The sequence below is a fragment of the Mobula birostris genome, chromosome 10, assembly GCF_030028105.1.
Source record: "Mobula birostris isolate sMobBir1 chromosome 10, sMobBir1.hap1, whole genome shotgun sequence".
Lineage (NCBI taxonomy): Eukaryota > Metazoa > Chordata > Chondrichthyes > Myliobatiformes > Myliobatidae > Mobula > Mobula birostris.
In genome coordinates this window covers 43426727-43663440 of record NC_092379.1, presented here as the reverse complement: position 1 = coordinate 43663440, position 236714 = coordinate 43426727, and the positions used below count along the sequence as shown (strand labels likewise).

Here is a 236714-nt window from a genome sequence, read left to right as displayed (position 1 = left end):
TTAAGTTCGGCGATAAATTTATCAATATGATTCAAACACTGTATGCTAATCCTTCAGCCCAGGTATGTGTGGGAGGAGGTTTCTCAGAATTATTTGACATAGGACGGGGCACACGACAAGGGGACCCTTTGTCTCCTTTAATTTTTAATATATCTATTGAACCGCTTGCACAAACTCTCCTCAGATCTCCCCTATTACAATAGGTACAACATTGCATTCAATATCAGTTTACGCGGATGACACGCTAGTTTATATGGCGAATGTTCAACAAACTCTCCCCTATGTTTTAAAAACACTGGAGCAATTTGGATTTCTTTCAGGATACAAAGTTAATTTGTTAAAATCAGACCTGATGCTGATTAATACGGATAAAAGTAAGGTGTCTCTTCCTCCCCAGATTAAAGTTACAAATGAGGTCCTCTACTTGGGTATTAAAGTTAATATTTCCATATCAGCTGTGGCTGAAACAAATTACTCTTTAATTCTAAAAAAAAGAGGAAGATATTAATAGATGGAGACACCTGCCAGCATCAGTCCCGGCCCGTATTTCGGTCATTAAAATGAACATCTTACCCTGCTTTAATTTTATCAGCTCAATGATCCCACTTGCACCTCCGGCAGGATATTGGCAAAAACTGGACTCCTTACTACGATGCTATGTTTGGAATGGTAAATGACCCAATATAAAATGGTCAGTTCTACAATTCAAAAAGTCGAATGGGGGATTGGCATGTCCAAATTTTAAATTGTATCACTGAGCATTTGTATTAAAAAGTCTTAGCTATTGGATGGAGGAGGATAAAGTTTCGTCCTGGAAAAATATAGAACTGGAGCTAATAGCACCAATAAGGTTGAAGGACTTTCTCCTTATAGGTATGTCTACCAAAAAATGTGATTTGTATTACGGTCCAATTTTAACCCATATGCTACAAGTGTTTAGGGCAGCAGAAAAATTCCTAAAATTTAAAAGTGTATGGTGTAAATCATCTCCATTATGGAACAATAATCGTTTTCTATCTGGGGGGAAACCATTCACTAACAGAACTTGGGTGGATAAAGGTATTACTACTCTTCAAGATATTAATGGGGCAAGTACTATCCTTGGCTTTCAAGAACTGGTATCTCGATATAATATTGATAAACATTCTCTTTTTTGCTACTTTCGAGTAAGATCAGCTTGTAAAGCCTACGGCGTTCCCTGGGGGTCAGATTTAAAGGACCATCCCATTTTAAATTGGATACAGAGTCCTCCAGGACAGATAGTGTTGTATATCTATGATAAATTAAACTCCCAGAAATATATGCCCACATCGGGAATGAAAGCTTGGGATAGGGACATATCTGAATTGGGACAAGACTTGGACTGGGTTGCGATTTGGGATAATGCTGCCGGTGCTTCGAAAAACCCAAATCATTGGTATATACACTTGAAATTTTTGTCATAGAGCATATTTAACACCGAGAATTAGACATCAAATGGGACTGGTTCCTGACTCTTATTGCTCATTTTGCCCCATGGAGCCATTGGCACTTTTATACATGTTGTATGGGAATGTCCAGGGGATTTTGGTTTGTGGGGGAAGGTTATCAGTACTCTTACAGAACTAACGGGGGTACAATTACCAATGGACCCCGCTGTACATCTTCTAAATGATGTCTCCCACCTTTCCCTTACGGAAAAAACATGCAAAATCTGGCTGGCAGGCCTGACTGCAGCTAAGAAGATTGTAGTCCAGCGTTGGAAACCTCCCCACGATATTTCAAATACTCACGGGCTTCGGAGCTTTTTGGACATTTCTTACCTGGAACTTTCATCAGCAAGAGTAAATGATGCACGACCAAACACAATCTTAATGTGGACAAATTTGATATCTAACTTAAAAGATCTTTTGTTAAAATAGGAATGCTTTGTCTGTGTATGTACTACTATTCAGTTGATGGGTGGAGGGGGGATGGTGATGAAGGTTGGGGGGTGGCGGGGTTTAACAGTCAAAATGTAATTGGCAACTGGTTGTATTGAATGTAATTTGTTGGTGTTGCAATAAAAAATTAATAATAAAAAAAACATTGAGAAAATGAGGGGAGGGAGGAAGAGGAGGAGCCCCTTCAGTCACCCACCCTGAAACAAAATTAAGACAGGTGACCATTAAATAGGAAAGGTACGTCTTTCTTGGGAAATAGAGACTAAGAACTAGGCCCCAGAACAGAAACTAATTCCCCAAATAGAGAGGGATAACGTGAGAAATTATAACTCTACAGGGATAACCATGAGGAAGAATAGACTTGTAATGACCAGTTTGATCCAGACACAGTACTTGCCCCAACCTCCCAGCTTGCCCCCATGGGGTAGAATGCATCCCCAGCACATGGCCCTGCCCTGAAACCTAACATCTTCATCCCCATAAACACAGGTCCTCTTCTCGCCAGGGGGCCAAACTCACCCTTCACCACCAGTTATACCTCCCACCGCCCAGCGGACTTCCCCTCAACCCTACCCCCCAACCTGATCGTAACATCCAAAAGGGCCTCACACCCCAACTAAACCAGACGGCGCCCAAGTGGACCCTGCCCACAGCCCCACAAAGGGGCCTACTTAACGATGGACCCCATGTTCCTCTTCTTCCCACACCCCCATGGGTAGGCCTGCGTACACATTCCTCGGCCGTATCCCGAAACATAATGACTTCACCCATCCTACGCACCCCCATAAACCTGAGCCCCCTCTCCACTGGGGGGGGCAAGTTCACCCGACTACACCATCGGTTTGGGTGCTCTAACCCTAATCCTCCCACCACCGCAAAGTCCCGTGACCTCACTACCCAGCCATACACCTCAGCCTAACACCTCCAACCCTTCAGCACACCCCCATAAACCCTAACCCTCTCCTCACCCGGGAGCCAGGTTCCCCCCACATCACCAGAACCATGCCACCCCACAAACATCCCCAACCCTAGCATTCACCATAACCATAACTTCCAATGGACCTTGCACCCCAACTAAACTGGACAGCACCCCAAATAACCCAAACCACACCACACCACATAAAAGGGTTTATATAACTGTCCTTTACCCTACCCCTAAACCTAACAACTCCAACCCTGCTACACACCCCCATAAACCTAAGTCCTTACCCCATCACAGGGCCAAATTCACCCAATATCACCGGCAGTTAGGATCCTATTTCAGCCCTCACCCCTACTGCAGGGGACCCCCCCCCCGCAATGCCATTTGCCATCCCACCCCACCTCCCTTCGCCGTGAATCCTCAACCCCCATTACCTAACTCTACCCCCGGGCATGTCCCTCCCCACACACCCCTCAATTAGCTACCGCACAACCCCCAGATCACAGCACCCAGTCCCTATAAAAAAAACCCCAAATCCAAAACACTATCCATAGGCAATAACTCCATTGTAACTTAAACTCCAGAATGGAGGTTAAAGAGGAGGAAGATCCCAGTCGGGGACCGAGATGATGACAACGTGGGCTAAAAACAAAGTGGCAGGGTAAAGTGATACTGCATCTCCAGTACGAGATCCACAAACACTAGAGGGATATTTTGCCCACTGCCCGCATACTCGCATCCTAACCAGCAGTGACACGTCCCTCATCATCCTGGTCCTCATAAGCCAAAGTAAATCCAAGGAGCTGGGAAAACTGGCACAGACGACTGAGGTTAAACCCCAACCCCAACATACATCAGCCACAAGCTCCGACCACATTATACCCACAGAACAGTAAACTCACAGTTTGAACACTAAAGTCACAATAAAACAATGTAATCCTAAAAGGAGAAATAGGATGAAATCGAATCTCAACTCTAACTAGGTATTAAAGGAATAGAAATGAAAAATTTGGAGCTAAAAGAATGGGGAGGGTCGAACAATAAAAAGGAGCAGCGCGATTAGTGGATAATTTGCCTTTAAGAATCTTAACAAACAAGGCAGACCGGGATCTGGGCAACAGCCAGAGGCTGCAGCAGAAATGGAGAAACTGGTTTGGTAAAACAATACAGAGGTGGGAGGGGGCCGGGGGTGGAGTGGAACATTTTAAAGGAGAGACCACCTCAGTCTTTACAGAATTCCCCATGAGGAAGCCACAGAGAAGAGGCGAAATTGGTGACTCTCCCAGTCGGGAAATACGCTTTATTGAAGGCAATATGCTTTGTTAAAGGCAATTCACAGGAGTCGAAATCACTGAACCCAAGATGAAAAGCAAGCGATAAGGACATTAATTAACTGGACTTCATCTGTGGTTTTCTGATTATTGTCTTACTTTAATGACGTGGAGGAGAAATTGGAGAGTATTAAAGGCAACACGCTTTATTAAAGGCAATTCGCTGGAGTCGAAATCACTGAACCCGAGACGCAGAACAAGCGGTAAGAACATTAATTAAGCGGACTTCATGGGAAGTTTGGTGATTATTGTCTTACTTTAACGATGTGGAGGAGAAATTGGAGAGAGAGGACCGGGGGCTTGTCAGCACATGGCGCGTCAGACCACCGTGGTAACTGCAGAGACCTCGGGTTTCCCAGGGATTCCTTTTCCACCACGGTTAGATTAATATATAAAATAATCCAGACTCTGCACCACCTAAGAGTTTTGGAACAAATGAACAGGCCACCAAAGGGGATTACTACCCAGGCATATAGACTGACCAAATTCATAAAGCCGGCAAACCCCTCCCAAGAAACGCTTCATAAAATTGCTGCCAATGCGGACGCTTGGGCTAAAGAAACACGACAAATTTTAATTGGACACTACCAAAGTAGCCTGCAAGAATTGGAACTTGAATCGGATCTGATTGATCGCTTACCAGAAGCAATCACCAAAACCGTAATCTGGAACATACGAAATTTAAAGGAAATTTTCAAATCAAATTGGAGGCTGTCCAAAAGCATATATTTGGGATCTGGTCTCAAGACCTGTGCCAGAACGGCAGACCGGGCCCACGAGGGGCCGCACAATTCGGACGTGGCCACAATGACCCCACGGACAATGGAAACCGCATTCCAAGGGGGAGAGGGGAACCTTCAGGGACGGCTTCTGGGTCAGCCGTGACCGGACTCGTATCACACCCGAGCCCCGGAAAAAGACCGCCCACGCTGCGCCCCGTCCGTCGGCGCCGAGTAAAACGAAGTTGTGGCCGGTAATTGCGCTGCGGGACTGTCTCAGGCCAACAGGTCCTGAGAACGATGCATGTAGTGGGAGTTCCGGCACCGTCCACGGGAGGGCGCTGGAGCCGGTCAGCCCTCCCGGCGCCGACGCCTGTAGTGGGAGTTCCGGCACCGTCCACGGGAGGGCGCTGGAGCCGGTCAGCCCTCTCGGCGCCGACGCCTGCAGTGGGAGTTCCGGCACCGTCTCCGGGAGGGCGCTGGAGCTGGTCAGCCCTCTCGGCGCCGACGCCTGCAGTGGGAGTTCCGGCACCGTCCACGGGAGGGCGCTGGAGCTGGTCAGCCCTCTCGGCGCCGACGCCTGCAGTGGGAGTTCCGGTATCGTCCACGGGAGGGCGCTGGAGCTGGTCAGCCCTCTCGGCGCCGACGCCTGCAGTAGGAGTTCCGGTATCGTCCACGGGAGGGCGCTGGAGCTGGTCAGCCCTCTCGGCGCCGACGCCTGCAGTAGGAGTTCCGGTATCGTCCACGGGAGGGCGCTGGAGCTGGTCAGCCCTCTCGGCGCCGACGCCTGCAGTGGGAGTTCCGGTATCGTCCACGGGAGGGCGCTGGAGCTGGTCAGCCCTCTCGGCGCCGACGCCTGCAGTGGGAGTTCCGGTATCGTCCACGGGAGGGCGCTGGAGCTAGTTAACTAACTCGACGCCGATGCGGCCCCACTGCCCCAGTCACAGGAACAGAGAAGACGCCAGGTGAGCCCCTCCCCAGCCATGAGCCCCTCGGAGAAGACGCAATCCAACCTAGGAGCAGGGGAACCCCAGCCCGCCACCCCCACGGCCTCCCCGACCCAAGACTCCAGGGAATCAGCACCCCACCCCACACCAGTGCGGATGGGCAGACAGACAAGGGGAGCCAGTACACGAGGACCGAGCAAGTCTTCCACCCCAGGGAACCACACAGCCCGAGAGTCGGAGGACGTGGGACAAACAAGACGACAGGTAACCCCTATTTGCAACAACCAGGAGGGCCAAGTAAGGAGGCATCCTCACTCTAAACAGAAAAATGTAACTTGGGAACTAAGGCCCCTTAAACCTATACTAATTATAGGGGACTCTAACATTTCCAGGATCAAAAGATGCCCTAATAAGGATGTTCAATTGGACAGCTTTCCGGGAGCCAAATTCACCCATGCCACTGCTATCCTGACAAAGTTAAAGCCACAACTGGAAACTACGAAGGTTATCCTTTCCTTTGGAATAAACAACAGATCACATCAACCAGCAACAGCGACTAAACAGCTTCAGCAACTATTAAGAATGGCCCATATTAAATTTCCCAATGCCAGTATCTGGGTGCCAGAACTGAACTTTAGCCACTGTTTGACAGAGGCAGAACAAGCAACCCTGGGCCAACTAAATGAGGTTATTAGAACTAAGAATTATATCCCTGCAGTCCTGGCGAGGCAGTTTAAGGTAGACAGAGACCACATCGATTGGACAGAGAACACAGCCCTGACCATAGTCAAGAGGTGGATGCAGTCTTTAAACTAGAGTGGAGACAAAGCCGAGAGAGGCAGGGTCCACGACTGGGAGAGACCATCGTGAACCTCTCCCGTACGTTCATCCCTACAGAAACCCAGCAAAAAGTTCTGAACAGGGGCCTCACTTTTGTACCAACTGCAAAACTCCATAAGGAGCAGATTGAGGAGGACATGGATAAGTTCGATAGGAGATTGGTACTCGTCCACTTTGTTGCGGAGGCAGAAGGTAGAAAGACCCATTTCACCCCTCGCTCAGACTGGAGCCCCAAGAGGAGGTACAGGTCAGAAGCGGTCCTACAATTCGAGAGCACACTGGATGAGATAATGGAGAGGGAGGGAGAAGTACAGGATAAGGCCAATTTAACTAGGAAGGAGAGAACAGCCCTGAAAGAGCTGAAGGAAAATATGGATATTGTTATCAAACCAGCAGATAAAGGGAGCAGCATAGTTATCATGGACAAACAGCAATATCTATTTGAGGCACACAGAGAATTAAACAACACCGAACACTGCACTAAACTAAAGGAACCCATATACTGGGAAACACACACAGAAATTAGGAACATTCTGCGAGAACTAGAAAGGACTAGATACCTGGGGAAGAAGCAGGTGGAGTACCTGACAGGGATACAGCCACGAGCAAGAAAGTTCCATATCCTCCCCAAAATACACAGGAACCCAGACTCATGGACTGTTCCGGGAGAAATACCACCCGGCAGGCCCATCGTGTCGGACTGCAGCAGTGAGTCATACAGGATAGCAGAATACATTGATGCCTTCCTTAACCCACTATCGCAGAAACACTCCAGCTACATCAAGGACACGTACCACTTTGTCCGGATAGTCAATTCCATGTCAGTGTCCCCTGAGGCTGTACTCTTCACCATGGACATTGAAAGCCTGTACACCAATATAGAAACGGACAGGGGTATACCGGCAGTGAGCGATATCCTTCGGGAGAACCCTCAGCTAGAGAGACCAGACGAGGCCTTGATAGAACTCCTTCACCTCAGCCTAACTAAAAATGACTTTGAATTCAATAATGAATTCTACTTACAAGTCAAGGGCACAGCGATGGGAAAGAAGTTTGCTCCAGCTTATGCCAAAATATACATGGCAAAATGGGAGGAAACAGTTTATCCAAAGTGCCCCAAGATACCCATGTGTCTTTATAGATACCTGGATGACATCTGGGGAGTGTGGACACACTCGGAGGTAAAATTAGAGGAATTTATTCAAATCCTAAACACTCATCATCCATCGATTAAGGTTAAGGCCACAATAAATAGGGAGAAAGTTGACTTCCTGGACACTACGGTATTTAAACTAGCACCAGAAAATGGCAGCCAGAAACCAGCCACCAAAGTATTCTTTAAAACCACAGACACACACACCCTCCTACACACAGGGAGCCACCATCCCAAACACACCTTCAGAGGCATTGTCAAGGGACAGCTGACCCGGTTTCACCGCATCTGCACCAGGGCAGAGGACTTCCACCAAGCCACTACTATCCTCTTCTCTGCACTTAGACACAGGGGCTGCAGCAGACAGAGACTCAGGCACATCAAATCTGACTTTTTAAAAAGTATCACAAATCCCCCAACACAGGACAACACAACACGGAAACTACCCTTGATAACGAGATACAGTGGGATTGCAGTGAATATTCACAAGACAGTTAAAACACACTTTGAAGAACTAAAAGTGGAAGGTAGGGACACTGGGACAATACACCATAGTCTCAGCCTTCAAAAGGGGTAGAAACTTAAAAGACATACTAGAACCCGAACCCGAACCCCGATGTGAGGTTATTAGCTTTGCTGCTCTCTTGACAGTCACTTGTATCCATCATCATCATCATCTCCTCCTCCTCCTCCCCTTCCTCCTCCCCTTCCTCCCCTTCCTCCCCTTCCTCCCCTTCCTCCCCTTCCTCCCCTTCCTCCCCTTCCTCCCCTTCCTCCCCTTCCTCCCCTTCCTCCCCTTCCTCCCCTTCCTCCCCTTCCTCCCCTTCCTCCCCTTCCTCCCCTTCCTCCCCTTCCTCCCCTTCCTCCCCTTCCTGGTATTCCCAGCATCCAGTGGCAAATGCTCAAATTAAAACTGAAGATGTTGTCCAATCTGAAACTGTTCTCGGATGGGGTGGCAGAGGAGGGGCCCAGTGAGGGGTCCACGTTGGATGGGTTTGGCTTGGGGAAGTGGTCCACATTGATGGGTCCTGACCCTGATGTAGGAGAGGGTTTTGCATTTGATGGGGCCTGGTGAAGGGGTGGAGTCCACATTGGTGGGTCCTAAGGTGGGGCCCACATTTAATGGGGCCTCATGTGGGGAAGGATGTCTGCACTGTATTGTCCCCAGGTTGCTGAATGATGTGCTATAAGTTTTGACCTACCTTCATTTCCCTTTAAATCGTTTTTAACATTAAAAGAAAGAGTGCCCGTTAGACAGCTATTGAAATGACTTTCAATGCCGACCTCATTATTCCAGTGACTTGAACAGCAGTGCCAGTGGATGCTGTGATTACCTGATGGTTTGGTTAGGCAGCCATTGCTTCTGTATGTATTAGTTAAAGTAGATTTTTCAATAGCTGAGCTTCTCCTCCCGACCAGAACTACACAATATTGTATCATTCCAGTGGTCTAGTCACATTTGGGATGCCATTTCAATATTGCAAATCATGTAATTTAATGTCTGTTAGCTTTCTGAATGATTTTAGAGATTGTGTTAGGCACGTTTAACCTGTTACCAGTGGACATCTTTCTCCTAATTTGTACATTACATCGTTGTTTTGACTGGTTTCCCTAATAAAGTGGATTAAGGTAAATGCAAACAACAGGAATTCTGCAGGTGCTGCGTTCACCAGCAACTTTTATGTGTGTGGATTAAGGTAAACGCTGCCTTGTGTTGCACACCAGAGAGGTGCAGGATTTACCTCCTTGAGACTTTTGCAGAGCAGAAACACGTAAAAAGCATGTCATGTGTTTCATTTCCTTGTCATTTTTTCCTTCTGTTAAATTTCTTTTTGAAGTAGCTTTCTGTGCTGTTCACCTGGTTTTAGAGAGCAAAGTCTTGCACACAAATCAGAGTTAGTCACTGAAGATTTAATCAACGTGGAGAGACAAGTACAGCAGGGGAACAGGCCCTTCACCTCTTCTCTCTGGCATCTTCTCTCTTCATCTCTTCCTAACAAAAGCCTCAAGCCCAACCTTAGTGCCCCTCACCAGAGAAACCTGCCCTTAATCATAAGACCATAAGGTGGAGGAGCAGAAGTAGGCCCATCAGCCCATCGAGTCTGCTCTGCCATCCAATTCTTCCGGTCATTCCCATTCCCCTTGCCTCTTCCCCATACCCTAGCTAATCAAGGACCCATCGATCTCTGCCTTAAATACACCCAATGATTTGGCCTCCACAGCCGCTCATGGCAACAAATTCCACAAATTTACCACCGTCTGACTAAAGAAATTTCTCTGCATCTCTGTTCTAAATGGATGTCCTTCAATCTTGAATTCGTGCCCTCTTGTCCTAGACTCCCTGACCGTGGGAAATAACTTTATCATATCTAATCTGTTCAGGCCTCTTAACATTTGGAATGTTTCTATGAGATCCCCCTCCCCTCATTCTCCTGAACTGCAGGGAATACAGCCCAAGAGCTGCCAGACGTTCCTCATACGGTAACCCTTTCATTCCTGGAATCATTCTCATGAATCTTCTCTCAACCCTCTCCAATGTCAGTATATTCTTTCTAAAATAAGGAGCCCAAAGCTGCACACAATACTCCAAGTGTGGTCACACGAGTGCCTTATACAGCCTCAACATCACATCCCTGCTCTTATATTCTATACCTCCAGAAATGAATACCAACATTGCATTCGTTGCCTTAACCACCAACTCAACCTGGAGGTTAACCTTTAGGCTATCCTGCTCAAGGACTCCCAAGTCCCTTTGCATCTCTGCATCTTGAATTATCTCCCTATCTAAGTAATAGTCTGCCTGTTTATTTCTTCCACCCAAGTGCACGACCATACACTTTCCAACATTGTATTTCACTTGCCATTTCTTTGCCCATTCTCCTGAACTATCTAAGTCTCTCTGCAGGCTCTCTATTTCCTTCACCTATCTTGGTATCATCGGCAAAATTAACCACAAATCCATTAATCCCATGGTCCAAATTATTGACATACATCGTAGAAAGCAGCAGTCCCAACACCGACCCCTGTGGAACTCCACTGGTAAGCGGCAGCCAGAATTGGATCCCTTTATTCCCACTCTGTTTTATGCCGATCAGCCAATGATCCACCCATGCTAGTAACGTCCCTGTAATTCCATGGGTGCTTATTTTGCTAAGCAGCCTCTTGTGGGCACTTTGTCAAAGGCCTTTTGAAATCCAAATACACCACGTCTACCGCATCTCCTTTGTCTACCCTGCTTGTAATCTCCTCAAAATCTTGCGGTAGATTTGTCAGGCAGGATTTTCCTTTCAGGAAGCCATGCTGGCACTGGCCTATCTTCTCATGTGCCTCCAGATACTCCGTAATCTCATCCCTAACAATCGATTCCAACAACTTCCGAACTACTGATGTCAGGCTAGCAGGTCTGTAGTTTCCTTTCTGCTGCTCCGACCCTTCTTAAATAGCAGAGTAACATTTGCAATTTTCCAGTCATCCGGTACAATGCCAGCATCTATCGATTCTTGAAAGATCATTGCTAATGCCTCTGCAATCTCTCCAGCTACCAAGGGTGCATTCCATCAGGTCCAGGAGATTTATCCACCCTCAGACCATTAAGCTTCCTGAACACCTTCTCAGTCGTAATTTTCACTGCACATACTTCACTTCCCTGACACACTTGAGTGTCCGGTATACTGCAGATGTCTTCCACTGTGAAGACTGATGCAAAATACTCTGCCATCTCTGCGTCTCTCATTACAATATCTCCAGCATCATTTTCTATTGGTCCTATAGCTACCCTTAACTCTCTTTTGCCCTTTATATACTTAAAAATGCTTTTAGTGTCGTCTTTGATGTTAGTCACCAGATTCCTTTCATAATTCATCGTTCCTTCTTCCATAAAACTGCAACTTTGAAGCACCCAGGCAACAGTCATTGTATGCACAGACTTTCCCATCTCAGCCTCTGAAGCTTGTAACTTCTCCAGGGTTGTCACAGGTCTCTTCATGTACTCCCTCACTACTCCCCTTCTTGCACGGTCACTCAGTTTTCGAGAACGGCCTACTCCCTTCAGATTTACAGCTGTGCCATATCCTTTCCATTTCTTGATGATTGACTTAACTGTACTCCAAGGGATATTCTGCGACTGAGAAATATTCTTGTATCCATCTGCTGACCTGTGCTTTTCAATAACCTTTTCGCGGAGTTGCCTGGAGTGTTCTTTTGTCTTCGTGGTGTAGTTTTTGCCAGGATACTGACTCACCAGCAGTTGGACCTCTACTTCTTCTTTTGTGTTTTATGGCAGTTGGCAACCAGTTTTTCAGTGCATTACCGCCATCTGCTAGACTCGTGGTGTTCCAACCAAATATGTCCTGGAGTTCTCTACTTTAGACAATCTAGTTCAGCCTGCAGTTCTCTATTAGCATCACTCTGTAGTTGCAATTCCTGGTGACTGCTTAATGCACTCATTAGATAATGCCACAAACTGCTATCCCTCCCTAATTTTCTCACATGCTTTCATGTAGTTGCATTACCTCAATTACATTGATTTCATCTGCATCACTTGTAAGACTAAAATCGTCTTGTTAAAGAATAGTAACTATTGCACGTGATACTTTTAAAATTGCTGTTTTTCCAAGTCTGCTGCTTTTTCAGGTTTTCCTTTTCTTGGATCGTAGCCTGCAGTTGTTTACTGAGACCTCGGAGTTCTTCTTCATTTGCTTCCATGTTTTCATTTTATAATCCAAATGTAGATAATTCGCTTTGCAACACACTCCTTTTCTTTTTGTATCCTTGTAATAATTTCCTCCATTTCCCAATCTCCTTTCCAATTCACAGTTGTTCTTGTCGACTACTTCTATTTGTTGTTGCAGTTCTGCACCCTGGGCTTCAACCATAAAATCTGAGTATTTTCCTTAAGTTCTAAAACATATTTCTTAAATTCTTTTTTTTCATATTATTTTTAATTTTTTTTATTGTACAAAAAAAAAGCACATCTACAGAAACCACGACCTTAACAAAATCTAATTAAATATCGAGCAGCAAAAGGGAGAAAAATATGAAGGCTAAAGTAAACATACACAGCAGAGGTGCACCGCACCAAAAAACCTCAGTCCTCACCCCGTGAGAAAGTCCAATACAGGGCCCCATATCCTTTCAAAGATGTCCCCTCTGTCCTCATTACATAGTCTCAGTCTCTCCAAATGTACAGTATTTACCAGTTCTCTCAGCCACAGATCGTACGTAGGCACAGAGTCCATTTTCGGCATTTGCAGGATTAACTTCTTAGCAATCACCCTGTCAAACAATACAGCCTTTTTTTCATACCTATTGGCTGAAGATAGGGAGCTTGTTGCTCCAAGGATGGCTATGAGCGGATCTGGTTCCCGTCGCTTCCCATAAGCCGCAGAGAAAGAGTGAAAAATACTTTTCCAGTATGCATAAAGCTTACAACATGACCAGAATGAACGTGACAAGTTACTGCTCACAGATTTACATCTATTACAAACTGGTGAAACTTCAGGGTAGAAACTGTGCAACTTTACTTTGGAACAATGAAGTTTATGTATTGTTTTAAACTGTATAAGTCTGTGTCTGACGTTGACCGAACAATCATGTATACTCTTTAAACACTCATCCCAGACCTCCTCTGTCAGTTCTATACCCAGTTCATCCACCCATGCCTGTTTAAGACCTGCAGTATTCACCCGAGCTGCATTATGTAGAATCCGACAAAGATAGGATACCGCACTACAAGTAACAGGATCAAATTTACTTATTGCCTCCAGGGACTCATGTTTGTCTAAAACTTCGAAGTTAGGTATATATTTCCTAACATAATCTGAATTTGTAAATATCTAAAAAAAACTAGATGCAGGGATATTATAAACTGCTTGTAACTGTGCAAATGAGGCAAAGCTTCCATTACTATATAGGTCACCTACACTACAGATGCCTCTCTGTTTCCAGGTAGAAAAAAACAGTATCATTCAGGCCAGGCAAAAAGGAATGATTGTCACAAATCAGAGCGTTAATATAAATTTTTGCGGCCTTAACGTGGAGTTGAATCTGCTTCCAAATTCTTGTAGTGCTGCCAACCACGAAGCTGTTACTAAAATGTGACTTATTAACTGCAGTGGGGCAAATAAGGAGACCTTGTAAGGAAGTCTTTTTACAAAGCACTCGCTCTCTGAGTAACCATGCTGGGCACGAGTCTGAGGTAGAGGGTGGGCCTTTTTTCCACCATGCAAGCATGGATAGGTGGGCAGCCCAGTAATACATTTTAACGTCCAGTAGGGCAAAACCACCTGCTTCCCTGCGCTTTGACAAGTGTTTTTTAGTAATTCTAATGGCTTTATAATTCCAAATGAAGGGTATAATAATTGAATCCAATTGCTTAAAATATGACAGAGGAATAAATCATGGAATTGACTGGAAACGATGAAGAAATCGTGGCAGTACAATTATCTTGATTGCATTAACCCCCCCCACCAAAGAAATCAGAAGGGTTTTCCAAAAGTCAATATTGCATTTAACCTGCTCACCTTTGTTTCGCCAATTCACTTGCAAAAGGTCATCTGGGTTTTTTGTATTAGTCACACCAAGATAGGAAAAATTATCATGAGTTATTTTAAAGGGAATGGACTGTAAATATGCTGTATTAAACCACTGCAGTGACTGGCATTAGTTCACGCTTATCCCAATTAATAGAGAAACCTGAGAAACTACCAAAATGATTAATTAGAGTCAGAAGGGCGGGTATTGATGTTTGTGGGCTGGAGATAAACTCATAGTCATAGTCATACTTCATTGATCCCGGGGGAAATTGGTTTTCATTACAGTTGCACCATAAATAATAAATAGTAAAAAAACCATAAATAGTTAAATAGTAATATGTAAATTATGCCAGTAAATTATGAAATAAGTCCAGGACCAGCCTTTTGGCTCAGGGTGTCTGAACCTCCAAGGGAGAAGTTGTGAAGTTTGATGGCCACAGGCAGGAATGACTTCCTATGACGCTCTGTGTTGGATCTCAGTGGAATGAGTCTCTGGCTGAATGTACTCCTCTGAAAACCCAGTACATTATGTAGTGGATGGGAGACATTGTCCAAGATGGCATGCAACTTAGGCAGCATCCTCCTTTCAGACACCACTGTGAGAGAGTCCAGTTCCGTCCCCACAACATCACTGACCTTACGGATGAATTTGTTGATTCTGTTGGTGTCTGCTACCCTCAGCCTGCTGCCCCAGCACACAACAGCAAATATGATAGCACTGGCCACCACAGACTCGTAGAACATCCTCAGCATCATCCGGCAGATGTTCAAGGACCTCAGTCTCCTCAGGATATAGAGATGGCTCTGACCCTTCTTGTAGACAGCTTCAGTGTTCTTTGACCAGTCCAGTTTATTGTCAATTCGTATCCCCAGGTATTTGTAATCCTCCACCATGTCCACATTGACCCCCTGGATGGATACAGGGGTCACCATTACCTTAACTCTCCTCAGGTCTACCACCAGCTCCTTAGTCCTTTTCACATTAAGCTGCAGATAATTCTGCTCACACCATGTGACAAAGTTTCCTACCATAGCCCTGTACTCAGCCTCATCTCCCTTGCTGATGCATCCAACTATGGCAGAGTCATCAGAAAACTTCAGAAGATGACAAGACTCTGTGCAGTAGTTGAAGTCCGAGGTGTAAATGGTGAAGAGAAAGGGAGACAAGACAGTCCCCTGTGGAGCCCCAGTGCTGCTGATCACTCTGTCGGACACAGAGTGTTGCAAGCACACGTACTGTGGTCTGCCAGTCAGGTAATCAAGAATCCATGACACCAGGGAAGCATCCACCTGCATCGCTGTCAGCTTCTCCCCCAGCAGAGCAGGGCGGATGGTGTTGAACGCATTGGAGAAGTCAAAAACCATGACCCTCACAGTGCTCGCTGGCTTGACATCATCAGCGTATAACGAAAGGTGATGTTTATGTCCATGCATATCAATAGGAGCTATCAAAGGGTCCTGTCGGATGCTAACAGCCAGTGGCTCAATGATAACTGCAAACAAAAATGGAGAAAGGGGCAGCCTTGACGAGTCCCACGATGAATTGCAAAAGGGGAGGAAATATTCTGATTAGTGATAATAGAAGCAGATGGGTGTGAATAAATTATCTCAATCCATTTAATGAAAGATGGTCCAAATCCAAATTTCTTAAGTGCAAACATCATATATGGCCATTCCACTTGGTCAAACGCATGTTGCGCATCTAATGAAATGACTACAGCCTCTTCTGCATGTTTTGTGTATAAAGTATTGAAAGGATGTCGCAAATTAAACTGCATATATCTACCTGGCATAAAGCCAGTTTGATTTGGATGAATAATAGAACAAATGCATTGAAATCATCAAGAGATCCTTCATATGAAAAGGTATTCAGAAACCAAGACAGGGTCAGCAGGACTTGCGTCAACTTCTGACATGCTTGCAGAATCTTCTCCTGTTGCAGTCAAGGGTGTGGATGTTAGGGAGGAACACCGAGAAGTGGAGAGCCAGCAGGCCTCAGTCTTTGTCTCAGAACCCTCCAAGATCATCTTCCGACTCAGAATCCATTCCATGAAGTGGGATGAGATGTACTCACATTACCTCTTCCAAAAGGTAGAGGGGAGCACTTTGATCCACAGCTTTAAGGAAGAGGTCCGGTAGCACCCTTGCAAATGGCCATACTGAGGAGCTGCAAATGCTTCTATGCCATACTCCTTAGTTACTCCCATTGACTTCCATTGACTTGGCAATACAGGGGATTGATATCAAAATTCATGCACTTATTTACAAATCCTTCCATGGCTTCATCCCACCTAGCCCACTTAGCCTTTCCCAGCCAAGTATCCCAAATCTTGTCTTCCCCTGTTCCAGCTCTGGATTCTAATTCTCCAGATGTTCCCACACTCTGAGACTCCCACCTTGCATTGTTATCTCTGCACCTCCTTCCAAAAAATGTCAAACCACCTGTCCAATCTCCTGTTTAACAACTAACAATTTTTAATCGTCCAAAACACTGCTGCCTTGTTCTAACATGCACCAAGACCTTTCATCCATCTCTTCTGTCCTCACCAAACAACCTAAACTCCTAGTTAAACAACATTTCAATCTTAAGACTCTTGCTTTCAATCCCGTCTGTTTCTGCAACCTCTCCCACACCTACAAATCACCCCACCCCCAATCTCTGCACCTCCAATTCCAGCATCTTGTTCAACCATGACTTTAAGCACTCTGCTATTGATGACTGTGCCTTCAGCTGTCTGTGTCTCAAGCTCTGGAATCCCTTCCCAAAACCTTTCTGCCTCTCTCCCCACCTCTGTGATGCTCCTATGAAACTTCCCATCGACCAAACGCTGGTCACCTGTTCGAAAATCTCCTTTCACGGCCTGGTGTCAAATTGTGTTTGATGCTGCTGCTATGAGTGTCTCAGGACCTTTTGCTGTGTAGCTGTCAGTTCCAGTTCCGTCATAATTAACCTTTAGGCTCATCGGCCACTACAGCACAGAATCAGGTCCTTTGTCCTGTCCAGTCCGTACCAAACTATTATTCCACTTAGTCCCAGCTGCCTGCACCTGAACCTCGCCCTCTGTACCCCTCCTATCCATGTACTTATCCAAATTTCTCTCAAATGTTGAAATCAAACCCTTATCCACCACTTCCTCTGGCAGCTGATTCCACATTTGCACCACCCTCTGAGTGAAGGTTCACCCTTAAGTATTTCACCTTTCACCTTTAACGTATGACCTCTAGTTCTAGTCTCACCCTTCCACCATGAGAAAAGCCTGCTTGCATTTATCCTATCTACATCCCTCATAATCTTGGATACCTCTATAAAATCTCCCCTCATTCCCCTACACACCAGGGAATAAAGTCCTAACCTATTCAACCTTTCCCTATAGCTCAGTTCCTCAAGTCCTGGCAACGTCCTTGTAAATTTTCTGTGTGCTCTTTCAATCTTACTGATATCTTTTCTTTAAGTAGGTAAACAGAACCGCACACAATACTCCAAATTCGACCCTACCTTTGTGAAAGATTGTTTCTTTACATTATAAACACCAGTTTTGTTTTTATCAAACGTATCTGAAAATGACTTCAGGCATATTACTATCTTTACCTGCTGGTTCTTAATTATTTTGGTCAGTTTCCTCTTTTGTGTTCCCAAGTCAGGTGGGTGTCACTTAAATGTTCCCTAGGCCATGGGAAAGGAGTTATGGGCAATTTATACTTCTGCATTGAATCTACGCCATAGGTACAGCGTAACCACGTACGCTATGCCGTAGCCTGACGTGCATCTCCCCAAAAATGTAACCACGCGTTGCGGTGACGCAAACAGCAACAACTGATTGGTTGGCTTGATAGCATCGCATTTCCTCCCGTGCATTTCTGGTTGCTTCTTGTCTCTCAGTGGCCGGACAAGCACAGAAAATTCACCCTCCTTCTGCCTCAATCCATTCAATGCTCGTACACACCATCTCCTCCCACGTCTCGGCTCCTTTCTACGTTGCAGTAACTTCAATAAAAGTAACTCTTGTTCAATATTTATTAGCTCCAACTGCAACATGATGTGCTCAGTTTCAGTCGCCACTGCTTGAAGTACACGAAGAAACTCAACACAGTGGCATAGAAACCCCATCGCCAACTAGCGTTTTGGCGGTGAATTGCAGAGCGACGCGGACACACCAGTGCAGAAGTATAAATGCTCACAAGGGCATAGACCACTTGCGTAGGCTACGGCATCGGCTACAGGTTAGAGCCGACGCAGAAGCATAAATCAGCCTTAACGGTGGGGCGGGTGGAGAAGGGACAAGTGGAGGCCAAGTCAGTCAGATGACATCTTGCATCTGGCTTCGATCGGCTGTTTCTTTGTGGCAACTATTCACCTGTCTCTCTGCTGAGTGCACAGATTGTTCTTATTAGCACTTGTTGATGTGGAAATGTCTTTGGTACCATAGTATTATATGGGAGTTGAATTCCAAAACAGTCCAATTGGCTCAACTAATCTGTCTCAGTGTTTTGCCCCCCACCCCATACAAGAAAATAGTACTGATCATATTTACCCAATCAGCTCCTATCTGTCTTTAGACTTGTTTCCATCATGCACCTGTCCAGTCTTTCTGCTGCAACTGTGAACTATGAAAATTAATTCCATGGCTTCTCCAATATCTCCGGTCTTTTGTTTGAAGTTTCTTGCATTTACTGCTGTATCCATGGGCCTTTGCAGTGGATCCCATGACTACCACTGGTCCATCTTTGCAACATTTGAGAAAACACTGTCATTGCAGCATGCTGGGTTCCCTTTGTCCTTACCTACCAGCCCACGAGCCTCTGTGTCCAGCACTTCACTCTCCAAAACTTCTGCCATCTACAACGGGATCCTACCACTAAACACATCTTCTCCCTGCCCCCCCCACTCTCGCTTTCTGCTTGTCCACTTATCGCTCCCCACTGATCTCCCTCCTCCACTTATCCCTGTGAACTGCCCCTAGACCACCTCCCTCACCACTATTCAGACCCTTAAACAGTCCTTCCGTGTGAGGCGATAGTTCACCAGCAGGTCTGCCTGGGTCACCTGCTGTAACTTGGTGCAGCCTCCTCTACATTGGTGAGATTCGGCGTAGATTGGGGTATCATATATTTGAGCACCTTCACTCTATCTGTCACAAAAGGCAGGGTCTCTCAGTGGCTGTCCATTTCAATTCAACTTCCTATTCCCATTTTGGAGTGTTGGTTGTCTCCTCTACTGCTTGAAGAGGCCACACTCAGATTGGTGGAGCAACATCTCATATTCGATCTGGGTAGCCTCCAGCCTAATGGCACAAACACCGAGTTCTCCAACTTCCAGTAATCTTTCCCCACTCCCTCCTTCTCTCTGTTTCCAGCCCTCATGCGGGCTCCCCTCTTACCCTTCTCTTCACTTCCTCTGGTTCCCCCCTCCTCCTTCCCTTTCTTCCATGGTCTCTATCAGATTACCTCTTCTCCAGCCCTTCTTCCACCTATCACCTTCCAGCCTCTCACACCCCCCTCCCCCTTCCCCCTCACCTGGTCTCGCCTATCACCTTCCAGCTTGTACTCCTTCCTGTCCCCGCACCACTTTATTCCAGCTTCTGTCCCCTTCCTTTTCAGTCTGTCCTGATGAGGGGTCTGTTTATTCCTCTCCAGAGATGGTGCTTGACCTGCCGAGTTCCTGTGTTAGTGTGACCTGTGCTGTTCCAACAAGAAAGATTCCAGTTTCAAGGTCACTCAAGTTAAGAGCAGTGGGGTAATCAGGTTGTTCTCACTGAATCCTGGTCTTCATTGGTGTGTTTTCTTGCAGGGAGTGCTGTTGGAGAGAAGTGGAAACACACTAAATAAGGAGAAGTATGTGACCTAGCATGGAGCAGTGTGCAGGGGAGCCGGCTGGATTCGAACTGGGGACCTTTCGTCCCCAAGTCCGACTCTGATGCCACTACACCACCAGTCGGGTCACAGAAGGAGTATAGATGGGGAAATGCAAGCAGGCTTTTTCCACTGAGGTTGGGTGGGACTACAACTAGAGGTCGTGGGTTAAGCGTGAAAGGTGACAAGCTTAAAGGGGAACATGAGGGGAAACTCAGAGGGTCATGAGTGTGTGGAATGAGCTGCAAATGCAAGTGGTGCACGCAGACATCCCACCCTGCAAAAACTCATTTCAGGGAGGTAGCACCATCAATTTGCGAGAGACTCCTGGAACTTTCCGGAGAGGTGGGATAGCTGCAATAGAGCAGCTCCTTAGCAGATAGCCGGCTAGTTTAAATAACGTTAGTTATGATAATGAATGAATGACACCTGTTAAACTCACCTCAACATGTCTTTTACAGTCTTAACCCACCATGGGCAATAGAAAAGTCACTGTTGCAAGCAGTGCAGCGAGCAACACTGTCATTATTTTTGACACCTGTTAGGCAGGGGTACACTTTAGTGTAGTCTGGGGTGAAGTACGTTTTATATTTTCTTTTTTCTTTTTTTGGAACACTCTGCCATCCATCCATCCTCTCTCCCTGCGCCCCCTCTCCCCCCCTCCCTACCCCTCCGTCTCTCTCCCCCCTCCCCCATCTGTGTGTGTGTGTGTGAAAAAAAATCGATTTCCAGGATATTGTACATAATTTGCAGCCATCAGGGAGCCGCTGTCAATGTGCGGGTGACTCCTGCAACTTCCGCGAGAGGCGGGATGTCTGTGCATGTGAGCTCAATTTCAACATTTAAGAGAAGTTGGGATGGGTACCTGGGTGGCAGTGGTGTGGAGGGCTATTAACCCAGTGCAGGTTGCTGGGAGTAGGCAGCTTAAATGGTTTTCTATGAAATAGATCAGCCTGGGGCCTGTTCCTGTGTTGTATGACCTATGGAAGGCTATCTTAAGTATGAAAAAACAGTTCCAAGGGAAGCTAGAGACAGAATCGGATGCACCTTAGCTTTGGCAGAGTTTGCATGCTATTACTTCCTACAAGGTGAAACCTAACATCATAAATGGCTGAATTAAGATGAATGCCTTTTATGTACACTTTGAAAGGCAGAATAAAATAATACATGTGTAATTCCGTGCAGCATCTTATATCTGTCTCAGAGGCCGACATCTGAACAGCTTTCCAGAGGGTGAACCCTTACAAAGCTTCAGGCCCAATGGTGCACCTGGCAAGGCACTGAAAACCTGTGCCACCCAACCAACCAGTTCTATAGGAAATGTATCTGATTGGCACTGAAAACCTGTGCCACACAACCAACCAGTTCTATAGGGAATGAATCTCATTGGTACTGAAAACCTGTGCCACCCAACCAACCAGTTCTATAGGGAATGTATCTCATTGGCACTGAAAACCTGTGCCACCCAACCAACCAGTTCTATAGGGAATGTATCTCATTGGTACTGAAAACCTGTGCCACCCAACCAACCAGTTCTATAGGGAATGTATCTCATTGGCACTGAAAACCTGTGCCACCCAACCGACCAGTTCTATAGGGAAGGTATCTCATTGGCACTGAAAACCTGTGCCACCCAACCGACCAGTTCTATAGGGAAGGTATCTCATTGGCACTGAAAACCTGTGCCACCCAACCAACCAGTTCCACAGGGAATGTATCTCATTGGCACTGCACTCACCCTTGCACCAGCTGGTCAACAACAATGCCTACGTCAGCCTACTGTTTATTGATTATAACTCAGTGTTCAACATCATCATTCCTTCATTACTGATCAACAAGCTTCAAAACCTGAGCTCCTGTACCTCCCTCTGCATCTAGATCGTCGACTTCTTGATCAGGAGATCAAAAATAACATCTCCTCCTCCAAGACAATCATCAAAGACTTATTGTAACTTATTTATTTTGTTTTCTGTATTGCAGCCACAAAAAACAAATTGCACAACATATGCCAGTGATAATAAATTTGATTCTGATTTTATAATGAAGGTCCACGAACAACGCATCATTATGCATTTTAAACACGTTTGAAACTTGTAGCAATTTACTGTCTTTGGGCTGTAGTTTTGCAACTTTGCACTTTACAATTGCTGCAAAGCAGCTAATTTCCTGTCATATGAGACAGTATTAATAGACCTGGTTATGGTCTCACTGGAGACTTTGCTCCAGGAGGTCATCATGCCCTTAACAGTAAGTACTGTAGAACTGGTGAGTAAGGCGAACAGATTGAAATTACAAATGAGGCTAGTATGTGGATCCAGACGGCACCAAGAAAACTCCAGTCCTTGTATCTATTCAAGAGACTGCAGAATGGATGAGCAAAATTACCATAGTACTATGGTATAAAGAATACATTTTCCAAAATCCCACCTCTTTCTTCTTGAGGTTCCCCTCAACTGGAAGGAAGTAAACGTAACCCCACTCTTTAACAAAGTTGGGAGAAGACAATTGCAGAGAAAATACTTAAAGCCTATCATTGAGTGAGTGGCAACAGCACATTTAAAAAAGTAGGACTGATCAGTAGGACATATCGGGCCGAGGCCCTTCGTCAGGATGAACTGATAGAAGAGCTAGTAAGAGATTTGAGAGGGGGAGGGGGAGATCCAAAATGATAGGAGAAGGCAGGAGGGGGAGGGATGGAGCCAAGAGCTGGACAGTTGATCCTCTCATATCCCTTTTGCCAATCACCTGTCCAGCTCTTGGCTCTATCCCTCCCCCTCCTGTCTTCTCCAATCACTCTGGATCTCCCCACTTTCAAATCTCTTACTAGCTCTTCTTTCAGTTCACCCTGACGAAGGGTCTTGGCCCGAAACATCGACTGTACCTCTTCCTAGAGATGCTGCCTGGCCTGCTGCGTTCACCAGCAACTTTGATGTGTGTTATGGTAGTAGGGAATGGTATTGGATCAAAGAGAGAGAAACTGATTACCTTGGAGGTCTGGTACAAACATTAGCTTCCTTCCTGATCTCTAGTGTTGTCTGTGGAGTCTACACATTCGTTCTGAGATCCCACCAGATGCATCCATTCCCATTAGGAACTTGCTGTGCTGCTACTGAGGCACACTCAAAAGATGTGCAAGTTACTAGGTTAATTGATTATTATAACAGGAAATCAGATTAGTGTAAATGAGCTCTTTGATAGAACGGACACAATGGGTCAAATGTACGAGGTCCCTATGTTGTACAATTCTGTGACTAATAACAGGGGCCAAGCAGAGCTGGGACAGCCACTCATCCTGACATGAGAGGAAGTGGAGAAAGGCTCATTGCAGAAGTTTGTTTACGCCCAGAATCTTTATGGAACATTCTCCTCTCTGAACTTCAGTAAGATACCTAGTTGAGGTGCAGGTTGCCTTACACAAAGTCCTCACTGAAATAAATCACCAGCTACAATTACAACAACAGGGAAAGAACAGCATTGCCTTTCAATGTGGTGACAACTCTTTAGCATTTGGCTTCTCTCAGATTGGAGCTGTTTTTAATAACTCACAGTTAGTTGTCCTCTGTTGTGTAAGGGATATTAAGACTGTTCAAATTTACTGAGAATGTGCAGTAATTTCACTGGAGTTGCAAGCCGAACTAGGGTACAGGGCACAATTACTGCATGCACATAATTTGCAGGCAACACTGGTATATTTTAGAAGGTCATATCATTTCCTCAAGATCCAGTTGACGTGACCATTGGCAGTGAATCATGTAGGTCAGTGCCCAGCATACTAAATGCAGTCATGATACATTCATTCTGTGGTGGTCCACCTATCCCATTTAGTAAGCACCCAGTGCTTCTGACCCTGCACCATCCTGTTCTGCAAGGGGCAATACAATTTGTCGGTAAGTGTCACCTGGTTGACATGGTTATCTTGGTTGAAACGAGCAGTTTGTGTAACCTGTGAGATTTGGATTTGGGGGTCAAATGTTGGTGCATGGATAGAACAGGTGATGTACTCTAATGTTACATATGAGGCCTGATTTATAGTCTGATGCAAAACCGGTGATTTACTAGTCAATTAGGCTGTTGGTGCAGTTAATGGAATATGACTTTTGAAGGTAGGCTCATTGATCTTGACCGTTCTTTTGAGATCATTAAAAAAATCGAAGCAGAATTAGGTCACTTTGCCTATTCATGTATGTCCTACCAATCAGTGCAATCATGGCTGATCTTCTACCTTACTAACCCTGCATCCATTTATCAGAATGGTGGATTCCAGTTAATGGGGACACATCAGGATCAGTACATTTTGGCCCAATGAAGTGGCTGCCACAATTAGCCAAAGTTTCATGAAAATAGTTTTAAAAAGGCTAACTATGTTCAACTGAGTAACAAATTATGTATTTAAATAAATACAGAACAAATTAGAATATTACCAATATAACTGTAGTACTATGATAACACCTAATAGTTCTCGACAGCAGAGTTCATACAGTGTACGCTGCTCTGTTCTTTTTGATTGACTGTAAATGAACAAAATCAGTGTTGAAGTCATGTCAAAAATTGTTGCTTTGTCACTTGGCATCGGTAGGCTCAAATGAATACCATAGCACAAGCATACGCAATTGATGCTATTTAAAAACTATTTGCTCTAAGCATGCTGTAGTGTCTCATGGCCAGACACATGAACACAACTGATGCTAGTTAGAAACTGTTGCATTCTCCAAATCCTCATTTTCATTGTAGCATTCAAGATGATTGTCAATATCTTAACTTTCTTCGTGGTTTCTAATTTGTTGAAGCAGTGAAATTGTTTCATTTTCATTCCCAGCCATTTCTTGCATCTCCAAGCCTGACTGCTTGAAACTGTAGTGAGAAAAACAGTTCTGAATTGTCTTACTGCTTATTTCTCTCTACCTATCCCTGACATAAACCACTGCTTTTTTGAACACAAGCTGATGATATTTAAAAACTGTTCACTCTAAGCACGGTGTACTATTTAATGACACACAAGTGCACACAACTGACACTAGTTAGAAACTGTTTGGCAATACTCTCCCGTCCCAGTTAAGAGACATAGTGTCCCAAATAAGTGAGGAAATTCTGGCTATTTTTTTGATTAGCTTATGTTGATTTAGAGTTGTCCCAAATAAGTGGCTGTCTGGATTAACTGATAGGATAACTAACCAGAATCCACTGTACAGTATATCATTTATTCACACCCAGTCCACTCCTGGTGCAAGGTCTCAGCCTGGAATATCAACTTGTATTCTTCCTCTGCAGATACTAATTGATGAGCTAAGTTCTTTCAGAGTTTTGTTTTTGCTGGCAGATCCCAGAATCTACAGTCTCGTTTGTTTTCATATCCTTTATTAGCTCGAGAGACCAGATCTCTTTACAATATTCCAGGCACAATCTTACCAGATATTTATATAAATGTACTTGAATGTTATTATTCTTGTACTCCTTCTTCTTTCAATAAAGACGAGCAAACCATTTGTCTTTCTAATTGTTTGCTGTATTTTGGCATCAGTGATTCACGTACACTGGTACCCAGGTCACTCTGAGCACCAACTCCTTACAGTCTCTCATCATTTAACTACTCTACTTTTCTATTTTCCCTACCAAATTTCCTCTTGCACTTTTCCACATTACACTCCATCAGCTGTGACCTTGCAGATTCACATAACCTGCAAGAATCCATTTAAAACCCAAAAGATACTGCAGATGCTGGAAATCCAGGACAACTCACACAAAACGCTGGAGGAACTCAGCAGGTCAGGCATCATCTATGGAAATGAATGTTAGAGTGAATTTTTTAGGGGTAATGATTTGTTTACATTTAAGTGACTTTGGCCACCAGACTTCTACTTGACAATGCACTTCCTATGCTTCTGGCACCGTAGTTTGACCTGATGCTGTAGTTTTGAAGACAGTATTATCTATGCATTATAAATATTAATTGTTTTCTATGTTAGCATGGGAAATGCCAAATAAATGTATCGTAGACTTAATTTACATTCCTAAAGGCTGTCGATACCAACCCAGACATGTTGGCGTTGGAAGGAAAGGATGGTGTGATATTTTGTATGTAGCCTCAAAAGGAAGCATTGTCTATAACTTTTTAAGTAGCGATTGCCTTTGTGTTTAGCATATAAACATTGAGCCCGCATTGGGCTAGCAGACCTTTCTGCGGAAGGTGTCTCCGTCCGTAAGATGCCTGCTGTAGCTTGTGTCGAATAAAGAGGCTGCTTTGTACCTACCAGTGACTCTGTCTCTCTGATGATTTCGTCCACGCTCCAACAATGAATAAACTGTTGATGCTTCAGGCTGGGACATTCCATCAGGACTGGTAAGGAAGGGGGAAGATGCCAGAATAAAAGTGTAGGGAGAGGAGAAGGAGACCGAGCTTGAAGGTGATAGGTGAAGCCAAGTGGATGGGGGAGGGGGGAATGATGTAAGAAGCTGGAAGGTGACTTGCAGATGTCGGTGGGACGCAACTAAAACAAGAGGGATAAAATGGAGTTGTGGTATGTGGATGCGAGAGCAGGCAGAAACAATGGGCCTACCCAACCATTCAGCTTTGTGAATCTTGGGACCAGGTGTCAATTCTCTGGACACCTCCTCTTACTGACCCCTTGAAAAGGACCTCACTTGGGACCATCAGGATATTGTCTCTGACACCACCAGCAACCTCACCGACTCTGGAGATCTCCCAACCACTGCCACCAACCCTCATTGTTCCCTTATCCCACACTGCAACACCTCGTATTCCAACTAAGTAGTCTTTAAGCTGATGGCATGAACATTGATTTCTCTTACTTGAATTACTTCCGGTAATTTTGCCCCTTCCATTCCCCACTCTGGCCTCTTACTACCTCTCCTCCCTGTTTATCACCTCCCTCTGGTGCCCTTCCTCCTTCCCTGTCTCCCATGGTCCACTCTCCAGTCCTTTACCTTTTCCACCTGTCATCTCTAAGCTTGTTACTTCCTCTCTCCCTCACCCCTCCTCCACCCACCTGTCTACACCTATCACCTTCAAACTTGTCTTCCTTCCCTTACTCCTCCCTTCATATTCTGGCATCTTTCCCTTCCTCTCCAGCTCTGATAAAGGGTCTTGGCCCAAAACATCGGCTGATTATTTATTCCAATAGATCTGCTGAGTTCCTCCAGCATTTTGTGTGTACATCCATTTAAAACTTCTCTCAATCATCAGACCCCAACTTGGTATCATTAGCAAACATGGATACTGTATATTACTGTAAACCCTCTCAACAAGATCATTGATATTGACTGAATATTAGAGCTCAACATCAACTCCTGCAACACTAGTCAACAACCTCCCAATCTCAAAGTGACCTATTTATTCCTAGTCATTATTTTCTGTTTATTAACTGATCCTCAACGCACACAAGAATATTTCCTTCAATCCCATGTGCTTTATGATTTCTTCTGTGGCACTTTATTCAAGGTCTGAAAGTCTAATGAGCAGCATAGCTGTCTTCCTCATCAATTCTCAGCAAACTTGAACAAGTTACACGCCAATTCTGATCAGTCCTACTTTTTTAAATGTGCTGTTGCCACTCACTCAATGATAGGCTTTAAGTATTTTCTCTGCAATTGTCTTCTCCCAACTTTGTTAAAGAGTGGGGTTACGTTTACTTCCTTCCAGTTGAGGGGAACCTCAAGAAGAAAGAGGTGGGATTTTGGAAAATGTATTCTTTATACCATAGTACTATGGTAATTTTGCTCATCCATTCTGCAGTCTCTTGAATAGATACAAGGACTGGAGTTTCCTTGGTGTTGTCTGGATCCACATACTAGCCTCATTTGTAATTTCAATCTGTTCGCCTTACTCACCAGTTCTACAGTACTTATTGTTAAGGGCATGATGACCTCCTGGAGCAAAGTCTCCAATGACACCATAACCAGGTCTATTAATACTGTCTCATATGACAGGAAATTAGCTGCTTTGCAGCAATTTTAAAGTGCAAAGTTGCAAAAGTACAGCACAAAGACAGTAAATTGCTACAAATTTCAAAATAACTAGTGCTTAAAATGCATGATGATGCATTGTTCGTGAACCTTCATTATAAAATCAGAATCAAGTTTATTATCACTGGCATATGTTGTGAAATTTGTTGTTTGTGGCTGCAATACAGAAAACAAAATAACTAAGTTACAATAAGTCTTTGATGATTGTCTTGGAGGAGGAGATGTTATTTTTGATCTCCCGATCAGGAAGTCGATGGTCTAGTTGCAGATGGAGGTACAGGAGCTCAGGTTTTGAAGCTTGTTGATCAGTAATGAAGGAATGATGATGTTGAACACTGAGTTATAATCAATAAACAGTAGGCTGACGTAGGCATTGTTGTTGACCAGCTGGTGCAAGGGTGAGTGCAGTGCCAATGAGATTCATTCCCTATAGAACTGCTTGGTTGGGTGGCCCAGGTTTTCAGTGCCAATGAGAATCATTCCCTATAGAACTGGTTGGTTGAGTGGCACAGGTTTTCAGTGCCAATGAGATTCATTCCCTATAGAACTGGTTGGTTGGGTGGCACAGGTTTTCAGTGCCAATGAGATTCATTCCCTGTAGAACTGGTTGATTGGGTGGCACAGGTTTTCAGTGCCAATGAGATACATTCCCTATAGAACTGGTTGATTGGGTGGCACAGGTTTTCAGTGCCTTGCCAGGTGCACCATTGGGCCTGAAGCTTTGTCAGGGTTCACCCTCTGGAAAGCTGTTCAGATGTCGGCCTCTGAAACAGATATAAGATGCTGCAGGGAATTACACATGTATAATTTTATTCTGCCTTTCAAAGTGTACATAAAAGGCATTCATCTTAATTCAGCCATTTATGATGTTAGGTTTCACCTTGTAGGAAGTAATAGCATGCAAACTCTGCCAAAGCTAAGGTGCATCTGATTCTGTCTCTAGCTTCCCTTGGAACTGTTTTTTCATACTTAAGATAGCTTTCCATAGGTCGTAGAATCATAGAAAAGTACAACACAGGAACAGGCCCCAGGCTGATCTATTTCATAGAAAGCCATTTAAGCTGCCTACTCCCAGCAACCTGCACTGGGTCCATAGCCCTCCACAGCACTGCCATCCAGGTACCCATCCCAACTACTCTTAAATGTTGAAATTGGGCTCACACGCACAGACATCCCGCCTCTCCCGGAAGTTGCAGGAGTCACCCGCACATTGACAGCGGCTCCCTGGTGGCTGCAAATTATGTACGATATCCTGGAAATGGATTTTTTTCACTCACACACACACACACACACACACACACACACACACACACACACACACACACACACACACACACACATGGGAGGGGGGAGAGAGGGGGAGGGGAGAGGGTGGAGGGAGGAGGCGGGAGGGGAGAGGGGGCGCAGGGAGAGAGGATAGATGGATGGCAGAGTGTTCCACAAAAAGCAAAAAGAAAATATAAAACATACTTCACCCCAGACTACACTAAAGAGTACCCCTGCCTAACAGGGGTCAAAATAATGACTGTGTTGCTCGCTGCACTGCTTGTAACAGTGACCTTTCTATTGCCCATGGTGGGTTAAGACTGTAAAAGACATGTTGAGGTGAGTTTAACAGGTGTCATTCATTCATTATCATAACTAACGTTATTTAAACTAGCCGGCTAGCTGCTAAGGAGCTACTCTATTGCAGCTATCCCACCTCTCGCGGAAGTTCCAGGAGTGTCTCGCAAATTGATGGTGCTACCTCCCTGAAATGAGTTTTTGCAGGGTGGGTTGTCTGCGTGCACCACTTGCATTTGCAGCTCATTCCACACTCTCATGACCCTCTGAGTTTCCCCTCATGTTCCCCTTTAAGCTTTTCACCTTTCACCCTTAACCCATGACCTCTAGCTGTAGTCCCACCCAACCTCAGTGGAAAAAGTCTGCTTGCATTTCCCCATCTATAGTCCTGTGACCCGACTGGTGGTGTAGCGGCATCAGAGTCGGACTTGGGGACGAAAGGTCCCCAGTTCGAATCCAGCCGGCTCCCCTGCACACTGCTCCATGCTGGGTCACATACTTCTCCTTATTTAGTGTGTTTCCACTTCTCTCCAACAGCACTCCCTGCAAGAAAACACACCAATGAAGACCAGGATTCAGTGAGAACAACCTGATTACCCCACTGCTCTTAACTTGAGTGACCTTGAAACTGGAATCTTTCTTGATGGAACAGCACAGGTCACACTAACACAGGACTTTGGCAGGTCAAGCACCATCTCTGGACAGGAATAAACAGACCCCTCATCAGGACAGACTGGAAAGGAAGGGGACAGAAGCTGGAATAAAGTGGTGCGGGGACAGGAAGGAGTACAAGCTGGAAGGTGATAGGCGAGACCAGGTGAGGGGGAAGGGGGAGGGGGGTGTGAGAGGCTGGGAGGTGATAGGTGGAAGAAGTAAAGGGCTGGAGAACAGGGAATCTGATAGAGATCATGGAAGAAAGGGAAGGAGGAGGGGGGAACCAGAGGAAGTGAAGAGAAGGGTAAGAGAGGAGCCCGCATGAGGGCTGGAAACAGACAGAAGGAGGGAGTGGGGAAAGATTACTGGAAGTTGGAGAACTCGGTGTTTGTGCCATTAGGCTGGAGGCTACCCAGATCGAATATGAGATGTTGCTCCACCAATCTGAGTGTGGCCTCTTTGAGCAGTAGAGGAGACAACCAACATGCCAAAATGGGAATAGGAAGTTGAATTGAAATGGATAGCCATTGGGAGACCCTGCCTTTTGTGGCAGATAGAGTGAAGGTGCTCAAATATATGATACCCCAATCTACGCCGAATCTCACCAATGTAGAGGAGGCTGCACCAAGTTACAGCAGGTGACCCAGGCAGACCTGCTGGTGAACTATCGCCTCACACGGAAGGACTGTTTAAGGGTCTGAATAGTGGTGAGGGAGGTGGTCTAGGGGCAGTTCACAGGGATAAGTGGAGGAGGGAGATCAGTGGGGAGCGATGAGTGGACAAGCAGAAAGCGAGAGTGGGGGGGGCAGGGAGAAGATGTGTTTAGTGGTAGGATCCCGTTGTAAATGGCAGAAGTTTTGGAGAGTGAAGTGCTGGACACAGAGGCTCGTGGGCTGGTAGGTAAGGACAAAGGGAACCCAGCATGCTGCAATGACAGTGTTTTCTCAAATGTTGCAAAGATGGACCAGTGGTAGTCATGGGATCCACTGCAAAGGCCCATGGATACAGCAGTAAATGCAAGAAACTTCAAACAAAAGACCGGAGATATTGGAGAAGCCATGGAATTTGTTTTCATAGTTCACAGTTGCAGCAGAAAGACTGGACAGGTGCATGATGGAAACAAGTCTAAAGACAGATAGGAGCTGATTGGGTAAATATGATCAGTACTATTTTCTTGTATGGGGTGGGGGGCAAAACATTGAGACAGATTAGTTGAGCCAATTGGACTGTTTTGGAATTCAACTCCCATATAATACTATGGTACCAAAGACATTTCCACATCAACAAGTGCTATTAAGAACAATCTGTGCACTCAGCAGAGAGACAGGTGAATAGTTGCCACAAAGAAACAGCCGATCGAAGCCAGATGCAAGACGTCATCTGACTGACTTGGCCTCCACTTGTCCCTTCTCCACCCGCCCCACCGTTAAGGCTGATTTATGCTTCTGCGTCGGCTCTAACCTGTAGCCGATGCCGTAGCCTGTGCAAGTGGTCTATGCCCTTGTGAGCATTTATACTTCTGCACTGGTGTGTCCGCGTCGCTCTGCAATTCACCGCCAAAACGCTAGTTGGCGATGGGGTTTCTATGCCACTGTGTTGAGTTTCTTCGTGTACTTCAAGCAGTGGCGACTGAAACTGAGCGCATCATGTTGCAGTTGGAGCTAATAAATGTTGAACAAGAGTTACTTTTATTGAAGTTACTGCAACGTAGAAAGGAGGGAAGACGTGGGAGGAGATGGTGTGTACGAGCATTGAATGGATTGAGGCAGAAGGAGGGTGAATTTTCTGTGCTTGTCCGGCCACTGAGAGACAAGAAGCAACCAGAAATGCACAGGAGGAAATGCGATGCTACCAAGCCAACCAATCAGTTGTTGCTGTCTGCGTCACCGCAACGCGTGGTTACATTTTTGGGGAGGTGTACGTCAGGCTACAGCGTAGGGTACGCGGCTACGCCGTACCTATGGCATTAATTCAATGCAGAAGTATAAATTGCCCTTAACTCCTTTCCTTTGGCCTAAGGAACATTTAAGTGACACCCACCTGACATGGGAACACAAAAGAGGAAACTGACCAAAATAATTAATAAAAAGCAGGTAAAGATAGTAATATGCCTGAAGTCATTTTCAGATACGTTTTATAAAAACACAATTGGTGTTTATAATGTAAAGAAACAATCTTTCACAAAGGTAAGGTCAAATTTGGAGTATTGTGTGCAGTTCTGTTTACCTACTGAAAGAAAGGATATCAGTAAGATTGAAAGAGCGCACAGAAAATTTACAAGGACGTTGCCAGGACTTGAGGAACTGAGCTATAGGGAAAGGTTGGATAGGTTAGGACTTTATTCCCTGGTGTGTAGGGGAATGAGGGGAGATTTTATAGAGGTATCTAAAATTATGAGGGATGTAGATAGGATAAATGCAAGCAGGCCTTTCCCATGCTGGCAGGGTGAGACGAGAACTAGAGGTCATAGGTTAAAGGTGAAAGGTGAAATACTTAAGAGTGAACCTTAAATCAGAGGGTGGTGCAAATGTGGAATCAGCTGCCAAAGGAAGTGGTGGATAAGGGTTTGATTTCAACATTTGAGAGAAATTTGGATAAGTACATGGATAGGAGGGGTACAGAGGGCAAGGTTCAGGTGCAGGCAGCTGGGACTAAGCGGAATAATAGTTTGGGATGGACTGCACAGGACAAAGGACCTGATTCTGTGCTGTAGTGGCCTATGAGCCTAAAGGTGAATTATGACGGAACTGGAACTGACAGCTACACAGCAAAAGGTCCTGAGACTCTGGTAGCAGCAGCATCATCAAATACAATTTGAGACCAGGCCGTGAAAGGAGATTTTCGAACAGGTGACCAGAGTTTGGTCGATGGGAAGTTTCATAGGAGCATCACAGAGGTGGGGAGAGAGGCAGAAAGGTTTTGGGAAGGGATTCCAGAGCTTGAGACACAGACAGCTGAAGGCACAGTCATCAATAGCAGAGTGCTTAAAGTCATGGTTGAACAAGATGCTGGAATTAGAGGTGCAGAGACTGGGGGTGGGGTGAATCGTAGGAGTGGGAGAGGATGCAGAAACAGGAGACGGGATTGAAAGCAAGAGTCTTAAGATTGAAATGTTGTTTAACCAGGTGTTTGGGTTGTTTGGTGAGGACAGAAGAGATGGATGAAAGGTCTTGGTGCATGTTAGAACAAGGCAGCGGTGTTTTGGGCGATTAAAAATTGTTACTCACTAAACAGGAGATTGGGCAGGTGGTTTGACATTTTTTGGAAGGAGGTGCAGAGATAACAATGCAAGGTGCGAGTCTCAGAGTGTGGGAACATCTAGAGAATTAGAATCCAGTGGAAGACATCTGCTGTATACCGGACACTCAAGTGTGTCAGGGAAGTGAAGTATGTGCAGTGAAAATTACGACTGAGAAGGTGTTCAGGAAACTTAATGGCCTGAGGGTGGATAAATCTCCTGGACCTGATGGAATGCACCCTTGGGTTCTGAAGGAAGTAGCTGGAGAGATTGCGGAGGTATTAGCAATGATCTTTCAAGAATCGATAGATTCCGGCATTGTACTGGATGACTGGAAAGTTGCAAATGTCACTCTGCTATTTAAGAAGGGTCGGAGCAGCAGAAAGGAAGCTACAGACCTGCTAGCCTGACATCAGTGGTTCGGAAATTGTTGGAATCGATTGTTAGGGATGAAATTACGGAGCACCTGGAGGCACATGAGAAGATAGGCCAGAGCCAGCATGGCTTCCTGAAAGGAAAATCCTGCCTGACAAATCTACTGCAAATTTTTGAGGAGATTGCAAGCAGGGTAGACAAAGGAGATGCAGTAGACTTGGTGTATTTGGATTTTCAAAAGGCCTTTAACAAAGTGCCCACGAGCGGCTGCTCAGCAAAATAAGCACCCATGGAATTACAGGGATGTTACTAGCATGGGTGGAGCATTGGCTGAACGGCATAAAACAGAGTGGGAATAAAGGGATCCTATTCTGGCTGCCGCTTACCAGTGGAGTTCCATGGGTCGGTGTTGGGACTGCTGCTTTTTACAATGTACATCAATAATTTGGACTATGGGATTAATGGATTTGTGGTTAATTTTGCCGATGATACCAAGATAGGTGAAGGAAATAGAGAGCCTGCAGAGAGACTTGGATAGTTCAGGGGAATGGGCAAAGAAGTGGCAAGTGAAATACAATGTTGGAAAGTGTATGGCCATGCACTTGGGTGGAAGAAATAAACAGGCAGACTATTATTTAGATGGGGAGATAATTCAAAATGCAGAGATGCAAAGGGACTTGGGGGTCCTTGTGCAGGATAGCCTAAAGGTTAACCTCCAGGTTGAGTTGGTGGTGAACGCGACGAATGCAATGTTGGTATTCATTTCTGGAGGTATAGAATGAAAGAGCAGGGATGTGATGTTGGGGCTCTATAAGGCATTCGTGTGACCACACTTGGAGTATTGTGTGCAGCTTTGGGCTCATTATTTTCGAAAGAATATACTGACATTGGAGAGGGTTCAGCGAAGAGTCACGAGAATGAGTCCAGGAATGAAAGGGTTACCGTATGAGGAACGTCTGGCAGCTCTTGGGCTGTATTCCCTGCAGTTCAGGAGAATGAGGGGAGGGGGATCTCATAGAAACATTCCAAATGTTAAAAGGCCTGAACAGATTAGATATGATAAAGTTATTTCCCATGGTCAGGGAGTCTAGGACAAGAGGGCACGACTTCAAGATTGAAGGACATCCATTTAGAAGAGAGATGCGGAGAAATTTCTTTAGTCAGATGGTGGTAAATTTGTGGAATTTGTTGCCACAAGTGGCTGTGGAGGCCAAATCATTGGGTGTATTTAAGGCAGAGATAGATAGGTTCTTGATTAGCCAGGGCATCTTGAGGAGGCAAGGGGAATGGGGATGACTGGAAGAATTGGATGGCGGAGCAGACTCGATGGGCTGATGGGCCTACTTCTGCTCCTCCATCTTATGGTCTTATGATTAAGGGGAGGTTTCTTTGGTGAGGGACACTAAGGTTGGGCTTGGGGCTTTTGTTAGGAAGAGATGAAGAGAGAAGACGCCAGAGAGAAGAGGTGAAGGGCCCGTTCCCCTGCTGTACTTGTCTCTCCACGTTGACTAAATCTTCAGTGACTAACTCTGATTTGTGTGCAAGACCTTGGTCTAAAACCCAGTGAACAGCACAGAAAGCTACCTCAAAAAGAAATGTAACAGAAGGAAAAAATTAAAAGGAAACGAAACACATGACATGCTTTTTACGAGTTTCTGCTCCGCAAAAGTCGCAAGGCGGTAAATCCTGCACCTCTCTGGTGTGCAACACGAAGCAGCGTTTACCTTAATCCACTTTATTAATTAAAGCAGTCAAAAGAATGATGTAATATACAAATTAGGAGAAAGACGTCCACTGGTAACAGGTTAAACGTGCCTAACACAATCTCTAAAATCATTCAAAAAGCTAACAGAGATTAAATTACGTGATTTGCAATATTGAAATGGCATCCCAAATGTGACTAGACCACTGGAGTGATACAATATTGTGTAATTCTGGTTGGGAAGAGAAGCTTAGCTATTGAAAAATCAACTTTAACTAATATGTACAGAAGCAATGGCTGCCGAACCAAACCATCAGGTAATCACAGCATCCACTGGCACTGCTGTTCAAGTCACTGGAATAATGAGGTAGGCATTCAAAGTCATTTCAATAACTGTCTAACGGGCACTCTTTCTTTTAATGTTAAAAACAATTAAAAGGGAAATTAAGGTAGGTCAAAACTTATAGCACATCATTCAGCAACGTGGGGACAATGAGTGCAGACACATGAGGCCCCATTAAATGTGGGCCCCACCTTAGGAACCATCAATGTGGAACCCACCCCTTCACCAGGCCCCATCAAATGCGAAACCCTCTCCTACATCAGGGTCAGGACCCATTAATGTGGACCACTTCCCCAAGCCAAGGCCCATCCAATGTGGGCCCCTCACTGGGCCCCTCCTCTGCCACCCCATCCGAGAACAGTTTCAGATTGGACAACATCTTCAGTTTTAATTCGAGCATTTGCCACTGGATGCTGGGAATACAAGCAAAGGTGTTTTGGGAAAGGAGGAGGAGGCATACTGGATACAAGTGACTGTCGACAGAGCAGCAAAGCTAATAACCTCACATCCTTGTTAACAGTTAAACCCATCGGATACACAATGCCACTGGGTACACTACAGTCAATGAAAATAAATAGGGGAAGTAGACAGCTTGATATCTCAAGCTAAATTGAGACAGCAGAAAGACTGCAGAACTAGAATCTACAAGGCAGCTAAAATCCAGTGACACTACGTACGAGACATTTACATTTCCAGGGGTAATTCTTTAAAGAGTGTTGTGTATGTGGCCTGGCTACACAACAATGCTATTAATAAAAATGCTGGAGACAGGAGCGAAGTTTCATGGTTCTTTACTAGTAGAAAATGATGCAGAACACACACATACGTATCAATATGCGCCTAATAGCGCATGCAACGATGTGTTACTACAACATAAAGTAGTCCCCATATCATACAGTAGGCTGACCCGGCTGATGCTGTAGTGGCGTCACCCCGAGTTTGAATCCAGCCGGCTCCCCTGCACGCTTTCCATCCATTCTGGGTTACGAGCTGGTGATCTCTTTGGAAACTCACCCGGCAGAAGGCAATGGCAAACCACTGCTGTCACTTGCCTCGTACGCGGTTCCCCACTATGTCAGAGAGGCGTGGAGGGAAATCGTCCGGCAACTGGAGAAACTCCGGATGTGACGTAACTTTCCTTTTTCCTATACGGTACAAAGAGAGAGTGAAGAAGGTTTTCAAAGATGTCAGCGGCAGATCTCGTTGCAAGTCTGGACAGCCGTTTCTTCACTCCTTTCTATGATAAGGCAAGCACTAGATAAGAAGGAAAACATGCAGATTAGATATTAAAAGGAGACAAAATGGGAACGTTTCTGAAGATAATCAGAACACGCATCTATCTGTAAGCTATGACGACAACTTGTGGGAATTCTAGCGATGGAGTATGTCATTTCTAAAATATTGCAAGTGAATTCATACATTGCCAACTCTTAATTCCTGTTGCTTCAAGACCTATTCGGGGAGATGGGACTCGTCAGCTCATCTAGGAGAAGGAAAATTCGGATCTCAAACCTCTGCTGCCTTGCGGCTGTACCCACTCACAGGGAAGGCTTCGGGAGTAAACCCGGAGCTGGAGTCCCTAAGGCAGTCCTACGCTGAATGACAACTCCTGTGGTGCTCCTGGTACCAAACTCAATCTGCCGTTCCTTTGGGTGCGTGCAGACGGGGAGCTTGCTACATGGGGCAACAGCTTGCTCTCCATATCGTACTGCTACCTCCCTGAAATGAGTTTTTGCAGGGTGGGATGTCTGGCACTAGATTTTAACACCCGTTCCTAAACCCTAAAAATCACCTAATATAAACGCAGAACTCTTTACTGAGGATTGTACTCAAAACTCTGGATTGGTTCTTAAAATATTCAGCTTCCAGAAACAGGGAGGCAAGTAAGAGACAGAACTGAGAACTTCATGCTTGGCTCTATAACAAGGTTTATAATTCTGAACAATTAGTAAATCCCTTTAACTGGAAACAGTTCCAAATATCACAGCATTGTTCCAGCAGCTCGAATAACCCTCTTGCTGGTTCAGAGTTTTGAATCCATAATTTGTGTTTTATCCCCTTTAATGAACGTGCTGAGGACTGCATGTTTTTCCCCGACCCTCACTCGTTACACGTGCAGATTACAAAACACACATCTTTAGCTTAAAGAGCCTTTTCTACCATCAGTGCCCCCACAGCAGGAACCCATCTTGTCTTCTGCTCATCTTCAGAGACCCAGTGACAGACTCTGGGACAATGCAGGCCACAACTGCTCGAAGGGAGAATGCTTATGCTCGTACCGAGCTGGGTCCAAAGCCACAACTTACCAGTCATGGCTTCCTGCGCAAAGTACTTTACGTCCATATCTTGGTCCTGACCCAATTTCTCCAATATTGGTTTGAACTCGTTCTGTAAAGTGCTGTGATTTAAAAGCAAGTTTTAGTACCTGTGACCTTCAAAACAAGACAGCAGCACATTCACTTAAATCTAAAGCGATACTGGATATTACCCAGATTAAAATCTCCTCTTTCTGCCTCTCACGCAGGCTCCCACTTCCACAACTGATCGTTTACTGGCCAGATACGGGTTAGAGCTCAACTAGCAGAGTACGGTCACAAACTGCAGCTGAGCTCATTTGGGTTAGTGGATGCAAAAGGAGAATAATTCGGATGCCGCATTTTTATGCCGTTGAAGAGAGGGGGCACTGAATGCATAAACTTCCTTTTAATGCAATCCGTCTGTTATTGCTTTCCACACAAATTCCAATCAAATCACAAACGCACAATTTCACAAAAATCGTTCACCGGACGGGTTGGCGGGGTGGAGATACGTTGCTACCAAAGGAGGTGTAGGGTGCTCCTTCCCTCCGCAGACCTGCAGGTCACCCTTGGGCAAGGTGCAACACCTGCTTAAGCCCCCCCACCTGATCAGGGTCACGCGATGCCGTGGGAGCAGATGGTGGACAGTCATGTGTGCAGCCGGTGCAGATCACAAGTCCTGGTTGTGCGACCACTGATGCCGGGCAGACAATCTCTGAAGAGCACTGATAATGGCTGGGGGGTGGGGGGGGTGTCACCTCGTCTTGTAAAAACACACACGGCCCAGAAGGCGTCAATGGCACAAACCAGTTCTGCAGGATAATTTGCCAAGAACAACCGTGGCCATGGAGAGACCACGATCGCCCACGTCACATGCTGATGAAGATGGTGGTGGCGTTAACTGAAATCTCACTGTGCGGTTTTCACTTCTAACCAGGATTTATCCATCAGTGGTTGAAGGAGAGAGGGAAAATGTATTAAAGAAGATTGGAGGAGCAAACTTTTCATGCAGGAGTTGGTAGCTGAGCTGCCAAAGGAGGTGGTGGTGGTGCAGGCCGGAACAAAAACCTGGACAGTCACTTGATAAACCTCTGGTTAGGTCACATTTGGAGTACTGACTTCAGCTCTGGTCTCCCCTCTAAAGGGCGTGGAAACTTTGAAGAAGGTACAGAAGATGTTTACAGGACGTTGCCCGTGATAAACCGCTGGTTAGGTCACATTTGGAGTACTGAATTCAGCTCTGGTCTCCCCTTTAAAGGGTGTGGAGACTTTGAAGAAGGTACAGAAGATGTTTACAGGACGTTGCCAGTGATAAACCTCTGGTTAGGTCACATTTGGAGTACTGAATTCAGCTCTGGCCAGCTCTTTAAAGGGTGTGGAGACTTTGGAGAAGGTATAGAAGATGTTTACAGGACGTTGCCAGTGATAAACCTCTGGTTAGGTCACATTTGGAGTACTGAATTCAGCTCTGGCCAGCTCTTTAAAGGGTGTGGAGACTTTGGAGAAGGTATAGAAGATGTTTACAGGACGTTGCCTGTGATAAATCTCTGCTTACGTCACATTTGGAGTACTGAATTCAGCTCTGGCCTCCCCTTTAAAGGGTGTGGATACTTTGGAGAAGGTACAGAAGATGTTTACAGGACGTTGCCTGTGATAAATCTCTGGTTAGGTCACATTTGGAGTACTGAATTCAGCTCTGGCCTCCCCTTTAAAGGATCTGAAAAAGGTACAGAAGACATGCTGACTGGTACTGCAGATGTTACCGGAGAGGTTGCTTTCTCCAGGGTGATGGAGTCTGAGGGAGGGACGAGTTGACAGAAGTTTACAAAATTCTGAGGCAAAGGCAGACGGCTCACAGTTGAGATGTAAAAGCCAGAAGAGAACAGCTCAAAGATGTGCTGAGGATTTGAGTACCTGGAACACACCGACGGGTCTGGTGGAAGTGGATGCAGGTATGAAACAAGAACAAGTGTTTACGATCCCATGAAGGGTCACGGTCTGAAACAGCGACTGGTTATTCATTTCCATGGACGCTGCCTGATCTGCTGAGTTCCTCCAGCGTTTTGTGTGAGCATTGAAGTATTTAAGACACTGTTAGACAGGCAAATGAACGTGCGGAGAATGGAGGATATCGGCCACGTGCGGGCAAAAGGACACTGTTCAATTAGGCGCTGCTTTATTTATAAAGTCTGCAGGTGTTGGAAACCCAGAGCAACACACGCAAAATGCTGGAGGACCTCAGCAGGTCAGGTAGCACCTATGGAAATGAATAAACAGGTGACGTTTCGGGCCCAGACCCTTTGTCCGGACTGAAAAGGAAGAATTAGTTTGGTACAACATTGTGGGCCAATGGGCCTGTTCTACAGGTTCAGTGAGCAAGACAGAGGGATGTGGAGTTAGTGTGGCTGAGTGGGTTTACAATAGCAAGGAGTGATTGTCAGTATAGATGCAATGGACAAGAGGTCATGCTTCTATACAGTACAACTGACTATATCCAGAACCCAAAGGAATATTGCGCATTGCTTGGGAAAGCTGTAGTAAAATGAGGCCCTTGGAATACAAAGGCAGTGGAGAGACCTTAAACAGGTAATTTGGAGGGTAGAAACGGGCTACTAAATGTTCTTGGTGAGGATGTCCTTTCTTTAAAAAAAAGGGGAGAAGCCAGGCGAGTGGGGTTGAGGGGAATAATAAATCAGCCATGATAGAATGGCCGTGCAGTATCGATGGGCCGAACGGCCTGGTTCTGCTCCTGTGTCTTATGGCCTTAACCTCTGGATAGAGAAGAAGATCGTTTAAGGGTACCAAAGGATCAAGGTCAAGCAGGAAAGTGAGGCAAACACCACAGGGGAGGGGGAGGCCCGAGGGTTAAGTTTATGCCCCTCCCCCATGCAGTACATGGAATGAGCTGCCAGAGGAACTGGTTGAGGCAGGCACATTAACAACTTCAATAAGCACAGGTACGCGGGCAGGAAAGGTTTAGAGCAAGGGTGCACAACTATTTTGGTGCCATGGATCATTACGCTAGGGGTCCATGAACCCCAGGTTGAGAACCTGGGATGATGGGACCGGCAGAGACGGTGGTCTTGGCCGGATTGGACCTGTGGGTACAAAAGACGGTGCGACTCCATCACTAAATGCCACCACAGTGGCGTCTCAATTTCCATTCCAAACTGGAGGTGAAACATTCTCCACAGGCCGGGTTATAAGCCCCAACTCAAATACTTACCTGGCATCTAAAACCGGTCCTATTTTCTGCAATGTTTTAGCCACGTTGAAGCGAATGTTTGCCACCTGATCGCCTGCCATCTGGAGAACCGTCGGCAGCATGTGCTTTGCTGTGATTTCTTGGCCACAGGCTTCAGACAACACCTAAAAAAAACCAGCAGAAAATGCAAATGTTCATTCACAGCCCCGAACTTCACGAAGCAAGACTGAAGAAAAGATCATCGATCTGATTTGTGCGACGCTCAGAATGTATTTTGCCCCATGATAAAAAGGCATAGTCCACACTGGCACCAATGATCACCCGCAAGGAGAGAGATGAGGTCCTGCAACGGAGATTTACAGATCAATAGACAAGTTGTAAAGAAGAAGTGCTGGTATATTGTAATCGCTGGACTACCCCTTCTGCCATGTACGAGCGAGTTTAGAAACAGGAAGGCAGGACGGCTGAAATGTACAAAGTGTGGGTGCAGAGCAGACAGCATCACTGGGATCTCTTCCATGACAAGGTGACCCGAGCCAAGAGAGAACCAGGATTATAAGACGCAAGAGCGGAATTCGGCTACCGAGTCATATATGATGGCAGAATATAGCATTAGTGGTCAGACTCCTGGCACTGTGGAGGATCAGAGGAATCTTGTGGTCAGAGTCCATAGGACACTCAAAGCTGCTATGCGGTTGACTCTGCGGTTAAGGAGGCATACGGTGCATTGGCCTTCATCAATCGTGGGATTGAGTTTAAGAGCCGAGAGGTAATGTTACAGCTATATAGGACCCTGGTCAGACCCCACCTGGAGTACTGTGCTCAGTTCTGGTCGCCTCACTACAGGAGTGACGTGGAAGCCATAGAAAGGGTGCAGAGGAGATTTACAAGGATGTTGCCTGGATTGGGGAGCATGCTTTATGAGAATAGGTTGAGTGAACTCGGCCTTTTCTCTTTGCAGCGACGGAGGATGAGAGGTGACCTGATAGAGGTGAACAAGATAATGAGAGGCATTGATTGTGTGGATAGTCAGAGGCTTTTTCCCAGGGCTGAAATGGCTAGAACGAGAGGGCATAGTTTTAAGGTGCTTGGGAGTGGGTACAGAGGAGATGTCAGTGGTTAATGAGGTGGAGGATAAATGCGTGGCTGACAGATTGGAGCAGGAGGCAGGGATTCAGATTTCTACATCATTGGGACCTCTCTTGGGGCAGTTGTGCCCTGTACAAAAAGGACGGGTTGCACTTCAATCTGAGGGGGACCAATATCCTGGCAGGGAGGTTTGCTAAGGCTGCTGGGGAGAGTTTAAACTAGAATGGTTGGGGGCTGGGAACCGAACTGAAGAGACTAGGGAAGAGGGGGTTGGCTCACAAACAGAGAAAGCTTGTAGACAGTGCGAGAGGGAGGATAGGCAGGTGATAGAGAAAGGATGCTCTCAGACCGAATGTTTGAGATACGTCTATTTTAACGCAAGGAGTGTTGTGAACAAAGCGGATGAGGTTAGAGCGTGGATCAGTACTTGGAGATATGATGTGGTGGCCATTAGAGACTCGGATGGCTCAGGGACAGGAATGGTTACTTCAACTGCTGGGTTTTACATGTTTCAACAAGGACAGGGAGGGAGGCAAAAGAGGTGGGGGCGTGGCACTGTTGATCAGAGATAGTGTCACAGCTGCAGGAAAGGTGGACGCCATGGAGGGATTGTCTACGGAGTCTCTGTGGGTGGAGGTTAGGAACAGAAAGGGGTCAATAACTTTACTGGGTGTTTTTCATAGGCCGCCCAATAGTAACAGGGATATCGAGGAGCAGATAGGGAAACAGATCCTGGAAAGGTGTAATAATAACAGAGTTGTCATGATGGGAGGCTTTAATTTCCCAAATATCGATTGGTGGATCCCAAGAGCAAGGGGTTTAAGATGGGGTGGAATTTGTTAGGTGTGTTCAGGAAGGTTTCTTGACACAATATGTAGATAAGCCTATAAAAGAAGACGCTGTACTTGATCTGGTATTCGGAAATGAACCTGGTCAGGTGTCAGGTCTCTCAGTGGGAGAGCATTTTGGAGATAGTGATCATAATTCTATCTCCTTTACCACAGCACAAGGCTAATAGGAAGGAGCTTAAGAAGGAAATTAGGAGAGCCAGAAGAGGCCATGAGAAGGCCTTGGCAGGCAGGGTTAAGGAAAACCCCAAGGCATTCTACAAGTATGTGAAGAGCAAGAGGATAAGACGTGAAAGAACAGGACCTATCAAGTGTGACAGTGGGAAAGTATGTATGAAACCAGAGGAAATAGCAGAGGTACTTAATGAATACTTCCGTATTCACTATAGAAAAGGATCTTAGTGATTGTTGTGATGACTTGCAGCAGATTGAAAAGCTTGTGCATGTAGATATTAAGAAAGAGGATGTGCTGGAGCTTTTGGAAAGCATCAAGTTGGATAAATCGCTAGGACTGGATGAGATGTACCCCAGGCTACCGTGGGAGGCGAGGGAGGAGATTGTTGAGCCTCTGGTGATGATCTTTGAATCATCAATGGGGATGGGAGAGGTTCTAGAGGATTGGAGGGTTGCCGATATTGTTCCTTTATTCAAGAAAGGGAGTAGAGATAGCCCTGGAAGTTATAGACCAAAGAGTCCTACCTCAGTAAGTTGATGGAGAAGATCCTGAGAGGCAGGATTTATGAACATTTGGAGAGGTATAACATGATTAGGAATAGTCAGCATGGCTTTGTCAAGGGCAGGTCGTGCTTTACAAGCCTGATTTAATTTTTTGAGGATGTGACTAAACACAATGATGAAGGAAGAGCAGTAGACGTAGTGTATATGGATTTCAGCAAGGCATTTAATAAGGTACCCCATGCAAGGCTTATTCAGAAAGTAAGGAGGCATGGAATCCAAGGGGACATTGTTTTGTGGATCAGAACTGGCTTGCCACAGAAGGCAAAGAGTGGTTGTAGGCAGGTCATATTCTGCATGGAGGTCGGCCTCAGTTATCTGTTCTGGGACCCTTACTCTTCGTGATTTTTATAAATGACCTGGATGAGGAAGTGGAAGTGGAGGGATGGCTTAGTAAGTTTGCTGAGACACAAAGGTTGGAGGTGTTGTGGGTAGTGTAGAGGGCTGTCAGAGGTTAGAGCGGGACATTGATAGGATGCAAAACTGGGCTGAGAAGTGGCAGACGGAATTCAACCCAGATAAGTGTGAAGTGGTTCATTTTGGTAGGTCAAATATGATGGCAGAATATAGTATTAATGGTAAAACTCTTGGCAGTATGGAAGATTAGAGGGATCTTGGGGTCCGAGTCCATAGGACGCTCAAAGCTGCTGCGCAGGTTGACTCTGTGGTTAAGAAGGCATACGCTGTATTGGCCTTCATCAATCATGGAACTGAATTTAGAAGCCGAGAGGTAATGTTGCAGCTATATAGGACCCTGGTCAGACCCCACGTATAGTACTGTGGTCGCCTCACTACAAGAAGAATGTGGAAGCCATAGACAGGGTGCAGAGGAGATTTACAAGGATGTTGCCTGGATTGGGGAGCATGACTTATGAGAATGGGTTGAGTGAACTCGGCCTTTTCTCCTTGGAACGATGGAGGATGAGAGGTTACCTGATACAGGTGTGTAAGATGATGAGAGGCATTGATCATGTGGATAGTCAGAGCCTTTTTCCCAGGTCTGAAATGGTTGCCACAAGAGGACACAGGTTTAAGGTGCTGGGGAGCAGGTACAGAGGAAATGTCAGGGGTAAGTTTTTTACTCAGAGAGTGGTGAGTGTGTGGAATGGGCTACCGGCATCGGTGGTGGAGCCAGATATGATAGAGTCTTTTAAGAGACTTTTGGATAGGTACATGGAGCTTAGAAAAATAGAGGGCTATAGGTAAGCGGAGTAATTTCTAAGGTAAGGACATGTTCGGCACAGCTTTGTGGGCCGAAGGGCCTGTATTGTGCTGTAGGTTTTCTTTGTTTCTATGAGTCTCCTCTGCCATTCCATCATGGCTGATTTATTTTTCCTCCCAACCCCATTCTTCTGCCTCCTCCCATATCTTTTCACGCCCTTAACAAATCAAGAATCTATCAACCTCCACTTTAGATATACTCAATGACTTGGCCTCCAAAGCCGTCTGTGACAATGAATTCCACCGATTCAGTACCCTCTGGCTAAAGAAATTCCTCCTCACTTCTGCTGTAAAGGGACGTCCTTCTATTCTGAGGCTGTGCCCTCTGGCCCCAGACTCTTGCGCTATTGGAAACCGCCTCTGTGCGTCCCTTTTATCCATACCTTTGCTCGAGCACTTTGGGAGGGTTTAAGCTGGTGAGGCAGCAGGGCTGGGACACAGGATACTAGTGTAGCAGGTGTTAACTCAGAATTCTATGTCAAACTCACTGAACAGGCAGGTCCGGTAAGCAGAGAAGGCAGAAATAAGTGGGAAAGCACGAGAGGGCTGGGAGGTTTAACCACATGTTTCCGAACATAGAAATTCACAGCACATTACAAGCCCTTCGGCCCACAATGTTGTGCCGACCAGGTAACCTACTCTAGAAACTGCTTAGAATTTCCCTAGCGCAGCAGTCCCCAACCACCGTGCTGCGGACCAGTACCAAGCCACAAAGCATGTGCTACCGGGCCGCGAGGAAACGACATGATTTGGCGATAGGAGTCGCTGCACCTTTCCTCATTCCCTCTCACCCACTGTTCAGCTTGAACACACGCGAGGTCATTACTCGCACATCATCCATGTCAGCATGGGAATAAGATCAGCTCCTCGAGCTTGCAAATGACGGCGGGCTGAAAAGTATGTTTGACATAACATCTCTGGCGACATTCTGGATCAAAGTCAAGGCTAAATATCCTGAGATAGCCATGAAAGCACTGAAAACGGTGCTTCCATTTCCAACATATCTCTGCAATGAATGCAACGAAAACTAAATTGCGGAAAAGACTGGACATAAGGAACCCCCTTCGAGTATCGCTGACTCCCATCAGCCCGTGATAGGACCGTCTTGTTGCAGGGAAACAAGCCCAGGGCTCCCACTGAATCAGCGATATTGGTGTGTTGCAATGATCTTATATGCTCATGCGGGGAAAATACGTGCTGTGTGTTTAATATCCAAATGTTACTTAAAATGTTATGATGCTATTGATTTATAAGTGACTTGTAGAACCATACAACAATTACAGCACGGAAACAGGCCATCTCGGCCCTTCTAGTCCGTGCCGAACTCCACTCTCACCTAGTCCCACCGACCTGCACTCAGCCCATAACCCTCCATTCCTTTCCTGTCCATATACCTATCCAGTTTTTCTTTAAATATTTTCTTTTTCTTCCTTCTTGTCATAGGAAGCATGGAGAAGATCTAGAGGGGACACAGGGGAGACTTGCCAGGAGGCTGCCTGCATTAGAGAGCGTGTCTTATGAGGAAAGGTTGAGTGAGTTGGGGCTTTTTCTGTTTGGGGTGAAGGAGGATGAGAAGTGTGGATAGAGTGGACAGCCAGAGACTTTTTCCCAAGGCAGAAATGGCCAATACCAGAGGCATAATTTTGAGATGATTGGAGGAAGGAACAGAGGTAAGATTTTTGTTTCACACACACAGAGTGGGTGGGTGTGTGGAATGCCCCGCCAGGCGTGATGGTAGAGGCAGATGCATTAGGGGCATTTGACAAATTCTTAGATAGGCACACAGATGATAGAAAAATGGAGGGCTATGTAGGAGGGAATAGTTAGATTGATCTCAGAGTAGGTTAAAAGATCAGCACAGCACTTTAACACAGTGCTTTAACGTTCTATGTTCCAGGTACAATTGCTCTGCCTCGTTTGCCAACTAACCAATTCACCATCATTAGCACTAACGCTGCAAGACAAAGCTCACATTTTTATGTCATCTTCTAAACTTCTAGCCACATCCAAATCATTTACAGGAGAGTTCCAGCACAGATTCCTGTGGTACGCCACGGGGTAATCACAAAAGCTGATCAGCAAATCAACTTTGAACCCAATTTGTGAAGTTACTTCGGATCCCTCGGTCTCTTGCTCATTTGGGGATTTTGTCAAAATATTTACCGAAGTCCCTGTAGACAACACCAACTGCATGAGTACACCCGTAACTCCAAGAAACTCAAACTGGCCGACAGAATCACCACTTGCACACTGACCATTTCTGATGAAGCTCTGCCCAAGTGCAGCTGAATCCCGTCCCTCGAGACTTTTTACAACACCCTTTCTACCACTGATGTTAGATTCACAGCTCTGTAGTTACCAGTTGCTGCCTTCGTTGAAGAACGGCACCGTACTGCTGGGATCCAGTTACCTGGCACCTGTTCTGTGACAATTTAGGATTTTAAACAACCAGGATCCTTGAACACACACAAAATGCTGGAGGAACTCTGCAGGCCAGGCAGCATCGGTGGAAAAGAGTACAGTCGACATTTCGAGCCGAGACCTTTCGGCAGGAGTGGAGAAAAAAGATGAGTAGATTTAAAAGTTGTGGGGGGGGGGTGGAAGGTGAGTGGAGAAAGAAATACAAGGTGCTGGGTGAAACCAGGAGGGGGGAGGGATGAAGTAAAGAGCTGAGCAGATATCACAGAGTGAGAGAAGGTTTCACTGACTCCCGTCGAAGGGAAGCAGAGATCACGGAGGGGGAGCAATGAGAGAGGGTTTCACTAAACTCTCAAAGAGACCTTGGGAGCTCAGCCCTTCCTTCCCATAACAGCCAAGGATACATTTCATCGGGCCTTGGAAACATATCCATATCCAACCCCACTAAAGACTCCTAATAACTTGGTTTCTTGCCCTGCTCGAGTTTTCCAGCCACATCCTTCTCTCACTCTGTTTCTCACGAAGTTTTCCTGGATCCCCCCTCCTTTGGGCCATTCCCTTTGAAATCGTTCGTGCTGATATCAGAGAAGTTGAGGTTCTGTACTGCTATAACCTGATAACTCGCACAACTGTGTTTTGCCTTTCTCCTTCGTATCCAGGACATCTTTGAGGAGCGATGCCTCAAAAAGGCGGCATCCATGGTGAAGGACCCCTGCCACCCAGGACATGCCCTCTTCTCACTGCTACCCTCAGGAAGGAGGCACAGAAGTCTGAAGGCACACACTCAGCGATTCCAGAACAGTCTCTTCCCCTCTGCCATTTCTGAATGGACACTGAACCCATGCTCTACTTCACTACTTTTTATTTCTGTTTCCGCACTATTATTTTATATATTTACTGTAATTCACAGTTTTCTCTATTATTATGTGTTGCACTGTGCTGCTGCCACAAAGACAGCAAATTTCACGACATTATGCCGGTGACGTTAAACCTGATTCTGATATCCTTGCTCCTGTACCTCATGCTGAATACTGGGAGAGCTGTCACATGTGACCACTCCTAGGGACTACCTGTACACTGTTACTTGAAGCTCTTTTTGCATATTCCTCCAAGGAATGTGTGGGCATCACAGGTTGAAGTGGTATTTAATTCCTTTGTGGTGGGCTGCAGCCCTTGAGGTGTGGGTGCACCCACAATGCAGTTAGGGTGGGTGATCCAGGATTCTGACCCAGTCAGTGTCAATGCCCTGGTTCAGATTTTTACTGCTATGTTGTAGGCATTTCATTTTAGCAGTTCTGTAAGAGCAATCTGTTCTGCTTTCAGCCTGTTTGGGTCTGAGCTCAGGAATGAGGTGTCATCCAATCAGGATGGTAGAATTGGGAGAAGGTGCTAGAGATTACTGGGCAGAGAGGTCTTTGTTTGGCCGGAGCTGGGAGAAGACAGGAGGAAAGATGGTGGACGATGAGGGAGCTTTCTGCAGATGAATGGCTTCAAGGAGGAAGGACCAATAATCCTGTGGGAAAGCCTCTTTGTTCAAGATGGATTTCCAGTTACCTTCGGAAGGTGTTGTGTGCTTTCACGCAGGCCGAGGGAGGGTCCAGTGCGCGATTTACAGAGAAGTTCAAGATTTGAGCTCCACTGTGCAGTTGTGACTTTTTAAGTAGAATGGGCCCTTCTTGTTTTTTCTCTCTTTCTTTCCTTTAATAACTGTTTGCTTAAGTTAACATTCTTAAATATACTCCTGAATAATTCTATGCAGTGAACAATCTGCTATTTTTTGCTGACAGGCGATTGCCAGGGGCAGTAAATCACACAGCATTCACACAAACCGGGGTTTGGGTAGGCGAGACATCCCAACCTCACGGATTTTGCGGGACCAAAGTCACATACACCTTAGATGTACGAAGCCTGAAGTTTCTCCCCGCCGAGTCCAGTGGCTGTTTGCGAGGGGCTAAAAGGCTGCATTTCCAGAGACGCCCAGTGAAAAGGGGGTTTCAGAAGTAATGGCAATATATTTCCAAGTCCGGTTGGTGTGCAGCTTGCAGGTAATATTCCAATGTTTTGCTGTTCTTGGCTGTTTACATCAAGTTCAAGTTTAATTGTCATTCATGAATACCCATGAATACATCCAAACGAAACAGTGTTCTTTCAGGGTCAAGGTACAAAACACAGTACCAACAGTCATACACAGCACGTGGCACATATCGCAGTAAAATATAGTCACACAACAAATATAGTCCAAGTCCCTGAGTCCATGAATGTTGCAGCAGTCTGTAGTCGAACACATACATCCTGCCTTCTGCCAAGCAAACACTTTGGGGGAGAGGGACAGCACCAACGTTAGCTTAAACGCTGCGCTACACCACCTCCAGTGCCAGCTCTTGATGCCTCTCTCCTGGGTGGCTGCAAACAGGCGGCCCCATGGCTTGAGGCCACATCCGCTCACCCTGCAGGGGTGTCAGTCACCCCTGCTGCCAGCCCCTGTAGTCCGCAATAAATCAGAAGACCAGACTTGCAGCATTACACATTAACAATGCTCAACAGGGTTTTGCAATCACAAGAAAAGAGACTAAGACAATTGCTCGCTGCCAGTCTGCACGCCAACCACATTGCTGACTCTCTGACACAGGGAGCAGAACGATCTGCCCCAAGTCCAGCTTCTTCAGTTTCTACGCCGTTGGGGTAGGCCGCAGCACTCTTTAAGTGCTTAACTTCCAGCAGGGTCTTGAGATTGTAAAGAAATAAACAAAAGATAGTAACACGTTTGGCTGGCCCTGTAGAACCCGCCGCGCCCCAGCACACTGCCATCTTACCGGAAGTTCACCAGTAGAGGCTTGTGGATTAGTAAGGTGTGTCCCAGAATGTCCTCCTCCTCGATATTTCAGTAATAAATCAATATTACGGTGCCACGCCCACCACACCATTCACTGAGTGAATCGTTCAGCCATTCAACCCTCTCTATGACAGTAACAATATCACCCTCCTGTGAGCTCATTTGCTTTACTAGTAACGTTGCTTACACCAAAATAAATATAATCTTGCATTTCTTATCAGACTGAGGTTTGCTCTCCTTACTGGGCTTGCTTTGTTTCCCTTCGATATTTAACTCCACTGCCACCTCAACTGTAAATGTGGCCTGTGGCCCATCCCTATGAGTTTGAATCCCAGCGAGCACTCCCGCAGGCTGTTAGCCCTGTTTTGGTCCAGCCCACGCAGGCATATCTTTCTGAGGTGTTCCTGCTGATCCAGAGGTCTAAATTTCAAAGTACATTGCTACCAAAGTATGAACTCCATATACAGGCAGGAGATTCGTCTTCTTGCAGGCAGCCATAAAGCAAAGAAACACAAGAGAATCCATGGAAAAAGCAAGAATCCTACACAGCAAAGACTGTCAGACACGCAATGTGCCCAAAAAGAACAAATCGGGCAAACAAGAATAAAAAAATAGTAAACCAGTAAGAAACAGAACATGAACCGCAGGGTCGCCGAAATTAGGCCCACAGGCAGGGAGCCAGTTCAGATCAGTAGATGGCTGCAGGCCACAGCAAGGGAGTCAGTTCTGTGCTGAGAGAAGTGAAACCAGTCCAGGGGCCCAATGGTTGCAGTCCACAGCCAAGGAGCCAGTTCAGCATTTTATCTGAGCCAGGGTCCCAATGGTCGCAGGGCACAGCCAGCAAGTCAATTCAGTGCGGAGACAAGTGCTGACAGTGACAGTCGGTTCACTGCTGAGGTGTGTAAAGCCTCACAGAGAAGTTAGTCTTTCCCCCTGCGACTCTTTAAACTTTTTAACCTGGCTCGTTGTTGAAATCGACTGAACACCACTTCATTTTCCCCTCTCAGGCCACTCTCATCCAACCTGAAGTCCACTCCCAGCAATGGCCGCGGCCGCTGCACCTGCATTCTTGAGAGTCCAGCTTGCCAAATCCTTGAGGATACCGCAAAAATGCCAGGTTGTGCAGACCTCTCGACACCCTCCAGAACCTATCAAGCTCCACTTTAGATACACCCAATTACTTGGCCTCCTATCGCCGCCTGTGGCGATGAATTCTGTAGACTCACCACGCTTCGGCTAAAGAAATTCTTCATCTCCGTTCTAAAGGGATATCCCTCTGTTCCAAAGGCTGTGCCCTCCAGTCCGAGACTCACCCACTTTAGAAACATCCATTTTATCTGGGCATTTCAACTGAATCTCTCCATCACCTTGTCCAAACTCCAGCAAAGCCCAGGCCCATAAAATAAATCCAGGGAAAGAAGTTAATTCCGCAACTGGAATGACTGTGGGGGCCTTTAAGTACACTTGTAAATTGAAACTAGTTGCGTCAAAAAACTTACAATTCCCTCAGCCAGATAATGTATAATGTCCATTTCAAGGTACTCAGATCTCTAAGCAAAAGACAGAGCCATAGTCCACTACAGCACGGAAACAGACCCTTGTGAAATAAAACTTGAAAGCTGTAAGCCATCTGGTGGGTCAACAGGTCATTAAATCAGTTGTCCTTCAGCTAACACCATCAGTCCATTTCCACAGGGACGGTTAGGAACTCTGCTCCACGAAATCACAAAAAGTCTCACCCTCAACTCAATTTTTACTCCAGACACCTTGCAGATTAAACACAAAACACCACTACACCTCAGCAAATAACGCAAGCACAGAAGCTCGTATCAAGCAGATGTCAATATTGGAAGGAGCAGCTTTGGCAAAGTGTTAATTGATTTTTTGCAGAATCTAAACATTCACAAAGAATATATTAAAAGAACATTTTAAACAAATCCATATTATTTTTGTTAAATTCTTTATTCTTTAGTGTGTGTTCTAACTGTACGTTTTATTCATGAAATATTTTAGCAGCTTGTGAAGTGTAATGGAAGTATTGTCAAAGTTATACTCACGTTATGCAGAACAGAGTGGTCATTCTGCAATGGTAGTCGGAGTCACTAGCCATGGGCAAATACATTGTCAAAGCTATACTCATGTTAATGCAGAAGAGGGTGGTCATTCTGTGAAGGTAGTTGGGGTCACTGGCCTTGGGCAAGTACATTGTCAAAGCTATACTCACGTTAATGCAGAACAGGGTGGTCATTCTGTGATGGTAGTTGGGGTCACTGGCCATGGGCAAGTACATTGTCAAAGCTATACTCACGTTAATGCAGAACAGGGTGGTCATTCTGTGATGGTAGTTGGGGTCACTGGCCATGGGCAAGTACATTTTCAAAGCTATACTCACGTTAATGCAGAACAGGGTGGTCATTCTGTGATGGTAGTTGGGGTCACTGGCCATGGGCAAGTACATTGTCAAAGCTATACTCACGTTAATGCAGAACAGGGTGGTCATTCTGTGATGGTAGTTGGGGTCACTGGCCATGGCAAGTACTTTCGGCACAATGGCGGATTCTGCCCAGTCTTTGCCAAACTTCTCCACCAACTTGGTCAAGTTGTTGGTCGCGGCCTCGCGAATGGCGTACACTGCAAGACAGCATTGACAGGTCAAGAAATGATCTGATCGCTGTTACTACTTGATTTTCAAATATGTACCTTGCTGATAAAATACAAAGTTCCGAAATGAAATGCTCGTACCACCTTCTTCAAAGTGTCAACCTGTTCCATACCAAGTTACACACAGTGGAGGAAATTATGCACTTGGAAAGTAGCATTTTAATATACTTATTTATCATTGATTATTTATTGAGATACAGCGTGGAACAGGCCCTTCTTGCCCTGTCAGCCACCCCCGATTAACCCTAGCCTAATTATAGGACAATTTACAATGTCCAGTTAACCTACCAACCAGTAGGTCTCTGGGAGGAAACAGGAGCACCCGGAGGAAACCCACACAGTCAGGCTGAGAACGTATAAACTCCTCACGGGTGGCAGTGGGAATCGAACCCAATTGCAAAGTGTTGCGCTAACCAGACGCCACTGTGTTGCCCCATTAGATACTTAAAAAATACTTCGAATAGATTACCATTATTTATTACTTAGTAGTCTGATTGGTCATTGTAAACTGTCCTGTGATGAGGCGAGGGTTAAATCGGCCGGTTGCTGGGCAGTGCGTCTCGTTGGGCCTGTTCCATGCTATTCTCGAATAATTAAATAAATAAACGTATCGGTCAAAGTCAAGTCTGTTTCTTGTTGCCATGTGTACAAGAGTACGACAAGATTGCTTGCAGCAGTAATAACTGGGGGGGAGGGGGGCGCCGGTGTTTGAACTATGATGGTATTGGACATTGGGCAGGAACCTGGGAGTACAAACTGGGATGAACACACTCAGAAACATACAATTGAAAAGTGGAAGTCATTTTGGGCTTCACTTGGATGAGGCTCTGCAGAGTTTTGTCCCACTGAGACAGGGAAAGAACAGAAGGGTGAAGGAGCCATGCTTGACAAGAGATGTGCAACAGCTAGTCTAGAAGCATAGGATGCAAAGATCAGCCTGGGCTCCAGAGGGTTACAATGTGGCCAGGGAGGGAGTGAAGAATGGACTTCGGAGAACTAGGAGGGGCCACGAGAAGGACTTGGCGAGTTGGATTCAGAAGAACAAACTTGAAGAACAGGAGGATGGCCAGAGTGAGAGTCTGGGCCGGCCAGAGCTAAAAGAGGCAAAATGTTTGGAGTCGGTGGACTTTGGGGGAGATCCGCAATGAATACTTTTCTTTAGTAATCAGCAGTGAGAGGGACCTTGATGCTTGCGAGGGCAGTGATATGCTGCAACATGTTGACATTGAGAAAGAGGATGTTCTGGAATTTTGAAAAGCCCTAGGATAGATAAGTCCCCGGGGCCAGATGTGATATACCCCAGGGTTACTACGGGAAGCAAGGGAAGAGATTGCTGCACCTTTAGTGATGATCTGGGCATCCTCACTGGCCAGTCCTCACCGGAGGAAGTACCAGATGATTGGAAGTTGGCAAATGTTATTTTCTTGTTCAGGAAAGAGAGTAGGGATGACCCTGGGAATTATAGACCAGTCAGTTTTACTTCACCGGTGGGCAAATTACAGGAGAAGATTCCTACAGACAGGATTTACAAGAAGCATAGTTTGATTCGGGAGAGTCAGCATGGCTTTGTGAGGGGCATGTCGTGTCTTGAGCCTGACCCAATCCTTTGAGGATGTGACAAAGCACGATGAAGGATTTTTGGTTAGGCACCTGGTAGGGTCACTCAGCATCATGGAAGCACCAGTAAGATGACATGGACAACTTTGAAGGACTTTCGTTCAACAAAAGTAACGATTCATCAAGGCTATACTCACCACGATCCACCAGCCACGTCATGCACAAGGAGTTCAACTTCTCATCAAAAAACTCCACTCCCTAAACAGGTTTTGACAAAAGAAAGAATGTTGATAAAATAACCCCTCGAATTTCTAGTAGAACATGCCAACTTGCCACATTTGCATTCTAGCCGTCTTCACCTTTCGCTACTTACCAGTACAGTTTGCTAACTCCTTTGAGCCAATGGTGAAGGGGTCACACAAGAAAGACTGGCAACGTGCTCTAATAAACTGCATAAAACTAGATTGTGCCGTGGCAGAAGGCTACACAGAAGATACCCTATCTAAGGTACTTACATCTAGTATTTTGACTATCCTTAATTAATTTCTTTGTGTCAATACCAGGACTATGATCCATGAAAAATAGGAAAAATCTTAAAAGTGTCCGATGGTTTAATGCAGACAGTAAGAACGTTACTGACCACTATCGGTGGCGTAGCAGTTGGCCTGACACTGTTACAGCTTGGGAATTCTGATGTCACCTGTAAGGAGCCAGTACATTTTCCCTGCGGAACGCGCGGGTGTCCTCTCACAATCCAAAGACGCACCAGTTGGGAGGTTAATTCATCACTGTTACCTGTCCCTGTTTAGGCTAGGGTTGGATCAGAGATTGCTGGGCAGCACGGTTCGAAGGGCAGGAAGGGCCTTATTCCTCCATGTACCTTTAAATAAATAACCCAGTGAATCCTATGCTACCACATCCACAGCAGGGTGCTATTTCAACTTCACCATTCAAACGTAATTATGCATGTGCTGGATTATTTAGATTACAGATCCCACACTCCTGACCCGCACAGTATCTCTCTTCGTCATGACAGTGCAGCATTCTACATTCACGTCTCCCATGTGGTTAAAACATTCCACTTTCTACATTCAGTCACTGGGAACAAGTTAGCCTTTGCATAGTTCTCAGGTTACTTTGCTTCATATCCAGCACAGCTAACAATTCCCAGGGTAACCACGTGGCTGAGTAGCCCAACCACAACCTCTGCCCGTGACTCTGACTCAGACCTTGACAACTCTTTACCATAGAAAGTACAGCACAGAAACAGGCCCTTTGGCCCTTCTTGGATGTGCCGAACCATTTTCTGCCTAGTCCCACTGACCTGCACAAGGACCATATCCCTCCATACACCTCCCATCCATGTATCTGTCCAATTTATTCTTAAATATTAAAAAAGAACCCATATTTACCACCTCGTCTGGCAGCTCATTCCGTACTCTCACCACTGTCTGTGTGAAGAAGCCCCCCCCAATGTTCCCTTTAAACATTTCCCCCCTCACCTTTAACCCATGTCCTCTGGTTTTTTTCTCCCCTTGCCTCAGTGGAAAAAGCCTGCTTGCATTCACTCTATCTATACCCATCATAATTTTATATACCTCTATCAAATCTCCCCTCGTTCTTCTACGCTCCAGGGAATAGTCCTAACCTATTCAACCTTTCTCTGTAACTGAGTTTCTCAAGTCCCGGCAACATCCTTGTGAACCTTCTCTGCACTCTTTCAACCTTATTGATATCCTTCCTGTAATTTGGTGACCAAAACTGAACACAATATTTCAGATTCGGCCTCACCAATGCCTTATACAACCTCATCATAACATTCCAGCTCTTATACTCAATACCTTGATTAATAAAGGCCAATGTACCAAAAGCTCTCTTTACGACCCTATCTACCTGTGACACTACTTTTAGGGAATTTCTATCTGTATTCCCAGATCCCTCTGTTCCACTGCACTCCTCAGTGCCTTACCATTAACCCTGTATGTTCTACCTTGGTTTGTCCTTCCAACATGCAATACCTCACACTTGTCTGTATTAAACTCCATCTGCCATTTTTCAGCCCATTTTTCCAGCTGGTCCAAGTCCCTCTGCAGGCTCTGGAAACCTTCCTCACTGTCTACTACACCTCCAATCTTTGTGTCATCAGCAAATTTGCTGATCCAATTTACCACATTATCATCCAGATCATTGATATAGATGACAAATAACAATGGACCCAGCACTGATCCCTGTGGCACACCACTAGTCACAGGCCTCCACTCAGAGAAGCTATTCTCTACTACCACTCTTTGGCTTCTTCCATTGAGCCAATGTCTAATCCAATTTACCACCTCTCCATGTATACCTAGCGATTGAATTTTCCTAACTAACCTCCCATGCAGGACCTTGTCAAAGGCCTTACTGAAGAAAATCTACTTTGTGTTTGCACACCGAAACTGAGAGCGATTTGCTTCCTTAAAACCAAATACATACTAAATCCGGTATGATACAGGAGAGCTTAAGTAAGCTACAGAGAGTTATAAAATTAGTCAGCTCCATCGTGTGCTCCAGCCTCCATATTATCCAGGACATCTTCAAGGAGCGGTGCCTCAAAAAGACACTGTCCATCATTAAGGGCCCCACCAGCCTCTTCTCATTGCTACTACCAGAAAGGAGGGACAATTTGTCTGAAGACACACTCACTGATTCAGGAACAGCTTCCTCCCCTTTGCCATACGCTTTTTGAGTGGACACCGTACCCATGAACACTACCTCACTACTCCTGCTAGTTACCGACACAGAGGAGGAATCTACAACAACCAGTTTACAACCAGCACATCTTTGGGATGGAGGAGGAAATCGGAGCACCTGGCAGAAACAGAGATGAGGAGTGATTTCTTCAGCCAGAGGGTGGTGAATCTGTGGAATTTTTTTCCATGAACAACCGTGGAGGCCAAGATATTGGGTATAATTAAAATGGAGGCTGACAGGCTCTTCATTAATCAGGGTGTGAAAGGATATGTGGAGAAGGCAGGAGAATAGGGTTGAGAGGGATCACAAATCAGCCATGGTGGAATGTTGGAGCAGACTCAATGGGCTGAATGGACTAATTCTGCTCTCAAGGTCATTTGCTTCCAAACAATTGGTTTATTGATCATTACAGAATATCTCTCTGGTGCTTCCCTCTCCCTTCCCCTTTTCCCAATCAAAGATTCAAAGGTTCACTTATTTTTCTTCAAACATCTCTTTATTGCTTTTACAGAATGAAAAGTAAACACATTCGATCATCCATAGGTTTGAAAGTGCAACAAGGTTAAAGAAAAAGGGAAAAATAAAATACATCAGAAATAAAAGCAAAAACAACGCACAAAAAAAGCAAACACCCGGCCATTAAAAACAAGCTGTCAATTCAATTTGTTACTTTCATCATCCCAAATATTGTTCTCCAGAAACTTGTGGAAAATATCCCAAATTTCCCGACATTTGCCAAGTTTGTTTTTCTGTGATGTAGTTGATCTTTTCTAGAGCAAGATACAAAGTCACTCCTTTCAGCCATTGTGAAAGTCCACTGGTTGTGGGTTTCTTCCATGAATAGGCTATGCAACGTCTGGCTTTCAAAAAACAAATATTAAGCAGAGACCTTGCATTTTTGGAGGTTACAAAGTCCTTTGGATGAATGTTCAGAATACATAATTTAGGATCAAGGAGCACCTTTTTTCCAATAATCTGACTAATCAAATCCAGCACCTTCTTCCAGAAGCAGATTATCTGGGGGCACTCGCACATACAATGGAACAGAGACCCCTTTTAGTGATTACATTTAAAGCATGTTTCTGGAATGTTGGGGTTAAAGTGACGAAACCTGACTGGAGTAATGTACTGTCTGGTTATCCGCTTAGAATGAGTGTTCACTGACTGGGTTTGAACGAAGGAACAAGCTTCTGACCACTCTTTTTCTGACAGGTTCTCATGCAAATCAGTTCTCCATGCTTGTAGCATGTTGTTTGATGACTCTTTGCATTTATTTGCAAACAATTTGTATGTAGCCCCCCGGTAAGCCTAGACTCGCTCAGCTCGCTTTCGTCTAGGGGGAGCAGCCTTCAGCCCCGCCAAACGGGGAGATCAGGTCTGTGTGGATGCTGTGTGATGTACCCCACACCGCCAATTAACAGACAGTACGCCATATGCCATTAAATGATTACACTTTATAAGTATTTCTTGCTGATGGGTTAGTAGAAACAAATAGAATAAAGGTGCCAAGTCAGTAACTATCAGTTCGGTGCACACTCGTTGGAGCTCTTACAGAACCGGGTCCCCCTTCCTCCAATCAATGTCCTCTGAACTCCGCCAACCCACGAATGGGACCACCCTCGGTGATCCACCAAACACTCCACACGAGTCTGTCCTCGCCTCCTATCCTCGCTGAAGACCCTGGGCCTCGGACTCCTGCTCGGGGTCCGTGCCGTTGCCCAGCTTACGGCATCTCTCTCCTCGCGTCTCCTCTCTCTGTCCCCATCACGCCTTCTGCCCAAAGCCCACGAAAAAGAATAGCTTACAGACACACAAGAAAGAATACCATCTATCCCAATTGGTTAGCAAATGAATACAATTCCTGTATCAGTAATTATAACCCAAACAAGTTGCTATAGAGAACCACTGTCTCAGCAGTTAACAGTACAGAGAAGCCATTTTATTAGCCTTAGCAAGTAACATAAAAGAAGAAACCCTTACATGTATAATTCAGACACTTGTCCCCTAGCTTCAGATAATTTCAGAGTGATGTCTTCTAGGGTAAATAAAGGAGGGAGCTTCAAACTGTAACTTTGCCTGGACATAATAAAACTTTGCAACTAAAGACATTTAAAAAAGTGTTTTGTTGGAATTCCATATGTGACCTTGAGTTCTTCAAAAGACATAAATGAATTGCCATTATAAAGATCAGACACCTTAGCTATGCCTCGGGGCGACCAAGTTTTAAAATTAGGATCCGCTCTGCTGGGCTGGAGCTATCATTACCAAAGATAGGAGTAAACTGGGATAACTGTGATGTCTCACCCATTTACGCAAGAGCACCGTGCCATATCATTATTGTATTTTTTAAGAAAGGGATTTTAGATTGTGTGACCAGGTTTTTCTTATTTGCTGAATACATATATAGTTCTAGAGGGATATTGATCAACTGGGATTCCACTGAGACCCAAGGAGGGGAGTGATCCTTAACAAAATAAAACATTCCTGCTCTAATTTGGGCCACCCAGAAATACCATATAAGATGTGGTAGCTGTAAGCCACCTCTATCATACGGGAGATATAACAGGGAAAGCCTGAGCCTTGGACATCTATTATTCCAGATGAAATTAGAAAAAAATTTCTTTAATAAATAAAAGAAAGAGTAAATAAGTACATAGGAATTGGATAATTATGTCTGCGGGCAGGAGCAAGCACGAACAAATTAGGATATAAACACCTGCAATGGTTGATACTTAGGGTTATATACAACATTTTGGACCAGTGGAAATGGTCCAGAAGGGTTATATGGAAACTATTATTACCATTTTTCTTAACAACTAATTCTATTACTTAGCCTAATTGGTTAGATTTACCACAGTACATAATTATCTATTTAAATGTTTATTTTCCTTTTATATCATCTCAATGTGTACTTAAGAATGTATAAATAATTGTAGTTTTATACATATAAAAAAATGGAAAAGGTTATATGTGTGAAAAAAGTACATGATATTTGTGAATTCCTTATCCAAATAAAAATAAAATTAAAAAAAAATAAATAAAAGAAAGATGATGGAGGAGAAAGTGGGATAGATTGGAAAAGGTACAGGAACTTCAGTAAAATTGACATTTTTAGAATGTTTATGCGTCCAATCAAATTTATGAGCAATTTCGTCCATCTGTTTGTAAGTTGAATAACTGAGTCTGTGAGAGGTTTATAATTAGTTGGGATAATTTTATCAATAGTAGGAGTAATTTTAACACCCAAATAGGTAAACCCTGTTCTGACAAAATTACATCATCCATGTACAGGGCTATGCGATGTTCTACATCTCCTATAGTTATTCCTGCTATGTTAGCCTGTTTTCAAATTGGCATAGCAAGTGGCGCAATGGCCAGGATAAACAGGAGGGGAGATAGGGGACAGCCCTGTCTTGTTCCCCGTTGGAGTTTAAAAGATGCCGAAAAAAGCTCGTTAGTTGAAACTTCAGCCTGTGGGTTAGAATATAGAAGCTGTATCTTAGAAGTTTTCCCCCTATTCCACTCCACTCTGTCAAAGGCTTTCTCGGCATCCAATGACAGAATAGCGCTATCAGAGCTTCCAGATTTTTCATAAAGTATATTAAGCACTCTTCGAATGTTGTGGAAGCCCTGCCTTCCCTTACAAATCCATTTTGGTCAGGGTGGACCATTTTTGGCAACAGTGGCTCCAGCCTCCTAACTAATCCCTTACAGAGAATTTTGAGATCATTGTTCAGATGTGAGATTGACCTATAAGATCCACAAAGGGATGGTGGTTTTCCAGGTTTTAACAGTAGTGTGATTGCTGCCATAATAAGAGAGGAGGGAAGGGATCCAGTGTCAAATGACTCCTGATACATATCAAGCAGAGGTGGTATTAGTTTAGTCTTAAAGATTTTATATATTTCAATCGGAATTTCCATTGGGCCCAGGAGTTTTCCCTCCCTTCATGTTAGTTATAGCTGCAGACAATTCTTTAGCCTCTAAGTTAAACTCCAGTGATGTCATGGACGTTTCATCTCAGGGTATAAGTTGTAACAAGTCGAGAAATTCCTTTTGTATTTGTGGAGCTGAATCTGAATATTCTGAGCTGTACAGATCTTGGTAAAATCTCAAAAAGATATTGTTTATTTCCTCTGCGACAACCGTTGTCACCCCCTCATCTGATTGTATGGAGTTTATTGCCCTTTCTGTTTGTGTCTGTTTGATGTGCAGGCCAAAGGCTCACTTATTATCATGTACAACTCCGAAATTTGTCTTCCCCAGATAGCCATGAAACAAAGAAAAAACATGAAAGTCATTGAATGGCATCCTGATCATCAGACCCCCCCCAAAACCACCCCTCCCTCCACACAGAAAATGGAACAGCAACAACCCCAGCCCACCCCCCACACAAAAACCAACAGAACATTTTACCCCCAAACACCCTCCCCTCGCACAACAAAATGAAAAGAAACAGACAATATAAAAACAGAATATAAAATCCGTAAGTCTGACAAAGTCCGCAGTCCTTAAACAGGGGCCTAAACCTGATGGTCTAAACCAAGGGTTTCCACCCCTGCTTGGTTAATGGTCAATTAAAAAAAAGGTTGGGAGCCCCGAGTCTAAAGTAAGACTACCCATGTCAGTGGGCTACAAGTATAATTGTTACTATCGCACATTTGCTTCTGGTGCAAAAGGAAAGAAGATGTTCAAAGTTATTTCCGTCTTTAAACTAAAGTATCAATTTGATATGGGCAATCATTTCCATTCTGCAAATCATCCATATGGAAGCATTGCTAATAGACTATAAAAACATTTTAGAATAAACCACCCACCAGCAGCCCTGCAAGCAGAGGCATGTACTCGATTATCGCAAGGCGCACTCTCCATTTGGCATCTTCTGCTAATTCTACAATGGCTGGCAGGAGAGACTGTGCTAACTGGTGAATTCCAACAACTTCATTCACGCAGTCCAGATTGGAGATTATGTTCAAATGGACCTCAGGGCACTAGGAAGGAAAGGCAATTTTCTGAGTACAGCAAAGGTGAAAAACATTCATACTGCGAACGCTGTCTGACAAACACACTGGCGCTCCCCAGACTCTCTGCTTTCAAAGTATCATCTTGGACATTTATGAAATATTAATCTCACAAAAGAAATATGAATGCCACTTTCACACTTACAGTACTTAGGCACATGCACATCCAGCCAGGGTGCCAAAGACTTTTGCACAGAACTGTACTTGCCAACGTGCAGTGGAGAGCAAGTTTGTAAATCTGGCGGGAGCACAGGATGTTGGGAATGGTGAGAGTGGAGCACCCACGGGAGGGGTGTGAGAGAGGTGGCTGAGGTGGACTGCCAGGGGCAGGAGGGTGTGGTGCGAGTGCAGACACACTCAGCCCTGAGAACACTAGCAAGGGCATTTGATTCCAAACAATTGGTCTATTGGTCATTACAGAATGTCTCTCTGGTGCTTTCCGCTCCCTTCCCCCTTTTCCCAACCAAAGAGTCAAAGGTTTGTTCATGATCAAAGCACGTATCCAAATACAGCTCTGAAATTTGTCTTCTCCAGATAGCCACGAAGCAAAGAAAGAAGATGAAAGTCACTCAGAGAGAAGCATGAAACCTACACCTCCCCAGCCCTGGTACAAAAAATAATGGCATCCTGATCATCTGATCCCCAAAACTACCCCTCCCGCCACACATAAAATGGAACAGCAACATCGACCCCCCCAATCCATCCCCCGCACGAAAAACTAACAGAGCATTTTACCCCCAAACACCCTCCCCTCACACAACAAAACGAAAAGAATAAGGCGATGAAGAAAACAGAATATAAAAACCCTAAATCTGAAAAAGTCCACAGTCCATAAACACAAATGCAGAACCACGATATCATCCTACGCTATCACCGACATTCACCAAAAGAGGGGGACAGGGACACAACTCACCTCTCCCTGCCCCCTTCCCACTCTCAGTCCACATCAGAGACCCATATCAGACATCTGTGAGGTTTATCATCACTCACAGATGTCAAGAAATTTGATTTTTTTTTGCGGCAGCAGCAGCACAGTGCAATATATAAGAATTACTACAGGACCGTGCTAAACTCAGACACCCTAGCTATATACACCAGCCTAAGACTTTTGCACAGTACTATACATTATGGTCCAAGTTATGGTCACACGAGCAGTATGCCAGAAATTCGAGAGTCAGTTCGCAGAAGTGAGTGCAGTTGCTTTTATTAAGGAGAAGGTGCTTGGAAGCTGAAAGTTTTGAAGGTAGTCAAGTCACCTGGACTAGATGGGCTACACCGCAGGGTTCTGAAAGAGGCAGCTGTAGAGATTGGGGAGGCATGAGTAATGATCTTTCAAGAGTCATTAGAATCTGGAATGGTTCCAGAGGACTGGAAATTTCCAAATGTCACTTCACTCTGAAGGGAGGGAGGCAAAAGACATGAAACTATAGGCCCTTCAGCCTGACTTCAGTGGTTGGGAAAATGTTGGGAGTCCATTATTAAGGACGAGGCTCCCAGTACTTGGAGGTGCATGGTTTCCTTAAGGGGAAATTACAGGCAAGATAGACAAGGGAGGGTCAGTGGATGTTGTTTACTTGGAGTTTGACAAGATGCCGCACATGAGACGCCTTAGCAAGTTAAGAGCCCATGGTATTACAGAAGATATCCTAGTAAAGATAGAAGCTTGGCTGACTGACGGGAGGCAAAGAATTGCAAATGAAAGGGGCCTTTTCTGGTTGACTGCAGGTGACCATTAGTGTTTCACAGGGGTCGGTATTGTGACCGTTTCTTTTCAAGCAGATGTCAATGATCTGGACAATGGAATTGATGGCTTGGTGGTCACATTTGTGGATGATACCAAGATAGGTGGAGGGGCAGAGAGTCTGAAGAAGGACTTGATAGATTGGTAGAATAGCAAGGCAGTGGCAGTTGGAATATACTGTGGTGTCCGAAAGTGTTTCGAGTAGGTAGGATTCCTCAGCCTTGGGCGGCAGCCCGCTTAAAAAAAGGAAAACCCTGATTTTAAACCTCCACTGCCTTGCAGTCATGCCCACCCATGGGAAAGGCTTTGGGGGTAAACCCCTAAGGCAGTTTGATGTTGTTTACAGCTTCACTCTGGCAACCTCTGCGATGACACTGGTGCCGAGCTGTATTGGCGCATGCCCTTCCCTTCGACAACATGAGTGATGTGGAGAGGGGGAGCCTGCTGCATGGGAAGAGCCGGTCCTTCAAACCTACTTGCCCAGGAGAGGACACAGTCCACCAGAGGCACAAACCCATCATCCCCGGGATCGAAGGGTGCCTACTACCAGAAACGTATGGCCATGCACTTTGGTAGAAGGAGTAAAGACGTGTACTATTTTCCAAATGGGCAGAAAATTCAGAAATCAGAGGTGCAAAGGCAATTGGGAGACCTCGTGCAGGGTTCCCTAAACATTATCTTGCAGGCTGAGTTGGTGGTACGGAAAGAAAATGGAATGTTGGCATTCATTTTGAGAGGACTAGAAAAAATATAAGGGTAATGCTGAAGCTTTATATGGCATTGGTCAGAACGCAGTTGGGGGTATAGTGAGCAGCTTTGGGCCCTTTATCTAAGATGTGCTGGTATTAGAGAGGGTTCACGAGGATGATCCTGGGAATGAAACAAACAAGAGGAGTGCTTGACGGCTCCGGCTTTGTCCTCGATGGAGTTCAGACGGGAAGGAAGAGGGGTGAATCTCATTGAAACTTATGGAATATTAAGAGGCCTAGAACAGGGAGGACGTTTCCTGTGACCAGAGGGCACTGCCTCAGAATACAGGGACGTCCATTTAGAACAGAGCTGAGAGGAAATTTCTTCAGTGAAAGGGCGGTGGATTTGTGCAATCCATCAACGCTGATGGCTGTGGAGGACGAGTCACTGGGTATATTTAACGTGGAGGCTGACCCGTCCTTGATTAGTCAGGGTGTTAAAGGTTACGGGGAAGAAGGCAGGAGAATGGGGCCGAGAGGGTAATAAGCCAGCCATGATGGAATGGCGAAGCAGACACGATGGGCTGAGTGGCCTAATTCTGTTCCTGAGTCTTAATTGTCCTTTATTGTCCGTTCACTCTCCCTGAGTGCAGGCGAGCTCCTCGGGAGGGCCATGGGAGGAAACAACGGTCATTTTGTGAAAAGCTGCATTTCACAAAAGAAAAACACTTGAATTTCTGCGTTTGAGAAATCTTTCTGCACCTTTGGCATAAATACATGCAAAATACTAATCACTATTAAATTATACAACAGTTCAAATCATGATTCGGCAGGCTTTTTTCTTGATTTCATTTCAAACTAACAAATAATTCAAGGCTTGAATTAACAGCTGACAATTTGAAGATGTACACTTGGAATCTGTCAGCTGTGCCTGGAAAATCGAGGCATTTCCGACATTTGGGGAATCTTCTGAGGTGTAGCACATGAAGGGAATCAAGTCTGCAGACGTTGAAAATCCAGAGCAACTCACCCAAAACGCTGGAGGAACTCAGCAGCTCAGGCAGCATCTATGGGAATGAGTAAACAGTCGGTGTTTCAGGCCGAGGCCTTTTATCGGGACTGTAAAGGGAGGCGGAAGATGCTAGGATATAAAGGTGAGGAGAGGGGAAGCAGGCCAGCTGGAAGGTGTTAGGTGAAGACAGGTGGGTGGGAAACGTCAATGGCTGGAGAAGAAAGAGTCTGAGAGAGGAGAGGAGAAGAGAGTGGACCACAGGACAGGTGGAAGGAGGTGGGGACCCAGGGAGAAGTAATAGACAGGTGAGAAGTAAAAGCTCAGAGTGGGGAATTGAGGAAGGAGAGGGCAGGGGAGAGATTTTTTTTTACATATTTAAAAATAATTTTAATTCTGTAAAAATAATGAAAGAATGCAAATTTCCATATTAATTAAAAAATCCAGAATTTGCACATGCAGCAGTTTTGTTTAAGTTCACAACAAAATAAATAAGGAACATGATAGATGGATAAATAACAGCTCCATCACACCATTAACCGATTGCCCTTTAATCCAATATGCACTGAGATTACAAACCAGCTCACATCACTGCTTCTAAAGAACGCACTGCACATTTGCTCTTATCTAAAGCTCTCAAACTAAAAGAACAGTTGGAGAGACTCCGGTGGAAGAAACAGTTGTTATTCCATTCATGATTCAGAAAAACATAAGAAATCGGAGCAGGAGTAGGCCATCCGGCCCATCAAGCCTGCCCCGCCATTCAGTAAGATCATGGCTGATCGGTCCTTAAACTCAGCTCCATCTACCTGCCTTTTCCCCATAACCCTTAATTCCCCTACTATCTAAAAATGTATATAACTGTATCTTAAATATATCTAGTGAAGAAGCCTCCACTGCTTCCCCGGCCAGAGAATTCCACAGATTCACCACTCTCTGGGAAAAACAGTTTCTCCTCATCTCTGTCCTAAATCTTCTCCCCTGAATCTTGAGGCAATGTCCCCTAGTTCTAGTCTCACCTACCAATGGAAATAACTTACCTACTTCTATCTTATCTATCCATTTCAAAATTTTGTATGTTTCCCTAAGATATCCTCTCATTCTTCTGAATTCCAGAGAGTATAGTCCGAGGCAACTCAATCTCTCCTCATAGGTTAACCCCTTCATCTCTGGGATTAACTTGGTGAACCTCCTCTGCACTGCCTCCAAAGCCAATATATCCTTCCTCAAGTATGGAGACCAGAACTGCACATAGCACTCCAGGTACGGCCTCACCAGTACCCTGTAGAGTTGCAGCATGACCTCTCTGCTCTTGAATTCAATCCCATGAAATGATCAAATGAAAACCCAGACAGGTATCTCAGTCAACACGCACAAAATGCTGGAGGAACTCAGCAGGCCAGGCAGCACCTACAGAAACGTCGACTGTACTGTTCCCCATAGAAGCTGCCTGGCCTGCTGAGTCCCTTCAGCATTTTGTGTGTGTTGCTCGGATTTCCAGCATCTGCAGATTTTCTCTTGTTTGTCATTAGATATCTCAGTCATGATGCCATCCTGCTCCACGTTCTTATGATCCACCTGGTCAGTCACGGATCATTCTTAAATACTTTCTTTTACAGTTTGATATTCTAGTTTATATAAATCATGGAACAGAAGCGGCCCTATGACCCACAATGTTATACTTAAATTCCTAATCAAGTGGGCAATCTTATCTACACGATGTCCATATTCTTCCGTTTTCCTCACATTCGTGTGCTTATCTAAACGTCATTAAAAGTCCCCGATATATCTGCCTCTCCCATCACTCCAGGCAGCCAACACTATGTTAAAAAACCAGCAACACACACAAGATGCTGGAGGAACTCAGCAGGCCAGGCAGCACCTATGGAGAAAAGGACAGTCGACATTTCTGTCCAAAACCCTTCCGCAGAACTCAGCCCTTTGGGAGAGGGGGATGGGGAGGGAGTGGGAGAGGGGGGTGGGGAGGGAGTGGGAGAGGGGGATGGGGCGGGAGAGGGGACGGGAGAGGGGGCAAGATGTGACTTGTGCTTGGACATTGAGCTTTTCCAGTTACAAGCAGTTCAGAGTGATAAAACTTGAATTAAAAGGTGCCTGAATCCTCGTTTCAGGCCCACCCAAAATACTGAGGGACTTTTTCCTGAAGTGAATGAGATGAGTTGCTACATTAATTTTAGATAGACTGTATAACCAGCCAAGAATTTGAGAAGGCATATTACCTTAACATACGGCAAGATGTGACTTATTATGACAGTCTCCCTGCAATCTACTGGCAAGTTTTCACAGAAATCTGCAAGATAGAGTACTGCACGTTAGAGAGTTATTCTCAAACAAAACAATGGAGTCAGAGAAAAGTACAGCACAGAAATAGGTCCTTCAGCCCATCTATTCTGTGCCGATCCATTTAAATTGCCTACTCCCATCAACCTGCATCTGGACCATAGCCCTCAATACCACTACCATCTACGTACCCATCCAAACTTCTCTTAAACGTTGAAATCGAGCTTGCACGCACCACTTGCGCTGGCAGCTCGTTCCACACTCTCACCACACTGATAAATCAATAAAGTTTAACAGATTAAGCAATTGCTGAAAAGCATCTGCCTTAATATTTCTATCTTCTCAGAAGATAGTGGCAAGAGAAAACATACATTCTGAAGCACAATTTAAGTCGCACAAGGAAAAGCAAGGCCAGCACCTACAGTGTAAACATCAAGAGTCAGACAGCACAGGTTCAATTCTGGCACATCTGTACGGTCTCCCTGTGACGGTATGGGTTTCCTTCGAGTGCACATTTCATAAGTTAACTGGTCATTAACTGGTAAATCGTCCCGTGATTAGGTCAGGATTGAATTGGGGGATAGCTGGGCAGTGTGGCTCAGTGTACCTATTCTGCACTGTAATCTTACTAAATAGATATTCAGAGGTATCACATTGGCCCACTCCTCCTCTAAGTTGTTCTGGTGCAAATTAACTCCATGAGTTGGCATTAATGTACCAGCTACTGAAGATGACTGGCAAAGAACTTTGGCAGGCACATCACAATTCACTTGAAACATTTGATTTATGGAAACTGGCCAGGCCAAGACGACTGATGCTGCGATACTTATCCCGGCCAGCTCCACTTTGCATGAAGGTATGACTATCCATGACTAAACTACCACAATCTGAAAGGCTAAATATAACTCATGCATTCCTTTTCAAAATGCATGATTGGAGCCAGATTTTGTGGATGAAGTGGGTCCATCTGGGAAGCAACATCACAATATTTCTACCTTTGTCTACTAGCTTGCTTACTCGAAAGTAGGGAATCAAAGGAAGGGCCTCACGCTCAAGTGAATCTCCCTCTCTCCCCCGATGCTGTCGGCCGATGGTACCTGAGCATGCTTTAATCGAAGTAGATTTCGACTCATTCAGGTTTATGATGTGCTCTAGTTTCTAGTTCCAGTTTATCTCTCTATGTGATGATGCGCTTCTGCAGACACAATCGGTGGACAGTGGTGTGGCTGGGTGGCCCGACATCCACCCCAGTTTCTCTGATGAAAGATCCGATCAAGTGACACGTACATGAGAAAAGATGCAGCTTATTAGGCAGTCAATGATTCCTTAAGGTTGTCATGGCCAGGGGCGGTAATGGGGACAAGCTCCCACTACAGACTAAATGCTCCTCATGGCATGCACCTCAAACAGCCTCTCACACCAAGTCCAGCTCCTGGCCTTTGCATGTGGCTTACTGACAGCAGAAGGCAGGTCACTGACGCTTTAAAACTGGTCACTTTGGTCAGATGGGGCTCATGGTTGGCAGCTCATCTAGGAGAAGGAAGACTCTGAGCTCAAACCTCCAATGCCTTGCGGCTATACCCACTCACAGGAGTAAACCCAGAGGGAAAAATCCAGAGCCGGATTCTCCGAGGCAGTCCTACGTTGAGTTCAACGCTGTCAACCCCTGCGACGCCACTGGTACCAAACTGTATCGGTCTCTGCCAATTCTTTGGATTCATCAGATGCGTGGAGAGGGGGAGCCTGCTACATGGGCAACAGCTTACTCTCCATATCATACTGCCCTGGCTTACGTATCACGTAGACAGCTGCACGTAACATCCATGGTGGACCCTGACCAACGGAGGGCCTCGGGTTAGGCAGTCAGTGGTACAAACGTAAAGAACACCACTCACTCTTTTTCACAATCTCACAACCTTTCAAGACTCTGCACAAGCAATAAAGTGCACTTTGTAAGGAGCAGCCACCATCGAAACGTGAAGTCAAGTGGCACACAATTCCTTTCCATTTGCTGTCATCCAGTTCTGGGATCAGATCAGGATGCCAAAGGGGAGGCATGCTGGCATGCTGTTCTCACTTGGAGAAGTGTCACCTGGATATGTGGTACCACATTAAATAGAGTCATAGAAAAGCACAGCGCAGAAAAGGCCCTTTGGCCCCTCTCGTCCATTCTGAACAATTCAAAATGTCTACTCCCATCGGCCTGCACCAGGTCCATAACACCACCACCACCCCCATATCCCTACTATCCATGTACCTATTCAAACTTCTCTTAAATATTGAAATCAAAACTGCATGGTCCACTTGTGCTGGCAGCTCGTTCCACTCTCATGACCCTCTGTGTGAAGAAGTTTCCCCTCATGTTCCCCTTAAACTTCTCACCTTTCACTCTTAACCCATGACCTCTGGTTGTCGTCCAACCCAACCACAGTGGAAAAAACCTGCTTGCATTTATCCCATCCATACCCCCCCCATAATATTGTACCTCCATCAAATCTCCTCTCAATCTTCTGCATTCTGAAGAATACAGTCCTAACCTATTCAATCTTTCCTTATAAGTCGGGTCCTCCAGACCAGGCAACATCCTTGTAAATCTTCTCTGCATTCTTTGAACATTGTTTACATCTTTCACAGGAGTTCAAAGTTCAGGGGTGTCCAGGGAAGGGGTCGCACCTCTGGTGAAGGGGCTTGTCGTGTCCATTCCGGGGCAGCTCACTCACCTTTGCTCCCCACCGGACACTCATCTCTCCCCTGTGGCTGCAAGCAGCCATTTGCACATGACAGCAGTCTCATACTCCGGTGAGATTCGGACAAGCCAGTCCCAGCACGCAAAGTCAGCCTCAGCGGACTGGGCGGGTGTGAACTACAGTAAAACTCAACAGCCAGGAAGGTGGCTCTGCATCGCTCTGTGGAGAGCGAGGGGCATGAAAAGACACAGAAAACGTCCTAGTCATCCACTGCAAACAAGAAGACCCCAGTTTCTTCTGGTGCTTGTTCATACCACTGGACCCGGACTTCTGAGGCTAAGAGAGTGGAACTGCCCCAGTGCAAAGGCTTTTCAATTTTAAAAACTCTCCCGCACAGGTTTCCCGTCATCGTCGGACAAAATGTGCAACCACCATGCATACTATACACAACCTTGACATTTGTCTCCTTACAGGCAGCCACAAAGCAAAGGAACTCAACAGAACCCATTAAAAACAGAGAACCGTCAATCACACAATGCAGAGGAAAAAAAGACAAATTGTGCAAACAAGAAAAGGAAGCAAATAATGTTCAGGACTGCACCGCAAAATGCCAGGTGTACAGCTGGATCAAAGGCTCGTCTCCACTAGGAAAGTTACAGGCACAGATTGCAGTGTCATTGCCCAGAACGAGAGTCTATTACTAAAGTAATTGATAGTTGTTTCTGCTGCCAGAAAGTTGTCACTGTGCTTCACCAACAACATCTTAACCGGATGGAAAAGACAAGAATGAGAATTCCCAACCAACCTTTAACTTTGTTGGCCCCAGCTGCTCGCACTTCAGCCTCACAATCTTTCAACAGGTTTTGGAAAGCAGGAACCAGATCATTTTCCGCAATTTCAGGACCCACGGTTTTCTGAAGCTTTAAAGGCAAGAGAAACTAAATGAGTAACAAAGATAGAGCGGGTTTCAATAGCAGCAATCTGTGCATTAACACGTGAACAGAGGAATCACAAAGACAACACCATCTTTCTTTCCCACGCTCGTCTCGCTGCTGCCATCAGGTAGAAGGTGCAGGAGCCTCAGAACCCTCACCACCAGGTTCAAGAACAGTTACTACCCCTCAACCATCAGGTAGAAGGTGCAGAAGCCTCAGGACCCACACCTCCAGGCTCGAGAACAGCTATTACCCCTCAACTATCAGGTAGAAGCTGCAGAAGCCTCAGGACCCACACCTCCAGGCTCGAGAACAGTTACTACCCCTCAACCATCAGGTAGAAGGTACAGGAGCCTCACAACTCTTATCACCAGGTTCAAGAACAGTTACTACCCCTCAACCATCAGGTAGAAGGTGCAGGAGCCTCAGGACCCACACCACCAGCTTCAAGAACACTTATTACCCCTCAACCATCAGGTTCTTGAACAACAGGGGTTAAGTACACTTATTCGATTGAAATGTTCCCACAACCAATGATCTTACTTTAATTACTCTTTATCTTGTTATTTCATACTCTTGTTATTTATTGCTATTTATTCATATTTGAATTTGTACTTGATCTTTTATTGATCCTGTTTACAGTTACTATTCTGTAGAAATTGCAGAGTATGCCCACAGGAAAATGAATCTCAGGGTTGTATGTGATGACATGTACAGGGGTCCCCCACTTTTTGAACTTCCGCTTTATGAAACCTCACTATTACGAAAGCCCTAGATTAGTACCCTGCTTTTGCTTTCAGAAGGTGTTTTCACTGTTATGAAAAAAAATCAGCACGCGATAAAAAATTAACGCGTGAAAAAATCAGTGCGCGATGAAAGGCAGCCGCTCTCCCCCGGATTCGGAACGGCATTGCTTAAACATGAGCCTGTGAGCAGCCATTTGCAAGATGAGTTCTAAGGTATCGGAAAAGCCTGAAAGAGCTTGTAAGGGTGTTACACTTAGTGTAAAACTAGACATAATTAAGCGTTTCGATGGTGGTGAACGAAGTAAGGACAATGTGAGTTTGGCTTTGGAAGCTGACGAACATGATGTTGAAGAGGTTTTGGCATCCCATGACCAAGAACTGACAGATGAAGACCTGATGCAATTGGAAGAAAAAAGGATAACAATGGAAACCGAATGAGTAATGATAAAGTACGACTTTAATTTTGAAAGGGTACGTCGGTTTAGGAGATATTTGCAGGATGGTTTGAGTCCTTACAAAGACCTGTGTGATAGAAAAATGCACGAGCCTCAGCAGTCAAGCAAGCCTCCCACATCAGCCACAGCAGATGATGAAACTCGACCTTCGACATCGAGGTGGGCAGAGATAGAAGATGAGCTGCCTGCTCTAATGGAAACAGACGATGACGAGATGACACACCAGTGTCCCACCACCCCAACCCCCAGGCCACGGACAGATACCGATTTGCGGAGAATGCAACAGTAGCCGTGAGGCACACAGCACATCTTTAAGAAAGAAGCTGAAATAAACAAGCTAATTAATTAGGTGCTGCCAACACGTAATTGTCGGCCCAAATCAGAGACGACGCAATCGGAAATCGGCACTGATCTGGGCCGACAGTTACGTGTCGGGCGGCACCTAATTAATTAGCTAGTTTATTTCGGTTTTTTTCTCTTAAAGATGTGCTGTGTGCCTCCCGGCTATCGCTGCATTCCTGCATGCTTTGCGGCAATGTATTGCTCTGCAGCATGGAGGGTGGGGGCCACTGCACCATCCAAACTCTGACTCAGCCTAACACACCATCATCAGTGTGCTCGGCGCTGCCTTCCCGATTCCGGTAAGTGATATTACACTGTACATACATTATTTCTACTTTAAATAGGCTGTGTATTTTTACATGTTATTTGGTATGATTTGGCAGCTTCATAGCTTAAAGGTTACTGGAGAGAGTGTTTTTACCAACAGCGCTTGCGTGAGATTTTCTGCTGACGATGCTTGCGTGAGATTTTCTGCTGACGACGCTTGCGTGAGATTTTCGCTATGGAGAACAGTGCCGGCAATGATTGTGAAAAAGTATTTCTACTTTATACAGGCTGTGTATTTATCATATCATTCCTGCTTTTACTATATATTACTGTTATTTTAGGTTTTGTGTGTTATCTGGCATGATTTGGTAGGTTATTTTTGGGTCTGCAAACGCTCACAAAATTTTCCCATATAAATAAATAGTAATTGCTTCTTCGCTTTACGACATTTCGGCTTACGAACCGTTTCATAGGAACGCTCTACCTTCGAATGGCGGGGGAAACCTGTATGTACTCTGAAAGTATCAACTTCAAAATTGAAAATCTGAACTGTAACTACGGACTTCATTCCAAGATTAGTTTATATGTGGTCTTGAGCATAGAAAGTGCCTTTTGTTATGGTCTGTTATTAGCAATGATAGCAGAACATTATAAATACAATAAACTCCGTACCATTATAATGCAATTGTTTTCCAATAATGGGTTGGTGCCAATTTCACAAGTACTCTGGCAACCTTTATCTTGTTCTGGCATCTTCCCCCTTCCTTTCCAGTCCTGATGAAAGGTCTTTGCCCAAAATGTCGACTGTTTATTCACTTCCATAGATGCTGTCTGACCTGCTGAGTTCCTCCTGCATTTTGTGTTGTCACGTACCCTGTGATGGGGGTTAAGAACCAGCAGAGATGGAAAACACTTTGGAGTCCAGTATTGTTATTAACTAATAATATTTATTAGTAACTATGCAATACAGTAATATAAATGTAAATAAATCAAACAGGTTAACAATGATTAAATATAAAAGTGTGGAATATATATGTATGAAAAAACCAAGCTTCTTTAAGTCTAGGGTAAAGAGATACAGTCTTACGATGTTGAGTAAAGTTCAGTTCAGTTCAGTTCATGGTATTTAGTTGAGTAGTGATGGATGGAGATGGAGAGAGAGAGAGAGAGAGAGTTGAGTCTTCAGGTGAGCTGATACCGTCGATCTTCTCGTCGTCCTTCGAAATCCTTTACAAGTCACCGACTGTGACTTTAACCAGGGGGACCGGCCTTCTGTGGTGGAGCTATCACCCAGGCAAGGGTGGACACATAGACAACTCCCCACCAGTCAGCCCCTTCTCCTTCAAACTGGAATAGCAATTTGGATCAATCTGCCTGATTGATCCTCCAAAAACCCACTTTCTCTGCGGGCACAACAATGCTCATTCAGTGTCCAGATCATGTGTCCTGAGGTCTGTATCATCTGACCTCCCATTTATTTCACCAGGCTGAGCATCACCTGTCACTCAAAGAGTCCCTCCTTCCTTTGTCTGTAAAGGAGTGCACAAGCAGGCAACAAGTCCTTGGAAGTATCATCAATAACCAGCTGAAAATCATAACATCGAGTGTCCACCGCCTTCAGTCACCATAGCAACCTACGAGCTGCTCGGTGCTGTCTCCAGCTCCAAACTCAGTAAAAATCCAAAGTCACTTCCAATGCCTTAAAGTGACAGTCCAACTGTTAATCTTCATCTCTCTCTCTCTTTTCAAAAGCAATATATCGGTGGTAAGTAACTCTGTCTCTCTCTCCTTTCCAAACAAACCATCAATGATAAATGTCTCTCTCCAAACAGTTAATAGGGGTACTCCTGGATACCCTCACACTCCCCTTCCTCAGGGAAAGAAAAATTGTTGAAGACGATTTTTTAAAAAATGTCCATCACAGGGTTTTAAACAACACAGGGAAAAAAAACATCAGATCACAAAGCAAAAATGTGTACAGTTTCAACTTAACATTGGCATAAGCAATCAGCTATGATGTTATCAGTACCTTTTACATGTTTTATTACCAAATCAAATTCCTGCAATACTAGACTCCAATTTAACAACCTCCTATTTTTTATTCTTCATTTTATTTAAAAACACCAGCAGATTATAACCCATGTAAACCACAAGTGGTCTCTGAGCGACAGAAAGGTTTTGAGGTCTCTGATCATAGGCCTCAAAATATTGTCAAGCCAGAATAAGTGCTAGCAATTCCTTTTCAACAGTTGAATGATTTTTCTGGTGTATATTAAAGTTCTTTGAGAAATAAGCTACTGGATATTCAATGTCATCCACTCCCTTCTGTAACAGTACTGCCCCAGCAGCTTTGTCACTAGCACCTGTGGCGAGTGAGAATGGTTTTGAGAAATCCGGTGCTTTGAGCACAGGATGATAACACAGGATGGTTTTCAGACGTTCAAATGCCTCCTGGCAAAGGTCACTCCATTCAAATCTTTCACTCTTCCCTCGGAGTTTTGTTAGGGGAGAGCAATGTCAACAAAGTTCTTACAGAATTTTCTATAATACCCAACCATTCCTACAAGCCTTCTCAAAGCTTTCCTTGCTAGTTGGAACAGGAACTTCAGCAATCGCTTGAAGCTTGGCCTGTACAGGAGCCAGCTGGCCTTGGCCCACCACATACCCCAGATATGTGACTGTGGCGTGGCCAAACTCACTTTTAGCAAGGTTCACAGTAAGACTGGCCTTGGAAAGTCTGTCAAACCGTTTCTCTACAGCCGCAATGTGTTCTTCCCACGTGTCACTCCAGACCACTAGGTCATCAATATAAGCCTCTGTGTTTTCTAACCCTTTTATCACCAAGTTGATCATTCTCTGAAATGTCCCTGGTGCATTTTTCATCCCAAAGAGCAAAACTTTGTACTCATACAGCCCTGAGGGTGTAACAAGCGCTGAGATCTCTCTGGCCCTGTCAGTCAATGGAACACACCAGTATCCCTTCAACAGATCAATCTTCGTGAGGTACTTAGCCTTTCCCACTTTATCAACACAGTCACCCACTCTGGGGATAGGATAAGCACCCGTCTTGGTTATGGCATTAATTTTCCGGTAGTCATAACAGAATCTCATGCTACCATCCGGCTTAGGCACAAGGACGCACGGTGACGCCCAGTCTGAGGTAGATGGCCTAATAATACCGGTTGCTAGCATGTACCCGATCTCTTTTTCAACTTCTTTATTTTTCCCGAAGTTCATTCTGTAAGGATGCTGTTTAATGGGCTGGGTGGAATTCAGAATGACATCATGCATTGCCCCAGTGCACAGTCTTGGTGTGTCAGGAAATAGATCTTTGTGCTTCCTAATTAGCTCCTGCAATTGATCCAAATGACCAAGCTTATCAGTAAGGTCCTTTAAGATAAGGGAATTTGTAAGTCTTGTGGACACAATACTCAGTTTAGTGAAATGATTTTTCTCCTCATTATCAAATTCCTCAGCCCCCTTTGTTTTCGTGGTTATACCTACTGGTACCGCCTCAGAATCATGATATGGTTTCAACATATTAACATGAACCAGCTGCATGGCCTTCCTCCTGTCAGGAGTTGCAATAACATAATTCAAAGAATCAATTTTCTTCACTATGCGGTATGGCCCATGGAATTTTGCTTGGAGGGGGTTGGTCACAAGAGGGAACAGCACCAGTACTTTGTTTCCCACTTCAAACACTTGCTCCCTCGCTCTCTTATCAAACCACTGTTTCATTTTAATTTGGGAGTGCTGCAGATTCTTCCTGGCAAGGTCACAGGCCTTGTTAAGCCTTTCTCGGAATTTTAAAACATAGTCTAACACACTGACACACACGTCTGGGTTAGACCATTGCTCCCTGAGCGGGGTCAAAGGTCCTTTGGGCCTATGGCCAAAAATGAGTTCAAACGGGCTGAACCCCAAGGACTCTTGAATGGTGTCCCTCACAGCAAAAAGTAGTAGGTGTATCCCCTCATCCCAATCCTTGTCATTCTCATGGCAGTAGGTCTTAATCATGGTTTTTGAAGTGGAATGAAACCTCTCCAGAGCCCCTTGAGACTCCGGGTGGTAGGCAGATGACACAATCTGTTGAGCTACCAGCTCAGACACTAATTGCTGGAATATTTTGGAAGTGAAGTTGCTACCCTGGGCAGATTGAATTTCTTTAGGTAAACCTACCAGTGCGAAAAACTTGCTGAGGGCTTTTACCACAGTCTTGGCCTGGATGTTTCTGAGGGGCACAGCTTCTGGGAACCTAGATGCAGCACACATTATTGTTAACAAATCCTGATGACCATCTGCATTCTTTGGCAAAGGACCTACACAATCCACTATGACCCTGGAAAAAGGTTCACCAAAAGCAGGGATTGGCCGAAGTGGTGCTTTTGGAATGGCCTGGTTAGGTTTTCCCACCACCTGACATGTATGACACCCTCTACAGTAATTGACAATATCTCTCCTCACGTTAGGCCAATAAAACTCCCTCAGGATCCTGTGCACCATCTTTTTTATTCCAAAATGTCCCCCTAAAGGCATCTTATGGGCCAGGTTTAAAATTTCAACCCTATAAACCTTTGGAACCACCACCTGGTGCACAATAGCCCAATCCTCACTCGCAGGCACAGTGGCTGGTCTCCACTTCCTCATTAACACCCCATCCTTAAGATAATACCCCACTGTTTCTTTCTGAATCTTCTCTGCAGAGAGAGCTGTCTCTTTTAAAGCCACATTTTCTGGATCTTTATTCTGCTCCTCTATAGACTCCTTCCTTGACAAGGACAGGTCTCTCCTCTCCTCCTTGTTCTCCTCAGCCTCACGACCCCCTAAATCCTGTTGGTATAGGGATGGTAGGAAAGTCTCAGATAAATCAATATTAGCAGCAACAGCCTTTCTGGACATGCTTCGTGTCACTGCACATGCGGGATACACATCAGCATCTCTGGGCTGGTCCTCAGCAGCAGCAGGCTTGCTTGTGAGCTGAACTGCTGGGTAAACATCCCCACCTGCAAGGTCATTAGAATAGAATAGAATATCTTTATTGTCATTGTTGTGGAGCAATGAAACACAGTTTAGCAGCTCAACGTTTTGCAGCATGACAAAGAATATATACATAAAATAAACTCTAAAACCTCAGGAGTGCAGTCCAAAATTAATAATATATAGATGGGGGGATAGGACTATTGCACACCTGCCATTCCTGGAAGTGTGATGCATTTAGCTGCCGCCGTCTTAGGAGGGGGGCAGGAGAAGGGAAGGGGGTGTTATACATTTCACTGCTTGTGGGTAGAAGCTGTTAAGGACTCTCTTTGTTTTTGTCCTTAATGCTCTGTATCTCTTCCCAGAAGGTAGAGGGGAAAACAGGTGATGTCCAGGATGAGTGGGATCCTTTGAAATACAAGTAGGCTTCTTTTGAAGTCTGCCAGTATAAATGTCTCTGAGGGAGGGTAATGTTGTGCCAATAACCCGCTCTGCTACCCTCACCACCCACTGCAAGTCCTTCCTGTTCTGTTCTGTGCAGCTGGCTAACCACACTGCACATCAATACGTCAGGAGGCTCTCTATAGTTGTCTGATAGTTGATCAGCAGGTGATGAGGGACGAGAGTGTGCTTTAGCTTCTTAGGAAGTGGAGCCTCTGTTGGGCCTTGCCCACCTGAGTAAGACATCAACGTGGTCTATCGGTAGCTGAGATTGGACCCCTATTATGACTGGTTTCGACACCAAGTCGCATTTCAAGATTATCTTATGCAAAGGCACGGCCTCTGTTCCCTTTCCAAAGCCCTTAATGATGTTTACTTCTCCAGTGTCTGTCTCCGCACCAAATTCCAAAACATCCTTTGATATCAGTGACTGGAAAGCTCCAGTATCTCTCCATATTCTAACTGGGACTGGGTTTGACCCCTCCTTCACAGACACAAACCCTTCTGAAATAAATCTATCGAGTCCTTCCTGAACTCGGTTCGACCCCTTTTTCTTCTGCGGTACTTTTGCCATCTGAACACAGCCAGTTGGGCCTTTCTCTTTTTCCTTTCCTTTTCCCCCTTTCATAGCTAAACACTTTGATGCTACATGGCCAGGTTTTCCACAAGAGGAACACTTAAAACTGGCAAATTTCTCCCCCGACTGTTTCCCTTCCTCCTTATTTTTATCACTAATCCCCGGTTTACTCTCTGGTTTAGCCGGTGGATTATCTCTACTCCTTTGTGGGTTACTCTTAGTGGGGAAAAATTTTACTTTATGAGTTAGGGCATATTCGTCTGCTAACTTAGCAGCTTCTGATAGTGTCGCCGCCCCTTTTCCCTCTAAGTGCGTCCTTATCTCAGCCGAGACGCAGTTTTTAAACTCTTCAATCAACATTAACTCTTTCACGTTACCAACACTCTCATCCGCCCCTGTTGAACCACACCACTGATCAAAGTATACCCGTTTCTCATGGGCAAACTCCACATACGTTTGGTTCCAGGACTTTCTCAAACCTCGAAACCTTTGTCTATACACCTCCGGGACTAACTCATAAGCCTTAAACACAACATCTTTCACTTTATCGTAATCCTTTGCGTCTTTGAGAGACAGGGCTGCATATGTTTGCCGAGCCTTCCCCTTAACCACACTTCGTAACAACACCGCCCACTGCTCCCGCGGCCACTCCCGATTTCGGGCCACTTTCTCGAAATGTAGAAAATACCTATCAATTTTGGCTTCATCAAATGGAGGTACTAGCCTAATTTCTCGACTGACACTAAACCCCTCCTCACGGTTCACCATCTGAGCGTTCTGTTGCCATCTCTCCCTCTCAAACACTCTCTGCCTCTTCTCTCTCTAATTTCAATCTCTCTATCTTTAACTGTTCCAGGTGGACCTCGACCTCCTCTTTCTCTACAGGAAACCTCTTTAATTCGCTCTCCTCAAAAGTCTGTATAAAGACATAATATTCAGCTATTTTTCTTTGAATTTCTGCTTTCGTCATACCTCTCTTTACCTCAACATTCACTTCCTTAGCAATGTCCCGCAACTCATATTTCCGAGCCTTTTTCAAGGACACGGGGTCTGGCGATTCCAAAAATTCCGCAACATCCATTTCTGCTGATATTCCACACAACCAATCAAAGGAATTTTTCCCAATCAATTCAAACCAGCCTCCCGAGCAATTTGTTCATATCCCGGACGAGCCCACAATCTATGTCACGTACCCCGTGACGGGGGTTAAGAACCAGCAGAGATGGAAAACACTTTGGAGTCTCGTATTGCTATAAACTAATAATATTTATTAGTAACTATGCAATACAGTAATATAAATGTAGATAAATCAAACAGGTTAGCAATGATTATATATAAAAGTTAGTGTGGAATATATATGTATGAAAAAACCAAGCTTCTTTAAGTCTAGGGGTAAAAGGATACAGTCTTACGATGTTGAGTAAAGTTCAGTTCAGTTTGTGGTATTTAGTTGAGTAGTGATAGAGAGAGAGAGAGAGAGAGTGAGTTGAGTCTTCAGGTGAGCTGATACCGTCGATCTTCTCGTCGTCCTCCAAAATCCTTTACAAGTCACCGACTGTGACTTTAACCGGGGGACCGGTCTTCTGTGGTGGAGCTATCACCCAGGCGAGGGTGGACACATAGACAACTCCCCACCAGTCAGCCCCTTCTCCTTCAAACTGGAATAGCAATTTGGATCAATCCACCTGATTGATCCTCCAAAACCCACTTTCTCTGCAGGCACAACAATGCTCATTCAGTGTCCAGATCATGTGTCCTGAGGTCTGTATCATCTGACCTCCCATTTATTTCACCAGGCTGAGCATCACCTGTCACTCAAAGAGTCCCTCCTCCCTTTGTCTGTAAAGGAGTGCACAAGCAGGCAACAAGTCCTTGGAAGTATTATCAATAACCAGCTGAAAATCATAACATCGAGTGTCCACCGCCTTCAATCACCATAGCAACCAAACTCAGTAAAAATCCAAAGTCACTTCCAATGCCTTAAAGTGACAGTCCAACTGTTAATCTTCATCTCTCTCTCTCTCTCTCTTTTCAAAAGCAATATATTGGTGGTAAATAACTCTGTCTCTCTCTCCTTTCCAAACAAACCATCAATGATAAATGTCTCTATCCAAACAGTTAATAGGGGTACTCCTGGATACCCTCACAGTGTGAACCCTTTCCCACGAACTTTCCTTCAACTATCACTTTCTAGAATATTCCCCTTCTCCTCCCCACCCCCCACGTTCTTATTCTGCCATCTTCCCCCTTCCTTTCCAGTCCTGATGAAGGGTCTCGGCCCAAAACGTCGACTGTTTATTCACTTCCTTAGATGCAGCCTGACCTGCTGAGTTCCTCCAGCATTTTTGTGTGTGTTACCTTACATAGAGCTTATTTTTGAACACGGGTTAGTTATCTTATAAAGACAGACAATATAAAGTCTTTGCCTGTTCCAAGGGTAACAATCCTAAGCTGACAAAATGGCTGTGTTTTCTGTGTGCTTTTGAACACTGGTCCATCTGTAATTTGCTTTAATTTTCGATCAGGTTTACAGTTTTTAATTATGTAATTTTATCATGGGTGGCAGGGTGGAAATACATCTCTACCAAGAGAGGTGTAAGGCGTTCCTTCCCTCCGCTAGCCTGCAGGTCACCCTTGGGCAAGGTGTAGCACCTGCTTAGCCAACCCCACCCCCCCAATCAGGGTCACATGAAGCCATGGGGTAAGAGGAAAGAAACCCAGAGAAATGTGGCCATTGTGTTCAGATGCTTATCAATGAGTGGACACCTCATGCTCTGGTAAAGAAATAAATGAGAGGGGAGAAAAAGGGAATGGTTAGATAAATGATGTCCATTTAGAAGCAGCATTCTTTAGTGTCACCCAGGTAAAACATAGTCATAGTCATACTTTATTGATCCCGGGGGAAATTGGTTTTCATCACAGTTGCACCATAAATAATAAATAGTAATAGAACCATAAATAGTTAAATAGTAAGATGTAAATTATGCCAGTAAATTATGAAATAAGTCCAGGACCAGCCTACTGGCTCAGGGTGTCTGACCTTCCAAGGGAGGAGTTGTAAGATAGCCACAGGCAGGAATGACTTCCTATGACACTCTGTGCTGCATCTCGGTGGAATGAGTCTCTGGCTGAATGTACTCCTGTGCCCACCCAGTACATTATGTAGTGGATGGGAGAGATTGACCAAAATGGCATGCAACTCAGACAGCATCCTCTTTTCAGACACCACCGTGAGAGAGTCCAGTTCCATCCCCACAACATCACTGGCCTTATGAATGAGTTTGTTGATTCTGTTGGTGTCTACAACTGTAATGATCCATCCTTGATAATATATCCACAGATAAACCAGCTGTTTCAGTCCAGATTTTACACTCATACAGAACAGAAAGATTTAATCTCAATGCTTTGGGGTGGGACCGGAATTTTCTGGCCTTAAGAGACAGGATTTTAAATTTTTAAAGAAAGGCCAAGTTGAGAAAATATTGTCGTTGATGGCTCTGAATCCGGAAGTATGGTACACAGACAACAAGTGGGCAATTGTAATCAGCTAGTTTCTCAGGTCAAAAAAACAACTAAATAATGTTATTTAATCATTAAATAATGTTCCTTGATTGTTAAATAATCTTAACCTGATTGTTATTGTTTGCAATTAACTTATGTAGGCAATGTGCCTTTATTTTGAGGACTTGTATTACATTGTGGTGAGAAAAGCACGGAGATTTCAGTTGATCCAAGTGTTTTCCCAGGCTGGGAAAGCCTAAGACTAAAGGGCATAGATTTAATTGGAGACACAGAACAGAACAAGCTGTTCCGGCCCTTCAAACGGCACCGCCAGTAACCCACCAACTGGTGCAACAATCTACAATGACCCTTTAACCTACTAACCGGAATGCTTTTGGACTGTGCGAGGAAACTGGAGCACCAGGAGGAAGCCTGAGGCAACAAGTTTTATACTGAGAACAAAGACCATCTGGTTCAAAAAACATAAACACACAGGAGATTCTGCAGATGCTGGAAACCCAGCACAAAATACTGGAGGAACTCAGCGGGCCAGGCAGCATCTATGGAAATGAAATAAGCAGTCGATCTTTCGGGCCGAGACTGCTCTTCGGGACTATAAATCTGCCGATGACACAACTATTGTTGGCAGAATTTCAGATGGTGACAAGGAGCCGAAGAGGAGTGAGATAGATCAGCTGGTTGAGTGGTGTGGCAACAATCTGGCACTTTGTCAGTAAGACCAAGGAACTGATTGTGGACCAGAGGAAGGTGAAGTTGAATCACAACCTCCCTACCCCATACCCGGTCTGTGTGAAGTCAGCAGTGGGAAGGAACCAGCAAGGTCCAGTCCATCAAAAGTTTTAAGCAGCATTTAATTAATGCACTACATCACAAAATTTACCACAACGACAGTAAGACCAAGGAACTGATTGTGGACGTCAGGAAGGGGAAGTCAAGGGAACACACGTCAGTCCTAATCAAGGGGACTGTGGAAAGGGTGAGTAGTTTCAAGTTCCTGAGTGGCAAAGTCTCTGAGGATCGTCCTGGCTTTTCGACCTTTCGCCTCATTTTTAAACAGAACTGAAGTTCCCCTTGATTTCCTCCAGTCAAAAGTGAAAAATATCAGTGTCATCAACCTGTGCACGTGCTGAATCCCCAGATCCCTGGCACTATGCCAACAAGTTTGTTCTAAACCCCTGTCACAGGATTATCCTTCAGATACACTGAAAAAGATCTGAGCTCAATTCAGACCAACTTTGTTCTATTTCAGATCCATGTTTAAAAACAGGCTAATTAAATGAGTCTGGTAAGAAATCTCAGCACCTTTTGGCATGTCAGTCAATTAGCTTTTTATATTAAAAATACGCAGATGCTTGATTTAATGATTTTTTAAAACTATATTAGAGGAACTAATCATGTTTTCATGACTTTTGACAGAATCAGAAGGGATTCCAGCTGGAACAGAAAACTTAAAGACTAGCTTTAAAACATAAATGCACCATATCATCATACCAAAGAGATGCACTTTGTGCTTTAGCAATAACACGTACCTCAGAAAATTTGTCTGCTACCACATAGTGAACATGCCAGGATTCATCGTCCACTGCCTGCCGGAGGGTCGGCATCACCAACGCTTCCAGGTCTTCCTGGGGCAGCAGCTGGGCTATGCTCACACAAGCCTCAACTGCCAACAGCCTCACCGAATCCTGTGAAAAAGATGTTCAAACCGGGTTTGAGCTGGTTCTTCATTAAAAAACAAAATTAATTTACTGAAGTTAACATTAGGAAGAACTAATCTCATCAAAAAAATCATAAAAATAAATACTGACAATATAACAATTGATTCCCGGATGATATCCGTCAGATCACCTAGAAAGTAGCAACAGGATTCATTACTTTGCAATGTGTGCTGGAATCTTCCCAGGATACAAGTACTGGAGTGTATCAACATGCAACCTTTGATGGAAGCATTCCTTGGATCAGTATATTAGCAAATGTCATGACAGAGCAAAATTTATTGATGAATCAATTTTCTTTCTCCTGCTCTTGAAGCACCACTCTCTGCTGAGTGAATCTCCAAGCTAATCACCCAAGTGGTCACTTTTCACCGTAGGATGTAGGAGCTGAATTAGGCCATTTGGCCCATCGAGTCTGCTCTGCCATTTCATCATGGTTGATCCATTTCACCTTCAGCCCAATCTCCTGCCCTCTCCCCATATCCCTTCATAGAAACACGGAAATCTACAGCACTTTACAGGCCATCCGGCCCCAAAGTTGCGTCGACCAAGTAACCTACTCGAGAAACTGCCTAGAATTTCCCTACCACATAGCCCTCTATTTTTCTAAGCTTCATGTACCTATCTAAGAGTCTCTTAAAATACCCTACTGTATCCATCTCTACCACCTTTGTTGTCAGTGCATTCCACACACCCAGCACGCTCTAGTTGAGAAAATTCCCTCTGACGTCCCCCTTATACCTACTTTCAAGCACCTTAAAACTATGCCCCCTCATGTTAGCCATTTCAGCCCTGGGAAAAAGCCGCCGGCTATCCACACGATTAATGCCTCTCATCGTCTTATACGCTTCAACCAGGTCACTTCTCATGCCCTGACTAATCAAGAATCTATCAACCTCTCTGCCCTGAAGATACCCAATGACTTCTCCTCTGTGACAATGAATTCCACAGATTCTCTGGATAAGGAAATCCTTCCTCATCTCCATTCTAAATGGACAAACCTCTGTTCTGAGATTGCTTCCTCTGGTCTTAGGCTGTCCCACCATAGAAAACATCCTCCCCATATCCACTCTAGAGGCCTTTCAGTATTTGACAGGTTGCAATGAGATTCCTCCCCCTCATTCTTCTGAATTCAAATGAGTACAGGCACAGAGCCATCGAATGCTCCTCGTACGACAAGCCTTTCAATCCTGGAATCAGTTTCGTGACCCTCCTTTGAACCCACTCCTGTCTTGGCACACCCTTTGTTAGATAAGGGGCCCAAAACTACCTTCAATATTCCAAGTGAAGCCTTATAAAATGTGAACATTGCATCCTTGTTTTGATACGCTAGCCATCATTGGTGGGGTCTGAACCTGGAACAAGTGTGAACATCTCTTTGGCTACAGATGTGAAGGTTTATTTCCAGGAGTCACTGGACAGTAACCAGAAGAGAAGCTTACTCAACACCAAGGAGCACACGTCCAACCGTTAACCAGAAGCTAGGTGAGGGTCAAAGTGTCCATCCCAGCTCCCCTTCAGCGTACCATTTCTGTACGACTCTGGCTCCTTAGTACACGAGGATACTGCGGACTGCGTCAAGCCTTTTGCCCGGGATACTTTAGGTTGGAGGAATATGAAAGGACACACACTGATTAAACAGTTCACTCTTCAGGCAAAAGCCTCAAGATAACCACCTTCTTGGAGGAGCATCTCCAGCTGGAGTACTGGAATGGTGTAATCATGCCGATAGATTGACAGGCACTGCTTCCATCTGCTGTGGACAAAGGAACTTTATAAAGCAGAGGCTCCCAACCTGGGGCCCCTCGGTTGATGGTAGGGGGTCGATGGCGTAAAAGAGGGTTGTGAACCCCGGTTACAAAGGTGAACAGATGGTGCAGACTACAACAACAGAAACTTTGCAAGCAGGAAGTGGCATTAACAAGGCGTAGCATATTGAGTACATGGACGTATTAACCGGATGCAACTCAGTTCTTTGCCACGGACACACCATCCGTACTAATTTTTCCCACTTCCAGCTCATCCATACAGTAAAATGCAAGCGGTAATGTTGGGGGGGAGGTGTGAAATCATGCAATTGCTCCAGTGAGCGGAATGACAGACAGCCTGTGACCGGAATGAGCCAAGTGCTCTCCGTTATTTCACACACTGCCATGACGTGTGGGATACAGAGGCTCCTCAGTACAAGCAATTGATACACATGTGTCTTAAAGCCAAGGTGACAGCAGCAGCTTCAGCAAGATAAATCATGACAAGCCATGGGGAATAAGATCACCTTTCTTCACTATAATCCACGCTTCCCTCATCCACGTCACCTGCATTCCCACCCCACAAGCCTTTCCAGCGCATCAGTGTCTGTAGCCCCCACCATCCACAATAGACTCCTAGACTAATCTCAATCCCCCGCTATCTGCAAGAGGTCTCTGCCACTAATCACACCCCCCTTCACCCACCCCACCCTTCAGGGTTCCACGCCACTCATTCATCCTTGTCGCTCTCCCCGAAAGCAAGACAAGGTCTACACTCGCCCATTTGCCTCCGTTCAGGGCTGCAAACAGTTCTTGCCGGCGAAGCGGTGCTTTCCTCTCGGGGCTATTCGCTGTATCTGGAGCTCCTGCCGTGGCCTCCTCGACATCGGAGGACCAACACAGATGGGGTTGGGGGTGGGGGGGGGGCGCTTCTTCATCGAGCACCTTCTCTGGGTCCGCTGAGACAGCCGGGGTATCCCAATGGCCACCCACTTCAATTTGACTTCCCGCTGCCACCCCAGTATCTGCTCTACAACTACATAACTGCTCATCAGAAGCCAGGGAAGTGAAGAGGGGTATAATGTCACTTTTCAAAAACTCCAGCTCCACAACCTTTGCAAATTCACCCAATTTTGATGCTGCTGCCTGGCGGACCACTGGTGTGTCATCTGAGCACAAGCTGTGGAAAAGTCTGCAGAAAAAATAAAATTAAAGGTCACATAGGAGTAGTCGCCCATTGATGCAGAACTTAACAATTCGCAAGCAGAAATACAAGCACTAAAAATTGACATTTTTGCAATTAATGTTTCTAAATCAGAAGCTAGTAAAATATTTTGCTAAACCCATCATCATTATGTGCTGCGTCATATGCTATGGGTGGTCACAGTCTTTCCATGACCCTGATTGTTCTCCGTAAAGTTTTCTACAGAAGTGGTTTGACATTTCCGCCTTCTGGGCAGTGTGTGTCTTTACAAGGTGGGTGACCCCCAGCCCATTATCAATACACTTCAGAAACTGTCTACCTGGCGTCAGGTGTCGCATAACCGGGACTTGTGATCTGCACCGGCTGCTCATCCACCACCTGATCCCATGGCTTCACCTGACCCTGATCGGGGCGGGGGCGGTCGGGAGGGGTCGATGGTATCTAAGCAGGAGCTACACCTTGCCCAAGGGTGGCCTGCAGACCAGCAGAAGGAAGCCTTACACCTCCTTTGGTAGAGACGCATCTCCACCACACCACCCAAAAATCCAATATTTGTGGTATTCAGATTTTATCCTGAGAAATACTTCAAGATAGCAACAGAATATAGAAATTTACAGCACATTACAGACCCTTCAGCCCACAATGTTGTGCTGACCACGTAACCTACTCTAGAAGCTGCCTAGAATTTCCCCACCATACAGCCCTGTCTTTTTCTGAAACAACTGACTGTATCTGAAAGTTTACACAAATGACACCACAAAAAATTTTAATTCAGGGAGTAAAGCGGCTGGAAGTGAACCCCAGATGTGGGACTCCTGCACTTGGAGCAGAACAGAGCCATTGGTTGTGGACTGCAGGGGCACACAGTTACCAAAGCAACCTTCTCGTCCGACAAAACTCAAACACCTCCGAACAAGTGAAATCCTCTGCGCGCCACATTAATCAAAATGGCCCTGAAGCAGAGCAACAGGCTTGACAAGACACGGCTCTCAAAAAGAGCACGCCTTTGTAAATGACAAGGCCACTTCAACCCCACAGCCGAGAGTAAGCGATGAGCACCACTCGACTATGATGCACCTCGGCTTTTGCTCCTTCCTCACTAAAAACACACAAAAAACCTTCAGTTTATGTCATTAAAAACAAAAATGCCACACTTTCTGTGCTATTTTGGGGCTGATTATTCTCTAAACTAGAAACTTCTACCCACTCAGTTAAAACAAGGTCCTGTCCACCATGGTGGTAGCATCTTATCGCCAATAAAACCAAATTATACTGAAATTGGGTGGCAGGAAGGAAATACGTCCCTGCCAAAGGAGGTGTAAGGCACTCCTTCCCTCCACTAGCCTGCAGGTCACCCTAGGGCAAGGTGTAGCACCCGCTTAGCCTCCCCGATCAGGACTACGTGAAGCCGTGGGAGCAGGTGGTGGACGGTTGTATGAGCAGCAGGTGCAGATCTCAACTCCTGACACTGACACCAGTCAGACAGTCTCGGAAGCGTATTGATAATGGGCTGGGGGTCACCCGTCTTGTAAAGACACACGCTGCCCAGAAAGAAGGCGATGGCAAACCACTTCTGTAGAAAACTTCGCCAAGAACAATCGTGTCCACGGAAAGACCCACGATCGCCCACACCATACCACACGGTACATAATGAGCGATACTACAGGATGTAGATTTTCTACAATAATACTGTAATATTCCTAGCTAACTTCAATCATGTTCATCTCCAGCATTCCAAGGGAGGAAAGTACTTACTGACGCAGCTCGGCCTTTACAGAACTGGATACCCGAGGGTAGCAGACGCTGAAAAGGCTGCATGCCGAAGTCCTGGACGTGAACCAGTCACCACAAGTCAGGCGCTTGACCAGTGGCACAAAGTGGACTTCTAGGTCTGCAGGAGAGTGCTCGTGGGAGATGGCTCGCAGTGAATCGATGGCTTTATCTCGTACTACCGATTTTTCCACCGTTGCCAGGTTCTCCAAGGGAGGCTGATTAGTGGGAAAGAATTAAACTGAAACACATCTTCTTTTTACTCTACTTCTAAGGTACACAATATTTAGAAACAATCTTTAAGATAAATTCTTAAATTGCTGAGAATTAGGAATTCTCATAAAGAAAATGAGACAGAGAAACATTTAAAGGCAGAAGAATATAGAGCCATGCTGGAGGACAAAACACAAACTATCAAAAACTGTATAAATCAAAGGACATATTTTCTCAATCACAGAAATTCCCAAGGTTCCTAATCAGAAAACACTGTACTAATATTAAATAAATGGAGCAATCAATAGTGCATTAGGTTGTCTCTCCCCAGTTATAAGAGACAAAGGCGCCGCTCTTAAAATTATCAATTCGTGCACAAAAATTGTTGGAGCTCACGCATCTGGTGTTCTTTCATAAACGACCTCCGCAGAACCGCCAGCAACCTCCGGACCATCGAATTCCCATATACGCCGTCCTGTGACCACCGAGCGCTCCCCACACTTGTCCTTCCTCTTCCCTCACCTCACCAGAAAGCCTGTGTACCAACTCGGTTTCCAAACATACAAGATAGAATAACATGTCTCCCATTGGTTAGTTCCCTGTTATCTGTAGTTATAACCCAAACATCACAGCTACAGGGAAACCATTACATCAGCAGTTAGCATTGCAGGGAAGACATTACATTCGCCTTAACAGTTAACATTACAGAGAAGCCATTTTAATAGCCTTAGCAGTTAACATTACTGAGAACCATACATACATACTATTTATTATAAATTGCACATTCAGACGGAGACGTAACATAAAGATTTTTACTCGTGTATATGAAGGATGTTGGTAATAAAGTCAATTCAATCGAGCTCGCATCCACTACTTGTGCTGGCAGCTCATTCCACACTCTCACCACCTTCTGAGTGAAGAAATTCCCCCTCATGTTCCCCTTAAACCTCTCACCTTTCACCCTTAAACCATGGCCTCTGGTTGTAGTCTCACCCAACCTCAGTGGAAAAAGTCTGCTTGCATTTACCCTAGATCCCTCATACCTCTGTCAAATCTCCTCTCAATCTTCTATGTTCCAAGCAATAAGGGCCTAACCTATTCAATCTTCCCTCATAACTCAGGTCCTCCAGTCCTGGCACCATCCTTATAAACCTTCTCTGTACTCTTTCAACTTTACTGACATCTTTCCTGTGGGTAGGCAGCTGAAAGTGCACGCAACACTCCAAATTAGGTCTTACTACTGTCTTATAGAATTTCAACATAACATCCAAACTTACCTTGATTTATGAAGGCCAATGTGCCAGAAGCTTTCTTCATGACCATATTTACCCATGGTACCACTTTCAGTGAATTATGGTCCTGTATTCATGGAAATGGGTGTCCAAAGCAGAGGCTTGGCATCTGTAGAAAGAGAAACCATTTAATGACTGGGCTCGGGACTTGTGCTAACGAGAATAATGTTGTGCGCTGCCCAGTGGAGTGGCCAGTGTTATTACTGAACCTCATCAACTGTACTAATGAATTATGCCTGTACCATATAGCCTACTGTATAACATGGGACTATTTTATGTCGTAGTAACGCGTTATTGAGCATGCGCTATTAGGCGCGTATTGATCTGTATATCTGTGTTCAGTTCGGGTTCCGTCAGTGAGAAAAACCCTGTTAACTTGGCTCCAGTCTCCAGCATTTTTATTTATCGTTTTATTGTGTAACCCGGCCACATACACAACAATGCCCAAGCAAGAAATGGATTGAATCGCTAAATCATGAGATCTAATCTTTCTATCACAACAATAACCTCACTCTGCTCTGGAAGTAATGCTTTCTGCTATGGGTTTCTGTTCTGTTCGCCATTACCTGCATTTAATTGTTGCAAGGGGCACTTAGTGGTGTATTTTTGATTGCAGCATAGTTTAAGCAAAATACCTTTTTTTTTCCATAATTCTGTTCAGGGTTGGATGGCATTGATCAATTTCATTTCTTTCCTTTCCCCAGTCACGGTTGAACAACATAAAGCAACTGTCCGCAACTGTCCACAACTGCCTTGGCCTTGGGGGTAGAGCGTACCCGGAATGAGCTGCTCCCACTTCTGACTGGTAGGTACAAAGCTGCGTGTGGTTGGGCTGCCTCTCAGAGTCGCCTTGCCACTGATTTCTCGTCTCGATGCAGACACCATTTTCGATGAAGACGAGGCACTGCTGGCATTAGCGGAGCAACTAGGGAACTTCACGGTGCTCGTTGGCGGACCGGAGTATGTTCACTGTTTGCTGGTAAGAGCGGACGTACATTTACAAAGCACTGCTCAAGACGGACACGCGGTTAATGCCATTGAAGTGGTATTAATGTCTTAATAAAGGTTAATTTCCAGAAGATGATTCTCAAAGCAGCAGGGTTCCACAGGCAATGATAAAGTAAATGACTTAATAATGAGTCATAGAAAAGTTCAGCATATGTTCCCCTTAAACATTTCACCTTTCACCCTTAACCCATGACCTCTAGCTGCAGTCTCATCCAACCTCAGTGGACAATGACTGCTTGCATTTACCCTATCTAAACCCCTCGTAATCTTGTCTCCTCCTGTCATATCTCTTTGCAATCTTCTATGTTCCAAGATAAAAAGAAGTCCTAACATATTCAATCTTTCCATATAACTCAGGTCCTCCAAACCCGGCAATGGCCCTGTAATCTTTCTTTGTTATGATGGGTTGCATGAATGAGGGGTAAACGGACACATACAGAACCCTCTCTGCTTTTATTGTTTGCAATAAAATCTTTGAGGCAGATGAGGCTTTGTGCCACCCCAACACATTTGTAGGCACGAGAAAGTCTGCAGATGCTGGAAATCCAAAGCAACTCTCACAAAACGCTGGAGAAACTCAGCAGCTCAGGCAGCGTCTGTGGAAAAGAGTAAGCGGTCGATGTTTCTGGCCGAGACCCTTCTTCAGGACCTGGTTGAAATATTGGAGGGGTGTATCATTGAGAATTGCTACAGTGAAGTGTAGTTACTCTACCCCTGATCCAGGTTCACCCGCGCAGCCTGTTGGAAAACCGACACGGACTGATACCGTCCCCCGAACACTGAAACCTCTGCTCTGTATTGACCAAATATACGTTCAACATGAGCCCAACCGGGGGAAACAAAACACAGATTTTAATGCCCAGATGCAATGGTCCTATGCATTAAATATTTATTTAAAATAACATACTTGTATTGTTTTTAAATACCCGTAATGGGGAACAAGATTCTGAAATTAAATAACGAGAGCCTCAGGCTATTACAGGGAATAGATCAAATTAAAATGATTTTCAGTGATCAGTTCATCATAGGACAATTCAGAATTAAAACAATGAAATCAATTTATGAAACCACCAAAGTAGCTCGATCAATGAGGTTTAACCAGGATGCTGCCTGCTTTAGAGGAAGTGCTGCAACTTTATCAGACTCTGGGTGGGCCACGTCTGGAGTATTGCATGCAGTTCTGATTGTCCCACTATAGGAAAGATGTTGGGGCTTTGGGGTCGATGCGGAAGAGGTTCGCCAGAATGTTGCCTGGTTTAGAGGACATGTGATCATGAGAGCTGGATAAACTTATGTTGTTTTCTCTAAAGCGCTGGAGGCCGAGGGGAGATCTGCTAGAGGTTTGTAAGATTATGAGGAGCATGTGCATAGATAAAGTAGAGAGGAGTATCTGTTTCCCAGGATTTAAATGTCTAATACCAGAGGTATGCATTAAAGGTGAGAGTGGGTAGGTAGGTTCAAGGGGGATGTGAGGGGTAAGTTTTTTTTACCACCAGAGTGGTGGATGCCTGGAATACATTGACTGGTATGATGGTAGATGCTTTTCAGAGACTTTTGGATAGGCACAAGGGTATGAGAACGATGGAGGGAGATGGACGTTGTGTAGGTAGGAGGGATTAGGTCTTGGTGGTTTTTGATTTTGTTTTTAGCTGGTTCAGCACAACATTGTGGGCCGAATGGCCTGTTTCTGTACTGTACTGTTCCATGTTTTACTTTATTGTTTGCAGTGGTTCCAAATCAGACATTCCAGCGTCAGTATGTTGCATATAGAGTGTGTACGTTCTTTTTGTATTGATACTCCTTTCAAAACTGTTTTCTTTTTGTGTAAAATTACCTGCGAGTACAGGCAGAGAATTCTTAAAGCATTTACGTCAGGAATCCAATTTGCTCATGTGTGGGTGGGGGCTGTATATAAAATAACACAAACTCTTAGCAGTTTTTCGTGAAGAACGCTGAGATGGCGTGGCTTTGTATTACAGAAAATAGCAATTCAGAAACGTTTTCTTGGAGCCCCTGTGATGCCTGCAATTCTAAACTGAAACGTGGGCACAGTTGTTGTTTGAATAGTTCCATAAGATATAGGTGCAGAGTTAGGCTATTTGGCCCATCGATGCATTTTCCCCTCTCAGCCCCAATATCCTGCCTTCTCCCTGTATCCTTCCATGCTGCGATTAATCAAGAGTCTTATCAATTTGTCTTTCAATCATGGCTGATCCTTTTTTCCCCTCCTCTGCCCCACTCCCCAGTCTTCTCCCAGTAACCTTTGATGCCATGAACCTATCAAGAACCTATCAATCTCTGCCTTAAATATACCCAATGACTTGTCCTCCACAGCCACCTGTGGCACAGAATTCCACATATTCACCACCCTCTGGCTGAAGAAATTCCTCATCATTTTCGTTCTGAAAGGATATCCCTCTATTCTGGGGCTGTGTCCTCTAGCCTTAGACTCCCCTGCCATAGGAAACATCCTCTCCACGTCCACTCTATTCAGACCTTCCAACATTTGATAGGTTTCAATGAGGTCTCTTCTCATTCTTCTGAACTCCAGCGAGTACAGGCCCAGAGCCATCTAACTCTCCTCACGTGACAAGCCTTCCATTCCCAGTATTATTTTTGTGAACCTCCTTTAAACTCTGCACAATGTCAGCACCTCCTTTCTTAGATGAGGGGCCCAAATCTCCTCATAATACTCTAAATGATGCCTCACCAATACATTATAAAACCTTAACATTACATCCCTGCTTTTATATTCTAGTCCTCTCGAAATGACTGCTAACATTGCATTTGCCTTCCTCAGCCTGCAAGTTAACCTTCAGTGAATGCTGCACGAGGACTCCCAAGTCCCTTTGCACCTCGGATTCTTGAATTTTCTCCCAATTTAGAATGTAGTTTACACTTTTATTTCTTCTAACAAAGTGGATGACCATGGACTTCCCTCAAACTTTGGCAAAATTATTATGACAGGCAGCTTCATGTTTATTTGCATATTAAAACCTCATAGGATGAGCAATTATTGGTACTTAATTTGAAGATGAAATAGTAATTACTGATAATTAAGAACATGACAGTGTAATTTCCATTTAATATTAGTACAGTGTTTTCTGGTTAGGAACCTTGGGAATTTCTGTGATTGAGAAAATATGTCCTTTGATTTATACAGTTTTTGATAGTTTGTGTTTTGTCCTCCAGCACGGCTCTATATTGTTCTGCCTTTAAATGTTTCTCTGTCTCATGTTCTTTATGAGAATTCCTAATTCTCAGCAATTTAAGAATTTATCTTAAAGATTGTTTCTAAATATTGTGTTTCTTAGAAGTAGAGTAAAAAGAAGATGTGTTTCAGTTTAATTCTTTCCCACTAATCAGCTTCCCTTGGAGAACCTGGCAACGGTGGAAAAATCGGTAGTACGAGATAAAGCCATTGATTCACTGCGAGCCATCTCCCACGAGCACTCTCCTGCAGACCTAGAAGTCCACTTTGTGCCACTGGTCAAGCGCCTGACTTGTGGTGACTGGTTCACGTCCAGGACTTCGGCATGCAGCCTTTTCAGTGTCTGCTACCCTCGGGTATCCAGCTCTGTAAAGGCCGAGCTGTGTCAGTAAGTACTTTCCTCCCTTGGAATGCTGCAGATGAACATGATAGAAGTTAGCTAGGAATATTACAGTATTATTGTAGAAAATCTACATCCTGTAGTATCGCTCATTATGTACTGAGTTGTATGGTGTGGGCGATCGTGGGTCTTTCAGTGGACACGATTGTTCTTGGCGAAGTTTTCTACACAAGTGGTTTGCCATCGCCTTCTTTCTGGGCAGCGTGTGTCTTTACAAGACGGGTGACCCCCAGCCCATTATCAATACGCTTCCGAGACTGTCTGCCTGGTGTCAGTGTCAGGAGTTGAGATCTGCACCTGCTGCTCATACAACCGTCCACCACCTGCTCCCACGGCTTCACGTAGCCCTGATCGGGGAGGCTAAGTGGGTGCTACGCCTTGCCCTAGGGTGACCTGCAGGCTAGTGGAGGGAAGGAGTGCCTTACACCTCCTTTGGCAGGGACGTATTTCCTTCCTGCCACCCAATTTCGGAAAAATTTGGTTTTATTGGCGATAAGATGCTACCACCATGGTGGATGGGACCTTGTTTTAACTGAGTGGGTAGAAGTTTCTAGTTTAGAGAATAATCAGCCCCAAAATAGCACAGAAAGTGCGGCATTTTTGTTTTTAATGACATAAACTGAAGGTTTTTTGTGTGTTTTTAGTGAGGAAGGAGCAAAAGCCGAGGTGCATCATAGTCGAGTGGTGCTCATCGCTTACTCTCGGCTGTGGGGTTGAAGTGGCCTTGTCATTTACAAAGGCGTGCTCTTTTTGAGAGCCGTGTCTTGTCAAGCCTGTTGCTCTGCTTCAGGGCCATTTTGATTAATGTGGCGCGCAGAGGATTTCACTTGTTCGGAGGTGTTTGAGTTTTGTCGGACGAGAAGGTTGCTTTGGTAACTGTGTGCCCCTGCAGTCCACAACCAATGGCTCTGTTCTGCTCCAAGTGCGGGAGTCCCACATCTGGGGTTCACTTCCAGCCGCTTTACTCCCTGAATTAAAATTTTTTGTGGTGTCATTTGTGTAAACTTTCAGATACAGTCAGTTGTTTCAGAAAAAGAGAGGGCTGTATGGTGGGGAAATTCTGGGCAGCTTCTGGAGTAGGTTACGTGGTCAGCACAACATTGTGGGCTGAAGGGTCTGTAATGTGCAGTAAATTTCTATATTCTGTTGCTATCTTGAAGTATTTCTCAGGATAAAATCTGAATACCACAAATATTGGATTTTTGGGTGGTGTGGTGGAGATGCGTCTCTACCAAAGGAGGTGTAAGGCTTCCTTCTGCTGGTCTGCAGGCCACCCTTGGGCAAGGTGTAGCTCCTGCTTCGATACCATCGACCCCTCCCGACCGCCCCCGCCCCGATCAGGGTCAGGTGAAGCCATGGGGTCAGGTGGTGGATGAGCAGCCGGTGCAGATCACAAGTCCCGGTTATGCGACCCCTGACGCCAGGTAGACAGTTTCTGAAGTGTATTGATAATGGGCTGGGGGTCACCCACCTGGTAAAGACACACACTGCCCAGAAGGCGGAAATGACAAACCACTTCTGTAGAAAACTTTACGGAGAACAATCAGGGTCATGGAAAGACTGTGACCACCCATAGCATATGACACAGCACATGATGATGGGTTTAGCAAAATATTTTAGTAGCTTCTGATTTAGAAACATTAATTGCAAAAATGTCAATTTTTAGTGCTTGTATTTCTGCTTGCGAATTGTTAAGTTCTGCATCAATGGGCGACTACTCCACTGGAGCAATTGCATGATTTCACACCTCCCCCCACCCGCCCCCCCACATTACCGCTTGCATTTTACTGTATGGATGAGCTGGAGGTGGGAAAGATTAGTACGGATGGTGTGTCCGTGGCAAAGAACTGAGTTGCGTCTGGTTAATATGTCTACGTACTCAATATGCTGCACCTTGTTAATGCTACTTCCTGCTTGCAAACTTTCTGTTGTCGTAGTCTGCACCATCTGTTCACCTTTGTAACTGGGGTTCACAACCCTCTTTTACGCCATCGACCCCCTGCCATCAACCGAGGGGCCCCAGGTTGGGAGCCCCTGCTTTATAAAGTTCCTTTGTCCACAGCAGATGGAAGCAGTGCCTGTCAATCTATCGGCATGATTACACCATTCCAGTACTCCAGCTGGAGATGCTCCTCCAAGAAGGTGGTTATCTTGAGGCTTTTGCCTGAAGAGCGAACTGTTTAATCAGTGTGTGTCCTTTCATATTCCTCCAACCTAAAGTATCCCGGGCAAAAGGCTTGACGCAGTCCGCAGTATACTCGTGTACTAAGGAGCCAGAGTCGTACAGAAATGGTACGCTGAAGGGGAGCTGGGATGGACACTTTGACCCTCACCTAGCTTCTGGTTAACGGTTGGACGTGTGCTCCTTGGTGTTGAGTAAGCTTCTCTTCTGGTTACTGTCCAGTGACTCCTGGAAATAAACCTTCACATCTGTAGCCAAGGAGATGTTCACACTTGCTCCAGGTTCAGACCCCACCAATGATGGCTAGCATATGAAAACAAGGGTGTAATGTTCACATTTTATAAGGCTTCACTTGGAATATTGAAGGTAGTTTTGGGCCCCTTATCTAACAAAGGGTGTGCCAAGACAGGAGTGGGTACAAAGGAGGGTCACGAAACTGATTCCAGGATTGAAAGGCTTGTCGTACGAGGAGCATTCGGTGGCTCTGTGCCTGTACTCATTTGAATTCAGAAGAATGAGGGGGAGGGATCTCATTGTAACCTGTCAAATACTGAAAGGCCTCTAGAGTGGATATGGGGAGGATGTTTTCTATGGTGGAACAGCCTAAGACCAGAGGAAGCAATCTCAGAGCAGAGGTTTATCCAATTAGAATGGAGATGAGGAAGGATTTCCTTATCCAGAGAATCTGTGGAATTCATTGTCACAGAGGCAAAGTCATTGGGTATATTCAGGGCAGAGAGTTTGATAGATTCTTGATTAGTCAGGGCATGAGAAGTGACCTGGTTGAAGCGTGTAAGATGATGAGAGGTATTAATCGTGTGGATAGCCGGAGGCTTTTTCCCAGGGCTGAAATGGCTAACATGAGGGGGCATAGTTTTAAGGTGCTTGAAAGTAGGTATAAGGGAGATATCAGAGGTAAGTTTCTCACCTAGAGAGTGGTGGGTGTGTGGAATGCACTGACAACAAAGGTGGTAGAGATGGATACAGTAGGGTTTTTTAAGAGACTCTTAGATAGGTACATGGAGCTTAGAAAAATAGAGGGCTATGCGGTAGGGAAATTCTAGGCAGTTTCTCGAGTAGGTTACTTGGTCTGCACAACTTTGGGGCCGGATGGCCTGTAAAGTGCTGTAGATTTCCATGTTTCGATGAAGGGATATGGGGAGAGGGCAGGAGATTGGGCTGAAGGTGAAATGGATCAACCATGATGAAATGGCAGAGCAGACTCGATGGGCCAAATGGCCTAATTCAGCTCCTACATCCTACGGTGAAAAGTGACCACTTGGGTGATTAGCTTGGAGATTCACTCAGCAGAGAGTGGTGCTTCAAGAGCAGGAGAAAGAAAATTGATTCATCAATAAATTTTGCTCTGTCATGACATTTGCTAATATACTAATCCAAGGAATGCTTCCATCAAAGGTTGCATGTTGATACACTCCAGTACTTGTATCCTGGGAAGATTCCAGCACACATTGCAAAGTAATGAAACCTGTTGCTACGTTCTAGGTGATCTGACGGATATCATCCGGGAAACAATTGTTATATTGTCAGTATTTATTTTTATGATTTTTTTGATGAGATTAGTTCTTCCTAATGTTAACTTCAGGAAATTAATTTTGTTTTTTAATGAAGAACCAGCTCAAACCCGGTTTGAACATCTTTTTCACAGGATTCGGTGAGGCTGTTGGCAGTTGAGGCTTGTGTGAGCATAGCCCAGCTGCTGCCCCAGGAAGACCTGGAAGCGTTGGTGATGCCGACCCTCCGGCAGGCAGTGGACGATGAATCCTGGCGTGTTCGCTATGTGGTGGCAGACAAATTTTCTGAAGTACGTGTTATTGCTACAGCACAAAGTGCATCTCTTTGGTATGATGATATGGTGCATTTATGTTTTAAAGCTAGTCTTTAAGTTTTCTGTTCCAGCTGGAAACCCTTCTGATTCTGTCAAAAGTCATGAAAACACGATTAATTCCTCTAATATAGTTTTAAAAAATCATTAAATCAAGCACCTGCGTATTTTTAATATAATTGACTGACATGCCAAAAGGTGCTGAGATTTCTTACCAGATTCATTTAATTAGCCTGTTTTTAAACATGGATCTGAAATAGAACAAAGTTGGTCTGAATTGAGCTCAGATCTTTTTCAGTGTATCTGAAGGATAATCCTGTGACAGGGGTTTAGAACAAACTTGTTGGCATAGTGCCAGGGATCTGGGGATTTAGCACGTGCACAGGTTGATGACACTGATATTTTTCACTTTTGACTGGAGGAAGTTAAGGGGAACTTCAGTTCTGTTTAAAAATGAGCCGAAAGGTCGAAAAGCCAGGACGATCCTCAGAGACTTTGACACTCAGGAACTTGAAACTACTCACCCTTTCCACAGTCTCCTTGATTAGGACTGATGTGTGTTCCCTTGACTTCCCCTTCCTGACGTCCACAATCAGTTCCTTGGTCTTACTGTCATTGTGGTAAATTTTGTGATGTAGTGCATTAATTAAATGCTGCTTAAAACTTTTGATGGACTGGACCTTGCTGGTTCCTTCCCACTGCTGACTTCACACAGACCGGGTATGGGGTAGGGAGGTTGTGATTCAACTTCACCTTCCTCTGGTCCACAATCAGTTCCTTGGTCTTACTGACAAAGTGCCAGATTGTTGCCACACCACTCAACCAGCTGATCTATCTCACTCCTCTTCGGCTCCTTGTCACCATCTGAAATTCTGCCAAGAATAGTTGTGTCATCGGCAGATTTATAGTCCCGAAGAGCAGTCTCGGCCCGAAAGATCGACTGTTTATTTCATTTCCATAGATGCTGCCTGGCCTGCTGAGTTCCTCCAGTATTTTGTGCTAGGTTTCCAGCATCTGCAGAATCTCCTGTGTGTTTATGTTTTTTGAACCAGATGGTCTTTGTTCTCAGTATAAAACCTTGTTGCCTCAGGCTTCCTCCTGGTGCTCCGGTTTCCTCGCACAGTCCAAAAGCATTCTGGTTAGTAGGTTAAAGGGTCATTGTAGATTGTTGCACAAGTTGGTGGGTTACTGGCGGTGCAGTTTGAAGGGCCGGAACAGCTTGTTGCGTTCTGTGTCTCCAATTAAATCTATGCCCTTTAGTCTTAGACTTTCCCAGCCTGGGAAAACACTCGGATCTACTGAAATCTCCATGCTTTTCTCACCACAATGTAATACAAGTCCTCAAAATAAAGGCACATTGCCTACACAGGTTAATTGCAAACAATAACAATCAGGTTAACATTATTTAACAATTAAGAAGCATTATTTAATGATTAAGTAACATTATTTAGTTTTTTTGACGTGAGAAACTAGCTGATTACAGTTGCTCACGTTGTTGTCTGTGTACCATACTTTCGGATTCAGAGCCATCAACGACAATATTTTCTCAACTTTGCCTTTCTTTAAAAATTTAAAATTCCTTCTCTTGAGGCCAGGAAATTCCAGTCCCACCCCAAAGCATTGAGATTAAATCTTTCTGTTCTGCATAAGTGTAAAATCTGTACTGAAACAGCTGGTTTATCTGTGGATATTTTACCAAGGATAGATCATTACAGCTGTTTTACCTGGGTAACACTTAAGATTGCTGCTTCTAAATGGACATCATTTATATAACCATTCCTTTTTTCTCCCCTCTCATTTATTTCTTTACCAGAGCATGAGGTATCCACTCATTGATAAACATCTGAACACAATGGCAACATTTTTCTGGGTTTCTTTCCTCTTACCCCATAGCTTCACGTGACCCTGATTGGGGGTGGGTTGGCTAAGCAGGTGCTACACCTTGCCCAAGGGTGACCCGCAGGCTAGCGGAGGGAAGGAACGCCTTACACCTCTCTTGGTAGAGATGTATTTCCACCCTGCCACCCATGATAAAATTACATAATTCAAAACTGTAAACCTGATCGAAAATTAAAGCAAATTACAGATGGACCAGTGTTGAAAAGCACACAGAAAACACAGCCATTTTGTCATCTTAGGATTGTTACCCTTGGAACAGGCAAAGACGTTATATTGTCTGTCTTTATACGATAACTAACCCGTGTTCAAAAATAAGCTCTATATAAGGTAACACACACAAAAATGCTGGAAGAACTCAGCAGGTCAGGCTGCATCTAATGAAGTGAATAAACAGTCGGTGTTTTGCGCCAAGACCCCTCATCAGGACCAGAAAGGAAGGGGGAAGATGCCAGAATAAGAACGTGGGGGGCGGGGGGCGGGGGGTGTGGAGGAGAAGGGGAATATTCTAGAAAGTGATAGTTGAAGGAAAGTTCGTGGGAAAGGGTTCACACAAAATGCAGGGGGAACTCAGCAGATCAGACTGCATCTATGGAAGTGAATAAGCAGTGGATGTTTTGGGCCAAGACCTTTCATCAGGACTGGAAAGGAAGGGGAAATATGCCAGAACAAGATAAAGGTTGCCAGAGCACTTGTGAAATTGGCACCAACCCATTATTGGAAAACAATTGCATTAGAACGGTACGGAGTTTATTGTATTTATAATGTTCTGCTGTCAATGCTAATGACAGACCACAACAGAAGGCACTTTCTATGCTCAAGACCACATATAAACTAATCTTGCAATGAAGTCCGTAGCTAAAATACAGTTCAGATTTTCAATTTTGAAGTTCATATTTTCAGAGTACATACATGTCACCACGTACAACCCTGAGATTCATTTTCCTGTGGGCATAGCAATTTCTATAGAATAGTAACTGTAAACAGGATCAATAAAAGATAAAGTACAAATGCAAATATAAATAAATAGCAATAAATAACAAGGGTATGAAATAACAAGATAAAGAGTAATTAAAGTAAGATCATTGCTTGTGGGAACATCTCAATCGATTAAGTGTACTTATCCCCTGTAGTTCAAGAGCCTGATGGTTGAAGGGTAGTAACTGTTCTTGAACCTGGTGGTGTGGGTCCTGAGGCTCCTGCACCTTCTACCTGATGGTTGAGGGGTAATAGCTGTTCTTGAGCCTGGAGGTGTGGGTCCTGAGGCTCCTGTACCTTCTACCTGATGGTTGAGGGGTAGTAACTGTTCTTGAACCTGGTGGTGTGGGTCCTGAGGGTTCTGTACCTTCTACCTGATGGCAGCAGCGAGACGAGTGTGGAAAAGAAAGATGGTGATGTCTTTGTGATTCCCCTGTTCACGTGTTAATGCACAGATTGCTGCTATTGAAACCCGCTCTATCTTTGTTACTCATTTGGTTTCTCTTGCCTTTAAGGCTTCAGAAAACTGTGGGTCCTGAAATTGCGGAAAATGATCTGGTTCCTGCTTTCCAAAACCTGTTGAAAGATTGTGAGGCTGAAGTGCGAGCAGCTGGGGCCAACAAAGTTAAAGGTTGGTTGGGAATTCTCATTCTTGTCTTTTCCATCCGGTTAAGATGTTGTTGGTGAAGCACAGTGACAACTTTTTGGCAGCAGGAACAACTATCAATTACTTTAGTAATAGACTCTCGTTTTTGGCAATGACACTGCAATCTGTGCCTGTAACTTTCCTAGTGGAGGCGAGGCCTTTGATCCAGCTGTACAACCTGGCATTTTGCAGTGCAGTCCTGAAAATTATTTGCTTCCGTTTCTTGTCTGCACAATTTGTCTTTTTTTCCTGCGCATTGTGTGATTGATGGTTTTCTGTTTTTAATGGGTTCTGTTGGGTTCCTTTGCTTTGTGGCTGCCTGTAAGGAGGCAAATGTCAAGGTTGTGTATAGTACGCATGGTGGTTGCACATTTTGTCCGACGATGACAGGAAACCTGTGCGGGAGAGTTTTTAAAATGGAAAAGCCTTTGCACTGTGGCATTTCCACTCTCTTGGCCTCAGAAGTCCGGGTCCAGTGGTATGAACAAGCGCCAGAAGAAACAGGGGTCTTCTTGTTTGCAGTGGATGACCAGGATGCTTTCTGTGTCTTTTCATGCCCCTCGTTCTCCACAGAGCGATGCAGAGCCACCTTCCTGGCCGTTGGGTTTTACTGTAGATCGCACCCGCCCAGTCCGCTGAGGCTGACTTTGCGTGCTAGGACTGGCTTGTCCCAATCTCACTGGAGTATGAGACTGCTGTCACGTGCAAATGGCTGCTTGCAGCCACAGGGGAGAGATGAGTGTCCGGTGGGGAGCAAAGATGAGTGAGCTGCCCCGGAATGGACACGACAAGCCCCTTCACCAGAGGTGCGACCCCTTCCGTGGACAGCCCTGAACTTTGAACTCCTGTGAAAGATGTAAACAAGGTTGAAAGAATGCAGAGCAAATTTATAAGGATGTTGCCTGGTCTTGAGGACCTGACTTATAAGGAAAGATTGAATAGGTTAGGACTGTATTCTTCAGAATGCAGAAGATGAGAAGAGATTTGATGGAGGTACAATATTATGGGGGGTATGGATGGGATAAATGCAAGCAGGTTTTTTCCACTGTGGTTGGGTTGGACTACAACCAGAGGTCATGGGTTAAGAGTGAAAGGTTACAAGTTTAAGGGGAACATGAGGGGAAACTTCTTCACACAGAGGGTCATGAGGATGGAACGAGCTGCCAGCACAAGTGGTCCATGCAGTTTTGATTTCAATATTTAAGAGAAGTTTGAATAGGTACATGGATAGTAGGGATATGGGGCGGGGGGGTGGTTGTGGTCCTGGTGCAGGCAGATGGGAGTAGACAGTTTGAATTGTTCAGAATGGACGAGAGGGGCCAAAGGGCCTTTTCTGCGCTGTGCTTTTCTATGACTCTATTTAATGTGGTACCACATATCCAGGTGACACTTCTCCAAGTGAGAACAGCATGCCAGCATGCCTCCCCTTTGGCATCCTGATCTGATCCCAGAACTGGATGACAGCAAATGGAAAGGAATTGTGTGCCACTTGACTTCATGTTTCGATGGTGGCTGCTCCTTACAAATTGCACTTCATTGCTTGTGCAGAGTCTTGAAAGGTTGTGAGATTGTGAAAAAGAGTGAGTGGTGTTCTTTACGTTTGTACCACTGACTGCCTAACCCGAGGCCCTCCGTTGGTCAGGGTCCACCATGGATGTTACGTGCAGCTGTCTACGTGATACGTAAGCCAGGGCAGTATGATATGGAGAGTAAGCTGTTGCCCATGTAGCAGGCTCCCCCTCTCCACGCATCTGATGAATCCAAAGAATTGGCAGAGACCGATACAGTTTGGTACCAGTGGCGTCGCAGGAGTTGACAGTCAGCGTTGAACTCAACGTAGGACTGCCTCGGAGAAGCCGGCTCTGGATTTTTCCCTCTGGGTTTACTCCTGTGAGTGGGTATAGCCGCAAGGCATTGGAGGTTTGAGCTCAGAGTCTTCCTTCTCCTAGATGAGCTGCCAACCATGAGCCCCATCTGACCGAAGTGACCAGTTTTAAAGTGTCAGTGACCTGCCTTCTGCTTCAGTAAGCCACATGCAAAGGCCAGGAGCTGGACTTGGTGTGAGAGGCTGTTTGAGGTGCATGCCATGAGGAGCATTTAGTCTGTAGTGGGAGCTTGTCCCCATTACCGCCCCTGGCCATGACAACCTTAAGGAATCATTGACTGCCTAATAAGCTGCATCTTTTCTCATGTACGTGTCACTTGATCGGATCTTTCATCAGAGAAACTGGGGTGGATGTCGGGCCACCCAGCCACACCACTGTCCACCGATTGTGTCTGCAGAAGCGCATCATCACATAGAGAGATAAACTGGAACTAGAAACTAGAGCACATCATAAACCTGAATGAGTCGAAATCTACTTCGATTAAAGCATGCTCAGGTACCATCGGCCGACAGCATCGGGGGAGAGAGGGAGATTCACTTGAGTGTGAGGCCCTTGCTTTGATTCCCTACTTTCAAGTAAGCAAGCTAGTAGACAAAGGTAGAAATATTGTGATGTTGCTTCCCAGATGGACCCACTTCATCCACAAAATCTGGCTCCAATCGTGCGTTTTGAAAAGGAATGCATGAGTTATATTTAGCCTTTCAGATTGTGGTAGTTTAGTCATGGATTATGCCTTCATGCAAAGTGGAGCTGGCCGGGATAAGTATCGCAGCATCAGTCGTCTTGGCCTGGCCAGTTTCCATAAATCAAATGTTTCAAGTGAATTGTGATGTGCCTGCCAAAGTTCTTTGCCAGTCATCTTCAGTAGCTGGTACATTAATGCCAACTCATGGAGTTCATTTGCACCAGAACAACTTAGAGGAGGAGTGGGCCAATGTGATACCTCTGAATATCTATTTAGTAAGATTACAGTGCAGAATAGGTACACTAAGCCACGCTGCCCAGCTATCCCCCAATTCAATCCTGACCTAATCACGGGACAATTTACCAGTTAATGACCAGTTAACTTATGAAATGTGCACTCGAAGGAAACCCATACCGTCACAGGGAGACCGTACAGATGTGCCAGAATTGAACCTGTGCTGTCTGACTCTTGATGTTTACACTGTAGGTGCTGGCCTTGCTTTTCCTTGTGCGACTTAAATTGTGCTTCAGAATGTATGTTTTCTCTTGCCACTATCTTCTGAGAAGATACAAATGTTAAGGCAGATGCTTTTCAGCAATTGCTTAATCTGTTAAACTTTATTGATTTATCATTGTGGTGAGAGTGTGGAACGAGCTGCCAGCGCAAGTGGTGCGTGCAAGCTCGATTTCAACGTTTAAGAGAAGTTTGGATGGGTACGCAGATGGTAGTGGTATTGAGGGCTATGGTCCAGATGCAGGTTGATGGGAGTAGGCAATTTAAATGGATCCGCACAGAATAGATGGGCTGAAGGGCCTATTTCTGTGCTGTACTTTTCTCTGACTCCATTGTTTTGTTTGAGAATAACTCTCTTAACGTGCAGTATTCTATCTTGCAGATTTCTGTGAAAACTTGCCAGTAGATTGCAGGGAGACTGTCATAATAAGTCACATCCTGCCGTATGTTAAGGTAATATGCCTTCTCAAATTCTTGGCTGGTTATACAGTCTATCTAAAATTAATGTAGCAACTCATCTATTTCACTTCAGGAAAAAGTCCCTCAGTATTTTGGGTGGGCCTGAAACGAGGATTCAGGCACCTTTTAATTCAAGTTTTATCACTCTGAACTGCTTGTAACTGGAAAAGCTCAATGTCCAAGCACAAGTCACATCTTGCCCCCTCTCCCGTCCCCTCTCCCGCCCCATCCCCCTCTCCCACTCCCTCCCCACCCCCCTCTCCCACTCCCTCCCCATCCCCCTCTCCCAAAGGGCTGAGTTCTGCGGAAGGGTTTTGGACAGAAATGTCGACTGTCCTTTTCTCCATAGGTGCTGCCTGGCCTGCTGAGTTCCTCCAGCATCTTGTGTGTGTTGCTGGTTTTTTAACATGGTGTTGGCTGCCTGGAGTGATGGGAGAGGCAGATATATCGGGGACTTTTAATGACGTTTAGATAAGCACGCGAATGTGAGGAAAACGGAAGAATATGGACATCGTGTAGATAAGATTGCCCACTTGATTAGGAATTTAAGTATAACATTGTGGGTCATAGGGCCGCTTCTGTTCCATGATTTATATAAACTAGAATATCAAACTGTAAACAAAATTATTTAAGAATGATCCGTGACTGACCAGGTGGATCAGAAGAACGTGGAGCAGGATGGCATCATGAGGGAGGTATCTAATGACAAACAAGAGAAAATCTGCAGATGCTGGAAATCCGAGCAACACACACAAAATGCTGAAGGGACTCAGCAGGCCAGGCAGCTTCTATGGGGAACAGTACAGTCGATGTTTCTGTAGGTGCTGTCTGGCCTGCTGAGTTCCTCCAGCATTTTGTGCGTGTTGGCTGAGATATCTGTCTAGGTTTTCATTTGATCATTTTATGAGATTGAATTCAAGAGCAGAGAGGTCATGCTGCAACTATACAGGGTACTGGTGAGGCCGTACCTGGAGTGCTATGTGCAGTTCTGGTCTCCATACTTGAGGAAGGATATATTGGCTTTGGAGGCAGTGCAGAGGAGGTTCACCAGATTATTCCAGAGATGAAGGGGTTAACCTATGAGGAGAGATTGAGTTGCCTTGGACTATACTCTCTGGAATTCAGAAGAATGAGAGGATATCTTAGGGAAACATACAAAATTTTGAAATGGATAGATAAGATAGAAGTAGGAAAGTTATTTCCATTGGTAGGTGAGACTAGAACTAGGGGACATTGCCTCAAGATTCAGGGGAGAAGGTTTAGGACAGAGATGAGGAGAAACTGTTTTTCCCAGAGAGTGGTGAATCTGTGGAATTCTCTGGCCAGGGAAGCAGTGGAGGCTTCTTCACTAGATATATTTAAGATACAGTTATATACATTTTTAGATAGTAGGGGAATTAAGGGTTATGGGGAAAAGGCAGGTAGATGGAGCTGAGTTTAAGGACAGATCAGCCATGATGTTACTGAATGGCGGGGCAGGCTTGATGGGCCGGATGGCCTACTCCTGCTCCGATTTCTTATGTTTTTCTGAATCATGAATGGAATAACAACTGTTTCTTCCACCGGAGTCTCTCCAACTGTTCTTTTAGTTTGAGAGCTTCAGATAAGAGCAAATGTGCAGTGCGTTCTTTAGAAGCAGTGACGTGAGCTGGTTTGTAATCTCAGTGCATCCTGGATTAAAGGGCAATCGGTTAATGGTGTGATGGAGCTGTTATTTCTCCATCTATCATGTTCCTTATTTATTTTGTCGTGAACTTAAACAACACTGCTGCATGTGCAAATTCTGGATTTTTTAATTAATATGGAAATTTGCATTCTTTCATTATTTTTACAGAATTAAAATTATTTTTAAATATGTAAAAAAAAATCTCTCCCCTGCCCTCTCCTTCCTCAATTCCCCACTCTGAGCTTTTACTTCTCACCTGTCTATTACTTCTCCCTGGGTCCTCACCTCCTTCCATCTCTCCTGTGGTCCACTCTCTTCTCCTCTCCTCTCTCAGATTCTTTCTTCTCCAGCCATTGACCTTTCCCACCCACCTGTCTTCACCTAACACCTTCCAGCTGGCCTCCTTCCCCTCTCCTCACCTTTATATCCTAGCATCTTCCGCCTCCCTTTACAGTCCCGATAAAAGGCCTCGGCCTGAAACACCGACTGTTTACTCATTCCCATAGATGCTGCCTGAGCTGCTGAGTTCCTCCAGCGTTTTGGGTGAGCTGCTCTGGATTTCCAACGTCTGCAGACTTGATTCCCTTCATGTGCTACACCTCAGAAGATTCCCCAAATGTCGGAAATGCCTCGATTTTCCAGGCACAGCTGACAGATTCCAAGTGTACATCTTCAAATTGTCAGCTGTTAATTCAAGCCTTGAATTATTTGTTAGTTTGAAATGAAATCGAGAAAAAAGCCTGCCGAATCATGATTTGAACTGTTGTATAATTTAATAGTGATTAGTATTTTGCATGTATTTATGCCAAAGGTGCAGAAAGATTTCTCAAACGCAGAAATTCAAGTGTTTTTCTTTTGTGAAATGCAGCTTTTCACAAAATGACCGTTGTTTCCTCCCATGGCCCTCCCGAGGAGCTCGCCTGCACTCAGGGAGAGTGAACGGACAATAAAGGACAATTAAGAATCAGGAACAGAATTAGGCCACTCAGCCCATCGTGTCTGCTTCGCCATTCCATCATGGCTGGCTTATTACCCTCTCGGCCCCATTCTCCTGCCTTCTACCCCGTAACCTTTAACACCCTGACTAATCAAGGACCTGTCAGCCTCCATGTTAAATATACCCAGTGACTCGTCCTCCACAGCCATCAGCGTTGATGGATTCCACAGATCCACCGCCCTTTCACTGAAGAAATTTCCTCTCAGCTCTGTTCTAAATGGACGTCCCTGTATTCTGAGGCTGTGCCCTCTGGTCACAGGAAACGTCCTCCCTGTTCTAGGCCTCTTAATATTCCATAAGTTTCAATGAGATTCACCCCTCTTCCTTCCCGTCTGAACTCCATCGAGGACAAAGCCGGAGCCGTCAAGCACTCCTCTTGTATGTTTCATTCCCAGGATCATCCTTGTGAACCCTCTCTAATACCAGTACATCTTAGATAAAGGGCCCAAAGCTGCTCACTATACCCCCAACTGCATTCTGACCAATGCCTTACAAAGCTTCAGCATTACCCTTATATTTTTTCTAGTCCTCTCAAAATGAATGCCAACATTCCATTTTCTTTCCGTACCACCAATTCAGCCTGCAAGATAATGTTTAGGGAACCCTACACGAGGTCTCCCAATTGCCTTTGCACCACTGATTTCTGAATTTTCTGCCCATTTGGAAAATAGTACATGCCTTTACTCCTTCTACCAAAGTGCATGGCCATACGTTTCTGGTAGTAGGCACCCTTCGATCCCGGGGATGATGGGTTTGTGCCTCTGGTGGACTGTGTCCTCTCCTGGGCAAGAAGGTTTGAAGGACCGGCTCTGGTCAATGCAGCAGGCTCCCCCTCTCCACGTCACTCATGTTGTCGAAAGGAAGGGCAAGCGCCAATACAGCTCGGCACCAGTGTCATCGCAGAGGTTGCCAGAGTGAAGCTGTAAACAACATCAAACTGCCTTAGGGGTTTACCCCCAAAGCCTTTCCCATGGGTGGGCATGACTGCAAGGCAGTGGAGGTTTAAAATCAGGGTTTTCCTTTTCTTAAGCGGGCTGCCGCCCAAGGCTGAGGAATCCTACCTACTCGAAACACTTTCGGACACCACAGTATATTCCAACTGCCACTGCCTTGCTATTCTCCCAATCTATCAAGTCCTTCTTCAGACTCTCTGCCCCTCCACCTATCTTGGTATCATCCACAAATGTCACCATCAAGCCATCAATTCCGTTGTCCAGATCATTGACATCTGCTGGAAAAGAAACGGTCACAATACCGACCCCTGTGGAACACTAATAGTCACCTGCAGTCAACCAGAAAAGACCCCTTTCATTTGCAATTCTTTGCCTCCCGTCAGTCAGCCAAGCTTCTATCTTTACTAGGATATCTTCTGTAATACCATGGGCTCTTAACTTGCTAAGGCGTCTCATGTGCGGCATCTTGTCAAACTCCAAGTAAACAACATCCACTGACCCTCCTTTGTCTATCCTGCCTGTAATTTCCCCTTAAGGAAACCATGCACCTCCAAGTACTGGGAGCCTCGTCCTTAATAATGGACTCCCAACATTTTCCCAACCACTGAAGTCAGGCTGAAGGGCCTATAGTTTCATGTCTTTTGCCTCCCTCCCTTCAGAGTGAAGTGACATTTGGAAATTTCCAGTCCTCTGGAACCATTCCAGATTCTAATGACTCTTGAAAGATTATTACTAATGCCTCCCCAATCTCTACAGCTGCCTCTTTTAGAACCCTGCGGTGTAGCCCATCTAGTCCAGGTGACTTGACTACCTTCAAAACTTTCAGCTTCCCAAGCACCTTCTCCTTAATAAAAGCAACTGCACTCACTTCTGCTAACTGACTCTCGAATTTCTGGCATACTGCTGGTGTGACTATAACTTGGACCATAATGTATAGTACCGTGCAAAAGTCTTAGGCTGGTGTATATAGCTAGGGTGTCTGAGTTTTGCACGGTCCTGTAGTAATTCTTATATACTGCACTGTGCTGCTGCTGCCGCAAAAAAAAAATCAAATTTCTTGACATCTGTGAGTGATGATAAACCTCGCAGATGTCTGATATGGGTCTCTGATGTGGACTGAGAGTGGGAAGGGGGCAGGGAGAGGGGAGTTGTGTCCCTGTCCCCCTCTTTTGGTGAATGTCGGTGATAGCGTAAGATGATATCGTGGTTCTGCATTTGTGTTTATGGACTGTGGACTTTTTCAGATTTAGGGTTTTTATATTCTGTTTTCTTCATCGCCTTATTCTTTTCGTTTTGTTGTGTGAGGGGAGGGTGTTTGGAGGTAAAATGCTCTGTTAGTTTTTTGTGCGGGGGATGGGTTGGGGGGGGTCGATGTTGCTCTTCCATTTTGTGTGTGGAGGGAGGGGTAGTTTTGGGGATCAGATGATCAGGATGCCATTATTTTTTGTACCAGGGCTGGGGAGGTGTAGGTTTCATGCTTCTCTCTGAGTGACTTTGATCTTCTTTCTTTGCTTCGCGGCTATCTGGAGAAGACAAATTTCAGGGTTGTATTGGGATAGATGCTTTGATCATAAACAAACCTTTGACTCTTTGGTTGGGAAAAGGGGGAAGGGAGCGGAAAGCACCGGAGAGACATTCTGTAATGACCAATAAGCCAATTGTTTGGAATCAAATGGCCTTGCCTGGGTTCTCAGGGCTGAGTGTGTCTGCACTCGCACCACCCCCTCCTGCCCCTGGCAGTCCACCTCAGCCACCTCTCTCACACCCCTCCCGTGGGTGCTCCACTCTCACCATTCCCAACATCCTGTGCTCCCGCCAGATTTACAAACTTGCTCTCCGCTGCACGTTGGCAAGTACAGTTCTGTGCAAAAGTCTTTGGCACCCTGGCTAGATGTGCATGTGCCTAAGTACTGTAAGTGTGAAAGTAGCATTCATATTTCTTTTGTGGGATTAATATTTCATAAATGTCCAAGATGATACTTTGAAAGCAGAGAGTCTGGGGAGCGCCAGTGTGTTTGTCAGACAGCGTTCGCAGTATGAATGTTTTTCACCTTTGCTGTACTCAGAAAATTGCCTTTCCTTCCTAGTGCCCTGAGGTCCATTTGAACATTATCTCCAATCTGGACTGCGTGAATGAAGTTATTGGAATTCGCCAGTTATCACAGTCTCTCCTGCCAGCCATTGTAGAATTAGCAGAAGATGCCAAATGGAGAGTGCGCGTTGCGATAATCGAGTACATGCCTCTGCTTGCAGGGCTGCTGGTGGGTGGTTTATTCTAAAATGTTTTTATAGTCTATTAGCAATGCTTCCATATGGATGATTTGCAGAATGGAAATGATTGCCCATATCAAATTGAAACTTTAGTTTAAAGACGGAAATAACTTTGAACATCTTCTTTCCTTTTGCACCAGAAGCAAATGTGCGATAGTAACAATTATACTTGTAGCCCACTGACATGGGTAGTCTTACTTTAGACTCGGGGCTCCCAACCTTTTTTTTAATTGACCATTAACCAAGCAGGGGTGGAAACCCCTGGTTTAGACCATCAGGTTTAGGCCCCTGTTTAAGGACTGCGGACTTTGTCAGACTTAGGGATTTTATATTCTGTTTTTATATCACCTGTTTCTTTTCATTTTGTTGTGCGAGGGGAGGGTGTTTGGGGGTAAAATGTTCTGTTGGTTTTTGTGTGGGGGGTGGGCTGGGGATGTTGTTGTTCCATTTTCTGTGTGGAGGGAGGGGTGGTTTGGGGGGGGGCTGATGATCAGGATGCCATTCAATGACTTTCATGTTTTTTCTTTGTTTCATGGCTATCTGGGGAAAACAAATTTCAGAGTTGTACATGATAATAAGTGAGCCTTTGGCCTGCACATCAAACAGATCCAAACACAGAAAGGGCAATAAACTCCGTACAATCAGATGAGGGGGTGACAACTGTTGTCCCAGAGGAAATAAACAATATCTTTTTGAGATTTTACCAAAATCTGTACAGCTCAGAATATTCAGATTCAGCTCCAGAAATACAAAAGGAATTTCTCGACTTGTTAGAATTTATACCCCGAGATGAAACGTCCTTGACCTCACTGGAGGCTCAGAGGCTAAAGAATTGTCTGCAGCTATAACTAACATTAAGGGAGGGAAAACTCCTGGGCCCAATGGAAATTCCGATTAAAATATATAAAATCTTTAAGACTAAGCTAATACCACCTCTGCTTGATATGTATCAGGAGTCATTTGACACTGGATCCCTTGCCCCCTCTCTTAATATGGCAGCAATTACGCTACTGTTAAAACCTGGAAAACCACCATCCCTTTGTGGATCTTATAGGTCAATCTCACATCTGAACAATGATCTCAAAATTCTCTGTAAGGTATTAGCTAGGAGGCTGGAGCCACTGTTGCCAAAAATGGTCCACCCTGACCAAAATGGATTTGTAAGGGAAGGCAGGGCTTCCACAACATTCGAAGAGTGCTTAATATACTTTATGAAAAATCTGGAAGCTCTGATAGCGCTATTCTGTCATTGGATGCCGAGAAAGCCTTCGACAGAGTGGAGTGGAATAGGAGGAAAATTTCTAAGATACAGCTTCTGTATTCTAACCCACAGGCTGAAGTTTCAACTAACGAGCTTTTTTCGGCATCTTTTAAACTCCAACGGGGAACAAGACAGGGCTGTCCCCTATCTCCCCTCCTGTTTATCCTGGCCATTGCGCCACCTGCTATGGCAATTTGAAAACAGGCTAACATAGCAGGAATAACTATAGGAGATGTAGAACATCACATAGCCCTGTACATGGATGATGTCATTTTGTCAGAACAGGGTTTACCTATTTGGGTGTTAAAATTACTCCTACTATTGATAAAATTATCCCAACTAATTATAACCCTCTCACAGACTCAGTTATTCAACTTACAAACAGATGGACGAAATTGCTCATAAATTTGATTGGACGCATAAACATTCTAAAAATGTCAATTTTACTGAAGTTCCTGTACCTTTTGCAATCTATCCCACTTTCTCTTCCATCATCTTTCTTTTACTTATTAAAGAAATTTTTTTCTAATTTCATCTGGAATAATAGATGTCCAAGACTCAGGCTTTCCCTGTTATATCTACCGTATGATAGAGGTGGCTTACAGCTACCAAATCTTATGTGTTATTTCTGGGCAGCCCAAATTCGAGCAGGAATGTTTTATTTTGTTAAGGATCACTCCCCTCCTTGGGTCTCAATGAAATCCCAGTTGATCAATATCCCTCTAGAACTATATATGTATTCAGCAAATAAGAAAAAACTGGTCACACAATCTAAAATCCCTTTCTTAAAAAATACAATAATGATTTGGCACGATGCTCTTGCGTAAATAGCAGAGACATCACAGTTATCCCAGTTTACTCCTATCTTTGGTAATGATAGCTCCAGCCCGGCAGAGGGGATCCTGGTTTTAAAACTTGGTCGCCCCGAGGCATAGCTAAGGTGTCTGATCTTTATAATGGCAATTCATTTATGTCTTTTGAAGAACTCAAAGGCCACATATGGAATTCCAACAAAACACTTTTTTAAATGCCTTTAGTTGCAAAGTTTTATTATGTCCAGGCAAAGTTACAGTTTGAAGCTCCCTCCTTTATTTACCCTAGAAGACCTCACTCTGAAATTATCTGAAGCTAGGGGACAAGTGTCTGAATTATACATGTAAGGGTTTCTTCTTTTATGTTACTTGCTAAGGCTAATAAAATGGCTTCTCTGTACTATTAACTACTGAGACAGTGGTTCTCTATAGCAACTTGTTTGGGTTATCATTACTGATTTGGGAATTGTATTCATTTGCTAACCAATTGGGAAAGATGGTATTCTTTCTTGTGTGTCTGTAAGCTATTGTTTTTCGTGGGCTTTGGGCAGAAGGCGCGATGGGGACAGAGTGAGGAGACGTGAGGAGAGAGATCCTGTAAGCTGGGCAACGTCACGGACCCCGTGCGGGAGTCCGAGGCCCAGGGTCTTCGGCGAGGAGTGGAGAAGAGGACAGACTCGTGTGGAGTGTTTGGTCGATCACTGAGGGTGGTCCCATTCGTGGGTCGGTGGAGTTCGGAGGACATCGATTGGAGAAAGGGGGACCCGGTTCTGTAAGAGCTCCAACGAGTGTGCACCAAACTGATAGAGTTACTGACTTGGCACCTTTATTCTATTTGTTTCTACTAACCCATCACCAAGAAATACTTATAAAGTGTAATCATTTAATCGCATATGGCGTACTGTCTGTGGGGTACATCACACAGCATCCACACAAACTTGATCTCCCCATTTGGCGGGGCCGAAGGCTGCTCCCCCTAGACGAAAGCAAGCTGAGCGAGTCTAGGCTTACCGGGCGGCTACATACAAATTGTTTGCAAGTAAATGCAAAGAATCATCAAACAACATGCTACAAGCATGGAGAACTGATTTGCATGAGAATCTGTCAGAAAAACAGTGGTCAGAAGCTTGTTCCTTCGTTCAAACCCAGTCAGTGAACACTCATTCTAAGCGGATAACCAGACAGTACATTACTCCAGTCAGGTTTCGTCACTTGAACCCCAACATTCCAGACACATGCTTTAAATGTAATCACTAAAAGGGGTCTCTGTTCCATTGAATGTGCGAGTGCCCCCAGATAATCTGCTTCTGGAAGAAGGTGCTGGATTTGATTAGTCAGATTATTGGAAAAAAGGTGCTCCTTGATCCTAAATTATGTATTCTAACATTTATCCAAAGGACTTTGTAACCTCCAAAAATGCAAGGTCTCTGCTTAATATTTGTTTTTTGGAAGCCAGACGTTGCATAGCCTATTCATGGAAGAAACCCACAACCAGTGGACTTTCACAATGGCTGAAAGGAGTGACTTCGTATCTTGCTCTAGAAAAGATCAACTACATCACAGAAAAACAAACTTGGCAAATGTTGGGAAATTTGGGATATTTTCTACAAGTTTCTGGAGAACAATATTTGGGATGATGAAAGTAACAAATTGAACTGACAGCTTGTTTTTAATGGCCGGGTGTTTGCTTTTTTTGTGCGTTGCTTTTCCTTTTATTTCTGATGTATTTTATTTTTCCCTTTCTCTTTAACCTTGTTGCACTTTCAAACCTATGGATGATCGAATGTGTTTACTTTTCATTCTGTAAAAGCAATAAAGAGATGTTTGAAAAAAAATAAGTGAACCTTTGAATCTTTGATTGGGAAAAGGGGAAGGGAGAGGGAAGCACCAGAGAGATATTCTGTAATGATCAATAAACCAATTGTTTGGAAGCAAATGACCTTGAGAGCAGAATTAGTCCATTCAGCCCATTGATTCTGCTGCAACATTCCATCATGGCTGATTTGTGATCCCTCTCAACCCTATTCTCCTGCCTTCTCTTCATATCCTTTCACGCCCTGATTAATGAAGAGCCTGTCAGTCTCCATTTTAATTATACCCAATATCTTGGCTTCCACGGTTGTCCATGGAAGTGAATTCCACAGATTCGCCACCCTCTGGCTGAAGAAGTCGCTCCTCATCTCTGTTTCTGCCAGGTGCTCCGATTTCCTCCTCCATCCCAAAGACGTGCTGGTTGTAAACTGGTTATTGTAGATTCCGCCTCTGTGTTGGTAACTAGCAGGAGTAGTGAGGTAGTGTTCATGGGTACGGTGTCCACTCAAAAAGCGTATGGCAGAGGGGAGGAAGCTGTTCCTGAATCAGTGAGTGTGTGTCTTCAGACAAATTGTCCCTCCTTTCTGGTAGTAGCAATGAGAAGAGGCTGGTGGGGCCCTTAATGATGGACACTGTCTTTTTGAGGCACCGCTCCTTGAAGATGTCCTGGATAATATGGAGGCTGGAGCACACGATGGAGCTGACTAATTTTATAATTCTCTGTAGCTTCCTTAAGCTCTCCTGTATCATACCGATTTAGTATGTATTCGGTTTTAAGAAGCAAATCGCTCTCAGTTTCGGTGTGCAAACACAAAGTAGATTTTCTGAGCTAGAAACTCACAATGTTCCTGTTGTGCTGTGTTCCCATGCTTTATGGTTAATCATAAAACTATTTAGTCAATATTTACACCTTTGTGGTTAAAGAGTTTTTCGAGGAGGTTACCAGGAAAGTGGTTGAAAGGAAGGCATTGGATATTGTCTACATGGACTTCAGCAAGGCCTTTGACAAGGTCCCGCATGGGAGGTTAGTTAGGAAAATTCAGTCGCTAGGTATACATGGAGAGGTGGTAAATTGGATTAGACATTGGCTCAATGGAAGAAGCCAAAGAGTGGTAGTAGAGCATTGCTTCTCTGAGTGGAGGCCTGTGACTAGTGGTGTGCCACAGGGATCAGTGCTGGGTCCATTGTTATTTGTCATCTATATCAATGATCTGAATGATAATGTGGTAAATTGAATCAGAAAATTTGCTGATGAAACAAAGATTGGAGGTGTAGTAGACAGTGAGGAAGGTTTTCAGAGCCTGCAGAGGGACTTGGACCAGCTGGAAAAATGGGCTGAAAAATGGCAGATGGAGTTTAATACAGACAAGTATGAGGTATTGCACGTTCGAAGGACAAACCAAGGTAGAACGTAGAGGGTTAATGGTAAGGCACTGAGGAGTGCAGTGGAACAGAGGGATCTGGGAATACAGATACAAAATTCCCTAAAAGTGGCATCACAGGTAGATAGGGTCGTAAGGAGAGCTTTTGATACATTGGCCTTTATTAATCAAAGTATTGAGTATAAGAGCTGGAATGTTATGATGAGGTTGTATGAGGCATTGGTGAGGCCGAATCTGGAGTATCGTCTTCAGTTTTGGTCACCAAATTACAGGAAGGATATAAATAAGGTTGAAAGAGTGCAGAGAAGGTTTACAAGGATGTTGCCAGGACTTGAGAAACTCAATTACAGAGAAAGGTTGAATAGGTTAGGACATTATTCGCTGGAGTGTAGAAGAATGAGGGGAGATTTGATAGAGGTATATAAAATTATGATGGGTATAGATAGAGTGAATGCAAGCAGGCTTTTTCCACTGAGGCAAGTGGAGAAAAAAACCAACTGGTGCGTCTTTGGATTGTGAGAGGAAACCCGCGCGTTCCGCAGGGAAAATGTACTGGCTCCTTACAGGTGACATCAGAATTCCCAAGCTGCAACAGTGTCACGCCAACTGCTACGCCACCGTTAGTGGTTAGTAACGTTCTTACTGTCTGCATTAAACCATCGGACACTTTTAAGATTTTTCCTATTTTTCATGGATCATAGTCCTGGTATTGACACAAAGAAATTAATTAAGGATAGTCAAAATACTAGATGCAAGTACCTTAGATTGGGTATCTTCTGTGTAGCCTTCTGCCACGGCACAATCTAGTTTTGTGCAGTTTATTAGAGCACGTTGCCAGTCTTTCTTGTGTGACCCCTTCACCATTGGCTCAAAGGAGTTAGCAAACTGTACTGGTAAGGAGCGAAAGTTGAAGACGGCTAGAATGCAAATGTGGCAAGTTGGCATGTTCTACTAGAAATTCGAGGGGTTATTTTATCAACATTCTTTTTATTGTCAAAACCTGTTTAGGGAGTGGAGTTTTTTGATGAGAAGTTGAACTCCTTGTGCATGACATGGTTGGTGGATCACGGTGAATATAGCCTTGATGAATCATTACTTCTGTTGAACGAAAGTCCTTCAAAGTTGTCAAAGTCATCTTACTGGTGCTTCCATGATGCTGAGTGACCCTACCAGGTGCCTAACCAAAAATCCTTCATCGTGCTTTGTCACATCCTCAAAGGATTGGGTCAGGCTCAAGACACGACATGCCCCTCACAAAGCCATGCTGACTCTCCCGAATCAGACTATGCTTCTTGTAAATCCTGTCTGTAGGAATCTTCTCCTGTAATTTGCCCACCGGTGAAGTAAAACTGACTGGTGTATAATTCCCAGGGTCATCCCTACTCTCTTTCCTGAACAAGGAAATAACATTTGCCAACTTCCAATCATCTGGTACTTGCTCCGGTGAGGACTGGCCAGTGAGGATGCCCAGATCGTCACTAAAGGTGCAGCAATCTCTTCCCTTGCTTCCCGTAGTAACCCTGGGGTATTATCACATCTGGCCCCGGGGACTTATCTATCCTAGGGCTTTTCAAAATTCCAGAACATCCTCTTTCTCAATGTCAACATGTTGCAGCATATCACTGCCCTCGCAAGCATCAAGGTCCCTCTCACTGGTGATTACTAAAGAAAAGTATTCATTGCGGATCTCCCCCAAAGTCTCCGACTCCAAACATTTTGCCTCTTTTAGCTCTGGCCGGCCCAGACTCTCACTCTGGCCATCCTCCTGTTTTTCAAGTATGTTTTCCTGAATCCAACTCACCAAGTCCTTCTCGTGGCCCCTCCTAGTTCTCCGAAGTCCATTCTTCACTCCCTCCCTGGCCACATTGTAACCTTCTGGAGCCCAGGCTGATCTTTGCATCCTATGCTTCTAGACTAGCTGTTGCGCATCTCTTGTCAAGCATGGCTCCTTCACCCTTCTGTTCTTTCCCTGTCTCAGTGGGACAAAACTCTGCAGAGCTCCATGCAAGTGAAGCCCAAAACGACTTCCACATTTCAATTGTGTGTTTCTGAGTGCATTCATCCCAGTTTGTACTCCCAGGTTCCTGCCCAATGTCCAATACCATCATAGTTCAAACACTGGCGCCCCCCCTCCCCCCCAGTTATTACTGCTGCAAGCAATCTAGTCGCACTCTTGTACACATGGCAACAAGAAACAGACTTGACTTTGACCGATACGTTTATTTATTTAATTATTCCAGAATAGCATGGAACAGGCCCAACGAGACGCACCGCCTAGCAACCGGCTGATTTAACCCTTGCCTCATCACAGGACAGTTTACAATGACCAATGAGACTCCTAAGCGGGACGTCTCCAGACTCTGTGGGGTGTTGGGGGGGGTGGAATCTGAGCACCCGGGGTAGACACACGATCCACTCCGGTTTGTTGCCTCTTATTCCAAAAGCAGCGGAGCTGCGAATCTGAAATAGTAACTGAAAATTCTGGAGACACTCAACAGAGCAGGCCAATGAATGGGCAGAAAGTCACAGATACAGCTGTGCATCTCCCAACATGATCTCATGCCAGCTCATCCACACCTTTTTTTCTCCCCCCTCTGTGTACAAGTTCTTAATCCTGCCTACGTTTCCAGAAGCCGCCTGTTCCATCTGCAGTGCCTCCCTGGTTTTCTTCTTGCCTGGCGGTCGAAGCTATGCTATACTCAAGCCGGCTTTGCTCAAGGCAACATCACTCAGGTCCTCTGTGTTTTGTAAATGATAGTTCTCTTCGTTCTCTTGGTGTAAGCGAGTTGTGGTATTTAATTGATGCCAGAAGCCTGTCCTAAGACTTGGGCCACTCAGGTGTACTCTGTGTGTCACCCACCGTACTATCTCTCAGCCATTTAAATGGGAGCTTTCAAGCTGAGCTTCTGTACTGTTGTCAGTCAAGATGTATTTTATACTTGCAACTGTTTGCAAGGGATATTCATATTCCTTATCATTTTTATAAATGAATGGCAGATGAGGATCTTTTTCCCTGTGCAAGTAATTTCCCAAAAATGGCAGGGCTGATTTTTCTTTAAAGTAAAGTGCATTTTGATTAAAGACCAATAAAATTAACAACAAATCTGATTTGGACTGTTTTGCTTTTAGTGTAGGTCCCTTTTACCCTGGAATCTGAATATTGCAGTTAGGGCTTGAACAATGACTAATTATTCAATTACAATAATTAGTAATAAATAATGGTAATCTATTCGAAGTATTTTTTAAGTATCTAATGGGGAAACACAATGGCGTCTGGTTAGCGCAACACTTTGCAATTGGGTTCGATTCCCACTGCCACCTGTGAAGAGTTTATACGTTCTCAGCATGACTGCGTGGGTTTCCTCCGGGTGCTCCTGTTTCCTCCCAGAGACGTACTTGTTGGTAGGTTAACTGGACATTGTAAATTGTCCTGTAATTAGGCTAGGGATAATCGGGGGGTGGCTCGCAGGGCAAGAAGGGCCTGTTCCACGCTGTATCTCAATAAATAATCAATGATAAATAAGTATATTAAAATGCTACTTTCCAAGTGCATAATTTCCTCCACTGTGTGTAACTTGGTATGGAACAGGTTGACACTTTGAAGAAGGTGGTATGAACATTTCATTTCGGAACTTTGTATTTTATCAGCAAGGTACATATTTGAAAATCAAGTAGTAACAGCGATCAGATCATTTCTTGACCTGTGAATGCTGTCTTGCAGTGTACGCCATTCGCGAGGCCGCGACCAACAGCTTGACCAAGTTGGTGGAGAAGTTTGGCAAAGACTGGGCAGAATCCACCATTGTGCCGAAAGTACTTGCCATGGCCAGTGACCCCAACTACCATCACAGAATGACCACCCAGTTCTGCATTAACGTGAGTATAGCTTTGACAATGTACTTGCAATGGCCAGTGACCCCAACTACCTTCACAGAATGACCACCCTCTTCTGCATTAACTTGAGTATAGCTTTGACAATGTACTTGCCCATGGCTAGTGACCCCAACTACCTTCACAGAATGACCACCCTCTTCTGCATTAACGTGTGTATAGGTTTGACAATGTACTTGCCCATGGCTAGTGACCCCGACTACCATTGCAGAATGACCACTCTGTTCTGCATTAACGTGAGTATAACTTTGTCAATACTTCCATTACACTTCACAAGCTGCTAAAATATTTCATGAATAAAACGTACAGTTAGAGCACACACTAAAGAATAAAGAATTTAACACAAATATTATGGATTTGTTTAAAATGTTCTTTTAATATATTCTTTATGAATGTTTAGATTCTGCAAAAAATCAATTAACACTTTGCCAAAGCTGCTCCTTCCAATATTGACATCTGCTTGATACGAGCTTCTGTGCTTGCGTTATTTGCTGAGGTGTAGTGGTGTTTTGTGTTTAATCTGCAAGGTGTCTGGAGTAAAAATTGAGTTGAGGGTGAGACTTTTTATGATTTCGTGAAGCAGAGTTCCTAACTGTCCTTGTGGAAATGGACTGATGGTGTTAGCTAAAGGACAACTGATTTAATGACCTGTTGACCCACCAGATGGCTTACAGCTTTCAAGTTTTATTTCACAAGGGTCTGTTTCTGTGCTGTAGTGGATTATGGCTCTGTCTTTTGCTTAGAGATCTGAGTACCTTGAAGTGGACATTATACATTATCTGGCTGAGGGAATTGTAAGTTTTTTGACGCAACTAGTTTCAATTTACAAGTGTACTTAACGGCCCCCAGTCATTCCAGATGCAGAATTAACTTCTTTCCTTGGATTTATTTGATGGGCCTGGGCTTTGCTGGAGTTTGGACAAGGTGAAGGAGAGATTCAATTGAAATGCCTAGATAAAATGGATGTTTCTAAAAGTGGGTGAGTCTAGGACTGGAGGGCACAGCCTTTGGAACAGAGGGATATCCCTTTAGAATGGAGATGAAGAATTTCTTTAGCCGGAGCGTGGTGAGTCCAGGGAATTCATCGCCACAGGCGGTGATGGAGGCCAAGTAATTGGGTATATTTAAAGTGGAGCTTGATAGGTTCTGGAGGGTGTCGAGAGGTCTACACGACCTGGTGTTTTTGCGGTATCCTCAAGGATTTGGCAAGCTGGACTCTCAAGAATGCAGGTGCAGTGGCAGTGGCCGTGGCCATTGCTGGGAGTGGACTTCAGGTTGGATGAGAGTGGCCTGAGAGGGGAAAATGAAGTGGTGTTCAGTTGATTTCAGCAACGAGCCAGGTTAAAAGGTTTAAAGAGTCGCAGGGGGAAAGACTAACTTCTCTGTGAGGCTTTACACACCTCAGCAGTGAACCGACTGTCACTGTCAGCACTTGTATCCGCACTGAATTGACTTGCTGGCTGTGCCCTGCGTCCATTGGGCCCCTGGCTCAGATAAAATGCTGAACTGGCTCCTTGGTTGTGGACTGCAACCATTGGGCCCCTGGACTGGTTTCACTTCTCTCAGCACAGAACTGACTCCCTTGCTGTGGCCTGCAGCCATCTACTGATCTGAACTGGCTCCCTGCCTGTGGGCCTAATTTCGGTGACCCTGCGTTTCATGTTCTGTGTCTTACTGGTTTACTATTTTTTTTATTCTTGTTTGCCCGATTTGTTCTTTTTGGGCACATTGCGTGTCTGACGGTCTTTGCTGTGTAGGATTCTTTCTTTTTCCATAGATTCTCTTGTGTTTCTTTGCTTTATGGCTGCCTGCAAGAAGACGAATCTCCTGCTTGTATATGGAGTTCATACTTTGGTAGCAATGTACTTTGAACTTTAGACCTCTGGATCAGCAGGAACACCTCAGAAGGATATGCCTGTGCGGGCTGGACCAAAACAGGGCTAACAGCCTGCGGGAGTGCTCGCTGGGATTCAAACTCATAGGGATGGGCCACAGGCCACATTTACAGTTAAGGTGGCCGTGCAGTTAAATATCGAAGGGAAACAAAGTGAGCCCAGTAAGGAGAGCAAACCTCAGTCTGATAAGAAATGCAAGATTATATTTATTTTGGTGTAAGCAACGTTACTAGTAAAGCAAATGAGCTCACAGGAGGGTGATATTGTTACTGTCATAGAGAGGGTTGAATGGCTGAACGATTCACTCAGTGAATGGTGTGGTGGGCGTGGCACCGTAATATTGATTTATTACTGAAATATCGAGGAGGAGGACATTCTGGGACACACCTTACTAATCCACAAGCCTCTACTGGTGAACTTCCGGTAAGATGGCGGTGTGCTGGGGCGCGGCGGGTTCTACGGGGGCAGCCAAACGTGTTACTATCTTTTGTTTATTTCTTTACAATCTCAAGACCCTGCTGGAAGTTAAGCACTTAAAGAGTGCCTACCCCATTGGCGTAGAAACTGAAGAAGCTGGACCTGGGGCAGATCGTTCTGCTCCCCGCGTCAAAGAGTCAGCAATCTGGTTGGCGTGCAGACTGGCAGCGAGCAATTGTCTTAGTCTCTTTCCTTGTGATCTCAAAACCCTGTTGAGCATTGTTAATGTGTAATGCCGCCTGTTTGCAGCCACCCAGGAGAGAGGCATCTACAGCTGGCACTGGAGGTGGTGTAGCGCAGCGTTTAAGCTAACGTTGGTGCTGTCCCTCTCCCCCCAAGTGTTTGCTTGGCAGAAGGCAGGATGTATGTGTTCGACTACAGACTGCTGCAACATTCATGGACTCAGGGACTTGGACTATATTTGTTGTGTGACTATATTTTACTCTATATGTGCCACATGCTGTGTATGACTGTTGGTACTGTGTTTTGTACCTTGACCCTGAAAGAACACTGTTGCGTTTGGATGTATTCATGGGTATTCATGAATGACAATTAAACTTGAACTTGATGTAAACAGCCAAGAACAGCAAAACATTGGAATATTACCTGCAAGCTGCACACCAACCGGACTTGGAAATATATTGCCATTACTTCTGAAACCCCCTTTTCACTGGGCGTCTCTGGAAATGCAGCCTTTTAGCCCCTCGCAAACAGCCACTGGACTCCGCGGGGAGAAACTTCAGGCTTCGTACATCTAAGGAGTATGTGACTTTGGTCCCGCAAAATCTGTGAGGTTGGGATGTCTCGCCTACCCAAACCCCGGTTTGTGTGAATGCTGTATGATTTACTGCCCCTGGCAATCGCCTGTCAGCAAAAAATAACAGATTGTTCACTGCGTAGAATTATTCAAGAATATATTTAAGAATGTTAACTTAAGCAAACAGTTATTAAAGGAAAGAAAGAGAAAAAAAACGAAAAGGGCCCATTCTACGTATACAGTGGAGCTCAAATCTTGAACTTCTCTGTAAATCGCGCGCTGGACCCTCCCTCGGCCTGCGTGAAAGCACACAACACCTTCCGAAGGTCACTGGAAATCCATCTTGAACAAAGAGGCTTTCCCACGGGATTATTGGTCCTTCCTCCTCGAAGCCATTCATCTGCACAAAGCACCCTCATCGTCCACCATCTTTCCTCCTGTCTTCTCCCAGCTCCGGCCAAACAAAGACCTCTCTGCCCAGTAATCTCTAGCACCTTCTCCCAATTCTACCATCCTGATTGGATGACACCTCATTCCTGAGCTCAGACCCAAACAGGCTGAAAGCAGAACAGATTGCTCTAACAGAACTGCTAAAATGAAATGCCTACAGCATAGCAGTAAAAATCTGAACCAGGGCATTGACACTGACTGGGTCAGAATCCTGGATCACCCACCCTAACTGCATTGTGGGTGCACCCACACCTCAAGGGCTGCAGCCCACCACAAAGGAATTAAATACCACTTCAACCTGTGATGCCCACACATTCCTTGGAGGAATATGCAAAAAGAGCTTCAAGTAACAGTGTACAGGTAGTCCCTAGGAGTGGTCACATGTGACAGCTCTCCCAGTATTCAGCATGAGGTACAGAAGCAAGGATATCAGAATCAGGTTTAACGTCACCGGCATAATGTCGTGAAATTTGCTGTCTTTGTGGCAGCAGCACAGTGCAACACATAATAATAGAGAAAACTGTGAATTACAGTAAATATATAAAATAATAGTGCGGAAACAGAAATAAAAAGTAGTGAAGTAGAGCATGGGTTCAGTGTCCATTCAGAAATGGCAGAGGGGAAGAGACTGTTCTGGAATCGCTGAGTGTGTGCTTTCAGGCTTCTGTGCCTCCTTCCTGAGGGTAGCAATGAGAAGAGGGCATGTCCTGGGTGGTGGGGGTCCTTCACCATGGATGCCGCCTTTTTGAGGCATCGCTCCTCAAAGATGTCCTGGATACGAAGGAGAAAGGCAAAACACAGTTGTGCGAGTTATCAGGTTATAGCAGTACAGAACCGCAACTTCTCTGATATCAGCACGAACGATTTCAAAGGGAATGGCCCAAAGGAGGGGGGATCCAGGAAAACTTCGTGAGAAACAGAGTGAGAGAAGGACGTGGCTGGAAAACTCGAGCAGGGCAAGAAACCGAGTTATTAGGAGTCTTTAGTGGGGTTGGATATGGATATGTTTCCAAGGCCTGATGAAATGTATCCTTGGCTGTTATGGGAAGGAAGGGCTGAGCTCCCAAGGTCTCTTTGAGAGTTCAGTGCTCCCATTGCTCTATCATTGTTCCCCCTCCGTGATCTCTGCTTCCCTTCGACGGGAGTCAGTGAAACCTTCTCTCACTCTGTGATATCTGCTCAGCTCTTTACTTCATCCCTCCCCCCTCCTGGTTTCACCCAGCACCTTGTATTTCTTTCTCCACTCACCTTCCCCACCCCCCCCCAACTTTTAAATCTACTCATCTTTTTTCTCCACTCCTGCCGAAGGGGTGATTCTGTCGGCCAATCTGAGTTTCTTGGAGTTACGGGTGTACTCATGCAGCTGGTGTTGTCTACAGGGACTTCGGAAAATCTTTTGACAAGGTCCCCAAACGAGCAAGAGACCGAGGGATCCGAAGTAACTTCACAAATTGGGTTCAAAGTGGATTTGCTGATCGGCTTTTGTGATTACCCCGTGGCATACCACAGGAATCTGTGCTGGAACTCTCCTGTAAATGATTTGGATGTGGCTAGAAGTTTAGCAGATGACATAAAAATGTGAGCTTTGTCTTGCAGTGTTAGTGCTAATGATGGTGCATTGGTTAGTTGGCAAACTAGGCAGAGCAATTGTACCTAGAACATAGAACGTTAAAGCACTGTGTTAAAGTGCTGTGCTGATCTTTTAACCTACTCTGAGATCAATCTAACTGTTCCCTCCTACATAGCCCTCCATTTTTCTATCATCTGTGTGCCTATCTAAGAGTTTGTTAAATGCCCCTAATGCATCTGCCTCTACCATCACGCCTGGCGGGGTATTCCACACACCCACCCACTCTGTGTGTGTGAAACAAAAATCTTACCTCTGTACCTTCCTCCAATCATCTCAAAATTATGCCTCTGGTATTGGCCATTTCTGCCTTGGGAAAAAGTCTCTGGCTATCCACTCTATCCACACTTCTCATCCTCCTTCACCCCAAACAGAAAAAGCCCCAACTCACTCAACCTTTCCTCATAAGACACGCTCTCTAATGCAGGCAGCCTCCTGGCAAGTCTCCCCTGTGTCCCCTCTAGATCTTCTCCATGCTTCCTATGACAAGAAGGAAGAAAAAGAAAATATTTAAAGAAAAACTGGATAGGTATATGGACAGGAAAGGAATGGAGGGTTATGGGCTGAGTGCAGGTCGGTGGGACTAGGTGAGAGTGGAGTTCGGCACGGACTAGAAGGGCCGAGATGGCCTGTTTCCGTGCTGTAATTGTTGTATGGTTCTACAAGTCACTTATAAATCAATAGCATCATAACATTTTAAGTAACATTTGGATATTAAACACACAGCACGTATTTTCCCCGCATGAGCATATAAAATCATTGCAACACACCAATATCGCTGATTCAGTGGGAGCCCTGGGCTTGTTTCCCTGCAACAAGACGGTCCTATCACGGGCTGATGGGAGTCAGCGATACTCGAAGGGGGTTCCTTATGTCCAGTCTTTTCCGCAATTTAGTTTTCATTGCATTCATTGCAGAGATATGTTGGAAATGGAAGCACCGTTTTCAGTGCTTTCATGGCTATCTCAGGATATTTAGCCTTGACTTTGATCCAGAATGTCGCCAGAGATGTTATGTCAAACATACTTTTCAGCCCACCGTCATTTGCAAGCTCGACGAGCTGATCTTATTCCCATGCTGACATGGATGACGTGCGAGTAATGACCTCGCGTGTGTTCAAGCTGAACAGTGGGTGAGAGGGAATGAGGAAAGGTGCAGCGACTCCTATCGCCAAATCATGTCGTTTCCTCGCGGCCCGGTAGCACATGCTTTGTGGCTTGGTAGTGGTCCGCAGCACGGTGGTTGGGGACTGCTGCGCTAGGGAAATTCTAAGCAGTTTCTAGAGTAGGTTACCTGGTCGGCACAACATTGTGGGCCGAAGGGCCTGTAATGTGCTGTGAATTTCTATGTTCAGAAACATGTGGTTAAACCTCCCAGCCCTCTCGTGCTTTCCCACTTATTTCTGCCTTCTCTGCTTCCCGGACCTGCCTGTTCAGTGAGTTTGACATAGAATTCTGAGTTAACACCTGCTACACTAGTATCCTGTGTCCCAGCCCTGCTGCCTCACCAGCTTAAACCCTCCCAAAGTGCTCGAGCAAAGGTATGGATAAAAGGGACGCACAGAGGCGGTTTCCAATAGCGCAAGAGAGGAATTTCTTTAGCCAGAGGGTACTGAATCGGTGGAATTCATTGTCACAGACGGCTTTGGAGGCCAAGTCATTGAGTATACCTAAAGTGGAGGTTGATAGATTCTTGATTTGTTAAGGGCGTGAAAAGATATGGGAGGAGGCAGAAGAATGGGGTTGGGAGGAAAAATAAATCAGCCATGATGGAATGGCGGAGGAGACTCATAGAAACAAAGAAAACCTACAGCACAATATAGGCCCTTCGGCCCACAAAGCTGTGCTGAGCATGTCCTTACCTTAGAAATTACTCCGCTTACCTATAGCCCTCTATTTTTCTAAGCTCCATGTATCCATTCAGGTGTCTCTTCAAAGACCCGATCGTTTCCGCCTCCACCGCCGCCTCTGGCAGCCCATCCCACACACTCACCACTCTCTGCATAAAAAAAACTTGCATTGAAACATAGAAAACCACAGCACAATACAGGCCCTTCAGCCCGCAAGGTTGTGCCAAACATGTCCCTACCTTAGAAATTACTTGGCTTACCTGTAGCCACCTATTTTGTTAAGCTCCATGTACCTATCCAAAAGTCTCTTAAAAGACTCTATCATATCTGGCTCCACCACCAATGCCGGCAGCCCATTCCACACACTCACCACTCTCTGAGTAAAAAACTTACCCCTGACATTTCCTCTGTACCTACTCCCCAGCACCTTAAACCTGTGTCCTCTTGTGGCAACCATTTCAGACCTGGGAAAAAGGCTCTGACTATCCACATGATCAATGCCTCTCATCATCTTACACACCTGTATCAGGTAACCTCTCATCCTCCATCGTTCCAAGGAGAAAAGGCCGAGTTCACTCAACCCATTCTCATAAGTCATGCTCCCCAATCCAGGCAACATCCTTGTAAATCTCCTCTGCACCCTGTCTATGGCTTCCACATTCTTCTTGTAGTGAGGCGACCACAGTACTATAAGTGGGGTCTGACCAGGGTCCTATATAGCTGCAACATTACCTCTCGGCTTCTAAATTCAGTTCCATGATTGATGAAGGCCAATACACTGTATGCCTTCTTAACCACAGAGTCAACCTGCGCAGCAGCTTTGAGCGTCCTATGGACTCGGACCCCAAGATCCCTCTAATCCTCCACACTGCCAAGAGTTTTACCATTAATACTATATTCTGCCATCATATTTGACCTACCAAAATGAACCACTTCACACTTATCTGGGTTGAATTCCGTCTGCCACTTCTCAGCCCAGTTTTGCATCCTATCAATGTCCCGCTCTAACCTCTGACAGCCCTCTACACTACCCACAACACCTCCAACCTTTGTGTCTCAGCAAACTTACTAAGCCATCCCTCCACTTCCACTTCCTCATCCAGGTCATTTATAAAAATCACGAAGAGTAAGGGTCCCAGAACAGATAACTGAGGCCGACCTCCATGCAGAATATGACCTGCCTACAACCACTCTTTGCCTTCTGTGGGAAGCCAGTTCTGGATCCACAAAACAATGTCCCCTTGGATTCCATGCCTCCTTACTTTCTGAATAAGCCTTGCATGGGGTACCTTATTAAATGCCTTGGTGAAATCCATATACACTACGTCTACTGCTCTTCCTTCATCATTGTGTTTAGTCACATCCTCAAAAAATTAAATCAGGCTTGTAAAGCACGACCTGCCCTTGACAAAGCCATACTGACTATTCCTAATCATGTTATACCTCTCCAAATGTTCATAAATCCTGCCTCTCAGGATCTTCTCCATCAACTTACTGAGGTAGGACTCTTTGGTCTATAACTTCCAGGGCTATCTCTACTCCCTTTCTTGAATAAAGGAACAATATCGGCAACCCTCCAATCCTCTAGAACCTCTCCCATCCCCATTGATGATTCAAAGATCATCACCAGAGGCTCAACAATCTCCTCCCTCGCCTCCCACGGTAGCCTGGGGTACATCTCATCCAGTCCTAGCGATTTATCCAACTTGATGCTTTCCAAAAGCTCCAGCACATCCTCTTTCTTAATATCTACATGCACAAGCTTTTCAATCTGCTGCAAGTCATCACAACAATCACTAAGATCCTTTTCTATAGTGAATACAGAAGTATTCATTAAGTACCTCTGCTATTTCCTCTGGTTTCATACATACTTTCCCACTGTCACACTTAATAGGTCCTATTCTTTCACGTCTTATCCTCTTGCTCTTCACATACTTGTAGAATGCCTTGGGGTTTTCCTTAACCCTGCCTGCCAAGGCCTTCTCATGGCCTCTTCTGGCTCTCCTAATTTCCTTCTTAAGCTCCTTCCTATTAGCCTTGTGCTGTGGTAAAGGAGATAGAATTATGATCACTATCTCCAAAATGCTCTCCCACTGAGAGACCTGACACCTGACCAGGTTCATTTCCGAATACCAGATCAAGTACAGCGTCTTCTCCTATAGGCTTATCTACATATTGTGTCAAGAAACCTTCCTGAACACACCTAACAAATTCCACCCCATCTTAAACCCCTTGCTCTTGGGATCCACCAATCGATATTTGGGAAATTAAAGCCTCCCATCATGACAACTCTGTTATTATTACACCTTTCCAGGATCTGTTTCCCTATCTGCTCCTTGATATCCCTGTTACTATTGGGTGGCCTATGAAAAACACCCAGTAAAGTTATTGACCCCTTTCTGTTCCTAACCTCCACCCACAGAGACTCCGTAGACAATCCCTCCATGGCGTCCACCTTTCCTGCAGCTGTGACACTATCTCTGATCAACAGTGCCACACCCCCACCTCTTTTGCCTCCCTCCCTGTCCTTGTTGAAACATCTAAAACCCAGCAGTTGAAGTAACCATTCCTGTCCCTGAGCCATCCTAGTCTCTAATGGCCACCACATCATGTCTCCAAGTACTGATCCACGCTCTAAGCTCATCCGCTTTGTTCACAACACTCCTTGCGTTAAAATAGACGTATCTCAAACATTCGGTCTGAGAGCATCCTTTCTCTATCACCTGCCTATCCTCCCTCTCGCACTGTCTACAAGCTTTCTCTGTTTGTGAGCCAACCCCCTCTTCCCTAGTCTCTTCAGTTCGGTTCCCAGCCCCCAACCATTCTAGTTTAAACTCTCCCCAGCAGCCTTAGCAAACCTCCCTACCAGGATATTGGTCCCCCTCAGATTGAAGTGCAACCCGTCCTTTTTGTACAGGGCACACCTGGCCCAAGAGAGGTCCCAATGATCCAGAAATCTGAATCCCTGCCCCCTGCTCCAATCCCTCAGCCACGCATTTATCCTCCACCTCATTAACCACTGACATCTCCTCTGTCCCCACTCCCAAGCACCTTAAAACTATGCCCTCTCGTTCTAGCCATTTCAGCCCTGGGAAAAAGCCTCTGACTATCCACACAATCAATGCCTCTCATTATCTTGTTCACCTCTATCAGGTCACCTCTCATCCTCGTACGCTGCAAAGAGAAAAGGCCGAGTTCACTCAACCTATTCTTATAAAGCATGCTCCACAATCCAGGCAACATCCTTGTAAATCTCCTCTGCACCCTTTCTATGGCTTCCACGTCATTCCTGTAGTGAGGCAACTAGAATTGAGCACAGTACTCCAAGTGGGGTCTGACCAGGGTCCTATATAGCTGTAACATTACCTCTCGGGTCTTAAACTCAATCCCACGATTGATGAAGGCCAATGCACCGTATGCCTCCTTAACCGCAGAGTCAACCGCATAGCAGCTTTGAGTGTCCTATGGACTCTGACCACAAGATTCCTCTGATCCTCCACAGTGCCAGGAGTCTGACCACTAATGCTATATTCTGCCATCATATTTGACTCGATAGCCGAATTCCGCTCTTGCGTCTTATAATCCTGGTTCCCTCTTGGCTCGGGTCACCTTGTCATGGAAGAGATCCCAGTGATGCTGTCTGCTCTGCACCCACACTTTGTACATTTCAGCCGTCCTGCCTTCCTGTTTCTAAACTCGCTCGTACATGGCAGAAGGGGTAGTCCAGCGATTACAATATACCAGCACTTCTTCTTTACAGCTTGTCTATTGATCTGTAAATCTCCGTTGCAGGACCTCATCTCTCTCCTTGCGGGTGATCATTGGTGCCAGTGTGGACTATGCCTTTTTATCATGGGGCAAAATACATTCTGAGCGTCGCACAAATCAGATCGATGATCTTTTCTTCAGTCTTGCTTCGTGAAGTTCGGGGCTGTGAATGAACGTTTGCATTTTCTGCTGTTTTTTTTTAGGTGTTGTCTGAAGCCTGTGGCCAAGAAATCACAGCAAAGCACATGCTGCCGACGGTTCTCCAGATGGCAGGCGATCAGGTGGCAAACATTCGCTTCAACGTGGCTAAAACATTGCAGAAAATAGGACCGGTTTTAGATGCCAGGTAAGTATTTGAGTTGGGGCTTATAACCCGGCCTGTGGAGAATGTTTCACCTCCAGTTTGGAATGGAAATTGAGACGCCACTGTGGTGGCATTTAGTGATGGAGTCGCACCGTCTTTTGTACCCACAGGTCCAATCCGGCCAAGACCACCGTCTCCGCCGGTCCCATCGTCCCAGGTTCTCAACCTGGGGTTCATGGACCCCTAGCGTAATGATCCATGGCACCAAAATAGTTGTGCACCCTTGCTCTAAACCTTTCCTGCCCGCGTACCTGTGCTTATTGAAGTTGTTAATGTGCCTGCCTCAACCAGTTCCTCTGGCAGCTCATTCCATGTACTGCATGGGGGAGAGGCATAAACTTAACCCTCGGGCCTCCCCCTCCCCTGTGGTGTTTGCCTCACTTTCCTGCTTGACCTTGATCCTTTGGTACCCTTAAACGATCTTCTTCTCTATCCAGAGGTTAAGGCCATAAGACACAGGAGCAGAACCAGGCCGTTCGGCCCATCGATACTGCACGGCCATTCTATCATGGCTGATTTATTATTCCCCTCAACCCCACTCGCCTGCCTTCTCCCCTTTTTTTTAAAGAAAGGACATCCTCACCAAGAACATTTAGTAGCCCGTTTCTACCCTCCAAATTACCTGTTTAAGGTCTCTCCACTGCCTTTGTATTCCAAGGGCCTCATTTTACTACAGCTTTCCCAAGCAATGTGCAATATTCCTTTGGGTTCTGGATATAGTCAGTTGTACTGTATAGAAGCATGACCTCTTGTCCATTGCATCTATACTGACAATCACTCCTTGCTATTGTAAACCCACTCAGCCACACTAACTCCACATCCCTCTGTCCTGCTCACTGAACCTGTAGAACAGGCCCGTTGGCCCACAATGTTGTACCAAACTAATTCTTCCTTTTCAGTCCGGACGAAGGGTCTGGGCCGGAAACGTCACCTGTTTATTCATTTCCATAGGTGCTACCTGACCTGCTGAGGTCCTCCAGCATTTTGTGTGTGTTGCTCTGGGTTTCCAACACCTGCAGACTTTATAAATAAAGCAGCGCCTAATTGAACCGTGTCCTTTTGCCCGCACGTGGCCGATATCCTCCATTCTCCGCACGTTCATTTGCCTGTCTAACAGTGTCTTAAATACTTCAATGCTCACACAAAACGCTGGAGGAACTCAGCAGATCAGGCAGCGTCCATGGAAATGAATAACCAGTCGCTGTTTCAGACCGTGACCCTTCATTGGATCGTAAACACTTGTTCTTGTTTCATACCTGCATCCACTTCCACCAGACCCGTCGGTGTGTTCCAGGTACTCAAATCCTCAGCACATCTTTGAGCTGTTCTCTTCTGGCTTTTACATCTCAACTGTGAGCCGTCTGCCTTTGCCTCAGAATTTTGTAAACTTCTGTCAACTCTTCCCTCCCTCAGACTCCATCACCCTGGAGAAAGCAACCTCTCCGGTAACATCTGCAGTACCAGCCAGCATGTCTTCTGTACCTTTTTCAGATCCTTTAAAGGGGAGGCCAGAGCTGAACTCAGTACTCCAAATGTGACCTAACCAGAGATTTATCACAGGCAACGTCCTGTAAACATCTTCTGTACCTTCTCCAAAGTATCCACACCCTTTAAAGGGGAGGCCAGAGCTGAATTCAGTACTCCAAATGTGACGAAAGCAGAGATTTATCACAGGCAACGTCCTGTAAACATCTTCTGTACCTTCTTCAAAGTCTCCACACCCTTTAAAGGGGAGACCAGAGCTGAATTCAGTACTCCAAATGTGACCTAACCAGCGGTTTATCACAGGCAACGTCCTGTAAACATCTTCTGTACCTTCTTCAAAGTTTCCACGTCCTTTAAAGGGGAGACCAGAGCTGAATTCAGTACTCCAAATGTGACCTAACCAGAGGTTTATCAAGTGACTGTCCAGGTTTTTGTTCCGGCCTGCACCACCACCACCTCCTTTGGCAGCTCAGCTACCAACTCCTGCATGAAAAGTTTGCTCCTCCAATCTTCTTTAATACATCTTCCCTCTCTCCTTCAACCACTGATGGATAAATCCTGGTTAGAAGTGAAAACCGCACAGTGAGATTTCAGTTAACGCCACCACCATCTTCATCAGCATGTGACGTGGGCGATCGTGGTCTCTCCATGGCCACGGTTGTTCTTGGCAAATTATCCTGCAGAACTGGTTTGTGCCATTGACGCCTTCTGGGCCGTGTGTGTCTTTACAAGACGAGGTGACCCCCCCCCCACCCCCCAGCCATTATCAGTGCTCTTCAGAGATTGTCTGCCCGGCATCAGTGGTCGCACAACCAGGACTTGTGATCTGCACCGGCTGCACACATCTGCTCCCACGGCATCGCGTGACCCTGATCGGGGGGTGGGGGGGGCTTAAGCAGGTGTTGCACCTTGCCCAAGGGTGACCTGCAGGTCTGCGGAGGGAAGGAGCACCCTGCACCTCCTTTGGTAGCGACGTATCTCCACCCCGCCAACCCGTCCGGTCAACGATTTTTGTGAAATTGTGCGTTTGTGATTTGATTGGAATTTGTGTGGAAAGCAATAACAGACGGATTGCATTAAAAGGAAGTTTATGCATTCAGTGCCCCCTCTCTTCAACGGCATAAAAATGCAGCATCCAAATTATCCTCCTTTTGCATCCACTAACCTAAATGAGCTCAGCTGCAGTTTGTGACCGTACTCTGCTAGTTGAGCTCTAACCCGTATCTGGCCAGTAAACGGATCAGTTGTGGTAGTGGGAGCCTGCGTGAGAGGCAGAAAGAGGAGATTTTAATCTGGGTAGTATCCAGTACCGCTTTGGATTTAAGTGAATGTGCTGCTGTCTTGTTTTGAAGGTCACAGGTACTAAAACTTGCTTTTAAATCACAGCACTTTACAGAACAAGTTCAAACCAATACTGGAGAAATTGGGTCAGGACCAAGATATGGACGTAAAGTACTTTGCGCAGGAAGCCATGACTGGTAAGTTGTGGCTTTGGACCCAGCTCGGTACGAGCATAAGCATTCTCCCTTCGAGCAGTTGTGGCCTGCATTGTCCCAGAGTCTGTCACTGGGTCTCTGAAGATGAGCACAAGACAAGATGGGTGTCTGCTGGGTTCCTGCTGTGGGGGCACTGATGGTAGAAAAGGCTCTTTAAGCTAAAGATGTGTGTTTTGTAATCTGCACGTGTAACGAGTGAGGGTCGGGGAAAAACATGCAGTCCTCAGCACGTTCATTAAAGGGGATAAAACACAAATTATGGATTCAAAACTCTGAACCAGCAAGAGGGTTATTCGAGCTGCTGGAACAATGCTGTGATATTTGGAACTGTTTCCAGTTAAAGGGATTTACTAATTGTTCAGAATTATAAACCTTGTTATAGAGCCAAGCATGAAGTTCTCAGTTCTGTCTCTTACTTGCCTCCCTGTTTCTGTAAGCTGAATATTTTAGGAACCAATCCAGAGTTTTGAGTACAATCCTCAGTAAAGAGTTCTGTGTTTATATTAGGTGATTTTTAGGGTTTAGGAACGGGTGTTAAAATCTAGTGCCAGACATCCCACCCTGCAAAAACTCATTTCAGGGAGGTAGCAGTACGATATGGAGAGCAAGCTGTTGCCCCATGTAGCAAGCTCCCCGTCTGCATGCACCCAAAGGAACGGCAGATTGAGTTTGGTACCAGGAGCACCACAGGAGTTGTCATTCAGCGTAGGACTGCCTTAGGGACTCCAGCTCCGGGTTTACTCCCGAAGCCTTCCCTGTGAGTGGGTACAGCCGCAAGGCAGCAGAGGTTTGAGATCAGAATTTTCCTTCTCCTAGATGAGCTGACGAGTCCCATCTCCCCGAATAGGTCTTGAAGCAACAGGAATTAAGAGTTGGCAATGTATGAATTCACTTGCAATATTTTAGAAATGACATACTCCATCGCTAGAATTCCCACAAGTTGTCGTCATAGCTTACAGATAGATGCGTGTTCTGATTATCTTCAGGAACGTTCCCATTTTGTCTCCTTTTAATATCTAATCTGCATGTTTTCCTTCTTATCTAGTGCTTGCCTTATCATAGAAAGGAGTGAAGAAACGGCTGTCCAGACTTGCAACGAGATCTGCCGCTGACATCTTTGAAAACCTTCTTCACTCTCTCTTTGTACCGTATAGGAAAAAGGAAAGTTACGTCACATCCGGAGTTTCTCCAGTTGCCGGACGATTTCCCTCCACGCCTCTCTGACATAGTGGGGAACCGCGTACGAGGCAAGTGACAGCAGTGGTTTGCCATTGCCTTCTGCCGGGTGAGTTTCCAAAGAGATCACCAGCTCGTAACCCAGCATGGATGGAAAGCGTGCATGGGAGCCGGCTGGATTCAAACTCGGGGTGACGCCACTACAGCATCAGCCGGGTCAGCCTACTGTATAATATGGGGACTACTTTATGTTGTAGTAACACATCGTTGCATGCGCTATTAGGCGCACATTGATACGTATGTGTGTGTTCTGCATCATTTTCTACTAGTAAAGAACCATGAAACTTCGCTCCTGTCTCCAGCATTTTTATTAATAGCATTGTTGTGTAGCCAGGCCACATACACAACACTCTTTAAAGAATTACCCCTGGAAATGTAAACGTCTCATACGTAGTGTCACTGGATTTTAGCTGCCTTGTAGATTCTAGTTCTGCAGTCTTTCTGCTGTCTCAATTTAGCTTGAGATATCAAGCTGTCTACTCCCCCTATTTATTTTCATTGACTGTAGTGTACCCAGTGGCATTGTGTATCCGATGGGTTTAACTGTTAACAAGGATGTGAGGTTATTAGCTTTGCTGCTCTGTCGACAGTCACTTGTATCCAGCATGCCTCCTCCTCCTTTCCCAAAACACCTTCGCTTGTATTCCCAGCATCCAGTGGCAAATGCTCGAATTAAAACTGAAGATGTTGTCCAATCTGAAACTGTTCTCGGATGGGGTGGCAGAGGAGGGGCCCACTGAGGGGCCCACATTGGATGGGCCTTGGCTTGGGGAAGTGGTCCACATTAATGGGTCCTGACCCTGATGTAGGAGAGGGTTTCGCATTTGATGGGGCCTGTTGAAGGGGTGGGTTCCACATTGATGGTTCCTAAGGTGGGGCCTCATGTGTCTGCACTGCATTGTCCCCAGGTTGCTGAATGATGTGCTATAAGTTTTGACCTACCTTAATTTCCCTTTTAATCATTTTTAACATTAAAAGAAAGAGTGCCCGTTAGACAGTTATTGAAATGACTTTCAATGCCGACCTCATTATTCCAGTGACTTGAACAGCAGTGCCAGTGGATGCTGTGATTACCTGATGGTTTGGTTAGGCAGCCATTGCTTCTGTACGTATTAGTTAAAGTAGATTTTTCAATAGCTAAGCTTCTCTTCCCGACCAGAATTAAACAATATTGTATCATTCCAGTGGTCGAGTCACATTTGGGATGCCATTTCAATATTGCAAATCACGTAATTTAATGTCTGTTAGCTTTTTGAATGATTTTAGAGATTGTGTTAGGCACATTTACCCTGTTACCGGTGGACGTCTTTCTCCTAATTTGTTGTTTTGACTGCTTTCCCTAATAAAGTGGATTAAGGTAAACGCTGCTTCGTGTTGCACACCAGAGAGGTGCAGGATTTACCTCCTTGCGACTTTTGCGGAGCAGAAACACGTAAAAAGCATGTCATGTGTTTCGTTTTCAAAGTGGCAGGGTGAAGAGATACTGCATCTCCAGTATGAGATCCACAAACACTAGAGGGATATTTTGCCCACTGCCCGCATACCCTAACCCTCACCCTCACCCTCGCACTGGATGAGATAATGGAGAGGGAGAGAGAAGTACAGGATAAGCCCGATTTAACTAGGAAGGAGAGAACAGCCCTGAAAGAGCTGAAGGAAAATATGGATATTGTTATCAAACCAGCAGATAAAGGGAGCAGCATAGTTATCATGGACAAACAGCAATATCTATTTGAGGCACACAGACAATTAAACAACACGGAACACTACACTAAACTAAAGGAACCCAAATACTGGCAAACACACAGAAATTAGGACCATTCTGCGAGAACTAGGAAGGACTAGATACCTCAGGAAGAAGCAGGTGGAGTACCTGACAGGGATACAGCCACGAGCAAGAAAGTTCTATATCCTCCCCAAAATACACAGGAACCCAGACTCATGGACTGTTCCGGGAGAAATACCACCCGGCAGGCCCATCGTGTCGGACTGCAGCAGTGAGTCATACAGGATAGCAGAATACATTGATGCCTTCCATATAACCATATAACAATCACAGCACGGAAACAGGCCATCTGGGTCCTTCTAGTCCATGCCGAACTCTTCCCCAATCCTAGTCCCACCGACCTGCACTCAGCCCATAACCCTCCATTCCTTTCCTGTCCATATAGCTGTCCAATAACGACAACATTGAACCTGACTCAAACACTTCTGCTGGAAGCTCGTTCCACACAGCTACCACTTTCTGAGTAAAGAAGTTCATAGAACATAGAATAGTACAGCACAGTACAGGCCCTTATGATTCAAACACCGTATGCTAATCCTTCAGCCCAGGTATGTGTGGGAGGAGGTTTCTCAGAATTATTTGACATAGGACGGGGCACACGACAAGGGGACCCTTTGTCTCCTTTAATTTTTAATATATCTATTGAACCGCTTGCACAAACTCTCCTCAGATCTCCCCTATTACAATAGGTACAACATTGCATTCAATATCAGTTTACGCGGATGACACGCTAGTTTATATGGCGAATGTTCAACAAACTCTCCCCTATGTTTTAAAAACACTGGAGCAATTTGGATTTCTTTCAGGATACAAAGTTAATTTGTTAAAATCAGACCTGATGCTGATTAATACGGATAAAAGTAAGGTGTCTCTTCCTCCCCAGATTAAAGTTACAAATGAGGTCCTCTACTTGGGTATTAAAGTTAATATTTCCATATCAGCTGTGGCTGAAACAAATTACTCTTTAATTCTGAAAAAAAGAGGAAGATATTAATAGATGGAGACACCTGCCAGCATCAGTCCCGGCCCGTATTTCGGTCATTAAAATGAACATCTTACCCTGCATTAATTTTATCAGCTCAATGATCCCACTTGCACCTCCGGCAGGATATTGGCAAAAACTGGACTCCTTACTACGATGCTATGTTTGGAATGGTAAACGACCCAATATAAAATGGTCAGTTCTACAATTCAAAAAGTCGAATGGGGGATTGGCATGTCCAAATTTTAAATTGTATCACTGAGCATTTGTATTAAAAAGTCTTAGCTATTGGATGGAGGAGGATAAAGTTTCGTCCTGGAAAAATATAGAACTGGAGCTAATAGCACCAATAAGGTTGAAGGACTTTCTCCTTATAGGTATGTCTACCAAAAAATGTCATTTGTATTACGGTCCAATTTTAACCCATATGCTACAAGTGTTTAGGGCAGCAGAAAAATTCCTAAAATTTAAAAGTGTATGGTGTAAATCATCTCCATTATGGAACAATAATCGTTTTCTATCTGGGGGGAAACCATTCACTAACAGAACTTGGGTGGATAAAGGTATTACTACTCTTCAAGATATTAATGGGGCAAGTACTATCCTTGGCTTTCAAGAACTGGTATCTCGATATAATATTGATAAACATTCTCTTTTTTGCTACTTTCGAGTAAGATCAGCTTGTAAAGCCTACGGCGTTCCCTGGGGGTCAGATTTAAAGGACCATCCCATTTTAAATTGGATACAGAGTCCTCCAGGACAGATAGTGTTGTATATCTATGATAAATTAAACTCCCAGAAATATATGCCCACATCGGGAATGAAAGCTTGGGATAGGGACATATCTGAATTGGGACAAGACTTGGACTGGGTTGCGATTTGGGATAATGCTGCCGGTGCTTCGAAAAACCCAAATCATTGGTATATACACTTGAAATTTTTGTCATAGAGCATATTTAACACCGAGAATTAGACATCAAATGGGACTGGTTCCTGACTCTTATTGCTCATTTTGCCCCATGGAGCCATTGGCACTTTTATACATGTTGTATGGGAATGTCCAGGGGATTTTGGTTTGTGGGGGAAGGTTATCAGTACTCTTACAGAACTAACGGGGGTACAATTACCAATGGACCCCGCTGTACATCTTCTAAATGATGTCTCCCACCTTTCCCTTACGGAAAAAACACGCAAAATCTGGCTGGCAGGCCTGACTGCAGCTAAGAAGATTGTAGTCCAGCGTTGGAAACCTCCCCACGATATTTCAAATACTCACGGGCTTCGGAGCTTTTTGGACATTTCTTACCTGGAACTTTCATCAGCAAGAGTAAATGATGCACGACCAAACACAATCTTAATGTGGACAAATTTGATATCTAACTTAAAAGATCTTTTGTTAAAATAGGAATGCTTTGTCTGTGTATGTACTACTATTCAGTTGATTGGTGGAGGGGAGAGAGGGGTGGAGGGGGGATGGTGATGAAGGTTGGGGGGTGGCGGGGTTTAACAGTCAAAATGTAATTGGCAACTGGTTGTATTGAATGTAATTTGTTGGTGTTGCAATAAAAAATTAATAATAAAAAAACATTGAGAAAATGAGGGGAGGGAGGAAGAGGAGGAGCCCCTTCAGTCACCCACCCTGAAACAAAATTAAGACAGGTGACCATTAAATAGGAAAGGTACGTCTTTCTTGGAAAATAGAGACTAACAACTAGGCCCCAGAACAGAAACTAATTCCCCAAATAGAGAGGGATAACGTGAGAAATTATAACTCTACAGGGATAACCATGAGGAAGAATAGACTTGTAACGACCAGTTTGATCCAGACACAGCACTTGCCCCAACCTCCCAGCTTGCCCCCATGGGGTAGAATGCATCCCCAGCACATGGCCCTGCCCTGAAACCTAACATCTTCATCCCCATAAACACAGGTCCTCTTCTCGCCAGGGGGCCAAACTCACCCTTCACCACCAGTTATACCTCCCACCGCCCAGCGGACTTCCCCTCAACCCTACCCCCCAACCTGATCGTAACATCCAAAAGGGCCTCACACCCCAACTAAACCAGACGGCGCCCAAGTGGACCCTGCCCACAGCCCCACAAAGGGGCCTACTTAACGATGGACCCCATGTTCCTCTTCTTCCCACACCCCCATGGGTAGGCCTGCGTACACATTCCTCGGCCGTATCCCGAAACATAATGACCACCCATCCTACGCACCCCCATAAATCTGAGCCCCCTCTCCACTGGGGGGGGGGGCAAGTTCACCCGACTACACCATCGGTTTGGGTGCTCTAACCCTAACCCTCCCACCACCACAAAGTCCCATGACCTCACTACCCAGCCATACACCTCAGCCTAACACCTCCAACCCTTCAGCACACCCCCATAAACCCTAGCCCTCTCCTCACCCGGGAGCCAGGTTCCCCCTACATCACCAGAACCATGCCACCCCACAAACATCCCCAACCCTAGCATTCACCATAACCATAACTTCCAATGGACCTTGCACCCCAACTAAACTGGACAGCACCCCAAATAACCCAAACCACACCACACCACATAAAAGGGTTTGTATAACTGTCCTTTACCCTACCCCTAAACCTAACAACTCCAACCCTGCTACACACCCCCATAAACCTAAGCCCTTACCCCATCACGGGGCCAAATTCACCCAATATCACCGGCAGTTAGGATCCTATTTCAGCCCTCACCCCTACTGCAGGGGAACCCCCCCCCCCACAATGCCATTTGCCATCCCACCCCACCTCCCTTCGCCGTGAATCCTCAACCCCCATTACCTAACTCTACCCCGGGGCATGTCCCTCCCCACACACCCCTCAATTAGCTACCGCACAACCCCCAGATCACAGCACCCAGTCCCTATAAAAAAAACCCCAAATCCAAAACACTATCCATAGGCAATAACTCCATTGTAACTTAAACTCCAGAATGGAGGTTAAAGAGGAGGAAGATCCCAGTCGGGGACCGAGATGATGACAACGTGGGCTAAAAACAAAGTGGCAGGGTAAAGTGATACTGCATCTCCAGTACGAGATCCACAAACACTAGAGGGATATTTTGCCCACTGCCCGCATACTCGCATCCTAACCAGCAGTGACACGTCCCTCATCATCCTGGTCCTCATAAGCCAAAGTAAATCCAAGGAGCTGGGAAAACTGGCACAGACGACTGAGGTTAAACCCCTACCCCAACATACATCAGCCACAAGCTCCGACCACATTATACCCACAGAACAGTAAACTCACAGTTTGAACACTAAAGTCACAATAAAACAATGTAACCCTAAAAGGAGAAATAGGACGAAATCGAATCTCAACTCTAACTAGGTATTAAAGGAATAGAAATGAAAAATTTGGAGCTAAAAGAATGGGGAGGGTCGAACAATAAAAAGGAGCAGCGCGATTAGTGGATAATTTGCCTTTAAGAATCTTAACAAACAAGGCAGACCGGGATCTGGGCAACAGCCAGAGGCTGCAGCAGAAATGGAGAAACAGGTTTGGTAAAACAATACAGAGGTGGGAGGGGGCCGGGGGTGGAGTGGAACATTTTAAAGGAGAGACCACCTCAGTCTTTACAGAATTCCCCATGAGGAAGCCACAGAGAAGAGGCGAAATTGGTGACTCTCCCAGTCGGGAAATACGCTTTATTGAAGGCAATATGCTTTGTTAAAGGCAATTCACAGGAGTCGAAATCACTGAACCCAAGATGAAAAGCAAGCGATAAGGACATTAATTAACTGGACTTCATCTGTGGTTTTCTGATTATTGTCTTACTTTAATGACGTGGAGGAGAAATTGGAGAGTATTAAAGGCAACACGCTTTATTAAAGGCAATTCGCTGGAGTCGAAATCACTGAACCCGAGACGCAGAACAAGCGGTAAGAACATTAATTAAGCGGACTTCATGGGAAGTTTGGTGATTATTGTCTTACTTTAACGATGTGAAGGAGAAATTGGAGAGAGAGGACCGGGGGCTTGTCAGCACATGGCGCGTCAGACCACCGTGGTAACTGCAGAGACCTCGGGTTTCCCAGGGATTCCTTTTCCACCACGGTTAGATTAATATATAAAATAATCCAGACTCTGCACCACCTAAGAGTTTTGGAACAAATGAACAGGCCACCAAAGGGGATTACTACCCAGGCATATAGACTGACCAAATTCATAAAGCCGGCAAACCCCTCCCAAGAAACGCTTCATAAAATTGCTGCCAATGCGGACGCTTGGGCTAAAGAAACACGACAAATTTTAATTGGACACTACCAAAGTAGCCTGCAAGAATTGGAACTTGAATCGGATCTGATTGATCGCTTACCAGAAGCAATCACCAAAACCGTAATCTGGAACATACGAAATTTAAAGGAAATTTTCAAATCAAATTGGAGGCTGTCCAAAAGCATATATTTGGGATCTGGTCTCAAGACCTGTGCCAGAACGGCAGACCGGGCCCACGAGGGGCCGCACAATTCGGACGTGGCCACAATGACCCCACGGACAATGGAAACCGCATTCCAAGGGGGAGAGGGGAACCTTCAGGGACGGCTTCTGGGTCAGCCGTGACCGGACTCGTATCACACCCGAGCCCCGGAAAAAGACCGCCCACGCTGCACCCCGTCCGTCGGCGCCGAGTAAAACGAAGTTGTGGCCGGTAATTGCGCTGCGGGCTGTCTCAGGCCAACAGGTCCTGAGAACGATGCATGTAGTGGGAGTTCCGGCACCGTCCACGGGAGGGCGCTGGAGCCGGTCAGCCCTCCCGGCGCCGACGCCTGCAGTGGGAGTTCCGGCACCGTCCACGGGAGGGCGCTGGAGCCGGTCAGCCCTCCCGGCGCCGACGCCTGCAGTGGGAGTTCCGGCACCGTCCACGGGAGGGCGCCGGAGCCGGTCAGCCCTCTCGGCGCCGACGCCTGCAGTGGGAGTTCCGGCACCGTCTCCGGGAGGGCGCTGGAGCTGGTCAGCCCTCTCGGCGCCGACGCCTGCAGTGGGAGTTCCGGCACCGTCCACGGGAGGGCGCTGGAGCTGGTCAGCCCTCTCGGCGCCGACGCCTGCAGTGGGAGTTCCGGTATCGTCCACGGGAGGGCGCTGGAGCTGGTCAGCCCTCTCGGCGCCGACGCCTGCAGTAGGAGTTCCGGTATCGTCCACGGGAGGGCGCTGGAGCTGGTCAGCCCTCTCGGCGCCGACGCCTGCAGTGGGAGTTCCGGTATCGTCCACGGGAGGGCGCTGGAGCTGGTCAGCCCCCTCGGCGCCGACGCCTGCAGTGGGAGTTCCGGTATCGTCCACGGGAGGGCGCTGGAGCTGGTCAGCCCTCTCGGCGCCGACGCCTGCAGTGGGAGTTCCGGTATCGTCCACGGGAGGGCGCTGGAGCTGGTCAGCCCTCTCGGCGCCGACGCCTGCAGTAGGAGTTCCGGTATCGTCCACGGGAGGGCGCTGGAGCTAGTTAACTAACTCGACGCCGATGCGGCCCCACTGCCCCAGTCACAGGAACAGAGAAGACGCCAGGTGAGCCCCTCCCCAGCCATGAGCCCCTCGGAGAAGACGCAATCCAACCTAGGAGCAGGGGAGCCCCAGCCCGCCACCCCCACGGCCTCCCCGACCCAAGACTCCAGGGAATCAGCACCCCACCCCACACCAGTGCGGATGGGCAGACAGACAAGGGGAGCCAGTACACGAGGACCGAGCAAGTCTTCCACCCCAGGGAACCACACAGCCCGAGAGTCGGAGGACGTGGGACAAACAAGAGGACAGGTAACCCCTATTTGCAACAACCAGGAGGGCCAAGTAAGGAGGCATCCTCACTCTAAACAGAAAAATGTAACTTGGGAACTAAGGCCCCTTAAACCTATACTAATTATAGGGGACTCTAACATTTCCAGGATCAAAAGATGCCCTAATAAGGATGTTCAATTGGACAGCTTTCCGGGAGCCAAATTCACCCATGCCACTGCTATCCTGACAAAGTTAAAGCCACAACTGGAAACTAAGAAGGTTATCCTTTCCTTTGGAATAAACAACAGATCACATCAACCAGCAACAGCGACTAAACAGCTTCAGCAACTATTAAGAATGGCCCATATTAAATTTCCCAATGCCAGTATCTGGGTGCCAGAACTGAACTTTAGCCACTGTTTGACAGAGGCAGAACAAGCAACCCTGGGCCAACTAAATGAGGTTATTAGAACTAAGAATTATATCCCTGCAGTCCTGGCGAGGCAGTTTAAGGTAGACAGAGACCACATCGATTGGACAGAGAACACAGCCCTGACCATAGTCAAGAGGTGGATGCAGTCTTTAAACTAGAGTGGAGACAAAGCCGAGAGAGGCAGGGTCCACGACTGGGAGAGACCATCGTGAACCTCTCCCGTACGTTCATCCCTACAGAAACCCAGCAAAAAGTTCTGAACAGGGGCCTCACTTTTGTACCAACTGCAAAACTCCATAAGGAGCAGATTGAGGAGGACATGGATAAGTTCGATAGGAGATTGGTACTCGTCCACTTTGTTGCGGAGGCAGAAGGTAGAAAGACCCATTTCACCCCTCGCTCAGACTGGAGCCCCAAGAGGAGGTACAGGTCAGAAGCGGTCCTACAATTCGAGAGCACACTGGATGAGATAATGGAGAGGGAGGGAGAAGTACAGGATAAGGCCAATTTAACTAGGAAGGAGAGAACAGCCCTGAAAGAGCTGAAGGAAAATATGGATATTGTTATCAAACCAGCAGATAAAGGGAGCAGCATAGTTATCATGGACAAACAGCAATATCTATTTGAGGCACACAGAGAATTAAACAACACCGAACACTGCACTAAACTAAAGGAACCCATATACTGGGAAACACACACAGAAATTAGGAACATTCTGCGAGAACTAGAAAGGACTAGATACCTGGGGAAGAAGCAGGTGGAGTACCTGACAGGGATACAGCCACGAGCAAGAAAGTTCCATATCCTCCCCAAAATACACAGGAACCCAGACTCATGGACTGTTCCGGGAGAAATACCACCCGGCAGGCCCATCGTGTCGGACTGCAGCAGTGAGTCATACAGGATAGCAGAATACATTGATGCCTTCCTTAACCCACTATCGCAGAAACACTCCAGCTACATCAAGGACACGTACCACTTTGTCCGGATAGTCAATTCCATGTCAGTGTCCCCTGAGGCCGTACTCTTCACCATGGACATTGAAAGCCTGTACACCAATATAGAAACGGACAGGGGTATACCGGCAGTGAGCGATATCCTTCGGGAGAACCCTCAGCTAGAGAGACCAGACGAGGCCTTGATAGAACTCCTTCACCTCAGCCTAACTAAAAATGACTTTGAATTCAATAATGAATTCTACTTACAAGTCAAGGGCACAGCGATGGGAAAGAAGTTTGCTCCAGCCTATGCCAAAATATACATGGCAAAATGGGAGGAAACAGTTTATCCAAAGTGCCCCAAGATACCCATGTGTCTTTATAGATACCTGGATGACATCTGGGGAGTGTGGACACACTCGGAGGTAAAATTAGAGGAATTTATTCAAATCCTAAACACTCATCATCCATCGATTAAGGTTAAGGCCACAATAAATAGGGAGAAAGTTGACTTCCTGGACACTACGGTATTTAAACTAGCACCAGAAAATGGCAGCCAGAAACTAGCCACCAAAGTATTCTTTAAAACCACAGACACACACACCCTCCTACACACAGGGAGCCACCATCCCAAACACACCTTCAGAGGCATTGTCAAGGGACAGCTGACCCCGTTTCACCGCATTTGCACCAGGGCAGAGGACTTCCACCAAGCCACTACTATCCTCTTCTCTGCACTTAGACACAGGGGCTGCAGCAGACAGAGACTCAGACACATCAAATCTGACTTTTTAAAAAGTATCACAAATCCCCCAACACAGGACAACACAACACGGAAACTACCCTTGATAACGAGATACAGTGGGATTGCAGTGAATATTCACAAGACAGTTAAAACACACTTTGAAGAACTAAAAGTGGAAGGTAGGGACACTGGGACAATACACCATAGTCTCAGCCTTCAAAAGGGGTAGAAACTTAAAAGACATACTAGAACCCGAACCCGAACCCCGATGTGAGGTTATTAGCTTTGCTGCTCTCTTGACAGTCACTTGTATCCATCATCATCATCATCTCCTCCTCCTCCTCCTCCTCCTCCTCCTCCCCCCCTTTCCCCCCCTTCCCCCCCTTCCCCCCCCTTCCCCCCCTTCCCGGTATTCCCAGCATCCAGTGGCAAATTCTCAAATTAAAACTGAAGATGTTGTCCAATCTGAAACTGTTCTCGGATGGGGTGGCAGAGGAGGGGCCCAGTGAGGGGTCCACGTTGGATGGGTTTGGCTTGGGGAAGTGGTCCACATTGATGGGTCCTGACCCTGATGTAGGAGAGGGTTTTGCATTTGATGGGGCCTGGTGAAGGGGTGGAGTCCACATTGGTGGGTCCTAAGGTGGGGCCCACATTTAATGGGGCCTCATGTGGGGAAGGATGTCTGCACTGTATTGTCCCCAGGTTGCTGAATGATGTGCTATAAGTTTTGACCTACCTTCATTTCCCTTTAAGTCATTTTTAACATTAAAAGAAAGAGTGCCCGTTAGACAGTTATTGAAATGACTTTCAATGCCGACCTCATTATTCCAGTGACTTGAACAGCAGTGCCAGTGGATGCTGTGATTACCTGATGGTTTGGTTAGGCAGCCATTGCTTCTGTACGTATTAGTTAAAGTAGATTTTTCAATAGCTGAGCTTCTCCTCCCGATCAGAACTACACAATATTGTATCATTCCAGTGGTCTAGTCACATTTGGGATGCCATTTCAATATTGCAAATCACGTAATTTAATGTCTGTTTGCTTTCTGAATGATTTTAGAGATTGTGTTAGGCACGTTTAACCTGTTACCAGTGGACATCTTTCTCCTAATTTGTACATTACATCGTTGTTTTGACTGGTTTCCCTAATAAAGTGGATTAAGGTAAATGCAAACAACAGGAATTCTGCAGGTGCTGCGTTCACCAGCAACTTTTATGTGTGTGGATTAAGGTAAACGCTGCCTTGTGTTGCACACCAGAGAGGTGCAGGATTTACCTCCTTGAGACTTTTGCAGAGCAGAAACACGTAAAAAGCATGTCATGTGTTTCATTTCCTTGTCATTTTTTCCTTCTGTTAAATTTCTTTTTGAGGTAGCTTTCTGTGCTGTTCACCTGGTTTCAGAGAGCAAAGTCTTGCACACAAATCAGAGTTAGTCACTGAAGATTTAGTCAACGTGGAGAGACAAGTACAGCAGGGGAACAGGCCCTTCACCTCTTCTCTCTGGCGTCTTCTCTCTTCATCTCTTCCTAACAAAAGCCTCAAGCCCAACCTTAGTGCCCCTCACCAGAGAAACCTCCCCTTAATCATAAGACCATAAGGTGGAGGAGCAGAAGTAGGCCCATCAGCCCATCGAGTCTGCTCTGCCATCCAATTCTTCCGGTCATTCCCATTCCCCTTTCCTCTTCATGATGCCCTGGCTAATCAAGAACCTATCTATCTCTGCCTTAAATACACCCAATGATTTGGCCTCCACAGCCACTTGTGGCAACAAATTCCACAAATTTACCACCATCTGACTAAAGAAATTTCTCCGCATCTCTCTTCTAAATGGATGTCCTTCAATCTTGAATTCGTGCCCTCTTGTCCTAGACTCCCTGACCGTGGGAAATAACTTTATCATATCTAATCTGTTCAGGCCTCTTAACATTTGGAATGTTTCTATGAGATCCCCCTTCCCTCATTCTCCTGAACTGCAGGGAATACAGCCCAAGAGCTGCCAGACGTTCCTCTTATGGTAACCCTTTCATTCCTGGAATCATTCTCATGAATCTTCTCTCAACCCTCTCCAATGTCAGTATATTCTTTCTGAAATAAGGAGCCCAAAGCTGCACACAATACTCCAAGTGTGGTCACACGAGTGCCTTATACAGCCTCAACATCACATCCCTGCTCTTATATTCTATACCTCCAGAAATGAATACCAACATTGCATTCGTTGCCTTAACCACCAACTCAACCTGGAGGTTAACCTTTAGGGTATCCTGCTCAAGGACTCCCAAGACCCTTTGCATCTCTGCATCTTGAATTATCTCCCTATCTAAGTAATAGTCTGCCTGTTTATTTCTTCCACCCAAGTGCACGACCATACACTTTCCAACATTGTATTTCACTTGCCATTTCTTTGCCCATTCTCCTGAACTATCTAAGTCTCTCTGCAGGCTCTCTATTTCCTTCACCAATCTTGGTATCATCGGCAAAATTAACCACAAATCCATTAATCCCATGGTCCAAATTATTGACATACATCGTAGAAAGCAGCAGTCCCAACACCGACCCCTGTGGAACTCCACTGGTAAGCGGCAGCCAGAATTGGATCCCTTTATTCCCACTCTGTTTTATGCCGATCAGCCAATGATCCACCCATGCTAGTAACGTCCCTGTAATTCTATGGGTGCTTATTTTGCTAAGCAGCCTCTTGTGGGCACTTTGTCAAAGGCCTTTTGAAATCCAAATACACCACGTCTACTGCATCTCCTTTGTCTACCCTGCTTGTAATCTCCTCAAAATCTTGCGGTAGATTTGTCAGGCAGGATTTTCCTTTCAGGAAGCCATGCTGGCACTGGCCTATCTTGTCATGTGCCTCCAGATACTCCGTAATCTCATCCCTAACAATCGATTCCAACAACTTCCGAACTACTGATGTCAGGCTAGCAGGTCTGTAGTTTCCTTTCTGCTGCTCCGACCCTTCTTAAATAGCAGAGTAACATTTGCAATTTTCCAGTCATCCGGTACAATGCCAGAATCTATCGATTCTTGAAAGATCATTGCTAATGCCTCTGCAATCTCTCCAGCTACCAAGGGTGCATTCCATCAGGTCCAGGAGATTTATCCACCCTCAGACCATTAAGCTTCCTGAACACCTTCTCAGTCGTAATTTTCACTGCACATACTTCACTTCCCTGACACACTTGAGTGTCCGGTATACTGCAGATGTCTTCCACTGTGAAGACTGATGCAAAATACTCTGCCATCTCTGCGTCTCTCATTACAATATCTCCAGCATCATTTTCTATTGGTCCTATAGCTACCCTTAACTCTCTTTTGCCCTTTATATACTTAAAAATGCTTTTAGTGTCTTCTTTGATGTTAGTCACCAGATTCCTTTCATAATTCATCGTTTCTTCTTCCATAAAACTGCAACTTTGAAGCACAGTCGTTGTATGCACAGACTTTCCCATCTCAGCCTCTGAAGCTTGTAACTTCTCCAGGGTTGTCACAGGTCTCTTCATGTACTCCCTCACTACTCCCCTTCTTGCACGGTCACTCAGTTTTCGAGAACGGCCTACTCCCTTCAGATTTACAGCTGTGCCATATCCTTTCCATTTCTTGATGATTGACTTAACTGTACTCCAAGGGATATTCTGCGACTGAGAAATATTCTTGTATCCATCTGCTGACCTGTGCTTTTCAATAACCTTTTCGCGGAGTTGCCTGGAGTGTTCTTTTGTCTTCGTGGTGTAGTTTTTGCCAGGATACTGACTCACCAGCAGTTGGACCTCTACTTCTTCTTCTTTTGTGTTTTATGGCAGTTGGCAACCAGTTTTTCAGTGCATTACCGCCATCTGCTAGACTCGTGGTGTTCCAACCAAATATGTCCTGGAGTTCTCTACTTTAGACAATCTAGTTCAGCCTGCAGTTCTCTATTAGCATCACTCTGTAGTTGCAATTCCTGGTGACTGCTTAATGCGCTCATTAGATAATGCCACAAACTGCTATCCCTCCCTAATTTTCTCACATGCTTTCATGTAGTTGCATTACCTCAATTACATTGATTTCATCTGCATCACTTGTAAGACTAAAATCGTCTTGTTAAAGAATAGTAATTATTGCACGTTATACTTTTAAAATTGCTGTTTTTCCAAGTCTGCTGCTTTTTCAGGTTTTCTTTTTCTTGGATCGTAGCCTGCAGTTGTTTACTGAGACCTCGGAGTTCTTCTTCATTTGCTTCCATGTTTTCATTTTATAATCCAAATGTAGATAATTCGCTTTGTAACACACTCCTTTTCTTTTTGTATCCTTGTAATAATTTCCTCCATTTCCCAATCTCCTTTCCAATTCACAGTTGTTCTTGTCGACTACTTCTATTTGTTGTTGCAGTTCTGCACCCTGGGCTTCAACCATAAAATCTGAGTATTTTCCTTAAGTTCTAAAACATATTTCTTAAATTCTTTTTTTTCATATTATTTTTAATTTTTTTTATTGTACAAAAAACAGCACATCTACAAAAACCACGACCTTAACAAAATCTAATTAAATATCGAGCAGCAAAAGGGAGAAAAATATGAAGGCTAAAGTAAACATACACAGCAGAGGTGCACCGCACCAAAAAACCTCAGTCCTCACCCCGTGAGAAAGTCCAATACAGGGCCCCATATCCTTTCAAAGATGTCCCCTCTGTCCTCATTACATAGTCTCAGTCTCTCCAAATGTACAGTATTTGCCAGTTCTCTCAGCCACAGATCGTACGTAGGCACAGAGTCCATTTTCGGCATTTGCAGGATTAACTTCTTAGCAATCACCCTGTCAAACAATACAGCCTTTTTTTCATACCTATTGGCTGAAGATAGGGAGCTTGTTGCTCCAAGGATGGCTATGAGCGGGTCTGGTTCCCGTCGCTTCCCATAAGCCGCAGAGAAAGAGTGAAAAATACTTTTCCAGTATGCATAAAGCTTACAACATGACCAGAATGAACGTGACAAGTTACTGCTCACAGATTTACATCTATTACAAACTGGTGAAACTTCAGGGTAGAAACTGTGCAACTTTACTTTGGAATAATGAAGTTTATGTATTGTTTTAAACTGTATAAGTCTGTGTCTGACGTTGACCGAACAATCATGTATACTCTTTAAACACTCATCCCAGACCTCCTCTGTCAGTTCTATACCCAGTTCATCCACCCATGCCTGTTTAAGACCTGCAGTATTCACCCGAGCTGCATTATGTAGAATCTGACAAAGATAGGATACCGCACTACGAGTAACAGGATCAAATTTATTTATTGCCTCCAGGGACTCATGTTTGTCTAAAACTTCGAAGTTAGGTATATATTTCCTAACATAATCTGAATTTGTAAATATCTAAAAAAAACTAGATGCAGGGATATTATAAACTGCTTGTAACTGTGCAAATGAGGCAAAGCTTCCATTACTATATAGGTCACCTACACTACAGATGCCTCTCTGTTTCCAGGTAGAAAAAAACAGTATCATTCAGGCCAGGCAAAAAGGAATGATTGTCACAAATCGGAGTGTTAATATAAATTTTTGCGGCCTTAACGTGGAGTTGAATCTGCTTCCAAATTCTTGTAGTGCTGCCAACCACGAAGCTGTTACTAAAATGTGACTTATTAACTGCAGTGGGGCAAATAAGGAGAGCTTGTAAGGAAGTCTTTTTACAAAGCACTCGCTCTCTGAGTAACCATGCTGGGCACGAGGCTGAGGTAGAGGGTGGGCCTTTTTTCCACCATGCAAGCACGGATAGGTGGGCAGCCCAGTAATACATTTTAACGTCCAGTAGGGAAAAACCACCTGCTTCCCTGGGCTTTGACAAGTGTTTTTTAGTAATTCTAATGGCTTTATAATTCCAAATGAAGGGTATAATAATTGAATCCAATTGCTTAAAATATGACAGAGGAATAAATCATGGAATTGACTGGAAACGATGAAGAAATCGTGACAGTACAATTATCTTGATTGCATTAACCCCCCCCACCAAAGAAATCGGAAGGGTTTTCCAAAAGTCAATATTGCATTTAACCTGCTCACCTTTGTTTCGCCAATTCACTTGCAAAAGGTCATCTGGGTTTTTTGTATTAGTCACACCAAGATAGGAAAAATTATCATGAGTTATTTTAAAGGGAATGGACTGTAAATATGCTGTATTAAACCACTGCAGTGACTGGCATTAGTTCACGCTTATCCCAATTAATAGAGAAACCTGAGAAACTACCAAAATGATTAATTAGAGTCAGAAGGGCGGGTATTGATGTTTGTGGGCTGGAGATAAACTCATAGTCATAGTCATACTTTATTGATCCCGGGGGAAATTGGTTTTCGTTACAGTTGCACCATAAATAATAAATAGTAAAAAAACCATAAATAGTTAAATAGTAATATGTAAATTATGCCAGTAAATTATGAAATAAGTCCAGGACCAGCCTTTTGGCTCAGGGTGTCTGAACCTCCAAGGGAGAAGTTGTGAAGTTTGATGGCCACAGGCAGGAATGACTTCCTGTGACGCTCTGTGTTGGATCTCAGTGGAATGAGTCTCTGGCTGAATGTACTCCTCTGAAAACCCAGTACATTATGTAGTGGATGGGAGACATTGTCCAAGATGGCATGCAACTTAGACAGCATCCTCCTTTCAGACACCACTGTGAGAGAGTCCAGTTCCGTCCCCACAACATCACTGACCTTACGGATGAATTTGTTGATTCTGTTGGTGTCTGCTACCCTCAGCCTGCTGCCCCAGCACACAACAGCAAATATGATAGCACTGGCCACCACAGACTCGTAGAACATCCTCAGCATCATCCGGCAGATGTTCAAGGACCTCAGTCTCCTCAGGATATAGAGATGGCTCTGACCCTTCTTGTAGACAGCTTCAGTGTTCTTTGACCAGTCCAGTTTATTGTCAATTCGTATCCCCAGGTATTTGTAATCCTCCACCATGTCCACATTGACCCCCTGGATGGATACAGGGGTCACCATTACCTTAACTCTCCTCAGGTCTACCACCAGCTCCTTAGTCCTTTTCACATTAAGCTGCAGATAATTCTGCTCACACCATGTGACAAAGTTTCCTACCATAGCCCTGTACTCAGCCTCATCTCCCTTGCTGATGCATCCAACTATGGCAGAGTCATCAGAAAACTTCAGAAGATGACAAGACTCTGTGCAGTAGTTGAAGTCCGAGGTGTAAATGGTGAAGAGAAAGGGAGACAAGACAGTCCCCTGTGGAGCCCCAGTGCTGCTGATCACTCTGTCGGACACAGAGTGTTGCAAGCACACGTACTGTGGTCTGCCAGTCAGGTAATCAAGAATCCATGACACCAGGGAAGCATCCACCTGCATCGCTGTCAGCTTCTCCCCCAGCAGAGCAGGGCGGATGGTGTTGAACGCATTGGAGAAGTCAAAAACCATGACCCTCACAGTGCTCGCTGGCTTGACATCATCAGCGTATAACGAAAGGTGATGTTTATGTCCATGCATATCAATAGGAGCTATCAAAGGGTCCTGTCGGATGCTAACAGCCAGTGGCTCAATGATAACTGCAAACAAAAATGGAGAAAGGGGCAGCCTTGACGAGTCCCACGATGAATTGCAAAAGGGGAGGAAATATTCTGATTAGTGATAATAGAAGCAGATGGGTGTGAATAAATTATCTCAATCCATTTAATGAAAGATGGTCCAAATCCAAATTTCTTAAGTGCAAACATCATATATGGCCATTCCACTTGGTCAAACGCATGTTGCGCATCTAATGAAATGACTACAGCCTCTTCTGCATGTTTTGTGTATAAAGTATTGAAAGGATGTCGCAAATTAAACTGCATATATCTACCTGGCATAAAGCCAGTTTGATTTGGATGAATAACAGAACAAATGCATTGAAATCATCAAGAGATCCTTCATATGAAAAGGTATTCAGAAACCAAGACAGGGTCAGCAGGACTTGTGTCAACTTCTGACATGCTTGCAGAATCTTCTCCTGTTGCAGTGAAGGGTGTGGATGTCAGGGAGGAACACCGAGAAGTGGAGAGCCAGCAGGCCTCAGTCTTTGTCTCAGAACCCTCCAAGATCATCTTCCGACTCAGAATCCATTCCATGAAGTGGGAGGAGATGTACTCACATTACCTCTTCCAAAAGGTAGAGGGGAGCACTTTGATCCACAGCTTTAAGGAAGAGGTCCGGTAGCACCCTTGCAAATGGCCATACTGAGGAGCTGCAAATGCTTCTATGCCATACTCCTTAGTTACTCCCATTGACTTCCATTGACTTGGCAATACAGGGAATTGATATCAAAATTCATGCACTTATTTACAAATCCTTCCATGGCTTCATCCCACCTAGCCCACTTAGCCTTTCCCGGCCAAGTATCCCAAATCTTGTCTTCCCCTGTTCCAGCTCTGGATTCTAATTCTCCAGATGTTCCCACACTCTGAGACTCCCACCTTGCATTGTTATCTCTGCACCTCCTTCCAAAAAATGTCAAACCACCTGTCCAATCTCCTGTTTAACAACTAACAATTTTTAATCGTCCAAAACACTGCTGCCTTGTTCTAACATGCACCAAGACCTTTCATCCATCTCTTCTGTCCTCACCAAACAACCTAAACTCCTAGTTAAACAACATTTCAATCTTAAGACTCTTGCTTTCAATCCTGTCTGTTTCTGCAACCTCTCCCACACCTACAAATCACCCCACCCCCAATCTCTGCACCTCCAATTCCAGCATCTTGTTCAACCATGACTTTAAGCACTCTGCTATTGATGACTGTGCCTTCAGCTGTCTGTGTCTCAAACTCTGGAATCCCTTCCCAAAACCTTTCTGCCTCTCTCCCCACCTCTGTGATGCTCCTATGAAACTTCCCATCGACCAAACTCTGGTCACCTGTTCGAAAATCTCCTTTCACGGCCTGGTGTCAAATTGTGTTTGATGCTGCTGCTATGAGTGTCTCAGGACCTTTTGCTGTGTAGCTGTCAGTTCCAGTTCCGTCATAATTAACCTTTAGGCTCATCGGCCACTACAGCACAGAATCAGGTCCTTTGTCCTGTCCAGTCCGTACCAAACTATTATTCCACTTAGTCCCAGCTGCCTGCACCTGAACCTCGCCCTCTGTACCCCTCCTATCCATGTACTTATCCAAATTTCTCTCAAATGTTGAAATCAAACCCTTATCCACCACTTCCTCTGGCAGCTGATTCCACATTTGCACCACCCTCTGAGTGAAGGTTCACCCTTAAGTATTTCACCTTTCACCTTTAACCTATGACCTCTAGTTTTAGTCTCACCCTTCCACCATGAGAAAAGCCTGCTTGCATTTATCCTATCTACATCCCTCATAATCTTGGATACCTCTATAAAATCTCCCCTCATTCCCCTACACACCAGGGAATAAAGTCCAAACCTATTCAACCTTTCCCTATAGCTCAGTTCCCCAAGTCCTGGCAACGTCCTTGTAAATTTTCTGTGTGCTCTTTCAATCTTACTGATATCTTTTCTTTAAGTAGGTAAACAGAACCGCACACAATACTCCAAATTCGACCTTACCTTTGTGAAAGATTGTTTCTTTACATTATAAACACCAGTTTTGTTTTTATAAAACATATCTGAAAGTGACTTCAGGCATATTACTATCTTTACCTGCTGGTTCTTAATTATTTTGGTCAGTTTCCTCCTTTGTGTTCCCATGTCAGGTGGGTGTCACTTAAATATTCCTTAGGCCATGGGAAAGGAGTTAAGGGCAATTTATACTTCTGCATTGAATTAGTGCCACAGGTACGGCGTAGCCGCGTACCCTACGCTGTAGCCTGACGTGCATCTCCCCAAAAATGTAACCACGCGTTGCGGTGACGCAGACAGCAACAACTGATTGGTTGGCTTGATAGCATCGCATTTCCTCCTGTGCATTTCTGGTTGCTTCTTGTCTCTCAGTGGCCGGACAAGCACAGAAAATTCACCCTCCTTCTGCCTCAATCCATTCAATGCTCGTACACACCATCTCCTCCCACGTCTCGGCTCCTTTCTGCGTTGCAGTAACTTCAATAAAAGTAACTCTTGTTCAACATTTATTAGCTCCAACTGCAACATGATGCGCTCAGTTTCAGTCGCCACTGCTTGAAGTACACGAAGAAACTCAACACAGTGGCATAGAAACCCCATCGCCAACTAGCGTTTTGGCGGTGAATTGCAGAGCGACGCGGACACACCAGTGCAGAAGTATAAATGCTCACAAGGGCATAGACCACTTGCGTAGGCTACGGCATCGGCTACAGGTTAGAGCCGACGCAGAAGCATAAATCAGCCTTAACGGTGGGGAGGGTGGAGAAGGGACAAGTGGAGGCCAAGTCAGTCAGATGACATCTTGCATCTGGCTTCGATCGGCTGTTTCTTTGTGGCAACTATTCACCTGTCTCTCTGCTGAGTGCACAGATTGTTCTTATTAGCACTTGTTGATGTGGAAATGTCTTTGGTACCATAGTATTATATGGGAGTTGAATTCCAAAACAGTCCAATTGGCTCAACTAATCTGTCTCAATGTTTTGCCCCCCACCCCATACAAGAAAATAGTACTGATCATATTTACCCAATCAGCTCCTGTCTGTCTTTAGACTTGTTTCCATCATGCACCTGTCCAGTCTTTCTGCTGCAACTGTGAACTATGAAAATTAATTCCATGGCTTCTCCAATATCTCCGGTCTTTTGTTTGAAGTTTCTTGCATTTACTGCTGTATCCATGGGCCTTTGCAGTGGATCCCATGACTACCACTGGTCCATCTTTGCAACATTTGAGAAAACACTGTCATTGCAGCATGCTGGGTTCCCTTTGTCCTTACCTACCAGCCCACGAGCCTCTGTGTCCAGCACTTCACTCTCCAAAACTTCTGCCATCTACAACGGGATCCTACCACTAAACACATCTTCTCCCTGCCCCCCCCACTCTCGCTTTCTGCTTGTCCACTCATCGCTCCCCACTGATCTCCCTCCTCCACTTATCCCTGTGAACTGCCCCTAGACCACCTCCCTCACCACTATTCAGACCCTTAAACTGTCCTTCCGTGTGAGGCGATAGTTCACCAGCAGGTCTGCCTGGGTCACCTGCTGTAACTTGGTGCAGCCTCCTCTACATTGGTGAGATTCGGCGTAGATTGGGGTATCATATATTTGAGCACCTTCACTCTATCTGCCACAAAAGGCAGGGTCTCCCAGTGGCTGTCCATTTCAATTCAACTTCCTATTCCCATTTTGGAGTGTTGGTTGTCTCCTCTACTGCTTGAAGAGGCCACACTCAGATTGGTGGAGCAACATCTCATATTCGATCTGGGTAGCCTCCAGCCTAATGGCACAAACACCGAGTTCTCCAATTTCCAGTAATCTTTCCCCACTCCCTCCTTCTGTCTGTTTCCAGCCCTCATGCGGGCTCCCCTCTTACCCTTCTCTTCACTTCCTCTGGTTCCCCCCTCCTCCTTCCCTTTCTTCCATGGTCTCTATCAGATTACCTCTTCTCCAGCCCTTTCCTTCTTCCACCTATCACCTTCCAGCCTCTCACACCCCCCTCCCCCTTCCCCCTCACCTGGTCTCGCCTATCACCTTCCAGCTTGTACTCCTTCCTGTCCCCGCACCACTTTATTCCAGCTTCTGTCCCCTTCCTTTCCAGTCTGTCCTGATGAGGGGTCTGTTTATTCCTGTCCAGAGATGGTGCTTGACCTGCCAAAGTCCTGTGTTAGTGTGACCTGTGCTGTTCCAACAAGAAAGATTCCAGTTTCAAGGTCACTCAAGTTAAGAGCAGTGGGGTAATCAGGTTGTTCTCACTGAATCCTGGTCTTCATTGGTGTGTTTTCTTGCAGGGAGTGCTGTTGGAGAGAAGTGGAAACACACTAAATAAGGAGAAGTATGTGACCTAGCATGGAGCAGTGTGCAGGGGAGCCGGCTGGATTCGAACTGGGGACCTTTCGTCCCCAAGTCCGACTCTGATGCCACTACACCACCAGTCGGGTCACAGAAGGAGTATAGATGGGGAAATGCAAGCAGGCTTTTTCCACTGAGGTTGGGTGGGACTACAACTAGAGGTCGTGGGTTAAGCGTGAAAGGTGACAAGCTTAAAGGGGAACATGAGGGGAAACTCAGAGGGTCATGAGTGTGTGGAATGAGCTGCAAATGCAAGTGGTGCACGCAGACATCCCACCCTGCAAAAACTCATTTCAGGGAGGCAGCACCATCAATTTGCGAGAGACTCCTGGAACTTTCCGGAGAGGTGGGATAGCTGCGATAGAGTAGCTCCTTAGCAGATAGCCGGCTAGTTTAAATAACGTTAGTTATGATAATGAATGAATGACACCTGTTAAACTCACCTCAACATGTCTTTTACAGTCTTAACCCACCATGGGCAATAGAAAAGTCACTGTTGCAAGCAGTGCAGCGAGCAACACTGTCATTATTTTTGACACCTGTTAGGCAGGGGTACACTTTAGTGTAGTCTGGGGTGAAGTACGTTTTATATTTTCTTTTTTCTTTTTTTGGAACACTCTGCCATCCATCCACCCTCTCTCCCTGCGCCCCCTCTCCCCCCCTCCCTACCCCTCCGCCTCTCTCCCCCCTCCCCCATCTGTGTGTGTGTGTGTGTGTGTGTGTGTGTGTGTGTGTGTGTGTGAAAAAAAATCGATTTCCAGGATATTGTACATAATTTGCAGCCATCAGGGAGCCGCTGTCAATGTGCGGGTGACTCCTGCAACTTCCGGGAGAGGCGGGATGTCTGTGCATGTGAGCTCAATTTCAACATTTAAGAGAAGTTGGGATGGGTACCTGGGTGGCAGTGGTGTGGAGGGCTATTAACCCAGTGCAGGTTGCTGGGAGTAGGCAGCTTAAATGGTTTTCTATGAAATAGATCAGCCTGGGGCCTGTTCCTGTGTTGTATGACCTATGGAAGGCTATCTTAAGTATGAAAAAACAGTTCCAAGGGAAGCTAGAGACAGAATCGGATGCACCTTAGCTTTGGCAGAGTTTGCATGCTATTACTTCCTACAAGGTGAAACCTAACATCATAAATGGCTGAATTAAGATGAATGCCTTTTATGTACACTTTGAAAGGCAGAATAAAATTATACATGTGTAATTCCGTGCAGCATCTTATATCTGTCTCAGAGGCCGACATCTGAACAGCTTTCCAGAGGGTGAACCCTTACAAAGCTTCAGGCCCAATGGTGCACCTGGCAAGGAACTGAAAACCTGTGCCACCCAACCAACCAGTTCTATAGGGAATGTATCTGATTGGCGCTGAAAACCTGTGCCACCCAACCAACCAGTTCTATAGGGAATGTATCTCATTGGCACTGAAAACCTGTGCCACACAACCAACCAGTTCTATAGGGAATGTATCTCATTGGCACTGAAAACCTGTGCCACCCAACCAACCAGTTCTATAGGGAATGTATCTCATTGGCACTGCACTCACCCTTGCACCAGCTGGTCAACAACAATGCCTACGTCAGCCTACTGTTTACGTCAGCCTACTGTTTATTGATTATAACTCAGTGTTCAACATCATCATTCCTTCATTACTGATCAACAAGCTTCAAAACCTGAGCTCCTGTACCTCCATCTGCAACTAGACCATCGACTTCCTGATCGGGAGATCAAAAATAACATCTCCTCCTCCAGGACAATCATCAAAGGCTTATTGTAACTTATTTATTTTGTTTTCTGTATTGCAGCCACAAAAAACAAATTGCACAACATATGCCAGTGATAATAAATTTGATTCTGATTTTATAATGAAGGTCCACGAACAACGCATCATTATGCATTTTAAACACTATTTATTTTGAAACTTGTAGCAATTTACTGTCTTTGGGCTGTACTTTTGCAACTTTGCACTTTACAATTGCTGCAAAGCAGCTAATTTCCTGTCATATGAGACAGTATTAATAGACCTGGTTATGGTCTCACTGGAGACTTTGCTCCAGGAGGTCGTCATGCCCTTAACAATAAGTACTGTAGAACTGGTGAGTAAGGCGAACAGATTGAAATTACAAATGAGGCTAGTATGTGGATCCAGACAGCACCAAGAAAACTCCAGTCCTTGTATCTATTCAAGAGACTGCAGAATGGATGAGCAAAATTACCATAGTACGATGGTAGAAAGAATACATTTTCCAAAATCCCACCTCTTTCTTCTTGAGGTTCCCCTCAACTGGAAGGAAGTAAACGTAACCCCACTCTTTAACAAAGTTGGGAGAAGACAATTGCAGAGAAAATACTTAAAGCCTATCATTGAGTGAGTGGCAACAGCACATTTAAAAAAGTAGGACTGATCAGTTGGACATATCGGGCCGAGGCTTTTCGTCAGGATGAACTGATAGAAGAGCTAGTAAGAGATTTGAGAGGGGGAGGGGGAGATCCAAAATGATAGGAGAAGGCAGGAGGGGGAGGGATGGAGCCAAGAGCTGGACAGTTGATCCTCTCATATCCCTTTTGCCAATCACCTGTCCAGCTCTTGGCTCTATCCCTCCCCCTCCTGTCTTCTCCAATCACTCTGGATCTCCCCACTTTCAAATCTCTTACTAGCTCTTCTTTCAGTTCACCCTGACGAAGGGTCTTGGCCCGAAACATCGACTGTACCTCTTCCTAGAGATGCTGCCTGGCCTGCTGCGTTCACCAGCAACTTTGATGTGTGTTATGGTAGTAGGGAATGGTATTGGATCAAAGAGAGAGAAACTGATTACCTTGGAGGTCTGGTACAAACATTAGCTTCCTTCCTGATCTCTAGTGTTGTCTGTGGAGTCTACACATTCGTTCTGAGATCCCACCAGATGCATCCATTCCCATTAGGAACTTGCTGTGCTGCTACTGAGGCACACTCAAAAGATGTGCAAGTTACTAGGTTAATTGATTATTATAACAGGAAATCAGATTAGTGTAAATGAGCTCTTTGACAGAACGGACACAATGGGTCAAATGTACAAGGTCCCTATGTTGTACAATTCTGTGACTAATAACAGGGGCCAAGCAGAGCTGGGACAGCCACTCATCCTGACATGAAAGGAAGTGGAGAAAGGCTCATTGCAGAAGTTTGTTTATGCCCAGAATCTTTATGGAACATTCTCCTCTCTGAACTTCAGTAAGATACCTAGTTGAGGTGCAGGTTGCCTTACACAAAGTCCTCACTGAAATAAATCACCAGCTACAATTACAACAACAGGGAAAGAACAGCATTGCCTTTCAATGTGGTGACAACTCTTTAGCATTTGGCTTCTCTCAGATTGGAGCTGTTTTTAATAACTCACAGTTAGTTGTCCTCTGTTGTGTAAGGGATATTAAGACTGTTCAAATTTACTGAGAATGTGCAGTAATTTCACTGGAGTTGCAAGCCGAACTAGGGTACAGGGCACAATTACTGCATGCACATAATTTGCAGGCAACACTGGTATATTTTAGAAGGTCATAGCATTTCCTCAAGATCCAGTTGACGTGACCATTGGCAGTGAATCATGTAGGTCAGTGCCCAGCATACTAAATGCAGTCATGATACATTCATTCTGTGGTGGTCCACCTATCCCATTTAGTAAGCACCCAGTGCTTCTGACCCTGCACCATCCTGTTCTGCAAGGGGCAATACAATTTGTCGGTAAGTGTCACCTGGTTGACATGGTTATCTTGGTTGAAACGAGCAGTTTGTGTAACCTGTGAGATTTGGATTTGGGGGTCAAATGTTGGTGCATGGATAGAACAGGTGATGTACTCTAATGTTACATATGAGGCCTGATTTATAGTCTGATGCAAAACTGGTGATTTACTAGTCAATTAGGCTGTTGGTGCAGTTAATGGAATATGACTTTTGAAGGTAGGCTCATTGATCTTGACCGTTCTTTTGAGATCATTAAAAAAATCGAAGCAGAATTAGGTCACTTTGCCTATTCATGTATGTCCTACCATCAGTGCAATCATGGCTGATCTTCTACCTTACTAACCCTGCATCCATTTATCAGAATGGTGGATTCCAGTTAATGGGGAGACATCAGGATCAGTACATTTTGGCCCAATGAAGTGGCTGCCACAATTAGCCAAAGTTTCATGAAAATAGTTTTAAAAAGGCTAACTATGTTCAACTGAGTAACAAATTATGTACTTAAATAAATACAGAACAAATTAGAATATTACCAATATAACTGTAGTACTATGATAACACCTAATAGTTCTCGACAGCAGAGTTCATACAGTGTACGCTGCTCTGTTCTTTTTGATTGACTGTAAATGAACAAAATCAGTGTTGAAGTCATGTCAAAAATTGTTGCTTTGTCACTTGGCATCAGTAGGCTCAAATGAATACCATAGCACAAGCATACGCAATTGATGCTATTTAAAAGCTATTTGCTCTAAGCATGTTGTAGTGTCTCATGGCCAGACACATGCACACAACTGATGCTAGTTAGAAACTGTTGCATTCTCCAAATCCTCATTTTCATTGTAGCATTCAAGATGATTGTCAATATCTTAACTTTCTTCGTGGTTTCTAATTTGTTGAAGCAGTGAAATTGTTTCATTTTCATTCCCAGCCATTTCTTGCATCTCCAAGCCTGACTGCTTGAAACTGTAGTGAGAAAAACAGTTCTGAATTGTCTTACTGCTTATTTCTCTCTACCTATCCCTGACATAAACCACTGCTTTTTTGAACACAAGCTGATGATATTTAAAAACTGTTCACTCTAAGCACGGTGTACTATTTAATGACACACAAGTGCACACAACTGACACTAGTTAGAAACTGTTTGGCAATACTCTCCCGTCCCAGTTAAGAGACATAGTGTCCCAAATAAGTGAGGAAATTCTGGCTATTTTTTTGATTAGTTTATGTTGATTTAGAGTTGTCCCAAATAAGTGGCTGTCTGGATTAACTGATAGGATAACTAACCAGAATCCACTGTACAGTATATCATTTATTCACACCCAGTCCACTCCTGGTGCAAGGTCTCAGCCTGGAATATCAACTTGTATTCTTCCTCTGCAGATACTAATTGATGAGCTAAGTTCTTGCAGAGTTTTGTTTTTGCTGGCAGATCCCAGAATCTACAGTCTCGTTTGTTTTCATATCCTTTATTAGCTCGAGAGACCAGATCTCTTTACAATATTCCAGGCACAATCTTACCAGATATTTATATAAATGTACTTGAATGTTATTATTCTTGTACTCCTTCTCCTTTCAATAAAGACGAGCAAACCATTTGTCTTTCTAATTGTTTGCTGTATTTTGGCATCAGTGATTCACGTACACTGGTACCCAGGTCACTCTGAGCACCAACTCCTTACAGTCTCTCATCATTTAACTACTCTACTTTTCTATTTTCCCTACCAAATTTCCTCTTGCACTTTTCCACATTACACTCCATCAGCTGTGACCTTGCAGATTCACATAACCTGCATGAATCCATTTAAAACCCAAAAGATACTGCAGATGCTGGAAATCCAGGACAACACACACAAAACGCTGGAGGAACTCAGCAGGTCAGGCATCATCTATGGAAATGAATGTTAGAGTGAATTTTTTGGGGGTAATGATTTGTTTACATTTAAGTGACTTTGGCCACCAGACTTCTACTTGACAATGCACTTCCTATGCTTCTGGCGCCGTAGTTTGACCTGATGCTGTAGTTTTGAAGACAGTATTATCTATGCATTATAAATATTAATTGTTTTCTATGTTAGCATGGGAAATGCCAAATAAATGTATCGTAGACTTAATTTACATTCCTAAAGGCTGTCGATACCAACCCAGACATGTTGGCGTTGGAAGGAAAGGATGGTGTGATATTTTGTATGTAGCCTCAAAAGGAAGCATTGTCTATAACTTTTTAAGTAGCGATTGCCTTTGTGTTTAGCATATAAATATTGAGCCCGCATTGGGCTAGCAGACCTTTCTGTGGAAGGTGTCTCTGTCCGTAAGATGCCTGCTGTAGCTTGTGTCGAATAAAGAGGCTGCTTTGTACCTACCAGTGACTCTGTCTCTCTGATGATTTTGTCCACGCTCCAACAATGAATAAACTGTTGATGCTTCAGGCTGGGACATTCCATCAGGACTGGTAAGGAAGGGAGAAGATGCCAGAATAAAAGTGTAGGGAGAGGAGAAGGAGACCGAGCTTGAAGGTGATAGGTGAAGCCAAGTGGATGGGGGAGGGGGGAATGATGTAAGAAGCTGGAAGGTGACTTGCAGATGTCGGTGGGACGCAACTGAAACAAGAGGGATAAAATGGAGTTGTGGTATGTGGATGCGAGAGCAGGCAGAAACAATGGGCCTACCCAACCATTCAGCTTTGTGAATCTTGGGACCAGGTGTCAATTCTCTGGACACCTCCTCTTACTGACCCCTTGAAAAGGACCTCACTTGGGACCATCAGGATATTGTCTCTGACACCACCAGCAACCTCACCGGCTCTGGAGATCTCCCAACCACTGCCACCAACCCTCATTGTTCCCTTATCCCACACTGCAACACCTCGTATTCCAACTAAGTAGTCTTTAAGCTGATGGCATGAACATTGATTTCTCTTACTTGAATTATTTCCGGTAATTTTGCCCCTTCCATTCCCCACTCTGGCCTCTTACTACCTCTCCTCCCTGTTTATCACCTCCCTCTGGTGCCCTTCCTCCTTCCCTGTCTCCCATGGTCCACTCTCCAGTCCTTTACCTTTTCCACCTGTCATCTCTAAGCTTGTTACTTCCTCTCTCCCTCACCCCTCCTCCACCCACCTGTCTACACCTATCACCTTCAAACTTGTCTTCCTTCCCTTACTCCTCCCTTCATATTCTGGCATCTTTCCCTTCCTCTCCAGCCCTGATAAAGGGTCTTGGCCCAAAACATCGGCTGTTTATTTATTCCCATAGATCTGCTGAGTCCCTTCAGCATTTTGTGTGTACATCCATTTAAAACTTCTCTGCATCATCAGACCCCAACTTGGTATCATTAGCAAACATGGATACTGTATATTACTGTAAACCCTCTCAACAAGATCATTGGTATTGACTGAATATTAGAGCTCAACATCAACTCCTGCAACACTAGTCAACAACCTCCCAATCTCAAAGTGACCTATTTATTCCTGGTCATTATTTTCTGTTTATTAACTGATCCTCAACCCACACAAGAATATTTCCTTCAATCCCATGTGCTTTATGATTTCTTCTGTGGCACTTTATTCAAGGTCTTCTGAAAGTCTAATGAGCAGCATTACTGTCTTCCTCATCAATTCTCAGCAAACTTGAACAAGTTACACGCCAATTCTGATCAGTCCAACTTTTTCAAATGTGCTGTTGCCAGTCACTCAATGATAGGCTTTAAGTATTTTCTCTGCAATTGTCTTCTCCCAACTTTGTTAAAGAGTGGGGTTACGTTTACTTCCTTCCAGTTGAGGGGAACCTCAAGAAGAAAGAGGTGGGATTTTGGAAAATGTATTCTTTCTACCATCGTACTATGGTAATTTTGCTCATCCATTCTGCAGTCTCTTGAATAGATACAAGGACTGGAGTTTCCTTGGTGTTGTCTGGATCCACATACTAGCCTCATTTGTAATTTCAATCTGTTCGCCTTACTCACCAGTTCTACAGTACTTATTGTTAAGGGCATGATGACCTCCTGGAGCAAAGTCTCCAATGACACCATAACCAGGTCTATTAATGCTGTCTCATATGACAGGAAATTAGCTGCTTTGCAGCAATTTTAAAGTGCAAAGTTGCAAAAGTACAGCCCAAAGACAGTAAATTGCTACAAATTTCAAAATAACTAGTGCTTAAAATGCATAATGATGCATTGTTCGTGGACCTTCATTATAAAATCAGAATCAAGTTTATTATCACTGGCATATGTTGTAAAATTTGTTGTTTGTGGCTGCAATACAGAAAACAAAATAAATAAGTTACAATAATTCTTTGATGATTGTCTTGGAGGAGGAGATGTTATTTTTGATCTCCCGATCAGGAAGTCGATGGTCTAGTTGCAGATGGAGGTACAGGAGCTCAGGTTTTGAAGCTTGTTGATCAGTAATGAAGGAATGATGGTGTTGAACACTGAGTTATAATCAATAAACAGTAGGCTGACGTAGGCATTGTTGTTGACCAGCTGGTGCAAGGGTGAGTGCAGTGCCAATGAGATTCATTCCCTATAGAACTGGTTGGTTGTGTGGCACAGGTTTTCAGTGCCAATGAGATACATTCCCTGTAGAACTGGTTGGTTGAGTGGCACAGGTTTTCAGTACCAATGAGATACATTCCCTATAGAACTGGTTGGTTGGGTGGCACAGGTTTTCAGTGCCAATGAGATACATTCCCTGTAGAACTGGTTGGTTGGGTGGCACAGGTTTTCAGTGCCAATGAGATACATTCCCTATAGAACTGGTTGGTTGGGTGGCACAGGTTTTCAGTGCCAATCAGATACATTTCCTATAGAACTGGTTGGTTGGGTGGCACAGGTTTTCAGTACCAATGAGATACATTCCCTGTAGAACTGGTTGGTTGGGTGGCACAGGTTTTCAGTGCCAATGAGATACATTCCCTGTAGAACTGGTTGGTTGGGTGGCACAGGTTTTCAGTGCCAATGAGATACATTCCCTATAGAACTGGTTGGTTGGGTGGCACAGGTTTTCAGTGCCAATCAGATACATTTCCTATAGAACTGGTTGGTTGGGTGGCACAGGTTTTCAGTACCAATGAGATACATTCCCTGTAGAACTGGTTGGTTGGGTGGCACAGGTTTTCAGTGCCAATGAGATACATTCCCTATAGAACTGGTTGGTTGGGTGGCACAGGTTTTCAGTGCCAATCAGATACATTTCCTATAGAACTGGTTGGTTGGGTGGCACAGGTTTTCAGTACCAATGAGATACATTCCCTGTAGAACTGGTTGGTTGGGTGGCACAGGTTTTCAGTGCCAATGAGATACATTCCCTGTAGAACTGGTTGGTTTGGTGGCACAGGTTTTCAGTACCAATGAGATACATTCCCTATAGAACTGGTTGGTTGGGTGGCACAGGTTTTCAGTACCAATGAGATTCATTCCCTATAGAACTGGTTGGTTGGGTGGCACAGGTTTTCAGTGCCAATCAGATTCATTCCCTATAGAACTGGTTGGTTGTGTGGCACAGGTTTTCAGTACCTTGCCAGGTGCACCATTGGGCCTGAAGCTTTGTAAGGGTTCACCCTCTGGAAAGCTGTTCAGATGTCGGCCTCTGAGACAGATATAAGATGCTGCACGGAATTACACATGTATTATTTTATTCTGCCTTTCAAAGTGTACATAAAAGGCATTCATCTTAATTCAGCCATTTATGATGTTAGGTTTCACCTTGTAGGAAGTAATAGCATGCAAACTCTGCCAAAGCTAAGGTGCATCCGATTCTGTCTCTAGCTTCCCTTGGAACTGTTTTTTCATACTTAAGATAGCCTTCCATAGGTCATACAACACAGGAACAGGCCCCAGGCTGATCTATTTCATAGAAAACCATTTAAGCTGCCTACTCCCAGCAACCTGCACTGGGTTAATAGCCCTCCACACCACTGCCACCCAGGTACCCATCCCAACTTCTCTTAAATGTTGAAATTGAGCTCACATGCACAGACATCCCGCCTCTCCCGGAAGTTGCAGGAGTCACCCGCACATTGACAGCGGCTCCCTGATGGCTGCAAATTATGTACAATATCCTGGAAATCGATTTTTTTTCACACACACACACACACACACACAGATGGGGGAGGGGGGGAGAGAGGCGGAGGGGTAGGGAGGGGGGAGAGGGGGCGCAGGGGGAGAGGATGGATGGATGGCAGAGTGTTCCAAAAAAAGAAAAAAGAAAATATAAAACGTACTTCACCCCAGACTGCACTAAAGTGTACCCCTGCCTAACAGGTGTCAAAAATAATGACAGTGTTGCTTGCTGCACTGCTTGCAACAGTGACTTTTCTATTGCCCATGGTGGGTTAAGACTGTAAAAGACATGTTGAGGTGAGTTTAACAGGTGTCATTCATTCATTATCATAACTAACGTTATTTAAACTAGCAGGCTAGCTGCTAAGGAGCTACTCTATTGCAGCTATCCCACCTCTCCGGAAAGTTCCAGGAGTCTCTCGCAAATTGATGGTGCTACCTCCCTGAAATGAGTTTTTGCAGGGTGGGATGTCTGCGTGCACCACTTGCATTTGCAGCTCATTCCACACACTCATGACCCTCTGAGTTTCCCCTCATGTTCCCCTTTAAGCTTGTCACCTTTCACGCTTAACCCACGACCTCTAGTTGTAGTCCCACCCAACCTCAGTGGAAAAAGCCTGCTTGCATTTCCCCATCTATACTCCTTCTGTGACCCGACTGGTGGTGTAGTGGCATCAGAGTCGGACTTGGGGACGAAAGGTCCCCAGTTCGAATCCAGCCGGCTCCCCTGCACACTGCTCCATGCTAGGTCACATACTTCTCCTTATTTAGTGTGTTTCCACTTCTCTCCAACAGCACTCCCTGCAAGAAAACACACCAATGAAGACCAGGATTCAGTGAGAACAACCTGATTACCCCACTGCTCTTAACTTGAGTGACCTTGAAACTGGAATCTTTCTTGTTGGAACAGCACAGGTCACACTAACACAGGACTTTGGCAGGTCAAGCACCATCTCTGGACAGGAATAAACAGACCCCTCATCAGGACAGACTGGAAAGGAAGGGGACAGAAGCTGGAATAAAGTGGTGCGGGGACAGGAAGGAGTACAAGCTGGAAGGTGATAGGCGAGACCAGGTGAGGGGGAAGGGGGAGGGGGGTGTGAGAGGCTGGAAGGTGATAGGTGGAAGAAGGAAAGGGCTGGAGAAGAGGTAATCTGATAGAGACCATGGAAGAAAGGGAAGGAGGAGGGGGGAACCAGAGGAAGTGAAGAGAAGGGTAAGAGGGGAGCCCGCATGAGGGCTGGAAACAGACAGAAGGAGGGAGTGGGGAAAGATTACTGGAAATTGGAGAACTCGGTGTTTGTGCCATTGGGCTGGAGGCTACCCAGATCGAATATGAGATGTTGCTCCACCAATCTGAGTGTGGCCTCTTCAAGCAGTAGAGGAGACAACCAACACGCCAAAATGGGAATAGGAAGTTGAATTGAAATGGATAACCATTGGGAGACCCTGCCTTTTGTGGCAGATAGAGTGAAGGTGCTCAAATATTTGATACCCCAATCTACGCCGAATCTCACCAATGTAGAGGAGGCTGCACCAAGTTGCAGCAGGTGACCCAGGCAGACCTGCTGGTGAACTATCGCCTCACACGGAAGGACTGTTTAAGGGTCTGAATAGTGGTGAGGGAGGTGGTCTAGGGGCAGTTCACAGGGATAAGTGGAGGAGGGAGATCAGTGGGGAGGGTTGAGTGGACAAGCAGAAAGTGAGAGTCGGGGGTGGGGGGAGGGAGAAGATGTGTTTAGTGGTAGGATCCCACTGTAAATGGCAGAAGTTTTGGAGAGTAATGTGCTGGATACAGAGGCTCGTGGGCTGGTAGGTAAGGACAAAGGGAACCCAGCATGCTGCAATGACAGTGTTTTCTCAAATGTTGCAAAGATGGACCAGTGGTAGTCATGGGATCGACTGCAAAGGCCCATGAATACAGCAGTAAATGCAAGAAACTTCAAACAAAAGACCGGAGATATTGGAGAAGCCATGGAATTTGTTTTCATAGTTCACAGTTGCAGCAGAAAGACTGGACAGGTGCATGATGGAAACAAGTCTAAAGACAGACAGGAGCTGATTGGGTAAATATGATCAGTACTATTTTCTTGTATGGGGTGGGGGGTAAAACACTGAGACAGATTAGTTGAGCCAATTGGACTGTTTTGGAATTCAACTCCCATATAATACTATGGTACCAAAGACATTTCCACATCAACAAGTGCTAATAAGAATAATCTGTGCACTCAGCAGAGAGACAGGTGAATAGTTGCCACAAAGAAACAGCCGATCGAAGCCAGATGCAAGACGTCATCTGACTGACTTGGCCTCCACTTGTCCCTTCTCCACCCGCCCCACCGTTAAGGCTGATTTATGCTTCTGCGTCGGCTCTAACCTGTAGCCGATGCCGTAGCCTACGCAAGTGGTCTATGCCCTTGTGAGCATTTATACTTCTGCACTGGTGTGTCCGCGTCGCTCTGCAATTCACCGCCAAAACGCTAGTTGGCGATGGGGTTTCTATGCCACTGTGTTGAGTTTCTTCGTGTACTTCAAGCAGTGGCGACTGAAACTGAGCGCATCATGTTGCAGTTGGAGCTAACAAATGTTGAACAAGAGTTACTTTTATTGAAGTTACTGCGACGCAGAAAGGAGGGAAGACGTGGGAGGAGATGGTGTGTACGAGCATTGAATGGATTGAGGCAGAAGGAGGGTGAATTTTCTGTGCTTGTCCGGCCACTGAGAGACAAGAAGCAACCAGAAATGCACAGGAGGAAATGCGATGCTATCAAGCCAACCAATCAGTTGTTGCTGTCTGCGTCACCGCAACGCGTGGTTACATTTTTGGGGAGGTGTATGTCAGGCTACAGCGTAGGGTACGCGGCTACGCCGTACCTATGGCACTAATTCAATGCAGAAGTATAAATTGCCCTTAACTCCTTTCCTTTGGCCTAAGGAACATTTAAGTGACACCCACCTGACATGGGAACACAAAAGAGGAAACCGACCAAAATAATTAATAAAAAGCAGGTAAAGATAGTAATATGCCTGAAGTCACTTTCAGATACGTTTGATAAAAACACAATTGGTGTTTATAATGTAAAGAAACAATCTTTCACAAAGGTAAGGTCAAATTTGGAGTATTATGTACAGTCCTGTTTACCTACTGAAAGAAAGGATATCAGTAAGATTGAAAGAGCGCACAGAAAATTTACAAGGACGTTGCCAGGACTTGAGGAACTGAGCTATAGGGAAAGGTTGAATAGGTTAGGACTTTATTCCCTGGTGTGTAGGGGAATGAGGGGAGATTTTATAGAGGTATCCAAGATTATGAGGGATGTAGATGGGATAAATGCAAGCAGGCTTTTCCCATGCTGGCAGGGTGAGACGAGAACTAGAGGTCATAGGTTAAAGGTGAAAGGTGAAATACTTAAGGGTGAACCTTAAATCAGAGGGTGGTGCAAATGTGGAATCAGCTGCCAAAGGAAGTGGTGGATAAGGGTTTGATTTCAACATTTGAGAGAAATTTGGATAAGTACATGGATAGGAGGGGTACGGAGGGCAAGGTTCATGTGCAGGCAGCTGGGACTAAGCGGAATAATAGTTTGGGATGTACTGCACAGGACAAAGGACCTGATTCTGTGCTGTAGTGGCCTATGAGCCTAAAGGTGAATTATGACGGAACTGGAACTGACAGCTACACAGCAAAAGGTCCTGAGACTCTGGTAGCAGCAGCATCATCAAATACAATTTGAGACCAGGCCATGAAAGGAGATTTTAGAACAAGTGACCAGAGTTTGGTCGATGGGAAGTTTCATAGGAGCATCACAGAGGTGGGGAGAGAGGCAGAAAGGTTTTGGGAAGGGATTCCAGAGTTTGAGACACAGACAGCTGAAGGCACAGTCATCAATAGCAGAGTGCTTAAAGTCATGGTTGAACAAGATGCTGGAATTGGAGGTGCAGAGACTGGGGGTGGGGTGAATTGTAGGAGTGGGAGAGGATGCAGAAACAGGAGACGGGATTGAAAGCAAGAGTCTTAAGATTGAAATGTTGTTTAACCAGGTGTTTGGGTTGTTTGGTGAGGACAGAAGAGATGGATGAAAGGTCTTGGTGCATGTTAGAACAAGGCAGCGGTGTTTTGGGCGATTAAAAATTGTTACTCACTAAACAGGAGATTGGGCAGGTGGTTTGACATTTTTTGGAAGGAGGTGCAGAGATAACAATGCAAGGTGGGAGTCTCAGAGTGTGGGAACATCTAGAGAATTAGAATCCAGTGGAAGACATCTGCTGTATACCGGACACTCAAGTGTGTCAGGGAAGTGAAGTATGTGCAGTGAAAATTACGACTGAGAAGGTGTTCAGGAAACTTAATGGCCTGAGGGTGGATAAATCTCCTGGACCTGATGGAATGCACCCTTGGGTTCTGAAGGAAGTAGCTGGAGAGATTGCGGAGGTATTAGCAATGAGCTTTCAAGAATCGATAGATTCCGGCATTGTACTGGATGACTGGAAAGTTGCAAATGTCACTCTGCTATTTAAGAAGGGTCGGAGCAGCAGAAAGGAAGCTACAGACCTGCTAGCCTGACATCAGTGGTTCGGAAATTGTTGGAATCGATTGTTAAGGATGAAATTACGGAGCACCTGGAGGCACATGAGAAGATAGGCCAGAGCCAGCATGGCTTCCTGAAAGGAAAATCCTGCCTGACAAATCTACTGCAAATTTTTGAGGAGATTGCAAGCAGGGTAGACAAAGGAGATGCAGTAGACTTGGTGTATTTGGATTTTCAAAAGGCCTTTAACAAAGTGCCCACGAGTGGCTGCTCAGCAAAATAAGCACCCATGGAATTACAGGGACGTTACTAGCATGGGTGGAGCATTGGCTGAACGGCATAAAACAGAGTGGGAATAAAGGGATCTTATTCTGGCTTCCGCTTACCAGTGGAGTTCCACGGGTCGGTGTTGGGACTGCTGCTTTTTACAATGTACGTCAATAATTTGGACTATGGGATTAATGGATTTGTGGTTAATTTTGCCGATGATACCAAGATAGGTGAAGGAAATAGAGAGCCTGCAGAGAGACTTGGATAGTTCAGGGGAATGGGCAAAGAAATGGCAAGTGAAATACAATGTTGGAAAGTGTATGGCCATGCACTTGGGTGGAAGAAATAAACAGGCAGACTATTATTTAGATGGGGAGATAATTCAAAATGCAGAGATGCAAAGGGACTTGGGGGTCCTTGTGCAGGATAGCCTAAAGGTTAACCTCCAGGTTGAGTTGGTGGTGAACGCGACGAATGCAATGTTGGTATTCATTTCTGGAGGTATAGAATGAAATAGCAGGGATGTGATGTTGGGGCTCTATAAGGCATTCGTGTGACCACACTTGGAGTATTGTGTGCAGCTTTGGGCTCATTATTTTCGAAAGAATATACTGACATTGGAGAGGGTTCAGCGAAGAGTCACGAGAATGAGTCCAGGAATGAAAGGGTTACCGTATGAGGAACGTCTGGCAGCTCTTGGGCTGTATTCCCTGCAGTTCAGGAGAATGAGGGGAGGGGGATCTCATAGAAACATTCCAAATGTTAAAAGGCCTGAACAGATTAGATATGATAAAGTTATTTCCCATGGTCAGGGAGTCTAGGACAAGAGGGCACGACTTCAAGATTGAAGGACATCCATTTAGAAGAGAGATGCGGAGAAATTTCTTTAGTCAGATGGTGGTAAATTTGTGGAATTTGTTGCCACAAGTGGCTGTGGAGGCCAAATCATTGGGTGTATTTAAGGCAGAGATAGATAGGTTCTTGATTAGCCAGGGCATCTTGAGGAGGCAAGGGGAATGGGGATGACTGGAAGAATTGGATGGCGGAGCAGACTCGATGGGCTGATGGGCCTACTTCTGCTCCTCCATCTTATGGTCTTATGATTAAGGGGAGGTTTCTTTGGTGAGGGACACTAAGGTTGGGCTTGGGGCTTTTGTTAGGAAGAGATGAAGAGAGACGCCAGAGAGAAGTGAAGGGCCCGTTCCCCTGCTGCACTTGTCTCTCCACATTGACTAAATCTTCAGTGACTAACTCTGATTTGTGTGCAAGACCTTGGTCTAAAACCCAGTGAACAGCACAGAAAGCTACCTCAAAAAGAAATGTAACAGAAGGAAAAAATTAAAAGGAAACGAAACACATGACATGCTTTTTACGAGTTTCTGCTCCGCAAAAGTCGCAAGGCGGTAAATCCTGCACCTCTCTGGTGTGCAACACGAAGCAGCGTTTACCTTAATCCACTTTATTAATTAAAGCAGTCAAAAGAATGATGTAATATACAAATTAGGAGAAAGACGTCCACTGGTAACAGGTTAAACGTGCCTAACACAATCTCTAAAATCATTCAAAAAGCTAACAGAGATTAAATTACGTGATTTGCAATATTGAAATGGCATCCCAAATGTGACTAGACCATTGGAATGATACAATATTGTGTAATTCTGGTCGGGAAGAGAAGCTTAGCTATTGAAAAATCTACTTTAACTATTATGTACAGAAGCAATGGCTGCCGAACCAAACCATCAGGTAATCACAGCATCCACTGGCACTGCTGTTCAAGTCACTGGAATAATGAGGTCGGCATTGAAAGTCATTTCAATAACTGTCTAACGGGCACTCTTTCTTTTAATGTTAAAAACGATTAAAAGGGAAATTAAGGTAGGTCAAAACTTATAGCACATCATTCAGCAACGTGGGGACAATGAGTGCAGACACATGAGGCCCCATTAAATGTGGGCCCCACCTTAGGAACCATCAATGTGGAACCCACCCCTTCACCAGGCCCCATCAAATGCGAAACCCTCTCCTACATCAGGGTCAGGACCCATTAATGTGGACCACTTCCCCAAGCCAAGGCCCATCCAATGTGGGCCCCTCACTGGGCCCCTCCTCTGCCACCCCATCCGAGAACAGTTTCAGATTGGACAACATCTTCAGTTTTAATTCGAGCATTTGCCACAGGATGCTGGGAATACAAGCGAAGGTGTTTTGGGAAAGGAGGAGGAGGCATACTGGATACAAGTGACTGTCGACAGAGCAGCAAAGCTAATAACCTCACATCCTTGTTAACAGTTAAACCCATCGGATACACAATGCCACTGGGTACACTACAGTCAATGAAAATAAATAGGGGAAGTAGACAGCTTGATATCTCAAGCTAAATTGAGACAGCAGAAAGACTGCAGACTAGAATCTGCAAGGCAGCTAAAATCCAGTGACACTACGTACGAGACATTTACATTTCCAGGGGTAATTCTTTAAAGAGTGTTGTGTATGTGGCCTGGCTACACAACAATGCTATTAATAAAAATGCTGGAGATAGGAGCGAAGTTTCATGGTTCTTTACTAGTAGAAAATGATGCAGAACACACACATACGTATCAATGTGCGCCTAATAGCGCATGCAACGATGTGTTACTACAACATAAAGTAGTCCCCATATTATACAGTAGGCTGACCCGGCTGATGCTGTAGTGGCGTCACCCCGAGTTTGAATCCAGCCGGCTCCCCTGCACGCTTTCCATCCATGCTGGGTTACGAGCTGGTGATCTCTTTGGAAACTCACCCGGCAGAAGGCAATGGCAAACCACTGCTGTCACTTGCCTCGTACGCAGTTCCCCACTATGTCAGAGAGGCGTGGAGGGAAATCGTCCGGCAACTGGAGAAACTCCGGATGTGACGTAACTTTCCTTTTTCCTATACGGTCCAAAAAGAGAGTGAAGAAGGTTTTCAAAGATGTCAGCGGCAGATCTCGTTGCAAGTCTGGACAGCCGTTTCTTCACTCCTTTCTATGATAAGGCAAGCACTAGATAAGAAGGAAAACATGCTGATTAGATATTAAAAGGAGACAAAATGGGAACGTTTCTGAAGATAATCAGAACACGCATCTATCTGTAAGCTATGACGACAACTTGTGGGAATTCTAGCGATGGAGTATGTCATTCCTAAAATATTGCAAGTGAATTCATACATTGCCAACTCTTAATTCCTGTTGCTTCAAGACCTATTCGGGGAGATGGGACTCGTCAGCTCATCTAGGAGAAGGAAAATTCTGATCTCAAACCTCTGCTGCCTTGCGGCTGCACCCACTCACAGGGAAGGCTTCGGGAGGAAACCCGGAGCTGGAGTCCCGAAGGCAGTCCTACGCTGAATGACAACTCCTGTGGTGCTCCTGGTACCAAACTCAATCTGCCGTTCCTTTGGGTGCGTGCAGACGGGGAGCTTGCTACATGGGGCAACAGCTTGCTCTCCATATCGTACTGCTACCTCCCTGAAATGAGTTTTTGCAGGGTGGGATGTCTGGCACTAGATTTTAACACCCGTTCCTAAACCCTAAAAATCACCTAATATAAACACAGAACTCTTTACTGAGGATTGTACTCAAAACTCTGGATTGGTTCTTAAAATATTCAGCTTACAGAAACAGGGAGGCAAGTAAGAGACAGAACTGAGAACTTCATGCTTGGCTCTATAACAAGGTTTATAATTCTGAACAATTAGTAAATCCCTTTAACTGGAAACAGTTCCAAATATCACAGCATTGTTCCAGCAGCTCGAATAACCCTCTTGCTGGTTCAGAGTTTTGAATCCATAATTTGTGTTTTATCCCCTTTAATGAACGTGCTGAGGACTGCATGTTTTTCCCCGACCCTCACTCGTTACACGTGCAGATTACAAAACACACATCTTTAGCTTAAAGAGCCTTTTCTACCATCAGTGCCCCCACAGCAGGAACCCAGCAGACACCCATCTTGTCTTGTGCTCATCTTCAGAGACCCAGTGACAGACTCTGGGACAATGCAGGCCACAACTGCTCGAAGGGAGAATGCTTATGCTCGTACCGAGCTGGGTCCAAAGCCACAACTTACCAGTCATGGCTTCCTGCGCAAAGTACTTTACGTCCATATCTTGGTCCTGACCCAATTTCTCCAATATTGGTTTGAACTCGTTCTGTAAAGTGCTGTGATTTAAAAGCAAGTTTTAGTACCTGTGACCTTCAAAACAAGATAGCAGCACATTCACTTAAATCTAAAGCGATACTGGATATTACCCAGATTAAAATCTCCTCTTTCTGCCTCTCACGCAGGCTCCCACTACCACAACTGATCGTTTACTGGCCAGATACGGGTTAGAGCTCAACTAGAAGAGTACGGTCACAAACTGCAGCTGAGCTCATTTGGGTTAGTGGATGCAAAAGGAGAATAATTCGGATGCCGCATTTTTATGCCGTTGAAGAGAGGGGGCACTGAATGCATAAACTTCCTTTTAATGCAATCCGTCTGTTATTGCTTTCCACACAAATTCCAATCAAATCACAAACGCACAATTTCACAAAAATCGTTCACCGGACGGGTTGGCGGGGTGGAGATACGTTGCTACCAAAGGAGGTGCAGGGTGCTCCTTCCCTCCGCAGACCTGCAGGTCACCCTTGGGCAAGGTGCAACACCTGCTTGAGACCCCTCACCTGATCAGGGTCACGCAATGCCGTTGGAGCAGATGGTGGACAGTCATGTGTGCAGCCGGTGCAGATCACAAGTCCTGGTTGTGCGACCACTGATGCCGGGCAGACAATCTCTGAAGAGCACTGATAATGGCTGGGGGGTGGGGGGGGGGGTCACCTCGTCTTGTAAAAACACACACGGCCCAGAAGGCGTCAATGGCACAAACCAGTTCTGCAGGATAATTTGCCAAGAACAACCGTGGCCATGGAGAGACCACGATCGCCCACGTCACATGCTGATGAAGATGGTGGTGGCGTTAACTGAAATCTCACTGTGCGGTTTTCACTTCTAACCAGGATTTATCCATCAGTGGTTGAAGGAGAGAGGGAAAATGTATTAAAGAAGATTGGAGGAGCAAACTTTTCATGCAGGAGTTGGTAGCTGAGCTGCCAAAGGAGGTGGTGGTGGTGCAGGCTGGAACAAAAACCTGGACAGTCACTTGATAAACCTCTGGTTAGGTCACATTTGGAGTACTGAATTCAGCTCTGGTCTCCCCTCTAAAGGGCGTGGAAACTTTGAAGAAGGTACAGAAGATGTTTACAGGACGTTGCCCGTGATAAACCGCTGGTTAGGTCACATTTGGAGTACTGAATTCAGCTCTGGCCAGCTCTTTAAAGGGTGTGGAGACTTTGGAGAAGGTATAGAAGATGTTTACAGGACGTTGCCAGTGATAAACCTCTGGTTAGGTCACATTTGGAGTACTGAATTCAGCTCTGGCCAGCTCTTTAAAGGGTGTGGAGACTTTGGAGAAGGTATAGAAGATGTTTACAGGACGTTGCCTGTGATAAATCTCTGCTTACGTCACATTTGGAGTACTGAATTCAGCTCTGGCCTCCCCTTTAAAGGGTGTGGATACTTTGGAGAAGGTACAGAAGATGTTTACAGGACGTTGCCTGTGATAAATCTCTGGTTAGGTCACATTTGGAGTACTGAATTCAGCTCTGGCCTCCCCTTTAAAGGATCTGAAAAAGGTACAGAAGACATGCTGGCTGGTACTGCAGATGTTACCGGAGAGGTTGCTTTCTCCAGGGTGATGGAGTCTGAGGGAGGGACGAGTTGACAGAAGTTTACAAAATTCTGAGGCAAAGGCAGACGGCTCACAGTTGAGATGTAAAAGCCAGAAGAGAACAGCTCAAAGATGTGCTGAGGATTTGAGTACCTGGAACACACCGACGGGTCTGGTGGAAGTGGATGCAGGTATGAAACAAGAACAAGTGTTTACGATCCAATGAAGGGTCACGGTCTGAAACAGCGACTGGTTATTCATTTCCATGGACGCTGCCTGATCTGCTGAGTTCCTCCAGCGTTTTGTGTGAGCATTGAAGTATTTAAGACACTGTTAGACAGGCAAATGAACGTGCGGAGAATGGAGGATATCGGCCACGTGCGGGCAAAAGGACACGGTTCAATTAGGCGCTGCTTTATTTATAAAGTCTGCAGGTGTTGGAAACCCAGAGCAACACACGCAAAATGCTGGAGGACCTCAGCAGGTCAGGTAGCACCTATGGAAATGAATAAACAGGTGACGTTTCGGGCCCAGACCCTTCGTCCGGACTGAAAAGGAAGAATTAGTTTGGTACAACATTGTGGGCCAACGGGCCTGTTCTACAGGTTCAGTGAGCAAGACAGAGGGATGTGGAGTTAGTGTGGCTGAGTGGGTTTACAATAGCAAGGAGTGATTGTCAGTATAGATGCAATGGACAAGAGGTCATGCTTCTATACAGTACAACTGACTATATCCAGAACCCAAAGGAATATTGCGCATTGCTTGGGAAAGCTGTAGTAAAATGAGGCCCTTGGAATACAAAGGCAGTGGAGAGACCTTAAACAGGTAATTTGGAGGGTAGAAACGGGCTACTAAATGTTCTTGGTGAGGATGTCCTTTCTTTAAAAAAAAGGGGAGAAGGCAGACGAGTGGGGTTGAGGGGAATAATAAATCAGCCATGATAGAATGGCCGTGCAGTATCGATGGGCCGAACGGCCTGGTTCTGCTCCTGTGTCTTATGGCCTTAACCTCTGGATAGAGAAGAAGATCGTTTAAGGGTACCAAAGGATCAAGGTCAAGCAGGAAAGTGAGGCAAACACCACAGGGGAGGGGGAGGCCCGAGGGTTAAGTTTATGCCCCTCCCCCACGCAGTACATGGAATGAGCTGCCAGAGGAACTGGTTGAGGCAGGCACATTAACAACTTCAATAAGCACAGGTACGCGGGCAGGAAAGGTTTAGAGCAAGGGTGCACAACTATTTTGGTGCCATGGATCATTACGCTAGGGGTCCATGAACCCCAGGTTGAGAACCTGGGACGATGGGACCGGCAGAGACGGTGGTCTTGGCCGGATTGGACCTGTGGGTACAAAAGACGGTGCGACTCCATCACTAAATGCCACCACAGTGGCGTCTCAATTTCCATTCCAAACTGGAGGTGAAACATTCTCCACAGGCCGGGTTATAAGCCCCAACTCAAATACTTACCTGGCATCTAAAACCGGTCCTATTTTCTGCAATGATTTAGCCACGTTGAAGCGAATGTTTGCCACCTGATCGCCTGCCATCTGGAGAACCGTCGGCAGCATGTGCTTTGCTGTGATTTCTTGGCCACAGGCTTCAGACAACACCTAAAAAAAAACAGCAGAAAATGCAAACGTTCATTCACAGCCCCGAACTTCACGAAGCAAGACTGAAGAAAAGATCATCGATCTGATTTGTGCGACGCTCAGAATGTATTTTGCCCCATGATAAAAAGGCATAGTCCACACTGGCACCAATGATCACCCGCAAGGAGAGAGATGAGGTCCTGCAACGGAGATTTACAGATCAATAGACAAGTTGTAAAGAAGAAGTGCTGGTATATTGTAATCGCTGGACTACCCCTTCTGCCATGTACGAGCGAGTTTAGAAACAGGAAGGCAGGACGGCTGAAATGTACAAAGTGTGGGTGCAGAGCAGACAGCATCACTGGGATCTCTTCCATGACAAGGTGACCCGAGCCAAGAGGGAACCAGGATTATAAGACGCAAGAGCGGAATTCGGCTATCGAGTCATATATGATGGCAGAATATAGCATTAGTGGTCAGACTCCTGGCACTGTGGAGGATCAGAGGAATCTTGTGGTCAGAGTCCATAGGACACTCAAAGCTGCTATGCGGTTGACTCTGCGGTTAAGGAGGCATACGGTGCATTGGCCTTCATCAATCGTGGGATTGAGTTTAAGAGCCGAGAGGTAATGTTACAGCTATATAGGACCCTGGTCAGACCCCACCTGGAGTACTGTGCTCAGTTCTGGTCGCCTCACTACAGGAATGACGTGGAAGCCATAGAAAGGGTGCAGAGGAGATTTACAAGGATGTTGCCTGGATTGGGGAGCATGCTTTATGAGAATAGGTTGAGTGAACTCGGCCTTTTCTCTTTGCAGCGACGGAGGATGAGAGGTGACCTGATAGAGGTGAACAAGATAATGAGAGACATTGATTGTGTGGATAGTCAGAGGCTTTTTCCCACGGCTGAAATGGCTAGAACGAGAGGGCATAGTTTTAAGGTGCTTGGGAGTGGGTACAGAGGAGATGTCAGTGGTTAATGAGGTGGAGGATAAATGCGTGGCTGAGAGATTGGAGCAGGGGGCAGGGATTCAGATTTCTGGATCATTGGGACCTCTCTTGGGCCAGGTGTGCCCTGTACAAAAAGGACGGGTTGCACTTCAATCTGAGGGGGACCAATATCCTGGTAGGGAGGTTTGCTAAGGCTGCTGGGGAGAGTTTAAACTAGAACGGTTGGGGGCTGGGAACCGAACTGAAGAGACTAGGGAAGAGGGGGTTGGCTCACAAACAGAGAAAGCTTGTAGACAGTGCGAGAGGGAGGATAGGCAGGTGATAGAGAAAGGATGCTCTCAGACCGAATGTTTGAGATACTTCTATTTTAACGCAAGGAGTGTTGTGAACAAAGCGGGTGAGCTTAGAGCGTGGATCAGTACTTGGAGATATGATGTGGTGGCCATTAGAGACTAGGATGGCTCAGGGACAGGAATGGTTACTTCAACTGCTGGGTTTTAGATGTTTCAACAAGGACAGGGAGGGAGGCAAAAGAGGTGGGGGCGTGGCACTGTTGATCAGAGATAGTGTCACAGCTGCAGGAAAGGTGGACGCCATGGAGGGATTGTCTACGGAGTCTCTGTGGGTGGAGGTTAGGAACAGAAAGGGGTCAATAACTTTACTGGGTGTTTTTCATAGGCCGCCCAATAGTAACAGGGATATCAAGGAGCAGATAGGGAAACAGATCCTGGAAAGGTGTAATAATAACAGAGTTGTCATGATGGGAGGCTTTAATTTCCCAAATATCGATTGGTGGATCCCAAGAGCAAGGGGTTTAAGATGGGGTGGAATTTGTTAGGTGTGTTCAGGAAGGTTTCTTGACACAATATGTAGATAAGCCTATAAGAGAAGACGCTGTACTTGATCTGGTATTCGGAAATGAACCTGGTCAGGTGTCAGGTCTCTCAGTGGGAGAGCATTTTGGAGATAGTGATCATAATTCTATCTCCTTTACCACAGCACAAGGCTAATAGGAAGGAGCTTAAGAAGGAAATTAGGAGAGCCAGAAGAGGCCATGAGAAGGCCTTGGCAGGCAGGGTTAAGGAAAACCCCAAGGCATTCTACAAGTATGTGAAGAGCAAGAGGATAAGACGTGAAAGAATAGGACCTATCAAGTGTGACAGTGGGAAAGTATGTATGAAACCAGAGGAAATAGCAGAGGTACTTAATGAATACTTCCGTATTCACTATAGAAAAGGATCTTAGTGATTGTTGTGATGACTTGCAGCAGATTGAAAAGCTTGTGCATGTAGATATTAAGAAAGAGGATGTGCTGGAGCTTTTGGAAAGCATCAAGTTGGATAAATCGCTAGGACTGGATGAGATGTACCCCAGGCTACCGTGGGAGGCGAGGGAGGAGATTGTTGAGCCTCTGGTGATGATCTTTGAATCATCAATGGGGATGGGAGAGGTTCTAGAGGATTGGAGGGTTGCCGATATTGTTCCTTTATTCAAGAAAGGGAGTAGAGATAGCCCTGGAAGTTATAGACCAAAGAGTCCTACCTCAGTAAGTTGATGGAGAAGATCCTGAGAGGCAGGATTTATGAACATTTGGAGAGGTATAACATGATTAGGAATAGTCAGTATGGCTTTGTCAAGGGCAGGTCGTGCTTTACAAGCCTGATTTAATTTTTTGAGGATGTGACTAAACACAATGATGAAGGAAGAGCAGTAGACGTAGTGTATATGGATTTCAGCAAGGCATTTAATAAGGTACCCCATGCAAGGCTTATTCAGAAAGTAAGGAGGCATGGAATCCAAGGGGACATTGTTTTGTGGATCAGAACTGGCTTGCCACAGAAGGCAAAGAGTGGTTGTAGGCAGGTCATATTCTGCATGGAGGTCGGCCTCAGTTATCTGTTCTGGGACCCTTACTCTTCGTGATTTTTATAAATGTCCTGGATGAGGAAGTGGAAGTGGAGGGATGGCTTCGTAAGTTTGCTGAGACACAAAGGTTGGAGGTGTTGTGGGTAGTGTAGAAGGCTGTCAGAGGTTAGAGCGGGACATTGATAGAATGCAAAACTGGACTGAGAAGTGGCAGACGGAATTCAACCCAGATAAGTGTGAAGTGGTTCATTTTGGTAGGTCAAATATGATGGCAGAATATAGTATTAATGGTAAAACTCTTGGCAGTGTGGAGGATTAGAGGGATCTTGGGGTCCGAGTCCATAGGACGCTCAAAGCTGCTGCGCAGGTTGACTCTGTGGTTAAGAAGGCATACAGTGTATTGGCCTTCATCAATCATGGAACTGAATTTAGAAGCCGAGAGGTAATGTTGCAGCTATATAGGACCCTGGTCAGACCCCACTTATAGTACTGTGGTCGCCTCACTACAAGAAGAATGTGGAAGCCATAGACAGGGTGCAGAGGAGATTTACAAGGATGTTGCCTGGATTGGGGAGCATGACTTATGAGAATGGGTTGACTGAACTCGGCCTTTTCTCCTTGGAACGATGGAGGATGAGAGGTTACCTGATACAGGTGTGTAAGATAATGAGAGGCATTGATCATGTGGATAGTCAGAGCCTTTTTCCCAGGTCTGAAATGGTTGCCACAAGAGGACACAGGTTTAAGGTGCTGGGGAGTAGGTACAGAGGAAATATCAGGGGTAAGTTTTTTACTCAGAGAGTGGTGAGTGTGTGGAGTGGGCTACCGGCATCGGTGGTGGAGCCAGATATAATAGAGTCTTTTAAGAGACTTTTGGATAGGTACATGGAGCTTAGCAAAATAGGTGGCTACAGGTAAGCCGAGTAATTTCTAAGGTAGGGACATGTTCGGCACAACCTTGCGGGCTGAAGGACCTGTATTGTGCTGTGGTTTTCTATGTTTCAATGCAAGTTTTTTTTATGCAGAGAGTGGTGAGTGTGTGGGATGGGCTGCCAGAGGCGGCGGTGGAGGCGGAAACGATCGGGTCTTTGAAGAGACACCTGAATGGATACATGGAGCTTAGAAAAATAGAGGGCTATAGGTAAGCGGAGTAATTTCTAAGGTAAGGACATGTTCAGCACAGCTCTGTGGGCCGAAGGGCCTGTATTGTGCTGTAGATTTTCTTTGTTTCTATGAGTCTCCTCTGCCATTCCATCATGGCTGATTTATTTTTCCTCCCAACCCCATTCTTCTGCCTCCTCCCATATCTTTTCACGCCCTTAACAAATCAAGAATCTATCAACCTCCACTTTAGATATACTCAATGACTTGGCCTCCAAAGCCGTCTGTGACAATGAATTCCACCGATTCAGTACCCTCTGGCTAAAGAAATTCCTCCTCACTTCTGCTGTAAAGGGACGTCCTTCTATTCTGAGGCTGTGCCCTCTGGCCCCAGACTCTTGCGCTATTGGAAACCGCCTCTGTGCGTCCCTTTTATCCATACCTTTGCTCGAGCACTTTGGGAGGGTTTAAGCTGGTGAGGCAGCAGGGCTGGGACACAGGATACTAGTGTAGCAGGTGTTAACTCAGAATTCTATGTCAAACTCACTGAACAGGCAGGTCCGGTAAGCAGAGAAGGCAGAAATAAGTGGGAAAGCACGAGAGGGCTGGGAGGTTTAACCACATGTTTCCGAACATAGAAATTCACAGCACATTACAGGCCCTTCGGCCCACAATGTTGTGCCGACCAGGTAACCTACTCTAGAAACTGCTTAGAATTTCCCTAGCGCAGCAGTCCCCAACCACCGTGCTGCGGACCAGTACCAAGCCACAAAGCATGTGCTACCGGGCCGCGAGGAAACGACATGATTTGGCGATAGGAGTCGCTGCACCTTTCCTCATTCCCTCTCACCCACTGTTCAGCTTGAACACACGCGAGGTCATTACTCGCACATCATCCATGTCAGCATGGGAATAAGATCAGCTCCTCGAGCTTGCAAATGACGGCGGGCTGAAAAGTATGTTTGACATAACATCTCTGGCGACATTCTGGATCAAAGTCAAGGCTAAATATCCTGAGATAGCCATGAAAGCACTGAAAACGGTGCTTCCATTTCCAACATATCTCTGCAATGAATGCAACGAAAACTAAATTGCGGAAAAGACTGGACATAAGGAACCCCCTTCGAGTATCGCTGACTCCCATCAGCCCGTGATAGGACCGTCTTGTTGCAGGGAAACAAGCCCAGGGCTCCCACTGAATCAGCGATATTGGTGTGTTGCAATGATTTTATATGCTCATGCGGGGAAAATACGTGCTGTGTGTTTAATATCCAAATGTTACTTAAAATGTTATGATGCTATTGATTTATAAGTGACTTGTAGAACCATACAACAACTACAGCACGGAAACAGGCCATCTCGGCCCTTCTAGTCCGTGCCAAACTCCACTCTCACCTAGTCCCACCGACCTGCACTCAGCCCATAACCCTCCATTCCTTTCCTGTCCATATACCTATCCAGTTTTTCTTTAAATATTTTCTTTTTCTTCCTTCCTGTCATAGGAAGCATGGAGAAGATCTAGAGGGGACACAGGGGAGACTTGCCAGGAGGCTGCCTGCATTAGAGAGCGTGTCTTATGAGGAAAGATTGAGTGAGTTGGTGCTTTTTCTGTTTGGGGTGAAGGAGGATGAGAAGTGTGGATAGAGTGGATAGCCAGAGACTTTTTCCCAAGGCAGAAATGGCCAATACCAGAGGCATAATTTTGAGATGATTGGAGGAAGGTACAGAGGTAAGATTTTTGTTTCACACACACAGAGTGGGTGGGTGTGTGGAATACCCCGCCAGGCGTGATGGTAGAGGCAGATGCATTAGGGGCATTTAACAAACTCTTAGATAGGCACACAGATGATAGAAAAATGGAGGGCTATGTAGGAGGGAACGGTTAGATTGATCTCAGAGTAGGTTAAAAGATCAGCACAGCACTTTAACACAGTGCTTTAACGTTCTATGTTCTAGGTACAATTGCTCTGCCTAGTTTGCCAACTAACCAATGCACCATCATTAGCACTAACACTGCAAGACAAAGCTCACATTTTTATGTCATCTGCTAAACTTCTAGCCACATCCAAATCATTTACAGGAGAGTTCCAGCACAGATTCCTGTGGTATGCCACGGGGTAATCACAAAAGCCGATCAGCAAATCCACTTTGAACCCAATTTGTGAAGTTACTTCGGATCCCTCGGTCTCTTGCTCGTTTGGGGACCTTGTCAAAAGATTTTCCGAAGTCCCTGTAGACAACACCAGCTGCATGAGTACACCCGTAACTCCAAGAAACTCAGATTGGCCGACAGAATCACCCCTTCGGCAGGAGTGGAGAAAAAAGATGAGTAGATTTAAAAGTTGGGGGGGGTGGGGAAGGTGAGTGGAGAAAGAAATACAAGGTGCTGGGTGAAACCAGGAGGGGGGAGGGATGAAGTAAAGAGCTGAGCAGATATCACAGAGTGAGAGAAGGTTTCACTGACTCCCATCGAAAGGAAGCAGCGATCACGGAGGGGGAGCAGTGAGAGAGGGGTTCACTGAACTCTCGAAGAGACTTTGGGAGCTCAGCCCTTCCTTCCCATAACAGCCAAGGATACATTTCATCAGGCCTTGGAAACATATCCGTCTCCAACCCCACTAAAGACTCCTAATACATCGGCTTCTTGCCCTGTTTGAGTTTTCCAGCCATGTCCTTCTCTCAAACAACAGGAATTCTGCAAATACTGGAAATTCAAGCAACACACATAGAAGTTGCTGGTGAACGCAGCAGGCCAGTCGACGTTTCAGGCCGAGACCCTTCATCCTTCTCTCACTCTGTTTCTCACAAAGTTTTCCTGGATCCCCCCTGCTTTGGGCCATTCCCTTTGAAATCGTTCCTGCTGATATCAGAGAGGTTGAGGTTCTGTACTACTATAACCTGATAACTCGTACAACTGTGTTTTGCCTTTCTCCTTCGTATCCAGGACGTCTTTGAGGAGCGATGCCTCAAAAAGGTGGCATCCATGGTGAAGGACCCCTGCCACCCAGGACATGCCCTCTTCTCATTGCTACCCTCAGGAAGGAGGCACAGAAGCCTGAAAGCACACACTCAGCGATTCCAGAACAGTCTCTTCCCCTCTGCCATTTCTGAATGGACACTGAACCCATGCTCTACTTCACTACTTTTTATTTCTGTTTCCACACTATTATTTCATATATTTACTGTAATTCAGTTTTCTCTGTTATCGTGTGTTGCACTGTGCTGCTGCCACAAAGACAGCAAATTTCACGACATTATGCCGGTGACGTTAAACCTGATTCTGATATCCTTGCTCCTGTACCTCATGCTGAATACTGGGAGAGCTGTCACATGTGACCACTCCTAGGGACTACCTGTACACTGTTACTTGAAGCTCTTTTTGCATATTCCTCCAAGGAATGTGTGGGCATCACAGGTTGAAGTGGTATTTAATTCCTTTGTGGTGGGCTGCAGCCCTTGAGGTGTGGGTGCACCCACAATGCAGTTAGGGTGGGTGATCCAGGATTCTGACCCAGTCAGAGTCAATGCCCTGGTTCAGATTTTTACTGCCATGTTGTAGGCATTTCATTTTAGCAGTTCTGTAAGAACAATCTGTTCTGCTTTCAGCCTGTTTGGTTTTGAGCTCAGGAATGAGGTGTCATCCAATCAGGATGGTAGAATTGGGAGAAGGTGCTAGAGAATGCTGGGCAGAGAGGTCTTTGTTTGGCGGGAGCTGGGAGAAGACAGGAGGAAAGATGGTGGACGATGAGGGTGCTTTGTGCAGATGAATGGCTTCGAGGAGGAAGGACCAATAATCCCGTGGGAAAGCCTCTTTGTTCAAGATGGATTTCCAGTGACCTTCGGAAGGTGCTGTGTGCTTTCACACAGATGGAGGGAAGGTCCAGCACGCGATTTACAGAGAAGTTCAAGATTTCAGCTCCACTGTATACGTGACTTTTTAAGTAGAATGGGCCCTTTTTGTTTTTTTCTCTTTCTTTCCTTTAATAACTGTTTGCTTAAGTTAACATTCTTAAATATACTCCTGAATAATTCTATGTAGTGAACAATCTGTTATTTTCTGCTGACAGGCGATTGCCAGGGGCAGTAAATCACACAACATTCACACAAACCGGGGTTTGGGTAGGCGAGACATCCCAACCTCACGGATTTTGCGGGACCAAAGTCACATACGCCTTAGATGATACTTGGGGTCACTGGCCATGGCAAGTACTTTCGGCACAATGGTGGATTCTGCCCAGTCTTTGCCAAACTTCTCCACCAACTTGGTCAAGTTGTTGGTCGCGGCCTCGCGAATGGCGTACACTGCAAGACAGCATTCACAGGTCAAGAAATGATCTGATCGCCGTTACTACTTGATTTTCAAATATGTACCTTGCTGATAAAATACAAAGTTCCAAAATGAAATGCTCGTACCACCTTCTTCAAAGTGTCAACCTGTTCCATACCAAGTTACACACAGTGGAGGAAATTATGCACTTGGAAAGTAGCATTTTAATATACTTATTTATCATTGATTTTTTATTGAGATACAGTGTGGAACAGGCCCTTCTTGCCCTGCGAGCCACCCCCCGATTATCCCTAGCCTAATTACAGGACAATTTACAATGTCCAGTTAACCTATCAACCAGTAGGTCTCTGGGAGGAAGCAGGAGCACCCAGACGAAACCCACGCGGTCACGCGGGGAACTTATAAACTTCTCACAGGTGGCAGTGGGAATCAAACCCAATTGCAAAGTGTTGCGCTAACCAGACGCCACTGTGTCGCCCCATTAGATACTTAAAAAATACTTCGAATAGGTTACCATTATTTATTACTAATTATTGTAATTGAATAATTAGTCATTGTTCACGCCCTAACTGCAATATTCAGATTCCAGGGTAAAAGGGACCTACACTAAAAGGAAAACAGTCCAAATCAAATTTGTTGTTAATTTTATTGGCCTTTAATCAAAATGCACTTTACTTTAAAGAAAAATCAGCCCTGCCATTTTTGGGAAATTACTTGCACAGGGAAAAAATCCTCATCTGCCATTCATTTATAAAAATGATAAGGATGTGAATATCACTTGCAAACAGTTGCAAGTATAAACTACATCTTGACTGACAACAGTACAGAAGCTCAGCTTGAAAGCTCCCATTTAAATGGCTGAGAGATAGTACGGTGGGTGACACACAGAGTACACCTGAGTGGCCCAAGTCTTAGGACAGGCTTCTGGCATCAATTAAATACCACAACTCGCTTACACCAAGAGAACGAAGAGAACTATCATTTACAAAACACACAGGACCTGAGTGATGTTGCCTTGAGCAAAGCCGGCTTGAGTACAGCATAGCCTCGACCGCCAGGCAAGAGGAAAACCAGGGAGGCACTGCAGATGGAACAGGCGGCTTCTGGAAATGTAGGCAGGATTAAGAACTTGTACACAGAGGGGGCAGAAAAAAAGGTGTGGATGAGCTGGCATGAGATCACGTTGGGAGATGCACAGCTGTATCTGTGACTTTCTGCCCATTCATTGGCCTGCTCTGTTGAGTGTCTCCAGAATTTTCAGTTACTATTTCAGATTTGCAGCTCCGCTGCTTTTGGAATAAGAGGCAAGGAACCGTAGTGGATCGTGTGTCTACCCCGGGTGCTCAGATTCCCCCCCCAACACCCCACAGAGTCTGGAGACGTCCCGCTTAGTAGTCTCATTGGTCATTGTAAACTGTCCTGTGATGAGGCAAGGGTTAAATCAGCTGGTTGCTGGGCAGTGTGTCTCGTTGGGCCTGTTCCATGCTATTCTGGAATAATTAAACGTATCCGTCAAAGTCAAGTCTGTTTCTTGTTGCCATGTGTACAAGAGTACGACAAGATTGCTTGCAGCAGTAATAACTGGGGGGGAGGGGGGCGCCGGTGTTTGAACTATGATGGTATTGGACATTGGACAGGAACCTGGGAGTACAAACTGGGATGAATGCACTCAGAAACACACAATTGAAATGTGGAAGTCGTTTTGGGCTTCACTTGGATGGAGCTCTGCAGAGTTTTGTCCCACTGAGACAGGGAAAGAACAGAAGGGTGAAGGAGCCATGCTTGACAAGAGATGCGCAACAGCTAGTCTAGAAGCATAGGATGCAAAGATCAGCCTGGGCTCCAGAAGGTTACAATGTGGCCAGGGAGGGAGTGAAGAATGGACTTCGGAGAACTAGGAGGGGCCACGAGAAGGACTTGGTGAGTTGGATTCAGGAAAACATACTTGAAAAACAGGAGGATGGCCAGAGTGAGAGTCTGGGCCGGCCAGAGCTAAAAGAGGCAAAATGTTTGGAGTGGAGGACTTTGGGGGAGATCCGCAATGAATACTTTTCTTTAGTAATCACCAGTGTGAGGGACCTTGATGCTTGCGAGGGCAGTGATATGCTACAACATGTTAACATTGAGAAAGAGGATGTTCTGGAATTTTGAAAAGCCCTAGGATAGATAAGTCCCCGGGTGCCAGATGTGATATACCCCAGGGTTACTACGGGAAGCAAGGGAAGAGATTGCTGCACCTTTAGTGACGATCTGGGCATCCTCACTGGCCAGTCCTCACCGGAGGAAGTACCAGATGATTGGAAGTTGGCAAATGTTATTTCCTTGTTCAGGAAAGAGAGTAGGGATGACCCTGGGAATTATGGACCAGTCAGTTTTACTTCACCGGTGGGCAAATTACAGGAGAAGATTCTTACAGACAGGATTTACAAGAAGCATAGTCTGGTTCGGGAGAGTCAGCATGGCTTTGTGAGGGGCATGTCGTGTCTTGAGCCTGACCCAATCCTTTGAGGATGTGACAAAGCACGATGAAGGATTTTTGGTTAGGCACCTGGTAGGGTCACTCAGCATCATGGAAGCACCAGGAAGATGACTTTGACAACTTTGAAGGACTTTCGTTCAACAGAAGTAATGATTCATCAAGGCTATACTCACCGTGATCCACCAGCCACGTCATGCACAAGGAGTTCAACTTCTCATCAAAAAACTCCACTCCCTAAACAGGTTTTGACAATAAAAAGAATGTTGATAAAATAACCCCTCGAATTTCTAGTAGAACATGCCAACTTGCCACATTTGCATTCTAGCCGTCTTCATCTTTCGCTCCTTACCAGTACAGTTTGCTAACTCCTTTGAGCCAATGGTGTGCCAAAGCTTCCAGATTTTTCATGAAGTATATTAAGCACTCTTCGAATGTTGTGGAAGCCCTGCCTTCCCTTACAAATCCATTTTGGTCAGGGTGGACCATTTTTGGCAACAGTGGCTCCAGCCTCCTAGCTAATACCTTACAGAGAATTTTGAGATCATTGTTCAGAAGTGAGATTGACCTATAAGATCCACAAAGGGATGGTGGTTTTCCAGGTTTTAACAGTAGCGTAATTGCTGCCATATTAAGAGAGGGGGCAAGGGATCCAGTGTCAAATAACTCCTGATACATATCAGGCAGAGGTGGTATTAGTTTAGTCTTAAAGATTTTATATATTTCAATCGGAATTTCCATTGGGCCCAGGAGTTTTCCCTCCCTTCATGTTAGTTATAGCTGCAGACAATTCGTTAGCCTCTGAGTTAAACTCCAGCGAGGTCAAGGACGTTTCATCCAGGGGCATAAATTCTAACAAGTCGAGAAATTCCTTTTGTATTTGTGGAGCTGAATCTGAATATTCTGAGCTGTACAGATTTTGGTAAAATCTCAAAAAGATATTGTTTATTTCCTCTGCGACAACCGTTGTCACCCCCTCATCTGATTGTATGGAGTTTATTGCCCTTTCTGTTTGGATCTGTTTGATGTGCAGGCCAAAGGCTCACTTATTATCATGTACAACTCTGAGATTTGTCTTCCCCAGATAGCCATGAAACAAAGAAAAAACATGAAAGTCATTGAATAGCATCCTGATCATCAGCCCCCCCCCCCAAAACCACCCCTCCCTCCACACAGAAAATGGAACAGCAACAACCCCAGCCCACCCCCCGCACAAAAACCAACAGAACATTTTACCCCCAAACACCCTCCCCTCGCACAACAAAATGAAAAGAAACAGGCAATATAAAAACAGAATATAACATCCCTAAGTCTGACAAAGTCCGCAGTCCTTAAACAGGGGTCTAAACCTGATGGTCTAAACCAGGGGTTTCCACCCCTGCTTGGTTAATGGTCAATTAAAAAAAAGGTTGGGAGCCCCAAGTCTAAATTAAGACTACCCATGTCAGTGGGCTACAAGTATAATTGCTACTATCGCACATTTGCTTCTGGTGCAAAAGGAAAGAAGATGTTCAAAGTTATTTCCGTCTTTAAACTAAAGTATCAATTTGATATAGGCAGTCATTTCCATTCTGCAAATCATCCATATGGAAGCATTGCTAATAGACTATAAAAACATTTTAGAATAAACCACCCACCAGCAGCCCTGCAAGCAGAGGCATGTACTCGATTATCGCAAGGCGCACTCTCCGTTTGGCATCTTCTGCTAATTCTACAATGGCTGGCAGGAGAGACTGTGATAACTGGTGAATTCCTGGAAAAGAAACACATAAAATGATTAAATGAAAACCTAGACAGATATCTCAGTCAACACGCACAAAATGCTGGAGGAACTCAGCAGCCCAGGCAGCACCTACAGAAACGTCGACTGTACTGTTCCCCATAGAAGCTGCCTGGCCTGCTGAGTCCCTCCAGCATTTTGTGTGTCTTGTTCGGATTTCCAGCATCTGCAGATTTTCTCTTGTTTGTCATTAGATATCTCAGTCATGTTGCCATCCTGCTCCACATTTTTATGATCCACCTGGTCAGTCACGGATCATTCTTAAATAATTTCTTTTACAGTTTGATATTCTAGTTTATATAAATCATGGAACAGAACCGGCCCTATAACCCACAATGTTATACTTAAATTCCTAATCAAGTGGGCAATCTAATCTACACGATGTCCATATTCTTCTGCTTTCCTCACATTCGTGTGCTTATCTAAACGTCATTAAAAGTCCCCAATATATCTGCCTCCACCATCACTCCAGGCAGCCAACACCATGTTAAAAAACCAGCAACACACACAAGATGCTGGAGGAACTCAGCAGGCCAGGCAGCACCTATGGAGAAAAGGACAGTCGACATTTCTGTCCAAAACCCTTCGGCAGAACTCAGCCCTTTGGGAGAGGGGGAGAGGGGGATGGGACGGGAGAGGGGGATGGGACGGGAGAGGGGGCAAGATGTGACTCATGCTTGGACACTGAGCTTTTCCAGTTACAAGCAGTTCACACTGATAAATGGTGCCTGAATCCTCGTTTCAGGCCCACCCAAAATACTGAGGGACTTTTTCCTGAAGTGAATGAGATGAGTTGCTACATTAATTTTAGATAGACTGTATAACTAGCCAAGAATTTGAGAAGGCATATTACCTTAACATACTGCAAGATGTGACTTATTGTGACAGTCTCCCTGCAATCTACTGGCAAGTTTTCACAGAAATCTGCAAGATAGAGTACTGCATGTTAAGAGAGTTATTCTCAAACAAAACAATGGCCCATGTATTCTGTGCCGATCCATTTAAATTGCCTACTCCCATCAACCTGCATCTGGACCATAGCCCTCAATACCACTACCATCTGCGTACCCATCCAAACTTCTCTTAAACGTTGAAATCGAGCTTGCACGCACCACTTGCGCTGGCAGCTCGTTCCACACTCTCACCACAATGATAAATCAATAAAGTTTAACAGATTAAGCAATTGCTGAAAAGCATCTGCCTTAACATTTGTATCTTCTCAGAAGATAGTGGCAAGAGAAAACATACGTTCTGAAGCACAATTTAAGTCGCACAAGAAAAGCAAGGCCAGCACATACAGTGTAAACATCAAGAGTCAGACAGCACAGGTTCAATTCTGGCACATCTGTACGGTCTCCCTGTGACGGTATGGGTTTCCTTCGAGTGCACATTTCATAAGTTAACTGGTCATTAACTGGTAAATCGTCCCGTGATTAGGTCAGGATTGAATTGGGGGATAGCTGGGCAGTGTGGCTCAGTGTACCTATTCTGCACTGTAATCTTACTAAATAGATATTCAGAGGTATCAAATTGGCCCACTCCTCCTTTATGGTGTCGGCCAAGTTGTTCTGGTGCAAATTAACTCAATGAGTTGGCATTAATGTACCAGCTACTGAAGATGACTGGCAAAGAACTTTGGCAGGCACATCACAATTCACTTGAAACATCTGATTTATGGAAACTGGGCAGGCCAAGACGACTAATGTTGCGATACTTATCCCGGCCAGCTCCCCTTTGCATGAAGACAGAATCCATGACTAAACTACCACAATCTGAAAGGCTAAATATAACTCATGCATTCCTTTTCAAAACGCATGATTGGAGCCAGATTTTGTGGATGAAGTGGGTCCATCTGGGAAGCAAACTCACAATATTTCTACCTTTGTCTACTAGCTTGCTTACTTGAAAGTAGGGAATCCACATTACACTACCAAGGACGGTTCATGAAGCAATCCCTTTCGCATCTTCGTTTTACTTCAGAGGCTGTCCTCTCCAATCTGGTGACTCGATTTTGGGCTGATCGGGCACTTTGCTGTTTCCAAGTGCTTCATAAGCCCACGGTTGCCTCCACCTCTCGCCGATTAAAGCGCTGAAGAAGATTGAAATCAAGTCAGGCGCGCAGGGCCAGCGAGTATGCAGTGCCGTCTATCTGCCTCTCGCTGGCTGTGCTGGAGAAGGCGCCAGCTTGTGGCAGCCTCTCACTGGCTGTTCCCAAAGGAAGGGCCTCACGCTCAAGTGAATCTCCCTCTCTCCCCCGATGCTGTCGGCCGATGGTACCTGAGCATGCTTTAATCGAAGTAGATTTCGACTCATTCAGGTTTATGATGTGCTCTAGTTTCTAGTTCCAGTTTATCTCTCTATGTGATGATGTGCTTCTGCAGACACAATCGGTGGACAGTGGTGTGGCTGTGTGGCCCAACATCCACCCCAGTTTCTTTGATGAAAGATCCGATCAAGTGACACGTACACGAGAAAAGATGCAGCTTATTAGGCAGTCAATGATTCCTTAAGGTTGTCATGGCCAGGGGCAGTAATGGGGACAAGCACCCACCACAGACTAAATGCTCCTAATGGCATGCACCTCAAACAGCCTCTCACACCAAGTCCAGCTCCTGGCCTTTGCATGTGGCTTACTGACAGCAGAAGGCAGGTCACTGACACTTCAAAACTGGTCACTTCGGTCAGATGGGGCTCATGGTTAGCAGCTCATCTAGGAAAAGGAAGACTCTGATCTCAAACCTCCAATGCCTTGCGGCTATACCCACTCACAGGAGTAAACCCAGAGGGAAAAATCCAGAGCCGGATTCTCCGAGGCAGTCCTACGTTGAGTTCAACGCTGTCAACCCCTGCGACGCCACTGGTACCAAACTGTATCGGTCTCTGCCGATTCTTTGGATTCATCAGATGCGTGGAGAGGGGGAGCCTGCTACATGGGCAACAGCTTACTCTCCATATCATACTGCCCTGGCTTACGTATCACGTAGACAGCTGCACGTAACATCCATGGTGGACCCTGACCAACGGAGGGCCTCGGGTTAGGCAGTCAGTGGTACAAACGTAAAGAACACCACTCACTCTTTTTCACAATCTCACAACCTTTCAAGACTCTGCACAAGCAATGAAGTGCACTTTGTAAGGAGCAGCCACCATCGAAACATGAAGTCAAGTGGCACACAATTCCTTTCCATTTGCTGTCATCCAGTTCTGGGATCAGATCAGGATGCCAAAGGGGAGGCATGCTGGCATGCTGTTCTCACTTGGAGAAGTGTCACCTGGATATGTGGTACCACATTAAATAGAGTCATAGAAAAGCACAGCGCAGAAAAGGCCCTTTGGCCCCTCTCGTCCATTCTGAACAATTCAAACTGTCTACTCCCATCTGCCTGCACCAGGACCATAACATCCCCCCCGCCCCATATCTGTACTATCCATGTACCTATCCAAACTTCTCTTAAATATTGAAATCAAAACTGCATGGACCACTTGTGCTGGCAGCTCGTTCCATTCTCATGACCCTCTGTGTGAAGAAGTTTCCCCTCATGTTCCCTTTAAATTTGTCACCTTTCACTCTTAACCCATGACCTCTGGTTGTAGTCCAACCCAACCACAGTGGAAAAAACCTGCTTGCATTTATCCCATCCATACCCCCCCATAATATTGTACCTCCATCAAATCTCTTCTCATCTTCTGCATTCTGAAGAATACAGTCCTAACCTATTCAATCTTTCCTTCTTAGTCAGGTCCTCCAGACCAGGCAACATCCTTATAAATTTTCTCTGCATTCTTTCAACCTTGTTTACATCTTTCACAGGAGTTCAAAGTTCAGGGGTGTCCAGGGAAGGAGTCGCACCTCTGGTGAAGGGGCTTGTCGTGTCCATTCCGGGGCAGCTCACTCACCTTTGCTCCCCACCGGACACTCATCTCTCCCCTGTGGCTGCAAGCAGCCATTTGCACGTGACAGCAGTCTCATACTCCGGTGAGATTGGGACAAGCCAGTCCTAGCACGCAAAGTCAGCCTCAGCGGACTGGGCGGGTGCGATCTACAGTAAAGCCCAACGGCCAGGAAGGTGGCTCTGCATCACTCCGTGGAGAACGAGGGGCATGAAAAGACACAGAAAACGTCCTGGTCATCCACTGCAAACAAGAAGACCCCAGTTTCTTCTGGCGCTTGTTCATACCACTGGACCCGGACTTCTGAGGCCAAGAGAGTGGAACTGCCACAGTGCAAAGGCTTTTCCATTTTAAAAACTCTCCCGCACAGGTTTCCTGTCATCGTCGGACAAAATGTGCAACCACCATGTGTACTATACACAACCTTGACATTTGTCTCCTTACAGGCAGCCACAAAGCAAAGGAACCCAACAGAACCCATTAAAAACAGAAAACCATCAATCACACAATGCGCAGGAAAAAAAGACAAATTGAGCAGACAAGAAACGGAAGCAAATAATGTTCAGGACTGCACTGCAAAATGCCAGGTTGTACAGCTGGATCAAAGGCTCATCTCCACTAGGAAACTTACAGGCACAGATTGCAGTGTCATTGCCCAGAACAAGAGTCTATTAATGAAGTAATTGATAGTTGTTTTTGCTGCCAGAAAGTTGTCACTGTGCTTCAGCAACAACATCTTAAACCGGATGGAAAAGACAAGAATGAGAGTTCCCAACCAACCTTTAACTTTGTTGGCCCCAGCTGCTCGCACTTCAGCCTCACAATCTTTCAACAGGTTTTGGAAAGCAGGAACCAGATCATTTTCCGCAATTTCAGGACCCACGGTTTTCTGAAGCTTTAAAGGCAAGAGAAACCAAATGAGTAACAAAGATAGAGCGGGTTTCAATAGCAGCAATCTGTGCATTAACACGTGAACAGAGGAATCACAAAGACAACACCATCTTTCTTTTCCACGCTCGTCTCGCTGCTGCCATCAGATAGAAGGTGCAGGAGCCTCAGGACCCTCACCACCAGGTTCAAGAACAGTTACTACCCCTCAACCATCAGGTAGAAGGTACAGAAGCCTCAGGACCCACACCACCAGGTACAAGAACAGTTATTACCCCTCAACCATCAGGTAGAAGGTGCAGTAGCCTCAGGACTCTCACAACCGGGTTCAAGAACAGTTACTACCCCTCAACCATCAGGTAGAAGGTAGAGAAGCTTCAGGACTCTCACCACCGGGTTCAAGTACAGTTATTACCCCTCAACCATCAGGCCCTTGAACTACAGGGGATAAGTAGACTTAATCGATTGAGATGTTCCCACAAGCAATGATCTTACTTTAATTACTCTTTATCTTGTTATTTCATACTCTTGTTATTTATTGCTATTTATTTATATTTGCATTTGTACTTTATCTTTTATTGATCCTGTTTACAGTTACTATTCTATAGAAATTGCCGAGTCTGCCCACAGGAAAATGAATCTCAGGGTTGTATGTGGTGACATGTATGTACTCTGAAAATATGAACTTCAAAATTGAAAATCTGAACTGTACCTTAGCTACAGACTTCATTGCAAGATTAGTTTATATGTGATCTTGAGCATAGAAAGTGCATTTTGTGATGGTCTGTCATTAGCAATGATAGCAGAACTTTATAAATACAATAAACTCCGTACCGTTCTAATGCAATTGTTTTCCAATAATGGGTTGGTGCCAATTTCACAAGTGCTCTGGCAACCTTTATCTTGTTCTGGCATATTTCCCCTTCCTTTCCAGTCCTGCTGAAGGGTCTTGGCCCAAAACGTCGACTGTTTATTCACTTCCATAGCTGCAGCCTGACCTGCTGGGTTCCTCCAGCATTTTTGTGTGTGTTACCTTATATGGAGCTTATTTTTGAACACGGGTTAGTTATCGTATAAAGACAGACAATATAACGTCTTTGCCTGTTCCAAGGGTAATAATCCTAAGCTGACAAAATGGCTGTGTTTTCTGTGTGCTTTTGAACACTGGTCCATCTGTAATTTGCTTTAATTTTCGATCAGGTTTACCGTTTTGAATTATTCAACTTTATCATGGGTGGCGGAGTGGAAATACATCTTTACCAAGAGAGGTGCAAGGCGTTCCTTCCCTCCGCTAGCCTGCAGGTCACCCTTGGGCAAGGTGTAGCACCTGCTTAGCCAACCCCACCCCCCCCAATCAGGGTCACGTGAAGCCATGGGGTAAGAGGAAAGAAACCCAGAGAAATGTTGCCATTGTGTTCAGATGTTTATCAATGAGTGGATACCTCATGCTCTGGTAAAGAAATAAATGAGTGGGGAGAAAAAGGGAATGGTTAGATAAATGGTGTCCATTTAGAAGCAGCAATCTTTAGTGTTACCCAGGTAAAACAGCTGTAATGATCTATCCTTGATAGTATATCCACAGATAAACCAGCTGCTTCAGTACAGATTTTACACTCATACAGAACAGAAAGATTTAATCTCAATGCTTTGGGGTGGGACCGGAATTTCCTGGCCTTAAGAGACAGAATTTTAAATTTTTAAAGAAAGGCAAAGTTGAGAAAATATTGTCGTTGATGGCTCTGAATCCGAAAGTATGGTACACAGACAACAACGTGAGCAATTGTAATCAGCTAATTTCTCAGGTCAAAAAAAACAACTAAATAATGTTATTTAATCATTAAATAATGCTTCTTAATTGTTAAATAATGTTAACCTGATCGTTAATGTTTGCAATTAACCTGTGTAGGCAATGTGCCTTTATTTTGAGGATTTGTATTACATTGTGGTGAGAAAAGCACGGAGATTTCAGTTGATCCGAGTGTTTTCCCAGGCTGGGAAAGTCTAAGACTAAAGGGCATAGATTTAATTGGAGACACAGAACAGAACAAGCTGTTCTGGCCCTTCAAACTGCACCGCCAGTAACCCACCAACTTGTGCAACAATCTACAATGACCCTTTAACATACTAACCGGAATGCTTTTGGACTGTGCGAGGAAACCGGAGCACCAGGAGGAAGCCTGAGGCAACAAGTTTTATACTGAGAACAAAGACCATCTGGTTCAAAAACTATAAACACACAGGAGATTCTGCAGATGCTGGAAACCCAGCACAAAATACTGGAGGAACTCAGCGGGCCAGGCAGCATCTATGGAAATGAAATAAACAGTCGATCTTTCGGGCCAAGACTGCTCTTCAGGGCTATAAATCTGCCGATGACACAACTATTGTTGGCAGAATTTCAGATGGTGACAAGGAGCCGAAGAGGAGTGAGATAGATCAGCTGGTTGAGTGGTGTGGCAACAATCTGGCACTTTGTCAGTAAGACCAAGGAACTGATTGTGGACCAGAGGAAGGTGAAGTTGAATCACAACCTCCCTACCCCATACCCGGTCTGTGTGAAGTCAGCAGTGGGAAGGAACCAGCAAAGTCCAGTCCATCAAAATTTTAATTAAATTAATTAATTCATGTACTACATCACAAAATTTACCACAATGACAGTAAAACCAAGGAACTGATTGTGGACGTCAGGAAGGGGAAGTCGAGGGAACACACGTCAGTCCTAATCAAGGGGACTGTGGAAAGGGTGAGTAATTTCAAGTTCCTGAGTGTCAAAGTCTCTGAGGATCGTCCTGGCTTTTCAACCTTTCGGCTCATTTTTAAACAGAACTGAAGTTCCCCTTAACTTCCTCCAGTCAAAAGTGAAAAATATCAGTGTCATCAACCTGTGCACGTGCTGAATCCCCAGATCCCTGGCACTATGCCAACAAGTTTGTTCTAAACCCCTGTCACAGGATTATCCTTCAGATACACTGAAAAAGATCTGAGCTCAATTCAGACCAACTTTGTTCTATTTCAGATCCATGTTTAAAAACAGGCTAATTAAATGAATCTGGAAAGAAACCTCAGCACCTTTTGGCATGTCAGTCAATTATATTAAAAATACACAGGTGCTTGATTTAATGATTTTTTAAAACTATATTAGAGGAACTAATCGTGTTTTCATGACTTTTGACAGAATCAGAAGGGATTCCAACTGGAACAGAAAACTTAAAGACTAGTTTTAAAACATAAATGCACCATACCATCATACCAAAGAAATGCACTTTGTGCTTTAGCAATAACACGTACTTCAGAAAATTTGTCTGCCACCACATAGCGAACACGCCAGGATTTATCGTCCATTGCCTGCCGGAGGGTCAGCATCACCAACGCTTCCAGGTCTTCCTGGGGCAGCAGCTGGGCTATGCTCACACAAGCCTCAACTGCCAACAGCCTCACCGAATCCTGTGAAAAAGATGTTCAAACCGGGATTGAGCTGGTTCTTCATTAAAAAACAAAATTAATTTACTGAAGTTAACATTAGGAAGAACTAATCTCATCAAAAAAATCATAAAAATAAATACTGACAATATAACAATTGTTTCCCAGATGATATCCGTTCAGATCACCTAGAACGTAGCAACAGGTTTCATTACTTTGCAATGTGTGCTGGAATCTTCCCAGGATACAAGTACTGGAGTGTATCAACATGCAACCTTTGATGGAAGCATTCCTTGGATTAGTATATTAGCAAATGTCATGACAGAGCAAAAATTTATTGATGAATCAATTTTCTTTCTCCTGCTCTTGAAGCACCACTCTCTGCTCAGTGAATCTCCAAGCTAATCACCCAAGTGGTCACTTTTCACCGTAGGATATAGGAGCTGAATTAGGCCATTTGGCCCATCGAGTCTGCTCTGTCATTTCATCATGGTTGATCCATTTCACCTTCAGCCCAATCTCCTGCCTTCTCCCCATATCCCTTCATCGAAACATGGAAATCTACAGCACTTTACAGGCCATCCGGCCCCAAAGTTGTGCAGACCAAGTAACCTACTCAAGAAACTGCCTAGAATTTCCCTACCGCATAGCCCTCTATTTTTCTAAGCTCCATGTACCTATCTAAGAGTCTCTTAAAAAACCCTACTGTATCCACCTCTACCACCTTTGTTGTCAGTGCATTCCACACACCCACCACTCTCTAGGTGAGAAACTTACCTCTGATGTCTCCCTTATACCTACTTTCAAGCACCTTAAAACTATGCCCCCTCATGTTAGCCATTTCAGCCCTGGGAAAAAGCCTCCGGCTATCCACACGATTAATACCTCTCATCATCTTATATGCTTCAACCAGGTCACTTCTCATGCCCTGACTAATCAAGAATCTATCAACCTCTCTGCCCTGAATATACCCAATGACTTTGCCTCTGTGACAATGAATTCCACAGATTCTCTGGATAAGGAAATCCTTCCTCATCTCCATTCTAATTGGATAAACCTCTGCTCTGAGATTGCTTCCTCTGGTCTTAGGCTGTCCCACCATAGAAAACATCCTCCCCATATCCACTCTAGAGGCCTTTTAGTATTTGACAGGTTGCATTGAGATCCCTCCCCCTCATTCTTCTGAATTCAAATGAGTACAGGCACAGAGCCATCGAACGCTCCTCGTACGACAAGCCTTTCAATCCTGGAATCAGTTTCGTGACCCTCCTTTGTACCCACTCCTGTCTTGGCACACCCTTTGTTAGATAAGGGGCGCAAAACTACCTTCAATATTCCAAGTGAAGCCTTATAAAATGTGAACATTACACCCTTGTTTTGATGCGCTAGCCATCATTGGTGGGGTCTGAACCTGAAGCAAGTGTGAACATCTCCTTGGCTACAGATGTGAAGGTTTATTTCCAGGAGTCACTGGACAGTAACCAGAAGAGAAGCTTACTCAACACCAAGGAGCACACGTCCAACCGTTAACCAGAAGCTAGGTGAGGGTCAAAGTGTCCATCCCAGCTCCCCTTCAGCGTACCATTTCTGTACGACTCTGGCTCCTTAGTACACGAGGATACTGCGGACTGCGTCAAGCCTTTTGCCCGGGATACTTTAGGTTGGAGGAATATGAAAGGACACACACTGATTAAACAGTTCGCTCTTCAGGCAAAAGCCTCAAGATAACCACCTTCTTGGAGGAGCATCTCCAGCTGGAGTACTGGAATGGTGTAATCATGTCGATAGATTGACAGGCACCGCTTCCATCTGCTGTGGACAAAGGAACTTTATAAAGCAGGGGCTCCCAACCTGGGGCCCCTCGGTTGATGGCAGGGGGTCGATGGCGTAAAAGAGGGTTGTGAACCCCGGTTACAAAGGTGAACAGATGGTGCAGACTACGACAACAGAAACTTTGCAAGCAGGAAGTGGCATTAACAAGGCGTAGCATATTGAGTACGTAGACATATTAACCAGACGCAACTCAGTTCTTTGCCACGGACACACCATCCGTACTAATCTTTCCCACTTCCAGCTCATCCATACAGTAAAATGCAAGTGGTAATGTTGGGGGGGAGGTGTGAAATCATGCAATTGCTCCAGTGAGCGGAATGACAGACAGCCTGTGACCGGAATGAGCCAAGTGCTCTCCGTTATTTCACACACTGCCATGACGTGTGGGATACAGAGGCTCCTCAGTCCAAGCAATTGATACACATGTGACTTAAAGCCAAGGTGACAGCAGCAGCTTCAGCAAGATAAATCATGACAAGCCATGGGGAATAAGATCACCTTTCTTCACTATAATCCACGCTTCCCTCATCCACGTCACCTGCATTCCCACCCCACAAGCCTTTCCAGCGCATCAGTGTCTGTAGCCCCCACCAGCCACAATAGACTCCTAGACTAATCTCAATCCCCCGCTATCTGCAAGGGGCCTCTGCCACGAATCACACCCCCCTTCACCCACCCCACCCTTCAGGGTTCCACGCCACTCATTCATCCTCGCCGCTCTCCCCGAAAGCAAGACAAGGTCTACACTCGCCCATTTGCCTCCGTTCAGGGCTGCAAACAGTTCTTGCAGGCGAAGCGGTGCTTTCCTCTCGGGGCTATTCGCTGCATCTGGAGCTCCTGCCGTGGCCTCCTCGACATCGGAGGACCAACACAGATGGGGTTGGGGAGGGGGCGGTTCTTCATCGAGCACCTTCTCTGGGTCCGCTGAGACAGCCGGGGTATCCCAATGGCCACCCACTTCAATTCGACTTCCCGCTGCCACCCCAGTGTCTGCTCTACAACTACATACCTGCTCATCAGAAGCCAGGGAAGTGAAGAGGGGTATAATGTCACTTTTCAAAAACTCCAGCTCCACAACCTTTGCAAATTCACCCAACTTTGATGCTGCTGCCTGGCGGACCACTGGTGTGTCATCTGAGCACAAGCTGTGGAAAAGTCTGCAGAAAAAATAAAATTAAAGGTCACATAGGAGTAGTCGCCCATTGATGCAGAACTTAACAATTCGCAAGCAGAAATACAAGCACTAAAAATTGACATTTTTGCAATTAATGTTTCTAAATCAGAAGCTACTAAAATATTTTGCTAAACCCATCATCATTATGTGCTGTGTCATATGCTATGGGTGGTCACGGTCTTTCCATGACCCTGATTGTTCTCCGTAAAGTTTTCTACAGAAGTGGTTTGACATTTCCGCCTTCTGGGCAGTGTGTGTCTTTACAAGGTGGGTGACCCCCAGCCCATTATCAATACACTTCAGAAACTGTCTACCTGGCGTCAGGGGTCGCATAACCAGGACTTGTGATCTGCACCGGCTGCTCATCCACCACCTGACCCCATGGCTTCACCTGACCCTGATCGGGGCGGGGGCAGTGGGGAGGGGTTGATGGTATCGAAGCAGGAGCTACACCTTGCCCAAGGGTGGCCTGCAGACCAGCAGAAGGAAGCCTTACACCTCCTTTGGTAGAGACGCATCTCCACCACACCACCCAAAAATCCAATATTTGTGGTATTCAGATTTTATCCTGAGAAATACTTCAAGATAGCAACAGAATATAGAAATTTACTGCACATTACAGACCCTTCAGCCCACAATGTTGTGCTGACCACGTAACCTACTCTAGAAGCTGCCTAGAATTTCCCCACCATACAGCCCTGTCTTTTTCTGAAACAACTGACTGTATCTGAAAGTTTACACAAATGACGCCACAAAAAATTTTAATTCAGGGAGTAAAGCGGCTGGAAGTGAACCCCAGATGTGGGACTCCTGCACTTGGAGCAGAACAGAGCCATTGGTTGTGGACTGCAGGGGCACACAGTTACCAAAGCAACCTTCTCGTCCGACAAAACTCAAACACCTCCGAACAAGTGAAATCCTCTGCGCGCCAGATTAATCAAAATGGCCCTGAAGCAGAGCAACAGGCTTGACAAGACACGGCTCTCAAAAAGAGCACGCCTTTGTAAATGACAAGGCCACTTCAACCCCACAGCCGAGAGTAAGCGATGAGCACCACTCGACTATGATGCACCTCGGCTTTTGCTCCTTCCTCACTAAAAACACACAAAAAACCTTCAGTTTATGTCATTAAAAACAAAAATGCCGCACTTTCTGTGCTATTTTGGGGCTGATTATTCTCTAAACTAGAAACTTCTACCCACTCAGTTAAAACAATGTCCCGTCCACCATGGTGGTAGCATGTTATCGTCAATAAAACCAAATTATACTGAAATTGGGTGGCAGGAAGGAAATACGTCCCTGCCAAAGGAGGTGTAAGGCACTCCTTCCCTCCACTAGCCTGCAGGTCACCCTAGGGCAAGGTGTAGCACCCGCTTAGCCTCCCCGATCAGGACTACATGAAGCCGTGGGAGCAGGTGGTGGACGGTTGTATGAGCAGCAGGTGCAGATCTCAACTCCTGACACTGACACCAGGCAGACAGTCTCGGAAGCGTATTGATAATGGGCTGGGGGTCACCCGTCTTGTAAAGACACACGCTGCCCAGAAAGAAGGCGATGGCAAACCACTTCTGTAGAAAACTTCGCCAAGAACAATCATGTCCACGGAAAGACCCACGATCGCCCACACCATACGACACGGTACATCATGAGCGATACTACAGGATGTAGATTTTCTACAATAATACAGTAATATTCCTAGCTAACTTCTATCATGTTCATTTGCAGCATTCCAAGGGAGGAAAGTACTTACTGACGCAGCTCGGTCTTTACAGAGCTGGATACCCGAGGGTAGCAGACACTGAAAAGGCTGCATGCCGAAGTCCTGGACGTGAACCAGTCACCACAAGTCAGGCGCTTGACCAGTGGCACAAAGTGGACTTCTAGGTCTGCAGGAGAGTGCTCGTGTGAGATGGCTCGCAGTGAATCGATGGCTTTATCTCGTACTACCGATTTTTCCACCGTTGCCAGGTTCTCCAAGGGAGGCTGATTAGTGGGAAAGAATTAAACTGAAACACATCTTCGTTTTACTCTACTTCTAAGAAACACAATATTTAGAAACAATCTTTAAGATAAATTCTTAAATTGCTGAGAATTAAGAATTCTCATAAAGAAAATGAGACAGAGAAACATTTAAAGGCAGAACAATATACAGCCGTGCTGGAGGACAAAACACAAACTATCAAAAACTGTATAAATCAAAGGACATATTTTCTCAATCACAGAAATTCTGAAGGTTCCTAACCCAGAAAACACTGTACTAATATTAAATAAATGGAAATTATACTGACACGTCCCTAATTATCAGCAATTACTATTTCGTCTTCACATTAAGTACCAATAATTGTTCAGCCTATGAGGTTTTAATATGCAAATAAACATGAAGCTGCCTGTCATAATAATTTTGCCAAAGTTTGAGGGAAGCCCATGGTCATCCACTTTGTAGGAAGAAATAAAAGTGTAAACTACTTTCTAAATTGGGAGAAAATTCAAGAATCTGAGGTGCAAAGGGACTTGGGAGTCCTTGTGCAGCATTCACTAAAGGTTAACTTGCAGGCTGAGGAAGGCAAATGCAATGTTAGCAGTCATTTCCAGAGGACTAGAATATAAAAGCAGGGATGTAATGTTAAGGTTTTATAATGTATTGGTGAGGCATCATTTAGAGTATTATGAGGAGATTTGGGCCCCTCATCTCAGAAAGGAGGTGCTGACATTGTGCAGAGTTTAAAGGAGATTCACAAAATAATACTGGGAATGGAAGGCTTGTCACGTGAGGAGCGTTTGATGGCTCTGGGCCTGTACTCGCTGGAGTTCAGAAGAATGAGAAGAGACCTCATTGAAACCTATCAAATGTTGGAAGGTCTGAATAGAGTGGATGTGGAGAGGATGTTTCCTATGGCAGGGGAGTCTAAGGCTAGAGGACGCAGCCCCAGAATAGAGGGATATGCTTTTAGAATGAAAATGATGAGGAATTTCTTCAGCCAGAGGGTGGTGAATATGTGGAATTCTGTGCCACAGGTGGCTGTGGAGATCAAGTCATTGGGTATATTTAAGGCAGAGATTGATAGGTTCTTGATAGGTTCATGGCATCAAAGGTTACTGGGAGAAGACTGGGGAGTGGGGCAGAGGAGGGGAAAAAAGATCAGCCATGATTGAAAGACAAATTGATAAGACTCTTGATTAATCGCAGCATGAAAGGATACAGGGAGAAGGCAGGAGATTGGGGCTGAGAGGGGAAAATGGATCGATGGGCCAAATAGCCTAACTCTGCACCTATATCTTAATAGAACTATTCAAACAACAACTGTGCCCACGTTTCAGTTTAGAATTGCAGGCATCACAGGGGCTCCGAGAAAACGTTTCTGAATTGCTATTTTCTGTAATACAAAGCCACGCCATCTCAGCGTTCTTCAAGAAACACTGCTAAGAGTTTGTGATATTTTATATACAGCCTCCATCCACACATGAGCGAATTGGATTCCTTACGTAAATGCTTTAAGAATTCTCTGCCTGTACTCGCAGGTAATTTTACACAAAAAGAAAACAGTTTTGAAAGGAGTATCAATACAAAAAGAACGTACACACTCTATATGCAACATACTGACGCTGAAATGTCTAATTTGGAACCACTGCAAACAATAAAGTAAAACACGGAACAGTACAGTACAGAAACAGGCCATTCGGCCCACAATGTTGTGCTGAACCAGCTAAAAAGAAAACAAAAACCACCAAGAACTGAACCCTCCTACCTACACAATGTCCATCTCCCTCCATCTTTCTCATACCCATGTGCCTATCCAAAAGTCTCTGAAAAGCCTCTACCATCATACCAGTCAATGTATTCCAGGCATCCACCACTCTGATGGTAAAAAAACTTACCCCTCACATCCCCCTTGAACCTACCTACCCACTCTCACCTTCAATGCATACCTCTGGTATTAGACATTTAAATCCAGGGAAACAGATACTCTTCTCTACTTTATCCATGCACATGCTTCTCATAGTCTTACAAACCTCTATCAGATCTCCCCTCGGCCTCCAGCGCTTCAGAGAAAACAACATAAGTTTATCCAGCTCTCATGATCGCATGTCCTCTAAACCAGGCAACATTCTGGCGAACCTCTTCTGCATCGACTCCAAAGCCCCAACATCTTTCCTATAGTGGGACAATCAGAACTGCATGCAATACTCCAGACGTGGCCTACCCAGAGTCTGATAAAGTTGCAGCACTTCCTCTAAAGCAGGCAGCATCCTGGTTAGACCTCATTGATCGAGCTGCTTTGGTAGTTTCATAAATTGAGTTCGTTATTTTAATTCCGAATTGTCCTATGATGAACTGATCACTGAAAATCATTTTAATTTGAACTATGCCCTGTAATAGCCTGAGGCCCTCGTTATTTAATTTCAGAATCTTGTTCCCCATTGCGGGTATTTAAAACCAATACAATTATGTTATTTTAAATAAATATTTAATGCGTAGGCCCATTGCATCCGGGCATTAAAATCTGTGTTTTGTTTCCCCCAGTTGGGCTCATGTTGAACGTATATTTGGTCAATACAGAGCAGAGGTTTCAGTGTTTGGGGGACGGTATCAGTCCACGTACATTTTCCAACAGGCTGCGCGGGTGAACCTGGATCAGGGGTAGAGTAACTACACTTCACTGCAGCAATTCTCAATGAAACACCCCTCCAATATTTCAACCAGGTCCTGAAGAAGGGTCTCGGCCAGAAACATCGACCGCTTACTCTTTTCCACAGACGCTGCCTGAGCTGCTGAGTTCCTCCAGCATTTTGTGAGAGTTGCTTTGGATTTCCAGCATCTGCAGACTTTCTCCTGCCTACAAATGTGTTGGGGTGGCACAAAGCCTCATCTGCCTCAAAGATTTTATTGCAAACAATAAAAGCAGAGAGGGTTCTGTATGTGTCCATTTACCCCTCATTCAAGCAACCCATCATAACAAAGAAAGATTACAGGGACATTGCCGGGTCTACAGGACCTGAGTTACAGGGAAAGATTGAATATGTTAGGACTTCTTTAACTTGGAACATAGAAGATTGCAAAGAGATATGACAGAAGGAGACAAGATTATGAGGGGTTTAGATAGGGTAAATGCAAGCAGTCATTGTCCACTGAGGTTGGATGAGACTGCAGCTAGAGGTCATGGGTTAAGGGTGAAAGGTGAAATGTTTAAGGGGAACATGTGCTGAACTTTTCTATGACTAATTATTAAGTCATTTACTTTATCATTGCCTGTGGTACCCTGCTGCTTTGAGAATCATCTTCTGGAAATTAACCTTTATTAAGACAGTAATACCACTTCAATGGCATTAACCGCGTGTCCGTCTTGTGCAGTGCTTTGTAAATGTACGTCCGCTCTTACCAGCAAACAGTGAACATACTCCGGTCCGCCAACGAGCACCGTGAAGCTCCCTAGTTGCTCTGCTAATGCCAGCAGTGCCTCGTCTTCATCGAAAATGGTGTCTGCATCGAGACGAGAAATCAGTGGCAAGGCGACTCTGAGAGGCAGCTCAACCACACGCAGCTTTGTACCTACCAGTCAGAAGTGGGAGCAGCTCATTCCGGGTACGCTCTACCCCCAAGGCCAAGGCAGTTGTGGACAGTTGCTTTATGTTGTTCAACCGTAACTGGGGAAAGGAAAGAAATGAAATTGATCAATGCCATCCAACCCTGAACAGAATTATGGAAAAAAAAAGATATTTTGCTTAAACTATGCTGCAATCAAAAATACACCACTGTAACAATTGTTGTAACAATTAAATGCAGGTAATGGCGAACAGAACAGAAACCCATAGCAGAAACCATTATTTCCAGAGCAGAGTGAGGTTATTGTTGTGATAGAAAGATTGGATCTCACGATTTAGCGATTCAATCCATTTCTTGCTTGGGCATTGTTGTGTTTGTGGCCGGGTTACACAATAAAACGATAAATAAAAATGCTGGAGACTGGAGCCAAGTTAACAGGGTTTTTCTCACTGACGGAACCCGAACTGAACACAGATATACAGATCAATACGCGCCTAATAGCGCATGCTCAATAACGCGTTACTACGACATAAAATAGTCCCATGTTATACAGTAGGCTATATAGTACAGGCATAATTCATTAGTACAGTTGATGAGGTTGAGTAATAACACTGGCCACTCCACTGGGCACCGCACAACATTATTCTCATCAGCACAAGTCCTGAGCCCAGTCAGTAAAAGGTTTCTCCTTCTACAGGTGCCAAGCCTCTGCTTTGGTCACCCATTTCCATGAATACAGGACCATAATTCACTGAACGTGGTGCCATGGGTAGATATGGTCATGAAGAAAGCTTCTGGCACCTTGGCCTTCGTAAATCAAGGTAAGTTTGGATGTTATGTTGAATTTCTATAAGACAGTAGTAAGACCTAATTTGGAGTGTCGTGTGCAGTTTCAGCTGCCGACCCACAGGAAAGATGTCAGTAAAGTTGAAAGAGTACAGAGGAGATTTATAAGGATGGTGCCAGGACTGGAGGACCTGAGTTATGAGGGAAGATTGAATAGGTTAGGCCCTTATTCCTTGATACATAGAAGATTGAGAGGAGATTTGACAGAGGTATGAGGGATCTAGGGTAAATGCAAGCAGACTTTTTCCACTGAGGTTGGGTGGGACTACAACCAGAGGCCATGGTTTAAGGGTGAAAGGTGAGAGGTTTAAGGGGAACATGAGGGGGAATTTCTTCACTCAGAAGGTGGTGAGCGTGTGGAATGAGCTGCCAGCACAAGTAGTGGATGCGAGCTCGATTGAATTGACTTTATTACCAACATCCTTCATACACACGAGTAAAAATCTTTATGTTGCATCTCCGTCTAAATGTGCAATTTATAATGAATAGTATGTATGTATGGTTCACAGTAATGTTAACTGCTAAGGCTATTAAAGTGGCTTCTCTGTAATGTTAACTGCTAAGGCTAATGTAATATCTTCCCTGTAATGCTAACTGCTGATGTAATGGTTTCTCTGTAGCTGTGATGTTTGGGTTATAACTACAGATAATGGGGAACTAACCAATGGGAGACATGTTATTCTATCTTGTATGTTTGGAAACTGAGTTGGTACACAGGCTTTCGGGTGAGGCGAGCGAAGAGGAAGGACAAGTGTGGGGAGCGCTCGGTGGTCACAGGACGGCATATACGGGAATTCGAGGGTCCGGAGGTTGCCGGCGGTTCTGCGGAGGTCGTTTATGGAAGAACCCCAGATGCATGAGCTCCAACAATTTTTGTGCACAAATTGATAACTTTAATAAGAGCGGCACCTTTGTCTTTTATAACTGGGGAGAGACAACCTAATGCACTATTGAATGCTACATACTTTTCAAAGACTTGTGAACGTCAGAAGCAATATAGCAATGCAAAGGGCCTTAAGAATAAGTTGAGGGTGGTATGAAGGATCTTCCAGCAATGGAACAGAAACAAAACGAATAAAGCTAGATCAAGTCCTTTGAATAACCATATACTTAATTTCTTCAACAATTTTCCAAATTAAACAATAAATATTGTGGATAGCAAATTGATTTTGGAGTAGTATATACATAGAACTTTCTTATTTCCCTAATCAAAGACTGGCAGGACAGTCAAGGTAAGAAGGTATAACAATAATCTTACCTCTAGTTTTTTAATGAGTCTGGCCTCCTGTGCCTTCAATCTCTCCTTCTGATACTTTTCATGTACTTCCTTCAAATTGTCTACAATAGATCTCTTGTCAGATGCTGTCTCTGTTAGGGATGCAATCAAATCAAAGTTATAATAGGTAGTAGCTTCCAATTCAACCAATTATTTATCATTCAAGATATACACCTCAGCAGGGAGAAATCAACTAACAATTTTATTTAGTTTCTATTCATTTATTGCTATCTGAAGCTTAAGTTTCCAATTAAAATCCATCTGATTCAATGCAGTAATATCTGCCAGAATTAAATGGAAACTCTCACATACCATTTTGTTTTGCTTATCACACATGTACTGAGAGCCCCAGTCTTAGAACACATACCGACTAACACATGTAGGGTTCTTGGTAATGTTAACTGCTAAGGCTAATGAAATGGCATCTCTGTAATGCTAACTGCTGATGTAATAGTTTGTCTGTAGCTGCGATATTTGGGTTTTAACTACAGATAACAGGGAACTAACCAAATGAGAGACACATTATTCTATCTTGTTTGTCTGGGAACCGAGCTTTTGCGGTTTTTCGGTCGAGGCGAGTGAGGAGGTAGAACGAGTGTGGGAAGTGCTCGGTGATCACCGAATGGAGTCTACGGGAATTCGAGGGTCCAGCGGTTGGCAACGTTTCGGCGGAGGTCATTGAGGAGGAACACCGGAGGCGTGAGCTCCAACGATTTTTGTGCACAAACTGTTAACTTTAACAAGAGTGGCATCTTTGTCTTTTATATTTGGTTTCTCTACTAACCACACAACAAAATAAGAGATATAAAGTGTAATCACTTAATAGCTAGATAGAATTGGGGACCACGTGGCCGAGGCCCCAGACTGTGATTACTCTGCGCTCATTCTTGGGGTTCTGTGGTTGGTATCGGAGATCCGTGAAGGGCTATGCCAAAGTGAGTCACCCCTTGAACCAGCTTCAGTGTGGTTACCCTCCCTTGGGGAAGAAAGGGAAAGGGAAAAGGGGACGGGAGGTTGGAGAATATCTAAACCCATCGGAGCCCTTTCAACAGATGCAAAATGCGAGGAGGCTTTTCAGTCGCTGAAAGAGTTGCTGACCCAGACACCGGTGCTGGCTTTTGCAGAGCCCCGACTACCGTATGTTGTATCAGGATCAGGGCACCGGGTTGAGGCCTGTGGTGTTCATCAGCTGGAGCTTGTTGCCCTCTGAGAGAAACTCTCCCACCCACAAGTTGGAATTTGTGGCGTTGAAATGGGCAGCGGTGGATAAGCTGAGTGACTGTCTCTCTGGAGCCAAGTTTGAGGTGAGGACGGACAACAATCCCCTCACTTACATCCTGACCTTGGCGAAACTGGATGCCACAGATGGTTGGCGGCCTTGTCGGTATATGATTTCAGCCTGAAGTACCGGCTGGGGAGCCGGAACATTGATGCAGATGCTTTGTCCCGACGGGTGCATGAGGGACTGGACATGGACGAGGAGTGGGAGAGTGTTCCTGCCCCTGGGGTGAAGGCCATGTGTCAGTTTGCCATCACCGTGAAGGCCGAGGAAAAGGAAAGGGCGGATCGAGCAGTGGATCATTTGGGGGCTTCTGATGACACCCTACCTCCAGTTTACTGTAACCTGACTGTTCTGAAGAGCAAGCAGCTGCCGGAATTGAGTTCTGGAGGAGTGGCAGCTGCTCGGTGAGATGATCCGGGCACTGGCACTATTTGGCATGTATTTGGAAAGGGGGATATGGCGCAGGCGGAGAAGACAAAACATGCTTCAGTACCTCCATTACTGAGAGAATAGCCTCGTTTGAAGTTAAAGAACCAAATTTTATACCGGCCACGTCAGCCCCGGACCGACCTCGGCGTTGCCAGCTGGTTCTGCCTGAGAAGTATCGGAGCATTGCGTTGAGGTCACTTCATGATGATTCTGGACATCTGGGGGTGGAAAAGACCTATGGTTTTTCTGGCCCTGAATGAAGTTGGAGGTTGAAGAGTATTGCAAATCGTGCATTTGCTGCATACGCTGGAAGACACTGCCTGTGCAGGCAGCTCCTTTGTCATACCTGCAGAGTGCAGGGCTCCTGGACCTGGTGTGTATGGATTTCCTGTCTATAGAACCCGATGCCAGCAACACGGCCAATGTCTTAGTCATCACGGACCACTACACTGGATATGCTCAGGCTTTTCCTCCCAAGGACCAGAAGGCGACTATGGTGGCAAAAGTGTTATGGGAGAAGTATTTCATGCATTATGGCCTTCCCCAGACGGATACATAGTGACCAGGGATGGGACTTCGAGAGTAGACTCATCTACGAGTTACTGGGCATGCTGGGAGTTGAGAAATTGAGGACCATGCCCTATCACCTGCAGGGCAATCCCCAGCCTGAGAGGTTTAAGCTTGGGCCCCTGGATATCAGCAAGGAGAGCAGGTGGAGTTAACATATCGGGCATCTGGTTCACTGTACCCGAAATGAAGCTACTGCGTGCACGCCATATGCAGGAAGCCAAGGCGTTACTAGTGAAGGCTTGAAACATGGATTGTCCCATATAACTGCTGAAAAGGCATGTTTAATTGGGGCCCATGCAACTGTCCGAGGCCACACCTTTAGTTTGGAGAAAGTGGGAGAAACCCAAGTCAAACTTGAGAGTAAGAACTAGTTCTACCAGGTGAGGAAAGATGGTGATGAAGGGGAACTGATAAGGTCTGTTGTCTAGAAAGAAGCAGAACATTAAGGACTTCCTGGAAGGGGATGAAAACGTATAAACACTAAATCCACAGTGAAAATAAAGTGATCTGGGCCAGGCAACTGTAAGTGATTGAAGTGATGGAGAGATGACAGACCAGATAATGTTCTAAGTGTCGGTTGCCAGAAAAACATTGGCAAGAACTCGAGGAAGAATACTTCCTACTTCTTTTTAAAATTAGGACAACATTATTTGTTACATTGATAAAACCAGACAGGCTTCTGAATACCATTGCATCTCTATTGGTAGAGTAATCCTTCAATACCGAACCATGTGAATAGCCTGGATTGTGGGACTCCAGGTCGGTCTTACAAGAGATATTGTTAAGCCTGGAAAACTGTAGCTATGGAGGAAAGATTAGATAAGTTTGGGTTGTTTTCTAGTCTTGAGATGTATACAGTTGGGAGGATTAAATGGCAGAAATGAGAAGGACTTATTTCCTGAACGGGGGATTAAAAATAAAACTGAGGAGCATAGAAACTGCTAGTAGTATTAAAAGTATTTTCACTCAGAGGATGGTAGAGGGATCTGAAATACTTCCAAGGCGTAAATTCCCCTCATATATAAAAAGTAAATGAATATCTGAAGCGCTGTGATCAACTGGGCTACAGAGCCTGAGGTAGGACGTGGAATTAGAACGGGTAGCTCTTTTCTCGACCATCACAGATACAATTCCCATCATATTCATTTTTATGGTTCTGTGAGATTGGCTGAGGAAATAAGCAGGTAGGTTTTATTTTCAGAAACGCAATTTAGTTGTTCAACTAATTTTTGAAAGTGTTTATACTTGTAAACTTTCAACTTAAAAGACTTCCTGTTATCAAGTGTTTTTGGAATGTGTCATCTCAGGTGTTTACAGAGAGAACATTTTGAGATGCAGACGTACCCTTTTTAACAATGCAACTCAATGACACATTAGATCCTTCACCCTTTCCAGCTCTTTGCAGATTCAGTCCTGAAAACAAAAAGCAGAAAACTAATTTTGAGCTTAAGAGCTTGGCAGATAAATATCATATTGTCTTTGGAATTTTGCAGTGACACAGGATCGCAGATCGACATTGTAGACTGCTTCTCTTTTCACAAATTCTGCCTGATTCCGTGCGTGTTACAGCAAGCTACTCACAACATTTCTGAGCCAAATCCCAGAGTCTCAGAAGCACAGCAAATATCATAGATTATCATTAAACTGCAGAATTGAATGAATTATGTCACTGGATGGAACAATCAGCTATTGAAAGAAAACCTGCTAGAAATTTAGGTAAACTTTTTGAAAGCAGAAATCAAAATATCACAGATGCTGGAAATGTAAAGAGAATGACAGAAATATTCAGCAGGTGAAGCAGTGTCTAAAAAGAGAGAAAAAGAATTGCTGAAATAATATTTCAAAAGTCACTGTCATTGTTTCATGCTCCACCTCCTCAGTAGAAAGTACTGTACTACTCTTTAAAGAAGTCTGCTAAATAAATGAACAACAGTCACGTGCAACCTAATTTAAAAATAAGTACTTTCAATAGGGGAGAAGGCATCCCATTATGTTTAACTTATAAAACAGTGATACTACCAATATTCTGAGAAGTCCTTTTCCAACTAAGGCTGTATTGCCCAGTGACATTACCTTTGTAGAGAAAGTGGTTTAGCCTTGGGCTTCTCAGCAGCAATGGAGGAAGGGGTTTTGATTTGTGGTTTGGTGGAACTGGACACTTTGCTTGGTTTTGCTGGAGTCCTTTTAATCGATTCATCACAGGACTGGTAATACAAGAGAAAGAAAACGGTGAAATGTTCAAAGGTTCATTTTATTGTCAAAGTATGCACGTACAACTCTGATACTTGTCTTCTCCAGATAGTCCTGAAATACAGAAAGACATGAGAGTTGATGAAAGAAAAGACACCAACTCTCCCCACCATCAGTACGAAAAAGAAAAGAAACATTAACAATCCCCGACTCCCTGACTCACATAAAAAAAACAGCAACAATAACAATCTGCAATCCCCTGACTCACAGAGAAAAACAGCAACAATAACAATCCCTGACCTGCTCACTTGCAGAAAAATCAGAGACAACGGCATTAAATCCACACTGCTCCCCCACAGGAAAAAAAATTACAATAACAATCCCCGACCCCCTCGCCTGCAAAACAGACCAGTCACAGTAACATCGAAACCCCCAACCCCACCTTACACACAAAATATTTACAGCTCACCCACCCACCAACCAGCCACAATTAAGAAAACACCAAAAACCTGAAGGAAACCAATATGAAGTACAGTCCAAAATTCACATATGTCTCAGAATATTGGAAACAGCTTTCCATCGGCATACGAAGGCAGTGGCTGCAAACTCAACAAATCAGCAAAAGCATTTTCAACTTAATCAATCCAATTTTAGTTGGTAAATTAATCAAGGCTGACAACTGAAAATATTCAGAGGATGGCAAATCAATTTGGCTAAATGCTGTAAAAAATAAATTGTAAAGACTGCAACAATCCAGATTTCTCCAAACTTTCAGAAAGCATTGCCTCCTGCTGCTTTAACATAGCAGATACAAAGCAGGAGAATAGCAGCGATTGGGGAGAGACAACCGAACGCACTATTGAATGCTGCATACTTTTCAAAGACTTTTGGAAGTCAGAAGCAATATAGCAATTCAAAGAGCCATAAGAATGAGTTGAGGGTGATATAAAGGATTTTCGAGCAATGGAACAGAAACAAAAAGAATAAAGGTAGATCAAGTCCCTTGAATAATCATATACTTAATTTCCTCAAACACCAGGAAATCTGCACATGCTGGAATTTCAAGCAACACACATAAACGTTCACCAGCAACTGTTATGTGTTACTTAATTTCCTCAACAATTTTCCAAATTAAACAATGAATATTGTGGATAGCAAATTGAGTTTGGAGTAGTATATACTTACAAGTTTCTTATTGCCCTAATCAAAAATTGGCAGGGCAGTCAAGGTGAGAAGGTACGACGATAATCTTACCCTTAGCTCTTTAATGAGACTGGCCTCCTGTGCCTTCAATCTCTCCTTCCGAAGCTTCTGCTCTTTCTTCAATTTGTTTACAACAGATTTATGTTTCCTCAGATCATCTTTCAGTGCATGAATCCTCCCCTCGATATCACTCTGCTCAGATACTTTCTTTGTTAGGGATGCAATCAAATCAAAGTTGTAATAGTAGTAGCTTCCAATTCAACCAATTATTTATCATTCAAAATACATATCTCAGCAGGGTGAAATCAACTAACAATTTTACTTAGTTTCTATTCATTTATTGCTACTTGAAGCTTAAATTTCCAATTAAAATCCACCTGATTCAATGCAGAAATAGCTGCAAGAATTAAATGGAAACTCTCACATACCATTTTGTTTTGTTTATCACACATGTCCTGAGATCTCCAGTGGCAGGAAATGCATTTTGATTTTGACATTGTCCTCCTGGTACCATTCTCCTGTAATTATAATCAAAAGCTGTCACTGTACAGTGCAATCAGATCCATAACGCACTAAATGCACTCTTAAAGCTCAGAATACTACTAACACACAGCTGAGCAAAGCCATAGACTCTTAAATACCTTCTTAATTGGCCCAGTAAGCCAACAGATGAAGGGCAAACAGGGAAGGAAAGAAATACTGATATCCCCCAAAATACCAATTACGCACATAAAGCCCCAACCTCGTTGGACACCGACCGGCCAGAGTCACGGCCTCGTTGGAGACGTGGCTCACACTCTCAACAGCAAATACAGTTGTGGACTCATTGAGATCACAAGCAGGGAAACATCAGGAAACAATTTAAATATAAAATTGGATTTTTAAAAAAATCAAAGTTAATGGTGAGCATTGCATCAATAGGCAGAGAAACACTTGCTGCAAAATAGATTACACGCAGCATTTCACTAACCAAAGTTAGAACTCACTGACCACTGCTTTTAAACCTTTTCCTTTGTGTGGTACAAATCTTGCCAGTGAGTTTTCATGTTGATTTCCAGAGTTCAATTTGATTCGGGCTATTTAATCCCACACCCTGTCAGACCTGTACTGGATATGCTTGGCATGCTAGGCATTTAGTTCTGAAGTGCAACTTTAAGCACGACACATCGGAGGTTACCCATTTTCATTATTATTGCTGTTCCTGCTACTCGCTCATTCTTTGATTTGGCTGAAAACTACCATTATAACAGTGAGGACTTTGGGAGGAAGCACAGATGCATCATTCACTCAGTTCTTCCAGTTGAATATAGTTTCACAAAGTTCATTCCAGGCTCTGGTTTAATTGAAGGTGGGGATCTTTACTGGAGAAGTGTCCTCATGTTAGCTAACCTATCACCATCACGACTGTGTGAACCAGGGTGGCAGAACTTTGATCAGATCCATTGGTTGGGGAACTGCTGAACTCTTCATTGAAGATGAGAAAATCTGTAGATGTAGGAAATCCAAAGTAATACCCAGAAAATGCTGAAGGAACTCAGCAGGCCAGGCAACAGCTACGGAAAAGAGTTAACAGTCGTGGAACAGTCCATGTTTCGAACCTAAACAGGCATCACTCCACAACTCTTCCTACGCTACAAAGATAACTGCATTGGTCCTGCTTCCAGCACCCATGCTGAGCTCATCATTTTCCTCAACTTTCTCCAATTTCCACACTGCCCTCAACTGGCCCGTTTCTGACACCTCTCTCCCCTTTCTCGATCTCTGTCTCCATCTTTGGAGACAGTTTATCTACTGATACTCTTTACAAACCCACTGACTCTCACAGCTCTCTGGACAAAACATCTTCCCACCCTATCACTTGCAAAATTGCCATTCCCTAGCCTCAGTTCCTCCATCTCCACTGCATCTGCTCCCACAATGAAGCTTTTCATTCCAGAACAACTGAGATAGCCTCCTTCTTCAAAGAAAAGGGCTTCCTTTCCTCCACTATCAACGCAGCCCTCAACCACATTGCACAAATCACCCTCAACCCTTTCACCTGCCGCCACACGAGGGATAGGGTTCCTCTTGTCCTCACCTATCACCACACAAGCCTCTGCATCCCGCACGTAACCCTCTGTAACTTCTGCTATCTCCAAAGGGAACCCACCACCAAGCACATCTTTCCGTAGGAATCACTCCCTACACGACTCCCTTGTCCACTCATCCCTCCCCACTGATCTCCCTCCTGGCACTTATCCTTGCAACTGGAACAAGGGCCACATCTTCCCCTACACCTCCTTCCTCACTACCATTCAGGGCCTCAAACAGCCCTTCCACGCCAGGTGACACTTCACCCATGCGTCTGTTGGGATCACATTGTATCTGGTGCTGCCTCCTATATATTGATCAGACCAGATTGGGAGACTTTTGTCAAGCAGCTTCGCTCCATCTGCCACAAGAAGCGGGATTTTCCGGTGGCCAGCCATTCCAACTCTACTTCCCATTCCAATATGTCAGTCCATGGTCTCCTGTCACTGTGAGGCCACCCTCAGGTTGGAGGGGCAACAGCTTATTTTTTGTCTGGGTCATCTCCAACCTGATGGCACAAACATCGATTTCTCAAACTTCGATTTCTCAAATTTCCAGTAACTGCCCCTCCTCCTCTCCATTCATTTCCCTCCCGCACCTCATCTCCTTCCCTGCCCATCACCTCCCACTGGTGCTCCTCCTCCTTCCCTTCTTCAATGGTCCTCTGTCCTCTATCAAATACCCCCTACTCCAACCCTTTACCCCTTTCACCAATCAACTTCCCAGCTCTTTACTTTAACCCCTCCACCTCTCCCAGTATCACCTATCACCTGCCAGCTTGTATCTCTTCCTTCCCTTCCTCCTACCTTCTTTTTCTGACTCCTTCTTCCTTCCATTCCAGTCGTGAAGGTTTTCGGCCTGAAACATCGATTGCTTACTCTTTTCCGTTAATGCTGTCTGGCCTGCTGAGTTCCTCCAGCATTGTGTGTGATGCATCTGTTTACTGCATGCTGCTTTTGCCATTTAACAAGCTGATGGTTCTGTGTAGCAGCTCTATTCAGTTCAGATCCACCCAATGCAACTTGTAAAACTTCTTTCTATACTCGCCACTGAACTGGCATTGGTCCCTAGCTTGATAGTAATGGTCAAAAGGAGTGATAGACCAGGCCTCGAGATTACAGTTTGCAGCTGAATACAATTCTGCTGATATGGACAATTGCAACCCTTCATTAGCAACTAGATTTACTGAGACTGTCCCATCAATACTGAGCTGTAATGTTAGCTGTGCTTACATGGAATTCTGTGAGTACCTACCAAGTATAAATACTGAAAAGCTCACACATAGCTGTTGGAAACTTCATACCTGATTGTGTCACAGATACAGATTCGTCAGACGAGCTGCAGGATCCTTGGCATGACTGTAAACCAGGGCTGGAGTTATTCTTCCTATCAGCTTCGTTTGATGCAAGTACACTCACTTCTGAGGAAGCAGACTGCACAAGGGCAAGTGAATGGCAATAGATTAGTTCCTGAGCTGTTAGTATTTTCTGATTTGATAAAATAAAGATTAGATGGTCAGGAAGTTTGCAAAAGTTTAACATCCAGCAACTTAAAGTCTGCACATCCGTCCACTGGATTGCCCCCTCCCTGCCCTTTCAAAGCGTCCCATTATATCCTTCCATATATTTCACTAAACTGCTCCAACCTATTGGCACAAACTCTCAAAGTTTAATGTTCATCTCAAACATGTTACCCTTGAAAGAACCATACAAGAAACACCCCCTCAACCAAATTGATCTAAAAATAACCTACCAAATCATACCAAATAACATATAAACCTAAAATAACACTAACATATAGTAAAAGCAGGAATGATATGATAAATACACAGTGTGGCAGCTCGCCCACACGGGAAGCGAACCGGCTCCAGCAGTCTTGGGCGAGTCTGCAGCCAGCGGCAACCGAGAGGGCTCTGAGCGCGGGGCAGACCTCGGCCTGAAAGCCGACGTCACTTCCGCCCTGCGAAGAGCGGGGGATGCTGGGAGCAGGCACTTAAGCGTGCGCAGTTTGAAACAGTAAACAGTTCAACCAGACCATGCTCGACTCAGTGTGTTGCTTTCACTCGTTGCATATCAGCGTGACCACAACAGCCTATATAAAGTAGAAATAATATATGTAGAGCAGTGGTCCCCAACCTCCGGGCCGCGGACCGATACCGATCCGCGAAGCATGCAGTGGTGCAGCGGTAGCCAGGACACACCCAGCACATTTTTTTAAAAGGGCTGAAATAAACAAGCTAATTAATGCTGAGCTCGCTGCATTGGCACTGCTTCCTGCATGCATGCTGAGCTCGTTGACTTCGTTAACTTTGCCTCTAACTTTCACCCTGCCCTCAAGTTTACCTTTATACTTCATTGTCGCCAAACAATTGGTACTAGAACGTACAATCATCACAGCGATATTTGATTTTGCGCTTCACACTCCCTGATTACAAATATTAAATATTAAAGATATTAAAAATAGTAAATATTAAAAATTTGAATTTTAAACCATAATTAGAAAATAGAAAAATGGGAAGTAAGGTAGTGTAAAAAAACCGAGAGGCAGGTCCAAATATTTGGAGGGTACGGCCCAGATCTGGGTCAGGATCTGTTCAGCAGTCTCATCACAGTTGGAAAGAAGCTGTTCCAAAATCTGTCTGTATGATTCTTCAAGCTCCTGAACCTTCTCCTGGAGCGAAGAGGGACGAAAAGTCTGTTGGCTGGGTGGGTCGTGTCCTTGATTATCCTGGCAGCACTGCTCCGACAGCGTGCGATGTAAAGTGAGTCAGACTTTTTGTTCCAATGTACACAGTAAAGAAAACGACACAGAATGACATTCATGATCCCAGTACATTAATATTCACCTCTTTGGGCAAGTTGGGATTAAAAAAAAGAAATCACTCTAAATTGTTCTCCGAGGCAAAAAAAATAAGGGGAAAGTTCACAGTTGTCCATACAATTGGCTTTAATTGATTCCTAATCTAAATTACCTTACCACTAATGGTTAGTCAAATAACCTCACACCTCCTCCCTTGCAGGAAGCAAAGAATCTTTAAAATATAGAAACGGTCTTTGAGAAAAACAAATCCTGGCACTTCTAGGAGAACCGCCAACTGAAGAAAACTCAATTCTATCGTTGACTTGTTTCCAAACTGCATCAGGCTTGTTTAGACATTCCTTTGCAAACTTCTGATGCTGAAATTTGTGGTGAGGATGCAGGAAAAGTTTTCTTCTGATGACTCTTCCATGAAGGTCATATTTGTTCAGTGTCACTGCACAGTAGAACAGTGCACCACCACTCCAGAGTCTGCTAAATCTTCCTGAAGGTCTTTTGCAGTCAAACAGGGGTTTTGATTTGCCTTTCTAGCAATCCTACAAGTAGCTCTCTTGGAAAGTGTTGTTGGTCTTACAGACCTCAACTTGACCTCCACCGTTCCTGGAACTGCCACTTCTTAATTACGTTATGAACTGAGGAAACGGCTATCTGAAAACGCTTTGGTATCATCTTATAGCCTTCTCCTGCTTTGTGGGCATCATTTATTTTAATTTTCAGAGTGCTAGGCAGCTGCTTAGAGGAGTCCATGGCTGCTGATTGTTGGGACAAGGTTTGAGGAGTCAGGGTATTTATAAAGCTTTGTAATTTGCATCACCTGGCCTTTCCTAATGATGACTGTGAACAAGCCATAACCCTAACAAGCTAATTAAGGTCTGAAACCTTGGTAAAAGTTATCTGAGAACTCAAATCTTTTGGGGTGCCTAAACTTTTCAATGGTGCTCCTTTCCTTTTTTTCACTCTAAAATTGTACAAAACCAAAATAATACACTAATCTTGCTCAATATGTTGAAAAGAATGTTTCATCTTCAACGTTATGATTTTTTGGAGATCAGTTCATCTTCTACTCACTTAACTATTCACAGTAACAGAAATTTTGACCAAGGGTGCCCAAACGTTTTCCTGCCTCTGTATGTCAATTTAGGCAGCTGCAAGTACCATGATGTTTACTTCTGCATAGACTGCAAGTCAACGTTATTTTTTTTTCAATAATATTACTGGTATTGTGAAAATGGTATTCTTCACCATCCACTTCAAGGTTCGACATGTGTGTTTAGAGATGCTCTTCTGCACACCACTGTTGTAACGTGAGGTGATTTGAGTTACTGTCACCTTCCTGTCAGCTTGAACCAGTCAGTTGTCGTTTTGGGCCAAGATGCTTCATCAGGACTAGAAAAAAAAAGATGAGATCAGAGTAAGAAGGCGGGGGAAGACGTACAAGGTTGTGGGTGAGAGGAGAAACCAGGAGATGGGGAGTGGTGAGGTAAAGAGCTGAGAAATTGGTGAAAGAGAAAGTGCTGGAGAAGCCGGAATCTGACAGGAGAGGACAGAAGGCCGTAGAAGAAAGGGAAGGGGGAAGAGCACCAGAGGGAGGTGATGGGCAGGTAAGGAGATAAGGTGAGGGAGCAAAATGGGAATGGGGAATGGTGAAGTGGGGGGGTCATTACCGGAAGCAGGAGAAATTGATGTTGATGCCATCAGGTTGGAGGCTACCCAGACGAAATAAGGAGTTGTTCCTCCAACCCGAGTGTGGCCTCATCGCGGCAGTAGAGGAGGCCATGGACCGACATGTTGGAATGGGAATGGGAAATAGAATTAAAATTGGTGGCCACCAGGAGAAGTGCCACACCTGCCCCTGGATCTCCTCCCTCACTACCATTCGGGGCCCAAACAATCCTTCCAGGTGAGGCGACATTTTACCTGTGAGACCTGGCCCAGACTGGGAGACCACTTCGACGAGCACCTACAGTCCATCCAGCAGAAGAAAACAGGACCTCTCAGTGGCCACAAATTGACCTGGATGAGGAAGTGGAGGGATAGGTTAGTAAATCTGCTGACGACACAATGGTTGGCGGGGTTGTGGATGGTGTGGATAGCGGGACATTGATAGGATGCAAAACTGGGCTGAGAAGTGATAGATGAAGTTCAACGCAGATAAGTGAGAGATGGTTCATTTTGCTCGGTCAAATATGATGACAGAATATAGTATGAATGGTAAGACTCTTAGCAATATGGTGACCTTTTATCCAATAGTTTCATTTAATTGTTTATCAGTCTTTCAGTCTTTTTTTTTCAAAGTTTTAGATTTGATCTGAAAGTCTTTCTTTCTTTCTTTTTTCATCATATCTTCAAAATGGACTGCCATTCCTTTTTTTTTTGTTTTGGTTTTTTTTTAGTGTAGTGGTTTTTTTTTCCTTTTCATTTAAGACCCGATGTTTTTTTCCCTTTCTCTTCATAATCTGCTAAGGGAATTGTTATTTTCATTTTTTATTATATATTTTATACTAGTTTAACAATATCTATGATTTTGACAATGTCTAACTTAATCTTGGAGTATATTGTTACAGGTACATATATTTGAATGAATTCTCCTCTTGATTGTATTTATGCTTTTTTTTAAATCAATGAAAAGATTAATGAAGAAAAAGACTCTTGGCAGTGTGGGGGATCAGAGGGATCTTGGGGTCCGAGTCCATAGGACACTCAAAGCTGCTGCGCAGGTTGGCTCTGTGGTTAAGAAAGCATACAGTGTATTGACCTTCATCAACCGTGGGATTGAGTTTCGAGCCCGGGGGGGGTAATGTTGCAGCTATATCGGACCCTGGTCAGACCCCAATTGGAGTACTCTGCTGAGTTCTGATCGCCTCACTATTGGAAGGATGTGGACACTGTGGAAAGGGTGCAGAGGAGATTTACAAGGATGTTGCCTGGATTGGGGATCATGCCAAGTGAACTCAGTCTTTTCTCCTTGGAGCGGCGGAGAATGAGAGGTGACCTGATAGAGGTGTATAAGATGATGAGAGGCATTGATCTTGTGGCTAGTCAGAGGCTTTTTCCCAGGGCTGAAATGGCTAATATGAGAGGGCAGAGTTTTAAGGTGCTTGGAATGGTGCCGGAGGATTGGCTCATGTAGTTCCATTGTTTAAAAAGGGTTCTAAGAGTAAACCTGGCAATTATCAGCCTGGGAGTTTGATGTCAGTGGTGGGTAAATTGATGGAAAGTATTCTCAGAGATGGTATATATAATTATCTGGATAGACAGGGTCTGATTAGGAACAGTCGACATGGATTTGTGCATGGAAGGTCATGTTTGACAAATCTTATTGAAATTTTCTGAAGAGGTTACTAAGAAAGTTGACGAGGGTAAAGCGGTGGATGTTGTCTATACGGACTTCAGTAAAGCCCTTGACAAGGTTCCACATGGAAGGTTAGTTAGGAAGGTTCAATGGTTCGGCATTAATATCGAAGTAGTCAAATGGATTCTGCAGTGGCTAGATGGGAGACGCCAGAGAGTAGTGGTGGATAACTGTGTGTCAGATTGGAGGACGGCGTGTAACGGTGTTTCTCAGGGATCTGTACTGGGTCCAGTGTCGTTTGTCATATATATTAATGATCTGGATGATGGGGTGGTAAATTGGATTAGTAAGTATGCAGATGATACTAAGATAGGTGGCGTTGTGGTTTTCAAAGCCTGCAGAGAGATTTAGGCCAGTTAGAAGAATGGGCTGAAAGATGGCAGATGGAGTTTAATGCTGAAAAATATGAGGTGCTACATTTTGGTAGGACTAATCAAAATAGGACAGACATGGTAAATGGTGGGGCATTGAAGAATGCTGTAGAACAGTGGGATCTAGGAATAATGGTGCATTGTTCCCTGAAGATGGAATCTCATGTGGATAGGGTGGTGAAGAAAGCTTTTGGTATGCTGGCCTTTATTAATCAGAGCATTGAGTATAAGAGTTGGGAGGTAATGTTGAAATTGTATAAGGCATTGGTAAAGCCAAATTTGGAATATTGTGTACAGTTCTGGTCACCGAATTATAGGAAAGATGTCAATAAAATTGAGAGAGTACAGAGGAGGTTTCATCTCCTAAGTTACAGAGAAAGGTTGAACAAGTTACGTCTTTATTCTTTGGAGCGTAGAAGGTTGAGGGGGGACTTGATAGAAGTGTTTAAAATTGTAAGGGGAATTGATAGAGTTGACGTGGATAGGCTTTTTCCATTGAGAGCGGGGGAGATTCAAACAAGAGGACATGAGTTGAGAGTTAAAGGGCAAAAGTTTAGGGGTATCATGAGGGGGAACTTCTTTACTCAGAGAGTGGTAGCTGTGTGGAACGAGCTTCCAGCAGAAGTGGTTGAGGCAGGTTCGATGTTGTTGTTTAAGGTTAAATTGGATAGATACATGGACAGGAAAGGAATGGAGGTTTATGGGCTAAATGCAGGTTGCTGGGACTAGGTGAGAGTATGAGTTTGGCACGGACTAGAAGGGCCGAGATGGCCTGTTTCCGTGCTGTAATTGTTATATGGTTATATGGAAGGAGATAGATTAACGTCTGTTACAAGCCTTGTGGCAGAGAGCGACTGAGAGTACGAGACTCCCCCGCCCCGGATAGGACGCCAGTCTATCGCAAGGTTAACCCCCAGCATTTTTTTGCCGATACCCATTCTCAGCTGGGTAGACTGGAGCATTGTGTGGTTAAGTGCCTTGCTCAAGGACACACACGCTGCCTCGGCCGAGGCTCAAACCCATGACCTTCAGATCGCTAGTCCAACGCCCTAACCACTTGGCCACGCATCACACAGAGATAAGTCAAGGGTATGTTTTTTACGCAGAGTGCGTGGAATGGGCTGCCAGCAACAGTGGTGGAGGCATATGTGATAGGGTCTTTTAAGAGACTCTTAGGCAGGTATATGGAGCTTAGAAAAATAGAGAGCTAAGGTTAATTTCTAAAGGAAATACCCATTCCCATTCCCATTCGGGCATACCAGATAATGGCCTCCTCTTTTGCCACAATGAGGCCACTCTCATGGTGGAGGAGCAACATATTCTGTCTAGGTGTTCTCAAGCCGATGCCATGACAGATTTTATTTTCCAGTTCCCTTCTCTCTGCTTCGATTCCTCATTCTGGCCTCTTGCCTCATCTCCTCACCTGCCTGTCACCTCCCCTACCCCGGTGCCCCTCCTTCCTCCCTCTCTCCCATGGCCCACTCTCCTCTCTTATTAAATTCCACCTTCTCCAGCCATTTACCTTTCCCACCCACCTGGCTTCACCTATCACCTTCCAGCTATCCTCCCCCCGCCCACTTTTTATTCTGGCGTCTTCCCCATTCCTCTCCAGCCCTGAAGAAGGCTCTGTGCCTGAAACATGGACTGTTTATTCCTCTGCATAGATGCTGCCTGACCTGCTGAGTTCCTCCAGCATTCTGTGTGCGTCCCTCTGGATTTCCAGCATCTGCAAAATCTCTTGTGTGCACGTGACCAATGAACCTACTAACCCAGATGTCTTTGCAAAGTGCGAGGAAACCAGAGCACCCGGAGGAAACCCGCACAGTCACAGAGTGAACAAACTATAACTCCGTATAGACAGCGGTGGCAATTGAACCCAGGTTGCTGGCACTGTAATGGCGTTATGCGAACTGCTATACCAGCCGCTTGTTTGAGGGGTAAATATCTGCCCCAGGACACTGTGAGAAACTTCCCTTCTCCAAATCAGTGATGCTGTAAGATATCTTAAATCCGTTTACAAAGGGTCTTGGTTTAACATCTCAGGCAAATGATGGTACCTCTGACCGTACAGCATTCCCTCGGTACTGCACTGAGAGTGTCAGTGGTATCAAGTCACCAGCTCATCTCTTGAGCTGCTATAATCCAACCACATGTCTGCAATGCTGGAAATTCAAGCAACACACACAAAGTGCTGGAGGAACTCAGCACTGAGGTGTTGTGCAGCATTACCATCATCTTAGTGGGAAGAGTTGTTTCCCTCAGACAGAAGTCTACCAGGCCAAATGGACATTCAAGGAGTATGGACAAACACTGGACAGGGTTTTCCACAGAGGGGTAACTCATTCTTAACTTCCAATACCAAGTGGGTCATCCCACAGATATCCTGACCTTGAAGAGGTCTCTGTGGGCGGCTGCAACCAGTTGATTGTTAATGGGTGTCATTAGTATATATAGTAGCACAGTGGCTAAGTTGCTAGACTTGCTCCTAGAGAACTGCGCTCTTAAATCCATCAAAACGAGTTCATATCTCACCATCGCAGCTGGGAAATTTAAATCTGAATCATTAAAGCAATTTCAAATATTAAAAATTAGTGTCATTATTTGTGTCTGTAAAGCACTGGATTGATGTCCAAGTTCACCTGGTTCAGCAAGGTCTGTAAACACCTGTAATCTCAGTAGTATGTTAGCTGTCAATTGCTCTCTGAATTGGCCCAGCAAGCCACTGCTCAGGAGTAGCTAAGGATGGGCAATAAATGCCTACCGCACATCCTGTGGGCAAATAATATTTTTAAAAAGTTGATGAGAAGTCGTGGAGAATCCAGCAAGTGAATGAATTGTTCTTCCTCAGTGTCCCATCCCACTGGTATCAGTGATCCCCACATACACAATTGTGGATTCTCCTCTTCGATCTCTGGTCACACCTAGTAGCAGCTGGCTTTGCCCATCTCCAGAGTCTGCTTGTGTGCTCTGTGATGGCGTGTGGGCAGCCGGAGTAGTGTCAGCCCCCTTGATGCCACACTCCATGTATGAGGTTTAACTAGATCTGGAGACAAAAAGGACTTCAGATGCGGTAATGTGGAGCCAACAAATCACTGGAGGAACTCAGCAGTCAGGCAGCAAATGTGCAGGACGAGCAGCGCTCAATATTTTGGATTGAGAACTTGCTCAGTTGCTCCAGAACAAATCAAATGGGTATACATGGCTACAAGCCCCTGGCTTCTCACAGTACATTAACATGGAACAATGCAGCATAGTACAGGTCCTCTGGCCCACAATGTTGTGCTGACCTTTTAACCTACTCCAAGAGCAATCTGACCCTTCGCTTCCTCCTAGCCCTCCATTTTTCTTGCATCCATGTGCCTATCTAAGAGTCTCTTAAATGTCCCTAACATAACTGCCTCTACCAGTGCTTTCCACTCACTTTTAAAGATTAGTTTTATTTGTCACCTGATTATCAAAACATACCATGAAGTGCATCCACGAAGAAATCTGCAGATGCTGGAATTTCAAGCAACACACATAAAAGTTATTGGTGAACGCAGCAGGTCAGGCAGCACCTCTAGAGAGAGGATCTTCTATATATTGGTGAGACCCGACGCAGACTGGGAGATCGTTTTGCTAAACACCTACGCTCTGTCTGCCAGAGAAAGCAGGATCTCCCAGTGGCCACACATTTTAATTCCACATCCCATTCCCATTCTGATATGTCTATCCACGGCCTCCACTACTGTAAAGATGAGGCCACACTCAGGTTGGAGTGGAGGAACAACACCTTATATTCCGTCTGGGTAGCCTCCAACCTGATGGCATGGACACTGACTTCTCAAACTTCTGCTAATGCCCCACCTCCCCCTTGTACCCCATCCGTTATTTATTTATACACACACACACACACACACACACACATTCTTTCTCTCTCTCTCCTTTTTCTCCCTCTGTCCCTCTCACTATACTCCTTGCCCATCCTCTGGGTTTCTCCCCCTCCCCCTTTTCTTTCTCCCTGGGCCTCCTGTCCCATGATCCTCTCATATCGCTTTTGCCAAACAACTGTCCAGCTCTTGGCTCCATCCCTCCCCCTCCTGTCTTCTCCTATCATTTCGGATCTCCCCCTCCCCTTTCCAAATCTCTTAATAGCTCTTCTTTCAGTTTGTCCTGACGAAGGGTCTCGGCCCAAAACGTCGACTGTACCTCTCCCCAGAGATGCTGCCTGGCCTGCTGCGTTCACCAGCAACTTTGATGTGTGTTCAATGAAGTGCATCATCTGCATTAAAGACTAACAGTTTGTGGAAATGCTAGGGGCAGCCCGCAAGTACCTCAATGCTTCTGGCTGCCCACAACTTACTGATCCTAACCTGTATGTCTTGTATGGGAGGGAAACCATGTAGCCACGAGGAGAACATACAAACTCTTTACAAGGAGTGGTGGGAATTGAACCGGGACCGTTGGCACTGTAAAGCAATTGTGCTCACCACTTTGCTACCGCACCACTATTGTAAACCTCCTCTGCACCCTCTCTAAAGCTCCCACATCCCTCCCACAACGACTCAACTAGAACTGAACACAGTACTCCAAGAGTGGTCTAGCCAGAGTTTTATAGAGCTGCAACATTACCTCACGGTAATCCCCCGACTAAAAACTGCCAAAACACCATACTCCTTCTTAACCACCAGAAATTAAGAACATGGGACAAAGATTATGATTTCTTTATTAGTTTTCTGTGGGCTCAATGAGCAAACAAAGAGGGAGTGCTCAGCACCTGTAGTCATGGTGCATACAATGTCATGCTATGATCCTTTGGTATGTGTGTTTAACTATCTTCAGTTCCAATGTTTCTTGGAGAAAGAGTGCTTAATCTTTCTGATTGTAAAGCTGATTCTGTGTTCATCTTTTCCTCTGTTTCCTGCCACACCATCTTTCACAAGCAACATGGGTGAGTATTCCTCATCCTTTCCTTCCACTTCAAACATAAGTCACCGGGAACTGCAGCCGACATCTCTCAAGTCTCCGGGACCCGGTTCTGTCGGCAAGCACTTGAAGGGACGCCTCAGCCTTTTCACAGTAAGTACTTGCCTAGTAAGAGGTTATCAGGAAGCAGATCAGATGGCAAGCAGGTTCCACAGATCCCCTTCAACACTCGTCTGAACATGCTGTCTCGATGTGTAACTTGGTTCAGGTGCCACCTTGGGATTTGACACCACGCACTGTTGTAATTGTGAGCAATGATTGGGACTGCTTCTGACGGTACTGGTACTGGAATTGCTTTATTTTTGTCACATATGCCGAGATACAGTAAAAAACTTATCTTGCACGGTGTCCATACAGATCAGATCATTACACATTGCACTGAACCAGAAACTATAGCAATGCAGAATAAAGCTGCCAAAAAAATGCAGTGCAGGTAAACAATGAAGTACAAAATCATAATGTGGTAGATTGTGAGGCCAAGAGTCCACCTTATCGTCTGTTTAAGAGTCTCTTAAGAGTGGAATAGAAGCTGTCTTTGAACCTTTTGGGACATCTCTTGTATCTTCTGCCCGATGGGAGATGGGGGGAAGAGCCAATGTCCTGGGTAGGTGGGCTCTTTGATAGTGCTGGCTGCTTTACTGAGGCAGTGAGAAATGTAGTCAATGTCCACAGAGGAGAGTGTCGTCCTGAGATGTGTCCACAACTCTCTGCAGTTTGGTGCGGTCGTGGGCAGAGCAGTTGCCGTACCAAGCCATTATATAGCGAGACGGTGACAATCTGGGGTTTGAGGGCTCAGTGGTTATAAGGTGGTGGAGAAGGCACATGGGATGCCTGCCTTCATCAGTCATCGCATAGAGTACAAGAGCTTTGACAACTTTACAAATCAGTGGTGGTGTAGCCTGTACATTCCTGGAAGGATGTTATTGCACTGGAGAGAGTGCAGAGGAAATTGCGGGCATATTCCCTGAGTTGGAGCATTAGAGCTATGAGGAGAGATTGGGAAGGCTGGGTTTGTTTTCCCTGGAGTGGAAGAGGCTGAGGGATGACCTGATAGAGCTGGAGCTAATACAAATCTTTTTGCCTTGGTGGGGGTGTCTGAAACAAGAGAGTGCAGGTTTAAGATTCAAGATTGAAAATTGTTTAATGTCATTTCTAGTACACAAGTGTAAAGAACAAAATAATTGTTACTCCAGATCCGATGTAGCACAATAAAACACAATAGGATAAAGCACACAATAATAACAAAATACAATAAATATAAATAGTTTATATCCATAGATTGATTGTATGTCTATAAAGTGATGCTAGGCACAGGAGTGTCTCTACACAAGGTGACTTGATAGGAAATGATAAAGAAATGGTGGTTGGGAGTGTGGAGGGGTGGGTTAGTGGGTGGACATGTTGATCAGCCTTTCTGCTTGGGGAAAGTAACTGTGTTTGAGTCTGGTGATCCTGGTGAGGATACTACACAGCCTCCTTGATGGGAGTGGGACAAACCGTCCATGAGCAGGGTGGGTGGGATCCTTCACGATATCACTGGCCCTCTCCTGGCACCTTTCTGTATATACTGTGTGTCCTTGATGGTGGGTAGGCTAGTACCGGTGATGCGTTGGGCAGCTTTGACTGCCTGTTGTAGAGACTTCCTGTCTGACGCAGAGCAGTGTCTGTACCGAGCAGTGACACAGTGTGTTAGGATTATCCCCACTGCGTACCTGTAGAATGACATGAGGATACAGCAGATGTACATAATCCTGCTCTCTTCAGCCTCCTCAGAAAGTCGAGGTGTTGGAGAGCTTTCCTCATTGTGCGGTATGTGTTCTGGGACCATGAGATGTGCACTCCCAGGAGTGTGAAACTGCTGACAGTTTCCAGTGCTGTGCTGCTGATGTAAAGAGGGGTGTGAGTGGTGTGAGTTCCCGTGGAGATGATCACCATCTCCTTTGTCTTAGTGACGTCGATTTACATGGTTATTTACATGGCACTGGGTCTCGAGTTCTTCCGCCTGCTTTTTGCAGGCCATCTCATCGTTGTTGATGAGTCCCACCACTGTTGTGTTATTGGCATGACAGATGCGGCATCACCATTAAGATGAGAGATTTAGAGGGGATATGAGGGAGGAATTTTTTCTCCAGGAGGGGCAGAGGGGGGTGACGGGAATCTATCTGAGAGGGTGCTGAAGGCAGAGACTCTCACAACATTTAAGAAGCATCTCAACAAGTCAACAAGATTTGTCGTGACACAGGCTATGGATGTAATGTGGGTAAATGGGATTAATGTACGTGATACAACATGGTGGGTTAAAGGGCCTGTTTCTGCACTGTGACTCAGTACTCCCTGTTTGAGGATTGAACCTTCAGTGCGACAGTGGCTTTGGATTCCCATTCTGACGACAGCTCTCCAGGCCTTTTTTGACTTTAAGCCAGGAAGTACCCTGGCTCCCGCTACATGGAAAAAAATCTTCTTGTCTGAATGGCCATCCTCCTCGCTCTGAGTCTGCAGTTCCTGGTTCCAGCCAAGTGAAACAGCATCTTTGTGTCTGTCCTGTTTGAATTGAACTGACCCTATCCGGTGGAGCTGAGGGGAACCCGTTACATGCCTTATTATCAAAGCAAGGAAGAAGGCTTTATTTATTTGCTTTCTAGATTCTTATACAGGATGTCATACTGGCAGTGAGGATAGTGCACCTGTTGTTAGTTGCTTTGCATAATGCCAGCAGTTTGCTCTCCATAGGAGGTTTAAAGCTTTTAACTGTATTACGATGCCAAAATATCAAAGTACATCAGATCATCCTCTTCAGTCCTGACCTGACAAGTGCTTTAACCTCCAAGCCAAGAAATGTTATCCTTTGGCTCAGATGGTGTGTGAGTCAGAACTTCCACAACCCGTGGACTGTTACAGACAATTCTTAGATCTTTCTACAGTACTGCCATCCACGTCATAATTTCTGTCAGAAGGAAACAGCTCACAAAGAGGAATATTTATAATTCTAGAATGTGCTGCGCTCTCTCCACTGCCTTTCTCACTGTTGCTGTCTCTCTGTCTCCCCGTTGTCACCTCCCTGCTCTTCCCCTTCACCTCTCTGTCTCCTTGCCCCTGTCTCCCTCTCCCTCTTTACATATTTCGCTCCCCAGTCTCTCTCTCTCTTGCTCTCTGTCTGTTTGCCTCTTTCTCTGCTTACCTCTCATTTAATCCCTGCCTCATCTATCTCCATCTCTCCCTTCTTTCTCACACTCTTCCTCCTCCCCCTCCCCCCTCCCCCTTCCCCCTATAGGGCCAAGGGTCAAAAATGGGCAGATGAAACTAGCTAGCTGGACAACACAACTGGCACGGACAAGCTGGACCAAAGGGCCTATTTCTGTGCAGTTTCACCCTGTGACACTATTGTTAGCAAACTTGGAATGATGACATTTGGTGCCCTGAGCTAATTTGTTGCTGGATGATGAGGGGCAAGAGTGAAGCACTGATCCCTGCAGTATCCCACAGCACTGATAACCAATCCCCATCCATGTTGCCCTCAATTCCAGCCTTGCCCTCAGTACATACAGCCTCACCAGCTCGCTGTTAGGATGACAGAAAGCATCAACAACGCCCAGTCTTACAGCACCTTTAGTATATTGAACTGTCTCTCATCGCTTCATAAATCAGTGTTGGGGGAGAAAGGGCCACTGGGACAGAAATAAATGGAGATTTGAGAATTATTTTTCGAAAGAGAAGGAGCAGCAGCTTTTGGGAGGATGTCCCAGAGGCAGAATCAGGTTGAGTGAAATCTCCACCACCAAAGCAGGGCAAAGGTTTGTTGATGTAGATCCTCCTGGAGGGGATATGTTGAGAGAAGAGGTGGGCTGAGGCTGTAGGAAGGCAGCATTGGTCAATCCTAAGGTGGTGATAGAGGAATGAGACCTGCTGCAGGACAGGAAGCATGTGGTGGTGTGATCAATACTAGGGGAGGGCAGGAAGGGTGTCTGGGAAGCAGCTGTGGTCATGCAGTGTTATAACTGCGATACCCTTTTGTATGGAGTTGGCTGACGGGAGGTAGCATAGTAACAGCAGGAGTGGTTAAATTGTGGCAGTGACAATTGAAATTCAGTTAATCAACTGATTAAATAGTTAGATTCAGTTAATCAAATAAACAGTCCCCTAAGACGGACCTGTGATCTCCCAGTCTACTTCATCATGGTCCTTACACGTTACTGTTTACTTGGACTGCACTTTCTCTGTAGCTGTTACACTTTATTCTGCACTCTTTTATA

General features: G+C 45.1%; 2 protein-coding genes across 2 annotated transcripts; one reads left to right on the top strand and one right to left on the bottom strand.

The window, feature by feature from the left end:
* Positions 1-91379: 91379 nt before the first annotated feature.
* LOC140203640 (serine/threonine-protein phosphatase 2A 65 kDa regulatory subunit A beta isoform-like) lies at positions 91380-138390 on the top strand. The gene is made up of 12 exons (XM_072269688.1): positions 91380-91387; positions 92044-92123; positions 92197-92297; positions 99786-99947; positions 103359-103467; positions 106949-107019; positions 112729-112902; positions 119188-119248; positions 121901-122055; positions 133097-133239; positions 136129-136220; positions 138383-138390. Exons 1-12 carry the CDS (start codon positions 91380-91382, stop codon positions 138388-138390), a joined length of 1164 nt encoding a protein of 387 aa, XP_072125789.1.
* A 6249-nt stretch (positions 138391-144639) lies between these two features.
* On the bottom strand, positions 144640-229941 carry LOC140203639 (serine/threonine-protein phosphatase 2A 65 kDa regulatory subunit A beta isoform-like). The gene is made up of 15 exons (XM_072269686.1): positions 229888-229941; positions 222787-222918; positions 211104-211194; positions 210930-211030; positions 207302-207534; positions 205387-205534; positions 202413-202568; positions 199017-199131; positions 194203-194318; positions 192742-192802; positions 189972-190103; positions 187973-188031; positions 181762-181904; positions 178658-178749; positions 144640-145031 (listed from the first exon to the last, which is right to left on the bottom strand). The coding sequence occupies exons 1-15, from the start codon at positions 229939-229941 to the stop codon at positions 144640-144642; spliced, it is 2025 nt and encodes a 674-aa protein (XP_072125787.1).
* Positions 229942-236714: the final 6773 nt, after the last annotated feature.

Excerpts from the sequence above, each read along its gene's own strand:
- LOC140203639 (XM_072269686.1), bottom strand. The coding sequence starts at position 229,941 with ATGACACCCATTAACAATCAACTGGTTGCAGCCGCCCACAGAGACCTC. Across the intron at positions 192,803-194,202 it reads CTCTGCTTGCAGGGCTGCTG|GGAGTGGAGTTTTTTGATGA; the intron begins GTGGGTGGTTTA and ends AAACCTGTTTAG. Across the intron at positions 178,750-181,761 it reads GGACCGGTTTTAGATGCCAG|CACTTTACAGAACGAGTTCA; the intron begins GTAAGTATTTGA and ends TTTAAATCACAG.
- LOC140203640 (XM_072269688.1), top strand. Across the intron at positions 112,903-119,187 it reads CTCTGCTTGCAGGGCTGCTG|GGAGTGGAGTTTTTTGATGA; the intron begins GTGGGTGGTTTA and ends AAACCTGTTTAG. Across the intron at positions 122,056-133,096 it reads CCACCCAGTTCTGCATTAAC|GTGTTGTCTGAAGCCTGTGG; the intron begins GTGAGTATAGCT and ends GTTTTTTTTTAG.